At 36.1% G+C, this 258,875-nt stretch overlaps 53 protein-coding genes, 10 non-coding genes and 1 pseudogene across 106 annotated transcripts; 36 read left to right on the top strand and 28 right to left on the bottom strand.

Moving 5' to 3' along the window:
• The first annotated feature begins 958 nt into the window (after positions 1-958).
• npr-37 (G_PROTEIN_RECEP_F1_2 domain-containing protein) lies at positions 959-20,927 on the top strand. Of its 2 annotated transcripts, NM_001028147.6 has the most exons (11): positions 959-1,044; positions 5,229-5,275; positions 18,247-18,352; positions 18,807-18,906; positions 18,956-19,122; positions 19,173-19,413; positions 19,460-19,587; positions 19,637-19,758; positions 20,050-20,160; positions 20,211-20,357; positions 20,412-20,913. In NM_001028147.6, exons 1-11 carry the CDS (start codon positions 973-975, stop codon positions 20,608-20,610), a joined length of 1,440 nt encoding a protein of 479 aa, NP_001023318.1. In that variant the 5' UTR covers positions 959-972; the 3' UTR covers positions 20,611-20,913. The 2 variants fall into 2 exon arrangements, with proteins under 2 accessions (NP_001023318.1, NP_001380027.1); NM_001392246.1 differs by lacking the exons at positions 959-1,044; positions 5,229-5,275 and having other exon boundaries at positions 20,412-20,927.
• On the top strand, positions 4,288-4,369 carry M04G7.4. The gene has a single exon (NR_101876.1). It is a non-coding gene; the product is annotated as an Unclassified non-coding RNA M04G7.4 (non-coding RNA).
• Positions 20,928-21,096: 169 nt separating the features above from the next.
• On the top strand, positions 21,097-24,109 carry M04G7.2 (the record flags this gene model as incomplete). Of its 2 annotated transcripts, none has more annotated exons than NM_001307408.3 (7): positions 21,097-21,108; positions 21,839-21,978; positions 22,030-22,242; positions 22,289-22,604; positions 22,664-22,868; positions 23,255-23,835; positions 23,884-24,063. In NM_001307408.3, 7 exons carry the CDS (start codon positions 21,097-21,099, stop codon positions 24,061-24,063), a joined length of 1,647 nt encoding a protein of 548 aa, NP_001294337.1. The 2 variants fall into 2 exon arrangements, with proteins under 2 accessions (NP_001294337.1, NP_499934.1); NM_067533.5 differs by lacking the exon at positions 21,097-21,108 and adding an exon at positions 21,577-21,696 and having other exon boundaries at positions 23,884-24,109.
• A 917-nt stretch (positions 24,110-25,026) lies between these two features.
• On the bottom strand, positions 25,027-26,342 carry M04G7.1 (ShKT domain-containing protein). The gene is made up of 4 exons (NM_067532.7): positions 26,169-26,342; positions 25,532-25,744; positions 25,321-25,483; positions 25,027-25,269 (listed from the first exon to the last, which is right to left on the bottom strand). Exons 1-4 carry the CDS (start codon positions 26,272-26,274, stop codon positions 25,101-25,103), a joined length of 651 nt encoding a protein of 216 aa, NP_499933.2. The 5' UTR covers positions 26,275-26,342; the 3' UTR covers positions 25,027-25,100.
• A 382-nt stretch (positions 26,343-26,724) lies between these two features.
• Positions 26,725-27,053, bottom strand: M04G7.5 (uncharacterized protein; the record flags this gene model as incomplete). The annotated part of the gene is made up of 2 exons (NM_001307409.1): positions 26,725-26,804; positions 26,906-27,053. 2 exons carry the CDS (start codon positions 27,051-27,053, stop codon positions 26,725-26,727), a joined length of 228 nt encoding a protein of 75 aa, NP_001294338.1.
• Positions 27,054-27,209: 156 nt separating this feature from the next.
• Positions 27,210-31,008, top strand: Y66H1A.8 (uncharacterized protein; the record flags this gene model as incomplete). 2 transcript variants are annotated; one of them, NM_001307647.1, is made up of 3 exons in its annotated part: positions 27,210-27,271; positions 30,713-30,816; positions 31,004-31,008. In NM_001307647.1, 3 exons carry the CDS (start codon positions 27,210-27,212, stop codon positions 31,006-31,008), a joined length of 171 nt encoding a protein of 56 aa, NP_001294576.1. The 2 variants fall into 2 exon arrangements, with proteins under 2 accessions (NP_001294576.1, NP_001294575.1); NM_001307646.3 differs by lacking the exon at positions 27,210-27,271 and having other exon boundaries at positions 30,762-30,816.
• Positions 31,009-33,676: 2,668 nt separating this feature from the next.
• On the bottom strand, positions 33,677-36,449 carry dpm-1 (Dolichol-phosphate mannosyltransferase subunit 1; the record flags this gene model as incomplete). 2 transcript variants are annotated; one of them, NM_067530.7, is made up of 3 exons in its annotated part: positions 33,677-34,035; positions 34,276-34,488; positions 36,093-36,449. In NM_067530.7, 3 exons carry the CDS (start codon positions 36,441-36,443, stop codon positions 33,880-33,882), a joined length of 720 nt encoding a protein of 239 aa, NP_499931.2. The 2 variants fall into 2 exon arrangements, with proteins under 2 accessions (NP_499931.2, NP_001368307.1); NM_001380009.1 differs by lacking the exons at positions 34,276-34,488; positions 36,093-36,449 and having other exon boundaries at positions 33,880-34,035.
• An 890-nt stretch (positions 36,450-37,339) lies between these two features.
• mrpl-55 (39S ribosomal protein L55, mitochondrial) lies at positions 37,340-38,141 on the bottom strand (the record flags this gene model as incomplete). Its single annotated transcript, NM_067529.6, has 4 exons — positions 37,340-37,510; positions 37,556-37,651; positions 37,726-37,853; positions 38,069-38,141. 4 exons carry the CDS (start codon positions 38,139-38,141, stop codon positions 37,430-37,432), a joined length of 378 nt encoding a protein of 125 aa, NP_499930.2. The 3' UTR covers positions 37,340-37,429.
• A 3,430-nt stretch (positions 38,142-41,571) lies between these two features.
• Positions 41,572-52,917, top strand: hum-8 (Myosin motor domain-containing protein). Of its 2 annotated transcripts, NM_001028377.5 has the most exons (16): positions 41,572-41,783; positions 42,402-42,676; positions 43,041-43,335; positions 43,390-43,487; positions 43,531-43,695; positions 43,769-44,137; positions 45,159-45,644; positions 46,678-46,841; positions 47,554-48,001; positions 48,838-48,949; positions 48,997-49,145; positions 49,196-49,497; positions 50,902-51,194; positions 51,254-51,475; positions 51,518-51,613; positions 52,728-52,915. In NM_001028377.5, the coding sequence occupies exons 1-16, from the start codon at positions 41,582-41,584 to the stop codon at positions 52,847-52,849; spliced, it is 3,798 nt and encodes a 1,265-aa protein (NP_001023548.2). In that variant the 5' UTR covers positions 41,572-41,581; the 3' UTR covers positions 52,850-52,915. The 2 variants fall into 2 exon arrangements, with proteins under 2 accessions (NP_001023548.2, NP_001294574.1); NM_001307645.3 differs by having other exon boundaries at positions 51,254-51,613; positions 52,728-52,917.
• Positions 52,859-53,269, bottom strand: Y66H1A.9. The gene is made up of 2 exons (NR_147824.1): positions 53,101-53,269; positions 52,859-53,049 (listed from the first exon to the last, which is right to left on the bottom strand). It is a non-coding gene; the product is annotated as an Unclassified non-coding RNA Y66H1A.9 (non-coding RNA).
• On the top strand, positions 52,993-54,056 carry Y66H1A.5 (Saposin B-type domain-containing protein). Its single transcript, NM_001380008.1, has 3 exons — positions 52,993-53,357; positions 53,415-53,604; positions 53,652-54,056. Exons 1-3 carry the CDS (start codon positions 53,118-53,120, stop codon positions 53,873-53,875), a joined length of 654 nt encoding a protein of 217 aa, NP_001367984.1. The 5' UTR covers positions 52,993-53,117; the 3' UTR covers positions 53,876-54,056.
• Positions 54,057-54,921: 865 nt separating this feature from the next.
• Positions 54,922-55,958, bottom strand: garr-1 (putative H/ACA ribonucleoprotein complex subunit 1-like protein). The gene is made up of 2 exons (NM_067526.4): positions 55,624-55,958; positions 54,922-55,575 (listed from the first exon to the last, which is right to left on the bottom strand). The coding sequence occupies exons 1-2, from the start codon at positions 55,954-55,956 to the stop codon at positions 55,174-55,176; spliced, it is 735 nt and encodes a 244-aa protein (NP_499927.2). The 5' UTR covers positions 55,957-55,958; the 3' UTR covers positions 54,922-55,173.
• Positions 55,959-56,948: 990 nt separating this feature from the next.
• Positions 56,949-62,115, top strand: daf-18 (Phosphatidylinositol 3,4,5-trisphosphate 3-phosphatase and dual-specificity protein phosphatase daf-18). Its single transcript, NM_067525.7, has 7 exons — positions 56,949-57,188; positions 57,239-57,483; positions 58,126-58,991; positions 59,464-60,066; positions 60,118-60,562; positions 61,130-61,528; positions 61,581-62,115. Exons 1-7 carry the CDS (start codon positions 56,978-56,980, stop codon positions 61,698-61,700), a joined length of 2,889 nt encoding a protein of 962 aa, NP_499926.1. The 5' UTR covers positions 56,949-56,977; the 3' UTR covers positions 61,701-62,115.
• A 52-nt stretch (positions 62,116-62,167) lies between these two features.
• Positions 62,168-66,491, top strand: eri-1 (3'-5' exonuclease eri-1; the record flags this gene model as incomplete). 4 transcript variants are annotated; one of them, NM_171244.5, is made up of 12 exons in its annotated part: positions 62,168-62,509; positions 62,727-62,847; positions 62,902-63,003; positions 63,535-63,607; positions 63,651-63,774; positions 63,840-63,975; positions 64,024-64,221; positions 64,788-64,955; positions 65,296-65,405; positions 65,462-65,570; positions 65,941-66,031; positions 66,168-66,491. In NM_171244.5, 12 exons carry the CDS (start codon positions 62,175-62,177, stop codon positions 66,347-66,349), a joined length of 1,749 nt encoding a protein of 582 aa, NP_741292.1. The 4 variants fall into 4 exon arrangements, with proteins under 4 accessions (NP_741292.1, NP_741293.1, NP_001368344.1 ...); NM_001380006.1 differs by lacking the exons at positions 62,168-62,509; positions 62,727-62,847; positions 62,902-63,003 and having other exon boundaries at positions 63,595-63,607; positions 66,168-66,349; NM_171245.5 differs by lacking the exons at positions 65,296-65,405; positions 65,462-65,570; positions 65,941-66,031; positions 66,168-66,491 and having other exon boundaries at positions 64,788-65,258.
• A 19-nt stretch (positions 66,492-66,510) lies between these two features.
• T07A9.12 (uncharacterized protein) lies at positions 66,511-71,253 on the bottom strand. Its single transcript, NM_001392245.2, has 4 exons — positions 71,131-71,253; positions 67,775-67,885; positions 67,536-67,684; positions 66,511-66,808 (listed from the first exon to the last, which is right to left on the bottom strand). Exons 2-4 carry the CDS (start codon positions 67,874-67,876, stop codon positions 66,622-66,624), a joined length of 438 nt encoding a protein of 145 aa, NP_001380072.1. The 5' UTR covers positions 67,877-67,885; positions 71,131-71,253; the 3' UTR covers positions 66,511-66,621.
• Positions 71,254-71,964: 711 nt separating this feature from the next.
• On the top strand, positions 71,965-71,985 carry 21ur-12468. The gene has a single exon (NR_052869.1).
• Positions 71,986-72,092: 107 nt separating this feature from the next.
• Positions 72,093-76,505, top strand: kgb-1 (GLH-binding kinase 1). Its single transcript, NM_067521.8, has 10 exons — positions 72,093-72,169; positions 73,230-73,305; positions 73,349-73,440; positions 74,091-74,220; positions 74,264-74,379; positions 75,088-75,172; positions 75,222-75,393; positions 75,563-75,823; positions 75,870-75,976; positions 76,035-76,505. The coding sequence occupies exons 2-10, from the start codon at positions 73,240-73,242 to the stop codon at positions 76,176-76,178; spliced, it is 1,173 nt and encodes a 390-aa protein (NP_499922.1). The 5' UTR covers positions 72,093-72,169; positions 73,230-73,239; the 3' UTR covers positions 76,179-76,505.
• Positions 72,254-72,364, bottom strand: mir-5550. Its single transcript, NR_052868.2, has one exon. It is a non-coding gene; the product is annotated as a pre-microRNA mir-5550 (primary transcript).
• Positions 76,506-76,852: 347 nt separating the features above from the next.
• gpa-4 (Guanine nucleotide-binding protein alpha-4 subunit) lies at positions 76,853-80,431 on the bottom strand. Its single transcript, NM_067520.9, has 7 exons — positions 80,330-80,431; positions 80,113-80,283; positions 79,888-80,065; positions 78,998-79,184; positions 78,366-78,495; positions 77,798-78,034; positions 76,853-77,756 (listed from the first exon to the last, which is right to left on the bottom strand). The coding sequence occupies exons 1-7, from the start codon at positions 80,390-80,392 to the stop codon at positions 77,643-77,645; spliced, it is 1,080 nt and encodes a 359-aa protein (NP_499921.2). The 5' UTR covers positions 80,393-80,431; the 3' UTR covers positions 76,853-77,642.
• Positions 80,432-83,030: 2,599 nt separating this feature from the next.
• Positions 83,031-85,581, bottom strand: rrp-8 (Ribosomal RNA-processing protein 8; the record flags this gene model as incomplete). The annotated part of the gene is made up of 5 exons (NM_067519.5): positions 83,031-83,413; positions 83,853-84,019; positions 84,073-84,204; positions 85,004-85,462; positions 85,516-85,581. 5 exons carry the CDS (start codon positions 85,579-85,581, stop codon positions 83,206-83,208), a joined length of 1,032 nt encoding a protein of 343 aa, NP_499920.1. The 3' UTR covers positions 83,031-83,205.
• Positions 85,572-88,246, bottom strand: nog-1 (Nucleolar GTP-binding protein 1). The gene is made up of 6 exons (NM_171242.7): positions 88,188-88,246; positions 88,021-88,109; positions 87,374-87,979; positions 86,165-87,322; positions 85,706-86,108; positions 85,572-85,576 (listed from the first exon to the last, which is right to left on the bottom strand). Exons 2-5 carry the CDS (start codon positions 88,069-88,071, stop codon positions 85,878-85,880), a joined length of 2,046 nt encoding a protein of 681 aa, NP_741288.1. The 5' UTR covers positions 88,072-88,109; positions 88,188-88,246; the 3' UTR covers positions 85,572-85,576; positions 85,706-85,877.
• A 333-nt stretch (positions 88,247-88,579) lies between these two features.
• Positions 88,580-88,970, top strand: T07A9.15 (Cytochrome c oxidase assembly protein COX14). Its single transcript, NM_001129325.3, has 2 exons — positions 88,580-88,741; positions 88,794-88,970. Exons 1-2 carry the CDS (start codon positions 88,637-88,639, stop codon positions 88,890-88,892), a joined length of 204 nt encoding a protein of 67 aa, NP_001122797.1. The 5' UTR covers positions 88,580-88,636; the 3' UTR covers positions 88,893-88,970.
• Positions 88,968-91,566, bottom strand: uncp-18 (Syntaxin-binding protein 1). The gene is made up of 8 exons (NM_067517.7): positions 91,496-91,566; positions 91,315-91,449; positions 90,780-91,271; positions 90,330-90,451; positions 90,013-90,283; positions 89,570-89,820; positions 89,278-89,527; positions 88,968-89,230 (listed from the first exon to the last, which is right to left on the bottom strand). The coding sequence occupies exons 1-8, from the start codon at positions 91,518-91,520 to the stop codon at positions 89,088-89,090; spliced, it is 1,689 nt and encodes a 562-aa protein (NP_499918.1). The 5' UTR covers positions 91,521-91,566; the 3' UTR covers positions 88,968-89,087.
• Positions 91,567-91,657: 91 nt separating this feature from the next.
• Positions 91,658-93,440, top strand: ears-2 (Nondiscriminating glutamyl-tRNA synthetase EARS2, mitochondrial). Its single transcript, NM_067516.6, has 5 exons — positions 91,658-91,741; positions 91,800-91,961; positions 92,010-92,336; positions 92,384-92,565; positions 92,623-93,440. Exons 1-5 carry the CDS (start codon positions 91,712-91,714, stop codon positions 93,365-93,367), a joined length of 1,446 nt encoding a protein of 481 aa, NP_499917.2. The 5' UTR covers positions 91,658-91,711; the 3' UTR covers positions 93,368-93,440.
• On the bottom strand, positions 93,410-94,042 carry ssna-1 (Sjogren's Syndrome Nuclear Autoantigen; the record flags this gene model as incomplete). 2 transcript variants are annotated; one of them, NM_001028191.9, is made up of 3 exons in its annotated part: positions 93,413-93,722; positions 93,771-93,949; positions 93,992-94,042. In NM_001028191.9, the coding sequence occupies 3 exons, from the start codon at positions 94,032-94,034 to the stop codon at positions 93,627-93,629; spliced, it is 318 nt and encodes a 105-aa protein (NP_001023362.1). In that variant the 3' UTR covers positions 93,413-93,626. The 2 variants fall into 2 exon arrangements, with proteins under 2 accessions (NP_001023361.2, NP_001023362.1); NM_001028190.4 differs by lacking the exon at positions 93,992-94,042 and having other exon boundaries at positions 93,410-93,722; positions 93,771-93,896.
• A 134-nt stretch (positions 94,043-94,176) lies between these two features.
• T07A9.14 (Small ribosomal subunit protein eS24) lies at positions 94,177-95,427 on the bottom strand (the record flags this gene model as incomplete). Its single annotated transcript, NM_001047521.5, has 3 exons — positions 94,177-94,723; positions 94,780-94,968; positions 95,206-95,427. The coding sequence occupies 3 exons, from the start codon at positions 95,425-95,427 to the stop codon at positions 94,520-94,522; spliced, it is 615 nt and encodes a 204-aa protein (NP_001040986.1). The 3' UTR covers positions 94,177-94,519.
• Positions 95,428-95,519: 92 nt separating this feature from the next.
• Positions 95,520-96,232, bottom strand: rps-24 (Small ribosomal subunit protein eS24). Its single transcript, NM_067514.8, has 3 exons — positions 96,149-96,232; positions 95,823-96,032; positions 95,520-95,693 (listed from the first exon to the last, which is right to left on the bottom strand). Exons 1-3 carry the CDS (start codon positions 96,215-96,217, stop codon positions 95,577-95,579), a joined length of 396 nt encoding a protein of 131 aa, NP_499915.2. The 5' UTR covers positions 96,218-96,232; the 3' UTR covers positions 95,520-95,576.
• A 957-nt stretch (positions 96,233-97,189) lies between these two features.
• On the top strand, positions 97,190-98,427 carry pqbp-1.2 (annotated as a pseudogene). The gene is made up of 5 exons: positions 97,190-97,258; positions 97,311-97,437; positions 97,483-97,590; positions 97,755-97,996; positions 98,254-98,427. Coding segments are annotated over exons 1-5 (720 nt in total).
• Positions 98,428-98,940: 513 nt separating this feature from the next.
• Positions 98,941-102,241, top strand: spl-1 (Sphingosine-1-phosphate lyase). The gene is made up of 10 exons (NM_067512.8): positions 98,941-99,020; positions 99,075-99,185; positions 99,234-99,370; positions 99,421-99,569; positions 100,524-100,702; positions 100,750-100,993; positions 101,195-101,341; positions 101,391-101,511; positions 101,561-101,825; positions 101,877-102,241. Exons 1-10 carry the CDS (start codon positions 98,947-98,949, stop codon positions 102,106-102,108), a joined length of 1,659 nt encoding a protein of 552 aa, NP_499913.1. The 5' UTR covers positions 98,941-98,946; the 3' UTR covers positions 102,109-102,241.
• A 3,869-nt stretch (positions 102,242-106,110) lies between these two features.
• On the top strand, positions 106,111-122,903 carry fln-1 (the record flags this gene model as incomplete). Of its 18 annotated transcripts, none has more annotated exons than NM_001307431.4 (24): positions 106,111-106,149; positions 106,199-106,312; positions 106,361-106,532; positions 107,382-107,555; positions 107,602-108,164; positions 108,206-108,482; positions 108,783-109,318; positions 109,999-110,553; positions 110,621-110,720; positions 112,978-113,306; positions 113,356-113,527; positions 113,726-113,884; positions 114,180-114,365; positions 114,417-114,997; positions 117,819-117,917; positions 117,998-118,150; positions 118,247-118,355; positions 118,895-119,289; positions 119,368-120,219; positions 120,268-120,800; positions 120,862-121,115; positions 121,161-121,321; positions 121,905-122,132; positions 122,507-122,894. In NM_001307431.4, the coding sequence occupies 24 exons, from the start codon at positions 106,114-106,116 to the stop codon at positions 122,540-122,542; spliced, it is 6,774 nt and encodes a 2,257-aa protein (NP_001294360.1). The 18 variants fall into 18 exon arrangements, with proteins under 18 accessions (NP_001294360.1, NP_001294364.1, NP_001294361.1 ...); NM_001307435.3 differs by having other exon boundaries at positions 106,114-106,149; positions 107,596-108,164; positions 122,507-122,893; NM_001307432.3 differs by having other exon boundaries at positions 106,114-106,149; positions 107,596-108,164; positions 118,253-118,355; positions 122,507-122,889.
• Positions 108,523-108,605, top strand: Y66H1B.6. Its single transcript, NR_101875.1, has one exon. It is a non-coding gene; the product is annotated as a small nucleolar RNA Y66H1B.6 (small nucleolar RNA).
• cdh-8 (Cadherin domain-containing protein) lies at positions 122,833-142,318 on the bottom strand (the record flags this gene model as incomplete). Of its 9 annotated transcripts, NM_001307487.3 has the most annotated exons (27): positions 123,244-123,349; positions 123,428-123,576; positions 124,155-124,395; positions 124,497-124,585; positions 124,631-124,774; positions 125,327-125,581; positions 125,632-125,841; positions 126,098-126,190; positions 126,232-126,324; positions 126,656-127,256; positions 127,300-127,470; positions 127,520-127,714; positions 127,800-128,164; positions 128,977-129,348; positions 130,144-130,365; positions 130,411-130,535; positions 131,224-131,548; positions 133,184-133,312; positions 134,824-134,931; positions 134,983-135,304; positions 136,034-136,141; positions 136,188-136,279; positions 136,329-136,481; positions 136,867-136,953; positions 140,898-140,990; positions 141,691-141,791; positions 142,258-142,318. In NM_001307487.3, 27 exons carry the CDS (start codon positions 142,316-142,318, stop codon positions 123,244-123,246), a joined length of 5,010 nt encoding a protein of 1,669 aa, NP_001294416.1. The 9 variants fall into 9 exon arrangements, with proteins under 9 accessions (NP_001294409.1, NP_001294416.1, NP_001294412.1 ...); NM_001307483.3 differs by having other exon boundaries at positions 124,497-124,774; NM_001307484.3 differs by lacking the exon at positions 126,232-126,324.
• On the top strand, positions 138,680-138,737 carry F18F11.6. Its single transcript, NR_052867.1, has one exon. It is a non-coding gene; the product is annotated as an Unclassified non-coding RNA F18F11.6 (non-coding RNA).
• Positions 142,319-144,947: 2,629 nt separating the features above from the next.
• Positions 144,948-147,330, top strand: pxmp-4 (Peroxisomal membrane protein 4). Its single transcript, NM_067506.6, has 5 exons — positions 144,948-145,086; positions 145,132-145,194; positions 145,495-145,693; positions 146,936-147,014; positions 147,067-147,330. The coding sequence occupies exons 1-5, from the start codon at positions 144,965-144,967 to the stop codon at positions 147,234-147,236; spliced, it is 633 nt and encodes a 210-aa protein (NP_499907.1). The 5' UTR covers positions 144,948-144,964; the 3' UTR covers positions 147,237-147,330.
• Positions 147,331-147,726: 396 nt separating this feature from the next.
• bah-2 (Glycosyltransferase family 92 protein) lies at positions 147,727-151,303 on the bottom strand. Its single transcript, NM_067505.5, has 8 exons — positions 151,103-151,303; positions 150,486-150,744; positions 150,242-150,442; positions 149,856-150,200; positions 148,590-148,737; positions 148,418-148,546; positions 148,113-148,362; positions 147,727-148,067 (listed from the first exon to the last, which is right to left on the bottom strand). The coding sequence occupies exons 1-8, from the start codon at positions 151,167-151,169 to the stop codon at positions 147,814-147,816; spliced, it is 1,653 nt and encodes a 550-aa protein (NP_499906.3). The 5' UTR covers positions 151,170-151,303; the 3' UTR covers positions 147,727-147,813.
• A 173-nt stretch (positions 151,304-151,476) lies between these two features.
• drl-1 lies at positions 151,477-157,067 on the bottom strand. The gene is made up of 10 exons (NM_001027963.5): positions 156,720-157,067; positions 154,004-154,110; positions 153,772-153,948; positions 153,641-153,725; positions 153,342-153,595; positions 152,972-153,298; positions 152,735-152,924; positions 152,576-152,693; positions 152,428-152,533; positions 151,477-151,751 (listed from the first exon to the last, which is right to left on the bottom strand). Exons 1-10 carry the CDS (start codon positions 157,048-157,050, stop codon positions 151,677-151,679), a joined length of 1,770 nt encoding a protein of 589 aa, NP_001023134.2. The 5' UTR covers positions 157,051-157,067; the 3' UTR covers positions 151,477-151,676.
• col-101 (Nematode cuticle collagen N-terminal domain-containing protein) lies at positions 155,106-156,691 on the top strand (the record flags this gene model as incomplete). Of its 2 annotated transcripts, NM_067504.8 has the most annotated exons (3): positions 155,106-155,492; positions 155,596-155,812; positions 155,879-156,691. In NM_067504.8, the coding sequence occupies exons 1-3, from the start codon at positions 155,455-155,457 to the stop codon at positions 156,605-156,607; spliced, it is 984 nt and encodes a 327-aa protein (NP_499905.2). In that variant the 5' UTR covers positions 155,106-155,454. The 2 variants fall into 2 exon arrangements, with proteins under 2 accessions (NP_499905.2, NP_001294644.1); NM_001307715.3 differs by lacking the exon at positions 155,106-155,492 and having other exon boundaries at positions 155,879-156,607.
• A 2,244-nt stretch (positions 157,068-159,311) lies between the features above and the next one.
• On the top strand, positions 159,312-160,612 carry grl-26 (Ground-like domain-containing protein). Its single transcript, NM_067503.7, has 4 exons — positions 159,312-159,439; positions 159,531-159,784; positions 159,827-159,919; positions 160,469-160,612. Exons 2-4 carry the CDS (start codon positions 159,542-159,544, stop codon positions 160,553-160,555), a joined length of 423 nt encoding a protein of 140 aa, NP_499904.2. The 5' UTR covers positions 159,312-159,439; positions 159,531-159,541; the 3' UTR covers positions 160,556-160,612.
• K02D7.8 lies at positions 159,415-159,503 on the bottom strand. Its single transcript, NR_052866.1, has one exon. It is a non-coding gene; the product is annotated as an Unclassified non-coding RNA K02D7.8 (non-coding RNA).
• K02D7.t1 lies at positions 159,423-159,494 on the top strand. Its single transcript has one exon. It is a non-coding gene; the product is annotated as a tRNA-Asp (tRNA).
• Positions 160,613-161,581: 969 nt separating the features above from the next.
• Positions 161,582-167,070, top strand: dsc-4 (Microsomal triglyceride transfer protein homolog). Its single transcript, NM_067502.7, has 11 exons — positions 161,582-161,701; positions 162,766-163,022; positions 163,440-163,786; positions 163,833-163,937; positions 164,174-164,333; positions 164,383-164,549; positions 164,600-164,891; positions 164,941-165,135; positions 165,599-166,042; positions 166,101-166,447; positions 166,689-167,070. The coding sequence occupies exons 1-11, from the start codon at positions 161,656-161,658 to the stop codon at positions 167,005-167,007; spliced, it is 2,679 nt and encodes an 892-aa protein (NP_499903.3). The 5' UTR covers positions 161,582-161,655; the 3' UTR covers positions 167,008-167,070.
• A 293-nt stretch (positions 167,071-167,363) lies between these two features.
• K02D7.7 lies at positions 167,364-167,465 on the bottom strand. Its single transcript, NR_052865.1, has one exon. It is a non-coding gene; the product is annotated as an Unclassified non-coding RNA K02D7.7 (non-coding RNA).
• Positions 167,466-168,410: 945 nt separating this feature from the next.
• Positions 168,411-170,642, top strand: snai-1 (C2H2-type domain-containing protein). Its single transcript, NM_067501.4, has 4 exons — positions 168,411-168,554; positions 168,601-168,713; positions 170,082-170,200; positions 170,351-170,642. Exons 1-4 carry the CDS (start codon positions 168,429-168,431, stop codon positions 170,572-170,574), a joined length of 582 nt encoding a protein of 193 aa, NP_499902.2. The 5' UTR covers positions 168,411-168,428; the 3' UTR covers positions 170,575-170,642.
• A 286-nt stretch (positions 170,643-170,928) lies between these two features.
• swt-1 (Sugar transporter SWEET1) lies at positions 170,929-174,621 on the bottom strand. The gene is made up of 7 exons (NM_067500.8): positions 174,516-174,621; positions 174,330-174,407; positions 173,690-173,813; positions 172,978-173,124; positions 171,754-171,873; positions 171,556-171,706; positions 170,929-171,400 (listed from the first exon to the last, which is right to left on the bottom strand). The coding sequence occupies exons 1-7, from the start codon at positions 174,587-174,589 to the stop codon at positions 171,195-171,197; spliced, it is 900 nt and encodes a 299-aa protein (NP_499901.1). The 5' UTR covers positions 174,590-174,621; the 3' UTR covers positions 170,929-171,194.
• A 9,224-nt stretch (positions 174,622-183,845) lies between these two features.
• Positions 183,846-189,693, top strand: pnp-1 (Purine nucleoside phosphorylase; the record flags this gene model as incomplete). Of its 2 annotated transcripts, NM_001380002.1 has the most annotated exons (6): positions 183,846-183,865; positions 187,450-187,533; positions 188,009-188,297; positions 188,437-188,663; positions 188,713-188,809; positions 189,241-189,480. In NM_001380002.1, 6 exons carry the CDS (start codon positions 183,846-183,848, stop codon positions 189,478-189,480), a joined length of 957 nt encoding a protein of 318 aa, NP_001368342.1. The 2 variants fall into 2 exon arrangements, with proteins under 2 accessions (NP_001368342.1, NP_001379888.1); NM_001392243.1 differs by lacking the exon at positions 183,846-183,865 and having other exon boundaries at positions 189,241-189,693.
• Positions 189,694-190,669: 976 nt separating this feature from the next.
• Positions 190,670-193,418, top strand: T21D12.7 (BPTI/Kunitz inhibitor domain-containing protein). Its single transcript, NM_001356899.2, has 8 exons — positions 190,670-190,785; positions 190,835-191,014; positions 191,353-191,491; positions 191,536-191,708; positions 191,759-191,899; positions 191,948-192,121; positions 192,174-192,439; positions 192,496-193,418. Exons 1-8 carry the CDS (start codon positions 190,701-190,703, stop codon positions 193,321-193,323), a joined length of 1,986 nt encoding a protein of 661 aa, NP_001343686.1. The 5' UTR covers positions 190,670-190,700; the 3' UTR covers positions 193,324-193,418.
• A 580-nt stretch (positions 193,419-193,998) lies between these two features.
• T21D12.14 (uncharacterized protein) lies at positions 193,999-194,821 on the top strand. The gene is made up of 4 exons (NM_001307295.2): positions 193,999-194,100; positions 194,185-194,280; positions 194,566-194,672; positions 194,716-194,821. Exons 1-4 carry the CDS (start codon positions 194,038-194,040, stop codon positions 194,780-194,782), a joined length of 333 nt encoding a protein of 110 aa, NP_001294224.1. The 5' UTR covers positions 193,999-194,037; the 3' UTR covers positions 194,783-194,821.
• An 89-nt stretch (positions 194,822-194,910) lies between these two features.
• Positions 194,911-198,479, bottom strand: best-19 (Bestrophin homolog; the record flags this gene model as incomplete). Its single annotated transcript, NM_001268290.3, has 9 exons — positions 194,911-195,414; positions 195,549-195,825; positions 196,008-196,086; positions 196,133-196,202; positions 196,251-196,493; positions 196,558-196,793; positions 197,905-198,071; positions 198,115-198,249; positions 198,295-198,479. 9 exons carry the CDS (start codon positions 198,477-198,479, stop codon positions 195,097-195,099), a joined length of 1,710 nt encoding a protein of 569 aa, NP_001255219.1. The 3' UTR covers positions 194,911-195,096.
• Positions 198,480-202,186: 3,707 nt separating this feature from the next.
• sma-10 (Leucine-rich repeats and immunoglobulin-like domains protein sma-10) lies at positions 202,187-207,537 on the bottom strand. 2 transcript variants are annotated; one of them, NM_067495.10, is made up of 13 exons: positions 207,259-207,524; positions 206,939-207,010; positions 206,511-206,585; positions 206,328-206,465; positions 206,140-206,283; positions 205,866-206,081; positions 205,529-205,741; positions 205,249-205,476; positions 204,697-205,201; positions 203,999-204,284; positions 203,588-203,884; positions 202,468-202,600; positions 202,187-202,407 (listed from the first exon to the last, which is right to left on the bottom strand). In NM_067495.10, the coding sequence occupies exons 1-13, from the start codon at positions 207,498-207,500 to the stop codon at positions 202,311-202,313; spliced, it is 2,646 nt and encodes an 881-aa protein (NP_499896.1). In that variant the 5' UTR covers positions 207,501-207,524; the 3' UTR covers positions 202,187-202,310. The 2 variants fall into 2 exon arrangements, with proteins under 2 accessions (NP_499896.1, NP_001367941.1); NM_001380001.2 differs by having other exon boundaries at positions 202,188-202,407; positions 203,588-203,948; positions 207,259-207,537.
• Positions 207,538-208,132: 595 nt separating this feature from the next.
• Positions 208,133-208,226, bottom strand: mir-269. Its single transcript, NR_002388.2, has one exon. It is a non-coding gene; the product is annotated as a pre-microRNA mir-269 (primary transcript).
• Positions 208,227-208,726: 500 nt separating this feature from the next.
• On the top strand, positions 208,727-209,846 carry srh-282 (Serpentine Receptor, class H). Its single transcript, NM_067493.4, has 3 exons — positions 208,727-209,049; positions 209,145-209,566; positions 209,614-209,846. The coding sequence occupies exons 1-3, from the start codon at positions 208,863-208,865 to the stop codon at positions 209,809-209,811; spliced, it is 807 nt and encodes a 268-aa protein (NP_499894.3). The 5' UTR covers positions 208,727-208,862; the 3' UTR covers positions 209,812-209,846.
• A 180-nt stretch (positions 209,847-210,026) lies between these two features.
• On the bottom strand, positions 210,027-212,719 carry crmb-1 (Serine/threonine-protein kinase; the record flags this gene model as incomplete). Its single annotated transcript, NM_067492.1, has 5 exons — positions 210,027-211,249; positions 211,300-211,383; positions 211,430-211,537; positions 211,958-212,640; positions 212,688-212,719. The coding sequence occupies 5 exons, from the start codon at positions 212,717-212,719 to the stop codon at positions 210,027-210,029; spliced, it is 2,130 nt and encodes a 709-aa protein (NP_499893.1).
• Positions 212,720-213,803: 1,084 nt separating this feature from the next.
• T21D12.12 (BPTI/Kunitz inhibitor domain-containing protein) lies at positions 213,804-215,678 on the bottom strand. The gene is made up of 5 exons (NM_067491.7): positions 215,505-215,678; positions 214,420-214,510; positions 214,262-214,375; positions 214,024-214,087; positions 213,804-213,966 (listed from the first exon to the last, which is right to left on the bottom strand). Exons 1-5 carry the CDS (start codon positions 215,673-215,675, stop codon positions 213,855-213,857), a joined length of 552 nt encoding a protein of 183 aa, NP_499892.1. The 5' UTR covers positions 215,676-215,678; the 3' UTR covers positions 213,804-213,854.
• A 2,215-nt stretch (positions 215,679-217,893) lies between these two features.
• pat-6 (Paralyzed arrest at two-fold protein 6) lies at positions 217,894-220,240 on the top strand. The gene is made up of 7 exons (NM_067490.6): positions 217,894-218,069; positions 218,115-218,190; positions 218,236-218,423; positions 218,484-218,618; positions 219,166-219,456; positions 219,512-219,730; positions 220,067-220,240. The coding sequence occupies exons 1-7, from the start codon at positions 217,902-217,904 to the stop codon at positions 220,115-220,117; spliced, it is 1,128 nt and encodes a 375-aa protein (NP_499891.1). The 5' UTR covers positions 217,894-217,901; the 3' UTR covers positions 220,118-220,240.
• A 202-nt stretch (positions 220,241-220,442) lies between these two features.
• Positions 220,443-222,137, top strand: pqbp-1.1 (WW domain-containing protein). The gene is made up of 5 exons (NM_067489.5): positions 220,443-220,663; positions 220,716-220,842; positions 220,887-220,994; positions 221,209-221,450; positions 221,779-222,137. The coding sequence occupies exons 1-5, from the start codon at positions 220,446-220,448 to the stop codon at positions 221,924-221,926; spliced, it is 843 nt and encodes a 280-aa protein (NP_499890.2). The 5' UTR covers positions 220,443-220,445; the 3' UTR covers positions 221,927-222,137.
• Positions 222,138-222,921: 784 nt separating this feature from the next.
• Positions 222,922-224,742, top strand: dpy-9 (Nematode cuticle collagen N-terminal domain-containing protein; the record flags this gene model as incomplete). 2 transcript variants are annotated; one of them, NM_067488.10, is made up of 4 exons in its annotated part: positions 222,922-223,075; positions 223,120-223,420; positions 223,467-223,798; positions 224,462-224,742. In NM_067488.10, 4 exons carry the CDS (start codon positions 222,923-222,925, stop codon positions 224,621-224,623), a joined length of 948 nt encoding a protein of 315 aa, NP_499889.2. The 2 variants fall into 2 exon arrangements, with proteins under 2 accessions (NP_499889.2, NP_001294332.1); NM_001307403.3 differs by having other exon boundaries at positions 222,923-223,075; positions 223,782-223,798; positions 224,462-224,623.
• A 180-nt stretch (positions 224,743-224,922) lies between these two features.
• R02D3.8 (Exonuclease domain-containing protein) lies at positions 224,923-226,160 on the top strand. Its single transcript, NM_067486.4, has 6 exons — positions 224,923-224,985; positions 225,040-225,141; positions 225,194-225,423; positions 225,468-225,640; positions 225,776-225,881; positions 225,929-226,160. Exons 1-6 carry the CDS (start codon positions 224,937-224,939, stop codon positions 226,067-226,069), a joined length of 801 nt encoding a protein of 266 aa, NP_499887.1. The 5' UTR covers positions 224,923-224,936; the 3' UTR covers positions 226,070-226,160.
• Positions 226,161-226,696: 536 nt separating this feature from the next.
• Positions 226,697-228,507, top strand: rcat-1 (C2H2-type domain-containing protein). Its single transcript, NM_067485.6, has 7 exons — positions 226,697-226,954; positions 227,008-227,237; positions 227,287-227,497; positions 227,541-227,711; positions 227,762-227,982; positions 228,031-228,232; positions 228,282-228,507. The coding sequence occupies exons 1-7, from the start codon at positions 226,700-226,702 to the stop codon at positions 228,429-228,431; spliced, it is 1,440 nt and encodes a 479-aa protein (NP_499886.1). The 5' UTR covers positions 226,697-226,699; the 3' UTR covers positions 228,432-228,507.
• A 1,064-nt stretch (positions 228,508-229,571) lies between these two features.
• On the top strand, positions 229,572-230,218 carry grl-19 (Ground-like domain-containing protein). The gene is made up of 3 exons (NM_067484.3): positions 229,572-229,740; positions 229,786-229,924; positions 229,971-230,218. The coding sequence occupies exons 1-3, from the start codon at positions 229,592-229,594 to the stop codon at positions 230,154-230,156; spliced, it is 474 nt and encodes a 157-aa protein (NP_499885.1). The 5' UTR covers positions 229,572-229,591; the 3' UTR covers positions 230,157-230,218.
• Positions 230,201-236,983, bottom strand: aass-1 (Saccharopine dehydrogenase). Of its 2 annotated transcripts, NM_001307729.4 has the most exons (12): positions 236,826-236,983; positions 235,577-235,877; positions 235,147-235,525; positions 234,973-235,100; positions 233,435-233,542; positions 233,305-233,358; positions 232,794-233,200; positions 231,987-232,223; positions 231,620-231,751; positions 231,133-231,571; positions 230,752-231,085; positions 230,202-230,643 (listed from the first exon to the last, which is right to left on the bottom strand). In NM_001307729.4, the coding sequence occupies exons 1-12, from the start codon at positions 236,927-236,929 to the stop codon at positions 230,408-230,410; spliced, it is 2,859 nt and encodes a 952-aa protein (NP_001294658.1). In that variant the 5' UTR covers positions 236,930-236,983; the 3' UTR covers positions 230,202-230,407. The 2 variants fall into 2 exon arrangements, with proteins under 2 accessions (NP_499884.1, NP_001294658.1); NM_067483.6 differs by lacking the exon at positions 233,305-233,358 and having other exon boundaries at positions 230,201-230,643; positions 236,826-236,975.
• A 1,012-nt stretch (positions 236,984-237,995) lies between these two features.
• On the bottom strand, positions 237,996-241,675 carry cogc-8 (Conserved oligomeric Golgi complex subunit 8). The gene is made up of 9 exons (NM_067482.4): positions 241,474-241,675; positions 241,303-241,427; positions 241,082-241,252; positions 240,920-241,030; positions 240,667-240,870; positions 240,503-240,613; positions 240,301-240,419; positions 239,617-240,172; positions 237,996-238,992 (listed from the first exon to the last, which is right to left on the bottom strand). The coding sequence occupies exons 1-9, from the start codon at positions 241,535-241,537 to the stop codon at positions 238,222-238,224; spliced, it is 2,232 nt and encodes a 743-aa protein (NP_499883.1). The 5' UTR covers positions 241,538-241,675; the 3' UTR covers positions 237,996-238,221.
• A 143-nt stretch (positions 241,676-241,818) lies between these two features.
• fnta-1 (Protein farnesyltransferase/geranylgeranyltransferase type-1 subunit alpha) lies at positions 241,819-244,535 on the top strand. The gene is made up of 4 exons (NM_001392242.1): positions 241,819-241,951; positions 242,003-242,507; positions 243,663-243,906; positions 244,051-244,535. The coding sequence occupies exons 1-4, from the start codon at positions 241,828-241,830 to the stop codon at positions 244,162-244,164; spliced, it is 987 nt and encodes a 328-aa protein (NP_001380029.1). The 5' UTR covers positions 241,819-241,827; the 3' UTR covers positions 244,165-244,535.
• Positions 244,536-244,675: 140 nt separating this feature from the next.
• ints-13 (Protein asunder) lies at positions 244,676-249,653 on the top strand (the record flags this gene model as incomplete). Of its 3 annotated transcripts, NM_067480.5 has the most annotated exons (8): positions 244,676-245,111; positions 245,337-245,541; positions 246,048-246,360; positions 246,636-246,728; positions 246,880-247,099; positions 247,550-248,153; positions 248,623-248,852; positions 249,283-249,653. In NM_067480.5, the coding sequence occupies 8 exons, from the start codon at positions 244,676-244,678 to the stop codon at positions 249,528-249,530; spliced, it is 2,349 nt and encodes a 782-aa protein (NP_499881.1). The 3 variants fall into 3 exon arrangements, with proteins under 3 accessions (NP_499881.1, NP_001368353.1, NP_001368354.1); NM_001379999.1 differs by lacking the exons at positions 244,676-245,111; positions 245,337-245,541 and having other exon boundaries at positions 246,193-246,360; positions 249,283-249,530; NM_001380000.1 differs by lacking the exons at positions 244,676-245,111; positions 245,337-245,541; positions 246,048-246,360; positions 246,636-246,728; positions 246,880-247,099 and having other exon boundaries at positions 247,618-248,153; positions 249,283-249,530.
• Positions 249,654-250,352: 699 nt separating this feature from the next.
• gtf-2H1 (BSD domain-containing protein) lies at positions 250,353-256,687 on the top strand (the record flags this gene model as incomplete). Of its 2 annotated transcripts, NM_067479.6 has the most annotated exons (6): positions 250,353-250,518; positions 250,686-250,870; positions 252,336-252,627; positions 253,255-253,496; positions 255,321-255,476; positions 256,088-256,687. In NM_067479.6, the coding sequence occupies 6 exons, from the start codon at positions 250,353-250,355 to the stop codon at positions 256,643-256,645; spliced, it is 1,599 nt and encodes a 532-aa protein (NP_499880.3). The 2 variants fall into 2 exon arrangements, with proteins under 2 accessions (NP_499880.3, NP_001368352.1); NM_001379998.1 differs by lacking the exons at positions 250,353-250,518; positions 250,686-250,870; positions 252,336-252,627; positions 253,255-253,496; positions 255,321-255,476 and having other exon boundaries at positions 256,220-256,645.
• Between the last annotated feature and the right edge of the window lie 2,188 nt (positions 256,688-258,875).

Genomic DNA, 258,875 nt, shown 5'->3' with positions numbered 1-258,875 from the left:
CGCCCAAGTTTGGCCCAAGTTTGGCCAGCTTCTAATCCAAGTTAATTTTTCTTGAGCAAAACTTGGATTATAAGCTATGAAACATGGACAAAAAGCTGGCGGCGAATGCCGAGTAGGTCTACTATAGTGGTGTGCGGCAAATTTGCCGAATTTGCCAAACTTGGTACATTGGTGACCTACAGTCTTTCTGAATTACTCTGTGTCCCTCCCTGTTTTTGTGTGTCAGTGCCTTGACGCTGGGCGGTAGAGCAAAGGTGGGAAACCTGTAGGTCGATATGTACCAAGTAACAGACATAGATCACACAATAGATGGACATCTTTATACCACACAGCTTGTAGTCTATAGTACAATCTATATCTATCACTTGGTACATTGCAACCTACAGTCCTTCCGCTTATCTCCGCTTCTCGGCGGCTGGGACTAGAATTACACACAGAAAGACGGAGCGATGCATAGCAAAGCAAAAAAACTGTAGGTTGTTATGTATCAAATTAGAAATATGGATCGGACTATAGATAAGCAACAGGGGTGTGCGGCAAATTTGCCGATTTTGCCGGAAATTTTGAGATTTGCCGCGCACCCTTGGTCTACTACCCTATTTTTCAAAGAATAAAAAACGTTCTCTAAACTTTGCACGAACTGCGTTCGAGAATTTCCTTATTCATTTTTCTACCATTTTTCCTAGTTCAGAACACCCTTAAACTGATAAACTTGCACTTTTTCCAACAATCTATTTATCCAATTGTCTCCATGTGTGCATGACTTTGATTTGTTTTCCTATCCTTCCCCATCACTTTTTTGCTCTCAATCAACTTTTTGCTTCCGTTATTTCATTTTTCAATTTTCTTCACATCCCCTCACCATCTTCCATATTTTTTGCATTTTATATGCCTATCGAAATGGTTTTTTTCTAGTTTAATTGCTTATTTTTAAGTCTAAAAATTCATATTTTTGCAGCAGATCCACAAAAAATGAGGGACCGATTCTCGATAGGTCAAGCCATTGCAAATGCAATTGCCAAACGACAAATGCAAACTAGTGAGGTGAGATGATTTGTTTTTCAGATTTTTATCAGTCGTTATCAAAGTTAAAAACTGATTATTTATGCTCCTCAAACCTCTAAATTTCACAGTTTTTAACTTTAATTCACTGTTGTTTTCACTGTATTTGTCAGTCAAAACAAATCACTCGTGAGTTAGTACTAGCTGAAGTCTTTCAGCTGGCCTCGCTTGGGCATTTTTTTTCAAATTGTAGATAGACTGTAATAAATTTATAAAATTTTTCTAAAGTTGTATGATTCTTTCAACTTTGCAAAAAAAATTTAAAAAGTTAAAAACAAATTGAATTCCCGCTAAGGTGAAATTTTTTCTATTTCCGAAATATAATTAGTGTTTGAAAATTGTCAAAAATGTCCGTCAATCGGCAACTTCGGAAATTGCCAAAATTGCCGATTGCCGAAAGTTTCCAAAACCGGCAATTGCCGAAATTGCCGATTGCCGAAAGTTTCCAAAACCGGCAATTTCCGGATGTGCCGATTTCCGCGCACCCAATCAGCCACTACGTGATAAATGGTGAATTTTTTGAAACAAATTCTGAGTTTTTTCATTGAGAAAATTAAATCCGACTTTTTTTCTAATTGTGCATATGTTTTTTTCTAAGTGAACGATTGATTTTGGAATTTCTTCGTATATTTCTGCTCAAACATCTCCTTTTTTATTTAAATGTGTCCCAGTTTTCCATAAACTCATTTCAAAATTGTATAGGCCTGCCTCCTTGCCTGCCTGCCTTCAAAACATTTTACCTTTATTTTTTGAAATTTGAACCTGCTCCGGGCACCTTCTCCGGCCGTAGGAAAAAGTGGCAGGCAACATTTTTGTGACTACTTGGAAGGTCTATTTAAAACCCTATATTTTCTTGTACCTGACAAAGTTTATTCTTTGAATTTTTGTTGAAAAAAAAAACAGAAAACAAGGTGGAACTAGTTGAACAAAAACTGAAAATCACCCTCTCCTGACAGCTGACAAAGTAACACATCAAAACACTAAAAATAAAATCTTGGAAGTTTTCATTCAAGTTCAGTCTGTACTCTACGCGTTCTTTTTCTTTTCACTTTTTCAGACATGTGATTGACATCTTCTGTCTGTTCTTGTCACATTATATGCAAAAGGGAATGCATTTCCTGGTTTCTTTTCGAAAATTTGTTTTGTTGCAAAAGTTAATTTTTTTTTTGAGTTTTCCATAGTTCTTCAAATAGGATATAACACTTTAGGATCTTTAAAAAAATCCCATCATGAAAAAATTTTATTTAAAGAAATAATTTTTTTTTCGGACCCCTTTCTCAAGAGGTCCTTTTTTCCAAAATTTGCTAGACAGGAGATATAACGGGGCTCTCTTGTATAAACCTTCATATCGGAAATCTCCTTTGCCCTCCGAAAAGGTGACGCCAACCGTCAATTTAGAGCTACCCCGGATAAATGAGCTAAAACTCTGGAAATTATATCATAAGTCTGCAGCCGACAAAACCCAGTGTAGCGCAGACGCTTGCAGCAGTCAGTGGGGTGGCGAAGTAGAGGTGACGGGCGGTGGCACTCGCGCGCCCCGGATTTGTCGGCTGCAGCGGTGTGGTTTGAGTAGTTGAATAACTCGGGTCATTGGATTAAATTTTAGAAGTGTTTGCTATACTTTAAATAGTATGGATGGAGCTTTTCAGAAGTGTGAAAATAGCAAGCACTTCTTCTGCTCCCCGTGCGTAAATTTTGGAAAAGGGATCCCTTGCAAAGGGGAGGGGGAATGACATAGTTTTGATCACAGTTGGGGAAAATCTTAATTTATTTTTTGCTTAAATCTCGGAGAAAAGCTTTTTTTTTATTATCATAAATTTTTCCAACAATTGAGTTCAAATATTTTTAAAAAAAACCAATGAATTTTCTAATTAATTAATTTATTTTGCGAGAAACAGAAAATAAGTTTGCTTTTTTAGACTGCAAAATTGAAAAAAATGGTAAATTTTATAATTTTTGTTTCTCAGTAATTTTTGGTCATTTATATAATCTGTCTTCTTTAGAGTTCCTGAAATCTGACGTTGAATTTATAATTGGCTCAAGGAGCACTTTAATTGCCCCCAACCAGGAAATATTTTGCAACGAAAAAATTTTTTGAGTCAATCGCAACTTCCGACATTTTCCCATGGACTTTCTAAGTATTATGACATAAGTAGTTCATCTTGTGAATTTGAACAGAATTTAGGACGTCAATTCCCACGTGGACATTTCAAACTGTTGGAATTGATATTATATATATGTATATACTTTTTTTGTTTTCTGGTGTGTAAATCATTTAAAAAAAAACGAAAATAATTAGCTCCTATCAAAAAGAACGGAAAGAAACCATATTATTTTCTAGAAAAAAAAATCTAAAAATTGATTGGAAATTTTATAAACTCCCCAAAAAATGCTTAAAATTTCGGGAAACTTTTCCAGAAAATTTCAGAAGCTTGAAAGCAATTTCCAAACATTTTTTGTTAATTTCAAAAATTTTGGAAAATTCCAAGTTCCTAGAAATCTTATGAAATTTGCAGAATATTTTTAAACAATCCCGTAAACTCCAGAAAAATTCCAATCAATTTTTGATCAATTCAAAAAATTCCAGTGCACAGAGTGAAACATTTTTGATAATTTTTCAAAACTCTTGAAAGTTCTTTTGAATATTTCTAGCAAATTCTAGAAGCTTTTAGAACATTTTAAAATATTTCCAAAATTCCTAAAAATTCTACAGAAATTTGAAAAATTCAATTCGAAAACTTGATTTCTCGAAAATGTAATTTGTAATCTTTTTTAGAAACTAGGCTTTTTCCCTACCTCCGAAATTATTATTTTCCAAAAATTTCTAGTTTTTACTTTTCATTTTTTAGTTTGGATGTCATTTTCAAAAAAAAATTTTATACATCATTTTTTAAAAATTTTGAAAGTATTTATGATGCCATATAAAAAGAGAAAGTACATAAATTTCAAATACTTTTTAGGTTATTTTCTTCTTCTCTGATTGAAAATAAAACAAAAAAAAACCAACCGTTTTGTGATTTTTTGACCGGCTTTAGGCCTGCCTGCCTATGTACCTGTCTTAATTTGAAAGTTTTGGTACATAATAATGTAGGTAATCGTAGGTCGCCTTGAAATACAGACAGGCCCGTCTTATTTAAGGTACCTATTTAAAGTTTTGAGCTAGATATAGATTGGCTGTTTTGCTTATAAATACAAGTTTTAAGCTATTTTGCAATAAAACCTTTTGTCCTAGGGAACATTTTACAACATTCTAGTTTCTTCTTCTTTTTTTCAGGCAAAAAAGCTGCCATGATATGTCCTATATATCCCATGGGGAACAAAAATATGTCAAAACCATAAATCACTTTTTTTTTGAAAAGCTTCAAAAACTTGTGTTCAGACCGTTTTCAATAAACCTCTAATTTTCCATTACCTCCTTTTTTATTTTTTTCTTGGAGAAAAGAGTGTTCGAGTGATTCACTCCGTTCCTATCTACTCAATCTCTATTTTTTTTCTTTTTTTTTCTTTTTTCTCCTCATTTTTTGTCCCTGAATCAGTTTTTCTTTTGTGCAATTTGTGCAATAAATTGCCATAAAATATTAAAAATGTACCTGATTAACTCGTGTCTGGCACGGGCAGGTGAAAAAACAGTTAAGAAATTTAAATTAATGGAAAAAAATAGAAGTTTGTGTCCAGTCGACAGCTGTTTCTAAAGAGTATTGAATGACTTGAGATTTAAATGAAAACAAATATCAGTTCACTTTTTTCTCAGTTTTGTTAAAAAATGAGTTAGTTTTAATGGGAAAATTGTTAAAATTCTGAAAAACTGGAGAAAAAGGTTACAAAAATCGAATTATTTCTGAAAAAAAAATTACCAAAAAACCCAAAAATGTAACACTTCAAAAAAAAACATTTATTGGACATAGAAAAGAAATTTTTTGAAGAAAATTTTTCCAAGATAAATTTATGATTTTTCATAATTTTTTTAAAGAAAAAATCATAACTTTTGACGAAAAAACAATAGGGGGGGGGGGGGGGTTTAATCGTAATTTTGAAAAATCGAAAATTTTGAAAACAATAAAATTGACTTTAACAAAATAAATATTTTATAATTTTGCTTTTTTTAGCGACCCATTTCCACTTTCAAATATTTTTATTACATTTTTTGCCAATAATTTCAATTCCAGGTGGAGAACATCTTCAATCGCTGCAAGTCAATTGAATGCGTGTATAGGTGAGTTTTCAATTTTTTTTTGGAATGGGAGGAAAACTTTACATAATCCGAATCAAAACCATTTGGAAAATGGGACGGGGAGTTGAAAGTGTACAAAAAGAGTGGTCGAGAGAAAAAAGTTGTTATTGTTTTTTTTTTTTTTGCAGTGAGTGAAGTCAAATTTTTGATGCAATAGAGTTGTTCGTTTATTTCTTATGAAATTTAAAAATTTCACTTTGTGTTTTATTTCCTTTGTCTTGACCGAAATGCCAGAAAAGTCTCAAAATATCGAATAAATTAGTTCAAAAATTTTTACAACTTTTCTAGATTTTTAAGATTTTTTTCAATTTTGCAAAAATTTAGCTGACTTATCTTTAAATTCCCGCGCACATGATTGACCTAATTTTGACATTAAAAATTTTTTTTTGGGTCATTCAATTGCGCGGGACTTCGAAAATAATTCTGCCAGGGGCAAATTTTTTTAACGATGCACCGATTTGCCGGATTTTCCGTCTGCCGAACATCGATTTGGCGGAAGTTTTCGAAGGATTTTTTTATAAGAAGGAAACACTTAAAACTGCCTTGCCTTTTTGAACGTTTTTTCCTTTTTTAAAATTAAAATTGAAAGTCAGAAATTTCCAAAATAAAATGTGCAAAACCACAATTAGCGGAAAAATTTCGTCAATTGCCGTTTTTTCTCCAAATTCGGCAAATCGGCAATTTGCTGGTTTGCCGATTTCTTAGAAGTTTTTAATTCCGGCAATTTTCCTATTTGCCGGAAAATTTGAATTTCGGCAAATTGGGCCGATTTGCCGGAAAAAAAACATAGTTAGCCCTGAATTCTGCCCTATTTTATTTTCTTGCAAAATTGAAAAATTATATGAAATTTTAAGAACATTAGATAACTTTTTATAAAGGTATAAAGTTTTGAAAAAAAATTCAAATCGACATTTTTCTAGTTCTAAGTGCTCGTAGGAAGCGAATTTTTTGAAGATAACTATTTTTAAGTCCTTTATCAAATGGTTTATTTCTGTAATAAATTTTTTTTTTAATTAAAAATTTTATTTTAAGACAAGTCAAGGCTTTTAGCAATATTACGTTATTTACGTTAAAAGTAGTTAAACTCAAAATATTAAGTTCTCTGACATGAACTTTTTGTAGTTCCAGACACCTTTAATTCTATATACCAATGCAAACGTACTAAACTTTCTCATAAAGTTTATCAAAAACCCCCGGGACAGTACAAGTCAATTAGTGTTTCCCACCGTCTAGTTTAATCTACCAACTTTTTATTTTTTCTGGTCAAAATACGTTTTTTTTTGCTGCAAAAGAAAATTCTCACTTGAAAATCTAATTATAGTAACTAAAACTTGCAAAGTATCCAGAGGGTCCACTAAAAGTAGATTCCGGGTTCACTTCAACCACCCCCTTTTGCCCAATTTTTCCCTGTTACAAAATCTATCCGTGTGTTTTCTTCTCAAAATTTGCCTAATCAAACTAGATTCGAGACATAAATGAGCTTGATCAGGGCCGGGCCCGCCCGTGGCGCTTAATTTTATTTTTTTCTTTCCATGACTGATGTTGTCGTCATCTTTTTACTCATCTGTTAACTTTTTTTTTGTTGTGTATTTTTTTGAAAAAAAAAGAGATATGAATGGACCCCCCTTGCAATTGAATTTTCAAATTAATGAGTCATCTTTTTGGAATTTTTCCTTAAACTTATAGTTAGTACTTCCAGTTATAAACTCCTTCGGAATTTATTAATTTTCAAATATATTTATTACTTTTGTAGTTTGTAGTTTGTGACGTCATACTTCTCAAAGAACTGTCTAGGGGGTCTCTCAATTCCCTTCATTTTCTCTTTTAAAACCTTGGAGCAAATTTAAAACTTTTTTTCACCTAAACCTTGGCGCAGAATCTAATTTCAATTTTTTAAAATAATTTTGCACGAAATTCTAATTTTAGTGTTATTTATTTTTCATTATTTTTAAAATGAAATTGCAGATAAAAAATAATTTTTTTTCAATTTAAGGCGCTATTATAATTCAAAAAATTCATTAAAAATTTGCCGCAAAAATCGAAAAAAAAAATTTCAAACAGTTTTTGCCACGAAATTTGGAACTCCATTATTCAAAATTATGGGGAAAATTTGAAATTAGAGCAGAGTCCAATTTATTTCCTCAGTTTTCAACAAAATTTCGCCCAAAATTGAATACTCATTTTTAAAGAGACTCGGCGCGAAATTCAAATTTCGAGTTGTTTTTTTATTAATATTGCCGCACGGATTTCTGGCTTCCCGCATAAATTGAAATGGAAGAGTTTGCCGAACTCGGCCATTTTGGCTCGGCCATATCTTGGGTAGATTTACGGCGCGTTGCGTGGCGCGTCGCGGCTCGTTTTTAGTTGTAAAACTGATGTATTTGTCCGTGTGGAGTACACGACTTTCCAACACATTGTCGGGCGGGCGTTTGTCAATGGAGCGCGAAAAATTCAATAAGGAAGGCCAGAACCCCGTGTTTTCGCCCAATATTGAAAACTAAAAGAATTTCAATTTTTCAGAATTATGACGAAAAATCCAATTTTTTGTTTTTATTTTTATTTTAAGAATACTTCCGGCGCTAAATTCAAATTATATTCGGTCCAAATGGATGTGTCAATTCATCGCTAATATTTTTGAACTTTTTCATGAAAAAAAATTTCGAAAAAAAAAAATCCAAAAATTCGAATTAAGTAACCCATCATCACAGCTGTAAATTCAAATTTCCGTTTTTTTTTCTTGCTCCCTTATTTTCAAACACATCACACCACCACAGGATATCGAATTTCTACAGTAGTTTTTTGGTGCTCTTTTGCTCTTTTAGGAACTCTACCAACACCAAAAACAGAGCAATAGATGTTGTTAAATTTTCAAATATGATATCTCTCTTGGGAGAAATTTTCACAAAAATTGTTTTCACGTTTTTTCTGCTTTTTTTTCAAGTCGAAAGAGAGATCGAACGCGTCAATGGCAGACCCATTCAAGCACATATTACTGCTGGTGATAGATGTGAAGTTGCATTTTTTGTGTTATTTTGAACTGAAAAAATATATTTTTATGTGAAAATATGGTGTAAATACTCTAGAAAAACATCTAAAAAGTTTACAAAAATTTAAATTTTTGCGTATTTTTCAACAACATTTTTGGTTAAACTTAAATTGAGATTTTCAAAATTGTACAATAATTATTTTCATTTTCTCGGTTTTTTTTTTGAGATTTTTCTGGAGTTTTTTTGAAATTCCCTGTAACTCTAAATTTCCCTGTAACTTAAAAAGTTATTTAACTATCCAATAATTTTCTGAAGTTTCCCGAAAACTTTAATGGATCTTAATCATATTTTGAGTAATTCTACATTTTTCTGGACCTTACTGAATTTTCCTAGAATTTTCTAGAATTTTCTGAAATTTTCTGGAATTTTCTGAAATGTTTAAAAAATCTCTGAAATTTCCTGAGACTTCCTGGAATTTTTCTAGATTTTTTGAAAAGTTATCTGAAGCTGTCTAATAGATTTCCGGAATTTTCTATTATGTTTATAGATTTTCTGAACTTTTTAATACCTTTTTAGAATATTCTGGATAATTCAAGAGTTTTTAGACTGTTTCTGAAAGTTTTTTAGATATTTTATGAAATTCCTAGAATTTTCTGAACTCTTTTGTAATTTTCGAGAATTTTCTAACACTTCCAGGCAATTGGACTTGAAAAAATTTTCTGTATTTATTTTTTTGAATATTCTGCAAAATTTTAGCATTAAAAAACATTTTTTAAAAAAGTTTGAAAATTTCTGAAATATTCAAATTTTTTCCGGAATTCTCTGTAATTTTTGGAGTTTTCTCAAAGAGTTTTGCAATTTTATTTACTAGGATTTCTAAGAATTTTATTTTTATTTTTTGCAAAAAGTAGGCGGCAGACATGTACCCACAAAAGATTTTTGTTCATACCGACTAATATTTTGCGAAATTTACATTTCAGCAGACAAAATGAAGCCCTTCTCGGTTTGCTTCGAGAAATTTTTCCTTATTTTTCTGATTATTAAAAGTACAGATTAACTATCTCAATATTATATTGGTTTTTGTTTCCAATATTGAAAAATTGGAGAATGTTCTGTAAAAGTTAATTTTAAATAGTCAAAAATCATCTCACTAACACAGTTCCCGTATCAAGATTAGGTCTTTGATGCTGGAATATTTCAAAAAATTTTCAGATATAATTTGAGGATAGTAGGGGTATATTTAACTCTAGACATTTGTCACCCTAGTAAACAAATTTCGCGTCACATCTACGATTTTTAATGCTCAAATTGGCTCACTTAACGAAAAAGAGGTGGCTCAAGTGGAAAAGTGATTTTTGAAAAATAAAAAATATATGGAAAAAATAAAATCTAGAAATCTTGATAATCATGATTTCATTCAGTGTTTCAAGGATTTTAGCTTGAAGCCATACTTTTTAAATCGTCAAATGTATCGATTTGAACTACTTTTCGTCATTTAGAATTTTCTATTTTCAACAATAATATGTGGTTTTGTGGTTTGATTTTTTTGGAAATTGTTGAAAGAGTTTTGCAAAATTTTACGAGGGTTAAAAAAATTTTGAATCTTTATAGAAAATTTTTGCGAATTACCTGTGGAATTGCAACTTTTTGGCAAACATTTCCAATTTAAAAACGGCAACTTTTTGCAACTTTTCGGAAAATTTTTGTAATTTTCAACAAATTTCTGTATTTTACTGCTACTAATTTTTCAAGCTTTCCAGCAACTTTTTTGCAGCTTTTTGGAGAGTTCTTTCAACATTACTACAGCTTATCAAAACTTCCTGCAAAATTTTTACAGTTTTTTCGGCACTTTTTCCCGATGTCTGAGCTAGTTTTGCAACTTCCTGACAAACTTTTTTGCAAAAATAATTTGCAATTTTCTGGCGAATTTTAGCGATATTCTGGCAAACTTTTGAAACTTTCTTGGCAAATTTTTGGTATTTTCTGCAAACTTCTAGCTAATTTTTGCAGCTTCTTGACAAACTTTTACAACTTTCTGGCAAACTTCTGTAAAGTACTAGGACCGGAAAAGCGTTCCTATCGCCATGCAAAATTTTAGAATTTCTCCCAAAATTTTGCGGCTTCCAGGTAAACCTTTGCAACTTTCTGGAGAATTTTGAAACAATTTCGGCGAACCTTTGAAATTTCATGCCAATTTTTTCCACACTTTCCAAACTATTTGGCATTCGAATTGTTATCAAAATTTTTTGCAAGTTTCTGGTGTTTTCTCAAAAATAAAATTGCTTCTCCGAAATCTTTTCCCTAATTCCTAACTGACCTCACACCACTGACTTTTACCTGACTGACTGACGTCTGACTTTCTTTCTTGGGATTAATTTTTAATTCGTTGTTTTCTGTTCTGTTCTAATATATTTATTTTCCTGATTATTATTGTCATCAACATTTTTTATCCAAATATAGTCTCCAATTTCTGGTGTTGCGTCCGGAAAGGGATAATCTATTTATTTTAAGAACCTCTTTTTCTTTTTGTGGTGACCAGTCGTCACAAAGCTAATACTAATGACTACATTCTGGTATCATTTTGGCCTTTGCACCTCACTTCTAAGCTCCCATTTCATCCCTTTTTTGTTCTTTTTTCGAGAAAATGTCGCCGGCTTTTTAATTTTCGCTCAGTTTTCTTCCACCTTTTGTTAGCTAAAAGCTAGACGTAGTTCCGGAAGGAAGTACACATTTTTTTCTGAAAAGTCTTCTGAATTCTTAATTAAATCCGCATTACGTTGATGAAAGATGTTTCTTCTAAATTTTAATGCACTGATGTTTGATGGGAGTCTTAGGATCGGAATTTTTGAGGATTAGAGTTTCAGATTTTTCTAACAGCTAGCTTCTAGTCTAGTGAGCTTTTGATCGGGGCGCAATTTTTGAATTTTTCATTTTTGACTTTACAAAATAGGTCGTAATTACCAAAAAATACCGATCTTAAAATATTTTTTGATCTCGAAATATTTTTGAAAAATCCATCAATTAATTTTTAAGAAAATCATTGAGAAATCTATAAATTTTCAGAATATTGCAGAAAATTATAAAAAGTTCACATAATTTTAGAATTCCAAAAATTCTTGAGTAATCCTAAATCGTTTTCTATTTCAGAAATTTCAGAAAAATTATTGAAGAACCTGGGATGTAAAAAATAATTTCAGAAAAATCTATTAATTTTCAGCGAATTCCGGGATTTCAGAAAAATTTAGTAAAAAACATTTGGAAACGTTTTTGAAATTTTAATCCAAAAACTTTTTAAAAATTTTAAAAATTATCGAGTTCCAGAAAACTGTGAAATGCCGGATAATCAAAAACAAAAGTTTTAGAAAATTCTAGAAAATTCTGTAAAACTTCTGAAAGTTTTTTTTTTCATAAACCAGAAACCTCCAGCAAATTTTTCAACACCCCCACCTACCTATCGCCTACTTTTTAAATGTTGCCTACTATCAAAGTACATATGTATGAACAAATCACATTTTAAAAAATCTTCAATCGGTGTGAAATTCAACTCCAACTTCCTAAAATTGTTATCTTTTATAGTGCATTTTCATAACGAAATGTGATCCAAAAAACGGGGGTTTCATAATGATTTTTGGTGATTCTGAGCCTGGTTTTCTGGTTTTTGGACCAACTTGTTCAAAAGTTTTCAGATTAAAAAAAAAGAAAATAAAATTTTTTTGAAAGGCTCCCAGTATGTTTTAAACAAAAAAAAATTGAAAAACTGTGAAACAATTTCTTTAAAAAAATAATTTTCATAGTATTTAATGGTAGAATCAGTGGTGGGCGGCAAACGATTTTTTCCGGCAAATCGGCAAATCGGCAAATTGCCGGAATTGAAATTTCCGGCAAAACGGAAAAATTTGCCGATTTGCCGAATTTGTCGGCAAATCAATTTGCCCACCCCTGGGTAGAACGACATTTTGAAAACTTTTGGACACTGTAAATTTTTTAGAAAAATCTTCGAAAAAAAATTCAAAAAAAAAGTAAAAAAACTTTCAAAATGTTTGCTCTTTTTTTAGAGCTAGGTTCAAATAATGTTTTAAGATTTTTTCAAAAATCTAAAAAATACACAAAGAGCACCCAAAACCTTTGCCAAACACTTTGAAAATAATTAAAACTGGCAAAAAAAATTTAGCCGGACTTGGAAACGCTTTCGGGTAATTTTTCCAGGTCTTCTCAAACCTTAAAATATTTTTTCAGGTGTTTTTGAGCCTCCAGGCCAGTCCATACTAAATTTTTCACACCCAATATTTTTTTCAGAGAGGATTTGAGTTTCAACTCCAGTTTATCCAAATTTCTCAAGTGTTTTATAACTTGTCCTTTACACTTTACACCGACCGCGCAAACCGCTCAATTTTCCATTTTCTGGTTTTTTGTGGTGTGGATGCCTTCTTCTTTTTCTTCTTCTCTTCTGCTTTTTTTGCCCAAAATTGAATTGAATGGCGGCTGAGAGGAGATGAGAAGAACGCACGAAAGTTTTCAGTAATTCAAGGATGTTTACGATTCTGGGACAGCAGAAGCGTCTCTTTCATTTCCATCTCTATCCAATATGATGAATATACACACGGGATTTCCTTCCGAAATCTGACCCCCGAGTCCTTAGTAATTTTTCAGAGCTTCTTGATTTTTTTCCTATGAAATATGTTACCCTTTGCTTTAACAAAAGTGCAGTAGGAGGCGGTATAAAGATTCTAGTCTGATTCTTTTTAATTATTCACGCTGTGCTCCTAACTTTTTTGATGTGTTTGCTCTGACTCCTCTGCTCGCCGAGCAAGAAAAATCTCGAATAACATACGAATGTTTTCCTTACAAGGTTTGAAACTTAATCTAGAACTTTTTTGGAAGATGATCTTTTAAATATGAAATCATAGGAAATTGAGTTGATCACTTTGACCTTGAAATTTTTGATCTGACCACTTTTTTTTTGTGATTTATGAAAATTCATAGATTACTATTTTATGGATTTTTTACAAAAAATCTTTCTGTTTTTCAAAAACTTTTTTAAGATAATTTTTCAAAAACTTATTTCCAATTTTTTTCCAACAATTTTTGGTGATCAGCTAAACGTCAAAATTGTCTGTAAAAAAATTTTTCTGAAAGGTTTTCCAGTTTTTTCCGACCCTAAAATTTATTGTGCAGTGTTCACAAGCCTGGAAATAACTTCAGAAGCTTTCAAAAAATTTTATTTTTCTAACAAAAATAAAATTTCCATTCACCTCAAATACGGCTCCCATGAGGTCGCCGCAACGGCGCCTCCGCCGGCCTCACGGTGTCACCCACGCCGCATGTATAGTGCGGAGCGGAACCCCGATCGTGTCGGCCGCATAATTCTGGAAATTTTAAAGTTCCCAATTTGTATGTAGTGTGGTATAAGGGGATGCCTTCCCATTCTGCAATCTTCAAAAAACGTCCTTTTCCTGTATAGTAATCTAGTGGGAGTATTGAATTTCATAACTTGAGTGTTTTTTGAAACATTGATTTCTGATTGGTTTAGAAGTTATGCCTGCCTGCCTGTGTACCTTCTGTGCAGGCCTTCAAGACCGATGAGATTTGTCAAATGAGGCAGGCAGGAACTACGTGCCTACTAGTCTGTGTCGTGAATAGGTACGGCTAAACCAGACTTCTCTCGTAGGCTGATGGGCAGGCCTGTTTGTGCCTGAGTACCTACTAGGCATTCTTTACTAGGCATACGCTGCTTTCACGGCAAATCTTGCCTTCTCAGTAGGCAGGGGATGATATGTGCCTGCGTACCTACCAGGTATGTTCCATTTTGTATAGGAAATTTAAGCCTTCCGAGTAGGCACGTAGGTAGGCATTTCTGTGCCTGACCTGCTTTTTGTGAATCTCAGGAAAATATCAGAGATCAAGTACGTTTTCTTCTATTTAGTATGAACAGGGGGAGCGCCTCACTTCTTCAAAAGCGTCCATTTCCTGTATAGTTTTTTGGTGTGGAGTATTGAATTTCATATTTAAACTCATAAGAAATTCGTGTTTTTTCATATGGCCACCCGTGCCTGGATGACAGCTCAGACATTCAGATCTGAGGTGAGTTAGTTCGAGATGTTGATTTTTTTTTTCGGTAGTTGCGAAACTTAAAAGCGTTGGCCTGCGTGCCTACAAGGTAATCATGCATTTTTGTGTTTATGTGCTTACTAGGCAGGCAGGCTGACCTCTGAATGAGAACGTAACCTACATACCTACCTATCTAGTTGGCACGTAACTGTCTGCGTGACTAACAAATTCCTACTTAGTGATGAATTACATAGATCTGGGTCCGCTGGAAGGTTAGCCTGTGCCTACTTATACCTACTAGGCAGGACGACTATAGGCCAATTTTAGACGAGTACATCCGTAGGCATACATGTAGGCATTTTTTTTCTGGTGTAACTACTAGACAGACGTAACTCGGGATATGTCATTTTTAGGCAAGGTACGCCTACATGCTAGAGCCTGACCTGCATTAATCTCAAGGTAAATCTAGATCACCTAAAACCTTAAAACCTTAGATTAGATTAGAATTCGTGTTCTTCTTTTCACTTTCCTTCCTCATTGTTCTCCGACTCATTTTGTCCAGCTTAAGCTGTTCTTTTCTTTCTTCTCATTTTTCTTTACTGAAATTCCATCTTTTTTCTCCGATTTCTGACCAAAAACGTTCTAACCTATCATTACCAACGTCAGCGCAGCTTTTTGTTTGTCCCCAATTTTGTTTTGCCTGGAAATCAGCTGGTTTCAGTTTTCTCGAAAGTTTGGTATTTTTAGTGTTTTTGAGCTAAAATTTACCGAGCCCAATAAATAGTCGGGCGCTCCTTATAATAGGCAAGAACGTAGGCATAGCATGTGCCTGCCTACCTAGGCTGACTAGACATAATAGTTTTAAGAGTTTTTTTGTTCCTAGTGTTGTGCATTTGCCTACCTGCGTGCCTAGCTATTTGCAAATCTACTTTGGTAATATGAAAGCACGTTTTTAGTCAGGCAGACCTACCTTATGCAAAGATACCTACATTTTTTTAAAATGCCTAGTTTGGCCTGCCTGCCTACATGCCTACCTATTTTCTATCCCAGCAAAACTGCTGTCTAGTCAGTTGATTTCTCAGAAATATGACACATTTTTAATTCCAAATTCAGTTCCATCTCTAACCTTTTCCGCTTCGTAGTAGTACTAAAAAGCAGTCACATCAAAAATTCAAGCTCTTCATATCACAGACTTGCTCAGTGATAAGCGATTCCTCGGCGAAAAAACATTTCCGCTTGAAAAACTCACTTCCGAAAAAGATCATCAGTTCTCTGAGATTTCTCCGTCGGAGCATTGCTAATTTGCTACGGCCACGATTTGGTGAGATCACTCACGGGCTTGGTTTCGATCTTATTTTCTTATAGGTAGCTCTGAATTTTTTTTGTTTAGCAAGAATTGAAATGTAAAACTCTTGTTTTTTCTTCTTTTTTTCTGTCTTTTTCTCAAATTTATTCATTTTGAAGAATACACATTACCTGTTTCTGAGAAGTTTCCTTTTCTGTTCTATTGTCCCAATTTAAAGTGTCAATTGTTTCTGCAAAATTCAAAAATTCCTAATTTTTAAAGTTTATCACCTGTGTAACATTTCGGAACTCCTGAAAGTTTCAAAATTGACACCTGGTTTCAGATATTCGACGCTGAACTTTTTGAAACCGAACTACAAAACCGATCAAATAACCAGTGAATATGGAAGAATTTCGAAGGAGAGAAAATGTTGGAATATCTAAGATTTTGAGAATGTCGCAGTTGTCACGTAGGCACAGTAAATTCCTGATTTGTGCTCACACCTACTTTTTGCCTACGCGCCTATCTATGCCTACTTTGTGTTATTGTATGGTCAAGGTGAAGCCGACCTTTCAACAATTAAATTTAATTAAATTCAATCAAATTTAATTTAATAGATCATGTGCAAACTTCAATCGCAAATAGACAAAAATCAGACTGTAGGCAAGTAGGCAGGCAGACACATAGGCAAATATTTTTCAGTGTGAGTACAAAAAAATTGTTTAAGCTTGAGATTTGACAAAATGTAGTACCTTCTTGCCATGCTTACCTGCCTGAAAGCCTAGCATGTAAGCATATAGGTAGGTGCCTAGGTTCAAGCATCTTTTTCACTCACCTACCGTGAAAACTCATCTTAAATTTTGCCTACACCTGCCTATGCGCCTACTGTAGGCGGTAGGTAGGCACGTATGCCAAAGTGCCTACAAAATTATTTATTCGGCTAGAAACTTTTTTTGATATGTTTGAACCAAGTTTCCTGCTTCACTATTTTTCAGTCAAATCCTACGCCTACCTTGCACCTACCCTGCCTGCCTACCTTTCATTTATTTTTTTTTTAACTTTCCAATATTTGTTTTAACTTGAACCACTCAAATTCTACATTTCTCCAAACATTTTTCCAAAAAAAAAAATTCACGTTACTTCTGGTAATTGCCAAAATTGAAGGCCTCCCAGGATAACTAAGTTAACAAAAATGCTCAAAACATGAAAACTTATTTCTCGAATAGTCAAAGCGTGACGTAAAGCTTCCTGGGCTAGAAGCACACAAATTCTCATTTTGATCCTTTGATATTACCAACCTTCTCCAAATGTAGTTTGACCCACCTACGTAACCTTCACTACCTTATTCTCTAAATAACTAACTAATTTTTGTTGAAAAATTGCTCTGTGCATTGTGCTCTGCAGAGTTCCAATTTGTGTTTTGTGTACATCCCACCGAGTTGAAAACAAGGACCTTGATTTGTGGCAGTATGAAATTCATTGAAATCTGAATGGAAAGGGTGCAAAATCTTTGAGACTTTTGGAGGTCACGCCCCCTGTTTACGTAGGAATATATAAGAACCACGGAGCAGTTTTTCTGACTTTGGAAGTTTTGTGAAAAATTTTTTTTTTTTTAATTTCCAAAATGGTTTCGAAAGGTTTCTATCACTGCATATTTTTCAAAAATAGTACTTACTTTCGAAAAAAAAGTTATTTTTTACGAGATCAGGAATTTATGCGAAAAATTTCAGACCGCTCTGAATTTTTTTGATTTTTTATTTTTTTCAGTTAATTTTTTATACTAATTTTGTGCAGTTCTTATAAATTTTTTTGATATTTTTGAGTTCTACAAACTTACTATAATATTAATGGAATTTGTTTATTAGAACTTTTTTAAAACATTTTTTGATCAAAAAAGTTCAGGTTTTTTTCAAACTAATTTTAAATTTCCAAAAAGTATCGAAGGGTCATATCTGCCATTACATACATAATTTCCGAAAATAGTTCAATTTTTCGAATTTTGAACGAATTTTCAAGCTAGTTTTTATGTGCTCAGAATTTTGAGAGAAAATTTCAGATAGCTCTGAATTTTTTTCTCAGTATATTTTCCACTTTTGAGCAGAGTTCATAAATTTTTTTGGAATTTTTCGGAAAATTTTTTTCCGAAAAATTAAATTACTTAAAAAGGTTCCAAAAAAAGTTTATGCTCCACACTTCCCCTGTGACATCACCCGTGGCCGAGAAACCACAGCGGCCACGGCCATAGTTCTGCACACTATTTTGAAACAAAACGTCACAGGGCAGCAGAGTTCAATTTTTCCTTCCAAAGGCTTCAATTACATACGCGCCCAATTTTCTATAAATGCATGATTTTTCGCAAAAATTTTTTTCTGCTATTTCGAAGAAGAAAAATCACCTGTCCTTCTCCTTACCTTCCCCTTTTCCATATTGGTTTGCATCACGCGGTGCGTCGAGAGCTCCAAGAGCCCAAATTACCGGCCACAACTACCCAGTGATTAATGTTTTGGCTCTCTCCCTCTTGGCAAAACTTCACTCTCAACAACCATATTTCTACTTTTTTCCTTTCCCCGAAAATTGAAAAATTTCGCCGTTTTTTCATTCATCAAAATTGTTGATTTTTTTTTCTTTTTCAGAGAAGTTATGGAGACAGATTACGAAGGTGGCATGCCAAATTGTTCGTATCGATATCCATTTCCACCGGAAGAAGACACAATATCCGCCTACGCATTGCTAATTGATGTGAGTTGGAAGTTTCAGAAAAATGCCCGCAAAATGATTCCGAAAATGAGGAACTACGGCTCAAAGTCTATCACGGGATTTGACAACATTGTTTGCTCTTTTTCCAAAATTCAACTCCGAAGAGAATTTGGCAATCTCGGCCACAAAAAAATCGCCCGCAAAACGCCTAAAAATTGACAAAATTTTTTTGCTCTTTTCTCGGAAATTTAAAGACTTCACTCGAGCTCAAAGTGGGCCCCAAACGCCCCCATGTTACCCACAAAAACCTTCAAAATTGAAAAAAAAACACATTGTCTAAAATGTAAATTGACAACATGTTTTGTTTTTTTTCTCTTTTCATAATAATACCTCAAAGCCGATATTGATCGCGGCCCGTTTGTAGGCTGCCTGAGAGGCAAACAGGCGGACTGGAGGCGTTTTTGTTTTCTAAACATTCACTTCAACAAGCTTCCAGGGTCCTTGCACATGTGTAGCCGCGTTGCTCTCAATGATCGGAGCCCGATATGCCATCAAATTCCTCTGCCGCGCTGGCCTCAACAAAGAACTCACTGCCGGTAAGCTTTTTCTCAATTTTTGCCACAAAAAAAAATTGATTTTTTCCAGCTCTATTCGCCCTTTGTGCCATCGACTCGTTGCTCCTGCTCACCGTCTTTCTCTTCTACGGAATCGAGGCGATGTCGTTGTTGTTCTTTCGCACAAATATTATGTACGATAAACAAGACTTTACCTATAATTTGCACGGGATCGCGAGCTCACTGACCACCGCCTCGGTATGGAAGGCAGCTCACAACTTCGAAATTTATATGGGTTTTGTTTTCAGACAGCACTAGTGATCTACATCACTTTTCTAAGGTTCATGGTTGTGGTGCAGCCTATGAGATTCGCTACAAGCATGAACTCCAACCATCGGAGGACTGGAAGCAAGGCTGTTCGGAAGGGATCGGCTCAGTTGGAGGACTCGGTCACCAATAATACCATATTCTCGAGAGGAACCTTCAATAGTTCATCGATCAAACGACATTACAATATTCGAGAGCTAATTCGCCCTTTTTATATTCCATGTGAACTGAGCCTTTCCTAGACGTCATAATTACATAGCACTTTCAGTTCTCCTAATTCTCATCAGCTTCTCCGTCAACATACCGATTTTCTTCGAGTTTACCACCACAAAATGTTTCAACGTTGAGCATAATGTCGAGGCGACCAATCCCGAGCCAACAGTCTTTCGATCTTCGGTAATTATAGGATTGCGTGGTTTCTTAGGTGATAATGATCTTTTTGCAGTTTGCCAAGTACAAGGCAGTGCTGATGACGTTGACGCAGACCATCGGGCCGGTATCGATTATTCTTGTCCTATCGATTTTCACAGAGTACAAAGTGCATGTCAGTCTGAAGGCTAGAAGAAAGTGAGTTTGGATAGGCTAGGGCTCCCAGCTGAGTGAGACGCCAAATGCGGGTCTTAAGCCGGCCTTACGCCGACGCCGCGCGCCGCTGAATTGCGAAAGGTAGTTATATGAAAGCGGCCGACACGTTCGGGGTTTTGCGCCGCACTATGCATGCGGATACATGCCGCGTGAGTAACGCCGGGAGGCCGGCGCGGCGACCTCATGGGAGCCCTAGGGTAGGCCCATTACGCCTGATTGTCTCTTCTCCCCTCCGTACCTTCCCTTATCCATGTTTCAATAAAACATTTCCAGGTTATTCGAGAGCCAGCAAAGAAGTCGGTCGGTAGTTCTCAGCGAAGAGTTGAAGGAGACTGTGTCGAGAACTGTCGCAGTGTTTATTGCAGTCAAGTTTTTGATTTTTAGGTGAGTTACCTACTTCCTGCCTACGCCTACCTATAGCCGGTTTTTTCCAGAACCATGCCGATCTTCTTCGACGTATACGAGAATCTGTATGGAATCGACGAGTGGGGTACTGTAATGAGCATAATGGTGCGAGTATCCGACTTTGGAATTGTGCTCAACACTGCCACAAACTCGTTGGCATATTTTGGAAAGAAAAGGTCGGTTTTTTTTTTAAACTTTAGTTCGACTTCTATTTAAAAAAAACATTTCAGATGGATCGAAAAACGTCTTCGCCTCCGATTGATGAAAAAAGAAGAAAAACGAAACGCAAAAGCCACCCTAACAGTGCAGGGAAGCTCGTTGAACTCCTCGATGAAGAAGTCACTGCCTCCGAAAATTGGGTTGCCACACCCGTTGTCCGCCGAGAAAACACCTTTAAATTCAAAGAATATATATCCTGAAATGGTTTAGGCGTACCTCACGCCTGACCGCCTCGCCTCGCCTTGCGGCCATCCTCGTGTATACCATATTGTTATGTTTGTTCAAAAAGTTAACATTTAATTTTTATTCATTTGTTCCCAGTTGCCAATCATTTTCCCCTCCTGTGCCGGGTTATATGTTCAGATCTTTATGAGTCAATTTCAATGTGTCAATAATAAAATGCTTTTGCTTCTTTGTTCCATGCTTTTGGCTTTATAGGCAAGCCTGCACTGTAGGCACGCAGGCAGCCTTCCTGTGCCTACTTGTAGTTATAATAAATTAGATAAGTCTTGATGACATCTAAAATATTTTAAATCTATTTAGTGAGCATTTTTAAATGTAAACCACGTTGCCAACTATACTAAATTTTCCGAAAAAAAAACAAATTTTTGAAAGAATACATTTTATTACTTTTTCTAGCAGTCATCCTTGCAGTTTTGGTGAAATTTCCGGGATAAACGGATTCACATTTTGAATATGTTCAATCGAGTAAGTTCATCATATATATTGCGGATTTTTGCGCCAGAAATGTGTGTCGTTGAGCGACAAAAATTAAAAAGTTGCGACAGAAAACAGGCGACCTGGCTGCCTGCGCACCTGCCTCGTAGGCACCTTTTTTGCCAGCCGAGTGAGGCGCGAAATGCGGGCCTCACGCCGGTCGTGCGCCACTGTGTAATTGCAATGAAGTGCGAAAGGTAGTTATTTGGAGCGGCCGGCACTCTCGGGGTACCGCGCCGCACTCTACATTGAGATACATACGGCTTGAGTGACGCCGTGGAGCCGGCGCGGCGCCCGCTGAGGCCGGCGGAGGCGCCGTTGCGGCGACCTCATAGGAGCCCTACCTAAAATATCATTTTTTTTTGTAATCAATAAAAACTAGAAAAAAAAACGTAATTTTTCCCGTGAGCTTATATTTCTTCAAAAAACAACATCAAACCCACGTTGCCAACTCATTTTATTTTTTCGCAAAAAAATATTTTCGAAAAATTCAGTACTTTTCTATCACGACATCCAGCTTTGCAATTCCGATAAGCATCCCGGAATCAGAATATTCGCATTATGAATATGTTCAACAGAGTGAGTTCATCAAATATATTTACGGATTTTCGTGCCAGAAAGCTGCTCCGCTGTGTGAAAATTAACTGGCCACGTGCGACAGAAAGTTGACCGGATAGAGAGTTGAAAAAATGTTTCCCAAAACCAAATAATTTTTTTACAGAAAGCGAAGCAAGAAGTAACAAAAAAACCAGAAGCAAGCAATGGTTCAAAAAATTCAAAATCAACATTTGTTAATTCCAAATCACCAAATCAGAAGCGACGCGAGGTAAAGAAGAGCGACTCGGACACTGAAAGCTCACAGTAGGAAAGATTTAATTTTTATTAGCTCTTGAAGTCAACAGAAAATTCCAGCAAAAATACTAGACGAACGAAACCGGTACCAGTGCCGGCGGCGTCATCGAACAGCAAGGGCTCGAACGAGAAACATAAACGAAAATCCGTGCAACAAGTTGTGAAAAAGGTTGTCAACCACATTCCGTTCTCGCCATCAAAACAGCCAAAGTCCACGTCTACTCCACCAGTTTCAGAAGGAAACAGGAAAAGGCTGGCAATGGCTGATGTGAGGTAGGTAGAGTAGTTGGATATAGAATCGCAAATGTTGATTTTTTAGTATCAACCAACTCGAGAGTGAAATGGACTCGTTTGTCAAGAAAATCGAGCCGAATGAACGCCGAGCCACTCAATACATCCACTCCAACTCACTGAGCAGAAGCAATGAAGCAGTTCCACCTGGTAATGTGAAGACGTCGCAACAAAAAGCTGATCATCATCTCATCAGAACTACCAGATCCTTGATTGGACTCGATGGAGAGACAGAAGCTGTGTACTCGAAGGCAACCAAAGCATCCCCAGACAAGGGAAAATTGACAGCGGATTCGCCGAGCTCACGACGGACATCCAAGTCACTCGAGGAGAACTCTTCAGAGGTATTGATATACTGAAGTAGATTTTTCACAGGACGCCGCAAATATTCATAAATTTTCAGACGACGAACGACTCAATCTCGCTTGCCGATGATGAGGAAACACGGGAAGCCTATCGAAAGCTCTTCAAGGATTTTGCCATGTCGAGTCAGAAAATGACTCTTGACGACTTCAAGCAAGAGTTCAGCAATCTGCCAGGCGATCCGCCATCGGATCTGTGCACGGTCTTCAACCATCCGGTGAATAATAAGAAGAATCGGTACTCAAGTGAGTTTATATTCGAATATTGACTGTGGTAGAATTCGACAGAAAGTCGGCAGTGTGCGGAAAAAAATTGACCCACAGATAAACTGAACCACGCAGGTGCCTGCCAGCCCCTGTGTTGTTTTCGCGCGTTGCCTGAGTGGTTTATAGCTGCCGGCATGGCCTTCCTGTAGGCACCCTCCAGAAATCACGCTTGCAACTTTAAACCACCCAGGCAACGCGCAAAACCACACTGGTGCTGACCGGCTCCTGTGTGGTTAAAAGGGGTACATTTGTAAGTTGGCAGCTTACGACAGAAAGTTGACTGTGCCGATAGATAATTGACAGTGGGCGCCAGAAAACTGACTGTGTGAAATATAAAAATATTCCAATATTCCATCAATTTTCAGACATACCGTGTCTTGACATCTCTCGGGTTCAACTCAAGTTCAAGATGCCCAACAAGAACTCCACCGACTACATTCATGCCAACTACATCAGAAGTCCATTCCTGAAGCGTGGCTACATCCTTACACAAGGACCCAAAAAGGAAACGCGGGCTGACTTTTGGAGAATGATTTGGCAGGAGAACACGACGGCGATTGTGATGCTCTGTCAATTCCTCGAGACGAATCGTGAGAAGTGCGCCGAGTACTTCCCGAGAAATGCACATTGTTGCCTGCAATTCGACAAGTTTAGTGTAAACTACGAGGATTCAACGGTGAACAAGTCTCTGGTGACGACTCGCCTCAACTTGAGCTATGAGGGCGAGACGCGATTGATCACTCACTGGCTATGGAAGGAATGGCCCGACTGGCAAGTGCCTGAATCCTCAGAGGTCATGCTGAAGATCTTGAGAAAGATCAGAGCGAGAAGTACACCTCCAGTTATTCATTGTTCGGCGGGAGTTGGCCGTTCGGGAACGCTGATGGCTGTTGAGATTGCATTGCAATCGATTCATACTCACTTCACGCTGCCGGATATCAAGCAGGTAAGAATTTTTATGTCTGCCTACCTATGCCTACCTTGGATGTTTCAGATTGTGAGCCACCTGCGCGTGACTGGGCGAGCGGCGTCGGTGCAGACTCTCCAGCAGTACATGCTCATTTGGAAGGTGCTCCTGGATTTTGGAGTTGCCTACAAGCAAATAACGGAGGAGCTCGCTGAGAAGTTCAACTCTACGTATCGTCGATCGTTAAGAAGTATTAATGGAACTTGATCTATGTAAAGTTTCGTATTTCCCATAAAGTATTAATAGGCATTTTTTTATTTCTTTTTAATTCTACCCCAACGCCCGCAGACTACTTTCCATGGCCCGAAAAAACACAATGGTACCATCTGAGAATGGAATGGATGTACTGTGCAGCTGCTCATTGTTTTTTTTTATTTTATTTTTTGCCTTAAATGCATTACTACAGTAAATTCTTATTGGAGCGCACTTGCAAAATTTGCAGTTCTTTTATTTTTATTTTTACACCAACACGGGGTTCTGGCCTTCCTCATTGAATTTTTCGCGCTCCATTGGCAATCGCCCGCCGTACAAAGCGTAGGAAAGTGCAGTGTACTCCACACCGACAAATACATTTAGTTTTACAACTAAAATCGAGCCGCGACGCGACACGCAACGCGCCGGAAATCTACACCAGATATGGCCGAGCCAAAATGGCCTAGTTCGGCAAACTCTTCCGTTTCAATTTATGAGGGAAGCCAGAAATCCATGTATTTAACCGATGATACTGGTTCAGAAAAATCCAAAAAGCCAATATCTTCGGACTTCCAACTGATAACTCTCTTTTATTTAAAGGTGGAGTAGAACTACTCATATGATGCCAAAATGAACAAATCAAAAAAAAAAAATCAAAAAAAAACTAGTAAAAATTACTCAGTTTTTGCCACTCATCATTTTGGAAGTAGACCAAAAAAAATTTATTTCCTACATTTTTTATACTGTAATTTAGTTTTATAATAATTATTTGTATTGAAACATTGTAGATTTCCTCAAAAGCTGATGCTTTTCAAAATTTTGGCAATTTGCCAAAACTGATGACGTCCTCTCTTTTTTTTGAAATGGCGGAAACTAGGCCATCAGTGACGTCACTATCCAGTCAGACTTAAACGTTGGGGATTCTATACCTAGACAAAGCTTCCGGCACTTTAAAATTTTAGACTATTTCGAGTATTCTGTATGCTTTCTCCTTTATTTCTAGAAAAAAAATGTATTTAACAATTTCATTCAGTTCAATGGCTTTCGGGGGTCTACTTGCGCCCAAAAAAGAGGAATCCATTGCTGTTTGTCGAGAGCACAGCCGGTGCTGCTGGTTGTGGAGTTGTCGGGGAGCACAAACCACACTGATTCCCGCATCCGACACGCTTCTGGTAGGCGGAGACGCTTGTGGCGGAGCAGTAGTTTCCACGTGTGGTGCAACTGCAAAAAATAGGTGGTAGGCAGGCATGTAGGCACTTTTTCAGAGCCTACTCTGGAAGTGTGTTTCCGCAATTGGGAATTTTCGTGGCGGCGGCCCACAAACAGAGACTGCAAGTTCTCGGGCAGTACAAAGCCATCATATCAACAAAGTCAATGTCTTGGCAAGAAGCCGTACGATTAGCGCAGTCGGTGAGAAGATCGGTACAGGCGTATTCTGAAAAGAATTGGGCTACAGTAATCCACAAAGCCCTGCTCAACTTACGTGGGCTCACAGGAGCTGTACTATAGCACATATTACAGGTTCTTGCACAATTTGCTCTGGCGAAATCCTGCATTCCGATTGCGTTACATTGGACGTTGGTACAATCAGCCAAGTAATCAGTACAGTCGCCTCCAGGTTGAACAACGTCGGCTTCGGAGCAACATTGGTTTCCGATGCACTCGAAGCCCGATGGGCAGGCTCCCATGAAGCATTCTGTAAAAATGGCATGCTTGGAAGTTTGCCTTTTTACCTACGTAAATACGTGCCTGCCTACGTGCCTACCTGTCTGTGTGCCTTCCTACCTGTTTACGTTGCCTACCTATCTAGCTATGTGCCTACATACCTATGTAGTTATGTATCGGCCTGCTTTTTCATTTAGCTTACATACGCGCTTGTCTGCCTGCCTGCATCATCGGGCCTCTCTGGCTCTATGCCTGTTCGCGTACATACCTCGGCCTGTCCACATAGCTTCCCGTCTACCTACCTACCTGCAAAGGTGCCTGCTGTCTTACGTGTCTGCCTGCTTGCCTGCATGTCCTTCTACCTGCCAAGGCGTCAGCCATTCTATGTACCTATCTATCAGTGTGATGTCATGCCTTCCTACGTACTTTCAGTGAAAAAATACAAAAAAACTCACCACTTCTCGATTGTGTTCTACAATAGGAACCAGGTCTTCCCGTAGTACTGTTTTGGCACAGTGCCAACCCAGTGAGAGCTAGAAAAACGGCTAGTTTTAAGGCCATTTCGAGGGAAATTGTAATAAAAATGATTTTCGCGGGGTATAATGAAAATTTTAGCAGCAGGAAACGATACAAGCTGTGCACACATTGAAGGTAACCGTTTGCCCAAAAAATAGGGGTGTGACTCATTTTCGAAAAGGAGCCAGGCGGTATCCAATCTTTGGCTCAATTTTTGGAAAACAGAAATGTTAAAATTAAAAAAAAACGGAATTCGGAAGTTGAAGTGTCCAGCCTGCATCCAAGGCCCTCGGCGTTGACTAAGCCTAAGCCGAAGCCTGAGCCTAAGCCTAAGCCTGAGCCTGAGCCTAAGCATGAGCCAAAGGCTAAGCCTAAGACTGAGCCTAAGCCCAAGTGTGAGCCTAAGCCTTAAAACATTAAATCTAGAAATTCACTACTTTATTCTTCAACTTTCGACAAACTAATATACAAATATTTTCCGATACGATAATCGAATTATTTAGAATATTCCGAAGTTTCAGCCTTCACCACTTGTTCGACGCTACGACGGAATCGGAATCCACAGCAGGAGAAGTCTGAAAATAGTATTGTTCTATGGCAGACATGTTCAGGCCTGCCTGAATGCCTACCGCCTATTTTTTTTTACACTTTGGAAAATTTGGTATGGCGAACTTACTGTTATTATTGCAACATGAAGAGTATCCGAATCTTGGCGGGCAGTAGCTACATCTCGGAGCACATCCATTTCCAAAGCACCGGTTGCACGAACACTGAGGGACTTGGACTACAGTGACCACGGGTGACCACAGCCACCTTCGAAGCATTGAGCAGAAGCTCCGGCGATGATGGAAATGGAGTGCATAGTTATGAGTTTTAATGAGCTTAATGTGAGTTATGTGAGAATAAATGTGAGAATTCTTATATAGTTCCTTCAGGTATTGAAAATCCAGTTTATTGCCCTTCTAATCAGCGGAGCATAGATGAGCACTGCTTTGTTGATAGAGACACAAAATACGATTGTGCTCAAGAACAGGAAGCACGGGTAAAGTTTTTGTTGCTCTTATTTTGAAATATTATATTACGGGAACACAAAATTCTACGAATGCGTATTGCGCAACATATTTGACGCGCAATTTATCTTGTAGCGAAAACGACTTATTTAAATGACTACTGTAGCGCTTGTGTCGATTCACGGGCTCGATCAGCGATATTCCATTTTTCTTCGTTTTTTCGTTTTTTTTTCGCATTTTTTGCTTACTTTTCTGTATTCTATCGATAAATAAAAAATACTAATTCATTTAAAATTTTGGGCCCGTAAATCGACACAAGCGCTACAGTAGTCATTTAAAGAGTTACTGTAGTTTTCGCTACGAGATATTTTAGGCGTCGAATATGTTGCTTCACAGAATTTTGTGTTGCCGGAATAGAAAAATCGACACGTTGCCGGTTTGCTGATTTGCTGGAAATTTCGATTTTCGGCAAATTTATTGCACAATTATTCGCACAATTCGGTACTTTTTCGCACATTTATTGAAAAATTAATTATAAAAAAATCCCTTTGAGTGTTAAATTTACTAAAAATTAGAAAAACACATCAAAGCGTCTCTAACCAGAAAATTTATCACTTCTCCTCGAGGAGTACACGAGCTGCGTAAATCGACATGAGCCCATGAATAGTCATCGTTATTCAAATCGGGTGGGCTGCAATTGCCGTTCGGCAAATTGATTTGTCGACAAATTCGGCAAATCGGCAGTTTGCCAGTTTGCCGATTTGCCGGAAAAATTAATTTTCGGCAAAATGCCGGTTTGCCGGAACTTTTCCGGCAAATTTGATATCAAACTTGCCGGAAATGTTTAGACTTATAACTGTGTCTTTTTCAATTTTTTCCGTTTTTTTCTACATATTTTCATAGAATTTACTTTCAAAATAGACATAGGAACATTCTTAGGATGTATTTAATTTTGCAATTTCAAATTGAAATTCTGAAATTTCCAGAAAAAATGAGTGCGAAACCACATTTTTTCTTCACATTTTGCTTCCTGATCACCAAAAAACATTTGGCAAATACTGTTTTACTACTTGATCTTTTACTACGTATCTCTTTTACTACAGGATCTCTTTTACTACGGAATCTCTTTCACTACGAATTCCACATCTAGATCTTTTACTACAATTGGATCTTTTACTACGGAATCTCTTTTACTACGAATTCCACATCTAGATCTTTTACTACAATTGGATCTTTTACTACGGAATCTCTTTTACTACGAATTCCACATCTAGATCTTTTACTACAATTGGATCTTTTACTACGGAATCTATTTTACTACGCTTTACCAACATAGCTCTTTTACTACAGTACGAAAATTTTCAATTTAAGAATTAAATTTTCAACAACATTATGCCGGCAAACACTCATTGACTACCTTCTCATTGACTACCTTTGCTCATTGACTACCTTTTGCTCATTGGCTACCTTTGCTCATTGACTACCTTCAAATGCTCTTTGACTACCTCTATCTAATAAAATTTTCCAAAATTTTTTTGAAAACTTTTCAAAATTTGATCAGAAAAATGCAATGTTTGTAGTTTTTTCTAGTTTGGATGTTCTGCACACGATTGCAGACGAAAACCTGAGGTTTAGTAGAACACCTAAGCTCAAAAAACGCACTCACTTCGGATGCTGATATCTCCGTGGAAAAATTTTTTATGACAAAGTGATCAACTACAAAGTTGTTTATCTTAATCTAACGTACAACTTTGTAGTTGATTGTTTTTTATCAAAAAATTTGTTGGTCGAGATAAAGTTGTGTAAAGTTCGGCACCTTCATGCTTGTATTTTCTTCTTCTTTTTCTGTTCATATCTCAACCAACAAATTTTTTGATAAAAAACGATTAACTACAAAATTGTACTTTATATTAAGATAAACAACTTTGTAGTTGATCACTTTGTCATAAAAAATTATTACACTGAGATATCAGCATCCGAAGTGAGTGCGTTTTTTGAATTTTGAGGTTCTACTATACCTCAGGTTTTAGTCAGAATTCGTGTTCAGAACATCTAAACTAGATAAACTACAAACATTGCATTTTTCTATAACATCTGATCAAATTTTGAAAAGTTTTCAAAAAAAGTTTTGAAAAAATTTTTGAAAATTTTTGTAAGGGGGTACCCTTTGGATTTTTTTTCATAAATCGAAAAAAAACATTGAAACCTAAAAAAACCAAATGTTTTTGACACTATCGCCAACAACATTTCAGTTGGACACATTTTATTGCAAAATCTCATTGCCTACTATCCTATGCTGAAACCTCTGAAATATGCTTATGCTGACGTTTTGAATATGCTTATGCTGACGTGCGCTTATGCTGACAAGAGCTCTCACGAGAATTTCGTGATCCAAAAAACACATTGAAAGCTTATATCAGGACACTTGACGATGTAAAAGAAAACTGAACCGGACCAGATTCGAACCAGCAATGACTGGCAATTACTCCCATGCTTACATTTCCCATGCCTACAATTCCCATGCGTACACATGTTCCCGTACATACAAATATTCCCATGCGTATACTCAGTAGTAATAGTGTTCCCATGCGTACAACTCATTTTTTCTCGTTCCCATGCCTACATTTCCCATGCTTACACGTATTCCCGTACATACAAATTTTCCCATGCTTACAATCAGTAGTAAAAATGCTCCCATGCGTACAATTCAATTTTTGGTGTTCCCATGCATACAATTCCCATGCTTACACCAATTCCCATACATACAAAACTGTATTCCCATGCTTACACGGAGCACTTTTTGTGCTCCAAAAGAGCAAAAAGTCAATTTTTTTGCTCATTTTTGCAGTATTAATCGTATTTGATAGTTTTAAGTTATTTTGATTACAAAGTGCAAAAAAATGGGCTTGTTTTGAACTATTAATGAAGAATCGAAGAAAAATAGGGTCGATTATCTATAGAATAAATTTTTTTTTTGCTCGAAAAATTTTTTTTTTTGGAAAAATTTTTTTTCTCTTCATTTTGTAGGAAATCATTCATTTGGTGTTTTCTACAATTTTGGATGTTCATATTGCTGTTTCCGTGCAGTTATGCGTTTCGCAGTGTCTCCGGAGCATTCGATTTTTTATTGCATTTTATAAGAAATCGGAGCTATCTTATAATTTCTACAAATTTGAAAGTTCATCTCGCATTATTTCATGTATCTTAAAACTATTGCTTCAAAAATAGCACAGAACAAATGTTGATTCTGTTTCTTTCATTCAAAAAATGTCGATAATTTTTGATTTTCTCATATTTTCGATGAAATTCGTACTATTCGGCAATTATTTCGCAATTATCGTAGTTTTTGTTATGAGAATTGGATGTTCTTTCTTTTTCTCACTTTTTCTATTGTTTTTTGCAAGGAGAGACGGGATATTATAACTTTTGTTCTTTAAATTCTTATAAACTATGAAATAATGCAAAATTTAAAGATTGCCGAACAGCCACCGACCGACGTGTCAAGCAGCGCGGAGACGATGGATGAACGCGGTGATATTGAAAATTGGCTTCAGTTTCCAAGGATTTATTGAAAGAGGTAATATTTTAGCTTATTTTAGCTTCAAATGTTTCTTTTATTTTTGCAAAATTGATTTTTGCTATCATTCATGCTATCATTCATGGCAAAACCCCAAATTGACTTAACTCTACCTTTAAATTTTCAGTTCATATTGTATTTTTCGCAAACAAAACACAATTTTATACAAAAATGTATTTAATTTCAGATTAGCCAATCGGAAACGCCACGGAAATGCATCTACAGAGCAACCAAGTGCAGCAGAGACAGCGGAACGAGGGAAAATCCCGAAAAATTCTAATTTTTTTGCATTTTTGGAAATTTTTCTTAAATAAATATTATTTAAATAAACTACTGTTGTCATATTATAAGAAAAGAAAGTGAAAACTACAAGCGGGTGGAACGAATCCTGGAAGGATTCCATCTCACAGACATGTCAATAATAGGCGAACGATGGGCCGCTTACAAGCGAAATACAGGCGAGGGATAGGCCGCGTACACGCGTGTTTTTGGTTCTACATTCACTTGCATGCGGCCTGCATGCAAGTCATCGCTCGCTTGTCGCGGGTTACCTGTGCATGCGGGAGACACCTCAAACTGGGATGTAGGGAAGAAAATTTTCTGGAGGAAGTCGTCTTTCGATTCCGCTTTCTTCAATTATTACTATTTGGGGAAGAAGTTCGAAAACCGTTTATCACTGATAAGTCAGCGGAAAACCTAATTTTTGAAAATTTTATTACAGCATTGTACTCATCATAAAATTCCCGAAAGGGAGACGTACATTTGAGGGCTATATCTTGTACACAGACAGATGTATAGAAAAAAAACAAGTTTTGGCCTGAAAATTAATAAAAATAATATCTCTTGGCAGAGTATTTCTAATGCGACGAAACTTCATCTTCCATTAAATAAAATCAAAAACTATGAATCAAAAATACATTCCGCAAAACTTTAGTGGAAAAAATGTGCAGGAGACCCAGGAAACCACTCCCCCCAGTACTAAATTTTTGAATTATTTTTTTCTTGAAAAATTTTCCCACTGAACTTTTTACAAATTTTATATGTCTCGATGCGTCTTGATGAGACCTACACGTCAATTTTTGGAAAACTAAGAAAACTTGAAAACTGACCGAGTTATGATTGAAAAAGTAGATTCGCGAAAATGGGAAAGCGTGCAAAATGTGGCACTTATTCGTCTTGCTCGGCCGACTCATAAAACTTTTCTTAATTCTGAGTTGAAAATCGTGTTCAACGTACTTTTTTACGTGGGGTAGAAAAAAAAGTGTCGAAAAGATGAAGTAGAACTTGAGATAAAGACGAAAAACTACTTTTTCGGAAAAAAAATTTTTTTTGGCAAAATGGCATTTTTTGGCCTTTTGTTTTATCACAACTTTTTGCCTTTTGCACTTATGAACTCAAACTTTCTTTCAAAAAATCCACCTCTCTGAGTAGTATCTTGCACATAAATTTGGAACAAAACCGAGCAAAATCCGAATTTTAATTCAATTAAAACATGGTTTTTTGGGGGTAAAAAGAGCAACAAAAATTTTTTTCAAACTGGGGAAAGCCGCCCTGAGCTCAGTTTTGCTCCAAACTTTGTGCAGTTTTTTGCTCCCCCGTGGGGTGAAATATTTCTAGTAAGCTGTCAAATATTATAAAATTCAGTCAAACGGCTCTGGAGTTATTAATGAAAACGAAGTGTGACATTTTTTCGCAAGCTAAAAAAAACGCGAAAAAACGCGAAAAAGGGGCGGAGTCTGTACACTCGGCATTTATTAGAGGCTGCTTGGCAGACTAGTTAGACTTACGAAAATTGTTAGATAAGCTGATTGTATATAGTTTTTCTTTATTTGAAGTTATTTTGATGAAACTGTTTAGGAACAGGAGCCACATTTTCAATTTTTGAAACAAAAATTTGACAGTTATTTTATCTTAAAATGTGGGACATTATTAAATTGTGGGACATTATGTAGTTGTAAATCAATCACGATAGACGACGTTACAACCTGTTTACAACCTGTTAGCTCAAATATGATATTTGGGAAAACATATTTGAACTCTACAGTGACGTTGTTGGCATTTTACGATTATTTCTGTCTTTTCTCTTGACTATTATGTATTTCCAGATATCAGAAGTACTAGTAAATATGGACTCAGACATAAAAATTAAACAACGTTAAAATATTTATAGAAAGCAGAAATTGAGCAATAGTTGTAGATTATCTAAGTCAATGTGCGCAGAATCCGCGCGGAAAGTGCGCGGAATGTGCTCAAAGGGCTAGCGGTGTGGAAAATGGCCACACCAAAGGCAATGTGCGTGGAATGTGCGCAGAATGCATGATTTCTGGATGAAAAACACACAAAAACCAATGTGCGCAGAATGTGCGCGGAAGGTGCGCGGAATGTGCGCATACGTCTACCGAGACAGTCACTGTTCTTGGTGAACGGCCAGAGTCACTATATTTGGGCCGTTCACCAAATATAGTGACTCTGGCCGTTCACCAAAAATAGTGACTCAGAAATGCACAGAAATGTGCAACAGAGTACGGCAGTGTGCGGCACACACACCCACTTTTTTTTCTGGAGTTTGCCGCTCATCGCCAGCTTTCCAGGGCACAATTCACAGCTCGGGGGTAGTCGTTGAAAGACGTTGAAAGCGCCCTGGAAAACTGGACCGATTTGCCGAGATATTGGTACAAAAATATAACATTTTTAACTCCCAACACTGGATAATCTGAAAATTTTAATCTCTTTTTGAAAATTGGATACATATTTCTTCTATTTTTCGGCATTTGCCGAGCTTTAATTATTCGGCAACTTGACACTTAGCCAACCAGAACATTTGTGCACAAATTGTTTCCAATTTTGTTGGCATCTTAAAAAATATTATAACGATTTATTCGAAGAAAAAATATAATTTAAACAAGAATGTTTGGAAACAATATAAATAGGAATCCCCAAGGTCATAATAAAAAAATTTGGAAAACGTACAATGAAGCGCTCTGGCTATAAAACTCTCAGAAATTTTAATTCTTAAAATTTAAATTAAAAATAGTAAAATGAATACAAATTATATCACAGAATCTACCAAACAAATGCAAACAGATAGAGAAGTCCTTTTGCGTAATCCACGATTTCCTGACTTCCGAGCTTTGATTCTCCAAAGAATCGATCGACGAATGAGATTGGTACCTCCCCAATACGATAACCCGATTTTTTCGCTCGAAACATCATTTCCATCTGCAATTCGGATTTTAAAAACATTAAAAAATCTTTTTCACAGTATTTTGTTATTAAAAAATCTTCTTTATATATATTTAACTTTGAATTTTCGAAGAGCCTCAGAATAAGCTTAAGTTTTGATTGCATTTCTGTTTCTTGATCAATAAAAACCTTTTTTCATTGGCTCCGGTTTTTGGTAAATGGTGTGCACGAGTTGCAGAAATATCTTTATTTTTCAAAATTTAAACCTATATTCACCTGAAAAACGTATCCTTTGCTTACACTTTCAGCAATCAACTTCGACAGAATATCTCTCTTATAAAGACGAAATGATCCTGTTAAATCAGATACACCTGGATTCAGCAGAAACTGAGCCAAAAAATTGGCTCCCTTGCTGATCGTCTTCCTCTTCAAATCCCATCCACTAACACCACCTCCGTCCTTGTAGCGTGTTCCTGTCACGATGTCGAGCTGAAAAATAAATAAAAAAATTGTATTTTTATGCTTAAAAAAGGCATTGTGTTGATATAAATGTGATGGTTTTTTAAATGTAATATTATGTCCTCTATTATCGGAAACTTGATATTAGGTGAGACATTATTTTCGGCAAACGCACAAAACTGGCGCATTTCAACATGATAATCAGGGGTGTGCGGATAACCGACTTTTTCGGCTAACAGATAGATCGGCTAATGCCGACTTTTTTGAAGCCGGCTAACGGCTATTCACTACAACTTTTTTCGAACGAGGGACGAGGCAAAAAGGTTTCTAGGCCATGGCCGAGTCCCCGACAAGTTTCAGCGGCCATTTATGTTGCTTTGTTTTCCGCGTGTTTTCTTTCGTTTTTCACCAATTTTCCCCATTTTTTCTTATTAATACTAATAAATAAATATTTTTTGCAGATGCTAAAACAATTTCCAAGTGAAAAAATTGTGTATTGAGTCTGTAAGTAACGGTGAAAGTGGTCAATGTAATATGATGGATTACGGGAACACAAAACCCAAACTTTTTCCCACACATGATACATATGCTGCTCTGATGCTGAAACTACCTGATTTTCATAACGAGACCACTGAAAAAGTTTTGAGGCTTTCAAAATTCAACTTTTTTGGTGAAAAAGTAGAGATTTTCGCACAAAAAGTTGAATTTTGAAAACCTCAAAACTTTTTCAGCGGTCTCGTTATGAAAATCAGGTAGTTTCAGCATCAGAGCAGCATATGTATCATGTTTGGGAAAAAGTTTGGGTTTTGTATTCCCGTAATCCATCATATTACATTGACGACTTTCACCGCTACTTGCCGACTGAATACATATTTTTTCATCTGGAAATTATTTTAGCATTAGCAAAAAAATTTATTTATCAGTTTTGATAAGAAAACACGGGAAAAATTGGTGAAAAACAAGAGAAAACAAAGCAAGTACAAAATGTCGTAAAATGCGGTGTTTTGTGTGCAAACACCGATTTTTCGCATTTTTTCTCGGCCCTCGTTCGAAAAAAGTTGCGGTGATGTTCACTATTTTTTAGCAAATTCAGTGATGAACGACTGTTCAAATAGAAAAAATCATATAAAACCCCAACATTTTTTCCAAAAAAAAATGTGTTAGTGAAATTAGCAGACCGGGAAATTGGGCTAAGATCGGCCAACATCGGCTACCGGATAACTTAAAGTTTAAATTAGCTAAACTGGCAGAAATTCGGCTGATAGTGAATCGGATATTATCAGCACACCCCTGATCCAACTGTGCCTGAAAGTTACAGTTTGCCGAAAAAACTTTTAACGGCACCTTTTCGTCAAACGACAATTTTCAGGTACTATTTGAGGACTTTTTTCAATTTTTTAACAGAAATATATGTTATTTTCAGATAGAACATGCTGTGTTCTACATTTCTATATAAATTTTAAATGCTTAACGTTGCATAATAAGTTCTTGCCATATTTTTCTCAAATTGGAAAACTTTCATCAAATTAACTATTATTTAACTAAAATAACATTTGTACACCTATAAATTTTGAAATTTAAAAAAGTTCTGTTTTTTTAACAATTTTTAGAAAAAATGTACGAATAATGTATACCTTATACTTATGTTGAAGCGCAATCATTTCCGGAATGAATTTTGGATGATGAGAAAGATCTGCGTCCATAAGAATGATAAATTCTCCACGTGCAAACGATAATCCATGTGAATAGGCTGTACCAAGTCCAAGTTTTCCAACTCGTGGCTTGATCAGAATCTTATCGTCTCCGTACTCCTTTTGAAGAAGTTTTGCAATGCCTTGAGTACCGTCTGGTGATGCATCGTCAACGATAATCACTTCATGTGAAACTTCTTTCAGATAATTTTCAATTAACCAAATGCAAATCGGCAAATTTTCTTTTTCGTTGTAGGTTGGCAGAATTATCGAATATTTCGGAGTGGATGTCATAATAATCTGAAACATAAAATTCCTTTTGAATAATCTGACTAGGGATCCCTGTAAAAACTTGGTGAATAAGAGAAACAAAAAGTATACCAATCGGAAGCTTGTGTTAAATACTGGCTACTCGAAATCAAAACAAAATTAATCGGTCTCAAAGTCTTAAAAACACTAGTGTCACTGAAAATTAAAGTTGGAGTACCGAAATCTAAGACTTTGCTTTTTAGAACCAAATGATTCAAAACTACCGAATTTCGTAATGAGAAGTTTTGAAATTTTCTCAAAAAAAAGTTATGGGTCAAAGTTTTAGAAAAAGCTCATTTTCAGCTAAAATCACATTTTTCCACCTTCTCGGTGTGACACCGTCTGGAACTAAATTTTTATTCAATTATCAATCTTTAATAAATATTATGGTCCTTTACTACGCGCTTATTCTTTGATTAAAGTACATTTTCGGTCAGTGGGTCACAAAAATGTACCTTTTATTGGTCCCCCCAATCGATTTTTTCACAGAAAAAAAATGATAAATTTCACTGTTTTTGAGCCAGAAATACGATTTTTTGAGTAAAAAACGTTGAAATTAAGAGTTTTCAGTGAAACTTCACGCTTCTTATCGCATTTTTCCATTTTTGAAGTCAAATTCGTTCTGAGATCGGGTTTTTTACCCGAAAATTCGCGTTTTTCTCGGAAAATGGCTGAAAATTCGGCGTTTATCGCTGAAAAATGAGGTTTTTAGAGGTTTTTAGCATATTAGTATTTTCAAGCTAATTTCGACCGGAAACTCGATTTTCCTCCACAAACTTCTTGGTTTCCTATCCACCAAGCTGTTACGGGGTTCCCTAGTGAAATAGAGATAATTGATATAAAATTGCGACTAAACGCACAAATCAATATTAATCAGATCGAGAATAAAGTCGATATTCATAGTAAATATAACGAAAACAAAAAATCTAACAAAAAAAAAGAAATACTACATGCTAATAACGAGATTTTTCTTATTTTTTCGTGGATTTCTGCCCGGGTGCCGACCAAAACTTCATATACTCCGACTCATCGAAGGTGTCATCGATAACTTCCTGAAAAAACCATTTTTAATTTGAAATCGTTAATTATATAATTACTGTTTTTGTGATCTTGGCTTTTGGTTTACGAGCAGCCAGCCGTTGTCGTCGTTCATCCTCGCTCAACTGTTTGAGGTCGACGGCAGATTGGAATGTCTGAAAATATGTACAATTAAAAAACTGATTAAATATAAAAACTGCAATTAAATATGTATTTTTCAAAAAGCAACCTGTCTCGGTTCAGCGGCGGGAACCATGATTGTCGAACCATCCGGACGGATAAATTTAACTTGGTACCGATGCAAGTAGTCTCGACGGCTGATTTTTCCCAAACTTGCTCTCCACGCATTATTTCTCTCTGAAAATGTGAAATTCACGCGGGAATAGTGATTTTGATTTAGGGAGAGGAAGGGGGAAATGGTTTATAAAAAGTCTGATTTTGAGGAGAAATGAATGGAAATAATAGTAATTGCAATTTTCACATGAAAAATGTTGTACGAAAAATGTTCTGCCACGTTTTTTTTTTGAAAATAACCTTCAAATGATATTTTTCGACCTTTTTCCTTTACTAACCTGCTGTGATGGCTTTTGAGCAGCTTGTTAGCAAGTTTCGCATGGAAATTTGAGTGTTCATCTGCAAAAACATTTAGAAATTCAAGAAAAATCACAGGAATACACTGAAAAATCAATAAGTTTTAATAAAGACGTGTATTTTTGACTTATTCGAGAGGAGTGCACAAACAAATTCTCAGCGGAGCGCGTTTGCGGCGCTCACTTTTCGTGTCACTTACGCGGCAAATGCAAATAAAATTAAAATAAGAAATGAGAAAAATGCGAGAAATTATTGAAAAAGATAAAGGAACTGATTCGAAACGGTAAACAAACTTTATAGTATATATAAAGTTTATACACGGCCTCCTGCGGGTGAAACGCGCAAGCAAGTCGCTCTCGTCATCTTTCACCTCTCACTTGCGCACGCTCTTTCGCTCAAAACGTGAAAAGCGGCGAAAAACGGAAGATTTTGAACAAAGCTTCAAATTCTTGCTAATTTACGTTTGAAAAAAATATTAAAATTGAATGAAAAATGGATTGTTCAATAAGATTTTCAATAACAATTTTAATTTTTGTAGTTCAATATACCAGAAATCACGATAAATATTATTTAAACGTGCGTAACTTTGCGAATAAGAAATAAAACAGGAAGCAGTCAATTATGAAAATAATATTTGAACAATTTTGAACATTTCATTAGTTTAGCGTTTTTTGATTCCGTCACTGGTTACTGAGTTATGATCTATAACAGCTAGCGAGGTTATATCAAGGAATTTAACTTGTACGTTTTCCAAAAGAGCATAGCTCTCTCGTGAGCATAGATATCAAAAAACTTTTAGCCGAAGAAATGCTCAGCATACAAAACACTACAATTCTTGATTTTACTTTTTTTAATTCTTTTATTATTTAAAAAGATATACGCACTTAAAAACACAAGTACTACGTTTTTGATAAAATCCCATTGCGCATACATTACCACTGTTGTAACTACTCAATGGCTTCACTTACGAAAAAGTTCTTAACTGAGAAATGTTGGCTACATTATCAACTTTAGTTTTCTAGTTGAAAAGTTTTTCATATCTTCCATAGTTTTCAAGATGCTGCTTACTGAAGACAAACTACAGTATAAAAAGTTGGAATAGGTTTTGTTTTTTTGGGTCTCCTCTTCCAATTTAGCGCATTTCACGCGCAGGACGCCGTATTGAAAGTTGAGTTTCCGCTTACCATTTGATTAAAAGCCCGCAAGTTTCCGTGAATTTACGTGTATTTATTGCACACGGTGTTTGTGGATTTTGAAGCTACAGTAACTAAATTATCGGGGAATTTTGACCTTTAATAAAGTTTTCGATTTTTTTGGAAAATTGAAAAAAGTGGCCAACTATGATCCGCCTATTATTCACAAATGTTAAATAAGTGTGTGGGGATCAGGGGTGTGGGGCAAATTTACCAAATTTACCGCAAACATCAAAAATTGACAATACAATTTTAGCCGAAACTATTGATTTTGTCCTCAAAAATTTTGTAAAATGGCACAAAATTGAGCTGTTTTGATGTTGAAGAAGACACACTACACGGAACTTGTTTGGAAACCAGATGTGTGTTAAGAATTCAGTAGTTTTGGTGCTCTAAAGACTTTGAAAAATATAACATTTTAGGAGTTTGTTAAGCTCGGCAAATTTACCGAACTTGCCGAATTTGTCGTGCACTGTAAATTTGGCCAACTGGCTATACCAGTTAATTCAAATCTTGCGTTTTCAACTCGACTTGAGTATTTTAAAGTCGATGGACGAAGAGATTTTGTAAATTATAACTTTTTAACTTTTTTTTGACCATAACTTTTTTTGAGAAGTTTTACAGAAGGGTCAGTATGAAATTCAGCGTTTTCAGACAATTTTTAGTCTCATAAAGTAATTTTTAAAAAGTTAGACTACACCACTTTTAAGCACGGCAAATTTGCCGAACTTGCCGAATTCGCCAAGCTCGGCAAATTTTGAGATTGCCGCACACTTCTGGAGAGGTCAGCGGTGGGCGACAAATTTGCCGAATTTGCCGTTTGCCGAACACGGAAAATTTCAAAAAAGAAGATTTGCCGAATTTGCCGAGCAGCAAATTTCGAAATTTGCCGCACATATCAAAAATTTAACATTGCAGTTTTGACCGAAACTATTGATTTCGTCCCCAAAACTGTAGTAAAAGGACACAAAATTAAGTTATTTCGATGTTTAAACAGATACACGACACAGAACTTACCGTATTTCCTCTATTAGTATGGTCTCCCTATTAGACTTGCACTCCCTATTAGTATTACCCCTCGGAGACCCTCCGAAAATTAGTATTACACTCCCTAATAGTCTTGCGTTTACTTTTTTATTGCAAACCCGTCTCGCCAATTTGAGGATTTCAACAACATTTTTTGCCTATTTTGCAACAGTTTCTCACAACATTGAAATTTTTGAAATTGAAATTTTTTTGAGATTGAAATTTTTAAGCTTATATGTTACAATTAAAATCATATTTTCTGAATTTTTACATAAGATTCGAGTTTATTCAGAAAAAACTAGTAAGCTCAAAGTCAAAAAAAATGTTCTGAAAATTAGTATTGCACTCCCTATTAGTATTGCAAGCGGGAAGACCATCGAAAAATGGCATTGCAGTCATACTAATAGAAGAAATACGGTATTCAGATACCAAATGTTTGTTCAGAGTTCAGTAGTTGTGGCGCTCCAAAAAACAGCAAAAAATATCACATTTTTTGGATTTTGTTAAGCACGGCAAATTTTGAGATTGCCGCACACCAGGGGTGTGCGGCAAATTTGCCGAATTTGCCGAATTTGCCGTTTGCCGAGCTCGGCAAATTTGCCGAATTTGCCGAGCACGGCAAATTTCAAAAAAGTAGATTTGCCGAATTTGCCGAGCTCGGCAAATTTCGAAATTTGCCGCACACGTCAAAAATTTGACAGTACAATTTTGACTAAAACTATTGATTTTTTAGCCAAAAATTTAGTAAAATGACACAAAATTAAGCTATTTTGATGCTTAAACAGACATACTACGCGGAACTTATTCAGAAACCAGATGTGTGTTAAGAATTCAGTAGTTTTGGTGCTCCAAAAAACATAAAAAATATCAAATTTATCCGAGTTTGTTAAGCACGGCAAATTTGCCGAATTTGCCGAATTTGCCGAGCTCGGCAAATTTTGAGATTTGCCGCACACCCCTGCCGCACACCCCCGGTTAAGATGTTAAATTCGCCATAAAATTTCAACAAAAAAACTAAATTCCAATTTTTTTTTTCAAAAAGTGAGTCTTATCAATTTCCTTATCAGTGAAACCGAAGGTGCTCGCAGGTGCCTCTGTTGATGTGTACTCTTGTGTCTGATTTCGCCAATCACACACTATTTTCTCATGAAATTTGACATGTTAGTCAACACATCGAACACAATTTTCCACCCTATTCTCACATCATCATGTCCTTATTGCAATTTTTTTCGACAACTTTTTACTTACAAAAAATTACTTTTTCCAGAAAAACAAATGCTACGAACGTTGAACAAAAAACATCAAATCACAGAAAATTCGGAACCTCCTAAACCGCCTCCGGAAATTTTGAAAACATCGGCTCAGTCTTCTTCCCAAAAGTCACGTGGCATTGGGACATTTGAGCCGAAAACAATTCCACGTGACATTGTGGATCCTAAGAAAACTGAGAGAAGAGCTGAAAAAGTTGGAATAAATGGTTTGTTTTTAAAACAATGTTTTCAACTTTTTTATTCATTTTCACAATGTTTGTCTTGGTCACATCGTAACTTTTTATTCAACTTCTCTTGTCATTTTGAGGCTTACAAAATATTATTCGCGATAATTCGATGTTTGAAAAAACTCTTGCACAAATTAAAGTCGCGATTTCAAGCTGAAATATGAAATCAGGGAAAGGTCTTTGAATTTTTTCACTTACTTCAGAAATTTGGAATCAGAGGAAAATTTGGAATCATTTAAAAATTTAAAAATTTCGGTAATATACCTTTAATGAAACCTCACAATTGAGTAAAAACTTTATCAAGTTATCAATGCAAAAACTGCATCGTACCTAATTTTTTTTAACTGAATGTTGTTTTTTGAGAATACTGTAGGTGGCAGTTTTTCTAACGAGATAATAACTACAGTTTGAAATAATATTTTGCAACATTATATTTGAGCTAATGAAGAGTAGCATATTGAAAATGATGTAGATATTTGTTGGATAATATTCCATAATTAGTCAATTGATAGTAAAACGTGGCAAGATATCAATTGAATACATTGAATACACTGAATACAGTAGACCTCCATCCATAATGTCGCTCCATGATTTCAGTGTCTCAGCCTCCTCCGGACTATGGAAGAACAGTGTGGATAACAGATGCAACAGACGGGTTCCGTGCCGCCCGTATAATTGATTTATCAGCAACTGGATTCACACTTCGCCTTTTGGATAATACTGGTGATACTGTGACAAGAGTTTTTGAAGATGTTTTGGCTTGCGAAGATGACTCAAGAAGACACGTGGAAGATAATTGTCAACTGATGCATTTGAATGAGGCAACATTATTGAATAATATTAGATTGAGATATCAAAATGGAAAGATTTATGTATGTTTTTTTAAATAGACATTTTTATCTCACCACAATGGCCAAATATCATAGTAGAAAAATTGTTTTAAAAAAATTCTAATTTTCATATGATTTTTTGAAAATTGAAAAAAATAACAGTTTAAATAAATTTCCATCGAATTTTATGCTCTATTTATGTTTCAAGTGTTCTTATTCAAACATTGCAGTGATTCGAACATGCTATAGTTTTCTCAAAAAAATAAAAAAATGTAAAATGTTTTCTCAGTTTTAACGTGATATTTTGGCATTTCGGCAACATAGGAGTGGTTTTTAACAATTTCCTGACAGGCGCTACTCCACCTTTTAGCCAACTTTAAACTTTGAACTAAATTCAAATTTACAGTCCTACGTGGCCAACATTCTCATATCAATTAACCCATATCAAACTATTGATGGATTTTACTCCTTGCAAAAAATCAAGGAATATCGTGGAAAGTCTCTTGGACAGAAGGAGCCGCATATCTTTGCGATTGCCGATAAATCCTATCGAGAAATGATCAGACATCGTAAATCTCAATCGATTATTGTGTCTGGAGAATCAGGAGCAGGAAAAACTGAATCACAGAAAGCAGTTTTGAGGTATTTATGTGAGAATTGGGGTTCTGGTGCCGGAGAGATTCAGAAGAGATTGTTGGAAAGTACGTTGTTTTTGGTGTTGAAAACTATCAAAATTATTCCTTTAAAATTTTCAGCGAATCCAATTTTGGAAGCATTTGGAAATGCTAAAACGTTACGTAACAATAACTCGAGTAGATTCGGGAAGTTTGTGCAAATTCATTTTGCGGATACCGTGAGTACCATTGATGAATCGGTCAACACATGGTTTTTTGTAGGGAAACGTGGCAGGTGGCTATGTTTCACATTATCTTCTGGAAACTTCGAGAATATGTCGTCAAGCAGCTGGAGAACGTAATTATCATATTTTCTATCAACTGATTGCAGGAAGTTCACCGGAACTTTTCAAATTCTTGGCATTAGGTCAACCTAATCAGTTTAATGTAGGTTTTCATACAATTTTGTTTAAAACGAATGAATTACAATCAACTGCAATAATGGATTTGTCAATTGTAGTACCTTAAACGTGGATTCATTGGTTTCTTCACTCATCCTTCATCTGGTACAACTTCAAAAATCCCTAAAAATCGGCTATCGGACCCCAAGTTCACCCAGGATTCAATGGTGGACGATTTTTCGGATTTTCAGCGGTTAGAATACGCTCTGAAATTAACTGGACTATCGGAACAAGAAATACATTTCATTTGGACTACAATCGCCGCAATTCTTCACTTGGGAAATGTTGAGTTCGAGGAAAGTTTGGATGATTCAAGAGGTGGATGTAAAGTTTTCAATGGAAGTGAGCAGGATTTAATTCAAGCTGCCAGGCTTTTGGGTCTCGAAACGATGGAGTTGAAGATGGGATTGTGTGCAAGGATTATGCAGGTGAGCGACCTAGAAAATGGAACGCGCAAAATATCTCGTAGCGAAAAACTACAGAAATTTTTCAAATGACTACTGTAGCGCTTGTGTCGATTTACGGGGCTCGATTTTTGAAATGAATTTCTTTTCGAATAATGTGGGCTTTATTTACTCTTTTAAACCGTTTTCGAGACATTCTCAATTTCAGCAATAAGTAAATTGAGAACATCTCGAAAATGTCTGCTAAAACTACTTGTTTACACAGAAAGAAGAATCTAGAACAACAAAATTTGCCCATTTTTGAGCTGATTTTTTATAGTACCCACAGCCATTACTCCTTATTTAATTAAAATATAATACATAGAAAAATATTTGAAAAAGCGTTTGAAGATTTATATGTTAACCTATGTAAATTACTTTCATCTAAAACTAACTAGGGAAGGGTCTGAAGGTGCCAGCGGCTTTTTGAGCGAAACTTGTTTCATGTGAAATCCCATGCTGAGAAACAGTACAATGTAAGTTTTTAGCTGCGAAATATCAGAACTGAGCACAGGGGGAGCATTCAAAGATGCTCACTGCAGCACTAACCGTACACCCTATATTGGGGTGTCGGTGAGGTTGTTTAAAAAAAAAATGATTTCTAGTCTATTTTATTGTTTTTGTAATTCTAGAACTAGTTTCCAACCTTTTTGAAAAAAAATTTTTCTGATAATTTTTCATGCTCTACCCAATTTCAAATTTTACAAAAACAAAATAGTGTTTTTCAAAAAGTTTCTAAAATATCTTCAAAGATACAAAGAGTTTAAATCGACAAAAAAACATTTATTTCAAATAAAATAACCACCACAGTCCTCACCAACATCCCAATATTGCGCCGATAGTCTACAGTGAGCATGTTTGAATGCTCGAATTCTGAAATTTCGCATCTAAAAATACCCATTGTACCGTTTCAATACATGGTCTTTTGAATGAAACAGGTTGCCTCCTTCAAAAAGCCACTGGCACCTTCAAACCCTTCCCTAGTAAGTTAATAGTACATCTTCAGACAACAAAAGGAGGTGCTCGAGGGACTCTAATCCGTGTCCCACTTAAACCCCACGAAGCGTGTTCCGGACGTGATGCGTTGTCAAAAGCAATTTATTCAAAACTGTTTGATTGGCTTGTCTCTCGAATAAACGACAGCATTCCTTTTGAAAAATCAACTAATTTCGTTGGAGTACTGGATGTTGCTGGATTCGAGTTCTATGCTAAAAACTCATTCGAGCAGTTTTGTATCAACTTTTGCAATGAAAAACTGCAAAACTTTTTCAATCAAAGAATTCTACGAGAAGAACAGGAATTGTATGAGAAAGAGGGCTTGAATGTTCGCAAAATTGAATTTATTGACAATCAGGATTGTATTGAGTTATTTGAATTGAAAGGAAATGGACTTTTTGATCTACTCGACGAAGAGGCAAAGTTTCCAACATCTAATTATAAGAGTTTTACAAAAAGAGCACATGAAGAAAATCGAAAGCACTTTAGACTTGATGTAAGTTTTTGACTTCACACGTTTTGAAACCTGATTTTTTTTCCAAAAAGTTATCAATAAAACCATTCGTATTGTTTTGAAGAAGATTTTAAAATTTTGGTTCTTCAGTTTTAAAAATTCATACCGTGCAGGGGTGCGCGGCAATTGCCGTCCGGCAATCGAATTTTTGGGAATTCCGTCAATTGCCGAAAGTGTCGATTGCCGAAAATTAACAAAACCGGCAATTGCCGGTTGCAGAAAATTTCCAAAACCGGCAATTGCCGCGTACCGTGTTGTCCCAGTCCTAACTGTAGTGTTTCATACACAACAATTATTCAATTTATTAGTTTGAGAACAAAACTATTGGGAATGCATGGCAGAAAAAGAATAAAAAATTGTTTTTCGATAAATGATTTCCATGACCTAGAGACTATGTTCTTAAAGGAGGACTAGCGGTTTGGACGCTTTTGAACGTATATACTCAAAATGCGCTCAAATAAACGAATTTGAAAAATGTTTTATGGCGGTTAGAAAATTTCGAGAAAATTAATCTGACTTTAGCTAAAATCTCAAATTTTGCCCACTTTTTTGAGTCGCATCTGCCCGTAGTTAACTTTTGGAATTATCATTCTTCATTGTATATTTTGGTAGTTTAACTCATTCAATTTCGTTTATCAAAGTAAGTTTAAAGCCGATAGGTAACCAAAAATTATCAAAATTGGTTACCTATCAGCTTTAAATGTACCTTTATGAAAGAAATAATTTGAGATAGACTACCAATATATGCAATAATGGGTGAAAATTCAAAAACAAACGTCAACTTCGGGCAGATGCGACACGGAAAAGTGGGCAAAATTTGAGATTTTAGCTAAAATCAGTGTAATTTTTTCGGAATCTTGAACCGCCATAAAAAATTTTCGAAAAATTTTTGAGAAGTTTCATTACAAAATTCGTTCATTAGAGCGCATTTTGAGTCTACACGCTCAAAGTCGCCCAAACCGTTAGGACTCATTTAATGAAATTCATCTGGAAAGAGTGGTGTTGCATTTTTCAGACTCCACGAAAATCAAAAGTCAAATCACATCGGGAACTACGAGACGATGAGGGGCTTTTAATTCGACATTACGCCGGTTCTGTGTGCTATGAAACAAAGCATTTCGTAGAAAAAAATGATGATTTATTGCATAATTCGTTGCAAATTCTTATTGAGCAATCCACGTGAGCTTTTTCGAATATTAACAATTTCAGTACAGAACAGGAGTTAGGCTTTTTTCAAATAATAAGTTGTTGAACAAGAATTTTAATTAAAAGGACACGATTTTATGAATACGGTAATCCTAAAAATATCTTATCTTTCCAAATATTCTGAGGTAATTGGATTTGGTTAAGTTTTCGTTTAGTCTAATTAATAAATTACGAAAAGTGGAGCGAGCAAGGAAATTTTTTATAATCACTCTAAAACGTCCAAATGTAAATTTTAAAAACTATTAAAGATGAGTGATCTGTACAATTTTGAAGAAGTTTCAAAGGAATTCTCGGAGCCAAAGCTATTCGAAGTTGTCTTTTGATCCAAAATTGTCATATTGTACGTTAAATGTGGAGTTTTTAAATTTGCTCTAGATAATAGAATATCGACTGTAATTACCAAATAAAACTAATATTGAAATGTGTATAAATTTTTTATAATTTTTCAATGTTATGGAGTTATGCTTAAAATGATTCCAATGTCAACCAAAAAATGTTCTAGTTGGAGGAATAGAAACTCATTTTTTGTAACGGACTAGAAAATGTGAAGAAGTAGACAGTGTAGACACGAACTTCTTTGTTTCTACACTCTCTAGTAATTTCAATTTTTATAGAGTGAACCTTTTTCACAACTCTATTAGAAGCACTGTCTATTTCTATCCAAAAGGAGAGTTTAAATTTTCAGAATACGATTGCTTGTCTCACTGTTTGGCAGCACAGCATATCCAACAAAAAGCAAATTGAAAGCCCTTTCAGTAGGTGCCAAGTTCAAAAATCAACTTTCCACACTTTTAATCAAACTTGAATCAACTGGAACTCACTTTGTAAGATGCATTAAACCGAATAATCAAATGATTCCATTTGAATTTGATGGTTCTGCTATCCTATCTCAGTTGCAATGTGCTGGAATGACGTCAGTGCTGAAATTGATGCAAGACGGATTTCCGAGTAGAACTGGGTTTGGAGATTTGTACGCTTGCTATCAGAAGAAATTACCTCCAAAACTGTCAAAATTGGATCCTAGAATGTTCTGTAAATGTTTGTTCCGCGCTTTGGGACTTGACCAACACGATTTTCAATTTGGACTCACTAAAGTTTTTTTTAGAGCTGGAAAGTTTGCAGAATTCGATCAGGTAACAATGGGCACGCTTTCAACAAAATTTAAAACATCTGTTCATTTCAAAATTGTTACTTTCCTCTTGGCAGATAAATTAAATAACTTTCATTAGAAAACGGGCAACAGTTAATTAGTATTTGGTCTAAAATTTATTTACCGTATTTCCTCGAATAGTATAACAAAATATGTGAAGATCGGGTGCAGTGTTTATAGTTGATATACGGTATTAGTACTTTAAATAGTTAAGAATGGTTTTAGCTTTCAAAATGCAATCCATAAAACAAACGTTCTTACAAGGGAAGTATTTCAACTCAATCCCAGACTTCTGAAACCTTTGTCATTCGAAAGAAGTCCTTCTAAATAGGCTTCTGCAAAAATTAAGCGGCAGAGGAGCACTTTCAACTCGAAAAAAGTCGATCTGAAATTACTAGAGGCTCGTAAAATTGCTCCAAATAATAATTTTTGAAATTTTATTTGATTTTTAGGCTATTTCGAGGTAGACAAGTATTCTGGTAGCTTTTTGGAAATTTTTATACTTTCGGAAAACTTTTTTAATAATCTTTTTGAGTGAAAAAAATTTCAAACAAAATCCCGATTGGTAGCCGGCCCCTTAACATCATAGAATTCATTTAAAGATCCACATTTAGATCAATTTTACGGGCCTCAAAAGTTGTGAAAAAGTGCACTAAATAAATTTTCAGAACGACTTTTTTCCAGTTCAAAGAGTCCCCTGTCGCTAAATTTTTTGTAGAGGCATACTTAGAAGGTCTTCTTTGAAATGACTTAGGTTTTATTGCTTAGCTTATTAGGAGTTACAAGTTGAACAATATCAAATTTCAAGCAAATTTTCAGATGATGAAACAAGACCCGGAAACAATGACGTCACTGATTCAAAAAGTGAACGAATGGTTAGTGGGAGCACGTTGGAAACAGTCGCAATATGCTGTGTGGAGTGTTATAAAGTGTACGTCGACGTCTGTGTTTCTGTTTGTCTAAATAGACATTTTCCAGTGAAAAATAAGATTGCGTGGCGAAGTGCTCAAGTGACACGTCTACAGTCAATTGCGCGTGGATACCTGACACGTCAACGGTTCTCACGACAAATTGCTCTCTATCGAAAGTCAGTTGCATTGTTGAAGAATTCGAAAGAAATTGAAAAAGTTGGTTTTTTTTCTGAAACAACCTTACTGAAAATCCAAAACAATTTCAGATTCTTTTCCGTCTGAATGAACATTCGCGGGCTAAGTACACCAGCTCCGCCCATTCCACAATTCGTGACCTAGAAAAACTTGTATCACATATTAAACTGACGACATCCGCAAACGATCATTTCGAAAAGGCGGAAAATGCTTATGAGCATTATGTGAAACGAGTTGATTCAATGATTGCTGATCTCAAAAAACAGCAGAAAAGCGATGAGTTGGCTGAAATCGAGAGAAAAAGAAGAGAATCTGAAGAGAAAGAACGACTCGAGATTGAGGCAAAGAAGGAGGCAGAAAGGCAGAGAGAGATGTTGGTTGTTTTAGATTTTAACTCAATTTTAATCATAGTTAGGAAAAATTAAATTCTATTACCTGCTAAAAGTATCGGGAAAATTTTATTTTTTATTTTCGTTACTTTATATAAAACAGAGGTGGGCGGATATTTTTTTCGGATATTTTCTAATAATGAATTTATCAATAAGTATTGATGTAGTTATTCTGGAAGAAATGTATCCGAACAAAAGAGTAACTATTAAGCAACATTTTAATATGATAAAACCTAGAAAAATTCTACAAGTTTTCTGTATAAACAATATGCAAGTCCATTATCCGATATCCGTAATATCCGTAATATCCGATATCCGATGTTGCTCGGCTAATAAGTTTTAAGGTCTCGGTAAGGAAAACTTGTAGAATTTTTCTAGGTTTTATCATATTAAAATGTTGCTTAATAGTTACTCTTTGGTTCGGATCCATTTCTTCCAGAATAACTACATCAATACTAATTGATAAATTCATTATTAGAAAATATAAAATAAAATAAAAATATCCGCCCACCTCTGATATAAAACCAAAACTAATATAGTCATTGTCAAAATTGTTGGCTTATCTTTGATATTTTTAACTGACCCTTTTAACTGAACTTTTTTAACTGTGCACGAAAAGTTTAATCGTGTTGTCGAACATAACTTTTATAGAAGGTTCTGAAAACAAGCAGCCGAAGTATTTTATTAATTTTATCTTCTTTTTGGTACATACTAATAAATGGCAAAACGTAAAACATCAAGTTATGGAAGTTATATTTTTATATTTATTTTTTTCAAAACAACGCCAGAAATGTATTAAAACAGACCCGCAAGATGTCAGCCGCTGCAACTTTATCGAGAGTTGAGTACACACATTTTAGTTCTTATCTGAAAACTCTTAAACTTGATGAATATAACCTTGGCATCCGCTAAAGGCAGGAAGGAGGGGATTTGCGGCAAATTTTGAAATTTGCCGAGCTCGGCAAATTCGGCAAATCGACTTTTTTTAATATTTGCCGAGCACGGCAAATTCGGCAAATTCGACAAATTTGCCATGGTCGTCATACTCGGTAAATCGCAATATTTTTCGAGCTCAAAAAGGGCCAAAATTGTAAACTAAGATTACTGGTTTTTAAAATAAAATTAACTAGGTTTACTGGTTTTTTTTTCGATTTTTGCCCAATGCGCGCGTGGATAAAAAGTAATAGAAAAACTATGTTTTTTTTCTTTAAGTTTCTGACCGAAACCATTAGTTTTGTACAAAATTTTTATCAAAATTTTTTCATGTGTGCTGAAAATTTCAATGTGCCGAGCTCAGCAAATTCGGCAAGTCCACATTTTTGAAATTTGCCGACCTCGGCAAACAGCAAATTTTCCGCACACCCCGGATCTAATTCATAATTTTCCAGTAAACGTAAGCTAGAAGAGCAGCAACAAAATGCACAAAAAGAACATGAAAACTATCTTATCTCCGAAATTCATAAAGCGGCGGAGGAAACCGAAAAGAAACGGCAAAATGAAGAAAAAGAGAAATTAGATAAAATGGTGTCAAATCGATTGGCTGAAGCTGACGGTGTTGCACTAATTTCTTCAAAAATGGAAATAGAACCTAGCTCAGGAAGTGCCACGTTTAGAGACGGAAAATATGATGTTGGCGGATGCAGTTTTGCATATCTAAGAGATACAATCAACACTAGTATGGGTATGTGCACTTTTAAATTTATTTATTTTTTCTTTTATTATAACCTCTAAAAATTATAGATATAAATCTTCTGAAAGCCTGTGAAGAAGAATTCCGTCGTCGTCTCCGAATCTACAATGAATGGAAATCTCGGAATGCTCCAGTACAGGATAGGCCGCCTGCACGAGCTGCACTCTCCACTGTTTGTGAAGAACTTTCTATAATGAGATCAATCGCAACTCCGTCAGCGCCACAAATACAGCGATATTTTAAGTGCGAGTTCAAGGAAAACAATCAGAAAGGCACGTGTTCTTGGGGAAGCTCAATAAAATGTGAAGATTTAGATCAAGTTAGTATGTGGTTCGTACATTTTTCTGGTCAGCAGATTCAACGTCAGCTGACATTTACTTCTTCAAGACCTCCACAAACTTTGATTGCAGGTAAAAATTCTTAGTTTTCTAATCAAAAATTACTTGAAAAAGAGAAAACACTAAAATAGCCCTTTTAAAAAAATATTTGAGAATTTTGTTAGAAACTTCCAACTTCCAGAAGTTGTTTGACTTTTCTAACTTTTCAGATTTGGGTAAATTGCCAAAATTTTCAAAAATGTTGACTTTGACTAATTGCAACTATTTTCAACAGGTTTCAACTATTAGAATGCTTACAAACCGCTGAACAAAATTAAAATATCATTTACTATATTTAAAGCGCTTATTCCGTTTGTCCATAGTTTGTAGTCTATGTAGTCTTTGTAGTCTGTGACGTTTTGGCTTCTGGAGGGATAGTGAGTTGGGCTTAGTGTAGGGATATAGTCGGGGTACTGTAGTGGTACAATAGTGGTACGGTAGGAGTACTGTATGATTACGGTAGCTTCAGAAAAATTAGTTTTCAGCTCCAGAAGTCGGGGGCCGCGCCACGGCTGGTGAAAAGTATAGAAACATTTTTTGCTGATTGACTTCCAAAATATAATTTCCCTTTTGAACTGTCTCTGAAATAAATCGCCACGGCCACTTTCCAATCAACCAGCGTCTTCGAACGTTCCAACAGGAAGGGAAATCATTTATCATTGAAAAGTAGTAGTTAGTCTTTCTCGATTTTTTCATTCGTGTTATTTTGAATTTTGTGGTCATGGGTTAGTTTTGAAATGAGAAGTTCAAGAGTATGTCAGAGAGTCTCAAATCTAGTCCACAATCGCTGAATAGAAACGTTCTATTATGGGAACACGAAATTCTGAAAATGCGTATTACGCAACATTTTTGACGCGCAAAATTTCTCGAAGCGAAAACTACAGTTATTCTGATATTTTGCGCGTCAAATTTATTGCACAACACGTATTCTCAGAATGTTGTGCTCCCGTAATACAGTACATTTTATTTTCTTCCTCGAAAACTTCAAAGGAGGGCGCGTTTATACGGAATGGTCTTGCCACTCATTGGTTTTAAAAAAATTTAAACTAATGAGAGCGCTTGTCGAGACCATTTCGCATAAATGCGCCCTCCTCTGAAGTTGTAGTGAAAAAACACTGTAATCGATTTGGAAACAAATATTTTCCAGGACGAGACGATGCTCAAATGTGTACTCTGGCGCTACAGGAGACGCTTCTTGTCGGTAAAAGAGGAGCAGAAATATCGGAAGACGAATTTGAGAGTCATTGGAAATTGGGATGCTTGAATTAGGTCATGTCATCATAAGGAATTAATTTATTCTTGTTGTATATTATTTATAAAGCTGATATTTTCGAACTGTTCAGAATGTCCAAAGTTCCAAATTTTAAGATAGTGATTGTGAGTTCTTTTTGTATTCTACGTGACATCAATGCAATCAGGAGTACCGAGTGTTTCATGAGGAGTTGGACAACTGATAAGGGAGAAAGAGACTGAAAACCGAAATTATATTTCTTTTAGTAGAAAAATATAGTTTTTCTCACTCCAAAAAAATCAATCAATGATTCGCTTTTCTGTTACTGTGTTCCTGTTATTATTCGTGATTGTTGTCGCCCAAGCGGGTCCCGCAGCGAATTCGGAAAACCACGTTAATCACGTGGAGCAGCTGAAGCTACAATGTGCCGCATGTCAATTCTTGGGATTGGCGGTCGCTGAAAAAAATGTAAAAGTTCCAAGTGACAATGCAGTGGCTCATTGTCTGAAATTCGAAGGATGTGCAGTCAAGATGAGTGATTGTGAGGTGAATTTTGGAATCAATCTAAATTGTTGCGTTAACGAAAATACTAAACGTTTACAGATCATTTTCACGTTACATTCGGAAATCCAGAAAACGCCTGAAAATTTTGAAAAATCCTGGAATGCGATCTCCACTGCAGTTGAGAAATGTTCTAGCAACTTCAAAGCCATGGTGATCAGTGAAGATGTTAGCAATACTCAATGCACATTATGCTTCTTGGTTTACGATGTTCTCAAGTATATAAACTATAGTAAGATCGTTTGTTATTCTCTGGAAATCCAAATATTATCCATTCAGACATTCTTGAGAATCCAATGTTGGCAACCGTAAAGGCAGCGCTTGGTGAGGCATGCCCCCTTTTTAATGATGACCTTTGTCAAGCGCTCTTCCAACCGGACACCTTCGGAGCCATTATTCGAGGTCTTCAGGACTCTCTTGGTGGATTCTATGACCTCATTGCTGTGCAGGGATTCCAATGTCCAACGTTGGATCAACTTTTCGTGAAATGCAAAGGCCAATGAAGGATTTCAAATAACTAAACTAAAGATTTTACACAGCGCTCTGGGGCAAGGATTTTTGGAGAATGAAACTTCAAAGAGTGCGTTAGAGCGCGCTTGCACACTTACCGAATGGGACAAAATTCCGCGATTGTTCAAATTTTTTAGATGGAATTTGGAAGAAATAATAAAATACTGAAATAATTGTTACTTTCAAAAAGTTTTAAAGAACATTTTACTGAAAAAATTCAGTATCTGGCTGATTTATCATTGATTATCGAACAAGTAGATCAATTAATTTTTTAAATCATTTAATGGTGCGTCCATAGTCTCAGGAAAACGGGAATTTCCCGCGGTCCGAGGCGTCTATAGTGCAGGGAAAAAACGGAGTTTCCACGCATTGTTTTCCTCAAAATTCAAAAAAGTAGGCGTGGCCTGCAGTTTTTCCACTTTCCCATTGTTCAGCTCAAAATTTTACAGCCTCTAATTGGTTGGGCACGGCCACTTTTGAAATTGACCAATAACGAAGCGAGAAACTCGCTCAATTTTTCCGCATACTATGGACGCCTCGGGTCGCGGGAAATTTTCGTTTTCCGCAGACTATGGACGCACCATAATAAATTGAGCCCGTAAATCGACACAAAAGCTACAGTAGCTACTGCAGTAGTCCTTCTAAGAGTTACTGTAGTTTTGGCTACGAGATATTTTGCGCGTCAAGTATGTTGCGCAATACACTCAAAATAAGAAAACTGCGTGGCGTGTACTGCAGAAAACCTCATATTTAGGCCCCGCCTTTTGTGGCGTGGTACAGTATGTACACTGCTGAGATTAGAACAATGAAAATCGCTCAGAATTATTTTTATCTTCAGCCGTTTTGATTGAGAGCTCTATTCTGTTAAAATTTCAAATTTCAAAAGTTAACCTGTATTGCAAAATTTCAATTGCTAATTGCTACTTTACTACTTTCTAGATTTTGTTCTCAAGCTAAATATATAATTTTCCAGTGTAATCTGTCAAATTAATGGCTGGAACTTGGTTGCGGCGATTAAAAAATGTTATAAGAACGATATATCAAAGCGCGCTTAAATGCGAACTCCAAATTTTATTCGCCAAAAATGCTTGCCTCAGAGCGCTGTGTGATTAGTGAAATAAAATAACTAAATTATATGATTATTATAATGTGTATAAAATACCAACAAGTTCAACAAAAAAGTGATCAAAAAATGAGGGCAGATGAGAAAAGGAAAACAAAGAAAATCAACAATTGGTAAAAAAAAAGGATGAAAACAATTGGAACATACAGTTTTTTAGAGAAGAAACAATTATTCGAATTTAGTTCTCTTATTATTCTGTCCTCCGAAACTTCCACCATCGTATGATCGTTTGAAGTCTCCACGTCCGCGACCTCCGAAGTCTCCTCCACGGCCACCACGGAACCCTCCACGGTCTCCGCCTCGGAATCCTCCACGACCACCGCCAAAACCTCCGCGATCCCCGCCTCTGAATCCACCGCCGCCGCCTCTTCCAAAGCCTCCACGACCTCCACGGTCACTGCCACGTCCTCCACGATCCCCACCGCGTCCGCGACCACCTCTTCCACGCCCTCCGCCGGCTTGTGGAAGGAAACGATCAACTGGTAAAAGCTTTCCGGGATCAATGTACAGCTGAGACTCTGGTTCGAATGAAGAGGCTTTTACTCCTTGTGACAATGTGACGGAGAATCCCTGCAGCGAATAAATTTATGATTAATTTTCAATTAAGAGATTACTTACGTTCTCCCCGGGGGATCCAAAAATCTCGTCGATTTTTCCGACTTGTTCCTTATTCTTGAAGTAAATTGGAGCATTGAAATATGGGATTTTTCCACTCGTATTGTTGCAAACAATATCATCTTGGCACTGATGGGAGAAGACACCGACGAGCACAACTTCCTCTGGTGGTCCCTGATCGTAACCTCCACGGCCGCCCCCTCCGAATCCACCGCGTCCTCCACGGAAGCCACCACCTCTGTCACCGCCGCGACCTCCACGGAATCCACCGCCTCCACCGCCACCACGACCACCTCGAAATCCACCACCGCCTCCACGTCCACCACGGAAACTCATTTCTGAAATGTCAAACAATTTTTGAACTTTAAAGTTATTCAAGTGCAAAATAAAATCAAACTGGACATAAAAATATATTTGTTGAGAAATTCAATAGAAAAAATTGGTATTGCAAAACAAAAAGGGGTTTTCTTGTACATAATATTCACAGAAATTTCAATTTTCTAAATATGAGAAAATTAAGAAAATCACAAGAAATTGATTTTCGCCTATTTCGAAGAATTTCATCGCACTATACAAACTTTAGACTCTAAATACAACTTATAAATAACGATTATTTCGTTTTTTGCCAGTTTTTAAACAAGAAAATCAATAAAAACTATTGGAAAACGTTAAAAAATATCGAAAAAAAAATCGAAGAGAAGAGAAAAATGCAGTGAGAAGAGAGGCGTTCGTGGCGAGACCCGTGCCGTTTGAATTAGCGTGCGCCTTTAAGAGACATTTTTTGGATTTTGTTTTTTCGCCGCGAAACCGATCTTTTTCGGTGTTTATCTGCTTTTTCGACAATTTTTATTCATTTTTTCTTGATTTTTCAATACAAATAAACATTTTCCACACGTAGGTTATAAAAATATCCGAAATCTTCCTATTTCTTGGTTGAAAATGCTCATAAATCAGTAGACCAAAATTTTGCTTTTTTGATCAAATGATTTCATATGATCTTCTACTATTGGCGCTGGCGGGTATTATTTTCTAATAAATCAGTCTTGTTTTTTTTAAGTCGAAAATACGCATATTGGCGATTTTCAACGGATTTCTAGCTCTTTTTCAGCTCATTCTTAACGAGGAAATGTAGTCTGTCTTTCTGCTCCTCTCGTATCTCTCGGGTCTGAGCTCTCTGCGTGAACAAATCTGAGCTTTAGCATGAGCTAGTTAATCCCTTAATCCTTTGCGCTCATTTGGCATTCTATTCTATCACACTTCACCTGACAATGTTTAAATTATAAAATTCGCTGAAATTCTCTTCTAATTCGTTCCTCTTCATGAATTTGCAGTTTCCAGGTACATCTACTAACCCCCAATGGTTACTCCTCCTCCAGATGTGCCAAGCACATCGACCAGGTCGATGGCTCGTGACCTTCAAGAGAATCCAAACCGACAACCTGGTGAACCACGTGTGTCTGAACCGTATCACAATTCAATCGTCGAGCGGATTCGCCATATTTTTCGGACGGCTGTATCTTCCAATCGTTGTCGCACCGAGTACCAAAATATCGACCTAGATTGTGCATGTAAGGCACTTCTCTTGAGTTCAAAGCATTTCAATTTTCAAAACTTTCAGATATCACAGACCGAATCATAGCTATCGGTTATCCAGCAACAGGAATCGAAGCGAATTTCCGTAACTCAAAAGTTCAAACTCAACAATTTCTGACCAGGCGGCACGGAAAGGGCAACGTGAAGGTGTTTAACCTGCGCGGTGGATACTACTACGATGCGGATAACTTCGATGGAAATGTTATTTGCTTCGATATGACTGATCATCATCCGCCGAGTCTCGAATTAATGGCTCCGTTTTGCAGAGAGGTTATTTTTCATCACTTCTGTGGCTCTAAAATTTCCGAATGAACGTGATTGCCCTGAAATTTTAAATCATGAGGACTCTATTGAAGGAGGACTAACACAGGCCCAAAATGAGCTCAAATGAACGAATTTCGTAATAAAACTTCGCAAACTGTTATGGCGGTTCACAATTTCGAAAAAATGACACCGATTTTAGCTGAAATCTCGAATTTTGGCCACTTTTCCGTGTCGCATCTGGCCGATGTTGACTTTTTTGAATTCTCGCCCTATATTGCATATTTTGGTAGTTTATATCATGTAATTTCGTCGATTAAGATACATTTAAAACCCATATTGACCCAAAAATCATCAAAATTTGCTACCTACAGGCTTTAAATGTACCTTAGTCAACGAAATTAAATTAGATAAACTACCAAAATATGTAATAAAGGATGATAATTCAAAGTCAATTTCGGGCAGATTAGACACGGAAAAGTGAACAAAATTGGAGATTTTAGGTAAAAATCAGTTTTTTTTTTGGTTGTTTAACCGCCATAAAAAATGTGTGTCCATTGGAGCTAATTTTGGGGTCTATAAGTTCAAAATTGTCCGACCCGTTAGTCTTCCTTTAAATCATAAGAGCTTTATTAATTATCTGTTTTGCAGGCTAAGGAATGGCTTGAAGCAGACGATAAACATGTAATAGCTGTACACTGTAAAGCTGGAAAAGGCCGTACCGGAGTGATGATATGTGCTCTTCTCATCTACATCAACTTCTATCCGAGCCCACGACAAATTCTCGACTACTACTCAATAATTCGTACAAAAAACAACAAAGGTGTCACAATTCCATCACAACGACGCTACATTTACTACTACCATAAGCTTCGTGAACGTGAGCTCAACTATTTACCATTGAGAATGCAGTTGATTGGTGTCTACGTGGAACGGCCTCCAAAGACATGGGGTGGTGGTTCAAAGATAAAAGTGGAGGTTGGAAATGGCTCGACAATTTTATTTAAGCCGGATCCTCTCATAATCTCCAAATCAAATCATCAGCGAGAGCGTGCGACGTGGCTGAACAACTGTGATACGCCTAACGAATTCGACACCGGAGAGCAAAAATATCATGGATTTGTTTCCAAGAGAGCATACTGTTTTATGGTGCCAGAAGATGCTCCAGTATTTGTCGAAGGAGATGTTCGTATAGACATTCGCGAAATCGGATTTCTCAAAAAGTTTTCGGACGGGAAGATTGGTCATGTTTGGTTCAATACAATGTTCGCATGTGATGGAGGACTCAACGGTGGACATTTCGAGTACGTAGACAAAACTCAGCCGTACATCGGAGACGATACATCAATCGGACGGAAAAATGGAATGCGAAGAAATGAAACGCCGATGCGAAAAATTGATCCAGAAACTGGAAATGAATTTGAGTCTCCGTGGCAAATAGTGAATCCTCCTGGACTGGAAAAACATATTACGGAGGAACAAGCAATGGAAAATTATACCAATTATGGCATGATTCCGTAAGTTTTGAAGTTTTAATCAACTTATAGGGTGTTCTACCACAGTTTTGAAATTAAAATGTAATATTCTGTCGAAAAATCGTGGAGATAAGGCTGCTAAATCTAATCTGACTAGTGAAACAGAATAATGTCAGTGTGAACCTAACACTGTCATATGTCGATTTAGCACTTCGTTGGCTCCAATTTATTTTTCTTTTTGAATTCAAATACGTCAGTTTCAACGTGATTTAAAAAGCCATTGAAAAATAGGCCAATATTCGTCAACTTTATTTCAAAAAAAACTACAGATTCTGATTTCTTGATTATTGAATTGTTGAAAATAAAAATAATTAATCATAAACCTACTTTTTCAACAAAAATTGTAAATACCTTCCTCTGCTTAAATTTACACAAATTTATACGAAACTAGTTAATGATCGAATTTTTGAGTATTTTACGTATTTATGCGAGTACAAAATACAAACATTTTCAGTCCTCGATACACGATCAGCAAGATTCTTCACGAAAAGCATGAAAAAGGTATCGTCAAGGATGACTATAATGATCGTAAGCTGCCAATGGGAGACAAATCATACACGGAATCAGGAAAAAGTGGAGATATTCGAGGAGTCGGTGGTCCATTTGAGATACCATATAAAGCTGAGGAACATGTTCTCACATTTCCAGTTTATGAAATGGATCGAGCATTGAAGAGTAAAGATCTTAACAACGGAATGAAACTTCACGTTGTTCTTCGTTGTGTAGATACTCGTGATTCAAAAATGATGGAAAAGAGCGAAGTGTTCGGCAATCTGGCATTCCATAATGAATCGACACGGAGGCTTCAAGCGTTGACTCAAATGAATCCAAAATGGCGACCTGAACCGTGTGCGTTCGGATCCAAAGGTGCTGAAATGCATTACCCTCCGTCGGTTCGATATTCAAGCAATGATGGAAAGTATAATGGAGCCTGCAGTGAGAACCTTGTTAGCGATTTTTTCGAGCACAGAAATATTGCCGTTCTTAATCGATATTGCCGATATTTCTACAAGCAACGCAGTACATCTCGAAGCCGTTATCCAAGAAAATTCAGATAGTAATGAGTTTTTCGAGAAAAAAATAAATAAATATATTTTTCTATTTTCAGCTGTCCTCTGATCAAGAAACATTTCTACATTCCAGCTGATACCGATGATGTTGATGAAAATGGGCAACCGTTCTTCCACTCACCAGAGCATTACATTAAAGAACAGGAAAAAATAGACGCAGAGAAAGCAGCTAAAGGAATTGAAAATACTGGACCCAGTACTTCAGGATCAAGTGCTCCCGGAACTATCAAGAAAACGGAAGCTTCACAATCCGACAAGGTGAAGCCGGCAACTGAAGACGAACTTCCTCCTGCGAGGCTACCGGATAATGTGCGAAGATTTCCAGTCGTCGGCGTTGATTTCGAAAATCCGGAAGAAGAATCGTGTGAACACAAAACCGTAGAGTCAATAGCTGGTTTTGAACCACTCGAACATCTATTCCATGAATCATACCATCCAAATACGGCCGGTAACATGCTGCGTCAGGATTATCACACTGATTCGGTGAATTTGGTTTGAAATTTTAAATTTTGGAATTGAAAGTGAACTTTTTATATTATATGCGGGACCCCTCAATCTACTCACCTTCCTAGGTGTAATTTTTCTAATAATTATTCCTATTGCTATAGTTTCTAATTATATTTCTATATTATCAATATTATAATGTTTCCTCGCTGAAAACCTGCGTATTCATTCGTTGCCAGTGGTAAGTTATATTAATTTTCATTCAGATTTTTAGAGAAATATTTTGAGTATTTAGCTATCGTTATTAAAATAATGATTTTCGTATTGTTCTTAACATTCTGTTAGGTGACTATTTTCTTGTATCGTTGAAGTCCATGCTTCAAAAACAACGACTTTTTTGGCTTAAATACGCTTTCAACGTCGAAAATATTGCCTTAACATCACTTTGGGCAAATTTCTTATTTTGAATTCGATATGCTCGTTTTATTAGCTTCCAGAAAATATAACATTCGACCCATAACTCTCTGATCACCAAAAATAAGAACTCCTAGTAAGATCAAAAACTATCGGGAAATGTTGAATGTATTTTCAATATTTAACTTTCAGGAAGTGAAAATAGCTGAACAAGAGGCAAAAGCCTTCGTTGACCAGTTGCTTAATGGACAAGGTGTATTACAAGAGTTTATGAAGCAATTCAAAGTACCATCGGACAATTCCTTTGCTGATTATGTAACCGGACAGGCCGAAGTTTTTAAAGCACAGATTGCGTTACTGGAGCAGTCGGAGGATTTTCAACGAGTTCAAGCGAATGCAGAGGAAGTCGATCTTGAACACACTCTTGGTGAAGCGTTTGAGCGATTCGGGCACGTTGTAGAAGAATCGAATGGTTCTTCTAAAAATCCAAAAGCCCTGAAAACTCGAGAACAAATGGTGAAAGAAACTGGCAAAGACACTCAGAAGACCCGCAATCATGTGCTTCTACATTTGGAAGCTAATCATCGTGTGGTGAGTAATCTTTTTTATTTTTTATTATGTGATTAAAATGTTAATTTTTCAGCAAATCGAGCGTCGTGAAACGTGCCCGGAGCTACATCCAGAGGATAAAATCCCAAGAATTGCTCATTTTTCCGAAAACAGCTTCTCGGATTCGAATTTTGATCAAGCTATTTATTTGTAAACCTAAAACAAAACTTTTAGAAGATTTTCTTCTTACTGACCCTCCAATTTTCAGATAATTTCAATGTTTTAAGTTTTCTCTTCAAAGTATCATTCACTTTCTGTATAGTGTTTTGTTTTTTAACAAACTATTGTTCGATTATTTTGTATATTCATATTATAGCTCTCAACTTCCCGATTTTCCACGTATATATGTATATTTTGCCGGGTGAAAAATAGCAATTCCCTATGAATGTATCCCCTTCCATCTGTTTTCTTACTCAGAAATTGTAATTCACATTGCGGGTCATCACTAATCCTATGGGCTTTAACACAATTCTCCCATAAATTAATTGTACTTACCAATTTTTTGTTTAATTATTTAGATTTGTAACATTGAAATTGGTGATAATTCCAAAGAAAAATTATATTCTCCGATACATAGAATCTAGGCGCATTCGAATTTACATTGTTTTTCTAAAATTTCAGTTAAAAAATGAGCGCAGATGAGCCGTCTCCAGAAGACGAAAAATATCTGGAAAGTCTACGAGATTTGCTGAAAATCAGCCAAGAATTCGATGCAAGTAACGCAAAACAGAATGACGAACCAGAAAAAACAGCAGTTGAAGTGGAATCGGCTGAAACCAGAACCGACGAATCTGAAAAATCAATCGATATTCCACGTGAACAGCAACTTTTACCCTCCGAACGTGTTGAGCCTTTAAAATCAATGGTGGAACCAGAATACGTGAAAAAAGTGATAAGGCAAATGGATACAATGACTGCTGAACAGCTAAAACAAGCGTTGATGAAGATTAAAGTGTCCACAGGGTAAAATTATGCTAAATTCATTCAAACTTCTTATTTTCCTAACAGAACCCAATTTCGTACATTTAAGATATAGCTTTGCTTCATTTTTGATAGTTTTGTTAAAAAGAAACAGCATTTTTTGAATCATTTTGCGTTAAATATAGTCATCCGTAAAAGAAATAATGTAATTTTCTTACTAAAATTTCGAAATTAACTTAAATTATAACTCTAATTTCAGCGGAAACAAGAAAACTCTTCGAAAACGGGTTGCACAATATTATCGAAAGGAAAATGCATTATTGAATCGAAAAATGGAGCCGAATGCCGATAAAACTGCACGCTTTTTTGACTATTTAATTGTATGATTTTCAGAATTTCTGGAAAAGAAATACTTTAGTTATTAATTATTTCAGGCAATTGATTTCGAGTGTACGTGCGTCGAGATTATATACGATTACCCACACGAAATCATCGAATTACCGGCAGTTTTGATCGACGTTCGGGAAATGAAAATTGTAGGATTTTTTCATCTTTGAAAATGGAATATGTCGAATTACGCATGTCGTGTACTCCCCGCGGACAAGGATTGAACAGTTCTCAGTTGAAATTCTTGATTTTGGATTTTTCCTCTGGGGTTTCGGCTCGAATTTTATTTTTTTTTTTCGTGTTTTCCCGCAAGAAAATCATTTTTTCCGGGAAAAGGTGACAAACGTTTCGTCATCCTATCGAAATCTGGAATATAAAAATGTATTCAACAAAAAACGTTTCAAATACAACATTTTTCGTCTTTTTTGGGTTTCTTATTTAGCTATAAAATTTGTTTCGCTTGTGAAGAAAATATTGGAAAAAAATAGAAAAATCCTTCTCCCATTTTTCAATTTAAGGCAGATGGAAGTTCTTTGGTGTATTATCAAGTTATAAAAACTGACTAAACTGAAAGCTTTTTTTGTTTTGTTTTGTTTATTTATTTTAGGAATATAAATAAAAAACGAAAAATATATAACTTTATAATATCCATCGTCAAAATAAGCATATTTAATTTCCAGATCAGCGAGTTTCGAACCTATGTCCGACCTGTCAGAAATCCGAAGCTCAGCGAATTTTGTATGCAGTTTACCAGTAAGACACTAATGTCATTTTTAAAATGTAAACCCTGTTGTAGAAATTGCCCAAGAAACAGTCGATGCTGCTCCATATTTCCGAGAGGCTCTTCAACGGCTGTACACATGGATGCGAAAATTCAATCTCGGACAGAAAAATTCCAGATTCGCATTTGTTACTGATGGGTAAGGAATCGAAGACGATTTTTTGTTCACTAAAACTTCAAAGTTGTGCATAACGAACTATTCAGACCTCACGATATGTGGAAATTCATGCAATTTCAATGCCTTTTATCGAATATTCGAATGCCCCATATGTTCCGAAGTTTTATCAACATCAAAAAGACATTCAAAGAGAAATTCAATGGACTTATCAAGGGAAATGGAGTAAGTTTTTAAGGTTCAAATTTTAATTAAAACCTCAATTCTCTTCAGAAATCCGGAATTGAAAACATGTTAGAACGTCTGGATCTGTCGTTTGTTGGAAATAAACATAGTGGATTGGATGATGCAACGAATATTGCAGCGATTGCGATTCAAATGATGAAGTTGAAAATTGAGTTGAGAATTAATCAGAAATGCTCGTATAAGGAGAATCAACGGAGTGCTGCGCGAAAGGATGAAGAGCGAGAGGTTCGAAACAGACTACGTCGTTTTCACCCGATGGGTTGACTCTCCCATTCGGTCTCGGGTGTCAACAAGTGATTCCATGTTTTGAAAAAAGCTCTTCCCTCAACCCTTAAAATTTCGATATGAAATTGTTTCAGTGCATTTTTCACTAATTTGGAGACCTGTTGAATTGCTCTAAATGTTTTTTTGCAAAGTTCAATGTTTTTCAGAACGGTTATAAGTAGGTGAACACTCTGGGAGATTTTTGGACTTTTTTTTGTTGTGAAAATCTGAACATTTTTGGATCAAGTGGAGTGAAGAAACTTTCAGATTTTTTTCAAAAAATTACAAATTTTTGAAAAATCTCCCAGAGTGTTCACCTACTTCTAAACGTTCTGAAAAAACATTAAAGTTTGAAAAAAACGCATTTGGAGCAATTCTACAGGCCTCCAAAGTAGTGAAAACAGGCACTGAAACAATTCCAGATCGAAATGAAGTCTGACGATAAAATGGAAACCTTTCCTTCTTGTTAGGAAAATTAGGAAATAGTTCATCACAAATTTCAATTAAAAAGTTATTAAATTTTTCAGTTAGAAGACGCTGCAAACGTGGATCTTACATCAGTCGATATCTCTCGTCGTGATTTTCAACTTTGGATGCGTCGTTTACCACTGAAACTGTCCTCTGTGACACGACGAGAGTTCATAAATGAAGAGTATTTGGATTGTGATTCATGTGATGATTTGACTGATGATAAGGTGAAACATCTACATTCTTGTGATATTTATGAAATTTTCGATGAAAAAACTTCAGCTAGTTTTACAGATTCAAAGTGTTTGATTTGCTAGGCGAATTTTGGCAAAAGTATACTTATTGATGTAAACATTTTCCCTATCAATTTTGTGTCTTAGCCAACGAATTTCCAAATTTTATTTCAAAAGTAAAATTCCATGTCAAATTTTACATTTTTAGTTTAAAAATTATGTTTCTTCCAAGCCCACATTTTTCATTGAAACTGGTATAGTTGTATTTGATTCGCCCCGAATAAATAATTTTCTGTTTCCATGTTTTATACACACAAAAACTCAAAATTTTCAGAACGACGAGGCGGCATTCCAGGAAAAAATGGCAATTCGAGAGTATTTGGAGAATAAACAGACGGAAGATTTCGCGAAAATTGCTGCTGAGCGGGGAATTTTTAAAATTGGGTAATGGACTTTGGATGGAATTTTGAACAAAAAAATCTAGTTTCTGGCGTTTTCAGTGAAATAAAATCATATCAAACTGCAAGACCGATAATAGAGGATGATGACGTGGATGTTGAAAGTGAAGAGGAAGATTATGGAACTGAATTTGAAATGTTGGAAGTTGTGGTGAGAATGTTGAGAAAAAACACTTCAAAAATATCAATTTTGTTTTTAAAAATCAACGCCACGATTCGATGAATCGAAATTCAAAAATTCTCCGAAAAAGCGGAAAACTCTGCTTTTGAAATCAGAAATTTGCAATGTTTTCCGGGATAATCGAAAATTTCTTTCAAAAAAAAATTAATGTAGGTATAAATTTCAGATTCATCGTGGTGTGGATTTTAAAAATCCGCGAGAGAAAAAAATTCTGAATAACTAAGCTTTTCGATTTTCGTATAATACAAAACCGAACTTTTATTTTGTTTTCAAATTTTAATAAAATTCGAGCAAAAAACCAAATCGATTTGGAGTTTTAATAATTAATTTTTTCGTTCAGGAAAGAATGCCTCCAGTTAGTTCTACGTTACACACTGAAGTCGATTTAGATGCTGTATGGGAACGAGATGGTGGAAGTGATTCTGAAAGAGGTACGTCGAGGGAATTGCAATATGGAAATTGCATTAGAAAAAGCTTGAAATTCTGTTTGATTAAAATGTCAATTCAATTGCTCCCAAAGTTTAAATTATTGAATAGCACTTAAAAAACATAATTGTGAAAATTCAGAAAACCTCTCAAATGCTCCAAGTCTCCACGAGTTTCCATCGTCATCCACATCATCACCACATGCCACGTCAGAACATGTGACGTCATCATCACCACTTCATATCGACGATGACGTGGACCGCGTGTTGAATGCGCCGCCCAAAAATTCGTTGGCATCGTCTTCAAATCGATCTAGTTTCTAGATTTTCTTGTATACGAATTTAATTATTTTTGCAGGTTTTGTAGTATTCGAGTATTTCATTTTCATTTTTGATCTCAATTTTTTTTCGCTCCAATCTTTTTTCTCCTTTAAATCGCGTTTATATGAAATTTGTCACATGTTTTATTTAGGTTATACACGGATGACGTTTCAGATGGTATTTATTTGTATTTCTTTTGGAAACCCGTTGAAAATAGGAAAAAACAACAATAATGTACAGAAAATGATAGGAAATGAGAAGAATGAGCAGTTAAACTAGTTATTTGTTGCCCGACACATTTGAAATCCCCACGAAGCCAGGAGAAGCCACATTGGCAAAAAAACCATCCCATACGTATTCCGATTTGCAACTTCTGATTTCTCCAACTCTCCACTGATTTTTTCAACGATGAAGTATATGAAGAGCGTGATGCATGTGAGACGGAATATGTTGAGAATTACTCTGAAAAAAAAATATATATTGCATGTTCAATTTTGAATTTTCTGTTTTCACAGATGATTCGCATTTGGTCTGTCGCAAGTAGGAACACGTAATTTGCGTTCAACGGGCTATAATTTCGCAGTTATGTATTCCTACGGACTGGTCTCGCCACGATCTTTCCGGCGGCCGCTTCATTTTAATAAGAGTTTCAGAGTTGTAAAACCATTTTTGGAAAGACCACAAGAATCTTGAATTAAGCCAATATTTAAAAAATTTATTGCTGTGAGAACTATTTAAACTAATCTAAACGTCTTTAGGTACCAGAAAAGTTTCAGAAAAATGCAAAACAGAGACAGTTTTTCTGCGTTAGAGTTGTAAAAAGAAGGTTATTTCAGGCATTTAACTCGAACTCCAAAATTTTGATTTTTGCTCCAGGCATACGGTACCTGATCTCGAAACCATAAATGCGAAAAAATTGTGCGCCTTTAAGTGAGTTCTGTAATTTCAAACTTCAATTTTTGAAAAATTTCCATTGATTTCTTATGAAAATCGATCAAAATTCAGCAGCAGAGGAATTTTGAAATTTCAGTACTAAATATTTAATAAAGGTACACGTTTCTACATTTAACGACAAGTTCTCTTTGGTGCAAAAATTGCAAAACCGCGACTCCAGGTTTGCCAACAGTTGTTTATATATTTCATCAAACACAAATGAAAATTTTAAATTAAAAACAGGTTCAAAACTTACCTAACAGTAGGACCTCTATAATCCTTAAATTCGACACATGATCGAAGATAAATGATGAATACGAAAAAATAAGAAAATGCAAGTCCAACGAACAAAGGAGATGCCACCCACATATATGAGATTGATACTGTTTCGTGCAGTTTTAGACACTGAAATTATAACTGTTTTAGATGAACTTATTTATAACTGAAAAATAATATTCAAAATGGTTTACTTTCGTAAGCTTTTTTTCAACATACCAACATGACCGAAGATACGATAATTGCTGCAAAATGAACCCATAATTCGAACAATGTAATGTCAAACCAAGTTGTCATCTCTCGAAGTGTTAGAAGCACCATACTAAAATTCTGAAACTCGACTTTTGTACAAAAATTCTTAGAGGATATAAAAAATTAAAGGAACATATCAACCAAATTTTTTAATTTATCATCTTAAAGTCGTTGCAACATGTGCTTTGATAGCATGACGCCACTAGTTTTTTTTGCAGGACTTCGAAAAACTACGTAATATCAGTGATAGTGTCAGTTTGAATTTGATCACGGCCCGAGAAGTGGTACCTGTACGCAATTTGTCTACCGTACCACTGGCTGCGTTTATGCATTTTTCTCAAAAACGTCACCTTAGTTTTTTAAAATTTGGAAGACGAAATGACCAAAAAAAAAGTTATATAATTTTCGTAGGTGAATTTTTTCCATACCTTCTGTTTGAACCAGGAGGTTATGCTTTGTGTCCGGTAGAGGGCATTTACACTGATGTACCCTTTGCCGGGCCGTGATGATATTAATTCCTGCAAGTTTCCGCTGCGGTGTTTACGTATCTCATGGGAGATCGAGGCCTCAGCTTTTGGAGCACTTGAAAAAGTAATTGAATAGAACAAATTTGCTCGCAAAATAATGGGTAGCTGAGCGGCAGAAATAGAAAATGGAGTATGTTCTAAAAAACCAGTCAATCAACAGAAACTAAGTATTATTATTTTCTATATGTATTTAAAACTTATTCCGTGTGTCCATAGTTTTTAGTCTATGAAGTCTTTGATAGTGAATTGGGTTTAATGTAGGGATATAATCGGGGTACCGTAGTGGTACGATAAGAGTACTGTAAGTTTACGGTAGTTTCAGAAAAAAATAGTTTTCAGCCAGAGAAGCCGGGAGCCGAGGTGCGGTCCACGGCTGGTATAGTTATATAGTTATAATACCCGGTTGTTAAAACTATATAGTTATATACTTAGTCTTTGTTGACTGACTGGTCTTATTAGAACATGCTTCATTTCTGGGTATACCCACAAAAGTCAGAAATTCAGAAAGGACAAAAAACAAAGCTTAAAAAGTCAAGAAGGTCAGGGCTGTGCGGCATCCGGATTTTTCGGCGAACCTTAATTTTTTTTTTCGGCAAACGGCTTTTGCCGTTTGCCGAACCTCTAACATTTTTCGGCGAACGGCATTCGCCGTTCGCAGACTTATAATTTTTTTCGGCGATCGGCATTCGCCGTTTGCCGAAAAACCCAGTTTTTTCGGCACTTTTCGGCATTTTTAAAATTTTTGATGTTTTGTTGTTTGTTCTTGCATTTTCTAAATCTAAATAGTTCAATTCCAAAGTTTGATAAGGAGTGTCTTGGTTTAAATTTTCAAGCAAAGATCAATTTCATATTTAACCAACCAGACTGTTGAGATAACCAAAAAAGGATCCCAGAGGAGAGAATGATTCAAAACAATTGTACACGTGGACAGCCATAGACAACATCTTCGAGGGTTTTATGGTGGGGTGACGATGTGTCGACAAAAAGAATATGGCTACTAACTCAAATATGTTGATTTTTGGGAAGTGTTAGAAATACAGGTGACTTGGGAGTGTTCGGATACAAGAGACACAGAGATGTCCCCTGATTGTTTGCAGAAAGCAATTTTTAAGGGTATGACTACAATGTTTGTACATTAATGTTTCAACGGATGAATGTGAAAAACTTGAATATATATTCGATTAACTTTAAAAAAACATTTTTCACAAATGCCGAAAAATGACGAAAATTTTTCGGCATTCGCCGATCTTTTAACCGAAAATTTTTTCGGCGAACGGCATTCGCCGTTCGCCGAACCTTAATTTTCGTTCGGCAAACGACATTTGCCGTTCGCCGTTTGCCGCACACCCCTGAATTGAACGTTTTACTTTAAAAAAAAGGGACATGTTCACTTCGGCAAAGCTGCCTGTTTGAATTTCCTCCAAAAGAAGAAATGCAAGACCAATCGGACGGATTGTGTGGAGTTTGAAGACGCTGATTGGCTCGAAAGTTCAAACGTGTAACAGAGAACCCTGCCATTGAAAAATCACGTTTTTCGACAATGAATTTACATTCTTACCCAATTTTTTCTCGTTTTCTTTGTGGTATTCCAGAAGTTTAAATTATTTTTGATGTTTTCAGGAAAATGATAAAATTTGGCCACTTTTCCTAATGTTCTCTGATATTTCAGCACACGCGTCCATTCTCAGAAAAAAAACACGAATAACTGCTGTTTACCACATTGTACTTTCATCTCTCTTTCAAGGAACTATTTTTTTATTTCTATGTATAATTTTCTTGAGAAGAAGTTTTTATTTTTTAAATAGATACAAACTTTTTTGCGTTGAAGAATTGTTCAAAAAGGTAGTTAGGATAGACAAAAATTCAAATTCAAAACTATTTTTCCAATGAAATTTATTATTGTTTGATCAGTGAAAAAAGTAATATAGAACATCTTTTGTACAGTACACTAATTCGATTTGTGTGCATCTTTACAAAATTGTCTCCTTCATCCAAAAATTGGATTCTAGAAGTAAATTTCATAAAAACAGTATTCTATTATTTTTGTTACGAAAATATTTCACAATTCTCGGAAGAAAACGAGATGATTGTGGTTATTGGGTAAGTGTTCAAAGAATATACATAGAAGTTCCAAATTTAAAGGTGGAGTAGCGTCTGTAAGTTTTTTGCCATAAATGACAGAATAGAGACCCAATATACTAAATATAACTGTTAAAAAATGTAGAAAATGTATGAAATTTTTCTAATTTTTTAATGATTTTTTTCTTAATTTTACAAAAATTTAAAAAAAAGGACTGAATTAAATTTGAACTCCCGCGCAAATGAGTGACGTCATTTTCGAAACTTTTGCGTTTTCAGCCTATATTAATAGGTTTTTCTTCATTTTTCCTTTGTTTTATAATTTGAAATACAGTCTGTCAATTTTTCAGACTAAAAGAAAATGTATGATTAATTTTGAATAATTAAGCCAATTTCAGAGTTTCGGTAAGTTTCTTCGCAATTATCAAGTTTGAAAAATGTTTGAAAAATTGAAAAATTATGTTTCAAATTATAAAACTAATTGTAAGAATAAAGAAAAACCAATTAGTTTGGCCGTAAAACACAAAATGTCGAGAATGACGCCATTAATTTGTGCGAGAATTCAAATTTAAATCGGCCTTTTTGAAAAAATCATAAAAAATTTATTATTATTTTTTGATTTTTTAACAGTTATATTTGGTAAATTGGGACTGTATTCTGTCATTTATGGCAAAAAAACCACTACTTCACCTTATAATTTAAAATTATCCAACTCACTATCTCTGTGTTTCATTTTAGCATCGAGTTATCACTTCCGATGACTAACAAATGGGAAATCTAAGGAATAATGCAGAGATTGAAAAGAATTAGAGAAACAAACAGACAAAATCAAGTATTATTTAACAATTGTAAAGAACAACCAAAAAACCCCACAGGAAAGACCACACAGAATGTGGACCCACGACTTTGGGAGATTAGGCACCTACGAGATTTCATGGCCCAAGTTAATTGGGTAGCGCTTTGAGTTGTCATAAATGTTAATAATTGAGAAAAAGATATTTAAAACTTAAAACGTACATATTAAACTTATTTCTTATAGAATTTACTTTCAAAGCTTTTATTATAGGCGGTCGATTTGTTCTACGGCAACTCTATTCTCCAAAACAGAGTGGTGTCTCTTTTCTGTCTGATTCTCTACTTCTCTACACATTTTCAATCCTAGGTGTGTCTCTCTCTGAAGGATGAAATCTCTATTTCTCTGCATCTCCTATTTGGCTTCAGCCTATCGCTTCTCTTCCGCACACAAACATTCACTCAGTGACGTAACTTTTAATACCTACACTATTTCTCTCTTTCGCATTGTCAACTTATATATATATATATGTATATAGATCATTCCTGTACTATTTAATTTTTAATTATAACTTTTTAAAAAGGTTATTTATGATTTAAAAAAAACAAAATCTAAAGTGTCTTTAAAGTGTAAAAGTAAAAATTGGCAGGCTGGGTATACTGCCTTTTTTCTTCAAGTTTTCGAATCTAAGTAAAAATAAAAAATTTCCCCTGCTTTTTTAATACAATTTTAGTTTGAATTTTACTTGTTGAGAATAATAGACTTCAATTATCTCGATGCAGTATTATGTATTTCACTAATAATTAACAGCAAATACCTCAAAATTACCCCGAACTCGAACTATTGCTAGAATAAACCATTCGAGTAACCCGTGTATTTATTGTAGAGTTCGTGAGAAAAGGATTAAAGGATTAAAGGACGATCCGTTCTTCAAGCGCTATGCACTGCGGATCTGGGAGTCAGGTACACTGCCTGGTGGTGATCCCACTAAAAAAGTAATTAGAGTATTATAGAAAAAATACGATCGCCCAAAAATAAACAACGGCGCAACGACACTCCGCTGTTTCTGAGACCCGCCCACGATTTCATTTGCACTGCGGCCGACACATTTCAGTGCAAATGAAATCTTGGGCGGGGTTTAGAAACGGTGGAGTGTCATTGCGTCGTTGTTTATTTTTGTACGATCGTATTTTTTCTATAATAAAGGTTTAAAAAAAAGAAACACACTATTGGATGTTACATTCCAGTCAACTTGATACCTAAAATATTTAAATTTTCCATTGAAATTAGTGTTGACTTTTGTTTCCTAAATACGAACATCCTTTCAAAACCAAGCGCAAAAAGTGTAAGATCATTCACAACTGAAGTCAAATTTTTGAAGTGTGAACATTTTTTGCGTCATGCAAATATGAAATATGAGTTTATGAGTCGATTAAAAAACATAAAAACCCAAACAAAAACGCTGAAATTTCATTAAATGTTAAAAAATGACTTCTTTATTACAAATCCAAAGTTATGATTAAACATTTAAAGATTAGCTGCAAAGATTATTTATTAAACTACATATCTTTCTATTTTTAGTCTATTTTTTAAACATTGTCAGGTTTAGTTTGCACTTCAAAAAATGAAAACTGTATTTCACTAACAATATGTACATATATCCCCTCCCTCATTTTTTTTCACTCCAGAAATGGAAAGTCAATATTTGGAAAGAAAATAATTTTCCAAACTGTTAGAATCTCCGTTTTTAAGATTTATTGATTTCTACGTGGGTTGAAATGACTCAGTTTTGATGAAACTCAACAATTTTAAGGCATTTTTATCAGTTCCGGTTGGAAAGGAAAATCAGAAACATTTTTGCAAGTGATAAGAATTATGAAATTTTTATAGATTTTTTCAAACGTTTATTTGGAAATTGAAATTATACTTTTAAAAATTTAAGAAAAGCTGAAATTTAATGACTAACGTTTATATTTAATTTTTGAATTTTAAGTATTTCTCCCTGAAACTAATAACTTTTTAGGCACAATAAGATGGAAGTGGATCTGCCGGTACATAACGAGTATGATGCGTCTAGATTTCATCAAGTTACAATTAGGGTTTGTTACTAGATACTTTACCTCCATTCAAATTCATTTTCAGGACCCGATAGCCGGCGCGGACAGCACTTTCACTATTCCAACTCGTTATGTAAACCTTAGTTTTCTGAATGCCGGCGCCCAAGGAACTGTCGTGTGAGTTTTTACTAATTACATTAATATTTTATTGAAGGAAAAATAATAGGGCGAATTTTTTAACGCAGTAAACAAAAAATTTCAATAGACAAACAAATATTAACACTTCAAAGATGTTAATCAAAGATTTGATAGATTGCCAAATTTTCGAATAATTTTTACTTTTTCAAACATTTCACACTTTACTGCAAATTATAGCCCCAATAATGTTCAAATACCAAAAGATAAAATAAATTTTTTGAAAGAACTATGAATTTTAGTCATTTTAGAAACATATGGCTGGTTTCAGAGAATCCTTTCTCTGGTCGTACTCCATCTTTGAATGTCTCACTGCCTTTCAATTGTATATTTTTACACTTTAACTTTTCTTCGGTTTTGCGTAATTTCAAACACTGACACAATGATGACTTCCCGAAAAAAAACGGACCGCCCTATCAAAAAACTTTTAAAACAGGTAGAGGTCTCGAGATCATTGTTATTCGTCATTGCCCGCTGCTCCACCTCTAAGATTGAAAAAGCTTGAAAAAATCAATAATCAAGAAGATCTTCTAGAAGAATGAAAGTGACTGAAATTAAATTATCGCGCAAATGACTTCAAACAGAATTTCTAAGTTAAGTGAACAGCCATAATTTTTATTGATTACATTTAGAATGGCCGATGACCTAGTAACAACGCAACGTGTGGCAATCAAGAAGATGCAACAACCATTTGTGATGACAATGAGCGCAAAGCGAGCATATCGAGAGTTTATACTGCTAACGACTATCAAACACCCAAATGTAAGATTCAGTTGGAATCTAGAAAAAATGCTCCAAATTTCAGATAATCCGTCTACTAAACGCGTTTACACCGGACACTTCACTTTCAACGTTCCGAGAAGTATATCTAGTTATGGAATTAATGACACACAATTTGCACGAGGTTATACATCGATTAAGGTAAGAGACATGGTGGCTGATTTTTATGATTTTTTTTCAGTAATACCAATTTTTATAGTAATATCTAGTATACTAGACGTAATTTAAACTGTATATGATGGACTTGTTAGAGACTAATAGACGTAAAATATTATTTTTCTGTTATTGATTTTGAGAACAAAAGAATAAAAATAAAACAATAGGAAAAGCACGATATCTTAAAGAAGGAGTGGCGGATTCATTTTTGCTCTAATAAACTCAGAACGACTCCAAAATATCAACCTTTTTTGTCTCAATTTCACGTTTAATAAACATATTCAACAATAATAATAAGTTTATTGCTGACACTTTTCAACAAAAAAAACTTTTAAAAAAAGAAAGAAACAAGGGCAAAAGCTAGACTTTCAATTTTGCCGTCTTTCGCGTTTCCCAAGGTCGGAAATACATTTTTATCCAACCTTGAGTACCCACTTGGAAATGTGCCGAAACCATCATCAAAACACGCACAGTTAGCTACCAGAACACGCGTAAAAAAATAAAAAAAATATTCCAGCGTGTTTTGAAAATTTTTGGTCAAGATTTTAGTTAACTACCAAAAATCAGAATTTTTAAAAAAGTTTAGAACACTTGCACATTTGAGCTCCTATTCATGATTGTTCAATGATTCAATGATTGAATATTGAATATAAACACATAATTAGATTCTAAAAAAATTTTCTGAATTATTAGATTGGACCATAAAACATTATCATTCTTCGTCTACCAGAGTTTGTGCGCAATCAAGCATCTTCACAATTCGGGAGTCATTCATCGTGTACGTATCTACCACTATAGACAACATTCTGAAAAATTCAAAGTTTCAGGACTTAAAACCATCGAATATTGTCGTCAACGATCGATGTGTATTAAAAGTTTTAGACTTTGGATTGGCCCGGAAGAAGAATGTGGACACATCGATGAGAATGTCAGATTATGTGGTGACAAGATACTACAGAGCCCCCGAAGTTATATTAGGTCTTCCCTATTCGGAAAAAGGTTTGTTCGAAAAAAAAAAAAATTTTTGTAATTTTGGGCTGGACTTCCATCTGCGCTCCGGTGAGCCGCCTCAAACAGCCTCACGCCGTACGTATCCGCATGTAAAGTGCGCGTAAAACCCCAAACGTGTCGGCCGCTTCCAAACAACACTCTCAATTCATAATTGCAGTAGATATTTGGTCAGTCGGATGTATATTTGCTGAAATGATCAACCATACCGTACTTTTCCCTGGAAAAGATCGAATTGATCAATGGACTAAAATTTATAGTGTTTTGGGAACACCAGATGATCATTTCATTAGTCAATTGGGTCAGTCAGCTGCTATGTATGTTCGATCGTTGCCACGTCATCAGGCACGAGCATTCAGTGAAATCGTTCCTGATACCAATTTTCTGCCGGAGACTGAAAATCCAAGGGTCCATTTGACACGTGAGTCAGGCTATACAGGATTTTGAAAAATAAATCATATTTTCAGCACACGTGGCTCGTGATCTCCTGTTCAATATGTTGAAAATCAATCCTGAAGAAAGGTATTCAGTTGAAGATGCACTGAATCATCCATATGTTAAGTTGTGGTTTAAGGTACAACAATTTTAGCACTAAACAAAAACAATCAAATCATGCATCTCAAATCTTACAGGACGATGAGGTAAACGCCCCCGCATCAGAAAATCGATACGATCAGGAAATTGATTTTGCCGATAAGACACTTATTGAATGGAAAGAGCTAATTTTCAACGAAGTGCAACGCTATCAAGCCGACCACGACATTTTCACTGGATAATAAATAATAAAAAACCTAAAATTGTTTCTTTTTCTCTCAAAAATAATTGTGTTACTTTTTTCTTCAAAAATCTATCTTTCAGTTGTGTTCTGTCACTTAGTTGGCCATATTTTCTGGTGATTCTCTGCTTATTTTCTATATTGATTATAATCACTAAATGTTAATTATTTTGGAATACAGATTTTTTGGAACTGTTTTGTTTTAAGTATAAGAAATTGAACCTTAGCTCCACAAAATTTGCATCTCATTATAAAGTAGGGATTGTTTTTCGATTGTATTGTCAGGTTTAAATTCAAAATTCTAAATCAATAAATTAATTTTTTAGGGACCAGGTCCCCTATGAGGTCGCCACAGCGGCGCCCGCGCCGGCCTCACAGCGTCAATCACAGTGCATGTATCCGAATATATAGTGCGGCAGGGAACCCGATCGTGAAGTCCGCGCCTCACTTAGCTGGGAGACCTATAGGTTTTTTTTCTTCAAAACGATGCTTTAATTTTTGTTCTCAAAAACAAAATGAAGCCAAAATGGGAATCCAGAACGACCGGACATTAAATCACACAGATGGACAATGGTGGTCTTGAATAAGTACATTTATTTCACAAAAATTGAACATTCAGTAAAAGATGAGGTTTGAAGACTGAAAAGTGGGCTGGACAACAGAAAATCGACTTTTGGGTAGTAAAAGATTTTTGATATAAAGATGGGAAATAAAGTATATGGACATTTGGACAAAAAGAGAAACAGAGACGCCTTGAAATGTTTTCAAATGATTCTTTTAGTATTCTATTCTAGAATTAAGAAAAGCGGATGGAAAATATTTTTTTGGAATCTTGATATTTTGTAAGTTTGAACTTTTGGGTTTTGGAATTCCGAATTTTTGTTATTATCATATTATTTTTTGAAAAACCGGAATTTAGCATCAAGTCTGAGAGATTTTATAAAATAAAACTAACAGGAACAGTTTGAACAACAAACAACTAAACACAAACGGATAAATATAGTAACAAAAAACAAAGTTTTGAGGCGTACTAAAAATTTAAGCAATTATGCAAGATTAAAGAAAAATAATGAGAAATGTTTATGAAAGTTCTGAATTTGTTGAAAGTAAAATCAGGGGCTCACAGTGAATATAGAAGTACTCTTGAGAAGAATGTACTCTAAAACCTTTTTTTTAAAGTTGGATGGGAGAAGAACAATAGGTGGAACAAAAAGTACAAAGGCGACGAAAACGTCACAACTCGAGAATTAATTGTTTTTTTTTAATTTTTAAAGGCTTTTCTAAAAATATCCAATGATTCATAAAAATCATTGAACTTTGTTCTCTCATAACTTATATTTGGAGAAATATAGAACAAGTCGTAAGTAAAGAGAATCAGAGGATACGCAGACAACGAGAGTATCCATCTGAGTAAATGAAAAAAGACTCAAAGAGGCCAAGCATTTGTGCTAATCTAGTTAAACGTTTAATAAAGACCGCAAAGATAGAGGTTATTACGGATAATGATGTCGGTAACAGCGTCGAACACAAAACGGATGTTGTTTGTGTCCGTGGCACATGTGAAGTGACTGTAGATTTCCTAAAGCAAAAAAACATTTAAATCAATGCCTTGCAACTTGCCTTTTGAGCGGGTGTTTGTCTTTTATTGAGAATCTCAAAACGACTTTGAATGAAGGTTGATGTTTCAGTAATTGTCATACCCCCTTGATACTCTGGGAAACAGACGGTCAATGGTGTGTAACGGATTCTTTCCTCGAAAATGTCCATTTTGTTAAGGAATAGGATAATCGATGTCTCGGTAAACCAGCAATTGTTCACGATTGAGTCAAACAATTGCATTGATTCGTGCATTCGGTTCTGAAAATAGAAATATGTTTTGGCTATGTGGTGTGGTATAATACCGACCGTGATCAAACTACATACAACAAAGTTTATACTAAATAAGGGCTAACTAGGCATATATAGCTTTACTCCTCGTGGATGCTAACGATATATGTGCACCAGGGGTGTGCGGCAAATTTGCCGAATTTGCCGAATTTGCCGAGCTCGGCAAATTTTGAGATTTGCCGCACACCCCTGATGTGCACTAGAAAATATGCATAAGCAAAGTTTATTTGTGAACCGCGACATGTCCATTATGCTCACTGTGGAACATTATGCAAACATCGTGAATCAACTACAAACATACCATAGTCTGGTCTTCGGCGAGTCTCAAGTCATACTCGCTGAGTGCAACACAGAATATGACTGCAGTTACACTATCAAAGCAATGTATCCACTTCTTACGTTCCGAACGTTGACCTCCGACGTCGAACATTCTGCAAAAAACGATATTTTTCTCATGGTGAAATATTTAAGTTAAATTAAAAGAAGTACTTATATTTTCAGCAAAGTTGGAGCAACTGAAGTTACCCACTTCACGCGTTAATTCACGTAGGAAACCGTGAGAACACGTGCAGCTAATGTTCTTTACCGGAACCCTCAGTTATTTAACTATTTTTCAAATCGGTTCTTTTATTTCCTCTTCTATCGGTGATGCGGAGGTCCCCAGAGGCGATGGTTCTAATGCGTCAAACGTCTGCGAAAATACTAATTGATAAAATTATAAATATAAAAGTGATACATCATACATCAGGGCGACGCTCTAATTAGAATTTCGTGACATTCTTATTTTATTATACACCCTTGAGTCCAGATCTGTTTTGGAATCACGCGTGACGTAAGCCAAATCACGAATTTTCGTCATTAGTAATGGGGCAATAAATTACAAATTACTGTTCTCAAAAAAAGCGCTCGAGCGAGAGAAAAATAAAAACTCACTTGAAACACAAATCCTTATACATGAAGGTTGTCTCAACAATGCCAGTTGACTTGACACGAGCTCTAAGAATATCATCCTGAGTTGGCAAGTAAGAGGATGATGAGATACGATCCAATGCGTTGAAGTAATACTCAGCCGAGTCGTTCAGCTGATATTCATGTGCTCGTTTAACGCATTTCTTGACACCTTCAAACATGTGGATGATTTGATTGAATAACGTTCTGCATATATGTAGAACATTTTCCACATGGCATGTTATTTCAGAGAAAACTATTCATAGCTGAGTTTTAATGGAAACGTTCACTAATCTAAAAGTCTACAGGTAAATTGCAATTTTGGGCCAAACTTTAAAAATTCCTACAAGCTCCAAAGCAATCTACATTACACTCAGAAACATCAAATGGATTTTTAGTATATCTACAATATCTACAGTACATCAACCACATCATCGCAGTAACTCTTTTGTTGTAGACTATCTCAATTTATCATTCCGCTTAAAAACTCTAAATGGAATTTAGTACAGCTATTGTACCGCAACAATAATCCTTAAGGATTCAATCTAACATTGATGAGAGACATATGTGAGTATTATTAACTGCGCTTTCAATGCGTATTTTTTATATTATTTGCACGATTAGTTCATGTTAGGGCTCCCAGCTGAATGAGACGCAAAATACAAGCCTCACGCCGACGCCTATGTGCGTGTGCAATGAAGTGCGGAAGGTAGTTATTTGGAAGCGACGGGCACGTTCGTGGTTCCGCGCCGCATTATACAGTCGGATACATGCGGCGACCTCATAGGAGTCCTAGTTCACGTGTCTATCATGCTCTTTAATGAGCTCATTTGGCTTTTTGAAAGTTTGGCAACCTTTCAGCCTAAGTGTCCCACCTTCATCCATCCACAATTGCTTCATTAAATCAGAGAGCTCCAGTGAGAATGCCTCAGAAAGTTCTGCATTGTTGACATGAAGAAAGTGTGAAATGAACATTCGAGCGTCTTCTTCACGTGCTGCATCTGTGAAACTTATGTTGAGTGGTTGCATCGCTTTCAGAATTGCGAGCATTGACTGAAAGTATCAAATCTTTTTTTTTTAATTCCTAACGCGTCAAATACCTGAACCATGTTGCTGAAAACAACTGGTCGATAGGCCATCTGTTCTTGTTTGTTGAATCCCGTTTCATGAAGAATGCGCATTTGACGAACGATTGTCGACTTTCCAGACTCTCCGGCTCCGAGGAGTAGGAGCTTAATCTCGCCGACACAGCGTTCATGGTCATGACGAAGCTAAAATTAGAATATCTGAAAGGTGGAAAGCAAAAATGAATTCAACCTGTTCATCTATCAGTTTTGATCGTTTCTTAGCCTCCGAGCCAGTGCTGTGAAAGCATCCCATTGTTGAAAAGTGTTCACAAAATGAATAAGTGGCTCTACCCTTAAAAAACCATGAGGGAAATTAATTTAGAGTAATGAGAAGGACGAATAAAGGGAACAGTTTCTAGGCTAACACTTCGCAAAACACCACGTGGCATAATTAGTCTTCTGATAATTAGTTTTTGTGATTTTTTTTCAATTTATCTCCGATTCTTTTTTTTTATTTAAAAATAAAGAATAAACAAACACCTTCTCAATATCACCTTCCTGTTTTAAATAACTATTTCCCTTTAGTTGCCACAAGGTAATGGATGTTCCAGAAGTTTCCCAACCTTTTCAGTACAACACGTATCAGAAAGACTAATCAATAACAAAAGAGAGAGGAGAAAAAGTTGATAAATGACTAAAATGAGAAATATGGCGAGGTATATATGTGAATGTTGTTGAGCATCTCCATCCCAACCGATCCTCAAGAGATCCTTTCCTTTGTCTCCGTTAACTCATACACTATCTCGTAGTTATTATTCTTTTGATTACTAATTATCACTACTCTTGTGATTTGAAGTAGAATAAACTCAACGATTGGCACATGATTGTTCTGTTCTATAACAAAACCAATGTTTTACATAATCAGAAAAAGTTTCCACGTGTACAACTTTCAGTACTTAAGTATACTTCAGTATTCAGTATTCAGTACTAAAGTTTCAAATAAAAATTTGCAGACTCACAGGGGTGATTTGCCGGAACAAATTAAGTAATTTAAAAGCCCAAACATGTGTTCAACTTTTTTCTATCCCACCACATAGTCAAAACGCTCCTTATTAAGGTGTTCGAAATTGAAAATTCTCCTCGTTTAAATAGAGATCGACTATTTATAGACTTGTACTAACTCGCAAAGCCAAAATCTCTGTTACTTGGTCAGCGCTGACGCTGACTTCAGATTGTTTTAAAAGTTTCAGATGATATTTCATAAAATACAATTTTCAAAAGCAACTCGAAAGTGAAAAAAATGCACTGAAAGTTTCAGATAGGCTTTTTCTAGTTCGGAGCAGGGGTGCACGGCAATCGGAAGTGTCCGGCAATCGGCAATTCCGGCATTTGCGGGTTTTCAAAATTTCCGGTAATCGGCAATTGCCGCGCGTTTATTTTTTTTTAATGTCATCTTTCAAATGACATGGGTTTCAAAAATCATTGATAAAATGAATTCAAACTTTGAAAATTATTAGTATGTCAGGATATATTTGTAGAGGAAATACGGTAACCAAAAAGTACAAAAAAAATTTAAATTCTGAAATCTTGGTTCAATTAATTGATAATAAATCAAAATATTAAATTGAAATAGCTAACTTGGTAATTCTAGAAGTTTTGGCGCCAAAAAAAAAACAAACATCATTTGAATTGTGATGTGTCTCCGCGCAGAGACGCAGGCATTTGGACGGTGATTTTTTGGGACACTTTTGAATTGTTTCAATAATTAAAGGTGGAAGTAGCGTCTGTAGAGATTTTGCCTAAATACACTTATAAAGATCCAAAACGACCGAATATTAAAATAAAACACTCCAAAAACTTTGACCGGAAATGTTGAAAAATCTAAAAGTTTTGGCAAATTTACAAAATTTTGAAACATATGAGCTTTTGAGGAAATACAAAGCAATGTCGTATGTTTCGACTCCTACAATGTTTTAACACGAATAATTCAAACAAAATTGCAATATAAAAAATGTAGAATTTTTTCCGGCAAATCGGCAAACTGCCGGAATTGAAGTTTCCGGCAAATCGGCAAATTGCCGGAATTGAAGTTTCCGGCAAATCGGCAAATTGCCGGGATTGAAATTTCCGGCAAATTGACAAAGCGGCAGATTTCCGGAATTGAAATTTCCGGCAAATTGCCGGAATTGAAATTTCCGGCAAATCGACAAAGCGGCAAATCGCCGGAATTGAAAAATTTCGGCAAACCGATAAATTGCCGATTTGTCGGAAACCGGAAATTGCCGAAAATATGTACATTTTTTAAAAGTAATTTCAGAACTTCAATTTTAATCGGCAAAATTGTACGCATCCTATGAATGTTCCTACATCTATTTTGAAAAGTGTAGAAATTATATGAAATATCTAAAGAAAACATGAAAAATTTTTAAAAGGTACAGTTTAAGAGTTTCCGTCTTTAAACAATCGCTCTCAACGTTTCTGACAAATCTGATATCCGACAAACGGCAAATCAGCAATTTGCCGAAAACAAAAATTTCCGGCAAATCGGCAAACCGGCAATTTCTCGGAATTGGAAAATTTCCGGCAAATATTATCGAATTTGCCGAACGACAGTTGCCGCCCATTCCTGGCTTGCACCAAAATTGCTTAATATTTCAACATTTGTAGAACTTGGACTTTGAATTTTTGGAAAACAAAAATCGCAAAAAAAAATTCGGGGGTACTGTAGTTGTAAAATTTCGATCGTTTAGAGACCTACGTATCGAAAGTCGCAAAATTGGGTATCATAATATTAAAATCAAAGAAACTGACTACTTGCTTCTGAAAAAATCTATATCAGCCAATTTGTATTCACATTTTCTCGAGTCTCTGTCTTCTGTCAGATTGTAGTTATCCCATGATGACGGTGATTATATTTAGAGAATCTGAATTTTATGGTCGAAAATAGAATTATAAATTTACATTCATTTTTCAAAGATTTTTAGTTTTCGAAAAATCAGAACAGAATAGGCAGCAATTTCAAAATCAACAACAAAAACAATTGAAAACTGATGAAAAATCTTTGAAAACGGGAAACCGCATTTCCAATGATCATCGTTTTTAAAAAATCAACAAAAAATCAAAAAATCAGCGTTTCTTATACAAACAAGGCTTCAATTTGAGTCCGTATGGCCTTTTCTGCTCAACTTTCTCGACTTTCTTGAATTCCATCATCATGAAGTAATCGGTTAGCTCACGACGGTGTGATTGCTCGAATCCCATTTTTGTGATCGCCTCGCAAAATTGTTTGATTGACACGAAACGAGATGTGACTTCTGCGATTTTGAGAATTCCTCTGAAAAATTGATTTTTGCAAATAAATTTTCTGTTTTTCAAAAATTAGTTTGAAAATTTGGTTTTTTCTCTTCTTTACAGAAGAATTTTTATGTTTTTTCTCATCAATATAAGCAAAGTTTGGTAAAAATGGTATTTTATGACTATTTCTGAACATTTTTATTTGATTATTTGATTTTCCGGAAAATCGAAAAATGTTAGTTTCCTGAAAAACATCGAAAAAGTGAAAAATGCCACCCGTGACATCAACTTAATTCCTAGCCTCACCCAAGAATCCTGAGAACCTCACCCAAAAAACCACCGACAAAAATCGAATTTATGGTTGTATTTATTTATTTATTTTTCTGATTTTTCGATTTTCCCTGAAAAACACCGATAAATCGAAAAAGGCACTCTCGGTTACGGTGTCTGCTTATATTTAAATTGAAATGCTTGTTTACCCAATTTTAAGAACTCTTCGAGCTTCTCGAATAAAATCATAAAGATTTGTTCCCATCAGTGATAGGCAATAAATAACAATATCAGCTGATGAATCTTCAGCTGGAAGTTTCGACATATCGCACGACTCAACACGATCATTCACTGCAACCAAATCGAATGAGCGAATCTATTAAAAAACATGAGAAATGTAATGTGATTTTTCCAGGGAATTATATGAACCTTATGCTTTTCTCCAACGGCTTCTGCAATTTTAGCCTCTCCACAACCCAAATCGAATACTGATTGTTGATCCGGTTTGGATTGAAGCCAGCGGATAATCTCGCGGAGTGGGTGATTTGGCCATTTTTTTACCTGAAAATTTGAGAGTTCACAACTGACAAGACAAAGTTTTCTCGCTCATTTTAGGGGTTGAGAGTATAGCTTTCCCGTTTAAAATTTTGCATTAAAGGTGGAGTAGCGCCAGTGGGGAAATTGCTTTAAAACATGCCTATGGGGCCACAATGACCGAATATCATGATAAAAAAATTCAAAAAAATTTCTAACTTTTATATGATTTTTTGAAAATTGAAAAATCTGTTTTTGCCTAATTCCTATTTGAATTACCGCCAATTGGATTTGTTCGATGGAGCGCGCTTGCACGTTTTTAAATTTATTTATTTTATTTTTTGTTATTTTTCACCGATTTTTAATGTTTTCGGTGTATTCTTTTCGGTGTATGCTCGAACTTTAGAGAAAAGCGTGCTTTTTAATCGAAAATTTTCATTTATTTTGACTTTTTCTCTAAAACTCGAGCAAAAATACACCGAAAACATTAAAAATCGGTGGAAAACAACAAAAAACAAAATAAATAAATTTAAAAACGTGCAAGCGCGCTTCATCGAACAAATCCACTTGGCGGTAATTCAAATAGGAATTAGGCAAAAACTGAGATTTTTTCAATTTTCAAAAAATCATATAAAATTTAGAAAAAATTTTTGAATTTTTTTATCATGATATTCGGTCATTGTGGTACCATATGTTTGCATGTTTTAAAGCAATTTCCCCACTGGCGCTACTCCACCTTTAACATATACTCTTGGAACACCTTCAAATGGCACATATATCATTTTAAAGGCTTCGTTGTGAAACTGAGATACCAATTAATGTTTACCTGATCAGCAAATCCCTTGTGATATAGATCAAAAGCCGTCGGATCCTCCTTGAAGAAATCAAATGCTTCAGAACCAGTACATGTATAGAGTTTTTCGTTCAGAAATCTGAATCGTCCCGCGTCAAGTCTCTTTTTAGCCTCTGCAATTGGATCTGCTTCTTCTGGAGCTGCTGCCACGTCATCATTTTCAGTTTCAGCAGCTTTTCCAGCAACTTCGGGCTTGAACTTCTTCTTTTTTGGGCCCCGTTTTCTCTTCTTTTTCGTATTTTCATCCGAAGAACTCTTTGGTTCGAGAATCAGCGGAGGTTCTTCTGGATTTTCAGATTTCTTGTCAGCTGCTGCCTTTTTTGCGGCAAGTTTACGGACCTTATTACGCCATGGACGTTTCTTTTTCTTTTCAGCGTCAGATTGTGAACTTGTTGGTTTTTCCGTAGATTTCTTTAACCAATTTTCTACTTTCTGCAATTAATTTGTGTTTGAGAACTACGTTTCTTTGAAAATGTGATATTAACCTCTCGTTTCTCAGCTGGCACGTGTTGAGCATCCTTTTCATCCGTAATCTTTCTTTTTTTGCCCATCTGAAGAGTTAATTAAAAAATAGTTTTTCTAATACAGCGAAAAATTCAACGGAATGCTAAAAAATGTGCAATATCGAAGAAAAAAAATAATTCAGAATCTACAAAAATATCAGGAAGAATTTTATTCGGGAAACTCATGTGGGCGAGAAGCCGATTGACGCAGTGAGAAGAAGGTAAAAATGGATGGATGGGTATACAGTTTTTGGAAGGAATAAAAAGCAGGGAGACGAAAAAAAACGAACAGAATAACAAAACAAAAATAACAAAAAAAAAATGAACAAAAGATATATATGTTCTTAACGCCAATCGGTTTTTCCGTTTCCACGTTTTCCACAGAACAAATGCTTTGGCTTGAGGTCGTATACGTGACGATCGGCTTCTCCCTTCTTGGCTTCTCGGCGCAATCCACGCATTGCTTTCGTACGCAACTTGTCGACATGTGCACGTTTTTCCTCGTCTGGGAATGCCAACTCATCACGTGGAGCCGGACGGACGGCGCTGAGACTGCGCGAGCGACCCACTTTCATCTGGAAAAATTATGTTAATTTGAAACCGAAATTATAGATTTCGGTTCTACACAAACCTTCTTTCCAAGTTGTGGTTTGGCACATTGTCCTTGCAAGTTCTTCATTTTCTTCGTGTCAACATCTACACCTAACTCTCCGAGCTCATTCTCTAATCTAGACATTGATCGATCTCTCTTTCTTGAACCATGAATACGTGAACCAATTCTTCCGGCAATTCTCTTGTTAACGGCATGATCCAAAGTCAACAGTTTTTCTTTTTCTCGGATTTGCAATGCAAGCTTCAACTTCTCCTTGGTCTCCTCATCATCACTATCCAAATCTGATTCATACTCTCCGGCTTGCTCCAAGAGCTCCTCTTCGCGAAGCAGATTCTCAAGCTTTGACTGGATTTCCGGGTCAACAAAGTCAGCAAGATTGTGTCCTTCCCAGATTTCGGGAACAATATCGTACTTCTCATCAGGATTCTTCAGCATATAATGTTTCTTAAGATCCAGAATATAATCATCTTGCATTTCCAACTCAATTTCTCTCTCCAAACGACGGGTGTTCTCATCACGAAGATCTCCAAGATCGGTGGATTGGGATCCACCCTTTGCAATCTTTTCCTTTCCAATTTTGCCTGGTTTTTGTGGAATTTTTGCTGCGAACTCATCTCCATCAGTCTCCATGAGCTCTTGAGCTTCTTGCAATTTCTTCTGAGCTCTTTTTGCGGCCAAACCTGGTGGAACAAATGGAGCACGAACTTTCTCGTCACGTGGAGCCGGGTAGGCGACGAATACGCGATTCAGCACACAATCCTCGACATTTGTGATCTTCTTGGCTTGAATTTTAGCTTCAACACGCTGGGCCAAAAGTTCATCGCAAGCACGATCTCTGAGTCCCATAACTCCTTCTTGTGTAAGTGTAGATGTCTCAATAATTGGAATTCCTTCCTTCTCCAGTTGATCCAACAATGCAGCTTTCTCTGGTGGCAAATCAGATCGATGTCTGATGTCAACCTTGTTCAAACCAATAAGAACTGGTTTATTGGCGAACAATGGACGGATCGATTCGAAGAGATGAAGTTGTTCCTCAATACTACGATCACATTGTTCTGAAACATCCATCATGAAGAGCACTGATGCTTTCAGATGAGCCAATGCGGTAACTGCTTGCATTTCAATGGTGTTACGGTCCTCAAGTGGCTGATCCAAGATTCCGGGGGTATCGATAACCTGAAAAGTGAATTATTATCAAGGTTCAAAAGAAATTCGCTTAATACTTACCTGCCATCTGAGGAAACGATAGTCAAGATGTCCAACATAAAGAGCCTTTGTAGTGAAAGCATATGGCTGAACTTCAACATCAGCACGTGTCACATTGTTGATGAATGAAGACTTTCCGACATTTGGGAATCCGCAAAGAATGAGAGTACGAGTAGCTGGATCGATACTTGGAAGGCGAGACAAATGCTGACGGACCTGCTCGAGGTATTCAAAGCTGGACTTTTGTCGCTTTAGCAGCTTGACCATACGTCCAAGTGCGGCTCTTTTGAGCATTTTGCAACGATAAAGCGAGTCGGCGTACTTCATCAAACGAACGTATTCACGGGCGATTCCGTCAATCAAATGACGAGCTGTGTTCATTTGTCCAAGAGCGATTTTGTAGTGATCACGGTCGTAGAGAATGTTCATAAGATCCGAGTAGAATGGATGAATTTCCTCCATTTTCGGGAACTCTGTGATGATTTGCGTGAGCTTGTCATGCAGAGTTTGCTGTAGGAACTTGATTTTTCTTGCGTAAAAAGCACGGATTCTTCCAATCGAATATTGGCGATGCACGACGGTTGGTGTTTTGCGTTGCGTTTTTGAGAGAACCACATCTTTCAGTTCCTGAAAAATATAACTTCTCAATGATCAGAACAAGAACAAACCTGTGCATTGGGAACACATGTAATTCGCTTGAAATTATACATCGACGTCATTTTGAGCAATGACGACTGTGTGTAACCCTTGTTTGATTCTGAAATATGTTGTAAAGTTTTGAAAATGACAAGTGAAAGGTTAGGGATTAAGAAATACATTGAACAAAACAAGATACCCCGTGTCAGAAGGACCCCTCTCCGGAGATTGAAATTCCTTACAATTCCATATGAACGTCTGAAATTGTTAACACAGATGATAAAAGAATAACGCTACAAAAACTGTGCAAATTTGTTTAAAATTAACTCTAGGCCTAAACTGGAAGAAACGCCAATTTCTGCAACATTAATCTCGCCGATAAGTTAATGTGACCGTATAAATAAGTTTTTAATTTAGAATTATCAGAATATACGAATTAAAATCACAAATAAATATTAAAACATTCGAAAATTGACGAAAATTTGATGGAGAAAATAAGTCGTATGACCCTAAAGTGTGCAATTGCGCGTGAAAGTGTATGAGCCTGCTAGTCTGCAAACACCGTTGCATACCGTACCCGAGTAAATTCTTAACGATTCTACATTTTTGACGCAACCTCGATTCCCTTCTCTCATAATATCCGTAAAAATGAGAATTCCATCTAAAATTCGAGCTCATGCTTACGCTTCTGGACTTTTCTTGCTTGTGACAACTGGTGCGTATTGTGCCTATACCGGTGCTATGGAAATTCGGGTGAGCTAAAAAAAAATCAATTTTGTCTCAAGATAAATTTCTATTGTTTTAGAAATGGTCAATGTCAGCTCCACGACTTCAACATCAGGAAATGGAAGATTATTTGAGGTTTAAAGAAAATCAGGCGCGCGGAAAAATTGTTCGGCAATAGAAAAGGCAATTTAAATAGATTTTACAACTTCCACGTAACGAGACTTAATAATTTACGAATGAAGGTTTTTGTTTTCATAGAAACTGTGGTTTATTTGAGATAAATAGAAAATGGCATCATATACATGGAAAAACGAGATTTTTTTGTGAATATTATTTAAACAAAGCGATATTCGGGGACATTAATACAGTATTTTCAGCAATTTACAGTATTTCGATCTCGTAACGACTCCAGGAAAGACGACGGCGTTAGAATTTCGTCTGATCCCAGGATTACTGTTGTGTTCGTCTTTTTCGACAACTCGTAGGCGACTCTCATTTCAGAATATGTGATTCCGCCTGAAAATGCTTTCCAATCAGAATATATCAACGAAACATCACCTCACCTACGACAAAAATGATAATTTTTCGTTTTTCGCGTGGTTTTCCAGCCAATCCACTTCCATATCTCGCACTTGCTGCCGGCCGGAAGTCAGACGTCGATTTCTTACCAGCTACTTTGAACTCCCGCTCGTCCAATCGTCTTTCGTAAATTTCTTCGATAAGATTTTTGATTTTCGGATCCCAACGACTCGCGATAAACCTCTCGTCTTCTGGTGGTGGTCGGCGATGTTGGAATTGAGATTTCTGAGTTTTCTGAAAAAAGAAGATGAATACAATTTTAAAAAAGACTCTGACATCTCTCCAAATGAGCATTCTCTTAATAATCTGAAATTCCGATTCAGGAATATCGGTGTGATGTAGAAGTCGATTGAAGTATTGTTCATCTTTATCCTTTCCGATAGTCAACATAAAAATGAGAATCAATCGAAGACGAGTTTCAGTCGGAATTGCTGGTAAAATAAACGTGGAAAGTCGTCCAACTGCTTGAGAATCCGTGATACGTACGTGTTCCGGCGTATGCTCAACGGCCATATCTTGCTCCAAAGCTGAAATGATGACAGTGAATTCTCGTTTAAATGTTTATTATAAATACGCGAGATTATGTGATTTTTGCGCCGCTACAATTGTTTGCTAAGTTCAAAAGGATGCGCTCCTTTTGTTGCTTTGGAGTTTTCATCAATATTCAAAAGTTTTTCCCACAATCTACTGAAATTAAAATTATTTATAAAATTATTTACCAATAATTTTTTCTAAAGAATCAAAATATTTGGATCGACATTCTTCCGTCAAACTAATATACGCTGCCATTTTTGCCTTCATTTTCAAATATGGCTGTAGAGTTCGTACGGTCGTCGAGAAATCCTTTGACGATTGATTTTTAATGTTTTCAGGTTCAGTTTTATTCGTATTCTTGAAATCTTTAACCATCTTATTAACACTTTTCATCACTTCAGGCAGAAGCTTATGGCGGAGATCAAGCCAATTCTGATCTTTTTCGTCTAGGACAATCTGAAATAAAAACATTTAAAACATATTAATTTTCTTCAGGAAAAACTTCTTTTGAATCGCCGGCTTCCGTGTATCTATAAACTCCGTCTTTAAAAGCTGTGACATCAACGACCATTGCTTGAAGTGTCACCTCGTGGAGCAATGGGGATACCAGATCAAAACTGCGATCTGAAAATAGTGATCCATTTTTTTCGCAAAAAAAATGCTCAAAAATCTCAAAATTTCAACAACATTGAAAAATTAGAGCAAAAATTAGGCTTTTAAAACTCAGTTTTTCAGCTCATAAAGGTTTAAAAAATCGTTGTTTAGCCGAAAAGGCAAAGAAATCAACATTTTTTGGGCAAAGATGCTCAGAAAATCTAATTTTTTGGAAAATTATCCAATTTTAATATAACAAAGCTAAAGATTCGGATTTTTCGGTTAAAAAAATCTTTTTCAGCTCAAAAAGCACAAAAATTAATTCTGTGTTTGTTTAAGTTTAATTTTGAAACCGTACCTAAAACAACAAGCTCTGCGTCCGTTCCCATCCCCTCATTGCCAAATTCCTTCAATTTTTGTTCAACTCTCTGACATATTTCTGAACTTTGAGCAAAATCTGACTGAAATCGTAAAGTAGGATGGATATTTAGTGTCGCACACAAGCTAACAATTCCATCGGCTGTTTTCGTCATATCTCCACGAAATTGAGAGTTTACAGTGAAAATCTGACTCTCAACTGGTTTTAAATTCAGATTTAATTCCTTAAGAGTTTTGATCCATTTTACTGCAGGACTTTTCGAAAGTTTTTCGAATAATTCATCGCAGCAAGGATCCAGGAAGAAAATGTGAGCACTTCGATAAGAATTTCCGGGATTAAACTTGGTTTTTCGCGAGAAATCATTGATTAGAATATCGATAGACTCCGCGACCGGTGATATTATATAAATTGCGTCCATTGATGGCATTGGCTCACGATTTCGGGTTAGATCTTCAACAAGAGTGACGCCTTCTGCAAAAAATTATTATTTTTAACTCCATAGATGATTTCCCACCCTCAAACACTTCATTCAGGCTTAAACACGAGTTGACTACGACCATCGCACTCTTGTCAAGCACCAACACGCTAAACTTTCGATGTCCGAGCTTCGAGTCATAGTTTTGCGGTCGAAGGATGTTTTCTATGATTTCTGAAAATATTCTTCACGATTTTTTACAAAATGGGCACGAACTCACGTTTTTTTACAAGCTCGCGGAGCATTTTTTCCTTTTATGAAGCACTTTTATTGAATATCCATTAATTTTTTTATTCCATAATCAACAAGAAGACAACAAAAGCGTGCGGCAGCCTTGCGAAAAGCCGCGCGGCGCATTGCGAATGACTGCGCGGTGACTTGCAAATAGACGCGCCGCGCCTTTGCGCTATCGAAACCGCACCCCTCAATAGAAATTATGAAGCTAACCGGATTTTTAAAGCAAAATGTGAGTTTTTAAAATAAATTTAAAAAATATATGAATGAATAAAAAATAAATTTTAAAGGTACGAGTACGTTTTGCTCCCTCCCCAACTGGACATTTGCACATTGGTGGACTGAGAACCGCATTTTTCAATTATTTGTTTGCCAAGAAGTATGGCGGCGATTTCATTCTGAGAATCGAAGATACTGATAGAACACGTTTTGTGGATGATGCTCAGGATCAGGCCAGTCTCAATTTCCAATAATTTAAATAATTATTGCTAATTTTAAAGATTTATTCCTCTCTGAATTTCTACAATTTATTACCGGATGAAGGACCACGTGAAGGCGGAAAATTTGGACCATATGAGCAATCAAAGCGACTAGAAATATATCGAAATGCCGCCTATAGACTAATAGATTCTGGCCACGCATATCGATGTTTTTGCTCTGAAAACCGACTGGATTTGTTAAGAAAAACTGCGGAAAAACGAGGAGAAATTCCAAAATATGATCGAAAATGCGCAAATTTATCATCTAGAGATGCGGTTAAAATGGAGCAAAATGGAGAAAAGTTCGTGATTCGATTCAAGTTGGACAAGCAAAATGTTCAGTTCCACGTAGGAAATAAAAAACGAAAACGAAAACTTTGAGAATATTTTTTCAGGATGAAGTATTCGGTTCGGTAAATCAGTTTATCGATGAAAGTGACCCGGTGCTTTTAAAATCCGATGGTTTTCCCACATATCATCTAGCAAATGTGATAGACGACCGAAAAATGGAAATCTCGCATGTTATTCGTGGAATGGAGTGGCTCAGCAGTACAGGAAAACATACAATTTTGTACAAGTAAGAAAGTATACAATTATTTTAATATAAAAATTAAAATTAAACATTTTTTTGCAGAGCATTCAACTGGACTCCGCCGAAATTCGTTCATCTTTCACTAATCATGCGATCAGCTACAAAGAAATTGTCAAAAAGAGACAAAGACGCGTTTGTGAGCTACTATTCCGAACAACTTGGTGCTCTACCGGAAGCGGTACTTAATCTGATGATCAGAAATGGAGCCGGTATTCGGAATTTTGATGCCGAACACTTTTATTCACTGGACGAAATGATTGAACAGTTTGATTTGAGCCTGCTGGGAAGAAGGAATTTGCTGCTAGATTCTGACGTTTTGCAAAAATACTCGAGAATGGCTTTTCAAAAATCGGATTTCAAAGAATTGTATCCCAGGATTATTGATATTTTGAATAAAAAATCGAATTACTCCACATCGCGAGAAGATATTCAAAAAATCGTCACTTTCTTAAAGGCAAAGGAAGAAAACTTTGGATTCTTGAGCTCATTGAGTACAGAATTCAGTTGGTTTTTTACTCGACCTCAATCCTCACAGCTTCTCAAGGAATCTCATCCAAATGTCGATCTCAGAAATATTTTGAACAGTCTTCTGGAAATTGAAGTTTTCAACTCTGAATCTCTTGAATATCTCGCGAAGAATCATCAACTTAATCTGGCGAAAGCAATGGGAATCGTGAGAATCTCATTGATTGGCTCGAAAAAAGGACCACCAATTTCTGAGCTTGTTGAGTTTTTTGGAATGACAGAGTGTCATAGGAGAATAAGAATAATGCAGGAATTATTATAACTCCGATTTCCATTGTTGTTGTCGTTTTTTTTTGTAAATAAAATTAGGATTTAAATCTCTTTTGCAGAAAGAATTAAATAAAAATGTACAATAGAAAAGAGATCATCGGAGAGATCAACAGAGAATTTGGTAATAATTGAAATACAGATCGGAAGTAAAGTGAAATACAAAAAATGAGACCGTATTTGTAGAAGTTAAGTGAAGTTATGTCGATAATTGATATATTTACAGGCATTTTTGGGAGACAGTTGTTCAGAGTTCAATATTTCTGATGTTTCGTATCCTGATACTCTTTGCGCACAAAGTCCACCAACGTCTTTTGCGATTCGACTAGTTTTGCATACGTCGTCTCCGCCTGAACAGTTTAATGATGAATTTTCAAAGCTAAAATAATAAAATCCACCTCTTTGAGACCTCTATCTTGGCGCTCAGCTCTCTCGTTCTCAGCTTGAAGACGTGCATCTACGGAGCATTTTCTTGTCGTCAGCTCATCAATCTTCTCATTCAAATCACTTTTCTCTTTTTCCATTTTTCGAATCGACGATTCTGTGAGACGGCGTTCCTCTCGGAGACGTTGGATGTCTGAAATATTACTATAAATGTTTATCTTCAATTTGCTCTTACACTGTGATATTTCATCAAAGCTTCCTGTAGATCGAGAAGACATTTTTTGTTCTAGAATCATGCATTTGCATTCGGAGGAAATTAGTCAGTAATTGTTCAAATACGAAGGAGAAGGATCAACTCCAATTTAACAATGAAAATAGAAAACAAAAATTCTTACCAATTTCGATGTTCAAACTCTGAAAAAAAATATAAAAAGATTTATTCACAGTAATAAAATAGAAAAATAAATATAAAAGAGGGGAACTCACCCGTATTGTCCCTAATAATTTTTATACAAATGAGTGCGGGGTGCAGTTTTTATAACATTTAAATGTACAAGAAATGTGGGTTTTCTGCGGGAAGGAGATTAGAAAACAAATATAGTACAAGATTTATTCACTCTACATGTAATGTGGAAACCCCGTATTGTCCCTAATAGTATACAAATGGGTGTGGGATGCTGGGATGGGATGTGGGAAGTGTTTGCAATATACAAATATACAAGAAATGTGGGTTAGTTAAAAATTTAATTCAGCAGGAAGGAGATTAGTTGTTCGAGGTTTGGAACCGCGGCGAACGTCTCAAAGGGGTTGGAGTGGGGGACGAAGACGACGACGGTGGTGGGGTTGGAGTGGGAGTCGAAGACGGTGGTGGTGAGTAGCGTGGCGCGCGTTTCGGATCCGGGGACTGACCAGCATCTCGTATCGCCTTCTTCCATGCATCAGTCTCGCTGTCCCTAACTCTTCTCCTCTGAATAATTGAAACAATTAGGTTCTAATCATAAATGGAGTACGTTTATAACATACCTCTCTAGCTTCTTCGGTCTTCACCTCGTTTCGTCTCTTGTAGTACTCGCTCTTGTTCTTCTTATATTCTTCTTCCTTTGCTTCTATTTCATCTGCGGTCGGTTCTGGCACCTTCGGAGCTTGTTCTCTTCTCCGCTTTTCTTTCCTTCTCGAGATTGAAGTCCGGCTTGTTGAGGCCCCATCATGATTCTGAAAAAGACAATTTGAAGAGAAATCACAACTAATGGGGTATTCAAGTAGTTCGAGACATCAAAGTGGTGAAAATTCACAAAAATTGTCGTAGCATGAGAACAACTATGATAAAAGAACTGGAAAAATGTCGGAAATATTGAATACATGTTTTTGAAGTTACTTGAATAATGCAGTGTACTCCTTAATTTCACGACACCACTTGAATTGCAGTTCCTCTTCAAAAATGAAACTTACGGAGCTGTGCTCTGGCTGATACTTATTGGCGAAGTCAAACGTGTCGTAAACAAGAGTGAACCCCCTTCGACTTTCCTCCTCCGATCTATGACTCGAATCCAAATGGAATGACAGTGTCTGAAGTGGTCTTATAGAGCTTGGTGATCTCCTTACGGATATCAGCCTTTGGGACAGTTGGACGTCCTGGGCGGATAACCTCGACGACCTGAAGTGAAATAGCATAAACCATTAAAAAAGGAATAAGACAACCGCATGGAAATGAAATATGAGAGGAATACCAACTCAAGTACAACAATAAAAAACGAAAACAATTCTGTAGTAAAATCGTTTACTGAAGTTAACAATAGAAATCAACAAAAAGTTTTGCAGATTTACTTCTTTCCAGCAGAGACCTTGGCCTTGGCGGTTCCTCGGACCTTCTTTTGTCTGTTCTTTCTCTCCTTACGTTGCTTGCGTCCTGGCTTCTCGACCTTGGTGGCAAGTCCCATCTGGAAAAGCACGGATTAACGAATGAAAAGAGAACTCTTCAGAAAGGCTGAACGTAGGAATTTGTCTATCAATTTAGACTAAGAAGTCATCTATCAAAAATTCCGTTCTTATTCAGAAAAGTAACTTACGCGAACGAGTCTGTACTTCGGCTCAAACTTCTTGGCGAAGTCAATCGTGTCGTATACGAGAGCGAACCCCTTCGACTTTCCTCCTCCGATCTTGGATTCGAATCCGAATGGGATAACCGTGTCTGGAGTGGTCTTATAAAGCTTGGCGATCTTTTCACGGATATCAGCCTTCGGGACAGTTGGACGCCCTGGGTGGATCACCTCGACAACCTGAAATGAAAAATAGGTTAACCATTCATGTTAAAACGGTAGTGATATCAAAGCAATTCGCAAATCACCAACTTAAAACAAACATTTTACGAACATTTTCGAAATTAAAAACTAACCATCTGCTTTCTGTAGAGAAGCTTATTGGTGAGAACCTTTCTCGTTCTGATAGTAACGACGTCACCCATCGTGATGAATATTACCTGCAAAATAAATTTGAATTGTAGTTTTAAAATTGTCAACAACGAAAATGGAGCGAATTATTTAATTTTGGCCAGAAAATTGAGAAAAATGCTTTAGAAAGACGACAATACTTGTATTTTTAATTTTGAAAACTGTTATGTTGAAAATTTAAAAGATAAACGTGGTTTGGCGTGAAAATTGAAGATAAATTGAAGAAAATCGTCGAAAAAAAGAGAAAATGAGAGAAAAATAGCACAGGCAATGCTTAAGCGTTGGATACTCATTCGACGTCTCGCCACGAAGTCAACGTACGCAGCGAAATAACTGTGTGCGCCTTTAAGTTTTGTGTAGGTTTACGGGTTAAATTGAGGCCCCACGAAAAGGGGAGCAGAACGAAAAGGGGATCTGCAAAAAGGGGATCTGCGAAAAGGGGAGATACGAAAAGGGGAGCTGGCACTGTGCCAAACGCACAAAACGCTTTTTTATTCTCATTCAACGCACGCATTATTTTTGTATTTTACGCTAAACAACGCGCGATGCGTAATAACAGAGTGTGGTTATAACAAGGTCGTGCGTTGAATGAGAATAAAAAAGCGTTTTGTGCGTTTGGCCCAGCTCCCCTTTTCGTTGCTCCCCTTTTCGTATCTCCCCTATTAGTATCTCCCCTTTTCGCAGATCCCTTTTTTGCAGATCCCCTTTTCGTTCTGCTCCCCTTTTCGTGGGGCCTCGTTAAATTATGCATTTAATGCTTTAAAACTTTTTTTTTGTTTATTTACAAACATTGAAAAATCTCATTTTTATTTTGATTTACACTATAAATTTTTTTCCTCATACCTCATCATTTTTAATTTTTAAGCTTTTGAAAATGTCAACGGCATTCTCGTTGTTCTGATTAATTGTATTTATTTTACAGGAAATGCGCATTCCGCCAGAAGTTTCTAAGAAAATTTGGCTGGAGCACCTGATTGTCCGAATAAATGGAATCGATATCACGTTCGCCTCGAATTTTTCTATTGTCATTGGGTCGATGGAACTCCGGAATATCGGTTTGTATTGAATTTTAGAGAAAAATTATTTTAAAATAGCTATTTTTTGTAGTTTGCCCGAGAGATATGTACAGAATAAGAACAGAATCCTTGCAAAGTTTCTACTTCACGAAAACTGAGTTGAAGTCTATGATGAGGGACTTGCGAAGTATTACTTCTGGAATAAAACAACAGATGAGGTGAGTAGCAGAATAATTTCCAGATTTAAAAAAAAATTTTTTCAGGTTTGTTGGTATTCTCCGCGTCATCCACGAGCTATAATTAGTGATCCAGCTCCTCGAATCGCCAGAGAGCATGCTACAGTGCTTTTCGGAGATTCTCACGCATCTGAGGTAGAATTAGATGCTGAAATCGTACTTAAAGGCACACAGATTTATCAGATTTACTCGGATGGGTCTAACCGCCGGAAAAGTTGTTCCCATCCAAAAGGATCCGAGCGCCTTTAAATACTCATTTCGGAACATTTATTCTTTAAAACTATATATTTTTTTTCCAGGAGAACAATGCCGCTCGCCGCAGAAATTTCCACAACAAGAAAACTTCACGCGGAGGGAATGATGATAAGCAATCACGTGGCAATAATGCTGAAAAGCGGAAGCGACGTGATCCGATGACGTCACAGGGTCCAGATTCAGATGAAGACGAGTTACAGGAAATGACAAATAAGGATCGACTGAAAAGAGCAAAAAGGAAAGGAATTGATCCAATGGATCCAGGAGCTCATGGAGGCGCTCCAGTGTAAGCTGCGCTCCGTTTCTGAAGCGAAAAAGTTGGAATTTTCGAGAATTGGATTCAAAAATTGAAAATTTTCTAATTTCGCCAACTTTTCCGTGTTGCAGCGGTCTAATTTTAGATAAATTTATAGTTTTTCTTCAGAAAATTATAATTTTTCATCTGAATTTTCGGAAATAGCTTCAAAAAAACGCAAACCACGTTTTTTACGCAAAATCGAATAATATTCGAGCAACAAAATCTGATTTTCTACCCTATTTCAGTGAAAAATGGTCGGATGGCCTTCGCGTTGATCACGTAACAGGAGCCGACGTGACTGCTGGTGGACCACTTTTCCAACAAAGACCCTATCCTGCTCCGGGAGCAATTCTCAGAAAACATAAACCACAGGATGAAGAGGATGATCAACAATTCAATTTTTTAAAATCATTTTAATGCAAAATTTCTACTCCACTTCCTTCCAAAAGTTCTGCCATGTCCTATTATTTATTTGTTCTGTTTTGTACCCCTGTACCTGTACCTTTTTCTATGTTTCTATGCACATTCATGTGCACAAACATTTGTAATTTTCTCTGTGTCTCTCCAAGAAATTCCCATAAATTCATCCATGATTTTTCGTTTCTTTTCGATTTTTGTGATAATGACCACGTATCATATTCTTATCAGTATACTTTACCGTTTTGTTTCTGAAAAAAGTTTTTTTTCGTGAAGTTGGTTTCATTTCCAAATTTTGATGTTTGTGTGCCACGACTAATTTCAATTGAAAAGGAGTGTGCGCCTTTAAGTGGCACAGTAGTTTCTCGTGGTTTGGTAATTTTTCTTCACACTTTGTTTTTGAAGGGTATGTATAAATAAGAAAATATTAGTTCGCGATATATCGAAACTACAGCACTCCTTAAAGGCGCACACTTGGTTTCATTTGAAAAATACCACAATAAATTAATTTTCAGGTTACAATGGATTCGGTTAAGCACACAACCGAAATTATTGTCGACTTGACAAAAATGCACTATCACATGATAAATGATAGGTGAATTTTAAACAAAAATTAGATATTTGGAAATTACTAATTCAAGATTTTCAGACTTTCTCGGTATGATCCGGTTGTTCTAGTGTTGGCCGCTTTTGGGGGTACCCTTGTCTATACAAAAGTCGTCCATTTGTACCGAAAAAGCGAGGATCCAATTTTGAAACGGCAAGTGTTTTCTTGCGAATTTTAGAAATATCAAAATGAAATTTTCAGCATGGGAGCTTATGTATTCTCACTTCTTCGAAAACTTCCAGCTGTTCGGGATAAAATCGAAAAAGAGCTGGCTGCTGAGAAGCCAAAGCTTATTGAATCGATTCATAAGGATGATAAGGACAAGCAATTCATTTCCAGTTTGTTTGAACATTTATTAATTAACCAATTCATTAATTCTATTTTTCAGCTCTTCCCATCGCTCCATTATCTCAGGACTCAATTATGGAACTGGCGAAAAAATATGAGGATTACAACACATTTAACATTGACGGAGGACGAGTATCTGGAGCGGTTTATACTGATCGTCATGCTGAACACATTAATTTGCTTGGAAAGGTTTAGAAATTCTAGAATTTTTCAAAATCTTAGCTCTCAAATATATTCTCTTGTAAATAGCTACATAGTATATCCTGTAGGGAAGCTTTGAATCCAATTCAGATCAGGGGCGACAAACGATTTTTTCCGGCAAATCGGCAAATCGCCGGAATGGAAATTTCCTGCAAATCGGCAAATTGCCGGAATGGAAATTTCCTGCAAGTTGGCAAATTGACGGAATTGAAATTTCCGGCAAACCGACAAATTTCCGTAATTAAAATTTCCTGCAAACCGGCGAATTGGCGGAATTGAAATTTCCTGCAAACCGGCAAATTGCCGTAATTGAAATTTCCTGCAAACCGGCAAATTGCCGGAATTGAAATTTCCGGCAAACCGGCAAATCGGCTGAATTGAAATTTCCTGCAAACCGGCAAATTGCGGTAATTGAAATTTCCTGCAAACCGGTCAGTTGCCGATTTGCCTTTGCCTGAAAAACGGCGATTGCCAGAAATATTCGGCAAATTGTGGTTTTGCACATTTTTCTGGAAATTTCAGGCAAAATTGTACGCATCCTATGAATATCCCTATTAACATCTTTTTTGAAAAGTCAGTAAATTATATGAAAATATCTAAAGAAAACGGGGAAAATATTTCAAAGAGGCACAGTTTTATGTGTTTCCGTCATCTAAATAGTCCCTCTAAACATTTCCGGCAAATCTGATATCCGGCAAACGGCAAATCGGGATATTGCCGGAATTTAAAATTTGCCGAACTTGTCGACAAAAAAAATGCGCCTTGAATCCGATTCAGATATTCAAAAATTGAATTTTGGACGTTTTAGAAATCATTTAGTTTGTCAATTTTCAAGAAATTTCTAGAAAATTGGATGGTTTCCGCCAAGAAATATTAGCTACATGAAAATAATTTTGAAACTAGACATTTCTTAAAATAAAAATTGCCATCTTTTATATCCAGATTTACGAAAAGTATGCGTTCTCGAATCCCCTCCACCCTGACGTCTTTCCGGGAGCTCGTAAAATGGAGGCAGAACTTATTCGAATGGTTCTGAACCTGTATAATGGACCAGAAGATTCTAGTGGAAGTGTAACTTCTGGTGGTACTGAAAGTATTATTATGGCATGCTTTTCGTATCGGTAAGCATTTATTCAACTCTTAAAATTCAATTTTGCAAACTCTACAGAAATCGTGCACACTCTCTTGGCATTGAACATCCAGTTATTTTGGCATGTAAAACAGCTCACGCGGCATTTGATAAGGCCGCCCATCTATGCGGAATGCGTCTTCGCCACGTTCCAGTTGATTCGGATAATCGTGTCGATTTAAAAGAAATGGAGAGACTAATTGATTCGAATGTTTGTATGTTGGTTGGCTCAGCGCCTAACTTCCCATCAGGCACAATTGATCCAATTCCGGAAATTGCTAAGGTACTGGAAATTCCCGCCTCAATATCGCGGAAAAAATAGAGAAATGACTGAACAAAATTACATTGTGAGCGGGAACTCTAATTGAATTCAGCAAAAATACGATACTTTTTTCTAACTTAAAATAATTTTTAAAAAAACTCACAGATGCTAGTCCAAAAAATGGCCTTTTTTGATTACTTAATCGAACGTTTACACTTTCAGCTCGGCAAAAAGTATGGAATCCCGGTCCACGTGGACGCATGTCTTGGTGGATTCATGATTCCATTTATGAATGACGCCGGATACCTGATTCCTGTATTCGATTTCAGAAATCCCGGTGTTACATCTATTTCGTGTGATACTCATAAGGTTGGATACAGTTCTATCCATTTTTTTCCTTCAATTCAAAATCTTTCAGTACGGATGCACACCGAAAGGTTCATCGATTGTCATGTATCGTTCCAAGGAACTTCATCACTTCCAGTATTTCTCGGTTGCCGATTGGTGTGGAGGCATCTATGCCACCCCGACTATTGCAGGTTTGAAGAATGTTTTAGTAGCTTCAATAGAATCAAAGAGATCCCTTAGGATCCCGAGCTGGAGCCAACACTGCCGTCGCCTGGGCCACACTTTTATCCTTCGGTCGAGACGAATATGTTCGAAGATGTGCTCAAATTGTGAAGCATACACGAATGCTGGCCGAGAAAATTGAGAAAATCAAATGGATCAAGCCTTATGGAAAATCGGATGTTTCATTGGTGGCGTTCTCCGGAAATGGTGTGAATATCTACGAAGTTTCTGACAAAATGATGAAGCTCGGATGGAATTTGAACACTCTGCAGAATCCAGCGGCGTATGTTTATCAATTTTATGAGTTATCAGCTTGCTAAATTTTTTGTTTCAGAATCCACATTTGTTTGACAATCAATCAAGCGAACGAGGAAGTTGTGAATGCGTTCGCCGTCGACCTTGAGAAGATTTGTGAAGAACTCGCTGCAAAAGGTGAACAAAAAGCTGACAGTGGAATGGCTGCGATGTATGGAATGGCTGCGCAAGTACCAAAATCAGTAGTGGACGAGGTTATCGCTCTGTACATTGACGCAACTTATTCAGCTCCACCTTCAACTTCTAATTAATTACTTTTTCCATTGAATTTTCTCTATTTGCACCAATATATCTGTGATTTTTTTTGTAGTAAATAAATATATACTATTCTGTGATTTTTTTCTGTAGTAAATAAATATATATACCAATTATAACGAATTAATTGTCAAGATCTAGCTGAAAAACGGATAAAAACCGAATGTTTTCTCAAATTAAAATTAAAACTCTAATTAAAGGCGCGTCACTTTACTTGAAAGGGTCTCGCCACGATACGCCAATTGGTGGCGGCAGTTTGAATATTCTTGTTTATTTACATCTTTTTGAGTTCTCATTTTTTGGGATTTCTTTGTTTTTGAACAGAATTTTTCGTTTTTTCGATTGAAATTGCATTTTTCTGTGTAAAAAAAAATGTTTTCATTTAATTGAGTCAAAAAATACAGAAATTCAGTTGTAAGTCTGCTATTCGGAGGTTGTGGGGTAATTTCTCCCCTGATTTGAGTAATTAGTTGAAGAAGCTTGGAATTTCGTGATTTTCAGACGGAAAATCATAGAGGTTCACCATTTTTGAACAGGAATGATCAAAATTTCCGTACAAAATTGGCAGAAATATCGAAACCTTTGACAATTTTATTCTATTTTTATGAGTTTCGTTGTTTCTCTGTATTTAAAAGGAATTTATATTGAAAATGAACTTATCAATAGCACACCTAGAAAAGCTCGAATTAATCAAATTTTATATAATTTTTTCTCGGAATTCTTCCACAATTCACCCACATTGTCATGGAACTTTCAAAGATTTTTCACTTCTCACTCGTGTTCTTGTCTTTTACGGCACAAAGAAATCTTTGCTCGTGATCATTGTAATAACCCTAACCTATAACCACAAGGCGTTGCGTACATTTATCGTGGAAACAGCGTGGATGCACACGCACCCACAGATATCATCAAATCTGGTGGGGGATTGTGAGCAGAAAAGAAGAAGAGAAATCAGGAAAACAGAAAGACAAATCGATTCAAGAGACACAAATGTCAGGTGCTTCATTGGAACACAGAGTGTGAAGGATCACAGAGAGCCTAGACATCGTCTCATCTGTCGGTAGCACGGGCTCCCTCCGTAAAGAAGATGGGCTCATGCACGAGGGAAAAATCTGATAGATTTTTCCGCTTGTTTCAGTTTTCCTTCCATGCAAGGAATTTCTGATGTTTGAGATTTTATCCTCGCCTAGTTTCCGGGTCATCATTATTATTATTCTCTCAATAATTATTAATCTTCATCTCCGAAAGTTCTTCCTTAATTCGAATATTATACACGGCATATTAATATTTTTGGAGTATATCTACCTGCTGGCGATCTCTTTCCATAGTTATTTTCATTATTGATTGAAGTTCGGCCACTGACGTCTGTTTCAGCTGCCACTCTAAGAGTTTGACGAGTTTCTTATCAGAGGTGAACAGTCATCGGTCGAAAAGTTGCATATAAATAACCCACGCTTTCCTCCCGTTCTCAACACCAAATTTTTTTGGTATTTTCCGAAGAAATGTCGTGAGTGTGTTTGTGGCATGTGGCATCAAAATAAACATCTATATGTGAGAAAATAAATGAGTCAATGCAGTTCATGATACCAAATGTACCGAAGAACACCCCCACAAACACCAAAAGCAATCACATTTGCATATCTTGCCGCGTCGTCTACTCTCGTAAATTCTAATCCAAAAGAATTGCATTTTAACGCATTCTCAACATCGTGGGCGGCAAAGTATATGTTTTCGGCAATTTCCAAAAAAGGAGATTTTGGTTTTGCAATTTTGTTCAAAATTTAAAAATGCAAACTCCAGCGCGTTTAAAAACAGGATTACTGTTAAATTTTTGAAAGAAATCATTAAAATTCCAAAATTTTACTTTTTTCCGGCAAACTGGTAATTTTTGCACACCACACATTTTTGCCTGACATTCTTGCCGAACGTCTACCGATTTGCCCTTGGTGAAAATTTAGGTAACGCGGGTCACTAGGTTGATCCTTTTCTCCATTTCCTCCCGCAACAAATCTTCACCTTGTTCTCTCCCCCTCTGTCATCTTACCTTCTCATTCAAAGACGCCTAGATGACCTTGAAGATGTTATGAATGTGTTGTGGAAACTTCCGAAACTTGTACATTTTCCAGGATTTGGCAACTTTTTTGTTTGAGTCACATTTTCACTGTTTTGTTCTTTCTATCCGGTCTACAAAAGTGTCAAATTGAAACAATAGACGAATGTGGCAATAAGATGATTCAGAATACGAAAATATTCTTGAAGAACGCCCAAAAAAGAAACTTTGTTTTTTTTTTTGCCAAATGTTCCTCCAAACGGCACACCCTTTCATATTTCTATCGAGAATCGTTAAATTTTCGGTTCTAAACGAACGATGCACATGAAAATGGTAATGAAAGTTCTCTTTCACTGTCTGCGTTTGTCGTTCATTTTTAGTGGGTGTGAAATAGGGAATAAGGTGATAAATTTTGAGAATTGATCATCGCAGTGCCCTTTCTCTTCTTTTTGGACTTTATATGGATACCGCAATTCCTTCTTCAATTGACTCGAGTTTTGACTAGATTTTGGTCAACATTTTAAAGTGTGTTTTTTTTTGTAATTTCGAAACTCGAAAACAGGAGTACGCAGCCATTGCCGACCGGCAATTCTACAAAATGAGACGGTCGAGCATGTTCTCCCGATATTTTTCATTGAAATTTAATTATACATAGAAAAATATTTGCTTTATTTGAAACAACCGAGAAAGTGTTCAAAAATTGTCCGAAAGTTGAAAATTTACGTTATTTTTCCGCAATTTATAAAGCAAATGTTTTTCTATGTATCATCAAATTTCAATGAAAAAAAGGGAAACAAGTTCACCACCTCATTTTGTAGAATTTCCGTGCACCCCAGCTCGAGACTTTATATTCTGGTAGAATGGGCATTTCTCACCAAGTTTTCTTTTAAGTACAACGTTGCCGTTTTTTGTCGTTACCGTATTTCTATTTCTATCCAAAAGATTTTCAAATTAATTTCCCATGTCTTTGGTCTTTTCAATTGGCTACAGTACCCCCCCCCCCCCCTAAAACAATTCTTCCATTTGTACCAGAAGCCGTCCATCCGTGTCTATATTCGTTTGTTCTCTTTGTATTATGTGTCTTTTTCCTACACAAAAAAAATGAAATATGAATCACCATGCACGCGTTTTCTTCAATTCTCTTAGCTTTTCGTTTGAACAAAAACTCTGCTTTCGATTTTATTAAACTTGAAGATTGAAACAAAAAAACTTCAGTTTTTAGTTTTCCAGGATGTTTAGTTTGTTATCTCGTTGATTTCTCATCGTAAATATGGAGCAACTAAATTTTTTATACCATCTCAAAATTCCAACTATTGCCAACTTTACGTGCCACAGCGGCCGGAAATCAGGTTTTTGTTAATTATCACTATTTTGCGCATTTTAGATGTTTATTGTGGGGTTTTCATTAATTATTTTACATTTCAAGTCGTTAGGTGCAGTTTAGACAAAAAAAACCAATTTATGTGCTTATTTACTGAAAATGTACCATAATCAATTAAAGGCAGAGTACCGAAATCTGAAACAATATTTTTTAGACCAAAAATGACCCAAAACTACCGAATTTCGTAATGAGACGTTTTGAAAATTTCTCAAAAAAGTTATGGCGGTTCAAAGTTGTGGAAAAATTACCATTTTTAAGCTAAAATCTCAAATTTTGGCAATTTTCGCAGAGGTTACTTAAATTTTATTTAAAAGAAAAAAGTTTTCATTGGAACTTAATTTTTATTCAATTATCACCTTTTAATGCATGTATTCGCAGTTTATTACGTGTTAAAAATCATTAGAAATGTCGATAGAAAAGAATCGACATTTCTAATGATTTTACCTTTTGGCCGTACGATTTAAATCATGTATTATTCTCTCATTCTCACGCTTCTTTATCAATACCTTGATTTTTGCAGAAGCGAATAATATAGGACTGCTAGAAAACTTGCAATAATCAACGTCTAAAATGGCGCAACCAAAACGCCTTGACCAGGAAGAAGAGGTATTTATTTTCAGAAGACTATACAACTTTCTAACATAAATATTTTCAGGTCGTTCCGGCGATCCGTCACGATGACGCCGAATGGAAGATCATCCAACAGAATACATTCACCAGATGGGTCAAAAATCATTTGCAAAAGGCTGGAGAAACTATTGAGAGTCTGGTGAGTTTTGGATTACTTTATTCAGTGATTTTATATTTATAATTTCAGGAAACTGATTTCTCGGATGGTCTCAAGCTTATTGCATTGGCTCAAGTTCTCTCCCACAAGAATGTTGGAAAATTCAACAAGAAAGTGGCATTTCGTTCACAGAAGCTCGAAAATGTGTCTCTTGCGTTGAATTTCTTCCAGAATGAAGAGAATATTAAGATTATCAATATTGGTAAGCAGTCCTTCACTGAAATCCTGAAAAATAGTATCGTAGAAACGATATATTTTCCTTTTTCGAGACTGCTCCGCGCGGTGAAGCAGTTCAAAAGGACGAATCCGTAGTTCAAACATGTTTTTGTTTGTTTTCAGTGTATGGGAGCTCTCGCCCGAGCACACGGAGTTCCCCTTTCCTCTATTATTACGAACAACATAGGTTGACCACCGTTTTTCGCAACAAAAATACCCATTTTCGGGACTTTAAGCCAATATTTCGACGTGTCAATTAGTGTCGTTTTTAGAGAAAGAATTTCGGAAAAACGGCCACTTTAAAAAACATTCAAAACACTGAATATTTCAATTTTAATTTACAAGTTAATGTTCATTTCGATACTATCTCTTAAAGAAAATCTGAGAAATATTTTCAATTGACTCCAAATTTTTCCCAGATTCTGAATTTCTATGTGAAAAAATTCAAAAAAATTTCCCTGATTTTATATCCAATAAGGATTAAAAATATCTCGTAAATATACAAAATTGTCGTAAATCGACACATGGCGTCTCTGGTGCGAAAATTCGTCGTTTGAAAAATCAGGGAATGTTTTGTGAATTTTCTCATTTTGATTTCAGAATCAGGAGAGAGAACGACAAAAAAAAAAAATCACAAGGGTTACTGTATTTTTTTGCGTTTTAATTCTTTACCACACGAGCTTTACCGAAAATGTCTCGAACTTTTGACAAAGTCTGATTAAAACCTGACTTCTCAATGTTTTGGCTCAATACAGAATCATTCAAACATTTTAATAGTTATATATTCGGTCACCACAACCCATTTTCTATTTAATTGCATTATTTTAAATTACAGACAGTACTCATATTGTGGATCATAACAAGAAATTGATTCTGGGACTCGTTTGGACATTGATTCTCCATTATTCAATTTCGATGGGATGGATTCAAGAAAAAAGAGAAGATGGAGATAATAAGGAGGAGACTCCGAAGCAAAAGCTCCTCAATTGGATTCGTAATCGTCTTCCAGGTACCATTTCGAATTGCAACATTTACTCATCACCCTAAAGTTTCAGGAATGCCGATTTCCAACTTCACTTCCGACTGGAACGACGGAGTTGCTCTCGGTGCACTTGTCAATTCGATGGCTCCAGGAGCACTTGAAGACTGGGAAAATTGGTCGCCAAATGATGCTCTGGAGAACACTGAGAAAGCCATGAAGTCTGCTCAAGATTTGCTTAAAGTTGCTCCACTCATTGCTCCAGCTGAGATGATTCATCCGGAAATTGATGAAATGTCTGTAATGACATATCTTTCACAGTTCCCTGCAACAAAACCAATAATAATGAAGCCAAAGGTTCAAGCGACTATTTCAAATTTGGACAAAATTCTCCAAGTCAATGATCCTAGAGAGTTTGATTTGAAGCTTTCTCGTGATGGATTTAAGCCGAAAGTCTCGATCCGAGATGAAGATGGACAGGATATTCATTTGAGTCTTAAAAAGGTTGAGGATAAAGAAAACGCCTACAAAGTCAAGTTCACTCCTACAAAGATTGGATTTATCCACGTGGATGTAGCCGCGAACGATGTTCACACGTTTGAGACTCAGACCATTCCTGAGGCTAGCGTCATTTGTCAGGTAGAGAAAAAATTTATATATAATCTGAATTTGTTCTTCAGGTTGTTCCAATCGCCCGCCTTCTCGATTATAACAAAACCGCCAAAGTCGGAGATGACGTCAAATTCGCCGTGGTCGACGCCATTGAAGGTCCTGTTGAAGCAATTGTTGTTGATCCAACTGGAAAAGAGCACCGAATGGTTATCTTGGATGGTACATCACCAGGAGAACATTCATTCGAATACAAAATTCCGTGTATTGGACTACATTCAGTCAATGTTTTCCACAAGAAGCTCCCATTGACCGGATCGCCATTCCCACTGCGTGGAAAACCAAAGAGTGCGTATATTTATAAATATAAGAATCGAGTTTCTGGATGCACCACGAATTCAAGATCTGGTGGAATTAGGGATCTGGCACAAAACACAATTTTTCTCAAAGAAAAACGTGACAACTGCTCCATGTTGCGTGTTGTTAAGCATATTTTCTTGAAGAGAACTTTTGAAGAAAACTGTTTTTTCTTCGAGAAAAATTGCGTTTTATGCGTTGGCACGGTGACAGATCCGGAATTCCACTAAATCTTGAATCCATGATGTCTCTGTTTCTGTATTTCAAAAAAGTAATGAAATTGTTTTTCAGATTCGTTCAAAGTGTGGGGACGTGGAATTGCTCCAGAAGGAATTCGCAAAAATGATGTCGTTGGTGTCCACGTTGAATCGTTGGATCCGGAAGAAAATATCGCCAACGCAAACATTTCTTTGGAAGTGTTGAAACCGTCGGATGGTTCTCATCTACCAGTTTCAGTTGGCTACAATGACGAATCTCAGTCAATGGATTTCGAATATTCGCCAAAGCAAGCACCTGATGATCTAGAAGTACTCGTTAAGGTTGCTGGTGAAGTCATCGAATCTCATAAGATCCATGTGGCACCGGAAAGCTCTTCGAAGATCAGAGCATTCGGAGCAGGACTTGAAGGCGGAATTGTAAATGAGCCATGCGTGTTTGATGTGGAAATGAATGGAGAATCAAAAGATCTATCATTTGCTGTTGAAGGACCATCGAAAGCGGAAATCGGATGTCAAGAGAGACCAGATGGTAGTGCTATTCTATCCTATACACCAACTGTGGCTGGAGTTTACAAAGTTGGGGTGCTAGCCGACGGAAAGCATATTCAGGTAACTAAATATTAAAATAAGATGAAACGCTTTAAATTTAACATGTTTTGTTATGGCGTTATTCATGTAGTATTGGAAAATTAAAAGTGTAGAAAAATGACGTCACAACTGTATCAAAATACATGTTTTTATGTATTTAATGGGGTTATTCAAGTAATGTCGGAAAATTGAAAAGTGTAGAAAAATTACGTCAGAACTGTATTAAAGTATATAAAACATGTATTTAAATACATTTGTGACGTCATAATTGTATTTAAAAACATTTTGCAGAATTACTTGAATAATCGGCTTAATCATGTGATGGTGAAAAATGCGAACATGTATTTTAATACATTTTCCCCCTATTCATCAGTGTCGAAAAATGTAGAATAATGCAATCATTTTTGCATATTTCGACATTTGTCCGCATTTCTCTACATCGGCCGCCACCCCACTTCAAATGCTAAAAACAAGAGACGCAGAGAGATATGTCCCCGCAGGAAAGGTTTTCTCTGCGTCTCGTTTTTAGCATGTGAAGTGAGGTGGCGGCCGATGTAGAAAGAATGCGGACAAATGCCGAAAAATGCAAAAAATGATTGCATTTTTCTAAATCATATGAATAAATAAGCCCATGACCCCACTACTAGTAATAGCTCTCCAATCGACTGATAGTTAACAAATTGAAAGTTTTTCAATTTCAGGATTCGCCGTTTGTTCTGCGTGTCACTGAACCAATCGAAGGCCTAAAACCATCAGCAACTCGAGTCACTGGTATTGATGAATCGAAGGTGTACAACGTTGGTGAGAAGATTCCATTCCGTGTTGATACTCGTCTTTGTGGAGTTGATTTGGTGCCGAAAGTGGAGATTTTGGATCCAGAACTCAATCCAATCAGTTATGGAGCTCGTGAGATTACTCCAGGATTGTTTGAGTATACATTGATTCCCGACGCGCCAATTAAGCACAAGATTGATGTCAGTGTTGCTGGAGTTTCAGTTCCAGGAGCTCCGTTCTCTGTCAAAGTGAAAGAACCAACTGATGCTTCAAAACTGAAGATTTTCGGACCTGGAGTCGATGGACCTGTGTATTCCAAAGAACCAACAAGATTCACAATTGATGCCACACAAGCCGGACCAGGAGCTGTAGAAGTTGCATTGAGAGACGATCAAGGAGAAAATGTCGATTTGGATGTTTTGGATAATCAAGATGGATCGTTCACTGTCAAGTATACTGCTCAGAGACCAGGAGCGTATCAGGTAAAATATTTTAATTCAATGGAGTCTTTTCAGCACATTATCTGAATAAATAAATTTAAATTTTCAGCTGAATGTGGTTTTCGCTGGTGAAGAAATTTCGCCAATTGAGATCAACGTAAAACCGAACGTGGATGTTTCTGGAATTCGGGTCGAGGGACTCGAGAATGGTAAGGAGTACTGTATTAATAGAGTGAAATGCTGTGACGCATTGTGGAACTTTTTTTTTCTTCCACAATACTGACATCTAACAACTGTTTGCATTTTTTCTGGACTTTTTTTTTCGTTTTTTCTACTATTATAACACACTACTTTCTGTACATAGTTTAACGAATTCGCACGATAAGAAATCGACGTCGAGGTGAAGAGCATGGATATTGATGATATGGATTGCCGTGAATCATCGCATGGATTTTCATTTTCGTTTTTGTTTTCGTTGATCGTGAATATTCAAAACAATCAATCAATTTTCCTTCAAATTTCAGCAGTTGTGACTGTAAACGTGGAGAAAGAGATACATGTATTCACAACAGACGGAGAAAATACACGTATCGTCATCACCTCACCATCGGGACGTGTTGTCGAGGCAATTATTGAATCGACTCCGACTGGATTCCGTGTTAGGTTCACTCCGTCAGAAGTTGGAAACTACACAATTGACGTCACTTATCAGGATATTCCTATTGAGAGATCGCCATTTACACTGCAATCTGTGGAAGGACCTAAAAATCAAGATGACAGTGAAATCTTAGATGGGGAAAATCAAGAAAATCCCGGAGACAGAACACTCGCCGAAGCAGAGTATTTAGTTTTCGGTTCGGGGCCACCTTGTGCTGATATGGTCACGGTGTCTGGGCCTGGATTAGGGCCTCTTGTAGCTCAACGATCAACATATGTATCAATTGACACTACAAACGCAGGATTCGGAGATATCGATGTTTATGTTGATGGTCCTACTCGTACACCGTTGCATTGTGTGGACAATCAAGATGGAATACTGAAAATGAGCTTCACACCAAAACAGCCAGGACTATATTATCTTCGTGTAATGTTTGATAATGAACATGTACCGGGAAGTCCATTTCAAATTGTGGCAGTGGCTGCATTACTTGGAAATCCATTGGATCAACGTAGTAAAACGGAGAGCCCATACTCATCTATTTCCAGTGGATCGTCAAGCACACCGAATCCAAATCCACAAGCATGTACGTAGTAGAATCATTTTTCAATTCAAAGAAGACTTGTACATACCGTAACCTCATTTTCACTATGATCTCAACAATACCATTATTTCTTTGATTAATTCGATTGCACTCATTTTTACCAATGAATTTTCAACTGTTGGTTTATTGTTTTATATAATTTCTATTTCATTTTTAGAATTACTACAGGCTTTTTAATGCCCGAACTAATCTGGAGAATTACAAGAGCGATTTTTCTTTAATTTAATGGAAATATAATCAAGGAGATTACATAATTCTTTTTCGATTTCCCTTTTTTGTGGAATTTGAAAACCAGAAAATTCAGTATTTGTTGTCAATTGTAATCAAAGTAGTCTTTGAAGATATTATAGCATTTTAATATGAATAATTTTTAAGTGCTGGTTTTTGAATGCAACTTTAAAAGTGTAGTACCGAAATTTGAGACGTTGCTTTATTAGACCCAAAACTACCGAATTTCGAATGAGACGTATTGAAAATTTCCTTTGAAAAGTAATGGCGGTTGGAAGTTTTGGAAAAAAAAGCTCATTTTAAGCTAAAATCATAATTTTTCCAACATCTCAGTGTCGTAGACGCTGAAACTTAATTTTTATTCATTTGTCACTCTTCAAAAATATAGTGGTCCTTTATTATTATTCGTTGATTTAAGTACATTTTTTTATCAGTGGGGCACAAATAAAAGTTACGTTTTTGTGCCCCACTGACCATAAATGTACTTAAATCAACGAATAATAATAAAATATCACTATATTTTAGGGCTTCGCCGGCCTCAGCGGTCGCCGCGCCGGCCTCACGGTGTTGCTTACGCCTTACATTAAAAAATAAGTACTTTTTTTTTACGGCGAAGGCCGGCCGGCGTAAGGCACGTATTTCGCGCCTCACTCACTCAGTCAGCTGGGAACCCTACTATATCTATTAAAGAATGATAAATGAATAAAAATTAAGTTTCAGAGGCTGCGACACCGAGAAGTTTAAAAAAAGCTGCGATTTTAGCTGAAAATGAGCCTTTTTTCCAAAATTTTGAACCTCCCGAAAGTTTTTTGAGAAATTTTCAAAACGTCTCATTACGGAATTTGGTAGTTTTGGGTCATGATGAGTCTAAAAAAGCAAAGTCTCAAATTTCGGTATTACACCTTAAAATGCTGGTTTTTGAAAGCAACTTTAAAATCTGTTTTTCAGTTTTCCAAAATCAAAAAAAAAATTTCAGAGAATTTGCTCATCGGATCTCACCTCCGCCCGACTATCAACATTGGTAAACTGGAGCCAAAATCAAAAGGACTTCAGCTGATTGATGAAGTGAACGGAAAACGATACAATGTTCCAATGAAAATAAATCCAGATGGAACATATTCGACTGATACTCCATTGATGGAAGTTGGAGAGCATAAGCTTCAGCTTTTGTTCGACGAAATTCCAGTTAAAGAGGCTGTTGTAGAGGTTATCAAAGGAACAGATGTTAATAAGTGTAAAGCTTATGGACCTGGATTGGAGCAAGCTGTTGTTGGTGAAAAGGCTGTATTCGAGCTGGATTTGGATGTAAATTATCATAATCGTTTCAATTTTAGTATATTTGTTTTACTTTCAGGGAGCCGGAGAAGGAGCTCTGAGCATGGAAATGCGTGGACCAGCTAAAGCCGAATCGAGAATTCAGGATCGTGGAAACGGAAAGTGCAGCGTCGAATATGTGGCTAAAGCTCCAGGAGACTATGAGATGGCAATCAAATTCGGCAAAGATGAGCAGAAAGAGCATGTGAAAGGTGAGAAAACGTCGACATTTAGAGGAATGATCGTATGACGCCAAAAAAGATTTTCCTAATGGGAATTTTTTTCCGATGAGAATCTCAAAAAATTGTTATCATTTCAAAATATCGATGAAATAAGGAAACTCAATTTCGCAGCAGAAGATAATCAAAGATCGCTTTTTCCGAAATTTCTCATTAAAATATGTGTTTCAGGAAGTCCATTCAAGGCTGTCGTTGACTACAAAAAGGATCCTTCACAGATCACCATCTCCGGATTGGATCAACCGAATTATCGTCTCAATCAGCCAATCAATTTCGTGATTGACACATCGAAGACTAAAGACCTTCCAGTTAAAGCTACCGTTCCAAGTGGTAAGTATTTGATTTTATGCCGTATTTTTTAATTCTAATGGAACAATAATAGAGGTATACGATATCTTCTATATGAATAAAGGTATCGGTGCTCGATTTTTCGAAGAAAAGCTTTGAATTTCGGCCATTTTCCGTCTTCGAGAAGAAATATATATGTTCTCTATTTTTTTTTAAATCAACATGAACGAAATTAGATCTATTGTTAATCTTCAACACATATGTTTGCAGTTTTCCGGAAAATCAAATGAAAACCGGTGGTAGCATTGATATGAAGAGTTTTTAAAAATTTTTTCAGATTTCGCCCAGCTTCAACCAGTCGTCTCTAGATCTCCGTCAAACCCACGTCATCATAATGTGAGATTCGTGCCAAGTGGAAAACCGAATGTCTCGATTCCAATCGAAATCATCTATGATGGATTGAAAATTGACGAAAAATTGGTTAAAGTGTTGCCAGAGGTCGAGCCGCAACTTATCAAGATTCGTGAGTTTTTATTTTGCTCCTAGATGTCTTCCTGAATACTCTAATTTTCAGTTCACGACAAGAAGAAGGATTCGTTGACAACCACTCCCATCACAACCAATGCATCACATGAAGGGCATGTTCCATTTGACGTCCGCGATTGTGGAAATGTCAAGAAAATCGAGTCACGAGTCTTTGGACCTGATGGAAAAGAACGTCTGAATCATGTTAGAAGCACTGAACAAAATGGTATCTATGATGTCTCATTTCCAACTGATATGGCTGGTGAATACTGTGTTGTGTTCTACATAAATGGACAAGAAGTCGCCGCAAGAGTTCCAGTGATGGCTGAGAAAATCGGTCGAAAAGAGGATGTGATCAAGGAGGAAATCGTTTTCCATCCAGAAATTGCTGAACATTCTCCAACTGTACTCACTTATAATCATCCAATTGACGCCAAGAAAAAGAAGGCTCATCCAGCGATTCAAGTGCTTGCCGCGAAACCAGATGCTGTTCGTTTGGAGCATATCCAGGAACTAGTCGATAATGGACATCGAGTTGCTGATCGCATTGTGTTCACAGCTACCAAGTTGGGAACCAATACACTGGATGTGTTTTATGGAGGAGAACATGTCGATCATGTTGAGTATGAGGTATAAAAGAAAAAAAAAGAAAATCTAGGGGAATTCACTAGTAATTAATTTAATATGCCACTACGATCCAAATTAAAAAAAAATGTTGTGATATTAATTCAAGTTTTGATTGTGAGACAGTCTCGGTGTTTTTTTTTTCATCCAAAAACCAACATTTTTGAATGTTTTGATTGAAAATCGGAAATATCGTCTTTTTTAATTTTTCAAGAAGTAGATAAATGTCCGATTAATTAAGGAAAATGAACGTTTTTCCAGAAGTTAATATAATAACTGCACCTCTGATTTTATGGTTTATTACATTATTAGCTCAATGTTAATTCTTGAAGTTAGTTTCTCCGTGATCAAAATGTGACTTTTTTCTCTAGGGCGTGTGAAATTCCTCTGTGATTGTTCCTTCTCTATTTTTCTTTGCTATTATTTCGAGAAAATACATTATCTAGTGAATGAAGAGAGAGAGAGAAATAAACAACACAACACAAGAAGATGTTATTGTGAAGAAGAGTCCTCTCTCTCACTCCGCCGCTTCTCTCTCTCTCTCTTTTCACTCTTTTCAATTCTGAATAGACAAGAATATATATAGAGAGAGAGAAACGTTGAGATATTGACGTCGTCTCGTGGAGACACAGACATACGGAACAAACACCCATGCGAGAAGATTACTATTTCGAAGGACAACCTTCGAAAATGACCATTTTCGGACTTTTTTTCAGTTTAATATCGAGAAATTCGAAGATTTTCTTGTGGTTTTCAGCTATTTTCATCAATTGCTAAGTATAATCATTGTCGCTTGAGCTTTGAAAGTTGTGCTTCATCCCGTTTTTCAATTGTATTGAGGTAGTCATTGCAAGTGGAATATTTATTTATTTCCCTCTATTACACACTCCGTCGCACTTTTTTTTTCATAGTTTGCCTGTTTGTGAAGTTTTATTTTTTTATTGTGTTGGCTGCCTACCAGGTGTACGCGCTTCGTTTTGTCGTGCCGACTAATTCACAGTCGCTCTCACTCTTGTTTCATCAAAACTTTGGCATGTGTGGTGGACAGTTTTTACGCATTTTTCTAGATTATGGCTTGAAAATGTCTTTGTTTCTTTGGAATTTGGAATTATCATCCATATTAGCCTCTTGAGTGTTTTGTAACAACAGAAAGACAATAGTGATTCAATGATTTCTTTCCACACGAAGTTTTTCGATCACCTCAATGCTGACCCACTTTTGTTTTCTGTTCTTCCCGGTTAAGTTCACCTGAGCATTCTTCAACAGCTGGAAACACTTTGATGTGACGATGGAGTTCTTCGAATCTTTGTGTTGTATTAAAATCGGTTTTTCAAAAACTTCCTACCTAACCCCATAGATTTCAAATTGTCCCTGAATTACAATACTAAACATCCGCCAAAAAAAAAGAAGACGTTCTAAAATCTAAACAAAATAATGTTTATCATTTTAAAATGCTCTTCTTGTTTCAAAAACAAAGAGCTATCTGCTTATTTCTGCTTCTTATCCTTTGGATTCGCAATCATTGATAAAAATAACAACTGTTTTGCTTCCCATCTCGTTCTCAGCATCTAGAGCTCTCTGTTAGAGCAGAAGGAAGAATGTCAACCATCCATTATTTTTCGTTCCCTCTTCTTCTCGATTCGACTGATATCACGTTGTGATGTAACCCCTGCTCCTGCTTCATCTTCTTATTTTTCATGTTCTCAATCTTGTTTTCTAGGCCCTTGGAGGGTTTTATTCCAAATATTATTTTGCCAATTTTCTCAAGCTGGTTATTTCGTTTCTCTCTTCCGATACTGTAAAATGGATTTCTCGAAAATTATTAATTGATTTTATCTCTTCATCTGCTCATCAATTAGTCAAACTGTTCTCCGATCGAGGCGTAACGCCCGAAGCTCTTCTCACACAAGCAAATGTGGTCCCCATATCATCACTCGCCGTCTTGTCTCGTGTGATTTCTCTCTGAGAAGTCACGTAAACTTCTGTGAAATCACGTGAAGCTTTCACTTTGAGCTCTTGAAGCTCTCCTAATAATCATCTCGTGATTTAGGGTGGAGACCTTTCAACTTGCTTAGAACTATTGTTTTGAGTTTCAGAACAATTTTCTAGTTTTCGCTCATAGTTTAATAGGTTTTTCTTTGTGATCAAAAGTGCTTATTTTTCTAATAGCGCCAGACTTATCTGGAACTTTATTTTCTTGGGTTTTTACCAAGTAACACCAGAATTCCAGTTATTTTTTGCCAGCGAATCTCACTTCCCACCTAACGGCAACACATTATCCGTCTGCTTTAATTACTTGATCAGCACAGAACATATGTTCGAGTGGTTGATAGAATTACTAGTCGTGAATTAGGATTTTGTGTTAAGAAACCCAGAAAGTCAGAAATACTACAAAAAGAAAACGGCGAAAAACTAAGATGATTATGATTTTCTACATCACCCAGTTTCAATTTTCTTCCATGATATAAGAAGTGGAAGACCAATCAAAAAGTTGCTACATCCGTCTTCTAACCAATCAGGGTGTGTAAAGTTTGATACGCTGATTGGATGAAAGGTTGGCGGAGCAGTTCTCATTTTGGAAAGGATTCAAACAAGAGAAATAGTCATAATTGAAAAACTCTTTCTAGAAAATTGGATTTTCCATTCTTTCTTGATTATGTTTCTGAGTTTTAGACTACTTTAGGTATATTGAAGGTGGTGTAATCAAGTTTTTTATTGCTCTAGTAGAGTCAAATTGTCTGAAAACACAGAATTTCATGCTGAAACTTCTTGAAACCTTCTCAAAAAAAAAGTTATGGGTATACCAGTTTTGATTTTCAATTTTCAGGCCATCGGAAAGCTCGAATACGAGCGAATTCAAGCGGAACGCGCCAAAGTCGTTGTCGAGAAGGAAGACGACGTCGACAAATACGAGAAACAGTACAAGGTTCGTAGGTTTTTAATATGAAATACTCTTCGTTTAATACCTATGTTTTGATGTGCATTCTACTAACCTCGAGAGTTTAGGACGAACCCTCCTCAGCTCCAGCAGATCCACGAGTTGCACCGACCAACGGAAAAGAGCCAACAACTGCTCAGGAATCGAAGAAAAACGGGAATCAACAAAAACTTGCTCCCTCTGCGGAAATCGAGCACAAGCCGTTGGAAAAGTACTTCACTGTAAGGATTTTAGAGTTTTTGAAGTGGAATTTTGATTTTTTTTTGCTGTTTAAAAAGTCATTTAAATTATCAAAATAATCCTCACGTATAATCCAGTTCCAGTTCAACGTTCGTGATTTGGGATATCAACCAAAGGATCTTGAAGCTATCGTAATGCCACCAACTCAGAAGAAAGAAGTCGCCGAGATTATCGACAATCTTGATGGTAAGTATATAATAATTATTAAAAGGTGTAGTACCGAAATCTTTGACTTTATTTTTTTACTATCGAATTTTGAAATGAGACGTTTCGAAAATTTCTCAAAAAAAAAGTTATGGCGGTTCAAAGTTTTGGAAAAAGTCTAATTTTCGACTAAAATCAAAATGTTTTCCAACTTCTCCGTGTCGCAGCGTCTGTAACTTAATTTTAAACAAATTATCACTCTTTAATAAATATTATGGCATTTTATTAAAATTTTCGGTAACTGGGGCACAAATAAAAGTTACATTTTTGTCCCCCGCTTACCGAAAATGCAAGTTACAGACGCTGCGACAACGGGAAGTTTTCAACAAAATTTGATTTTAGCCGAAAATAAGCATTTTTCCAAAACTTTAAACCGCCATAACTTTTTTTGAGAAATTTTCAGAACGTCTCATTATGAAATTTGGCAGTTTTGGGCCAGTTTTAGTCTATTTAAGCAAAACACCCCAACTCTACTATCCTTTTAAATGATTATTAGTTTTTAAAACACTTATTTTTTCCAGGAACCATCTTGGTCAAGTATACACCAAAAGTTCACGGATCTCATGAGCTCTCAATTCTCCAAAATGGTGCTCAACTTCAAGGAACTCCAATAAAGTTCTACGTGGATGCTTATGGAGATGGATGGGCAACTGTTTATGGACCAGGGCTTCAGAACGCTGTTGTCGGAGAACCAGCAACATTCACCGTCTGTGCCAAGGGATCCCAGGCTAAAGAGCTCTCCGTTAGCATTGAAGGACCGGCCAAATCGCAAATCAAGATCCATGACAACAAGGACGGAACATGCTCGGCTGCGTGGGTTCCACCGGTTCCAGGAGAGTACAAAGTTCATGTGAAGTTGGGTGGAAAGGCAGTTAAGGATTCTCCGTTCCGAGTGCTTGTTATGGGAGAGGGACAGGTAATTAAATATTGATTTAATATGAATTTTGTGTATTCATATTCGAAATTTAGTTTTAAAATTTTAATTATTTTGTAGAAACGCTCCCATCTCTCCGTCGGATCGACATCAGAAGTGGCTCTTCCAATTACTCAACAAGAGCTCAAAGGAATTTCAGCTTCCATCAAGTCACCCGGAGGTATCGAAGAACCTTGTTTTGTCCGTCTTTTGGATGGTGGACGACTCGGAGTTTCGTTCACACCACGTGAAGCTGGAGAGCATTTGATCACTGTCAAAAGAGATGGAAAGCTTGTTCCAAAGGCTCCTTTCAAGATCAAAGTTGATAAAACTCAAGTTGGAGATGCTTCCAAGGTCGAGGTATCTGGTTCAGGAAAGGCCAAGGGTATCACTCTTCAAGCCAATGAGCTTCTCGTCGATACATCGAAAGCCGGATACGGAGGACTGTCAGTTTCTGTCCAAGGACCATCGAAGGCTGAGCTCACTTGCAAGGAAGTGAAGTCAGGACTCATAAAGGTGTTGTACACTCCAACAGAACCAGGAGTCTACGCGATTGCCATCAAATTCGCTGATCATCACGTGAAAGACTCACCATTGACTGTTCAATGCACCGGAAAGTCTGCAGGTCGAGTAATTCAAACCATCCAAAAAGATGTTGAACAACACGGAATATGCTTGCCAGATCAAGAATCTCACTTGTTCTTGAAGTTGTTGAATACATCACCAATGGATATCACCGCTCGTCTCATGGATCCAAAGGGACACACTGATGACATTGAAATGAGAGATTTGGGACAACAATACTATCAATTGAAGTTCACTCCAAAAATGGAAGGAATTCATACTCTTTCTGTCATGTACAAGGATGCTCATGTTAATGGATCACCATTCCAATTCACTGTTGGTTCATTCTCTGAAGGAGGAGCTCATAAGGTAATATTCACTAGGAAATAAAAATGGAATCATTTTCTTGATTTTTAGGTACGTGCCGCTGGTCAAGGAGTCGTCCGTGGTGAGACTGGAACTTTCAACGCCTTCAACATTTATCACCGTGAAGCTGGAGTCGGTGCGGTCGCTGTTACAATCGAGGGTCCATCGAAGGCGACACTGGAGTTTAAGGATCACAATGATGGAAATTGTCACGTGGATTACAAGGTGGCTACACCGGGAGAGTACGTGGTGGCTGTGAAGTTCAACGATCAGCACATTCCGGATTCACCATTCAAAGTGTACATCGCACCGGCCACTGGAGAAGTCAGAAAACTCGAATTGGCTCAATTCCACGGACAGGGAATTCCTGCTGGAAAGGCTTTCACGTTCACTGTCCTCACTCACCGAGCCAAGGGACATTTGGAGGCAAAAGTTGTGACACCGAATAACGAGGTTGACACAATTGACATTGTTCCGATTGAAGATGGAGAGAGCTATGCGATGAGATTTGTTCCAAAGGAAACTGGAAATCATTTCATTCATGTCACTCTTGATGGTGCACCGATGAGAGAATCTCCATTTAGGTAAGAAATAAAATTATTTCAAGACATTCTTACAAATGGTCTCAATTCTTTTTTATTTCAGACTTCGCGTCGGTGGAAAAGATCTTTGTGATCCGACTGCAATCTCTGCATCTGGTGATGGATTGGTGAAAGGTACAACTGGACAAAAGTGTGAATTTGTTATCAACACAGCCAATGCTGGAGCCGGAATTCTCACTGTTCAGATGGATGGACCATCAAAGGCAACATTGGATGCTTATGAACTGGAGAAAGGCTACAAAGTGAGATATACTCCATTGGCTCCAGGATCTTACTTTGCTTCTGTCAAGTACAATGGTATGTACCCTCGAAAATAAAATAAAATAGATCTTCATGTTTCAGGAATCCATGCTCCGGGATCTCCGTTCAAGATTCCTGTTGAAGGAAAAGAATTGGGAGGAAATGGGTACAATGAGACTTCCCATGTTAAGATTGACGCAGTTGCAAAGACCTCAAAGGGTACTGTAGCTGTCGTTCCAGAATATCAAGGAGATGCCGCTAAGGTAAAATATGTCCTTCAGATAATGTGTAGATAATTAATCCAGAAGTTCATAGTCCGGATTCCGGACCAGGGGTGGGCATTTGCGTTCAAGAAAATTTTAAGTTTTGAGTATGTGACATTGTAGCGTTGGAAACTATTTTTATGTGGCTTATAAAGTTAGAAGAGAAGTATCTAATCCATTTTAGATATTTCAAAAATATTGAGTTTCAACAACCTCACACCTTATTTTGTGTGAAGAAATTCAAGTCTAGAAATTTCTTGAGTTTCCTCACACAAAATGAGGTGTAAAATTGTTGAAACTCAATATTTTTAAATATCTAAAATGGATTAGATACTTCACCCCGGGTCCGGATTAAGGATGTCGGTTTTTACGATTTCTCTAAAAATAACAAAAATTTTTGGTTATTTTTCTTCTTCTCATACAAAATTTATGTTTTTTCATCACAAAATTCGACAAGAAAAATATAATTATATTCTTAATTTTCTGAAAAATTTTCGTTTCTCGTTTTTTCGATGTCACCTCCTTGGTCCGGAAGAATAGCTAAAAATATATATCAAAAATGAATAATTTCAATTCAATTCAGGTCACCGCAAAAGGAGCCGGTTTGAACAAGTTCTTCCCAGGACGTCCAGCTGCTTTCCAAATCGACACTGGACTCGCTGGAACCAATCTGTTGATGGTGGGAGTTGTTACAACAAAAGGACCATGTGAGGAAGTTGTCGTACGTCATCAAGGATCCGGACATTATGTGTGCTCATACCGTATTCCGGATAGAGTCAAAGGATTCGTTTTCATCAAATATGGAGATAAGGTAACTTTGCATGAAGTGAACATTTTGAAAAAAATTTACTGAAATCGAGCTTGAGGCACCCCGTTTTCAAGATCTTCGAAAACAAGATCTACGAAAAGAAAATCTGCCAAAAGCAGATATATGAAAAGAAGATCTACGGTTTTAGGATCTGAGTTTTCTCGAAGAAATTCGAAACAACTTGTTCACCTTCATATTCGCATCGTTTCATTGAACAATTCTGGGTGTTTTTCCGAGAAAAGAATTTTGGTTTTAATTTACGAAAAAAAAAACACTTTTTCATTGTGAAAAATTTAAAAAATGCGTCGTGAAACCGGTGACAAGTCTAATTTTTCAGTTTTTAAGAAAAATTCGGTATTACTGAACTATTTTTTCAGGAAATCCCCGGTTCTCCATTTGCCATTGAGCCATAAGCGGCCTCCCTTCTACTGCTCATAATCTACACCGAAAGTGCTTTATAATTCATTCAACGGTTTTTGTTTTTCTCTCGCTGCCCCCTATCTGATTTTGTTTTTGAAATGTAAATTTTCGTAATTTGTTTTCCTAGTAGATTTTGTAATTTTTCCTTTTCAAAAGTGTGTTCTTCTCCCCCATATAACCGTTGCCATATTGCACAAAGTTTTTACCCCCTGAATCTGAAAAACTTAAAATAGTTTTAATCAATTTTTAATTGTAATTTCCCCGTTTGTTTGCCCCCAACCCGTTCATCAACTGTTCTTTTATTTCTCTGAAGAAAATATGAAAAATATCAAAATCTGAACAATTTTCGAAGAATAATCAATATATACCAGTATTCAAGCACAAAACGATTTTGAAAGACGCTGAAAAGGAAACAGAGAGACTAGAATTTTCAGAGCAAATTGAAATAGAAAAAGCACCAAGTTATATTGAGGAAGTGGAACAAAATATGGCGAAGTATGAGGTCCCACGAAAAGGGAAAGTGCAAAAAAGCGATCTGGCAAACTACAACAATGCTTCGAAATTACGAATCGCGCGTTGTTTAGTGTGTTTTCCAGAAGAATATTTCAAAAATCAACGTGCGTTTGGCACAGTGCCATATCCCCTTTTTTGCAGATCCCGTTTTCGTGGGGCCTCCGAAGTGTGAATCAATAAATTAAAGTTCAGTTGACTGCAAATCTGCAGAAGTTGGAGGTGGAGGTGCCGGTGGAGGATGATGATGTCGGCTAATTATTGGAATTTCACCGTAACCCGGATTACACCTGGAAAAATATTTTCTTTTGAATACAATTTTACATTTCGAGACGTTTTCAAAAAAAAAAATCCACTTTCAAACATACGTCTGTTTTCCGCCTCTTCCAAGTGTTACTGTATGTACAGTAGATGCTTGTGCTGAGATGTGACGGAGCTTTCGTTCGTAGTTATTCCGTTGTCGACACCATATACACATTGAGAGTATTGATATTACAAAGAATAAAAGCACGGCGATCTGCAAAAATGTGTCTAAATTATAGTTCAAGAAACATTGAAAAAGTGGAAAAATGTTTAGGTCTCAAATTTTTTGAAAAAGTTTTAACTTAAAAGCTTTTAAGAAAAAGAGGGGGAAATTGGGCTGATCTATACAGAGGTGTTCAGAGAAAACATATATGTTTTATTAAGATAATATTATAGAAAAGTCAGCTCAATATAATTTAAAAATTAAATTGCCGCGCAAAATTTTGATTTTCTAGAAGGACATTTCTAGAAGGTAGTCAGACTTCAAATTGTACTATTTCTCGCCGAAATTACGGTACCCGGTCTCGACACGTCAAAATAATGTTTAAAGGCGGGTGCCCGCCTTTAAAGAGTACTGTAATTTCAAACTTTCGTTGCTGTGGAGTTTTTATTTTTCTCAGTTTGTTGAAATTTGAGTTTTTTTTTTAATTAAAAAAATATATTTTTATCGAAAAACTATGGGAAATTATTAAAAAGTCCGCAGAAACAAACAATGAAATTTTGAAATTACATTACATTGAAATTATATTCTTTCTTTGACATTAAAAATTTGAAAAAAAATCATAAACTAACCAAAATATATTGTGGAACTTTAGATGGTATCGGAACGGGAGGGAAAGCTTCTCTAAGCCCGTATACACTTCTGAGTTCTCTTCGAGATTCAGCCGATGATGACATCAATAGGTTCACAGCTCGATCCACATTTACAAATTGTCCATTAATATCCATAAAATGTACAAGCATCAGAGTAAAATTGGCATTTTGTCGGCATTTGTCAACTATTGTTTGGAGACCAGTCGCATTTGATAGGTTTCTAGAAATGGGTAAACTTTTTAAAAACAATTTCAAATTTGTATTATAGATTTACTGGAGTATCATTGCATGCATAATCATGAATTTGAAAAAAAAACTAACTCTGCAATTTTCTTCTCATTTTTCATAATTAATTCAAACGGAGCATCAAAGACAAGCTCCGTTTGCTGTGCATATGTTACCACTGAGATCTGAAAACTAGCATTTGTTGAAAGTTCATATGATAAGTCAATGACCACAACAGAAGCAGTATCTTCGTGTCCTGCACCATCAGTAACAACTACTGTAAACGAATAAGATGAATCCTTGAGTATTTCAGTTGCACTCAGTTCTCCCGTTGATTTATCAATTGAGATTGGTGATTCAGCGGCGACAAATGACTGAAAAATTTTCCTTTTAACTTATTTTCTGTTCAGTAAAACCAAAGCGTCAAAAAGTTTAGTCCCTGGAAAAGGTTTACCTCCACAGTAACCGGCTTGACGCTCCATATTTCATTTAGTAAGTATTAAAAGTCAACTGAACTCAAAACTATTTCTATCACAATCAAGAGTGTCAAGTCCCGTGTCCCGTTTGCCCCGTTGTCCCGTTTTTTGAGTGTTTTCACGGGAACGGGACGTCCCGCTGTCCCGTTTTTTTTTTATTTTCACGGGAACGGGACAATTTTCCTCATGATTTTGTTTCAAATTTTAAAGTTCTGTTTTTGAGTTTTGTACCAAGACTTAAATTCATGCAGATTAATGACTTACATGCAGTTTTTTTTATCAATTCGCCTCGAATACACTAAAATTTGCGCCAACTGTGCACTCTTTTTTTTTAAACCGCCCCGTTTGTCCCGTTTTTTGAGTGTTTCAAGAAAACGGGACGTCCCGCTGTCCCGTTTTTGTAATTTTTACGGGACATTGACACCCTTGATCACAATCAATCAAACTTACATGACTAGGCGACCTAACGAATCCTCGAATACTGTACTTCAATCCCTCCGGTTCCTCATCTAAATCCGTTGCCTGTACAGTCAAAATATGACTTCCAGTGGTCACATGTCCCTGAACTACAGTACTTGTGTAGATTTTTTCAGAAAACTTTGGAAAGTTGTCATTGATATCGAGAACATCAATCAATGCAACAATTGTCCCATTTATCGGTTTATGTGGGTCTCGACACGAAAGATGGCAATCGTACGCAGTAATCTGAAAGTTGGCTGGATGTTGCAGAAGTTTTGTGTAGGACAACTACTTACAGAAATTTGATGTTGCTTCTTGTGTTCTCTATCAAAACTGGAATTAGTGAACAAAATTGGAAGAGTTGGATCCGAGAAGAAGAATAATGGAGTGTCGGTTGTATAGCACACTTTTGTGTTGTCTGAGTGAAAGTCTGAATCCAGAGCCGCTGGAATTCGTCCAACTTGACGTTTCCCTTTTTCATTTTCCAATACGGTTAGACGAACATCCTGAAATTTTTTATATTTACCTTGCGAAAATATGAACCAAAACTGAAGCTATCCCATAAAACGTTCCTCATATTTTATAACTGTAACATTATATCTTTGTGCATGTTTTGCAAATTTTTTATTGATTTTTGTATTGAACTGAATACTAATAATGACTACAGGTGTTTGATTATCAGTTGTTTTGAGTAAACGCGAAACAGATGTGTGCTTTGATCAATGTTATACGAGTAGATTGTCTGAGTTTCAAAAAAGTTACCTGTTTTGGGAACATTGGACAATTGTCATTTCGATCATTCACCGAAATGAACAAATGGGTCGATGTACAATTGTTGATGCGACAGGCAAGAATCTGAAAAAAACCCTAATTAATTAAATATTCAAGATAAAAACCTTAATCTCATGCACAGTTTTCTTTTCGAAATCAAATGCCTGTCGTGCGTGGAGACTACCGTTAATTTCTCCAATGGTAAACATTTGCCAATCCTGAAAGAGATATAAAAGTTGTGTTTTAGGGAGAGTTTTAAGCACAATATTTTTCAACGAATTCAAAACACTTGAAAGTTTATGCGCATTCCATAGTGCATGACAATTGAAATACTTTTGAGCCGTTCAGAATAGTGAAGTCAATATTTTAACGCGTAGGAAGAAAAATCCGGTAACTTCTAACAGAAAAAGCTACAAGTAAAACAATTATGCAACTGTTTAATCCTATAGTAGATCTTCAATTACTAATCTAATTATTTAGCTCTCGAAAAAAGTGTTGCACATAGAGGAAATATGTACCGTTAGTTCAATTTGACACAAATAAAATTACCTTTTTGAACATTTCATCTAAACGGAAAGTGACATTTCCAATATCTCCATCTTCTTCCAAAACCTTGACTTTAAGAAGTTCATCATATACAATATTCTCATCAAAGTAGTGAATGGAGTTCTGCTTCGGTGTAATAACTAACGGATTGTGATGTGTATTTTTAGCAGGGTATACCGTAACACAATACGGTGACGTGGCTCTTAGACCTCCTACGTCGGTTGCTGTGACAGTTGAACATATTCGTTGTCCAGCATGTCCCTTTAAAGAAGCAATAACGACAAGTTTCTTGTCGGAATCGGCTCGGAATAAAGTGGAATTAACATCAATTTCTGTTTTTTGCACACCTCCTTCGTCTGAATCGGATATAACGAGTACAGTAACAACTTGTCCAACTTGTGCATCTTCTTCAATTGATAAATGTGTCAGGTCTGTGTTATGAATGACTGGGGCATTATCATTTACATCGATCACTGTGACAGTAACCGATGCAAAAACTTCGTGATGTGGTTCCCGTCCTTGATTGTCTACACATTTGATACTTAATGAATGAACTCGTTGAGTTTCAAAGTCCAATGGCGCAACCAAACGTATTGTGGAGTTGCTGGAAAATGTAATCTTATGGAGAAAAAATATTTAAAACTAACCTCTCATCGATTTTAAAGTAGCCTTCATCTCCAGTCATACTGTATTTCAATGTTGAAAATTTGCTACTGTCCCGATCGGTTGCCAACGGATACGGTAGATCAAGTACAGTACCCAACACAGAACTTTCTAGTAGTGAAACTGCGAAGTTGGACGAGTTTTTGAAGATGGGCCTGGAAATATACTGATTGATTTTCGTTTTTAATTAATTTAAAAAAAAACCGATTATCGTTAGCATCAAGGATTGTTAGTATAAATGAACTTTTTGCAGCCTTTCCATTTTTCACAACCATCCCTTCAACAATTCCCTTGATTATTTGTTCTGTTTCAAAATCTAATGATTTTATGATTTTTATAGTTCCATATCGATCGATTTGAAGTTTTCCACGTGGTCCAGAGGTAATTTTGAGAGAATATCTGAAAAGGGAAGGGTGTTAGTAGCGAACAAACAAACATGTTATTTAGTTATTGGTGAGTGGTCTAAAAACTATCAAAAACTAACTTTATTTCATTTTGCTCTTTGATTCCTTCAACTGGCATATCGACTACTGTAGTACCTAGTGTTGCAGATTCCGTTACACTGAGTTTACGGGTAGGAGTACTGTAAATAGGTGTGACGTCATCAGTGTCCATAACGTTAATTATCAGTTCCACAGGGACTTCACGTTTTCCTTTTCGCATCGATATGTGCAATTTGATTTGCTTCACTCTTGATGGGTCAACCTTCTTCAAAGTGTAAATTCGTCCCGATTTCGAGTCTATCGATATCCACGTGGCAACCTCAGAATCGGAGAATCCGTCGGCTGAGGCACGGATTATCTCATAGGTGTACCCGGGCATACCAGCATTCAACCATTTGATCTCAGACTGAAAATGGGCATTTTTGGGCATCCACCGTATATTCTCTACTCAAGCGGCATGCCGCTTTCCGGGCATTCCGCGACTTGCGAACTATTAGAGACTGCCGGACTACTGGAGACTGCCGTACTAATTTTCGATAACTAATTTTCATTTTGAGGTTACTACTTTCAAGAGTAGTAAACTCAAAATTCCCTCATAAAACTTCATATTTTATGTTAAAATCAATGAAAATTGTGTATTTTGCCCCCACTGAAATGCAATGTTTAAGTGAAAATTTATGAGAAATTATTAAAGATTGAACAAGGATACCATTGGAGTAATCGAATATTTGAGGTGGCTTTCGCAACCAAAAAGAAGGGGTGCCGCACCATTAGAGACTGCCGGACTATTAGAGACTGCCGCACTAATTTTCGAAAGGGCAGTAAGGGTGCCGCACTAATAGAGATGCCGCACTATTAGAGATGCCGCACTAATAGAGAATATACGGTATTTTGGTTTACTATAGTTTTAAAAGTAGTTTTTAAGATCATCTTGAGCTCAAAAATAGAAAATTGTTCATCAAAATTATGTTTAGGCTCCTAAATCTACAAAAAGTATCAAATTTGAATTGTTTGAAAAATTTTAAAAATTGTTTCAAAATTGTTTGACAGAAATTGAAGTTCCGCTTTCAAATGACAAAAAGTCAGTTTTTTTTCAAAACTACAGTAATCCTACCGTACTCCTACAATAGCCCCGGTAATCCTACCGTACTCCTACAATAGTCCCATCAAAAGAAAAAATGTCAATTTCCTTATTGTTAGTTCAAAATTATTAATTACCTTTTCACCCCCAGTATCATTGCTATTAATCTGAGTCGTCAATTCATTTTCAATTGATTTCATGGATCGATGCTCATTTATGACCACGAGAGCGTTTGCACTGTTCATCGGATCTCCTCCATCCTGAGCAGTCACGTTGAATTCCAAACTCGCAGACTTTTCCAAAGTTCCGGGTCCCGTGAACAGAATTTCTCCGGAATCACTGACTGTGAATTTTGGATCTCCGCTTGTATACGTCACATAATTATTTGGTGACGTGGAATCTGCGTCAGTAGCTTCAAGGCGTCCGATGATGCCTCCCGGGGAGATATTTGCATCCAGCGGGATTGAGTATCGGGAGTTTGAAAATACCGGCGAGTTATCGTTGATATCCTGTAAATGTGTAATTGAAGTGGAGTAGCGTTGCTGTAAATTTTTTATAACTAAATTCTTAATATCTCCATATGACCAAACATCACAGATATCGGAATTAACATTTTTAGCTTTTCCAAAACTTTTTGCTAAAGTTTTGGTATATCGAGAATTGTGCAGGATGGAACTCCGAAACCTAGTTCAAAATTTAAAATACACTTTTCCATTTTGTTATTTTCTTGATGATTCACTCAAATTTACAAGTTTTCTGAACAATTACGTGTTTTGTTCGTGATCATTCAGAAAAAGTGTGAAATATCAGAGTGAAATTGCTGAATCTACATATTAGAATTGCAATACAACACTTTAGAAGTGGTGTAGTCAAACTTTTATTACTTTATTAGACTAAAAATTGTCTGAAAACACACCGAATTTCATAATGAAACTTCTTGTAAACTGCCCAAAAAAAAAGTTATGGCGGCTTAAAAAATGATCTAAAATCAGTTGAAATTTGACCAACTTGTCTGGAAATTAACTTTTTTGAAATCACCGTCTAATTTTGGGTGTACCAGTTAATTAGACTATGATTTCGAACAAATTAATTTCCAGCCGCTTGACAATTCGCTCAAATTTCAACTAATTTCCGGTCATTTTTTGAGTTGCCATAATAATTTTATTGTGAGGTTTTGGAGAAGTTTCATTATGAAATTCGGTGTGTTTTAGACAGTTTTGAGTCCAATAAAACAATAAAATATTTGACTACACCACTTTTAAAATACCAAGCGGTAACATAATACGTATAATTCAAAAATATACCTTTACTCTGATAGTTACCGTTGCACTGGCACTTCTCTTCGGTTCCCCAGAATCTGATGCTGTTACTGTCAAATTGACCTCATTTGAGTTTCCCATATTCTCTCTATCAATGGCTCCAATAAAAAGCATTCCATCTGGTGATATGTCGATTGGTAAATTATCGATTTTTTGATCAATTGAATACACAATTTGGCCATTTTTTCCCGAATCGGCGTCCGTAGCCTACAGTTTTAATTTTTTACAGTGTACATAAGATATGTTACCAACCGTAATTTTTAGTTTTTCACTTTTTCCCTCGTCTACTGTAATAAAATAGTGCTCCTTATCGAATATAGGCGAATTATCATTTTCATCTTTCACGTGGATAATCAATTGGGATTTACCAGATGACCCTTTAAAAATTAAGAATTTGAATTTATAACATGCAAATAATTATTTATACAAATACCAGCCGTTCACACGCGCTAAGTGTCGGCTCCGACTCGCGAACATTACTTTATTTTCAAAAATGGTAGGCCTTCTCTGCAGCTACACTTTTTCATGGAATTTCGGAGACCTTCAAAATAAGAAAATTCTAAAAGTTTCAAATGTTTCTAGAAAGTTCTAGAAGCTTCCAGATTTAAAAACAGTTTTATGAGTTTCCAGTTATTCCAGTTATTTTTTTCTCAGAAAATGTGAATTTCCCGCCAAAGTTTTTCTCAAAAAATTCCCACTAAAACCTGATATCTCTTCAAAAGACAAAAACTCAATTTTTCCTAAACTACAGTGATCCTACAGTACTCTACAGTACCCCATCCTTTAGTACCCCGACCATATCTTCCCACTAATCCCAAACCGATATCTCTTCAAAAGACAAAACTTTGCACACTACCAAAACTACATAGATTACAAACTATGGACAGACAAACTGTATTTTTTAAATATATAAAGATAAACAATTTAAACTTCGCAAAAAAGTGAAATGGCTAACTTTCCCAAAAATTCCAAAATTTTCAAAAAGATGGTAAATTGCCAAAACTTGAATTAAAAATTACGAAAAACTTTAAAAACTTTCAGGGTGTTTTTTACTTTCAAGCTTACCATTCAAATCGGTTGCTTTGACAATTAATTCAAATTTTTCATAAGTTTCCCGATCAATCGGTTCCAAATTCTGAATTTCTCCATCATTTGAAATTTGAAATTTCTCTCCATTTTCTCCGAGAATCTCATACGTTACGGGTCCATCACTAATCACTTTTACTTCTCCAAGGACAGTTGGCTCCCGATTTTCGACAACTTGAAATTGATACTCTGATTTTTCAAATTTTGGAATTATTTTTAGTTTTTGAGCAATTGGAGAGGCTTTTGGTGTCATTTGAGCTGCAGAACGAAGAACAATCCGACACTGTCCAGATTGTGATTTTACCTGTAAAACATGATTATTTGAAATGATAAACATTCGGCCTTCATTCCGAGATGACAAACTTTTAGGGTGGCAAAGGTTCTTTGGGGGCAAATTATCCAAGGAGACAAAGTATCCAGTAGACAAACTGGGGTGTATCTTGGGGGGCATATCTTTGGTGACAACCTTTTTTTCAACTAGATTTTTATATGTGTTTTTCAACTAATTTTTGTTCACATTTTTCTGGAATAAGTTTTTTAATGCAATTTTCAATCGATTTTCGGTTATAATTCCCTCACAATTGAATGTATGAACGATGGTCTTTTGGGAAAAGCTGTAAAACGTCCAACTAACTTGGAATATCGTGAAGCTCTTCCTGATGGTCTGATCCTTCAGCTCCGAAGGATCACATGGGTACCTTCTGATGTTCTGATCCTTCAGATAAGAAGGATCGTAAGGGTACCTCCTGATGGTCTGATACTTCAGCTCCAAAGGATCACGAGGCTCTTCCTGATGTTCTGAACCTTCAGCTCCGAAGGATCACATGGGTACCTTCTGATGTTCTGATCCTTCAGATAAGAAGGATCGTACGGGTACCTCCTGATGGTCTGATCCTTCAGCTCCAAAGGATCACGAGGCTCTTCCTGATGTTCTGATCCTTCAGCTCTAAAAGAACATGAGGCTCTGCCTGATGATCTGATCCTTCCGATCCGAAGGATCACATGGGTACCTTCTGATGATCTGATCCTTCAGATAAGAAGGATCGTAAGGGTACCTCCTGATGGTCTGATCCTTCAGCTCCAAAAGAACATGAGGCTCTGCCTGATGATCTGATCTTTCAGAGCCGAATGATCACATGGGTACCTCCTGATGTTCTGATCCTTCAGCTTCGACGGATCATATGGATTTTTGACAAAATTTGAAAAAAAAAATTTTGAAAAAAAACTCGAAATTTTTTTCAAAAATGTTAATATTGAATCGATAAATGGAAAAAAATAAAAAATAAATTTTAGGCCTAATCAAATTTTTTCCGGATATTGTTTTTTTGTCATGATTATATGTTTTTAAATTTTTTATAATGTGTTTTATAATTAAATTCGTCATTATTTCCATCGTAATGTCCTTTTCGATGCAGAATTTGCATTAAAGCCTCATGTTCTTTTAGAGCTGAAGGATCAGAACATCAGGAAGAGCCTCGTGATCCTTTGGAGCTAAAGGATCAGACCATCAGGAGGTACCCTTACGATCCTTCTTATCTGAAGGATCAGAACATCAGAAGGTACCCATGTGATCCTTCGGAGCTGAAGGATCAGACCATCAGGAAGAGCTTCACGATATTCCAAGTTAGTTGGACGTTTTACAGCTTTTCCCAAAAGACCATCGTTCATACATTCAATTGTGAGGGAATTATAACCGAAAATCGATTGAAAATTGCATTAAAAAACTTATTCCAGAAAAATGTGAACAAAAATTAGTTGAAAAATACATATAAAAATCTAGTTGAAAAAAAGGTTGTCACCAAAGATATGCCCCCCAAGATACACCCCAGTTTGTCTACTGGATACTTTGTCTCCTTGGATACTTTGCCCCCAAAGAACCTTTGCCACCCTAAAAGTTTGTCATCTCGGAATGAAGGCCTAAACATTCGAAATTCCTCACCAACAGCTGTGCACTGTCCAAGACTTGCGATGCAACTTTTTCTGCGTTCAGCACTTTTAATTCCACGTGGAAATCATCAATAACATTTAAATCAAAGCTCTCCGAGCCACCGATCAGACGTGGTTTTTCCTGAAAAATTTGATTTTTTTTCAGTTACTATGACGCTTCTCAGCGCTGCTCTCATGGACAATTTACAGGTGGAGTACAGAAATCTAAGAAATATTTTTAAATGGCTCCAAATTTTCCCCTGATTCCGAATTTCTAAGTGAAAAAATTTTACAAAAATCCTTGATTTTATATTTCAGCTTAAAATCGGAAATATCATTTGTGCACCCATGAGATTTTTCAAACGCGATGATCGCGCCAGAGACGCCATGTGATGATTTACGAGATTTTTAATCTTTATCGGATACTAAATTGAAAAAAATTTGGAAAATTTTTTATTTTTATTTTTGGCGAAAACGACGAAAATGAAGAAAACCCGTTGAAAAACGAAAATCAGAGTCCGATAAACATAAAAAATTTCGTAAATATACACAAATCTCGTAAATCAACACATGGCGCAAAAATTCGGCGTTTGAAAAATCTCATGGGGACGCAAAAGCTGAAAAATAACATCAAGGAAATTTTTTTTTTGAATTTTTCCACTTAGAAATTCGGATTTCAAAAAAGTATGGGCTTCGTTCCAGCCAAGATGTTTCAGTTTTCTAAAATTTCAAGTTCCACCTTTCAAATTAAATTCTTACCAAGAAAGTGTAGCTAAAACACAGTTCAGAATACATTATCCCACTTTCAAACAAAATTCTGAAAGCTACAAAATTTCTTAAAAATTTCAAAATGTTCCAGCTTATTTTTGGAATAGTTTCAGCATGTAATGTGTTTAATTTAGTGTAACTTTTAAACCCGCGAAAATTTCCTCATCAACTCCCAATCAAATACCGCTCCTTAAATTCATATCCAAGTGCCTTCCGACCAAACGTCATAAAGATTGGAGATGATGGCGAAATTGTAGTTTATGACAGCGTGGCACATTGCCAATGGCATTTACAGGCAGAAGATGGCATAACACCCCCTTTCCCTCATTCTCTTCACAGGCAGATAGCACACCACCAACCACTCCCCTTCTACTCTTTTTAGACGTACCAACTATGCCGCTATATACTTGGCACATTGCCAATGTTACTTACAGACAGAAGAGATGGCATAACATCTCCAATTTGGGGGAACAAAACCCATAAGTACCTAAAAAATTTTTTTCAGATTTCGGAACTTCACCTTTAATTTGCCCAGATCAAACTATGATAATTTAACAAATTATGAGAAATTCTGGCGAGCATTTTTGGGTAACTTTTCTCAACAAAAAAGTGAAAAGATTACAATTTTTTCCTGAAAATTGAGCTAACATAAGATTTGTATTTTTCAGCTGGAAACGGCAATTTTACAAACACAAACTGTAATCTCTCAAAGTAAAATAAGTAAACTTGTTCAATACAAAACCATCAACTTTTCTATACATTGCTGTTTGAAAAAACACGTTTGAAATGAAAACGATGCTTTTTGTTCTGAAGATACGCCAATTTGGGGTTGATGTACTTTCATAACCCCGAGATGCGGTAGTTTATAAAACCGAAAAATCCCACCTCTGCCATAGACTTCAATGTCTTAATCTTGAGCGGTGTTGAGAAAGTTCCAGTCCCTTGAATCAAATGAGCTTCGTAAATTGGAAACTCACAAAGTTCAGGCTTTTCCTAAAATAAAAAAAAAACATATAAAAACACTCACTATCCCGTAAAGTTTACCTGATTTTCCGCTATTTTAGGTAAAGTTGCCTCGTCGTTCATGAGTCTTAGTTTCATTTCTACGGTTTTTGATTTTCCGTTTTTTGATGACGTGGCATACAGTTCCACAGTTATCAGCGCATCATCTGTGGGTAGTTTTTTCAAAAGAACATTGCCAGATTTTGAATCAATTTTTAAATGTTCATTTTCTTTCATCCCAAATTGAATTTCCGCACCATTTTCCACATCGATAGCTTCAAGTTTTGCAATTATATCTCCAGGCTTGGTAGATTTGAAAATTGGGAAAACTTGAGAGAAATCGGTCAGAAATTTTGGAGGTTCGCTGAAAAATGCTAAAGGTTTGATTTTTTTTAATAGATAAAAGTCCAAAATGGCCAAAAATTTGTATCTTTTGAAATATTAAAAGTTGATGAATTGCCAAATTTGCAAAAGTTGAAAAATAGGATTTTTCCGAAAACTATGATTTTTGAAAACTGGGCTAAACTGAGTTTCACATTCTAACAGTAAATTGATAGAGTAGCGCCAGTGGGAATTTTGTCTAAATACACTTTTAATGATCCAAAACGACCGAGTATCATAATAAAACTTTCCAAAACATTTTAGATTTTTCATAATTTCCGGTGCAACTTTTATGGCAATTTGCCAAAATTTTAAAAATATGAGCTTTTGAGGAAATCCAAAGCAGTGTCTCATGTTCCGACCCTTACAATGGTTGAATGCGAATAATTTAAATACATATAATAAAACATCTAGGCATTTTTTTGGTCGACTTTCAAAATTATGAATGGCAAAAACCTAGTAATTGTCACTTTTTTCCACTAAATAAAAACATTTCAAAAAATTGTTGAAAATATTTATTAGGATATTCGGTCATTTTGGACCCTTATGAGTAGTTTTAAACACTTACCCCACTGGTGCTACTTTACCTTAAAAAAATTAATTATGCTATTTGATAATTTTGGTACTAAAGTAGTGGTTTTGAACAATTTTCACACTGGTGATATACTTTTTTTAGGTAGCTATTATGATCCAAATAACGTTTAAAACTCACTCATTCTCATTTTTCACATGTATTGTAACAGTATGGGCAACTGTATGTGTTCTATTGGAATGTGGGTCGCCGTCCTTTGCAGTAATGTTGAAAGTATGAATTGGCTTTCTGAAAATAGTTATTTAATTTTTTGTTTCAAATTGCAACTGTTTACTCTTCGAAATCAAGTTTCTTTGCCAGACGTAATTGTGTTGAGCATTTTCCAGATGAGCATTTGCGTTTAGCTAACGTAAAAGAACTATCTCCCTTAAAAAATAAAGTTTTTCGGAATATTTAGACAACAAAAGATAATTACCTCTACAGAAAATCTGGAAATTCCAGAAATCCCCGTGTCTGGGTCCAAGGTGGTCACTTTGAAGATATCAGTCCCAATTTCAGCATTTTCAGATATTTCAAAACTGCTTGGAGTGTTTGAAAACTGTGGAGAATTATCATTGACATCTACTATCTGAAAAAAAAAATTCATAGTTTTTTGAGAGATATAATGCTAAAATGTCTAAATATCATTGTAAAACCGTTCAAAATTTTTTATGAATTTTGCAAAATTCAGTCAAAAATGGCAATTACTCACTATCAGTTTAATCAGCAGACATTTTCAAATTTGTTTCCGAAATCTCAACTATTTTTTATTAAATTTGGCAGCTTGCCGAAGTTTGACTTTTTCCTTTCCGAAAACTTTTTAATTCGGAAAAATACACTCAAAAATCTTAATTTTATTTTTCGGTTTTCTCTGCAAAAACAAAAAAAAAACACGAAAAAACATGTTGAACCACTAAATTTGGTTTGGTTTGTTTTTAAAACTTTAATGCTTTCCAATCATTTAGAATTCCAACCTGAACCTCCAACGTGGCTCTCGATTTTTTAGGTCCCGCAATGACAAGTGAGAACGATTGCCCACGGAGACCGTCGGCATTTTCTTTCTGAAATAAAATAAAGATGAGTAGATATATACAAGAATATGAATAATATACACTTGAAATTCGGGGAAATAGTGTGACAGTGTTTGGGAGACGGAGAGAGACACAATGTCTCAAAATACTTGAAAGTCAATTGGATGGAGTAGTGGAAGATGTCTAAACCGTGGAACTAATTGTAATATAACATATGGATACATACATTCAAAAAAATATTATCAAAAATCAAAATTTTAAACTTCAGAGGCATCCAATTAATAACTTGTGTGTGTATCACTTTATTATGATTTACCCATAAGAGTAAAAATATAAAAAAAAGTATTGAAGAATTTAAAGAAGTACAAGAAAGTGCTACAGAAAAACTGCAAAAGAACCTATAAAGAAGATATGTCTATTTTCAGATTTTCCGTATGAAGGAAAAATGAATAGTTATTTATATTCATCTTTTTTTCTTGGTTACGGTTACAGCTTATGTTTCAACGGTGGCAAGAAAGTAACGACATCGAATTAATACTCCTGTTTTGGTGTTCTGTGCTTTTGGAATTAGCTTGTACGTTCTCTATGTTCCTTTTAGTACAACTAGATAGAACAGGCTAACGCTTTCCCGAGTGAGAAATCATTGTAAGCGCACAAAGAATATGTGCTATATCCCTTACAAAACAGTGAAAATTCATCACAAATCCCTGCCACAACCTAACAACTAATTACTATTACCAGTACCCTCTCTTTCTGTGTTTTGGCATATAAATAACCATTCTCTGCGTCTCTCGATAAACCACAGTAGTTTCAATTTCAATTAGCACCCTGTTTCCTTTTGATTTCCTTCGTCTTTTCATTTTTCCCTCACAAATCAGTCGAAACGTGTTCTTTAATAGTTAGATCGACAATAGTTAGACCCTAATAAGTTCAAACCTTATAAAACAAGCCTTAAAAATTTACTTTAAAAACAGAAATTTTCGAAAGTATTTGATAACAGTAGTTTTCCATAAGCTTTGAATTTTTGAAAAAAAAAAATCGATATTACTTTCAAGTATCATCAGAGGGAAAAATGTTTACGTAGGGTTTACATATAAATGACTAGACGCATAACCTTAAGGCTTTAAGGCCGGCCAGTTAGGCACCAAATACTTCCCACGGAAAGCATATGTTTGAAATTTCATCGTGCAAAAACGATAAAAAACCATTGTACAACTTTAAAAAATTATTTGAAATGTATCTATATGCAATCAAATAGAAAAAATGCTTCAACTGCTTTTTGATTGCTCAAATTCGAAAAATGCTTGAAATAACCTAAAAATTCGAATTTTCAGAAGTTTTTCTACTTGTCCGAAAATTTTTTTTGGAGTATTTGTTTCAGGTATTGTTTTTTCTACTATAATAAGTGTCTACCCACTGATGACACTCCGTAGCAGATATTTTCAATTTAAGACGGGTGAAAATATGTTCGACTTTACATGGTTAAGAATGCTTTAGACTGAAACACCGCATGTGATCCCATAATTTAAAACTTATCTTCAGGCTAAAAGTCTGAACTATCCCCCGCACTTCCTCAAGGACATCACGAACTTTCCTTAAGCATGAAAAAACGTGGCAAAAAAGTGGGATGAAACCACCCGGCTGGAGGTATTATTCCGATTTACACGCCTGTTATATATAGCGCCTATTGGCCTATTCAATACGAAACGAGAGGCAAGGACGATTATCTTCATACGTTTCCTCTAGTCAAGTGGAAATTTCTAGAATTGAGTAGAATTACGGAGTGAAAATGTTGAAACTTCAAGGGGTAACCTCTAAATATTCGAAATTTTCAAGTTTATTTTCTTGCAACATTTTGAAATAAAGTTCCAAACATAATATCCAAAAACCCTTTGGTTTTGGCCATCACATCATATTTGACCATCTTTCTTCATCTGGACGTTCCGACTGACCAATCTAATCTGTACTGTCAACATCTCCTACACACACATTGTGCTCTTCCCTCTATCTCTTTCCACACAAATTTATTGACTATTTCGAATACAAAACAAGACAAAAGTTCACACTTCTTCGCTTCTTCTTCTTCTCCGCCGCGTGAGGAGCATCAGCGGCTACCGGTGGGAAGGGATTACGGTAGCTGTTTCGACGGGGAAGACGGTTGTCACGAACGGCTTATCGAGTAAGTAGAACACAAGTTTCACAAAACATGGAAAGCTGTGAGTTTGAGAAAATACTTCACAGCTTTCCACTGGGTAGTGGTTATTTTAGATAGGACAGCACGGGTAGTCGTCAGTGTCAGATCGGGTTATTATTACGTCACAGTTGTTATTATGCGTGTTACGCCAGATTTTCAGATCCACGCATTCGTCATAGCAGAAGTAAAAAAAATTAGGGGCATACAGTCAAAACTGAAAATCTGAAAAAATATCAAGTCTTCTTGGTACCTTGAATAATCATTTATAATCATAGGCATAGACTTAGTTTTTTTTTGTATTTTGGGATAAGCTTGAAACGACGTGTGAAACAAACTTTTTTTAATGGTTTTGCATAAGCTTATCCCAAAATCCAAACCTAACTGAGACTTCTGTTGGCGTGAGACACAAAAATTCACAACAGTGAAACCATAGGAAATGCATTGATTTCAGTACTAAATTTTCAGATGAGATCAGATTCTGAAAGCATAAGATGCAAGCTATCGCATAACACGTTTACCTTTTCCCAATCGCACCGTATATTTAAAACACTCCCTAGTAAGTTTATGCCTATACCTATGACTTCACCAACGAGTTTCAATTTTTTGGCTTTTTACTCAGTTGTTATACTTTTTCAGTATAGCTCCTACCTATAAATAATTAATAAATGTTTCGATTTGAAATGCTCTCCATATATACACAAACTCAGATTTAATGGCACATACGGTGGTGACACGTTAATTGGGATTCCCCTCTTAATTATTAATTGACCAGTCGACTGGAATATGAGGACATCATCGAAAGGGGATAAAGCACTTCGAAATGACCTTTTTGACCTAATTTTGCCGCTTTTCAAACCAATTGTTTGAGTACTGAAATGTAGGATTAAAAATGAATATCGTTTTTGATTTTTTGCTCAAATAGAAAAAGATAAAAAACCGAACTAAAAAATTAAAATTATCTGGAGTCTCAAATGTTCTCAAATTGTCAGTCTTGTAGCCACTGGGAATCATTCGTGTTTGATAATCATCATTTACTACTTTTTCGGTCGGTTACTACGAGTTTAAAGTGCGAGTTTTAGTGCGTTAAATATTACAATTTTTTTCGAGTAGCTCCATTTTTTTTAATTAAAGGTGGAGTACCTTTTTTCCAGAACCATAAATTTTTCTTGAGAAATTTTCAAAACGTCTCATTACGAAATTTGGTAGTTTTGGGTCATTTTCGGTCTAAAAAAGCAAAGTCTCAGATTTCGATTTTTTTTATCTTTGTAAAAAACAATTTACCAAGATGCTTCATTACGAAAACATGGTCTTTTTGAGTTATTTTGAGTATAGTAGAACCCAATTTTAAAACTTTATGCACTATAAAAATAAACCGTATTCAATCAAAACCCTAGCCATTATAAAAAGTTATAGGTCCTATCTTAATACCATTTCTCTGTTAAAATAAGCTTTTAGACCCCAACATCAGTAGCAATGCCGTACCGTTCGTTTCTCTTTGCGCAAATTTCGCGCATCATTGCTAACGTCTTCGTCTGCGTTTCTCAACTCCATATATATATATGTTCAGTAGTCAGTGCCCCCGCTAGTCAAATGTACTAATCACCATCACCACCACCAGAAAGCAAGAAGCCGGGTAACAGACCATAAAAGTATATAGATCTTTGCGTGCGGATTTGTGTATGTATGTGTATGTGTGTGTGTGTGTGAGGAGGTTCTTTTTAAAGGAGGACAAATGAGAGATTATGAAAATGGAACTAGAAAGCTGAAAGAAAAAACTCACATCTGCATCTAGAGCTAAATTTAACTGCAACGTGGAGCACGTTTCATTGATTTTAACAACAGTGAAGTAGCTGGCTGGATCTCCGGATAAAATCTGAATTAGTAATGTTACTGTACGGTGCAAAATTGTTTATTATTTTTGTAGGCGAAAAAAGTGAGTGTACCCATTTACCGAAATCTTTTTTAGACCCAAAATGGCCCAAAACTACCGAATTTCGTAATGAGAAGTTTTGAAAATCTTTTTTAAAAAAAGCTATGGCGGTTCAAATTTCTGAATTTTATTTGTGTTCTCGGCCAGAGCACAAATAAAAGATGCATTTTTGTGCTTAACTGTCCGAAAATGTACATAAATCAACAAAAAAAGCAAAAATATTGATTTTAGTAAAAAAAATGGGCCTTTTTTCCAGGACTTTGAACCGCCTCAACTATTTTTTGAAAAACTTTCAAAACTTCTCATTTCGAAATTCGGTAGTTTTGGTTCAGTCTCAGAAAAGTTTCAGATTTCGGTTCTTCATTTTTAAAACGAGACATGTTTTGATTTTAAGCTCTAGGCTGTCACAAAAAGTCAGTCGGGTAAACTTAACGGGGCCATGTCATATTTTAATAATAATAATAATAATAATAATAGTAATTTATTATCCTTTCAGGGAAATCACCACCGGGATATTTTGTAAAATTTATAAGATCTCGAAAGCCGAGAGAAAATGTCTTGAAAAATTTTCAGAGTATCTGAAATGTTTGTGACAGCCAAGTCGGAATATATGTTTTCAAATGAATAGTATCTTTTCACGTACCTTCACATTTTTCGGACATATTGTTACTGGAAGATGTGTACCTACAGGCCAGTCTTCTTCAACAAGTAAAAATGATGGTTCAATTAGCAATTGAGCGGAATCTGGAACATTTTCAAATGTTACGAAAAAATATGGGTCAATATTGCAAAATTTTACAGATTGAAAAGAAAAACCAAAATGTGTCTTTTTTTAGGTGCTTAACCTTCAGAAAACCGCAATGTTTACTTTCTTTTTTTGGAAGTTTGAAATTTAGGACAAGGTGAATCTCTGAATATCTCTGAATAAACAAGTCCGAGTATTGAAAAAAGATATTACATATTAAAAAAAAGAATGCCCACCTTTTAGCTCACATTTTCTGAAAATTTTGAAATTTGCCGAAACCTTGACAGGAAATTTTTGAACAGTCTACATAAAATTTTGTGAATTTTTTGAAAAGACTATTTTTTAATGATATTTCCTTTAATTCTAGCTGAATCCGTTGAATTTCCCATTTCTCGATGTTTTCTTGAGAAAACTAATCCAATTAGCATATTCAAAATACTTCCTGCTGTGCCAGAGGACACCTACCTGTTCCTTTTAGACACCCAAGAAGTATCAAAAAATAAGAAAATTTGAATAGTTGAGACATTATAGACAATACGGCTTCATGAATATTTAGGATGTATTTCTTCCAAAAAGCTAAAAATTTTATTTTAAAAAATTGCTTAGTATTATTTAACACAGGGGAAATTCTTAGAAATAGACGAAAACCCTATTCTTAGAGGTTTTAGAGAGATAGACGGTGCAGAGAAATGGGTGCGGCCAAGAAATGGAGGCGGAGCCTAAGGAAGAGGTCTCAGACGGGAAGAGTGGGGGTTTTAAGGAAAGGGAAGACGGAAAATGAGGGAAATTGAATTAATATTATTACGGGGATTCAGGGATTTTCAATATGATAATATGAAGACGGAAATTCAGAGTGACACGTGGCAGAGCTACCGAAAAAATTTCGATCAAAGACTAAAAATAAACTTCACCAGTGAAATTAACTTTATCAAAAAATTGTAAATTTTCCGAAAAAACCTTAGAAAAAATCATTTTTTGTCAAAAAAGGACAGCCCCTTTAGGATAGCCAAGGGTGCACGTGCACGGCAATTGCCGGACGGCAATACTACAAAATAAGTTAAAAATTGCCGGGGAAAGTTGCCGAAAAATTTCACCGGCAATTTTCAATATTCGGACAATTTTTGAACACGTTCTCGGTTGTTCCAAGTCAAATAAAATTTATTTTCAAATAAAGCAAGTATTTTTCTATATTGTATCATTAAATTTTGATGAAAAATATCGGGGGAACATGCCAAACCATTTTGTAGAATTGTCGCTCGGCAATTGCCGCGCACCCCTGCCTGGAGCGTACCTCAACCTGAAATTTCGAAAAAAGAGCTCGATGAGGTACAATTATTAATCAATGGTGGAGTAGCATGGATTTTTCAGATTCCTGATCCAAATCACTGATTTTGAAACTCGATTGTTTTTAAAGTTTTGTATAATCTGAATTTCAAACAAATTTTTTTTGAAAAGTTTGAAGTAAATTTGACAAACGCAAAATGAAAGAAAATCGTATGAATTTATTTGATTAGAGTCAAAAACAGTTCCATAAATGTTTTTTTTTCAAAAAACGATACCAGTTATCTGAAATTCTGCCTCTATTCTAACTTGTTCGTCACTATTTATAAAATTATAAAATAATGAAAATCCTCTACTTCAAGTGTCTTGAATATGATTAGGGCTGTGCAAATCGGCGTCCGGTCGTCCGATTTTGACACCACCACTACTTTTCGCACTTCATGGCATACACAAGCCGACGCGCGGGGTCGGCCTGAGGCCCGCATTTCCGGACCCACATGCGTCCGGTTTGGGGTAGTTTTCCACGGCGGCCGACAATTTCCGAGTTTGGCCACTCACTATACTTAATCAGCAAATTTATAGTGAGTGGCAAAACTCGGAAATTGTCGGCCGCCGTGGAAACCTACCCAAACCAGACATGTGGGTCCGGAAATGCGGGCCTCAGGCCGACCCCGCGCGTCCGGCTTGTGTATGCCATGAAGTGCAAAAAGTAGTTATTCGGAAGCAGCCGACACGTTCGGGGTTCCGCACCACACTATACATTCGGATACACCCGGCGACCTCTGAGGCCGGCGCGGACGACGATGCGGCGACCTCATGGGAGCCCTAAAATAAGCATTCCAATTTCCAACCTGAACTCGAAAAATAATTATTACGGGACCATGAGATCATGAGAATGCCTACTTTTCTGGCGGCAAATATCTCGTAGCGAAGGGACCTGTGTCTCTCTTCGCCAAATTCTCTCTCGCTGCCGTGGCCTGCCAATATTTTCGCGCCAGTAAATAGGCATTCTCATGATCTCATGGTCCCGTAATAATTCGTGTTTTTGTACGACTGTATAAAAAATAAAATAAGATGTTCATTTGTCAGCTATCAATCATTACTCAACAACATCTTCAAAATGTGATGAATGGCCATAAGGTGACTGTGATGTTAATCACTTTGTCGGATATTGATGTACTAAATGAAAAGGAATAAGATGCTACCGAAAAGAGAGAGAAAGAGTGATAAATTAGATCTCTTAATTCTTTTACCAGCTTTCTTTGTCGGATAATTAATGGGTTGTGAGGTTTCGCCACCTTTCTGGTATTCTTAATCTTTTCCGGAGTATTAGGACCTTTGGAAGAGTTGAAACTCAACAGGAAAATTTTGAAAAATGACAAAAGTCAACCAAAATAATTCTTAACTATTCAGGATAATTTTCAATTATTGCCTGTGTGCGGAAAAAATCAGGCTTGTGGCGTCACACTTTAATGCGAAACATTGAGCTGTATGATGTGGCAAAGCCACGGACTATAACTTGTCAATTCACCTGTCTTACCATTCATTGAACATTTATTGATAAGAGTTGTCTTGATACCAGAGATGTAGACAGTTAGAGAAAGATCAGTACAACGTAGGCAGGTTATATAGTATATTTCTTGTCTATTAAACGTTTTTTTGAGTTTTCATCACCCCTTTTGTGACAATTATACTATAATCAATAATATAATTTCAGTGATAAAAAATTTCGCCGGTTTAATTTATGTCTTATCGTCTTTTTTTTTGAAGTTTCGCCCACTTTAAACACTTTTTTCCGTTTCTCATCGGTTCTCTAGCAATATTTCCGCTTCCTTCATCAATTCACACACTCTGAAATTTTTGTCAGGTTTCAGGGTAAGATTTCAACAAAATGATCGACTCATTGCAATATCTAATCGAAAATTGGGAGACTATTGGAAATGCGTTGCTTTACAAATTTAAAGACCAAAAGTTTCTATTGGCTGCGTTGAAAGGATTGAGAAATGGATTAGTGTATGTGCAGATTACATTAATTTAACATACCGTTTGATTTCACAGATATGGAGTTCGGATTCGTGCCCCACATGCGTTGGTCATGGTCTTCCTGTTTGGAGAAGGAACGTAGGTATTTTTGGATTTTGGAAAAAATTGAAGATAAAAATCTGATCATTGAACTGAACATGAATATGAACTGTTGAAAAAACTAAAATATTTTTCTAAAAAATTTTTTTCAATTTTGCAGAACAGTTTCAAACCAGGCAATTGCCGTTCGGCCATCGAATTTTCGGCAATTACCGATTCCCGAAAATTCCAAAAAACCGGCAAACTGCTGAAATTGTCATATGCCGAAAATTTACGATTGCCACGCACTCCCGTATTCGACCGTGAAAGCAATTATTTTTCTAAAATTTACTCATTCAGAATTCTTCAAAAACTTCTCACAATCTTCCGACTAACGAAAACTCATGCATTGAACCTTGGAAAGTTTGTGTTTTCTTATAAATTTCTTCAAGGAGCACTAAGTGAAATTGATGGGAAAAAGAAAGAATGGCATAGTTTTGCTGCTGCTCTTGTCATGGGATATTATGTCTTTGGAGAAAACAATGCCGTTAATATGCAAGTGAGTTGTGTTCAAAGGTGGAGTACCGAACTCTGAGAAATATTTTTAACTGACTCCAAATGTTCCCCTGGTTCCGAATATCAAAGTGAAAAAATTTAAAAACATTTCCCTGAGTTGTGATTTCCAGCTGAAATATAAAATCAGGGATTTTTTTTTCACTTTTTTCACTTAAAAATTCGGAATCAGGGGAAAATGTAAATCCATTTAAAAATATTTCTCAGATATCTTTGCTCAAATCAGTTATGTATGTACAGGGTGGGCCAAAAGTATGGTAACACATGAAGCGCTCTTTTACATGAGCTTTTCGCGCGACTGCCACGACATACGTACATTCTTCTATCGAATACTGATAGCTGAATAAATTTCCTTTAATTTGACTCAAAATTTGTAATGTTTCCCAATAAGGTGCGATCTTTATCACCTCGACAATTTGGCGAACCCTTTCGAAAAAACGGTGTTTTGGCACGCGGCACTTCCCACACAAACACACCTCCCACGCACGCCAATAACTTTCAGATGTATGATTTTTATGTTAAATTTAAAGTTAAAGAAGTGAAGAAGCGTTTTTAATTGTTTTTGTAGCATATAAAAATTTTCTGTGTCGACACTGGCGCCTAGCAAGAACCTTTGAATGTCTCATGAATTCAACTTTGCGAAATTTACTGTTTTTTTGGTTTCGCAAGGCGTAACGACCCACAAAATCATCCGAGCTCAATTTTCTAAAAAAAATCTGAAAAGTCAGGTCAAAACGTCTCGAAAAATACTAAAATGAATTTTTCTGCATACTGCTACTCGCCGCTCACATCCATCTTTCTGGCGACTATGCCATTCAAGACTTAACCTACTGCCGCAGTCCATGACAGAAATACCGTGATAGAAATTATTTGGATTTTTGTTTTTAAAGAATCTCTAGACCAAGAGCATTCTTTGAACTATAAAAACTTGTAAGACACTTGATGGATTCCTCGAGAAAAATGTAGAAATCCCGCAGAATGCCGACTTGCGTGCCATAAAGGTCGTGATCTCAAAAGTTCTGAAGGCCTGCAGCGATGCGGATGGGAATATTTTGAAAATTCAAAACGTTCATCTGGCCAGTATTTTATGGAGAACAAAACTTGTGCAAATTGATGTAATAACTCTCTCCACTAGTAAAGTTATAGAGCTGCAAACGTGTTACCATACTTTTGGCCCACCCTGTAAACATAGAATTTCTAAAACTAGAAAATTTTTTTAAATTTTCAGATAAACTTGTATCTGTTGTCGCGAATTGTTGTCGGATTAACCAAATTAGCGGCTAATGAGAAAATTATACCTCAGCCAAGTGAGTCAATAATTTTTCAACAAAAGAACTCCCAACTCAAATTCGATTTCAGACTTCCCAGTCTTCCCATTATTTGGTGCAGCCGTATGGGGAATTGTACTTTGGCTATTCGAATTCCATCCAACAGTTCTTCAAGGATCTCTTCAGAAATCAATGACATACCTATACCATGACTCAAACTACTGGTCCGATATCAAAACTTTCCTTTTTAAAAACAAATAGACAATTATAAGAAAGTAAAGAAAGCACAACAGTTTATTTCCTTTAAACAAGTTTTTTTGAATTTCCTCCCAATAAATTGTGAAGTTTTGGGAAATCCGATTGTTCCTTATGCATAATAATTTTACGGCAAGCAAACACATCGTGCAGTAATTAGATTTGCACCTCCGATGGAAGGGTGAACACATGTTGAATAATTATATAGTGAGCAGTGCAAACTGGTTCAGAAGGAGGAACATTTATATCAGGGATTCGCAATTGCCGATTGCCAAAAATTCACAAAACTGGCAACTGCCGAAATTGCCGAATGCCGGACATTTTGAAAACCGGCAATTGATTGCCGGAAATCAAAATTGCGCATATATGTATATTCAGTAAGACGGAAAACCGTGTCCAATAGTAGGAAATGAAACTATGAGACAAAAAAACTTATGACACGATTATAAAATCGTATTGAAATAAATAAATAAAACCATGAAAACCATGAAAAACATCCGTGTTCAAAAAATTTATTCAATTGAAACAGTTTGAAACCCGTACCAACATAACCCTTGTGTTAAATAACAACAGTGAGCTATATTCACTGGAATAATGAAAATAACTTTGTTTTCTCGACGTAGCTATTGAAAAGTGCCTTGTGAGCAATATTTACCCATGTTTGAGGTGTTTTGATAAACGATATGCCAGATGTCAGCATTCCTTCACATCCAGCAGAACTTTGCTGACACATTTGGTTTCTATCGTCTAATATTGTGCCAAAAGCCTCTCGTCGACATTGTTCTAAATCTCGCATTGTTTGATGAGCGTCTAAAGCCCAAGGAGACAGCATTGCTTCTGAAATTTTGAATAGATCTACAAATAGTCAGTGAATGAGTATACCTCCAAACTCAGTTCCCTCCATCCGTTCCGTGAATTGATCCAACATTTTTGTGTTTAATTTCATTAGTAATGAGCTATTAAATCGGTTGTTATATTTAACAACAGGTGGGTTCAGTAAATGACGTTCAAATCTTCGAAGATGAAGATAATAAAGATTCAAGCTATCGTATATCTCAATTGTTGTATGTTGATGTGTTTTGTCTTCGGATAATTCATTGCGATATACTGAGTGCATATCAAAGTGAACAACCTGAAAAATAGACATGTGTATGCAATATTCATACCAAATAAACTAATAAACGTACTCTCTCAGGCCGATGAAACATTTTCTTTGACACTCTATAATCGTAACGAATGCTATCAATCTCAAGCACCCTCACAGACTGTAAGCCAAAATTTACATCACGTGGAGTATGAATCGAATCCCAATGTTGCTAAAAATAATATTATTTTCTTAGTTTAAGTCATTAAGCTTACAGGCTGATGGCTCAAAATCCAGTCAACTTTGAATTGTGCTGCGTTTGGGTGACGATCCGAAGCTTTGTTCAGAGCATCAGAGATATTTAGTGATGAGGAAACCGCCAAGTCGTCCAAGTCAGTGTTTGCAACAAATTTTACTTTAGACCTAGAAGGGAGAATAGCTATACTTTTACTATTGAACTGTATACCGTATATTTTCTATTAGTGCGGCATTCCGCACTAATTTCCGGGCCTTTCGCGGCTTGCGCAGTATTAGAGACTGCCGGACTACTGGAGACTGCCGTACTAATTTTCGATAACTAATTTTCATTTTGAGGTTACTACTTTCAAGAGTAGTAAACTCAAAATTCCCTCATAAAACTTCATATTTTATGTTAAAATCAATGAAAATTGTGTATTTTGCCCCCACTGAAATGCAATGTTTAAGTGAAAATTTATGAGAAATGATTAAAGATTGAACAAGGATACCATTGGAGTAATCGAATATTTGAGGTGGCTTTCGCAACCAAAAAAAAGGGGTGCCGCGCCATTAGAGACTGCCGGACTATTAGAGACTGCCGCACTAATTTTCGAAAGGGCATTAAGGGTGCCGCACTAATAGAGATGCCGCACTAATAGAGAATATACGGTATTTTGGTTTACTATTGTTTTAAAAGTAGTTTTTAAGATCATCTTGAGCTCAAAAATAGAAAATTGTTCATCAAAATTATGTTTAGGCTCCTAAATCTACAAAAAGTATCAAATTTGTATTTCCGGCAATTGCCGGTTTTCAAAATTTCCGGCAATTTCGGTAGAATCGTCTATTTCCGGAAATGACTACGGTCCAAAATTATAAATTCGGCGATTGTCGAATTTATGAATCACCAAATACTTTTTTGGAGCCAAAGTCAGGGGTGTGCGGCGAACTTAGAAATTTTCAAACTCGACGAATTCGGCAAATTCGGCAAATTTGCGGCGGTCGTCATACTCGGTAAATCGCAACATTTTTGGAGCTCAAAAAGGGCCAAAAATAATGGAAAAATCTAATTTCACTGGTTTTCGTTTGATTTTTGCCGAATGCGCATGTGCATTTCTTGAATAAAAAAATGAAAGACACACGATTATATGTTTTCTTGCAATAAGTTTCTGATAAAAACCATTAGCTTTGGGCAAAATTTTTATTAAAAATTTTCAATGTGTGCGGCAAATCGCAAACGGGAAAATTGACAAATTTGCCGCATACCCCAGGTTCAAGTAGCCAAAGACTGCAGATAGTGTCAATACCTTGCTCTCATCATGCAATCATGCATAAACGCTGTTGCTCCATGTCGGAACGTCCTACTATTTGGATCCTTTTCATAGTCACCTCGACTTCTTGAATGAACCGGCAAATCACTCCAGTCCAACAACTCCAAATCATCGCCCAACGATTGTTTGTAAAAATTCAAAACTTTTTTGGTTTGCCACGTGTAGCTGTGAAGATAAAAATAGAATTTTGTGGCGCCCTGGGCAATCCAGGACTCGAAGAACTGAATAATGACTGTCCAATCAGTAAAAAAGAATATTGGTTGGAGACATACACCGAGGGTATGTGGATAATGATGTGTAATCGGATGTAAACGAACATCGCTGAAAACGTTTTGTTTTTAAATATATAAATGCAAACTCACATCACCGGAATCACCGTGTACTCGTCGTTTAATTCAGTTGTCAAGTGAATATAAGGTTGATGTGGAGTTACTGATGACAACCGAATACTTCCAAATCTAGTAGCCATCGAACAAAAAAGATAATCGAAACATGATGCATTAAAGCAAAACCACTCAACTGGTTTCCATCCAATAGACGGAACTTCGGCTTTTAGGTTAACGCTGTAACAATTTAAATCATGTTATAATAGAAAAAGGCTCTTACTTGTTATCCTGATTTTCCAAATACAAAAACCGAATTTCCTCATCTGAAACACGATATGCCTCCCGTACATAAATCCCACCGAATTTTGTTGATGACGTTCCATTCTCTTTTCTCATAAATTTCTTCTTATACCACAAGTCTTTAAGCGATAAATCTCGACGTCTTCGAAACTCTGATGAATCAATTTGTACAGCCGGTGAAATCTCATTTTCTTTGTCTTGGGAGGATAGCGGTCCAGTGTAAATGTTGATAGTCAGAACTGGAACTTATAGTTAGTCAGTTTTAAATTAGAACAACCGTTTTTTTCCGAATAGTATTGAATGCAAGACTATTCTTCACCTTTTTGTCTTGTGTTTCAAAACTAATAGAGATTTATTCTCGATCGTTTTTATTTTAACTGTGTGGCTACTCGGTTCCACCCATGGGTGCGCGGCAATCGAATTTTTGGCAATTTCGGCAATTTGCCGATTTGCCGGAAATCTCAATTCCGGCAATTTGCCGATTTGCCGGAAAAATCGTTTGTCGCCCACCTCTGAGTTCTTTTGATAGTTAGTAGTTGAATCACTGAACAATCAATTTATGTACATTACTGGCTCTCTGAAAACTGAAAAACTCACCGAAAAAAGTTACTAGTAGCAGAATACACAACGATACGAGAGATTGCTTAGAAATAGATCTTCGCATTGTTTTGCACACAAAAATAATTACAAATCATACAAAGTGGTTGAACAAAGGAAAAAAAGATAATTTTGAGAATTTTGGTGAATAAAATAAGCCTTCTGGAATGGCAGGTGTTCTCGCCTTGTTTCGGTTAAAATATCTCGGATCTGAATCTGAAAAATGCCAAAAACAGGCTTATTTTCACAATGGGAACGATAAGATCGGATATCGTCGGCAAAATTGCCAGTCGCTAGGGATGAGATAAAAACGATTTTTTTCGTTCTTTTTTCTGATTTTTCTTGGACACATCGGAAAAGACAGTAGTCAATATATACAGTATATTGAAGATGGTTTATTTTATAAAAATTCAATAAAAATAATAATAGTAATAGTAGTAGTACTAATGTAAGATTAATACCGTAACTAATTTCAATTTTACAATATGAATATAAAATTTTAAACTTTTAGGTTTTTAAATTATTTAAACCTTGTTAATTTGGATATTCTAATTGTAATATTTCAAATCTTGAATCATGCAATCTTATCAACACCATAACCCAAAAATGTATTGCCCATTGTTGACTGGAGTCCTTCGGAGATTCCCAACTGAAAATTAAAATTATTTTCAGTTTTTGGATTGTTCAAACGGAAATGTAATATTTCCTTACTTTATTAATGGTTAGTCTGAAAACTATTATCCTAATAATAATTTTCAACACATTCCCTCAAATTGAAACCCGCTTAGTTGAATGGCACAACTACTACGGTTTCTCGATTTATATCCAGATAAATTTGGATTTTCGCGCGGACAATCCGGATTTCTTACGTCGTTCTTTGGAAAAAAATGTTTCCGATTATGGCGCACGATATGCGTTAGTGGTGTGTGTTGGGCAATGTTTGAAAATTTGGTAATTGGAGAATTTGGGAGAATGTGAATACATTCTTCAATGAAAGTTACTCGAAAACACTCACGAGGTTTGGAGCAGGGGTGTCGGTTATTTTAAAAATTTTTTCAGAAGACCGAAAAACGAAAAAAAAAGAAAAAAAAAGGTTAAGTTTACGCGTATCACAATTTTGGAAGTCGACAAAAAAAAAGAAATTCGCCAAAGGTTTGCCTGTAAATTTTTAAAATTTTAATACAAAAATCAAACAAATTTTTGAAGAAATTTAAGAATTTTCAAATGGCCTAGACATTGATTTTGATGTCCTAAAATTTTTGCATGCAAATCAATAATACAAAAATTATATATATATATATATATATATATACAGAAATCTATACCTTTCTAGGGACTTCCGCAGGTTTATCATGATCTGGACTTCCTTCCACAAGTATATATCCTCCAACAATTACATCCTTTTCGGGAGTTTTCATAACAAATCGGCTTCTAAAAATTAATATTCTCTGTGGGAATTTCATTGTAACAAACTTTTCCACTTTTCCACTTTCCACATCAGCGTGATATCTGTCCAGAGAATTATTACAGCAAAGTGTAGTTAGCAAAATGATAATTGGTAGCAGAATCAAAGCAATTAAAACAACGAATCCTAAGGTTAAATATGGAATTTCATATACCTTCATTTCTTACCTTCATTCAATGAGCACTGGCACGCAATTTGGATTCCATTGTAAATCAAAAAAATTGCAAAAAATACACCACCGGCAACAGCCGCCAGACTCAATGCCGCGCATAACACCATTCCAATCCATTTGACTAGGAGAACAGAAAATATTAGAATTCGGGACATATACCAGCGGATAAATGGAATGAAGCCACCCTGGAATTTTCAAATGTAAAACTTTTCTACCTTCAGTCTAATCTTACCTCATTATTTCCCCTTTCCGCCAGTTCTCTCAACTCTTCGATTTTTCGATGCTCTTCATCGTCCTCCCGTTCCACATAAAAATCATCTATCGGCTTTGGAGGATCTGGCTCTTTAGCTGTGGTAAGTGAAGCCAATGAATTTCTTAACGAGGCTTTCCTTGATTTTGATCCATGAGATTCCAAGAGATTCTGTGCAGATGGTCGATTTTCTGGATCGACGTTAAATATTTGATCAATAAGTTCACAAATTTCTTTCGATGCCGATGGAATTAAAGTTTGGGAAGAGTATATCAATTGACGACGGGTACACCATTCAGAAACCAGCTCCTAAATTACTCGATTAATTTTTAATCACTGCTTGAAATCTAACTCTATGCAAGCTCTCTCCGTGAAAATGCATGTAATGCTCCAAAAATGGAGGATATCGAGTGAGCATCGTGACAAGAACACATCCGACTGACCAGATATCTGATGATGGTGTCAGACATGGATAGGACTCTAATGACCGGAACGCTTCTGGTGGTGAGGCTAGAAGGGCACGACGTTTTTGAGCACTTGGGAGACCTTCAATAAAAGGATCCGCCAGTAGAATGTCATTTGAAATAGTTAGAAGGAGATTGGAAGCTAAGATAAATGTGGTCAATTCAGATATTTACAATTTGCACTTACCATTAAGTTTACCATGCACATGTTTTCTCTCGTGTAGATATGCCAGTGCATCAATTACATGAACAATATAACGCACGGCAGTTTCCTAAAATCCATGTAACATAGATATAAGTTAACATTTCTCAACTGACTTGTGGAATCGCTGATACCTTTACCAAATCAGCAACTGTCCCTGATGGTACATGGGCTCTGAACACCATAAGTTCGGTTTCCAGTCTCCAGTGGTATCCGTACATCGGAGCTAATCGTTTGTGACGGAGTTGGCACAGATCTTCAATTGTACGAGAGATTTTTTCAATTTCATCTGGCTGTAATTTGTAATTTGTTTTTTCGATTAACTGTTTGTTGTCGTCTTTTTCCTACCGTATTTCCTTCCTTCAACTTCCATTCCGTAACTGTATAACTAGCCATTGTTGCTGTATAAACATATTTTGACGTTTTACAAACATTTTCTCGTTCACATATTGTACCTGAAATACAGAGTGATTAGGAACGGAATCGGAGGGAAACCACTCCCTTTTCAATTCAAACTTGTGTTCTGACATCGGATTTTGTTGCAAAAAAAAAAATTTCGACAAGACAGAAAATTCAAACATTTTTTGAAAACTGGTTTGAAGTAATAGGGAAAAGTGATAAGAAAGTTGAAGTGTTCAATTGAGTCAGGAAAACACATCAAAAATTATAAAGAGTCAAAACAGTCAAAGAGCTACACCAGAAAATATTGTAGAACGTTAAAGGTGAAGAGCGTGAATGGGGATTTTACTTTAAAATGGGCTACAATCCATCAAGTTTGAAAATTGTTTGATTTTGGCTAATTTTCAATTGTGACTAATCTCCTCGTTTAAATTACCGCGCTTTTGTCCGCGCCGCATTTCGTAGATCTGCATCCGCGCTATTTTCTTTATTTCCGACGCGCAACATCTTTTTAAAGCGCGGTAATTCAAATGAGGAGACAAGTCAAAATTGAAAATAATTAGCCAAAATCAACCGATTTTTTTCAAACTTAATGGATTTTTTTTTTGTTTTTCTTTTGTGGTATTTTGTCATCTAGGTTCAGTTTTCGCATTTTAAAGTAAAATCCTGAACAGATGATCGAGAAGAGTTAGAAAAGCGACTTTATGTTTCTTAAATAATCCATTGAAAAAGGCTAGTTCTTTGTTCAGAATTCAAATTCGTGAAATTCTTCATCTTTTTGAGGCCCCACGAAAAGGGAAACTGAACGAAAAGGGGAAAGACGAAAAGGGGAATTGGCACAGTGCCAACGCACAAAACGCTAATTTTCCTGAAGAAAACGATACAACGATGTTAAGAAATTACGCACCGCGCGTTGTTTAGCGTGTTTTTCAGAAGGAATTTTCAAAAAACAACGCGCGTTGAATGAGAAGAAAGCGTTTTGTGCGTCGACAGAGCTAATTCCCCTTTTCGCATTTCCCCTTTTCGTGGGCCTCATCTTTTCCAACTTTCAAAAGACTACGATCCTCTAAAAGAAATCAATTGAACACCGAACACCAAAGCAATAGCTTCAATAGTTGAATAACAACTTCCTTACTGTCTATCCTCCACCCTCTAAATTTCTCAAAATTGCGGAAGTTTTTTGGACTAATCTGTGGAAACCGTATGTTTTTCTCGGCATGGCATAACGACAGAGAAACACAGTAGCGACCTTCACATCAAGATATCATTACTTTTTCGGTTTCCCAGGGCACGCGAGAGACGCAGACGTGTCAAAGTTCCTGGTTCAGCTGGTTGGCTTCCGTGTCTTCTGATGGGAGACAGTGAATTTCGGTATAAAAGGAGTAGATGGTGAGACCAGAATGGTACTTGACTTTGTTGTCCAGTCTCCTACAGTAATGTAAGTTTATTTTTCTATTTGGACCCATTCTAATTGTTGAGTGATGATTAGTATGTTAACGTTATTACTCGGAAGGATTATAAAGGATTTTCTAAAATTGCAGAATGACATCGGACGATCCAAAACAAGTCTCATACGAGACAGAGTCCCTTCGCAAGGTTGCATTCTTCGGAATCGCCGTGTCTACTATCGCCACACTTATCGCAATTGTGGCTGTTCCAATGCTGTACAACTATATACAACACGTCCAATCATCCCTCCAATCCGAAGTCGAGTTTTGTGCTCATCGTTCAAACGGTCTTTGGGATGAGTACAAGAGAGTACGTTTAGTTTTATTGAAGCAGTTTTTCTCTGAAAATATCAAATCCATAGACATATCTTTTCAGTTCGAAGGAGTAGCTGGAGTCGAAGGACGCATCAAGCGTAATGTTTACGAGCGCAAGTACCATGCTAAGCAACGTCGGCAATCTTACGGAGATTCTGGAGCTTCCGGAGGATTCTCATCAGGGGGAAGTGGAGGAGGATCTTGTTGCTCTTGTGGAGTTGGAAGCGCAGGGCCAGCCGGATCTCCGGGACAAGACGGAGCACCAGGAAACGATGGAGCTCCAGGAGCCCCAGGAAACCCAGGACAAGATGCTCAAGACAACCAGCCAGCCGGGCCAGACTCATTCTGTTTTGACTGCCCAGCTGGACCACCAGGACCATCGGGCGCTCCAGGACAAAAGGGTCCATCGGGTGCTCCAGGACAGCCAGGCCGTAGTGGAGGAGCGTCTCTTCCAGGACCACCAGGACCAGCTGGACCACCAGGACCATCCGGACAGCCAGGATCCAACGGAAACGCTGGAGCCCCAGGTGCTCCAGGACACGTTGTTGATGTTCCAGGAACTCCAGGACCAGCTGGACCACCAGGACCAGCTGGACCAGCCGGAGCTCCAGGACAGCCAGGTCAAGCCGGACACGCTCAACCAGGACAACCAGGACCACAAGGAGATGCTGGAGCTCCAGGAGCGCCAGGACAGCCAGGATCAGCAGGACAACCAGGAAACGATGGAGGGGATGGAGGACAAGGAGCCTGCGATCATTGCCCACCACCAAGAACTGCCCCAGGATATTAGATTTTTTAGAAAATGTTTTGAAATCGTCTCAAAAATTATAATAATTTTGGTGATTTTACCATTAATAAATACTGCCAGCATCAGTTTTTTTTAAACAAATCTGAACGCTCACCGATATGCATCATATCTTTCATGACATCTTCATTAATCCTCCAATTCTGAAATTCGTGCTTAGAAACTGTACTGCATTGAGTTGGAGTTGGAGATGGACACGCAATTTCTCTGAGTCTTTTCAGATGTTCTTCGCTCATTTTTATCGAACATGGAGAATTCCGTCGTTTGAATGGAAATGTGTCTGAAGGGCGCAGTGGAGTTGCCACATCATCTGTCTCTGACAACTCGGAACGTTCTTCCTCTGATGGATCTTCTTCTTCTTCTTCTACAATAATTTCAGGGTATTTCGTGTTGTTCGGAATGTGCAAGTATTTCTCCTCTGAATGCATTTTTGACGGAACTGAAATGTTTCAATAAATTTTTTAAAGTTATAACATAAAAAACTAAGTACTTTTTTTTTGTACGAGTAGATGAAGTAATCAGCTACCAGAATCTAATATAAAATTTTGCCAAAGACCTCCCTCTAGAATTCTGAAAAATTCGCTCTGAGAATGTTTCTCTTCGTCTCACGCTTTTCAACACTCTCTCCCGTTTTCATAGCTTTATTTTCATTTTCATTTTAAGAGCGAATTTTACAGATTTTCAGAGGTCTTTGGCAAGATTTTATATTAGATTTTGGTAGCTGATTGATTCATCTACTCATACAAAAATAAAAAAAAGTAAACTTCTCTAAATTATTTACTTGTGGTATAAAAACTTTCACAAAAAGAGGTGTTTGTTGTCGAAACAAATAGGTATGTTTTGAAAAAAAAAACTCAAGAAAAACCAAGAAAATGTATAATCAAAGAAAGAAAAAAATTTGAGCAAAGTGAATAAATCATACAAAATCTATGACTTCCAATTCAAATATGAAAAGGAAATTTTTGAAACAAATTTTTCTAAGCTTACTTTTTCATAATTTTTCTACACCCACTTATTGTAAAACACATTATCTTTTAGACATTTGTCACCAATTTACCAATATTAAAAAGGTTGTTACGATTATAGTTGTTTCACGTTTTCAAGAATTCACCATAATTTCTGAGCATTGTTCAAAATTTTATTTAAACCTAAAATGAAAAATCGAAAAAAAAATCAATTGGAAGTTTTCTTATCACTTAATTTTTAACAACACACATATACCCCACATAATTCCAAAGTCGTTATCAGTAGAGAAAAAAAAACTATTTATGCACAACAGGAGTTTAACAAACGGTTGTTATTGGATATCGTGGAAAACTGAAAACTCCCTTTAAAGGCACCTACATATTTTTCGACGGGTCTCACGAATGCGTTTGATTAAAACAGTTTAAAAACTAATATTTGATCGGACAAACACCTTTTCAAGTTAATTAGCGCCAGAGCGATGCTAATGTCAAAAATAATATTTATAACTTGCCCCACCTAGCTATTCTTTTTTTGTCTAATTTTTCTATGTCTGGCATTTGCCGTTCTGCGACTCATAATTTTTTTTCGGCGATCGACATTTGCCGTTTTCCGAAAAACTTAGTTTTTTCGGCATTTTTCGGCACTTCTTTTTCGCATTCTTAAAGTTGTTGATGTTTTGTTGTTTTTTCTTGCATTTTCTAAATCTAAATAGTACAATTCCAAAGTTTGATAAGGAGGTTTGAATTTTAAAGCAAAAATCAATTTCATATTTAAACGACCAGACTGTGGGATAGTCAAAAAGGATCCCAGAGGCAAGATTGATTCAAAACAATTGTACACGTGAACAGTCATAGACAACATCTTTGACGGTTTTATGATGGGGTGACGATGCGGCGACTAAAAGAATATGGCTAATAATTCAAATATGTTGATTTTTGGGAAGTTTTAGAAATGTTTACAGGTGACTTGGGAGTGTTCGGATACAAGAGACACAGAGATGTCCTTTGATTGTGTTTTTATGACTACAATGTTTGTAGATTTATGTTTCAACGGATGAATGTGAAAAACTTGAATATTCGATCAAATTAGAAAAAAAAACATTTTTGACAAATGCCGAAAAATGCCGAACATTTTTCGGCGTTCGCCCATCTTTCGACTAACTTTTTTGGCGAACGGCATTCGCCGTTTGCCGTTGCAGCACAGCCCCGCAACCTCTCGTTTTTATTTGATTATTGCGGTTTTGCCCCATTTCTTAAAAAAATTACGTTTTCAAATTTCATGTTTCTTTTATTTTTTTCATTAAATAAATATTTCTATCGAAACAAGTTGAACGTGCTCAAAATAAATGAAACCTCCGCAGCAACGAGAGCTCGGAACATACAGTACTATTTAAAGGCGTACACCTATTTTCATTTTAAAATATTAGCAAATGAATAATAGTGGAATTAACAAACAATGAAAAACTTGAAAACCTTTAAAGCAATAATTAAGCGTTAGAAAATTATATCTTTTTTTAGGTCATAGTCACTCAATTAACCTGGAAGGCGCCCAATAGATGCCTTTCTCCTTCGTTTTCTCTGCGTCTCTTCTCTTTTACTACTTATTATATGGGTTTTGAGTATTTGAGGTTTGACACGGATAATAAAGAGGTTAATAACTTGTATTATTAGTTTGTTTAGTTCCAGCCCCATACAATATAGACGCAGATTCAATCAGAACCAATATATAAATGAGAGCGCTCTCACTTGTCTCCTCACTGTGAAGCAGTTCTAACCGTTCAAAGACGTAGCTTCATTCTCTTTCGTGTACGCCTGGCCAAACAAAAGTTCCCGTGTCCTCGGTAGTATAGTGGTGAGTATCCGCGTCTGTCACATGCGAGACCCGGGTTCAATTCCCGGCCGGGGAGAACTTTTTTGAAAAATAAAAAGGATTTTATGTTCAGATTCTCAAAAAATGTTCTCAAACTCCGCAAAAATTGTGTTAATCTTCGCTATTTTGTTTTTTGATCTCTGTCACGGTTGTGCTGGCCTATTCGGAGGTGGAGGTGGTGGTGGATGTTGTTGCCAGAGTGCGTGTGGAAGAAAAAAGCGAAGTATCGATGAGGATGAGCGGCGGGAGTTCGAATTTCGAGGAATTGCCAGTAAAAACGAGGATTTATTGTGCAATAGTCCAGAGATGAAGGCAATGATCCAGGCGGTTTGTGGGTACAACATAATCCCAAAAAATATACATTTTCAGCATATGAAATCCAATCCACAAGCATCCAGTAAATCGCTTCAATCAGCTCTAGAAGATCATGATTCTCATCGATATGTTGTTGTCTGCTCAGAGGTAGAAATCATTCGAAGATGAAATAAAGTTCAAAAAGACCCCAAACGACCGGATTCCATTTTTGCAAAAATTTGAAATTATGTCAACTTGTTCACGTGGCAGGGATTAGGAAAAAACAACTTTTGTTTGTATATTTGAGTCGTTTATTCCTTTGGTAGATTCTCAGTTTATGGGCACCTAAATGTAAATTTGGGTGCCTATTCAACCTAAAATCAACCTAAAATGAGTAATAAATGACTCAAAAAATATAAAAATGATACCTGTGGGTATGCCTTCTCATTTTAAAATTAAATTGCATGCCTAAATATACAAAAGTATACGACACGTTTTTATTTTTTATAACTTACAAAAATTACTTTTAAAATGAGGGGGAATTACATAAGTACCAAAAAGGTTAACTACACCGCTGCCACAAGAGCAAATTAGCAAACTTTCCTATTTGAACAAAAAAAGTCCATTTTTAAAGGATTTTAAACAGCCATAAGTCGTTTGTGGTCATTTTGAGTTTATTGATGGAAATATATAATCGAAATTTTTCCTTTTTTGTAGAATCCCTTCCACTATTCCATCAAACATGATTCAGCATACTGCGGAGCACGGAATGGTTCTCATTATTGTCAGGCATTTGCGATATAACTTTACGAAAGGCTATTTTGTTTTTAATTATCCAATAAATTTTCATGATAGAAATAAATAACAAGCTCTTTAACATCGCAAAACGGTAATAAATCGACTAAGAATTTAAGCCAATTGTGATTTTTCCAGCAATGGTGGCATCGTATCCACATCAACTACGTTGATATATTCATCTTCTTCTGCAGTTTCTGAATCCACAACTTGTTCGTGATGTTTTGCAGAATTATTTTCGGAAGTAGTTGCCTGAAAATTAAATTTTTGAGTTTTCAGAACAATTCAACTGTCTGTAAAACCTCTAAAATGGGCAATTTTGTAGATAGAGGACTCAAAATTGAACTCCGAACACTAAAAATTGTATTTTTCCAATTTTAAATGGATTTGTACATTTACATAAAATTGACCAATTTTGCCACCAAGCCGTATTCCACTAATACGGAAACTACGTCGTTCAACAGGGGTTTTTTCACTTCCGACGCGCTCGACCGGCTGTACCAGCGGACAGCCGCACAGCCGATAAAATCAGGTGAGAATAATTACATTTTTTTCCTATTGTAATCAATATATAGAGAAAATGATTAACAATGAAGGATCGGAGGAGCCGTTATTTGCCTAGTCAGGTTACAAATCGTGGTTTGTCTTCTCAAATGATGTGCCTTTATTTTGGTCGAAAAGGGCATAGACTTAGGGCCCTATTGGTGTACACTGTACAGTTATGCCGGATTCGAAAAAAGGAAAATTAATTCAAAGTTTTAGATGTTTGCTAATAATAAGTAGGATTGAACGAACCGCAAAAAAACGTTGCCGCGTAGATTAGGAAAGTGAAACCTTTGTCATGACCAATTTTCATATCCAATTTCAACCGAAACAATTTCCCGGATTTATCGGTTTTAGTGTATATTTTCAGTTTACTAATGAAACGTGTACCTATTATAGAATCACCCTTATTTTTAGTGTTATCAGCAAGCATAAAATCATAACTCTTATCAATAGTACTGCTTCTCTGCATCATTCACAATTCTTCTCTTCCATCCAAACAGGACTCCATTGCCAATAAAATTATTTTAATTTTGCTCTCTCTGGGAGAAATTTGGAAACCAGAGATGTTCTCATCACGGATATGGCTGCTTCTGGCCGTTACTGTGGGAGGTAGGGAATTTTTTTGAAACAAAAACTGCTTGAAGGTGGTGTAGTCGAATTGTCTGAAAACACCGAATTTCATAATGAATTTTCTCGAAAACTTCTCAAAAAAAAGGTTATGTGGCTCAAAGAATGACCTGGGATTAGTTAAAATTTTAAATTTGACTTGTCAGAAAACGCAAGATATTTAACGGGTATAACCAAAATTAGACGGCAATTTCAACAAAAAAAGTTTCCAACGGCTCCGACATTGACAAGTTAGTCAAATTTCAAGTTTTAAATAATTTTAGGTCATTTTTTGAGCCGCCATAACTTGGCAAATACTGATATATGTGAAATACTTATCAATTACGCTGTGGACCATTTTCAAATACAACTTTCGCTTTTTAACATTGTCTATTTCTGATTGAAATGATTGTAAAATAATAATAACCGTATTGCAAAATTCAAATATTTCTTCCCCAGAGTGAGGTTGTTTATACAACTCGATCCGCACAGGTGTTTACGACTACACATCGTCTCCTATTTTTCTTGATGGCACACAATTATGCTGATTAAAATATTAAAACTGATTTTACTTTCAAACACTTTATCTAACAGCCAATATATTATCTTATCAATATCAGCCATATCGAGCCCCTTAAAAATATTTTCCATTTAAAAATTTCACGCTGACTGAAGAAATGTTTTATTTATCAAATTTTTCGAGTTTTTCAAAGTTCAGGTGTTTGTCGCATGCACTTTGTTCATAATCTAAATAAATGCTTGGAAAAGTTATTTTTTAAACTTTGACCGGCGCTTACTCGAGAAACTTAAAGAGTAGAAAAAAAACATTGCAATACTAATATACACATTAAGAACTACACTTTATTAGTTTATCACTTTCTTGCATATCTACTGGTTGCTGAGATACTTTGCGTTTATGTTCATAGCCGTTGTTCAAAATGTGGTCAACTGACAAAACTTTTGACTTTTAATTTTAAACATTTTTTAATTGTGACTAATGCGAACATTAAAAAAAATTAAATTTTTCGAGTTTTAAAATTCTAGCTTGAAAATTGTTTCCTTTTCAGTTTGCCTAGCAGTTCCGGATCTCGATGAAATCAAGAAGAACCTTCGCAAACATGGTCCAGACTACTATAAAAATCAGCCGAAAATGAACGAGAACACTGTCCGACTACTGAAAGTGGATTACTGGTTCCGTACTGAATCTATGATTTACGATGATATTGATAATAAGGAGAAGGATCCATCGACCGTTATTGCTGGAAATTTCAGCTTTGAAACACTTCATCATGACGTGGAGGGTGGCATGTTGGGACGGTTTACGGTAAAATCTTTTTTCTTCGAAAATAATCTTCAGTATCAAACAAATCAAAAATTTTAAAATATGAGCATTAAACCGACTTCCTCCACAAACTGCGCAATTTGTCGTGAGGCAAGGCTCACTGAATGATTTTTTTTTGAATTTTTCAATCAAGTTTCCATAATTTTTTTTTGCAATTTGCTGAAAACGTTTTTGCATTGTCCAGACATTGTGCAGAAATGCGAAAAAAATCAGAATTTTCCCAAAACTGTGAGTTTTGCCATTTTTTGTCTCAAAATATTTTACATCTAACTTTGCGTATAAACTGACCTACAGTAATCCCAAAAATTCTACCATTATCTAGTAGTACTTGAAAATTGAAGCAAGAGCATCATATTCTACGAGCAAAAATGTCTACGAACTCATAATTTGCGTTTTCAGCTAACCCAATGCAACACTGACAACTGTGGTAATCCATCTCCAATCTACATAGCATTCCGTCAAGGTGGTAATAATGCGGAGCATATCCTTAAAGCGTCCGATGAGAGTGACGCCACCTGGAATTTCCTGTACGCAATTGTGAATACAATCTACACGCCAGCAGAGTACGGAGAAGGAGACGAGCAAACAGTCGACACAATTTACGGAAGATGCTTCGTGAACTTTGGAAGGCCAGAGGATAAACGGTTTAGAAGAATTATCGAGAAGTGTGATTTGGGTTACGGCACAAATTTTACGAAATTCGAAGGAATCGAGAGTGTTCAATATGATCAGGATGTCTGGTACACGTAAGTTAAAACATGATACAGTTTTAGGAAAAGAATAGAGTTTCAGACAGAACACAAAAGTCGATGCAGACATTATTATGGTTGATGCTATTGAGATGTTAGCATTCAAGAGTCCACTTCACGAGAAATACGGATTCACTCTGGAATCCAGGTGAGTAGGTTCTTAAAATTTGCAAACATACAAAAATGTTTTTCCATTGTTTCTAAAGGAGTCAAAAACCAAAGAAAACATTAATCTGGAGTATGGACCTGTGATGTTTTTATTCGCTGCACCTTCAAGAGTTCTGACTTGAGTAATACAGTATTAAGTTTTCAGTGATATTTTTTCCGAAAAACTGGCAGAGATTCGGCTCAATAACCCCATCCTTAACATTGTACTTATTCTAGAACTCACGTAGAAATCACCAACCGTACACGTGTCTTCGTCACCAGCTACTGTAATGATACCGTACCATCCGCCAAATGCGCCGAGCAGGCGTTTGGAGCAGTTCGTGTCGGAGGAAAACTTTACGAGCATGTCAAGATTGCGCAGGAACAGTCGAATAAGGTTATTTTTCTGAATGTAATGTAATTCAAACGCTAAAGGCATTATTCAGTTAACAAAGCTTATTGGAACATACCGCCGTCATCTTCAAGATATGGGTGACTCACACATTTGTGAGAAACATTCTTTGCTTTATAGTCAAATTGCTCAAGAAGCCCGATTGGCTAAGCGACAGGACTGGGAAGCTGCTATCCAATACCCAGAGAATGATCATGTTCTGTAAGTACATCATCACATACATTCCCAAACCAGCTAAACATTTTTTCCAGATCTCTTATCGCCAGTGCCCTCGGAGGAGTCGGTACAGCAGAATCTATCACCACTGCTCGTGAAGTTCTTCTTACCGCGTCCCCTGATTATCTTGATGATTTACTTTTTGGAATTTCACAAAGCTCGTCTAACAATGAGAAATGGCACAAACAATTGATGTACTGGCTCGGGTCCCTTGATAAAAAATCAGAAGAATATTGGAAGGTGGCTAACACAATTGCAACTGTGCTGAACAAACGATGTGAAGCATCGACAAGCAGCTTAAACTCTTGCAATAAAGGAAAGGAAACGGTAAGATCCTTACTTTCACTGAATTCTATGCGTTATTGTTGATATTCAGATTGTCAACAAATTCATCACTGACCTGACAGCTGGTGGAGTTGAAGTCAGAGTTCTCGAGGTTCTGGAGAATATTCCAATTTTCGGATCCTACACTTTTGCTAAGAAATTCATATGTGAAACTGAGTCGGAGGATGTTCAGAAAGCCGCACTCAACGTTATTCTGGCTGCGAGCAAGAATTTGTATGAAACACAAGTAAGTGGATTGAAGTATGAACAAGAGATGCGCGGCACTTCGGCACATGCCGAATTTTTTTTTCGGCACATCAGTATATGCCAAACCAAAAAAAAAATTGGCGCTCCTGTACATTTTTGAAGATACAAAATAGCTTGCTGCCAAACGCAGTGTGCAGTGCACTCTATGTATTTAATATTGAAGACATAGTAAACTATAAACTTGACAAATAAAGTCCGTACATGTATATTTATTTCTTATATTAATTGTGTTGATATAAAGTTCTCTTCACATTTAGATATGGGTCAATAAAGTATTTGAACGTTTTACAACCCCTCCCTTAACTTTTTTAGGTTCACGTGGCATCGGGCCGTCTGAAATTGTTATTAAAAATGTTCAATGCTATTTTTGTACATTAGAATCCTGCCGGCTTCTACATTGGTTCAACTTGTAAAACTCATCTTTTGAATATCTAATTTTACAGCTCACCCACAAGCTCATCAAACTCTTCCGCAACACATGCAGCCAGGAAACTCCAACTTCTCATTCTCAACTCGCCATCGACATTCTCCTCAAATGTGTCCCTGATCATCAAAACGTGGCCACCTTGATCCTGCGAACTGAGACTCTTAACCCCGATGATCAGGAAAAATGGCATTACCTGTACAAGGCTATCGAGGCAAGCGGAAACAAGGATGAACTGAAGGCCGAATTTTGGTCGCGAATGCGGAAGTTTAAGGTTTTCCGACCAAACTTCTTGCACAGAGCACTTCAGGCGGATTCTCATGTTCACTGGCAAGAGATTGCAGATGCTTCAAACTTCCAACTGTTCTCCACTGCGAACACAGAATTCTTGCAAAAATCCTTTAAGAGATCCATCTTTGAGCTATCGATGAAGAAGGGAAGGAAGGAGCACAATTTATTCTCGGTGAGGGAATTTTAAGTTTTGTTATTTTATAGGATAATTTATTGAATACAAATTTTAGCTCTCCATCGACACTGAGCACCTTGAGCAATTTGTGACTGGATCAGCTTCTTCAAGATCCGGCGCTCCACAAGGGTCTGTTCGAATTGGAGTTGCTGGTCACAAGCTACCAACTCACCACATCTTCAAGGGAAGTACTGACCTGCTTTCCACTGTCTGGGAAGCAGATGGAAGGACGCATAAGGCATTTGAAGGTCATGTTCCTGTTAGAGACGTTCGACTATCGGTGCCATTGCTCTCTGGATTGACTCTTGACGTTGATAGCGTTGGAGCAATTAGTATGAGAGTTCTTGCATCGGCGGAAGTTTCCCTTTGGAATCAGAGATCGAATGCAAAGGCAGAGGCATAGTGAGTTCTTGAAAGATCCTCTTATTTTTATTGATCGTAGGAATTAGACGATCCCTAGGCCCAACAGTTTTAGCCTACGGGTCTAGGTCTAAGGGCCCACATTAAAGAGCCTCAGCGAAGGGGCTCAGGCAAAAAAATAAGTCTTAGGTAATTTCAACTTACAATTAGGTTGATGTATAGTTTCTAGCTTTGTATAGTTACGCCTGTTATAAACATTCTTAAAAATAATTAAACATTTCAGTACATCCGGATCCTTACACCTAACGGCTTCCCTCTACCATCACTCAGAACCAGTCCGCCACGTGGAATCCACAATCTCGGCGCTCTCCACCTTCACCACAGACACCCGTGCAATTTTCGAGACTCTCCCATATGACTTCTGCCTAAGAACATCTAATAGCAATGTTGATATCAATCAGAAAACAGTTGTACAGGATCAAATTGGAAAGCATAAAAAGAAGACGCTTAATCGAAAACGAGTACATCCTGGAGTTACATACAGGTTGGATGACTCGACGATTCGGCAGTGTAATAGTTATTTGGAGCAGTTTAGATTGTAGTTGTTTGTTTTTTTTATTAACATTTCATGTTTGTTCTGGAATCAAATAAAAAATAACTTATTGAGAAATAGTATCAAGCTGAACCACCGAATCTGATAAATATACTTGCAAATCGAAAATTGAGATCTTCGAGATCAACTTGCAGATAACGAGTGCGCTTTTACCCTTAAAAGCTTGATAATTTGGCATATCTTCTCATATAATTTGTGATCCTTTTTAGAAAAATATGTTTGAAAACTGTTATTAACACTTCAGATGTTTCGAATTTCAATGCATTTTGAAAAAAAATGGAAAAGTTTTAAATGTATTAGAAATAGTTCCTAACACCCCTCTCGGTCCCTTGGCTCCCATAACTTCTGACTTCCCGCCCGTGCAACATCTCTCATATCAACACCAACGAGCCTCCTTGGCAAGGGGGCACCTGTCGGCCGAAATCAAACCAACAGGTGTGATAATGGGGGAAAGGTAGAAGTCCGGATACAACACAACGATGAGGAGTCACAAGAGGCAGATAAAGCAAAAGATGAATCCCCTCCCACTTTTTGTCGTATCAGCCAATCAGTTAATTGTTGATGTTAAATCCGTTTTTATACCAAAGCCGATAGAGAGGTTTTTCAGCTGGTTTTACCTTTTCAATATGAATTTGAAATAGTTATTGTAGAGATGACTTAGTAGGTAATTCACACACCCTTAAGTAAAAACGGATTAATAATTTCTGACCCAAAAGTGAGCTTCAATTGGATTTCACTGAAAGCCAGAGAAGTACTGAAACTTCTTTTGAACGATGGCTTCAAAACATTGGTTTCAGACAATAGTTGTAGGGTCAATAAAATGTGATTTTTACTATTTGTTTTTTATTCACAGATACTGTTTGCTTCTCTATTTTAATTTAATTTTAAATTTTTCATAAGAACCACAATGCTCCGTAGGTTCACTACAGACCAATTAAGATTCACGATATAGCTGAAACAAGTGAACACCAAATTTCAGCCATGTTTTGCCAAGACATTTTGCAAATTGGGTCGCAATTTGCAAAATGTCAAAATTCTGTAAGTAGTTCATTATATTGCTGTTGCCCTACTTAAGACTGTTTTGTACATTTCATTAGTATTCTAAAAATGAAGGAGTACCTGCAAATTGAGTTTGAGCTTGAATGTTTTGAAGTTATTAACATTCCCTTTTTTTGAATTTATTAATATTCCTTAAGACTATCGTTTCACAACTACTACAACAAATATTAACGTGGCTCTCTGTTACAATTTTGGACGTAAAGAATGCTACTATCGAAAAAAGAAAATTCTAGCGATGCTTAACCGTAAACTCATCTGGGTTATCCATTTTTTTAGTGCTCTTATCGTCGCCTACAAACTTATTTATAAAATTCCTCAGTTATGTAATTCCAGAAAAAATCCTAGCCAAAAATGAGTATCAATACAAAAAGGAAAAGCATCTTTGAAACCATAGAAGACCTCATTTCCCCTGACCCGGCACCCTCATCATCTTCTTCATCTGCCAGTTGCTCATCGTTGGATAATCAGAAATTGGTGGTAAGTGCGGTTATATTGAGAAAAAGTCTAAAAATCCCATTTATAGTGTCAATTCTGCAAAAAAACATATCTAACCTATTTTGGTCTTCGAAGACATCTGCAATTTCACAAAGAAGGCAAATTACAGCAGAGCTGTCCACATTGTAAAAAGGTGTATAGGTTAGTTACGAAAACCTCTCAATAGTCAGGTGCCCCCCGTTTCCGTGACGGCAGACAGGTGCCACAATCAGATATATATTTATAAATTGGAAGAAGAAGAAGAGGTGTGAGAAATGCCGCCTCACACACACACACACATTAGCCCACCGAGAGGCATCCGCCGGAAAGAGAGGAAAGATGGATTGATTCGGGATTGTCGCGCGCATTGACACTTGTAAGGGGGTGTAGGAAGGAGGGTAGAGGTTATTGATAGTGAGCAGGTGGCTTAAAAAATAGGGCTAGTCAGAGAGTTGTTAGTAGGGAGAGTATCAAAAACTGGAAGTTTTTACAAAACCACAATGATATGTTTCTTTGCAAAAATACTACTGTCAGAAGTGTGAAACTCTTCTTCAATTAATTTGTTATTAAACACCAACATATAAAATTTTTTTATTTGTTCCTTTTTAGTTGTAAAGTTAAATTGTAATGAAATTTTCATAATAAACCATAAAGAATAACAAAGGAATCATGGTAACAACCACAAATACGCAGCAACATCATTTTGCACCATTTTGCCAAAAATTTCCGAGTTCGGCAACTGCCAAGAGTTTAAATTTTTTGTGTACTCCTGGTAACATCTGTGTTTATAACTGACTATAAGCTTGTTTCAACCTTTTCAATGCAGAAATACTTCTGCCTAAAAAGTATACTTTTGTTGAATAACCCTCACATTTTGACCTCCCACGTATCTATTCTGATCTTCAACCGACACACAGGTGTATGTTTGCGTATCAGCTATCAACAAGAAGCAACAGGTATGAGTCGTCTCATGTCGTCAAAGCATCCCTCGTTAAATTGGGTAATTCGACTCTCTCTTGCTCTCCTTGTGCCGACAGGCCAGCTGCCTCCACCGATTTTATCTTACTATCAGTCAGGTAGATTATTGAATGGGTTGGATGGAGAAAAAGAAGACGGAGTAGCTGCAGGTGAATCTCTTGAAGAAGATCTCCTTTTTTTTATTGTTGGGTACCAAGGAGCTTGTGTTATTTCAACATTTGGAGATTGGGGATTTTCGGAAGATTTTCGGAGCTCTACAATGCTTACCGTATCTTTCAGAAATTTCACAAACGTTTGGTTCTATATTAAATAGTAGTACGTTGTCTAGTTAGTAAGAAAACAGTTTTGAAAACGCAGCTGTGCGTGTAGGCTGCGCATTTCTCAAATGCCCCCTTAAGATTTCGTTACTTGGAGAGCTAACATCAGAAAACAAACTACACAATTTACAAGCGAACAAGATTATGCCAATGTCAGAAAAACTATCTTGCATATATTTATAGAGGAATTTCAATAATACCTAAAAAATTTCTAAGATAAATGCGGTATTTTCAGATCCCCAGGAGCTCTCAAAATGCATCTAAAAACACATTCTCTTCCATGCGTCTGCAATGACTGTGGGAAGTCGTTTTCAAGACCATGGCTGTTAAAGGGACATCTCAGGACGCATACAGGTTGGCTTATTCAACTCAGTTTTACAAAATTATATTATAAAGTGTATTTTAACCTTTTTTTACAATACATATTATTAAAGTTTGATAGGCACTGATTTGTTCTTTGAAAATATTTGACATTGCATCAGTAGCCAACTCGTGTAATTTCAGGTGAAAAACCTTTTGGCTGTGAATTCTGTGGGCGTTGCTTTGCGGATCGATCTAATTTACGTGCTCACCTACAAACTCACTCAGGAGAGAAGAAACATCGATGTTCGAGATGTGGGCAATCATTTGCACGTGTACAAGTCCGTCAGCGTCACGAACAATGTTGTAGAGGTGGAGGAAGTGGTGGTGAGGCTGAAAAAGAAGATGTGGAAGTAGATGGAGATTAATAAATTTATTACATTTGTCATATAAACCGTTGCAAAATGCTAATATTTTACTCTAGAAGTTTAATGTTTATTATTCAATGCTACAGTGTCTTGGAATCAAAAAATATCGGCAAAGCCATGAGATTTCATGGGAAGTTTATGGATTTGGCGAGCATGGATAAAATTTTGGCAATTTTTATATTGGTAATAGAATTCGCACAAAATCTCTTTACGAGAAAGCTCTACTGTAGACAACAAGGTAAATATGTAAAAATAAATGACCCGGACCACTTAGCATCTATTCGGCGAAATGAGCTTTCTGAAAAGTGGGAAGAGTTCAGGAGAAGATAAAATTTTATTATTATCAACTGAAAATCACTCGAAATGGATTCATTATTAACCGGACATTATATATATATGTACATAAAACACGCGGGGGAAATTGTAATGGTTCACCTACAGGAAAGGAGATCGGAAAAATGTCAAGTTAGGCGGTACAAATTGGGGATTTAAGTGAAAATTTGAAGAAATTGGCCACATTAAAACAAAGAGAAAATGGTAAGCAAGAAGGAAATAAATCAACAATTTTTACAGAAAAAAAAAGAATGAAATGATTAAAATTTAAAAGAACAAAAATGTTATTAAGGGGATTGAATCGATGAAAGATCTGGGTCACTCGACGATCGGCTCTTGTATGATGGTGGACTGCCCATGCTGCCACGTCGACTGTCTGATGGAATAGTTGATGACGTTTCAGCCATCAATTTATCGAACTTGTCCTCAACGTCGGAGCGTGTCTCATTTGGCACTTTTTGTGGGGATGACGGTGGGGATGAGACGATACAGTCTGCAATATTCAATTTTGAACATTTCCCTAATTTTAATGAATTTTTGAAAGTCTAATTTCTGAAAATAAAAAAAAACGCCAAGCTTTAAATACGAATGAAATGTGTGCTCCTAGATTACCTTAACACCTTATATTTCCTAAAGTTATTAAATTACCTCCTCTTTCCAAATCCTTGACCTTGGAATCTCTTCCAGTGAACCAACTGGCGAGCTTTTCTAACGGGCTCTTCTCATTCTCACGGATTGGAAGAACGACGAAGAGGGCGAGCTGGACAATTGCCAAGAACATACCGATTCCATTTGGGATCTGAAATAATGAGTTTAGGAACGGTTAAGGATGCATTTGAAACTCACAATGATGTAGATATCCGACACCAAATTACCATAGAGGCACCATTGAGAAGAGACCAAAAAGTTGGCGACGCACATTGGAAGTGGAAGGGTTGATACCTCACGGTTTTTCAGCACAACTCCCTGTAAAATTATAGAACTAGTGAACTATAAATCAATTGTCGGACGGTGTTACAATAATTTGAATAACCCTAAACTACACTGCATCATTTTTTTTCAATACTGACACCAGATTATTGCAGAAACTGTCTACAATTGGAGGTTTTGAAGCTCAATAACTTTAGTTACACATATGCTGGAAACTATCAAACTTTTTCGATAATAGACACTTTGTGGACAATATCAATTTCCTCAAAGCTAGAAGCTTATAAATTGTCTTATTCATGATCAAACCACAGTACAAAAAATTAACGCTGATTTACAGTAACTATTCCATCTCTTGACTTCAAAATACTGTTATTGTTACATTTCCTTGAATTTTATTTAATGAAATTGCACTCAAACTCCCCTCTCGTCCTTTCCTCCCAATTAAACTATATCTTTGATCTAATTTGTTTGACTATGTATTCGATACTTCTTCATTTCTCATCTCTCATATCAGGTCACGTGGTGTGATCAAGAATTCAGGTTCTTAAAGTTTCTTGACGTCGTCAAAATTTCCTTTCAAAGAATGAAAGAAGTCACGTTTTCGTTTGGGTGTTTCTTATCAGATTACGTGAAACAACGTGACAATAAAAAAATGATTGAGAAGTTGGAGTGGGACAATGGAAAGTAATTTGTACTCGGTACAGAATAGTTTCAAAGATAACTGTTCGTGAAATTTGAGAAATTCAAAAATCACATCAAAATTCAAAATACTGGAATGGAGATCATACACCAGAGTTCGTTAAAAAACTTTTAACTGGAAGCGTCTTAATGCATTCTCTTGAAAATCGGATTAACTTACTAGTTAGTAAATATTCTATTCAGGCCATTATAAAAACAAAAAGATATAACAAAAGTGGAAAAAATTTCAGAAGTGCCTCAGCGCAAGTTCAGGTAGAAGTCATATGGCATGAAGTGCATATCAGATTGCTACGTGGAAATTTTCGTTTGTCCGGTAACCAAAAACAAGCAATTTGTAAGCCATTAAAAAAATTATGTCCACTTAATTGAGGATCAATCACAAGATAGTATTTGCGGCTGCACCGTACATTGGGCGCGAAGTTCGGTTTAAAGTGAACTTACCAATCCAGCCAATGGAGCTCCAAAGTTCATGATATTGAATGTCATGCAGATGACGCCAAGATAGTCCAAATTCGGTTTCAACGCGATCCACAAAACCATTCCTCCGATAGTTGACGTCACAAGGATCAGCTGACATGTGAAGGTTTTCTGGAAAAGTGGTAACTCAAGTAAGGAAAATATTGGGCATTTTATGAGTTTCGTGACTATAAAATTATTCTAAATATTTTTGTCGTAGCTAAAAAGCGCCACTTATATTTTGAAAGGCATTGCAGACTGTGAGAATCTACTTGGCGTTTAATTTTTACAATTTCAGGAAGTTGAAATTTTTTGAATTGGAACCAACTTTTATTTGTCACGTGGAAAATACACCAGAATTATGCACCTATTTTTGTGTTCTTTTTTCAATTGTCTGTGGGAAAGCCCTTCTATTTCTTCCGTTTTTCACGTTTTTTCCCGTTTTATCGAGTTCTCCGTTCGCCTATCCAGTCAAGCGTATCCCCCAATTATAGAAAATCCGGAAACTATTCTACTCTTCATTCTGTACCGCCCGTCTATTGGTACCCACTCTTTAACATTTCGAATAAAAAACAAAATTTATAATTTGAAATGAAAATGAAATTGGCATGGAAAATTGGGGTGAACTTTGGCCCTCATGATTTTTTTGTTAAAAAAATGTTCTTATTGAGTACTGTAGTTTCTGAATAAAACCAACCTTAGGAAGTGAGTAGATAAGGAAGAAGACACAGTAGAAAGCCATACAGGCAACACCGACAACATTGACTATAATCATGACGTAATCCATTTTAAGAAGTCCATATCGAAGCCAGAATGATCCTCTGAAAATTTTGGATTTAGAAAAAAAAAACATTTTTAGGCTAAACAAGACTATTTGCCAAAATTTTCAACAACGCGAAATTTGGATTTTTAATTTGAGTTTCTGGGGTTTTATTGATAGCTAAAATTGTGAAATTTTGAAAAATTTTTGAAAAAAAAAAACAAAGAAAAAAGAACACCAATTGGGATAATATATGCAAAAAAATAGCAGGAAATATGATATTTGTGATTCGAAAAAAAATGCACAAAATTGTTTTAAAAGGTTTTTGAGATTTTTATATAATTGAAAACTTTCAGCTTGACCCAAAATTGAGACTAATTTTCAGACATCAAATTTGAAGTTTTTCGTTGATTTTGCTGTAATGACACACACCCGTTGGCTCTAGCTAACCTTTCAAAAAATTAAATTTTTTTAAAAAATTTTACGGTAGCGCTGAAAATTGTCAAATTTCACAAAATTTTGAGATACAGTATCAAAAATTAGCAGCTCAGGAAAAATATTTCGAATTAAAACTAACCCCAAGACACCCATGAGAAATGGAACTCCGGAAATGTCACCTACGGCTCCCTGACGACGAATTTGCATACATATTGGTCTGAAAATTGACATAATTATTGAGTATTTTATAGTTTAAGGATTTTGAAAAAAACTCATAGTATGAATTTTTTTTCGAATTTTTGAAAAATTCCAAAGTCAAACTTACATTCCACAGAAGAAAAGTGCAATTGTTGTGGTGATTGCACTGATTGAGAGCACTTGAAGAACCACCTCTAACATTTTTGAATTGTTTGAGCAGAAGTTGAGCTGGGCTGAAAATTTTAGGTAAGAGGGAATTCTTTAAATTTTCGTGATTTGAGAGAAATTAAGTGAATTCTGAGAAGGGCTTAACTATGAAATTTCATTAGCTGAAAAGATCCATTTTGTTAGTTTATGACAGTTTTCCTAGCTTCAATGACGTCATAATGCTTCAGACAGGAGGAAACTATGTAAGGCTTATCTCCAAAATGAGGTGGCAAGTTAGGAATAACAAGCAGAAATCGAATGCTTGAAGGTAAAATTTTTTGAGAATTTTGTTAGTTAAACATTTCTTAAACCTATTGCAAGACTGGAAAAACCTGAAATATTGGTCGTAAAACTGGATGTCAAAAAATTTGAGAACTGACGAAAAGTAGGGAACTCTAAGTGTTCCAACTAATTCTCCGGTTCAATTTTTTAACACAAGTCTACTAGAATATAAATCTAATTATTTCAGTTTTCTAGATCACTGAAAATTCTAGAACTGTCACGCTCAATCTGGAAACTTTTTCACTTTTATATCCAAACAGTGACATCACCCCCCCCCCCCCCCGCCCCAATGTGTTTGAAAATAATCGACCTAATGTTCCAGGCCGTCTAAAATAATAAAACAATCGAGCAAGAAATAGCGGAGCTAGAAAAGAAGAACTAGAAAATAAAAATAACAAAATATGGGCTTGGATACACACCCTCTAGGCACCAAAAAACACGGAGATACGGAGACGTAGACGGAAAAGAGGGGAAACTAGAGAGCATGGTAGAGTAAGAGAACACAGCATTGGAAGAAGGGAGCCATGTTCATGTGCTTCGAGGGTTCTTTGTATTTACCACTTTATGCTGCTTTTCCCATCACATCAAGGTCACTGACCACTCTGGTTTTTTTGCAGAAACAATCTCTAAAGAACAAGGGAACACCAACACATGGGAGTACGGTACATTTAATGTCTTAACTATACTCTAGACGATTTGATGACTTTTAAAAGAATGATTGGGCAAGAAGAGAAGATTCTAGAAATCTTCCTGGGAACCGAAAATAAGCTAGAAATGTGAGTTTTTCCTACCTTTCGTGTTAAAGAAAAAACTAAAATCCACAGGAGCAACACTGAGAGTGGTTAAGTTACCTTTTTGGAAAAAAAAACTCAAAAAATTATCTAATATAAAATTATTTAAAACTTGATTTCCATAAACTATTCAGTTGGAAGCTTTTTTGGCAGCTAGAATGAGGTCGGAGTCACGTGTCAGGTGGCAAAGTTTACAAAAAACTTTCTTCGCGTCGAAAAAGATTCTCATGTAGATTTTTATTTTTTTTATGTATTAAATAGGAAATCTTTAAAAATACGAAAATTCGTCTCCGCGTTTTGAAACGTGCTGCTCCACTTTTCTTTTTTTTTTAAGTTTTCAGTATTGCTTTTTTTTTAGAAAAATGAGGTTTCAACAAAAATTTTTCCCACTTTAACAAAGCCACGTTGCAGTTGGACTCACCTAATTATCACGAGGAAATCGTTAAAATAAAGTTTTCAACTGAAATTCCGATTTCCGTTTTTGTTGTTTTTGTCAACAGCAAGAGCAACGTGGCATTTCCTTGTTTGTCAACAAAAAAATCAAATTACAAACATTTCCGGCGTAGAGAAGTGTTTTTGAAAAATAAAGTTAATGCCACGTGGCAATATTTCGGAGCGAAAACAACAGTGTTTGCAACATTGCTTTGGATTTCCTCAAAAGCTCATATTTTTCAAAATTTTGGAAATTCTCCAAAACTTTGACAGGAAATTATGAAAAATCTAACATTTTTGGAGTGTTTTATGACAATTTTATTTTTAGAAAATGTTTTACGTAAACTTAAATATCCGAGATTCTGATTTTCACTAAAAACACCAAAATATTTTTGAAAATCCAAGGATGACAACACGACTAGAAATAAGGAAACAAGAGAGCACACACATATGGTGAGGGATACTGTGCTTTTGGAATTTTATGAATGTACTCGTTGAGTATAGTAAGTCAATCTAAATTGACAGATGTTGAAAACCCAAGAAATGAAGAGAAATGAGTACAATATTTGAAAACAGAAGACTTTTGTACCGAGAATCTAAAAGGAGGAGTCTAAAAATGGAGTCATTTATTGTGCGCTTTCATGTGAACAAGTACTCTTAAATTACAAATTTTCAAACATCGAAAATGTACTTATCAATCATATGTTCATATGATAACAATTTTTATATGTTTTTAATGATTTTTAGATTTTTAGTATTAATGCCAAAACTGAACAAAAAATGAAACTTTAAACATTATAATCTTTAAAATGATAAGAAAAACGAGCTCGATTTTCGAAGTTTGGTAATTGCATAATGTAGTCGTAAAAAAATAAGTGGCCTAACCTAACCTAAGAATTCAACCAAAGAACCTAAGATTCGCCCATAGCCATTTTTGTGTCAGGTGGAAAAATTCGTAATAAAAATGATTTGCCACGTGGCATAAAGTTTCGAAATTTACCACATCGGTACAACTCCACAAAACGGTTTCTTATCAAAATTATATAGCGGGTCCTATAAAAAAGAAAAGCAAAGGATTTTCCGGTGTGGCCGAGTTTTTTATTTTTCACCGGCCACGTGGAAAAATTCACAACCAAAATCATTTCCTATGCAAAGTAAAAAAGTATCGAAAAACACTACAAAACTAGCCCAACGCGCAGTTGAAACAAAAAATAGGTTGCCTAGGTTTTTCAATCATTTTTCATATATTCTTATATTATTCTGTTTGTATGATTTTAACAATTTTCGTATTTTTCGTATTGAAAAATTGTTTATATCATTGAATTCGCTATCAACTGATACCCATATCACGGTATCAAGTTTCAATTTTGCTAAACAAAAACAATGAAAATTGATAAGGTGATATTTTGGGAAAAATTATTACTTTCAAACTTCTAAGGTTTCGCGGAAACTGATGAGGTTTTTGAAAATTTTAGAACAAAAAAATTTAATTAAAAAACGGCTTTTTTTTAATTAAAAATTTTTATTGATGGAAAATGTTGGGAACAAAAACAATTTACAATTCTCTGTAAATTTTCAAAATTTTCAAAAGGCAGTTTTCAAAAAATCACGGAAAGCAGGAAAAAATCGAAACTCTAAAAATTGTCATAATATAATACAAAATAAATGGGTAAAATAAAATACAAAGAACTAATTGTTATAGTTTCTCTCATTCATTTGCTCAGCTGTTTTCTTTTCTTTTATACCCCTATTCACTAGTTCTCTCTCCCGTATGATCTCATCGAACGAGTGGCAAAATGGGCGGAGTCTATGGAGAAGTTCACGTGAATCGGAGCAACATAGGTGGGCTCATTTTGTTAAAATTTTAGGCAATTTTAGAGGCACAAGATTTTCAAAGATCAAATGGAATTTTGGCCAATTTGATAGAAAATTCAGTCAATTTGATGGGAAAATCGGGTGGAAAACGAGCATGGTTTCTGGAGCACTATAGGGTTACTGTACGTGACAAGATAATCAACTCACAAAATTTTAATACCATAAAAAATCCAATTAAAAATTGAATAATTAAAAATTTTCAAATTTAAAGCTCGTGGGAAAATTTTAAGAATTCGATTCTTTTCAATACATTAAAAAAACCAAATTTGAAAGTCTAAATAAAGGTTTTTAATATTGAAAGATTTACTTATGAATTTTGAAACTTTTAAGAGTAAAATTTAATATTTTCGAGAATTTTTGAAATTACGTGTAAAATTTTAAAGTTTAAAATTTTAGCACTTCTCGATTTTGATTTTCACTAAAAATTTCAAAAAGTACCGAAAAATGTTATAACTTCTCAAAGTCAAATTAGAAGAATTGTATAAAAATTGTGTTTAATATTAAGGTAAAAACTAAGAAAAAACCGAAAAAATTGTAACGATGACCCCATCGGTATTATTATCATTTATCAAGAGAAAGAAGAGAAACATGAGACGATTAAACAAAAACTAGTAGGCGGAGTCTCTCTCTCATTGAAGAAAAAGAAAAGAAGAACGGGTCTAATGATACAAAGAGACATACAAATTAATGAAGAGACGAACTTCTTCTTTTTTTTCAATTGAGGGCTTGGTCATTTTTGTAGAAGATTGGAAGAACATATGTCAAAGATAATCTAATTACGGAACAATTGGGAGATCCCATTTTGATTTGATAAGATTTAGAAAAGGATACAGGTACTTTTTCCCCAATTTTTTAAATTTTGGAGAGCGAACATTTGCGGTAGGCCAAGAAGAAAAAACTCGGCCACCTTGCCGGGGGTTTTTTTTGTTGAAAAATTGTGGCCGAGTTTTTATTTTCAGAAAATTGATTATCGACAATTAAATATCGGTAACCGAGTTTTTTCCAGGCAAATAGGAAAACACAATCTCAAAAAATGGACTCTGTTTTTACATAAAACAGTCAATTTGGAAGATACTTGTTAGTGAATGCATACGCCCTGTAATCCAAAAATTTCCAAATTTGGAGGTTTGATGTCTGATATTCGGTATCTACGTGGAATGTGTCACGTTTTTCAAAAAATTGTGATATCCGTTTCCCTTTTAATGATAAGCTGATATGGATGATGATGAAATAAGTGATAAATGATGAGATCAGAAATAAATTTGAAAGAAAACGTGACAGAAGGGATATCCCTATATGAATGTTACAAAACGGATGTGACTGCGTGGCCTCCGAATATAAATCAGTGGCCGAGTTTTCTTTTTTTGCAGCCATGGATATATCATAAAAAGGCTTGAAAAAACTGAGCTCCGTCAATTCGTAAAACTTAAACTTCCACGTGGCCTAGAACAATTTTGGATATTTATTTAATGTTCTTGTAAGAGATTTATTTTGTTCTAGCGAAAAAAGTTTTTAATTCTAACAAATATAACAGTTTAACTTTTATGTGATCTACAGAAATCTCGGTAATTCCGATAAAAAAATCGACCAACAAAAAATAATTTTGAAGAATTTGTTAAAGTACTTATTGTTCTGATAGTTAGTTACCATTTTAAAAACACAATTTAAAAATTTTAGATCTCAATATTTCCCTACTTGACTACTATCCATATTTATATACACTTGGTCTATAGACTACATAGCCCTCCTCCTCTCCCATACATCATTTCGAAAATGGGCGGAGCCCAACTTTGAAACAATGATCGGAATGATGGTGAAGATGAGGGGACGAAAAAGAACATGATAAACTGAATGTCTAGAACACAAAAAACATTCCACGTGGTTTTTATCATTCGGTCTGAACACGGAATTTTGAACTAATGATGGTTGAGAAACTGTTTGTGATTTGATGTTAAATTTGCCACGTGATAGCGAACTTAACTTTTTGAAAATTTTTTTATTGGTTCACGATGTTCAGTGCACAGAAAGTTGAGTGAATAAATCTTAACTTTCTGAAAAAAGTTTTGTTGATGAGTCATAAAATCTAATTTAGTTTGTGTACTTTTTGGATCTTCATTGTACGTTCCAGATGGTGGATTAAGAAAATGGTGTCCAGTTGTTGCAACAAGTCAAAAGTCATGGAATTTTTTTTAACGTTGTAACTCCGGAAAAATAGGTACCGATCGTTGAGTATCTGGGAAACAGGATGTCAAACGTAAAAAAACCGTAACTTGTTTTTTATTCTAGTTTAATTGTTTAAAATCTATATCGGTTAAAATATTTTAAAGATGCTAAAATTGCTATTATTTAATATCAGACTGCAAACTGTAAACTATATTATTTTAATAGTTTAATATTAGATTTGAAAGTCTAATATCGAATTTCTAATTAATATTTTTTTGGAAAAAAAATCTCACGTATTCTGATTAGTTTTTTTCAAAATTTATCGGCATTGGTTTTAGGAATTTGACTCAAGACTCAGTGAAGCTAAATAAAACATTTCTTGAAGTTTACTCTACTAAAGATGCAATATAAAATCTCCAGGTCCAAGCGGTTGTCAAAAAAAAACCTCCGTCACATTTTTTTCAGGAATGACAACTGTTCTACGTGTGTTTTATGATGTCATTTGGGGAAAATCTGGGTCAGGAAATAATAAAGCTCGAACATGTTTAAAGAAAAACAACGAAAAATTGAGTGCAATAACGCGAAAGTTCAAAAAATAAGATGTTATTTTGGATCTCTCGAATTAAATAATAATACGAATTAAGAGATAAATCAAAACTTTTTTTTGAATTACAGCCTTAAATTACAGCCCAGAGGGATCACCACCAGGCAGTGTACCTGAATCCCAGATCCGCAGTGCATAGCACTTGAAGAACGGATCGTTCTTTAATCCTTTTTTTAATTCTTTAATTAAGAGATAAATCCAAACTTTTTTTTGCAAAACTATTGAAAGAAGAACAAAATCATTTAAAAAAGTGTTTAATATCATGGCCACTTTTAAAGAAGACATGACCCCAAGAAAACTGGTTTGTTACTAGTTTCTTCACAATTATCATGTAGGTGTATTGATATATAGGATACCCTGTGGGTACTTTAGATATCACTTGTATTCAGAGTTTTATGTCAATATGAGAAACTTGATGTATCTGGTTTTTTGTTTATTGTGGCAAAGTCTCCCAGTTTGTGTACTTACAATTTGATCAATGATCTTCGGAAAACTTGGCATATGGATACCACAGTCCCACGGATAAAATGCTTAATTTTCAAAACCAATAAAATATAGTTCATCGCTTACCAAAAACACTAATGCAATCCAAGGGCACCCCTATTTATTTTGTGCCTACCGTACTTCGCTGCTGGTTCACAGAATTCAATTTTATCCAATACATCCGAAGATAACAATCAAAAGCACATCTAGTCTTTCTTAAAAGCGGCTTCACTTGAGAAGTTCCAATGTTCCATTCAAGTCTACCATGGGTTTCTATCAAAGAACAGGATTTAGGTTGAAGTGGATAAAATACACACACAGACTACTTGAGATAAGAAATTGATAAAAAAGATAGTGATATGAAACATATGTTCCATCGGGATGTGACATGTGTTGTGGGGTGATCTGTGGAAAAGTGTACCCGAGAGCATGAGATTTTCAGATGAGATTTTGGGTTCAAGGTGCATAACTTGAAAACTCGTGGAAATGGTTGTTTGTATAACTACAGTAGCTTGTTCATTAGTTTTGACCTTATTAGTAAGCGTTGGCCTTAAGTAACATACCCTACAGTTAGATACGGAGGATACTGTAGGAAACAGTAGGTAATTCAAAACACTCACTGTATACTAAATGCTCGTATACTTGAATTTGGCGAAGGTACTTCTGAACATGTGTTTCTTTCAACTGTATGTCTCATTTTGTAATTTACAACCAATTTGTCCAAACTGCGCCCACCACGCCTTTACTGTTTTAAACTGTAGTAAAACTTATTTAAACAACACAAAGCATGTTAAAAATGAACCAAAAACCGAAAATAAGTTATTTCATTAGTACAATGGGAGGTGTTGCTTATTTTGACTTTTGATAACCGTGGTAATGCGTGATTTTTTTGCTAGGTCTTGTATCCACAAATACCTAAATATTATGCTAGTTTAAAAACAAAGATCCAGGAAGTAACGCCGAATGTCAATGAACGTGGCAATGTCTATCAAAATATGATAAAAGGTATAGTTGAGAGATCACGCACCGCGCGATTTATGTAGGGGTTTTTCCGAAAATAATACTTTTTTTGTTTTTCAATTGTCTCATCCAATATGAACAGAAGGTAGTGAGTGCATTTTCAGGTCACCTTGGATACGTTCACTAAAGATTAACACACTCGGGAGCTATCTGGCAAACAATTTCATTCCGGTAGAATCATACTATACCTGTAATAAGAATTTTGAGATCGTCGACAAGCTGTCACGTGGCTTAAATTGAGGTCCTGTAGAGGGATAGTGTAGTTAGAAATTTATTCAGAATATATCACTTTAGTCGCAACTTAGTTAGTGAATTACAAAAGTGATGTGAAGTGGGAATGTTAATTTTTGATCATAAAATGTGATACAAATTCCATTTTTTTTGTTGAAAAATTTCATCTGTCAGAGCCTGTGATATGATTTAGCATAGTCGTCACGTATGACCTGACGAACCGAGTCTCCTCTAGCCCCGCGCTCCAAATTTAGAAGTTTATACCATGAGAACGATTAGATAAGAGTTAATTTTTAGCTTGAATGCTATTTGGAACCTGGTAATAGTTATCCTTTTTGTTGACAATTTTTGTGAAAACCAATGATAGTTTAGCTTTGCCCCGTGGACGTCATCAATTCACTATTCCTAAAATTTTCCAAATTTGTGTGCCTTATGCTTTTCCAACTGTATCAGCTGGCTAACATTTTCAAAATGTCCGCAATTTTCAATGAATTCTTCAAAAATCTCGGCCTCCAGACATTCATTCTTCTCCAACAGGTTCTCTTCGGTTCCAAATCTCTCCAGTTTCAGCACTATTTTCCGCGTGTTTCCGTTGTCTCATTCAAGTAGAAGTAGTTGACCATATCATCGTCACTGACTACTGGGATGACTAGTGTTGTCAATATTGGGAATATGGGAGAGAGATGAGACTGAATGATTGATTGAATGGTATGGAATGAAATAAAAAACCAAATGATAACCACATACAACTTTTGTTCGTCGTCCTCTCGTTTCTGTACAAAAAACATGCAAAAAACATAACACTAAAAAGTACTGCAGGTGGTTGATAGTTAGGGGATAATATGAAGAAAACGGTTCACAAGATTTTTATAAAAGTAAATCAAAAGGCAGTACGTAAACGAGATAGATTAGAAAAGGTAAGCAAAGTTGAAAAATTACAAAAAATTTGATATAGTATTAGTGTAGCTCAATATAGGCTGCTCGGATCTTGGTCTTCTTTATTTTATTGAAAAAAAAATTTTACAGTGCTATTTAAACTCAAATTAGTGTTTTTTGCTTTTCAGAACCAGTAACAATAAAAAACTTAGTGAAAACTTGGAGATCTAAGACAAAAATGGGTCAAGTCTTTACTTTTAAGCTGTAATTATTTGGAATATTCACAAAAATATTTCACAACTTAAAAAAACTAAAAAATCTCCGATATTTAAAAAATCACATCAGTGAATTTCATAAAATAGAATCTAATTTGCAAAAAATTTTTTAATTCAAAATCATTTGAACGTGAAAATTTTTTTTGCAAATTTTATTGGGTTTATTAAAAATCATTTCTTCCGATTACTCGCTTCTTTGCTCGATTTTTCTTCAAACAATGGGAAACTGCACTCAAAAGTTTGTGATTTTTTCTGATATTTTTACCTGTATTCTGGTTTCCTGAAACGTGTGTAGTTTGTAGTCTCAAAAGTTCAACATTATGGTTGACACCAATTATCTCCAATAAAACACACTTTTCAGTCAATTATCATGTCAATTTTGTTTTTTTTTTGCCGATAAAAAATCAGCCATCCGTATCGAAAAATTATTTCATTTCAAGTGCATTTAAGTCGAGTCATTTTCTTTTTTAATGTAGATCTATATTTTTAATAACTCATGGGTGTACAAAATTGCTCTATTAAAACCAATTTTTAGTACTGTTTAAAAAAATATATGTTTTTTTTTAAATTTCTGTATTTAATTTTCAAACAGCAGTTTTTTAGTATTTAAAAAGCATCTTGCGCCACGCGCCAAATTGAAAAAGATCCTAAATTTCAGTATAGTATTAACCGAGTATTTTATTTTTTGAGTATAATAAAAATGGGAAATTTGATTGAATCTGTTTGTATTATCGTTCTGCTATGTTGGACATTTGATTAATTATTTCAATGCCGATTTTATGTTTGGAGTTTTATTGTTTTCTGGAAATTTACATAGGAAAAAAATCATTTATACTTTAAAATGAAACACCTGTAGGCATAAGGCAATATCTACATTTGAGGAGTCATTTACCGCCGTCCTAAAAAACTATCCGAATTTCAAATTTGGGAAGTAACATCCTTTTTTTATAAGATGTTATGTTTTACGGTGTTTCAAGGAGTAGAAGACTTTTGGAAATGTTAAAATTTTGTAAAAAACCGATTCGATCAACCCGATCAAAAAATGTTCAGATAAAAAAACATTGCAAATTTAATTTTCCAGAACGTTTACCTTAAAAACTTTACAAAAACAGTTTTTAGTGAATTTTTACATGCTGCGAAAGTAGTGAAAAAATGCACTGAAGATTTCAATATTGAAACTTGGGCTGTTTAGAGTAAGGTATCTTTACACAATCATCAATTTTCCAACTATGTTTTTTCATTTTCTTTTCACAATCGAAAAATTATTATAATTTCAAATTTGAATTTCAAATGACACTCAAAAATTTCCAGCTTATTTTCAGTTTTAAAAACGGATGTTTCTGCCCGAGTTTCTTTTTTCCTGATTATTTACCCCTAATCGTCTTAACATAATTCCCTTTTCCCAAAACTGTCATAAACAAGTCGAATAGGGGAAAATTTTCAATTTTCCAGTGTCACGTGGTCACAAAAAATGATGACGACATTTTGATAAATGATTAGAAAAATTGATAAAAATTGTGTTACTTTTGATTTTACAACTGTAGCGGCAGGAATACTTTTCAGTTTTTCCCCACCTAAATTTTCCCGCAATTGTGTTATCAGTTTTGATTCGGAGAGAATCAAATTCTGATGTAATTTTTAATAAAAATTTAGATATCGATTGAGATTTTCAGAAAAGAATTATTTTGTCTACTTTTGTAGTGGAACTTTGAAAAACTGCTTTTCAACAGTAAAACGATACGTTGCAAAAATTGAATAACATCTATTGAGTGTTTGACAATGTATGTCACTTCTTCCCTCGCATACTAAAAAAAATGCATTCTAATATGGCTGAATTTTTCGGAACATATATGAAATTTATTGAAATTTCATAAAATCTTTACTAAGTGTTCACATAAAAATCAGAGCCTGGGCAATAGGCAGAAACACAGGTATGTGCCTATTTTTGGAGGCGGAATTGTTTACCTTGTTTACTTCATACAATGAATCAAATACCTAACAACCAGTGCGTAATTTTTTATAAATTCCTCATGTTTTTTTTTCATGTTTCAATCATTGTTTTCAAAACATGATTACTAAACTGATTACTATAAATTGTACATTAAAGATGAGTAAATTTCAGTCGTTCTGACTTTTCAATTTTGTTTTAAATTTTTACATTATCATACTAACTTGATATTATTTTAAAGAAAAAAATCTACATGGTGGCAGAAACTATAATTTTCAACACCATCATAACTCCAATATTCTAACACTAATTTGTTACATGAACGTTGGAATTCTAAATACCTTTTTTTAAGCGACTCTACTCGCACCCAAAATAGTGTCACTTTGATCTACAATTCCGTACGTAATAGTCACGAGGTTAGTCTAGGGCCCACGTACTGTTGATATCAGTCTGTTGTTAGATTGTGTCACCTGTCTCTGCATGTTCCTTCTTTAAATTTTTATCACGCGACACTTTGATACCCAACACTTCTTTTTGTTCCTTTCGGAGCATTCAAATTTAACGGCACGTTTTTTCATTTTATCAGTTATGCGAATTTCTCGAGAACTAGCCGTTTCTGGGTCATAAAACCTTTGAATTCTCGGAAATGATCACTGAATCAGCTAAAAAAAATAGTTATTCTCGCTGTGTGCTCTTCGCCAGTGAACCGCCCATTTATTATTATCATTAGGTTAGAAAGAGAGAGCACATTGTTATCAGTGATTGGAAGGTTGATGTGGACAGAGTCACATTCATTTCTCCCAACCTCTTTACCCCACGCGCGCGCTCCAGGTTCGCTCTAGGTTGAAACGTGGGAAGTTTCACGATTTACATTTGTCATTATGATGACTGTCTTCTTGATTTCGATGCATAGTCGACAAGCTAGCTATTATTCTTTTATAGTTGGAAGTATTTTGAGGAATAATTAAATTCTCAAAAAGCGCTAAAATCAAATCTGAGCTATCTTTTTTTCATGTTGTCAGCAATATTAATAGAAACGCAATTCTGCCAGGGACTGCAAGTGTAATTATTGCTCAATTTTTTTTTGAGCAAAAGAGTGAACAATTTTATTCTTTTTTTCGATGATGTCAAGTTGAAATTATTTTTTTGCAATATCAAGAGCAAAACACTTTTATCAGAAGAACTCATAAAAACTTTAAATGATTGAGATTAATGGGATAAGTGAGAAAGAAGCGAGAAATAAAAATGCATGTTCAAAGTGTTGTATATTATTAGGCACAATTCGAATTTTGAAGCAACAAGAAAAAACGTATCCCGTAACAGTTTTAGTCCAATTTACCTGCCATGTGGCAAAGATCCCTTAAAATCCAGCTTCAACTGGGCGATCTTATTTAACGATTTAAGTTATGGGTTTGGATTTGAATGTAGTATGATTGCTTTTTGATTTCATTGGCTTCCACGTGGCGTTATCTATGCCTAATGTGATTTGAAAGTAGCCATGTGACAGTTTTTCATTCAACTCCTCAAACTAATGTTTCAAATCTCCAACTTTTCTTGGACAACACCCACCCCAAAACCATTAACTTTTGAAAGGCCACCCCTGCCCAAACCCACAAGCGTCTCCCTTCCGGGTACTTGATATTCCTAAGACCTCGTGAGATTTTTCAATGAAAAATAAATGGGCAACGAGAAAAACGATCATGATTTCCTATCTCTGTGTTTTCTCTAGAACCCTCCACCAGTCTCAGTATTCACCAGCCCCCTCCAACAGTACATAATAAAACTGTTTTTGTAGCCTTCTCATATATTGTTTTGTTGGCGTCCGAAATGTTTTCTTCGGACTAGAACTTTTATGATCTTATTCAAAATTGCAGACTCACCACTTCTACTTCACTATCACCAGCCATGGAGAACAACAATTCACCAACCAACGCTGCGGAGCACAATCAGAAAATTGAGTGAGTTTGAGTGGAACCTATACTCTAGGAATATAAGGAAGACGTGAAAGACCCACGTTGAATTTATTCATTTACTTATTAAAGCCGCGTAGCAACAGTTTGTTTTAAAAGTGTATTTTTCTTAAGTTTCCACACTAAATCCAATAGGTATCCACAAAGTTGAAAACTCGTGAGGTGAAATTTGGAAAACCGCATTCGGTTGTCGTTACATTTTTCAATGTAGATTGAATAGTAGTCTCTAGTTTAACACCTATAAATCTTGTGAGTACCACTCAAAATTTTTTTTCTCAAAAGATGTTCTGTGCACGTTTAGCGCATCGCATGTTATCACTGATAAGACACATGAGGCGAAAAGCTTCAAACTTAACAGCTTTCGATTTTAAACCGTTTTTTAATCAGAAATGATTGGAACTTGAAGTTCTGATTTTCGATATGACATGATAGCAGAAGAAAGATCAAACAGTCCTTATTTCAGCCCCAGAAACTACGACGATGTGCTCTCGGTGGCCGCCTCAATCAGAGAGCAAGTAGGAGAAGATGTTGCCCGAGCCGACCTCGGAATCATCTGCGGATCCGGTCTTGGACCAATCGGAGACACTGTTCAAGACGCCACTATCCTTCCGTACTCAAAGATTCCAGGATTTCCAACAACCCATGTCGTTGGGCACAAAGGAAACATGATTTTTGGAAAGCTAGGAGGAAAGAAGGTTGTGTGTTTGCAAGGAAGATTTCACCCATACGAGCATAATATGGATTTGGCTTTGGTGAGTAGAAGAAGTTAGGAATTTAAAAATTTAAGGGGCATAAACAGGTATTGAGCTTGAATTTGGCTTCTTATAATGCTAAAAATAGCCTGAAAAAAAAGCTTGCACGAAAATGTTTCGGTAACTTTGCCCATTTTAGTGCACCCTCCCAGTCCGTGTAATGCACCAGCTTGGTATCAAGATCATGATTGTCTCCAACGCAGCGGGAGGTATCAATGCCGTGTTGAGACACGGAGACTTGATGCTCATCAAGGATCATATTTTCCTTCCGGCCCTTGCCGGATTCTCTCCACTTGTCGGATGCAACGATCCCAGATTTGGAGCCCGATTTGTATCGGTTCATGATGCCTATGATAAGCAGCTTAGGTGAGGGTAACTTTTGAGAAAAATTGTTCCATTAACTAAACTCTTCCAGACAACTCGCCATTGATGTTGGCCGTCGTAGTGATATGACGTTGTACGAGGGTGTCTATGTGATGTCCGGTGGACCACAATACGAGTCACCAGCTGAGGTAAAAATCTTTTTTTCAGAAACTTTGATGGTACACTGAAAAAACATATGTATAGTTCAAAATAACTAGGCATCATTTGGTCAAAGAGTAGACGTTCATAAGCCATTTTAATTGATCCTGAGAATTTGAAAAACCGTTGAGAGAAACCACGTGACTTTTGCTTTAGCGTATTCATAAATGCCTATTCAAGGCTATTTCATACTATACACTGGTTTGATAAGATAGAGTAGTGAAGCGTTTCCTTCGGAAGTTTGATTTTTTGGTCTTAGTGACACTGTCGAAATTCCAGTTCAACTTTCTTCAGCTGAAAAAGTAAAACTCAATCATAGCCGTAGACAATTCGTATGAAAGAGATTTGAAGAGAACTTTTGAAGAAAGCCCTGGGGTGCCATAATAATGGAGTGTGCTCAAACTCGAACTCAATTTTCCAGGTATCACTCTTCAAAACAGTCGGAGCCGACGCACTCGGAATGTCAACTTGCCACGAGGTTACCGTAGCTCGTCAGTGTGGAATTAAGGTCCTTGGTTTCTCTCTTATTACCAATATTGCAAACTTGGATGCAGATGCATCAGTCGAAGTGTCACATGAAGAAGTTATGGATATCGCGCAACAAGCCGGTGAACGAGCATCCCGTTTTGTGTCGGATATCATTACGGAGATTACTCTCTAAATGTGTTCCTTGATCTTTTATGATATAACCTGCTTTCATTCTCTTGATTTCACTCGATTCTCTTCTTCCATTTCACTTACTCATTCTTTTTTAGCCTTTTAAAGGCGCACATCGCCCCACAAAGTATAGCATCTGATCGAATAGAATAACCGACAATATGTACAATTGTATGTTTATACCTTTTGGCCGATTTATCATATAAAAATCATATTGAAATTTTTAAGTTGCTGGTTTTCATAGTGATCGCTCAACATGGACATCATTTGGGCATAAATTTTGACACCCATACCATACAGAAGCTACGTTATTCGAAAAAGGACCTTCATATAAGCAACTTCTAAAACTTTTCGTGTGTCCTACAAGTGCGCCCTCCAGATGTCAAATGGAAAGGTCTACATTAAAATTCATGAATAAACTGTGGGACTTTGCAGGTAGCTCTCAGAAAATGCCATGATAGTTTTTTCTGTGAACCACGTGGTACTACTTTTTAGATTAATTCTTCATGAATTTATTATCATCATACCAGAATTTCCCACGTACCTGTCTTGACATTCAAATATTTACCCGCCCTCCAACCAACACTACAACATACCACGTCACCTTGTTATTATCATTATCATATATTTTTTGCTTTATCAGTTGGTAGTAATTATCATTATGTACCTGTACATACCATGTGATATTACATCACCCTTATACTTTCGTGGAATGGGAAGTGGTAGTTGGAAAACAAATAACATTTGAATGGGAAAAGTAGCAAAGCTGTGATTTGGTAAAAATATTAAATCAAATAAAGGGGTTTCATGTTAGACTTTGTTTGTTAATCCAACTAAAATTGTGAAACAGCAAACCAACTAGCAAATAAACAAATGCCACTGTAAGAGCATAAAGTTCGGTTTGCTAACCCTGATTCAAAATGGAGGTGTTTGATATCCGCTTTTCTTCAGTGAGAGCAACCAAAAGTACTAATTTTTAATAATTTATCTCAATAATTTCAATATCAGAACATCAATCCACGTGGATTTAAACCAAAAATGTCGTCATCTCAACATATTAAAAGTTGTTTGATCTACTCATTAGCTTGCATCTTCTCTCCCTCCGACTGTCGATAACAAACTCTTGACCCTTCTTGACAAGCCGCTTTGGTAAACAAAAAAGGAGCCGGATAAGGAGAGACCACAAAAGCTTTAGTATGTCACTTTTATCGATTCGATGATAGAATGATCACGAAAACGTCTACTATTTTCCAAATACTCTTACTACTCGGAGTTACTGTGATACATTTGGATGGTAATGAGTTGGGAGGTTAGAATCAAGAAAATAAAATTCAAATTACATTGTATATGTCTTCCAGGATTTGTATGTCGATTACCAAAAAATGTTGGATTCGCGTGTGGTGTCACCACACCGCATTCCGCATACTATTTTGATTCTGAAATTCGGGAATGCATAGAATTCATGTTTGAAGGATGCGGAGGAAATCAGAATCGATTCTCGAGCCGACAAGAGTGTATAAATGGGTGCAAGAGTTTGAGTAAGTGTATTTTGATTAAAAAGCCATGTTGGTATTTTCAAAACTTTTTCAATTTTCATTAGACAATCAACAGGTCTCATTGTTTTTCAATCAACGTGGTGTTTCTCATATTCCACATAGTTGAAACCACTTTTTTTTAAAGCTCAAGTGGATATTTTATAAATAATCAAGTAATTGTTCTTTTAGATGTTTTCCAGTAGTTCAATTGTATACACTCTGCAAAAAAAGTGTTCTAGCAAAACGTGTGTAATACTTTTTTACTTCATTTTTCAAAAACATAAGACAACACAAGAAAATTCAAAACAATGATGTGTAGCACGCGAAATTGAAAATTTCAGCCCAATGCGGAAAAGGAATGCCACTCATGGATTTTGCTGGAAATATCAAGAGATGTGACGGTGAACGAGTTCCATGTCCAGGGAGTCATGAGTGTGTTGGTAATGGAATGAGCAGTGTTTGTTGTCAGAAAGCAGGCAGGTGATGTACAATTATCCATCCACGTAAAATACAATTTCAGACAGAATCTGTCAGGCATCAGTTCATCCTGGAACGCCCTGTGGGGTACCTCCGGCTACCAGATACTATTTTGATTCTTCGTCAAAAACGTGCCGCCCGTTTGCTTTTACTGGATGTGGAGGCAATGAGAACAATTTCAAAGGAAAAGGAGAGTGTATGATGTTTTGTAGTTCAGAGAGTTAGTTAGAACTTAGCTAAATGGTTCAATCGGTATCTTTTTGTTTACAGTAATATGTCCACGTGGAGAGCCACACGCCGATCGTTACTCAATCAATAATATTGCCACGTGTATGGAGGATAAACATTGTCCAAGGAATTACACGTGTACGTCGAAGGTTGGGAAGAAAGGGGCATGCTGTCCAAGTAAAGGTAAGTTCAGCTGTCACAAAAATTTGAACTTAACATTAATATTGTCAGAATTTGTATGCGGTACCCCATTTGAAATTAAAAACAACTGCCGAAAACCAGAACCAGTCAACACATGGTGGTTTGACTATAGAAAAGGTGAATGTAAACGGGCGGAACATTCTAATTGTGAAGAACACTTCAACTCATTCGCAAACCAGGAACAATGTGCTGATTATTGTGTTGGTTAGTGTTTTTTTAGTGTTCTGTCCTAATGGTCTCAAGGCTTGACTTTTAGGTACCTGTCCCAACAACCTGGAAGTTCATTCCAATCCTCGAACGGGTCAACCTCATCTATGCGACTTTCTGAAGAACGAAGGATGCCCAATGGGCTTTGAATGTCTAAAAAGTAGTCCGTATGCATCGATTTGTTGCAAAACACACCCAGTATGTCCATCTGCTGAATCTATACTTCTTGTTGATGAGGAAAATGAAGCTGTCAGATGTTCGTCTAGCAGGGATAGTTGTCCAGAGCAGTACATGTGTCAACAAGCTAAGAATTTGGTACGTAACGTGAATTGTTCTTGAATAAAGAGAAACAGTAACGGATTTTGTTTCAGGAACATATCTGTTGCACCAAGCCACTGAACTGTCCTGCTGGAATGGATGCTTTAAGAGAAAACGGAGGTCGCCCTCGAATATGCTCGATGGGTGTTGATGGCAACTGTCCTCATGATCATATGTGTGTTCAAGGTGATGGATCATTTGGCGCCGCCCGTCATCTTTGCTGTAAACCGCGTAAAAAGTGTGTTATCCCGTATGTTGATCCGGACAAGAAGCGACCGATTCGATGTTTCCCTGGTGATCAGAGCTGTCCAATTTCGACGGATTGTCTTCCGGCTCTGGAGAATTCGGAATCATTTTCCAATTTGACAAATGCAATTGATGTGATGTTTTTCTGTTGTCACACTGTTTCAATATTCAGCTGTCCTGATGGTGCTAGTCCATTCTTGGATCCAAATTCAGGCCAACCTGCCACGTGTCTGGCTTCGAATCCATTTTCCTGTCCAGCAGAGCACAGTTGCACTGCATTGATGGATGGTTCAACTGCTTGCTGTCCAATCCAAACACCTCTCTGTGTAGAAGCCCTTGTATCAGATGATGGGTCCCCGAAGACATGTCTAGGATGGGATGATAATACAACGTGTCCCCAGGGAAAATGCCAGAAAGCTATGGACGGTGTGTATTATTGTTGTAGACCACCAATGATGATTCTACAGAACAATGCACCAATAGTTCCACAAGTGGAAGGAGTGTCGGATAGAGTTACAGAATATATTGCGTGCAGTCTTGGAATACTTTATACAGATTTTGTGAAACCCAAGAAGAAAAGGCAACCAGAGTATTTGAAGTTGTTGAGAGATCGGAGAGCATCGAAATTAGATTAATTTATTTTCAATAATTATTTTACCTCTACCTACTTGCCAATCAGTTCTTTAAAAGCATTTACTTCGTTTTATAAATAAAAGTGTTCGTAATTTAATCAGCGTTTTCAATTTAAAAAAAAGTAAATTTCCACGTTGATCTAAATACTTGGAAACTTGATAATACGTGGAAAAATACTTGGAAATGTTATTTTCTAAGTTTTTAAAATCGGCTTCATAGCCCTGCTTTTAATAATTGAAAACTTTGTGTTTTTAATGTTTCATCCAAACAAACATCAATCAGCTGGCTAACTAAAGAAACATTTTCAATTAACGCTATCCCGTTTCTATCTCTCCAATTAGTTTTAAGATTTACTAAGACTAAGAGTACTTGTAAGATGGCTTGTACCGAAACAGTTTCCATTTCTCTTTTGTTTCTCAGTCCATTGCCATCTCATGTTCCTTTGTTATTCTTCTATTACACAATCAACCATCATCTTCATCATTATCTTCAGTGTGTTCTCGTCACTTACACACCCTTAAGCCATCTTTTCTTCTGCTTTATCGTCCCTCTTGTGACCGGTTTAATGGGGTTCTTTGAACACTATTAGGAATCTGAATCAAATCACATTGTTCTTCGGACATTCGGCATTTTTGTTCGAGATTTTTTATATATACGTTTTTTTCATATTTCAAAATATATTTTTTTCACTTTTCGTGTTGCAGATTTTACAAAAAATGCATCATTCAATATCAGTTATCCTGGCACTAGTGATATCAATATCACATGCTTTATTGACGGTATGTCATGACCTTTTTATTTGGTAGTGAGAATAGTATAACATCTCCGAATAAAACTTCTATCAATTGCCAAGCATTTTTCAGTCGGACCCATCCAATTTTGCAATTCGTCAATTTCCTGAACCAATGTCAATGTCATCCGAATGTAATACTTTTGATGAAGCTCACTTTTGTAAAACGGTAAATTTTTTTATGTGAGAAACAGGGGCTCATTTCAAGAAATTCTGAATTCTCAGAATGTGAAAATGTGTCGCTAAAACTGATTCTAATGTGGCTTATACATATTTTGGCGGTGCTTTGAATCCATTTTAGACATTCAAAAAATATTGAATTTCAGGGGTTTTACACATTATTTTGTGGTACGATTTTCTTGATTTTAAAGTCAAGAAATTTCTTGCAATTTCTTGGAATTAAAATGTCCACTTCTCCTGATGGGAAATATTTAACAACAAATTAATTATACAGATAACATTAGACTCCGCTCTGAACGCCCTGGCAGAATCCCACAAGTGCGAGTGTCCAGTAAACTTTCGGTGTCCAGCTGATACAGAGGACACTAAATTGCAAATGAGGTTTGTCTTATTATCAATTCATATGATAAAAAATAGATTTTAGATGTCATTACGACAATGAGCGACAATGGAATCGCTGTTACCTTCCGTGTACTCCAGTTGATCTCTAAGCTATTTTTGGTTTTAAAAATAAAGTTTTAACACATACTAGATGCTTTCAGAAGGCTGAATTATCCCAAAAACAATTAAGTATTCGTGCTTCCAAGATACAAATTAGTTTTATTTGTTCAACATAACTTTTATCAGAAAACAACTTTATTATCGTAATGATACAAATTAAAGTTATATTATCAACATGAAACTGAAGATCAAAAGTACAAAAAACAATCAACGGAAATTCGAAATATCTCAAAAAAAGCTCAATATGAGTAGAGGTAGATCACACGTACAGTTAAACAAAGACAAAATTCAAAATATCTAATTATCACTCCTTCTTTTCCACGTCATCACCATCATCTTCTTCCCTTTCTTCCTCCTTTCTCGACAACTTCCTCCTCTTTTCCTCAATAGCCTCTTCTCGTTTCTTCTCATTTTCCACCATCTCCTTCCATTTCCTCAAATCCACGGATGTTCTAGTCTTTTGAGCTTCCTCGTCCTCCTCTGGTACCGAGGTCAGCATATCGATAGGGGTATTTCGACGTGGAGAGCCTGCGTATTCTTCAGGTGTTAAGAGACCTTGTGATGCTTTGTTGGACTCTTCGGCAAGCTCACCCAGGATACTTGCACAGCTTCCAATGTCGTTCTGAAACAAACGAACTATAACTTTGAGAGTTAAACTCCACAAAGACTGCTCTTTAATGAACATAGTCTTGATATTCAGACAAAGTTTTACGACTTGAAAAACCGGTAAGGGCTTTGTTCACGTTTAAAACTCACATCTCCCATCGCAGTATTGATGGAAAACTGCGAGCTGCCGAATAATTTGCCCGGCCTGTTGACTTTCGATCCTCCAAACTGACTTCTCAACCGTTCGATGATCGTCGGATTCCGCCGACTCGATAGACTCGTCCGGCTCTCACAATTTCTATTAACAGACACCACGGACACGAAACGTGAGAGTTGACGTGGATTGCATCCTTCCACGTCATCACCGCCATCTTCCATGTCGTTTGTATCAACGTGGGGTCGCATGATGATCTCGTTTTCTTGGGTTCTGGAAAAACTGAAGTTTAGAGTTTGTAGTTTTTAGTTCATAACTTGTAGTTTATTGCTTTTCAGTTTCTTGACTGTATTGTGAAATTTGTAACTTTTGATGTCTAGTGTTTCTAGTACCTAACTCTTAATTTATAGTTTGTAGTGTGTAGTTTGCGATTTTCAGTCTCTCAGCTAACTTACTCATAAGTGGCAGCTGATCCAATTTGAGGATTGATGTGAATATTGGCAGTATCAGACGAATATAGCGGGTCCGCAATTGCTAAAAAATACTGATCTAAATTTCAAAAACTAAGAGCAAGTTTTACCTAATCCCCAGAAAACGTCCTTCTCGTAGTGTGGAGCTGCTTCGCTTGAGTCGACAATAGCGAGACCGACCTGAATATACAACATTATTTATTGAAATTTCATATTTTCAATACTTACCGCCAAATTTCTGTCCAACAAGTAATTGCACTCAAAATCATCATCATCCTCTCCCAATGGATTCATTAAACTTTCAGCCACTTTCATCCATCCAACATAGAAAACGAATTGAAGAGATGTCATCAAAAATGGGACAAATGGATATACTGGTGAGTTGTCTTTTGGTTTTTCACCATCAATAAGAACCGATTGACGAGCGATTAGGCATAGGAAAAAGTAAATACGGACAGCAAGGAATACTACCTGGAAACATAGAGTTTTAGGGATGATGTAGTCTTCAGTTTGTGGTTTTGGAAACATAACAAACCTGTGGATAAACCAAAGGAATTGGAACCCAATCAAAATTGAGCAATTGTCCAAGTCCTTTCCGGAAATCTCCGACACTTTTGATCAACTCATTCAACATAACGTCCGCACCGATTTTTCCCTGCGCTCGAGCATCGTAGAGCAATGAAAAGCACCATTGGATTGGGAGGAAGTACTTTGGGTATTTTCCAAGACTTAGTGCCGCATACTTTTCTCTTTCACTTTCCAGCATGAAACCTGGAACATATTTATATTTAAATTTATAAATGTTTAGAATGTCTCATGTGGTATTCCGATTGGAAAAATACTGATACCATTTTTCAGGTAACTATTTTAAAATTATTGAAAAAACATGAGAAATTATTTTCAGGGAAGAAAATTGCAGTAAAAAATCTGTTGAAAATTGTGGTATACTGGTGAGTGGTATACTGGTTTAGTGAATGAGTTTGTATCCAGGGGTGTGCCGCAATCAGAAATATCCGGCAATCGGTAATTTCGGCAATTGCCAGTTTTGGAAATTTTCGGCAATCGGCACTTTTGGCAAATGTCGAAATTGCCGATTGCCGGACATTTTCGGCAATTTTCAAACCTACCGTATTTCCTCTATTAGTCTTGCACCCCTATTAGTCTTGCACCCCTACAGACTAATCGAAAATTTGTCTTGCAGTCTCTATTAGTATTGCATGCAAGACTAATAGAGGAAATACGGTAATAGTCTTGCACCCTTATTCTTGCCAGACCAACAGTATTTTGTGAAAACTTCAACAACTTTGCCATTTTTTAGCTAATTTAAATTTTAAAGTGTTTAAATAATTGATAAAACAATAGAAAAGTATGTATTTTGCATGATTTAGACTGTTTCAAGTCAAATTGCTGACGATAAATGGCCAATTTTACAAAGCTATCGGATCTTCGAAAATTAGTCTTGCAGCCTCTAATAGTCTTGCAGTCTCTATTAGTCTTGCACCCCTACGGGTCAATCGAAAATTAGTCTTGCATGCAAGACTAATAGAGGAAATACGGTAATTATATTTCGTAAATTGAAAAAGTTTCTCCTCGTTTTTTAGTATTCGGTTAGTCATTTTCTAAAAGAGAACGGCCAATCTTTCAAGGATTAACTCATTTTGAGCTTGAAAAGAGAAAATTGTTCATTAAAATGCATGTTTAGGCTCCGTAAATCTACAAAAAATATCAAATTTATATTTCCGACAATTCCGGCGATTGCCGGTTTTCAAAATTTTCGGCAAACGGCAATTGGAAATTACGGTTTTGTGAATTTTCGAAATTGGTAGTTTTGGTGATTACCGCGCAACGTTTTGGCTGACCCAGTTTCTTTCGATTGACATACCGGAAGCCACAACTGTCTCCAGTGTGGGAAATCGTTTCTTAACTACCAAACTGATATCTCGAAATATCAAAACTTGTGTGAGCACCAAATATCGAAGAGCAGTCCGTCTCATAATACGGCTCTTCTCGTCACCTCCACGAATATATGTGGCAATTAGTAGGGCTGTACTGAAAATAAATCGATTTAATTATGAAGCAAGTGACAACTCACTTGTCAACCCATCCGATATTCAAAAATATGTCATTCCACCTTCCTACAATAATTGTAACAAAGAATCCAAGCATGAATGTTAAGGGAATGTAGTTTAGAGTTTGATCAAAAAGTGCCGCGAAATTGTCCCAAAATCTGACAAAACAAGATAATTATCATGCTCGGCGTAAGTTAACTTACACTCTCTGTTCATCAGATAAAAAGTAATTAGTTCTATAGATAGATGTGATTATTGCAAAGCAAAATGAGAATATAAATAGTTCTCTCATTACTGACTTCCATACGGATCCACGCCATCTCAACTGTAATCGGAGAAAAGCGATCAGTGACGTGGATGAAACGTCAGAGTTGTATGACACTGTCATCTGAAATTTTGTAAACAATAATTTTATTAATGTAAAAATTAGAAAAATCGTTTTGAGCTATTATTTGAAAAATAATCTTGGCGATTAAATCTCACAGGAAATTGAAAATTGAGGAAAAATCTAGAAAAACGGGATATAAAGTTGACGGCCGGGAAAAGAGGGGACATTCTTGTTGGAAATTGAATTCTTTCGGAAAGATATTGCAAAAATTTAAAATAGGAAATAGAAGGGTATAGACGGAAAAAGCATGTGAATAAGAAGAGAGTTTTGGTGTTTCAGAGATCACATTTTGTTGACTCGTACGCCAGAATAATACGCAGAGAGCTAATTCGGGGATATGATGGATTTTTTATGGAATTTGAAAAATGATTATTTTCAAAATGTTGAATTTATATGAGGTCACGGTCTCAATTTATCTTTTAAAAATATGCCCGAAAGATTTTGGACCGTTGAAAAAAAACTGTCGACCAATTTTTTAAATTCTCGCTTTGCAATTTGAGAGCATTATGCTTAAGATTTTACAAAAAAAAATGTAAGAAATCTTATAGAACTCGTTGTATTTTCTATATCACACATATCCTAGCACACGCAAAAACCATAGAACACAGGGAAACTAGACATGAATAGAGGGAGTGAGAAAGACACTAAAGAAAACAAAAGCTTTGTGGTGGGTAAGTTGGCATGGGCTCACACCGCCGCAAGAGCATCGAAAAACTCAACACAAACTAGGCGGCAATTTGAGAAGATTTTCGGGAGAAAAAGAAAATATACGGAGGAAAAAGTGAAGCAAACGGATATTTTCACGACACCTAGGTTAGCTTACACGCCGGTTCCATTTAAGCGGGTCATTTGAAAAATTTCCATTCTCGCTTCGCAATTTAAGAAAATTAGTTTAGGAGTTTAAGAGAAAAAAATGCTAAAAATCGTATAGCTCACGTTTAATTTGCTATATCACACATATCCCGGACTGGTGCCAAAGAAGCAAAAAAAGTACTATAACAAAAAACAAGAACACAAAAAGTTTTGAAATTTTTTACAAAATCTTAACTCACAGTATAACCTCAATCTTATATTGTAAAATTTTCAAAACACAATTCTTATAACCAGTAAAATCAATGTCTAAAGTACTATTATAGTTTGAATGTTTTACAACATCGGCATTAATTTTGTGTCCCTGTCCCAAACGCCACGTGGCAAACTTTACTAGTAGAAAAATTCAAATATTGAATCCTAAATAAATTTTAAATTAGGAATATGGAAAACAATTATTGTTGCTAATAAAAGTTCAAAATAGCTGTCAAAACAAAATACTAAATGCTATAAGTAACTACAAATAGTTTACATATTACTAGCTGAGCCGAATAGAGTGTGCGAACGGGTCAAAAGGAACAGAATAGCAAAAGAGAGAATATGTTACGAAATAAGAGACGCAGACAGCTAGACAAACGACTTGTGGGGAGGAGCATAGATTGTTGAATGAAATGAGAAGAGCACACACATAGATGAAATAATAAACAATTCATTGTAATGATACGTGGCAAGAGGGAAATTACATTTGTTACTAATCTACGCACTATCTTATGAATTGATAATAAATTTAGTTTTTTTTTCAGGAAGTAAGCGTTGCACCCTCTTATATATATCCCAGCCGCTAGCACGCGCCAAGGCGCGTGCTAACGACTGGCAAAATTTGACATGTTTGACACATATCATCAATTCAATTAATCCTACAAAAATATCTCATGAAAAAAGGTGAAAATGTTCACTTTTTGAACATTAGGATTCCCGCCAAAATATTTTCAAAATATTAAAATTTTAATTCCCCCCCCCCCCCAAAATGTTTCCAAAAAAATAAAATTTTAACTCCCGATGGGTTTCACCACTAAGGGTCTCACCACGATGCGTCTCACCACGATGGGTCTCACCACGAAAGGTCTCACCACGAAAGGTCTCACCACGATGGGTCTCACCACGATGGGTCTCACCACGAAGGGTCTCACCACGATGGGTCTCTCCACGAAAGGTCTCACCACGATGGGTCTCACCACGAAAGGTCTCACCACGATGGGTCTCACCACGAAGGGTCTCACAACGATGGGTCTCACCACGAAGGGTCTCACCACGAAAGGTCTCACCACGATGGGTCTCACCTCGATGGGTCTCACCACGATGGGTCTCACCCCGATGGGTCTCACCACGAAGGGTCTCACCACGAAGGGTCTCACCACGAAGGGTCTCACCACGATGGGTCTCACCACGAAGGGTCTCACCACGATGGGTCTCACCACGAAGGGTCTCACCACGATGGGTCTCACCACGAAGGGTCTCACCACGATGGGTCTCACCAAGAAGGGTCTCTCCACGAAAGCTCTCACCACGAAGGGTCTCGACACGAAGGTTCTTTTTCTCAGAAATTTTAAATTCCAGCCAAAATGTTTTCGAAAATTTAAATTTTGAATTCCCGCCAAAATATTTTCAAAAAATTAAAATTTGAATTCCCGCCAAAATATTTTCAAAAAATTAAAATTTGAATTCCCGCCAAAATATTTTCAAAAAATAAAAATTTGAATTCCCGGCAAAATATTTTCAAAAAATTAAAATTTTAAATTCCCGCCAAAATATTTTCAAAAAATAAAAATTTGAATTCCCGGCAAAATATTTTCAAAAAATTAAAACTTTAAATTCCCGCCAAAATATTTTCAAAAAATTAAAATTTGAATTCCCGCCAAAATATTTTCAAAAAATTAAAATTTGAATTCCCGCCAAAATATTTTCAAAAAATTAAAATTTGAATTCCCGCCAAAATATTTTCAAAAAATTAAAATTTTAAATTCCCGCCAAAATGTTTTCGAAAAATTAAATTTTGAATTCCCGCCAAAATATGTTCAAAAAATTAAATTTTGAATTCCCGCCAAAATATTTTCTCAGAAATTTGAATTCCCGCCAATTTTTGGGGGGGGGCCTATGTGACCCCTCTTGTGTGAATGAGACTGCAAACTACAAAGTTCAAAGACCAAAGATCAAAGATCAAACTACATAGGGACAGAACGACACGCGCTTTATATATAGTAAATTGATATTTTTTTTAATTTTCATAATTAAGACCAGAGATTTTAGTATTTTGTTTTCATTTTGCATTTTAATTGGTCATGTGCTACGTATCTATGCCTGCTTTTTGGAAGTTTTGACTGAGTTTTCGATTTTTGAATTTTTCTACTGGAAACTTGGCAATTACTAGAAATTAAATGCCGCAGACATAACAATTTGAGAAAAGCTGTGAAATCGTGTCGAGACCCATCGCGGAAGCTTCGCACTCAAAAAATGAACAATATAAGGTGTGAAAAAGTAAACAGAAAGTTAGCAGGACAAAAAACCTCAAAAATCAAAAGAAAAGCAAATAGAATTCGTCTCATTGAATTGAGAGAATTTGAGAAGAATTGAACACAGAGAAATGGCACCTGTCCCTTTTTTTTCAATGACCTATTCAAAAAGGACAAGCTGTTAGATTTAAGATTTTGGCGTCAAGGACAGTATCGAAGATACGCTCTATTGAGAAAAGAAAAGAAAATGGTGAATTATTCCTGCGAATTTCAATAACTAAAACATACTAAAAACTGTAACAAAAATGTTGTAACTAAAAATTTAGCAATACTCGAGTTGTTGTTATCTTTGTTATGATTTAATTTTATGTTCAAGCTTTAACAATTATAAGTATTTACTTTCATTCGAATTGAAAAATATACCCGCAAAACATATAAAAAATTACCGGTGAAGATAAATAAATGACAGATAAGTTTGCAAGCTTTAAAAATATTCAATAATTACAAAGGATTATACTTGAACTGGTAGTACATTGAAGACGTGATTCTGATTGCAAGAACATTTTGCAATGCAAATGCAAATTGAAGTGATAACTCCCAGAATCATTCTGTAAAAATGAACTGGTTTTCAGTGAGGACAAACATTTTAGACAATCTTTGAAACTTACAGTCCAAATGCACTACAAGAAGCCATGAGATAAATTCCATTCCCTGTAGATTTGATATTATCTACTAATTTTGAGGCCATTGCTCGGATGCGTTGTACACGTTGAGTTAAGGTGGCTTCCGAAGAAACAAATTCTAAAATTTTTTAAAAGCTTTTTTATGCATAATCAATTGTGAAAATACTTAAAATTGTCGACCATGTGTCCATTCCCGTTTTTGATCACACAAACTACAGCGCCCACGATTGCTACAGTATTTTTTTTTCTACAATTCTACGACTTTAAGGAAAGGCATTTATTCAAAATGATCCCGCCACGCGATCCAAAAATTAATGGATGGCGCGTGGCAAAGCCATTTCGCACAAATGTGCCCTCCTTTAAACTGGTAGAAGTTTAGAAAAAATATATTGTATAGGACCTCTCAAATTTAGCTCATAAATAATTCTACCTCTTCACGGTGGAATTTTATATATTTCCAAGATAAAAACGATTGGTGTATTCGGAGTCTGTGCACCAAAAAACCAATGTTCCCAGGTTTTTATGAATGCTCATATAAAAAAAACTTATGGGTCCAAGCGGGCGCTCAATAGTAGTAAGTCGTTGCGCATGTGCTTTGGCCAGTTAAAGGATTAGTAATGTAACTGTTGTGGGGTTCTGTACCACAAAAAGATTTTTATCTATCGTTTGATCTCTGTGATCTGTTTGCCGGTGAATAGTGTCTTCCCACTTGCTCAATGTCTATCCCTCTCCCTGTGTACAGTGTTATTGTGAGTGAGAGTCATTCTTGACCACCGGACGGTTTCTCAGTGCTCTGCTTGTATTCACTTCTCTTCGTAATATCCTCATCAATAAATGATATTTTTAGCAACAATTGTGAGGAAACAACAACACTTTTTGCTTTAATAGAAAAAATTTCATAACCGAGACTAACCTTGATCAAAGCTGGTCTTGCCTTTTTGAGTTTGCTTTTATGGGGGTTATGAGGTTATGTTGCAAAATGTATTTTTTTTTAAATGTATTTAATTTTTTTAAATGTATTTTAATACATCTGTGAAGTAATATTTCTACACTTTTTAATTTTCCGATACTACTCGAACAACCCCATTAGTGAGTTCCCACTTACCATCTTCGTTTACCACCTTCACCATTGTAATTTTTCTCATCAGTATCGTATCATCAACCCATAATTCACACGAGTATTCTCCAGAATCAGAGAACGTCGTCTGGGTTAGAGTCAGAATTTGATCATTGTCTGAGAACTTTGCTTTCTTTAAGAAAAGTATAACTTGTTGCTGCCGTTTCCACACCATTCTCTGTCGACTGGAAATAAGATCACAAGAGCAATCTATTTTTAATGCGTCTCTTTTTTTAATCAGCATCGGGCTTAAATCAGGGCTTTCGGGGTAGTGGAAGAAGTTTTCTGAAAACTTGAGTTTGAGAAAACAAACAAGTAAAACTTAGAGAATTAGAACAGTAGATTAATTCTGAAAGTTAAAACGATAGATTAATTTTGAAAGTTCTCTGAAAGGCTTACCAAAAACAATCAAATTTGCGCTCGCTTGTGTTTGCCCGGCAACATTAGTTGCATGACAAGTGTATGCTCCTTGATCTTCTTTTGTCACATTCATTATATAAATGTGATCGTCATTTGGTGTTACATATAGCCTTCTGGCTTCTGCGGCTGGAAACGGAATTTGTTCGAATGCCCATTTGATTTCCGGTCTTGGAGTTCCTGTGGCTGCACATAAAAATTTTGCTGTCTGTCCAACGAGAAGTGGCATATCTTCTGGGGTGTACGTAAATTTTGGCGCTTGGTAGACCTGAGAAATAAAGACAACACAAATTTAGGTTCGAGGTCATTACTTTTGTGATGCTTTCCTTTGTTTTGCTTGTTTTCACAAACACGCATAATAAAAATATGTTAACAAGCACGTGGTGCCAGGCTCACAGTTGATCAGCAAAAGTTGATCAGCAAAAAATGCGGGAATTTTTTGCTCAAAATAATGGTGCGTCAGCACCTTCTTAACCATGCGAAGCCAGTTGAGAACTCTGCGTCTCAACTTCCGCATTTTTGTAGATCTGCGTAGATCAAACCGAAATGAGACACTCTGATACCACGTGAGCAAGTATATAATGGTTTCGAGTCATAAATATTTATCGAATCAACTTTGAGCTGAATCGAACAAAACTTTCGAGAGAAATATTGCCAAAATTTTAGGTGTAAAAACTCACTTGCAACTTGACATGTGTTGAAAAGTCTGATCCGAATCGATTCCTTGCCACACATTGATATTCAGAATTATCGGTCATAGCTACATTGTCCAAAAGTAACTCAGCGGCCGCAAGTTCCCTTTCATCAAATGTTCCATTCACAACAGCTGTTCTATTTATGCTCAGGAAAGTTGCAGAATCCTGTACCAAAACTCTAGGTTGACCATTTTCCATAACTCTCCATTCAATGCTCAACGGACTTGCTCCATAGACATTGCATGTAAACCGAGCTTTTTCTCCAATCAAAGTGCTTACTTCTACAGGCTGTCTAACAATTTTTGCTCGGGGAGAATCATTGTGACATGTCAAGTTTGCTGTGTCAATTGCTACAACATACAAGTCTGCAAGAGGAGGTGGGTAGGAACATTTAGCAATAATGGAAGACTTGTCGAGTTTCAAACGGTAAATCCACGATGCGAGCCATGATATTTGACAGTCACAAAGGATCGAAGAGGAGTTCATTACTCTAAAACACTTTTCAGAAATGACACGAGTATTCAGCCGACCACTTACAATCTTTTCAGTTCCAACGGTTCAAATGCTTCCGGATGAATTGTTGCTATCGGATTATCAGTCAGATCTAACTCTTCCAATGCGGGAAATCGTTCAAAAGCTCTTTTTGGAATCACTCGAAGTTGGTTATTCGTAAACCTTAATGAACGAAGAAAAGGCATTGATGTGTTATACAGAACCGCTCCGTCCTCAACACAAACTGCCAGGGTATTTGAAGATAGATCTAGTCTGAAAATTTCATAATAGTTTATTCATAATCTAATAACATCCCCAAACTTACTTATGTAAACTGCTCATTCCCACCAATGCAAATTTGTGAAGACTATCAATTGAGTTTGCTGAGAGAATGAGCTCTTCTAGTTGTCTCAAAACTCGGAATGATCCAGAAGGTAGGGATTGAATCCGGTTAGAATGTAATGAAAGCCATTTCAATTTTGGAGTATGGCTCCACGAACTGATGTGGAAAGATTGAATTTGATTGTAGGACAGGTCCCTGAAGTTTAAGATTTATAAACTTTTTTTGCATTATTTTTTCAACTTTTATATTCATAAAGTCATTACACATTTGTATTAATAATAAAGAAGTCAATATTCATATTCGTCATCTTAAAACTTACAAAACTTCCAAGCTCGTTAAACCAAACATCCAACCTTCCGTAACCGCTTGAACTCTATTAGTTGATAGATTTAGATGTTTCAATCCTTCACAAGCATAGAACATCCCATCATCCAAACGATACACGTCGTTTCTTGCCAAACTTACATTTTGAAGTGATGGTAATTGATTAAACGCCAAAAACCTTACTTCTCGTATCATATTTCGAGTTAAATCTCTGGAAAGTGAAACTGTCTAGAAAAATGAGGTAGTAATCACCGTTCCCAGGTACTTACAAAGACTCCAACTTTCTTAGCCTTGAAAAAGAAAATTGATTTAATGTTGTGATATGATTTCTGGCCAGTTTTAAAGTAACTAGTGTGTTAAAACTGGAAAAATGATCAGTGCCAATGTCTGTGATTGAGTTTGATGCGAGATCTCTGTAAATTGAAAATATTTTACTGCATCTTGTGACCATTATTACAGTTTTTCAATGTTAACTTTTGCGGAGGTAGTTGGTTTGGGCAAGTATGATATCAGGTTTCTGGATAAATCAACAGATCTAACAGCAGCCAAGTAACTCAACTCTTCTGAGGTTACTGTAGATATTAGGTTTGACCGTCTGAGAACTGATTACTTTTTTTCAAACTGATTATTGCAAACTTACAAATCCAGTTTTTCCAAGTGACCAAGCTCGTGTGAGCCACGAGGTATTCGTGCTAAGCGATTTTTTCGAATGTTTCTGTAATGTTTCTGCGTTGTAGGATATTCTGAGGTCATCTACTATTTTTGCAGTCTACTAACATTTTAAGATCCCGTTCAGAACGAGCCCGTGTTTGTCTTAATTACACTTTTTTGCAATCCTTTTTTAATCAAAGACTAAACTTATTGGAACGATAAAAGTCACGAGTTTGTGGTTGGTTACAACTCCACTGATAAGAAGTAACTCTTAGGAATTTTGAAAAACACGCTGTCTTACTGTATATTTATTCATTCACAAACTGTTGAACAGGAATTTGAGGGTGTCTTACTGTACTTGAGTTTGTATTTATAGTTTTTTTTTTCGTTAAAAAATGTATTGAAAATGGAACTTACAAAATCTTAAGGTTTGGCAAATTGTAGAAAAATTCGAAATCGATGTGTCGAATAATGTTGTTCGAAATATCTCTGCAAAGTTATTATTTTTAAAGAACGATTTTTGGGATATCAATTTATTGTATTTATTAAAAAAATTGAAAGTTTCCAAAACTTTTTTATTTTCACTGAATGGTACTGTAGATTTCAGAACAAATTCAAAAATAGGAAACTCAAAAATTATTTTTATTTTAGCTCTTCACCCATATTAATGTTTTTTTAGCAATTTACTTTACTTTAGTATTTCATTCAAAAACACTGATATCCCTCAAAAAACTTACAAGGTTTGCAAAAAATAAAATCCTTTTAGTCGCGATTTATCAATCGATTCTATTTCATTATCAGAGAGTAGTAAAATTCTTGTGTTATTAGGTATCGTCGTTGGTATTTCCGATAAATCGAGTGAAGAGCAGTCGACAACATTGCCAACACAGTGGCATAGTCCAATGCAGACAGTATCAAAAGTAACGACTTTTGGAAGAAAATCATACAGAATTAGTAGTAATAGCGAATATACAATCATGTCCACATTTTTGTCACAGAAAACCTGAAAACTTAAAAAGGAAAATATGAATAAGGTCGGAAAAAAACCAATGTCCAAAAAATTGTTTTTATTAAAATAAAAAATGCTTAATAATCGCAAAATAGCACACATGTGACCCACAAAACTGACGAGAGTGCAGAGAAAACGGAAGAGAAGAACCTCAAAAACTATCGTCTCGCAATCTTTTTACTGTTTTAAAGAACGACAAATACCGAATCTATCTCAAATAAGACTTAACAAACTGAGAGACTCAGAGACATTCAGCAGATAACGGCGGAGAGGCGCAGTTTTCTTTAGTAATAGAGATTTAGAGAAAGAGAGTACTGTTGATAAGAATTTAGTTTAGACAGTTCGGCGTATTAAAAATGAAAATATAGATTAAATATGGGTTATTGATCAGTTAAGCTTTGATAAACTTCTTGCATAGGTATACAATACTCGGCATTTGATTCCAGAGCTTGCTCGAGTATGGCCTGAAAAATATTGACTTGGGTCAGAAGTTGGATATACTTGAGAAAAAGATGGGCAAGACGTTGGCTAAACTTGGATTTAAGCTGCGCCAAAGTTAAACCCAAGCTTGGCCCGAACTTTCCTTTTTTAGCTTTAAATGTGGACAAAAATTTGACAAGAGTTGGGTCAAACTTGGGTTAAACTTTGGCGCAGCATAAATCCAAGTTTTGCCAGAGTCTTGCCCAACTTTTGCCCAAGTTTAGCCAACTTCTGTTCCAAGTTAATATTTTTCTGGCCAAACTTGGGCAAGAAGCTGAAGCCAAATGTCGAGATATTTCCTCTATAAGTGCAGCTTCTAGTATTCTTTATAATAGTAGCCTTTATTAGTAGTCTTGCGCCTTGACAAACTACATACCATGAAAATTAGTCTTTCAGCCCATATTCACACTTAATTTTTGAGGTGTCTGTCCACCAGGATTTTTGCAGAATTGGCCTACTCGACATACGATTGTCAGCGGAATCGGGCACAATGAGCAACACCGCGACTCGCAAACGGTCGAAGATTGTTTCCAGCTTGATCACACCCCCATAAATCTGCGTTGTAGGGTTAGTTTCCTCTTTCTTTTTTATTATTCGCTCATAATTTTCACTTATGTGAAACTATTGGTTATACACATCATGTGCTTCGTATAATAACCACCTTCAAATATTTCTTCATAAAATGGCTTCAGTTTTCTGATGCATTCTCTTTTCTATCTCAAAACAGACATGTTCTTGAAATTTTTTGGCTCGATTCCCGTTTACTCAACAATTCAGTACTCGATAGCTGTGATATCACTACCAGTTCAACTATTTGGCGTATACTGTATTATCGCAAAGACTCCACCGACAATGTGTTCTACAAAACTTCATCTGCTAAATTTTCTGATGTGGTCTATGGCATATGATATGATTATGACCTGTGTGGGTCAACCATACCTTTTCTCTACTACAATGGCCGGAATTCCTTTAGGGTTTTTACACATGATAGGTATAGGGACGGGAGCTCAAATTTATTTTGGAATGACTATTGCAGCATGTAGGTTGAAATTTTCATTTAATTACCTTGTAACCGAAAACCGTAAAACCTCCATCAAAAACCACAAAAAACCAGATTCTTCAAATTATTTTCAGTTTGTGCAATATCCACAGTTCAGTTATTCGAGAACCGCTTCTTCGTGCTCTTCGCAGAGAAAACTTGGTGGCGGCATGTCAGATACCCGTTCAAAGTGTTCAACATCACCTTTGGAGTGGCATTTTATCTTCCAACTTATTATGCTATGCCTGACCAATATCTTCCAAGGCAACAATTATTTATGGTACATCCTGAGCTTATTCAATTTGATTCGCCTGAAAATCCTATATTCGTTATGGCTCTCGATTTTCCGTGGATCCCAGTGTACTCTCAAAGAGTTTTTACGATAATTATAATTATTGAAATGATAGTGTTCGGAACATTGCTACAAGTGAATATGAACTGGGCAGTAAGAAAAATGATCGTGTCCAATAAAACTTTACAACTACAACGGGATTTCGTGAAATCCATAAAATTACAGGTCTGTGTTTCAATTTTTTTTTTTTCATTTTTTTCTTTTTTTTTAAGATTTTAATACCACTACTATTCGTAGTTCTACCTTCTGCTTGGTTGGCTATAATGGGAGCATATAACATTTCCGACCAAGGCAGTGGAAATTTAGCACGTAATATAATCTCCCTACATGGTGTTTCATCTACCGTTTTGATGATTTATCTTCAAAAACCGTACCGACAATATTTTAAACAGATCTTTAATTTCAAGTGATGCTCTTAAGGAATGAATTTTTTAATTGAAGAAAACAAACGTATATGATTATGATAGAACATGAGTTGTAGTGAGCGAACAGAGAACTTTGAATAGTTTTTCAAAATTTATTTAGTTTTGTTAAATAGTTTCAAAAAATATATAATGTAACCCATTCATTTACCCGAAATCAAATACTCAAAACAGAAACATATCAAGAAATAAAATATATCCGGTCATCCGAATAGTCTCCAGAATCTTCTCATCTCCATTTCAGTTGTCGTCCCCACTGTTGTTGTATCTTCTGTAGTGGTAGAGGTTTTGGAAGTCGTTTGCAGTTCCGTTGAAGTATCGAACTCTATGACACGTGTTGTTTCAATACTTCTAGGAGACGATGTAAAGTCAGACGTTGATGTTACTTGTGTTTCTTCAAAGAATAGAGTTGTAGAAAGTTTTTCAAAAATGGTCGCTGTTGTGGCTGAAGATGTTTCTTCTGTAGACAGAGTAGTCTGCTCCTTTGTAGAAGTTCCTTCCATAGGAAGCGTCGAAAATGAGGATGTTGGGATTTTGAAGGTTGTAAACTGAGTTGTGGAGTAGCTTGACTCCGTTGTGGTTGATAGTTCATCTGTTTCCATTGTCGTGCTGATTTTTGCTTCTTCCGTTGAAGTAATAATTGATAGATCAGTAGTTGAAGGGATAAATGACGTTGTTATAGGTTCATTAGTAGCTGGCACAGTAGAAGACTCAGTTTCAAACGTGGATGAATGTTCATTCGCCTCCATCGTCGTACTGGCAGGTTCACCCGTTGCTGTTGTGGATGATACTTTAGTACTTGAAGTTTCTAAAGATGTTGTTTCTGGCTCATATGTGACCGATACAGTAGAAGACTCCATTTCATAAGTAGTTGATTGTGCATTTGGCTCTATTGTCGTGCTGATGTCAGGTTCTTCTGTTGATGTATTAGTTAACATATCAGTGGTTGAAGTTTCCAAAGATGTTGTTATTGGTTCATAAGTTGTCGACATCGTGGAAAACTCCATGCCGGTAGTGGACGATTGTTCATTCGACTCCGTCGTCGTGCTGGTGTCTGGTTCTTCTGTTGATGTAATTATTGAAATATCAGTCGTTGAAGTTTCCAAAGTCGTTGTTATTGGTTCATAAGTTGTCGACATCGTGGAAAACTCCATGCCGGAAGTGGACGATTGTTCATGTGTCTTCACCGTTGTGCTGATGGGTTCTTCCGTTGATGTAATTGTTGATATATCAGTGGTTGAAGTTTCCAATGACGTTGTATTCATTTCGTAGGTTGTTGTAGAAGTTGGAAGTGATTCTGTCGTGGGGCTTGGTGGTTGTGTTGTTGTGTGACATCTTTGTTTTCTTGAACAACGCCGCCTTCGATGACATTCTACATATCTAGGAAGGCAGCTAGATCTGATGCATTCCAACATGCACTTCTTCCCTCCAAATTTACAACATGGAAGATGAGCACATCTATGAAAAGCACCGCACCTTCTATTTCTTCTGCATCTATCGAATAGACACAACGTATTTTCTTCTGAGGAATTTTCGGAAGATCCACAGTTTGAACGGCATCTAAATTTATTATGCCGTCGGTTTTCACATGGTCTTCTTTGTTCACCACTTAAAGACGATTCATCAGATGATTCAGCTTTCGAATTACGTAGAATCCTCCAACTCGGAGGTAAAACTCGCCGAGCATGATGTCCGTCCACTCCAATGAAGTCAACTGAAACATAACATTTTAAAGCGTTATTAACAGGGGAAGTTAATGATAACAGTATGAACGGGAAAACTTTTTATAAGTTACATATCTGAAACTCTTTCAAGTGAGAGAATTCAGTAGTGTCGTTGGAAATTTTTGTGGATAGGAAATGGTTCCCAGTGACAATTTTAAGTGTTGAAGTTTTTAAATTTGGTTAACAGGGATACTTTACCCATTCAACAAAAAACGCTATCAGAAAAATTATGATGATTTTTATAGTCTCTAAAAATTAGTGTACTGAAAAATAGTAATGCAACAACAGGAGTTAGTATTTAAGAGAGAGAGAGAGAAAGAGAGAGGTGGAGTAACAAATGGAAAATATTCTGCAATCGAAACATTTTTTTCAAATGTTAAAAATTACTCCTAAAGTTGATTTTTACTTACATTGGAAATAAGTGTTTTCATCACTTTGCGCATCGTTTACTTCTTCGGACGAAGAAGAATCTCGGTGTGACTCTGGTCGATTGGAGCAGTAGCAAGGATCACACAACCGACGGTGATGACTATATGGACAACATGGACGGCAGCAATGAATTCTTGGTGAGTCAGCTCCCGGTCCACTTCCACCTCCACTTCCGGAACCACCTCCAGAGCTTCCATTATTACCATAAACGGTCAAATAATTATTAACCACGTTATTATTACTATTATTATTGTTCGATCCTGACATACTATGACTAGAACTTGACAAATTATTAGTGTTAGAGTTGATCAGACTACTGTTTAAACCTATGTTTTGAATTGAACTAGCTGCCGAGCTGGAGTTGGATGTGCTACCCACTGATCCGTTTCCAGGCGTTAACCCAGCTCCTACACTAGAACTTGAAGAATTTAGGGAAACGCTTTGATTTTGACTAATAGAAAGGTTATTATTCAAATGTGAACTATAATTTCCATAGTTTCCAGAAGCCCCTAAAAATCCTAGGCCGACTGTAAAATTATCACTATTATTATTTTGATTAACATATTCGATTTGGTTAGAAACGGAGTTGTTATTCAAATTTTCGCTAAGACTGGTGCTGGAGCCATTGGAAGATGATGGTGAATCTGGAGATGGAGGTTGCGTTCTTTAGGAATATATATATTATTTTAAGGCAACAATAATGAAACTTACATAATAGGAGTGTCTGCTGGATAAGTTGTCATGCATGAATTTGAGAAAGGTATTATCAATATTGTTGGCAAAATAAGAAGACGAAGCATTTTGAAATTGACAGAAACTCCTAAAACAGCATTATCAAAAATTACTATAGAACAAAATTGAGTATTTTACAAACTTTGTCTAAAGGAAAGAAAACATCTTGAAAGTTCAATTCTGATTGTTTAGATTGTCTTGTAGGCGTTAATTTCACACAATTGTAGCTTCAACTGAATCATTTTCCACGGATGTGTCTTGATTCCACTTTCATGAGAAGTTGTAAACTGCTTCGATGCGCGTGCACTTCCATCTTCCTCTGCTGCAAATTGGCCTCGAGCGGAACTTTTTGAAACCGTTTTATTTTTATGATCGAATAACGCAAGAAGCAAACATTTTGGATGATCAGAAAACAATGAATGAAGCATTGAAACAAGGAATGAATTAAACTACATAAATGTTTTCAATAGCGTTTGATACTTTGAGTTTTTGGTTTTAAAAGATTTTAAGAACATTAAACAAGGCATTTGTTCAAAACATGCAAACATTGAAAACTGAGCATTTTTGTTTTACACAAATTCTTCTTAATCCGAATGTATTAAAAGATTTTGCAACGAAAATTTGAACTCTTTTCAATTTCACAAGTTTTTAGAAAAGCTATTTCGGCAGACATCTGAAGGGTGCGCTCGAATGTAAGTAACAAAATAAAAAATGATTTTTAAAAAAACTGCGAAAACAATACATTCAATTACAGTGCTGGCCGAAAAGATATCCACTTTTAGTTTTTTGATAATTTCACTAATTTTTCAAATAAGTATAACTATAAAACTAGAAATGCTACCGAAAAATTTTCAATTAACGTAATATAGTACATGACTATGTTTATTCGTACTTATATGTATTGATTATCCACTAAAATCGTGGCAAGAAGTTATTATGATATTCCAGTTTCTCTGTTCCGTGATATTACTGTAAATAATATCTATTTTGAACTAGTATTAAGATATTTAAACACGTCTTTACTTGATTTTTTGGTAATTTTTATCAACTTGCATGATTCATTTATATAGGTCTTTGTGCAAAATAAATTGTTTTCGTTTGAAATATTTATATACATTAAGAAAACTACTGTTATTTGCTAAAATGTTACATGCAAAAGTTTTTGCATTCGTTGTACGTAGCAAAGTTGTTAGCATTTCCATCGCGGCCATAGAAAGTGAACAGCATGCAGTTCTTGTAGGACTTTGAGAAGAAATATCTGAAATTTAATTTATTGAATCCGTGAAAGTACAATAAAAATTAGTTGAATTCTTACCTGGGTGTATGTTTTCCACTAGATCCGAATTTTCCAGCGTCGTACTGCAAACTACATGTGTTTTCTGCAAATTTCTTCGATCTTTTGTTGTGCTTCTTTCACATTTGAATAAATATTTACACATCGAAACAGAGTTTTTAGTTCTAAAACACCAGTGTTCAGACAAAGTACAAACCGCTTTAAACTTGTGTTTTAAAGATCACTATAACTTTTCAAAATCTCTTCAGAAAATAGTAACCTTTTGTTGGACAGCATTGTTGATTTTGACACTCGTAACCATGTGGGCAATTCGAACATCCAACAGTCTGACCAGAAGTGGCTCCAGCTGGGTATGCTCCAGATGGACATACAGCTGAAAAACTATTATACACCTTTGTCATCCATTGTTCAACTAACCGTAAGCTAAATCGTCAGAAGCAGTCGCGTTCCGGCAAGCTGATTCACAAGCCTCTTTCGATTGGAATCGATTGGAGTTGCCGTCGCATCCCTAAAATTGTTTTATTCATTTTAATTGAACGTTTTTCCAAGAAGTATACTATTCTGTTAAATTCAACGAGAAATTTCCGTTTGTGAGAAGATAAGGTATATTCCTAGCATCAGCTCAAGCACAAGCTAAGAATATACCGTAAGTATGGCCCTTAGCCTGGGCATAAGCCTAACCTTAGCCTATGACAAAACCTAAGCCTAACTAGGGAACCATCAGAAGGTGCCCATCAGACTTGCATATGAAACCTATGCCATTCGATAGCCCATGTCTTAAAACGGTTACTCGTGAATTTTTAGCTGCGAATCTCCAGAACCAAGGTCACTGCGAGCTCTCAAAGATTCTAAAATAGCACTATAACGAAGCACTGTAACGATGAAAAGAAGCAATTTTCCAAATTCACTTTGGTAGCCTATATCTCCGTGGATATATTTTTTACAGAAAAGTCATCAACTAAAAATTTTTTTGATAAAAACTTGTAGTTGAAAGTTTTTATCAAAAAAATTGTTGTTTCAGATTTAACTAAAAACTTGTTCTTTACAACAATATCAACAACTTTTTAGTTGATGACTTTTCTGTAAAAAATTTATCGGCGGAGATATGAGCTACCAAAGTGAATTTGGAAAATTGACCTTTCAAAGCTTCGTTACAGTGCTATTTTAAGATCTTTGAGAGCTCGCCGTGAGCTTGGTTCTGGAGATTCGCAGCTAAAAATTCACGAGTAACCGTTTTAAGACATGGGTTATCGAATGGCATAGGTCTCATATGCAAGTCCGATGGGCACCTTCTGACGGTTCCCTAGTAAGCCTCCTCCGAGACTAAAAATTTTGGAGTGACCTTCTATTAAGGTCCTCTTTCAATTATAATAGGTTTCATTCGGAAGTCCGAGGACGAGCTGAAAGGCTTCCCTTGTCAGCCTAACTCTAAACCAAAGCTTAAGCCTAAACCTAAACCTAATATAGGTAGTATGCTAAAGGACTACTGGAAAAAACAGTACCTGATAGAAAAATGGCTGACATGTGCGGGTATTCTTGTGGAAATAAAATGAGCGGGCTCCCTGCTGACCACATCCAGAATTTCCAGTATCGCGAGCGGAAAAACAATCTGTCTGCTGTTGAGCAAAGCAAAATGTTATGAAAATGGTGGAAATCGTAATTGCAGTTAGCATTGTCTGAAAAAATACAATTTTTTTTACCCGTTAATGATCAATGAGAGTGGAATAATATTACTAGCCAATGCCAATTAAAAGCAGAAACCAAAAAGAAAACTTCAATTCTCGAATGATCTTTTCCTATTTTATACTCAAATTCCTAGCAATATTTACTTAAGAATCTTCGTCCCACCTACATAACTAAGATTTGGCAAATATCAAAAGTTTGGTCAACAGGAAAATGTTCAAAATTGAGTTGGTGGTTAACAAATAACCTACACATTCTCCCGAAAAAGAATTCATTAAAGATCAATGGGCACGATTGAAAACATGGCAAAGTTTTATTGAAAAATGAAAAACAGGCAAATATTTGGCTGAAATCGCTCAGTTTTCAGAAAATATCCACACTTTGACTGAAAATGGTGTAGGAATTGATGTAATAACAAGAGACAACAATCGATGTGGTTCCGTTTTTACAAATCGAATTGTTGATAACAAAGAAAATAAGGGAGCGTTTTGAAAATGAAGGAACTGGTTTTTCGATTGTACGAGATACAATAGTTCTTGACACAGACACCTACAATTTGTTGATAACGAAGGATAGACGCATCGGGTTGATGATTAAACAAATTTGAAGGAAGTACACGAAATTTCAAAAATTTAAAGGTGGAGTAGCGTCAATGGGGATTTTGTCTAAATACGCTTATTATGATTTCAAACGACCGAATATCATAATAAAACTACAAAAATTTTTAGATTTTCCCTAATTTCGGTCAAAGTTTTGGCACATTACCAAAATTTTGACAAATATGAGCTTTTGAGGACATCCAAAGCAATGTCGCATATTCCGGTCTTTACAATGATTCAACAAAAATAATTGAAACAAAATTACAGTATAAAAAATGTAGGAAAAATAATTTTTTTTGGTCGACTTCCAAAATTATGAGTGGCAAAAACTGAATATTGAACACTTTTTGACAGTGAATAAAAATTTTTCAAAAAAGTTTTGAAAAGTTTTATTATGATTATTTGTCACTTTGGCACCATAGGAGTATTTTTTAACACTTACTCCATTGGCCCTACTCCACCTTTAATAATTTTCAGATTTCCTAATTTTCTAGATTGCATGCTAATTTTTACAATTACTAGTTCAATGTTTCTTAATCTGATTTCGGTTTAATGCAACTATTATCATACGCCAGGAAATCGAATGTACCGTACGTATAATCAATGTAACTGATGTGATTTTTCATAATTTTTTCCTAAAATTGTTTTTCAAAATTTTTTCAAAAATTGCTATGGAAAAAACTATTTTCAAAAGACCGACCTGTGGACCGACTGTACCGTATTTCCTCTATTAGTCTTGCACTCCTACAGACTAATTGAAAATCAGTCTTACAGCCTGTAATAGTCTAGCACCCCACTTTTTGTCATATTAGCAGAACTTTGTGGAAACGTAAGCAAATTTATCATTTTTGGAGTAAATCAAATGTAAAATCGTTCAAATAATTGATGTAATATTGGGAAAGTATGTATTTTTCATTGTTTGAACGGTCAAAATTGTATCACTTTCCAAAGTTCGAAAAATAGTTTTCAGTCTCTATTAGTCTTGCACCCCTAAAGACCAATTGAAAATTAGTCTCGCATGCAAGACTAATAGCGAAAATACGGTAAATGCAGAGTTGTTGTCTTTCTTAATTTATTTTTATTTTTATTTATTTGAATATTAGTTGTTATATGGACGTCCTTTTCTTTCTCAATACATATGCATATACAAATATTAACTTTCCGTTCTTCTTTCCTATTCCCATACATTTATATGTATCCCAAAGCCTTCTCTCTCCCCCACACACACCATTTATCTGCACCATCCTCTTTTCACCCAATCTCTCATTTGTCGTAAACTCTCCTTCCAACTCTACGTCTCTTATTGTTCCCAACACTCTCTCACTTTTTCAACACTGACGACGGCTGTTTTACACTATCTGCTGGCCTGGATGGGGACTTTTGTGTTGCTCTACGGAAAGAATCCTCCCACACAATATTTTTACTGCTATTTGAACATTGAATTATCGATTTTTCAAATTTAAATTTAAGTGCTTAAAGAGGAAATGTTCCAAAACAGAGTTTCATAATGAGACTTCAAAATTTTTTTAACTTATCAATATCTAATTGTACTTTATTTTTTATTATGAATCAACAAATATTTACCCCTTAATAATTTTAAACTTTTCAGCAATAACCATGTCAACACTTGGTCGTAGTAAGACCCCATCTCGTGACGAACCAAAAAAGCCTGGAGTCTTTGAGAAACTCTCTGGTACCCTTTCTCGAAAGAAGAAGGCGCCGGAAGATGAGCATGGAAACCAAGGGGGTGCACATCATGCTACTGATGAAGATGAAGTTTTGGAGGTTAGTTTTGCAAATTAATGGTTTTAGCAAATATAGATTTTTCAGCTTGAACTTGAAGGTCGTGAGGCTCTCGATCAGTCATTGGTCCCAGTTCTTGCAAGAAACATCTGGTTGGAAGAAGGTAAACGGTTTCACCAATATATTTATCCAATATATTTTTTTCCAGGAGAAATTCGTCGTTATCTGACTAAGGAAACAGCCCGCGATCAGAAGTTGGCACAAGTTGTCGATTTGCTGATCTACTGGCTTAATGAAGAGCTAGCTGATCAAAGAATTGTCGTTCGTCACTTGCAAGAAGATCTTTTCGATGGTCAAATCATCCAGAAGCTGTTGGAAAAGTTGGAGCAGATTCGAGTAAGTTATTGGTACAATTTCACAAATTGAATAAATTCTCCACTCACAGTTTTGTTACAGATCGAGGTTCCAGAAGTTTCGCAGTCAGAAGAAGGACAACGTCAAAAACTGCAAATTGTAGTTCAAACAGCCAATCGAATTCTCGGACAGCCAAGAGAACAAGAGAAATGGTCTGCGGATCTTATTCATCAAAAGGTACGCAAATCTTTGTCTGAATTGTTCATTTCTATCAGTCTTACATTTCATTGTGCAGATGTTTGACGCACTGTAGACAAAAGAGTTTCTCACTCGAAGCTGTTCCAAAAACTACCGTATATTCTATATTAGTATGATATGTTAATCTGTGGACACCTCCGCCACACAATACTATTCATCATTTACTATATATAAAGCGCTTATTCTGTGTGTCCATAGTTTGTAGTCTATGTAGTCTTTGTAGTCTGTGAAGTTTTGGCTTCTTGGGATAGTGAGTTGGGGTTAGTGTAGGGATATAGTCGAAGTACTGTATTGGCACAATAGTGGTACGGTAGGAATACTGTAGTTTCAGAAAAAATCAGTTTTCACCCCCAGGTCCACGGCTGGTAATCTATATAGAAATTCGTGAACTGCAATACTAATTTTCGAGGTGGTTTTTGGATGCAAAACTTATTGAGAATATACGATAGTTGAACGCAACAGTACTTTTCGAATAAACAGAGTTACTTTCCATATTTTATATTTTCTCATAAAAGAATATTCCCAGGACTTCACTGCCATCATCCAGCTCCTGGTGCTTCTTGCTCTTCACTACCGTGCTCCAGTTCGATTCCCAGATAACGTGGTTGCTAACGTTGTGGTGGCTCAAAAGGAACATGGTCAAGTGAAGACCCATCGAATTACTGAGCAAATCACTACAGTTCAAACTGAGTTGGCACCGAAGGGCACTCGTGACGCATTTGATACGCTTTTCGATTATGGACCCGATAAGTTGGCTCATGTGAAGACATCTTTGTTGGCTTTTTGTAATAAGCATTTGAATAAAATTAATCTGGAAGTAAGTTTATTCACTTCATTGTGCTACAAAGAAGCTGATATTTGTAAATTTTTAGGTGTCTGATTTGGATAATCAATTCCAGGACGGAGTTTTCTTAGTTCTCCTAGTGGGACTTCTTGAAGGTTATTTCGTCCCGCTTTACCATTTTAATCTCCAAGTTCAAAGCCACGAGGAGAAAGTAAAAAATGTGCAATTTGCGTTCAAACTTATGGAAGACACTGGCCTTGAGAAGCCTAGATCTCGTGTTCAGGATATTGCCAATGGAGATGTTAAGGTTTGTAGTTTTGACAATTTACAGAAAAATATACCATTTTCCTAATTTAATTCAATTTACAATCCTCAATTTTAAATAGTGCAAAATTTTAAGGGATTGAAATCAAAGTGTAATCGCGCTTCAGCCGGAAATGAAAATGTCCCGCCTCCTTTAATTGGGTCTCGTTAGGTATCGCCATTTGGTTGAAGCGCGATTACATTCGCAGTTGTCGAATTTTCTTTTCACGACGATTCAGCAATCCCGAAGAATTTTAAACAAGTGGCAAAAACAAATTTTCTGCTCATATCTGATGCGATGGATTTTCTATATACAATCCTAATTCATTCTTTATTGCAGAGCACTCTCCGTCTTCTCCATTTGCTTTTCACTAAGTACAAACATATCTAATCTGAGAACTTCATTCGTCATCCTAATCAAACGACACCGTCCAATAATTTGTGTCTGGCTCAACAACTATGGTGCTTTAATTTTGTTAAAATTGCATTTATGTCAATAAATCTTTTAATTTTTAGACTTAGCACTATATTAAATTAAAGAAATTGGCAAATTCCGAAAAAAAAACTCTATTTGAACTCCCTCGTAAAGGAGATTTGCAATGGGGCGCGTTTGCATTAATAAAATTTAATGCATTTTCTCATCGATTCTTTTATTCTTGTTTCTTTATTTTAATTAATATGAATTGATTGTATATAAAATTGTATTTATTTTACAGAAAATGCCTCTTCCACCAGCTCTTCTCGCTCGACTTCAAAAAAGGGGAATTGTAAAGCAAGAAGAAGAGGTTATCGCTGAAAACTATGAAAAAGAGCCAGAAAAGAAAAGTTTCGAAGAGAATTCGGCAGGAGCACCTGGTTGTCCAAATAAATGGAATCAATATCACGTTTGCCTCGAATTTTGCTATGATCATTGGGGCGATGGAACTCCGGAATATCGGTTTGTTTTGAATTTTAGCGAAAAATTAATTAAAAATCGTTTTTTTTTGCAGGTTGCCCGAGAGATATGTGCAGAACAAAAACAGAATGCTTGCAAAGTTTCCACTTCCCGAAAATTGGGTTGAAGTCTATGATGAGGGACTTGCGAAGTATTATTTCTGGAATAAAACAACAGATGAGGTGAGAAGCAGAATAATTTTCTGATTTTAATTGGTTTTTTTCAGGTTTGTTGGTACTCGCCTCGTCATCCACGAGCTATTATCAGTGATCCAGCTCCTCGAATCGCCAGAGAGCATGCTACAGTGCTTTTTGGAGATTCTCACGCATCTGAGGTAGAATTTGAAGCTGAAATCGTACTTAATGGGTATCGCCGCCGGAAAAAAGTAGCTTGTACTTTTATTTTTGCTATTTTCAACAGTTTGCTCAAGAAATTCTAGAAAAAAACTTTCATGGACAAAACGCGGCGAGACTCATTTATAAGGATCCGAGCGCCTTTAAATACGAATTTCCGAACATTTATTCTTTAAAACTATGTACTTTTTCCAGGAGGACAATGCCGCCCGCCGCAGAAATTTCCACAACAAGAAAACTTCACGCGGAGGGAATGATGATAAGCAATCACGTGGCAATAATGCTGAAAAGCGGAAGCGACGTGATCCGATGACGTCACAGGGTCCAGATTCAGATGAAGACGAGTTACAGGAAATGACAAATAAGGATAGACTGAAAAGAGCAAAAAGGAAAGGAATTGATCCAATGGATCCAGCAGCTTATGGAGATGCTCCAGTGTAAGCTTTTTTTTCTAAAATTCTGTTTCTGAAGCGAAAAAATTAGAATTTTCAAGAAATTGGATTCAAAAATTCAAAAATTTCGAGAAACATAAATAAAATCTCAAATTTAAAATCTCCAACTTCTCCGTTTTTCAGCGGTCTAATTTTAGCTAAATTTATAGTTTTTCTTCAGAAAATTATAATTTTCCATTTGAAATTTGGGGAATACGGTAGCTTCAAAAGTACGCAACCCGAAAATACAACGTTTCCGGCGAAATGTCGATATGAAAAAATTATGAAAAATAATATTTGAGCGAAAAAATTTGATTTTTATATGATATTTCAGTGGAAAATGGTCGGATGGTCTTCGAGTTGATCAGGTGACTGGAGCCGACGTGACTGCTGGTGGACCACTTTTCCAACAAAGACCCTATCCTGCTCCGGGAGCAATTCTCAGAAAGCAGAAACCACAGGATGAAGAGGACGATCAATAATTCAATTTTATTGTTTTAATTTTTGATTATTTTAATTCAAAATTCCTACTCCACTTCCTTCCAAAAGTTCTGTCATTTCCTACTATTTATTTGTTCTGTTTTGTACCGTTGTACCTGTATCTTTTTCTTTTTCTATGCACATAAATGTGCTCAGACATCTGAATTTTTCTCTGTGCTTCTCCAAAACATTTCCATAAATTCATCAACTGTTTCTATGCATTAAATAAAACGTACAATAGAAAAAAAGCAGCAATGGAGAGATAAACTGAGAAGATGGTAGTAATTGAAATATTACAGGAACACTAAATGCTGAGAATGCGTATCGCACAACATATTTGACGCGCAAAAGATCTCATAGCGAAAACTACAGTAGTTCTTTAAAAGATATACTGTAGCGTTTGTGTCGATTTTTGAAATGATTTAATTTTTCTTAATTCTAATATTCTATCGATAAAAAATTATTAAAATTCATTTCGAAAAGCGATCCCGTAAATCGACACAAGCGCTACAGTATATCTTTAAAGAACTACTGTAGTTTTCACGAGATATTTTGCGCGTCAAATATATATATGTTTTTCGATACGCATTCTCAGAATATTGTTTTGAGCTGGAAATATTCTTGAATGTGCCTGATATTGATAGGCTTGTAAGTGCTAACACTCTTCTTTATAACCACAAAAAAGCATTTGAGAAAAAACGACAAAACTTATTACTTGGCCTAATAAAATAGTTAATCGTAAATTAGAATTACATTCTACTGATTCTATGTTGTTATTTTCGTTGATCTTTCACTTTTATGTCTCTCTCAATGTGGAATCCTAGTTTCTTGTGTGTTACCTTCTTCCCCTTATCAATCACCTAAATCGGAGAAAGAGGTCAGCGCCCTCATTTTTTTCATCCGTTTTTCGATTTTCTCCATTTCATTTGATCAGTTTGTTGAGTACACTCCCTAAAGTTTTCCTTATATTTCTTGTTTTCAATACTTATTATTGCAGAATGGAACCGTCCAACATATGGCGGACGTCTACCATCGTTGGTAGTGTTGTTTCAACATTTGCAGTTCTTACAGTAATCATTGGACTTCCACTGATGCATAATCATGTTCAGAAAGTAACAACTCTGATGTTAACAGAGGTAGAGTTGTGTAAGGTGAGAATATTGATGCTTTGCCAGGAATAAGCCTAGATATTAAGACCGAGTCTCAAGACATCTGGAAACAAATGAAATTCTCTCGCATGGCACCAAACCGTACCAAACGTCAGTCTCCATACGGTAACTATGGAGCTTCAGGGTCAGGATCCTGCTGTGCTTGTACTCAAGGATCACCTGGACCACGTGGACAGCCAGGAGACGACGGAGAACCTGGACGTGACGGTTTCCCGGGCAGAGAAGGTGACAATGGTATAGCTGGAAAGTATCTACCAGCTCCACCACCAGGAACCAACGCATGTCAGAAATGTCCAACTGGAGCTCCAGGACCACCAGGACTTCCAGGTAAATTTGAATTGCATCAGGAAATAAATTTAAAAATTTGATTCAGGACCAAAAGGACCACGTGGACCAGCAGGAATTGAGGGTAAACCAGGGAGACTCGGTGAAGACAATCGTCCAGGACCCCCAGGACCGCCAGGAGTACGTGGAGAACCTGGATCACCGGGAGAGAAGGGACCAACCGGCGATCGTGGAAAAGTATTGAATGGAGCACCACCAGGTCCTACTGGCCCACCTGGAAAGGTCGGTCCACGTGGATTGTCTGGCGGAAAAGGACACGATGGTAAACCAGGACTTGGTGGGCAACCAGGTGTCCGAGGAGCCGTTGGAGCACGTGGAGATGCTGGAAACCCAGGACTTCCAGGACCACAAGGACCAAAGGTATGTTTCCGATATATTTTCGAACATTTTGAAATTAGTCATGACTTATATATGAAAGAATATAGCACGTATGTCTCCTTTGTAGTTTGTAGTCTGGATTTTGAAAAATGTTGTGTCTTTGCCTTTTGAAGGGATATTGGTTTGGAGTTAGTAGAAGGATATGGTCACGGTACCGTAGTAGTACTGTAGGGATACTGTAGGAGTACTGCAGGATTACTGTGGTTTGGGAAAATTCAATTTTCGTCTTTTGAAAGGATATTGGTTTGGAGTTAGGAAGGGGATAAAGTCAGGGTACTGTAAGATTACTGTAGGTGTACCGTAGAGTTATTCGGCAGGAATTTAAATGTTCTTAGAAAACGGCAATTCAAATTTAGTGAGAAAAATTTTGGCGAGAATTCACTATTTCTGAGAAAAAAAATTTTGGCGGGAAGTTCAATTTTTCTAGAATAACTGGAAGCTCCTAGAAATTCTAAAAAAATCTGGAGACTTCAATTACTTTTTTTTTAAGTCCTAGAATATTCTATTAAAAATCAAAACTCATATAACTTTCTTAAAAAATCTGGAAGCTTCTAGAACTTTTGAAACATTTGAAAACTTTTAGATTTAGTATTAATACATTTGTTATTGAACCAATCATGTGTTTAACGGAAACAATAATTTCAGGGAGAACCAGGAAATCCAGGAACGTGTCATCACTGCCAAAACAGAGCACCAGCACCTTCCGAGGCACCAGGAAAAGCTCCACCTCCTCCACAAGACTATACCCGTCCAGCACCAGAGTCGTATCCATCGGCTCCAAATGGGCAATATCTTTGGATCCATTAAATATTTTGCATAATTTTTGACTCATTGTTTCTCTTTTCGTCTTATTTTTCGCCGAATGATTCGAATGTGAGACTTGAAATATCATAAATCTTGTCAGGCAGCTGTGCCGAAAAAATTGTTTTTTAATCTACGAAAATATCGAAATTGTTTCCCGTAAATCGACAAGGGGCTGAGGTTTCTAGACCACACGGCCGTGTACTCCTCTCGGACAATGGATTAATTTTATCTGCTATAATTTTATTTTTCGATTTTCACACGTTTTCCAGTCAAATTTCGTAATATTTCATAATTTTTTATCATTTAAGACTCGAAAATGTCGATAAACTTCACGAGGACACCAAGATTATTACTTGACACAGTAGGTAATTCCATTTTTCTAGTTTTTTTCGAATTTAAATAATTAAAGTTAATTTCAGCCCATTACTCATCATTCTTGGAAAGCACAAAGCTTGTAAAGACTCGGGAAGTGAAGAAACCACCCAGATATCCAAACTTTTCACTGAAAAAAGATACGAAAAGTGGGGAGATTGCTTACTTTTTGGCAAAATAACTTTATTTTAATCTTTTCAGATCAAAAAATGAGCCAGCACTTTGATTATCTTCTAGTATTAGACTTCGAAGCCACGTGTCAAGATAACTGGAAAGGGCCGATGCATCCAGTCCAAGAAATCATCGAATTCCCAGTGGTCCAGCTCTCGACGGCTGATTGGAGTGAAATTCGTCGTTTTCATCAATACGTTAAGCCGACGGAATGTCCAAGGCTCACATCTTTCTGCACATCTTTAACAGGAATTATTCAGGTTTTTAATGCAAAAATTTCGAGGAAAAAATGCTAAAATTCCAGGAAATGGTTGACGAAAAACCGACGCTTCCACAAGTTTTATCGGAATTTGATAGCTGGCTGAAAGAGGATTCTCGACTGGAAAAGGGCAAATTTGCATTCGTCACTTGTGGAGATTGGGATCTGAAAGTCGCGCTGCCGAATGAGGCGAAATTTAAGAATATTGGAATTCCAGAGTAAATTTTTTAGAGTAAAACTGACAATTTGAGGCTGAAAATTCGTACAATTTGACTCTAAAAATCTGAAATTTCATTAAAAAACAATCATTTTTGTCCCACGAACCGCACAAATCCAAACAAATTGTCCTTCAGGTACTTCAATCAATGGATCAACGTGAAAAAGGCTTCTGCGGAGCACACAAATCATTTCGCGAAAGGAATAGCCCAGCTTCTGGCCATCTACAAGCTGCAACATCAGGTTTTCTACTGAAATTCTGAAATCTCAGCAAAATTCTAATTTTCCAGGGTCGCCACCACAGTGGAATTGATGACGTGGCAAATATCTGCGAAATTGTCCGGTGTTTGGGCATGAACGGGCACAACTATCAAATCACAGGCTCCAAAGACACAATGACGCGGAGGGTGTTCAGAGATGCGAGGAAATAATTTTTGTCGATTTTTCAGCAATATGTATTAATACGAAATATTGACTTTTCCGCCATTTTTCCGTTCAGAACAATAAATCTTTGCAAAAAATATAGCGAGAATATCGAATTGCAAGTACAGTTTCACGTATACGTTTCTAGAAATTAGATTTTTTTGGAAGTTTTAATCTGTCAATTCTCTCCGCCATGAGGAAGTCTACACACTGAAGAAGTTTCGCCACTTTCTTCCCTTTTAAATTGATTTTTTAACCGCTTGAAAATATTCATAAAAAGTTTTCTCTCTCGGTCCAATCTGAAAAAAAATTGCAACTTCAGTTGTATTTAATAAAGCTTTATAAGACACAAAAAATATTATTTCAAACATCGCGCTTAAAGTTCTCTGCAATGGAGCGGACTTGCAGACACGCAACGCGAACACGCGACGCGTCGAAGTGACAGGATTTACGAGCGTAAATCCTACCAATCGTTTTAATTTTCTATTTTCCTCTGATTTTTGTCAATTTTCCATAAACTTTTAGAATTTAACGCAAAAAAATTCACAAAAGTGAATGCCAATTTTTCTGGAACTGATAATCCTTGAAAACACGTATTTTTCACTTCCGGATATAGAAATGTTTGAAAATTGCAGGAAATGACCACAAATCCTATCGAACTCGAGTCCTGCATTATTGATCAGATACGATGCCCAGAATGCGCCCTAACATGTCTACAAAAGAATATCTATCGTCACATGACACAGATTCATAATTGGACAACTGAAGATTGTCAGGAACTGATTGCCGCTATAAAATCTGAAAAAAAGAGCCGAGCATCTAGCACATCGTTTGTTTGCTGCCACTGTAGGATGATATTTCGAAGTGTCAAGCATCTGGTTCAGCATAAAAAGGTAATACAACCCTATTCTTCTGGAAAACTAAATATAAAAATTGGATCTTGCAGATGTGCACTGAACAACCGCAACATGACAACGAGCATCTTGATGTTTATATAGATGAAATGATTGTTGAAGGAGAAGAAGAAGTTGTTGGAATCAATGAATATGATATCAATGAAACTAAAGAATCTACACAAAAACCATCCACATCATCTGGAGATAGTTTCGAGATGAATATTCCGCCACATCGACAAGCTTCTCGTCCAATCCAGCCACATCATTTAACGCAGGAATGGTTGGAATTAGAAAAAATAAAGGTTTCTGTCAAAAACTATGATTTTCAGCCAAATTGCCACCATTATTGAAAAACCTTCAAAATTCTCGTTAATGCAACTACCAGGAAAATATCGTGGATGTAATTTAAAATGTCCCGAATGTTCGAGTACATCAGAGTCGTTGGATGAATTTTTACTGCATTGCCGTCAAGAACACATGTCCCATGATCAGAAGTTTAATTTAGAACGAGAGTTTTTCCAATCAAGAGACCAGTTTAAGGTTTTTAAATATTCTCGATAAAATGACAAAAATCTAATTTTAGGAATGGTTCGATCAGAGACAGGAGGACACATGTACATCGTTGACAAAACGTACAGGACATGCTGGAGAAACACTTTATAGGTGTCATCGTGTCGGAAAGTATCAAAGTGTCGCAAAATCCAGGAAATCGAATCCCAGGAAGATTGACCAGACTTGTACAGCATATTTGAAAGTAAAACATTTTTTAAAAAATTTGTTTTAAAATTTTGAAAAATATTTCAGGTCACAACAGAAGAGGACGGTTCAACTTGGGCAACTGGATGCTTTACTCATATCGGACATGATCTTGATCACAAACTTCTATGGCTCACCGAATCTCAGGAAAAATATGTTCGTGAGCTAATTGACTTGGGATGGACTTCTGATCAGATCTTCTTCTTTATTCGGAATGAGTACAAGGACTACGAGTGTAAATTAAAATATATCTCAAAGAATGATATTAGGTGAGGGTAATCATCCGAAACAGTAGGCAAATATAATGTTTTTTGCAGAAATATCACAGTTCGGTACAATAGAGAACGGGAGAAGCTTGGTTTTTTAACGGACACTGCAAAATCTTCTGCGATTCCGATTAGTTTGAAAGAGCGGCGAGCCGTTGCTGCAGATAGTACGAAAGAACCGAGAGAAGAAGATGATGATGAGGTTAAGGCGAAAATTCCAAGGATGCAAAGCAAACCTGATAACATTGAAAAGGTTTACAGACGGTTAAATTGTTCTGAAAACTCAAAAATTGAATTTTCAGGCAACTACTTCAGAAAATAATTCTGCAAAACATCGCGAACAAGTTGTGGATTCAGAAACTGCGGAAGAAGATGAATATATCAACGTAGTTGATGTGGATACGATGCCACCAAACGATGCTGGAAAAATCACAATTGGCTTAAATTTTTAGTCGATTTAATACATTTTTGCGATATTAAATATGTTGTTCTTGTTATTTATTCATATCATGAAAGTTTATTAGATAATTCAAATCGAAAAAGAGTTATATCTCAAATGCCTGACAATAAACGCTGTATGCTGATGGCTGAAAAAAATTTGGGCAAAAATAAAAAGTTGTCTGGTTTTGTTGAAAACGGGTAATTCATGTATGCTGAATTCAGAAAATCTAGGTTTAACACATCAAAAACTATTCAAAAGTGGCAAAAATGCACAATTTTGAAACTCCTCTAAAATGGGCAATTTTGTAGTTAGAGGACTCAAAATTGATCTCCCAATACTAAAAAGTTTCCCTTTTTCAAATTCTAATGGTTCTGTACAATTTCAAAAAAAAAAATTTCTTGCCCAAAAAAAGGGCAGTCATATATTATTTGAATATTGTCCAAATTTGTTGAAAACGGGTAATTCATTTATGCAGCGTTCAGAAAATCTAGGTTAAACCTATCAAAACCATTAAAAACTGGCAAAAATTGGGCAATTTATTGTAAAAAATCACTCTATTGAAACTCCTCTAACCGGCGGCAGCCGATGTCGAAAAATACAAAACACCTGTCGAAAAATGTAGAAAAATATATTTTGTATTTTTCAATATCACATGAATAACCCCATTACTTTTTATGTAACTGATATGTCATGTTAGCAGACCTGTAGCATTGTATAATCGGATATTTTAAAAGGTTGACATTACATTTTGCTCCTTACAAAATATGGAATAAAATATGTGTTGTTAGCATAATTTTGAATGTTCAAATCTGATTTTATAAGCGCAAACTACTGTCCGCATGATTATGGGTCACACTGTATCTGGAAAATGTGCAAATATTATAAAACAATTGTTAATTTATCTTAAAAATATGCGGTTATAATGCGTGTGTGTTACTCGATGTGAACCAGTATCCAGTATCTTAACATGGAATAATCGCAAGTGTCAATTGACGGCTTATGCCAGTTTTATCGTATGTTCCTTTTTCCACAAATCTTTATCTTGTAGCAAATTGTGATAAGAAACTATTAGGCGATCAAGTAACTCAAACAAGAAAAACGAGTATAACACCAGGCTATGAGACATATATAATCTTTTTGAATCCAGCAATAGAACATCAAAAGTACCCAATGTTTCTCAAGTTACTTTTATTTTTATCTATATGCCACGTTGCATTCGCATTTTTCTTTCCAAGAGTCACACCTAATGATGGATGTGGTTGTGGATGTGGAGGAGGTGGAGGTGGAGGAGGTTGTTGTGCACCACCACCACCACCGCCGTAAGTTTCAATATATTAAATTAAACTTAAGTACAAGATTTTCAGAGTGTGTGGCGGTTGTGGCTGCGGAGGCCGTAAAAAGAGAGAAATCGGACATGTCAAAGGACACTTGGCACATAGAGATAATGATCAGGAATGGAATAATCAATGCAACAGCTTAGAGTTTTCGGATGTAATAGTAAAGGTAGTTTTGAAACATAAACAGTTAATTGCAACTACCACTTTTTCAGCATCTCCGAACGAAATCATTGTCGACATCTCGAGATTTCATTTACAAAGAACTTGACACAGCATTCCCAGACTCAATGTTCACTGTATTTTGTCTCCAAAACTCTACTGTTTCATATCAAGCAGATGCGAAGAGATACTGTATGGAGAAGACAGCTGACAGGAGTTGTTACGTTTTTGAATTTTAATTCAGTTGATTCATATGCCCCAATAATAATGTATATTCTAATATATGAAGTCAAAAATTTTATTCGGTCGACTTGATGGAAGCACCCGCGATGGGGTTTGGTGAAAAGTGAATATATTCACTTTTCATATATGAGAGAGGAAATATTCGATAAAACATTAAAAAAACGGGTGAAACTAGTCAGTACTCAGTACTATACTACAAAAATTGAAATAAATCGAAATAACATGGTAATAGAATATGGATAACAAGCTACATTGGGGTAATTGTGTGTGTTGGCACAATTCCAAAGTCACGAAGACGCTTCAATGCTGGACGGTAGACTTCCTTCAGAATTGGTCGTTGAATTCCTGCTCTTTGAATTTCATTGTTTAGAACCATGTGTGAGACGATGGCAGTTGTGTAACCAACAGTACGAGCCATAGCGGAGAAACCATTTGGATTGCCGTATTGAACCAAACTGATACGATGACGTTCAGAGTTTCCACCTGAAAAAAGATTCAATAGGATACACGAAAAAAAAATTTAATTTTGATTTAATGAAAAATTAATTAATGCGTATTAATCCTGACAAGTTTTCGAAATATATGTCTCACCTGGCAACTGAGCACCAATATCATGATTCAACACAACCAAATCCGATTCATGATCCTTGAAAGCAAGAATCTTTGCCAAATACTGAGCAAGAGTATCGATCGGAGTTCCGTGACGATCTACAACCTTGTCAGAGAACAAGCCAAGATTTTCAAGCGCAGATAAGCCCTTTCCACCAACTTTCTCCTCAATAATGTGTCTCAAAGAGTCTGGGAAGATATCGAGCTTCTGGTTACTCAATGAGGCAATCAATTCTTTCCATGTCAAATCTGGTCCAATGTTAGATGTAAATGAATCAATGTTGTCGCCAGAGAGAAGTCCAACAGAGTGAAGGGCCTGAAGACATAAACTATAAAACAAGTCACCAAATAAACTTGACTCACCTTAACAGTATCTACGAATCCCTGATATCTGAGTGTTCCACGGATGATTGTCTTACAGTCATTTCCCAATCCATAAACATCTGAGTATTTTGTCGAGTCTCTATTTGGGAATCCAATCAGATTAAGTCCAGGCATGAAATCGATATCAATCAAGTTATCAACCACAGATCCGGACGGAACTTCAACAATCTTCCCATTCTTCAAATACTTGGCCGGATTCATCAAAGCAGTCAAAACGCCCTTTGGTGACCATGAGAATTTGTATCTCAAAGGATTATCAGACCATTCTGGAGCTGGAAGTCCTCCACAGAAAGATTCAAAGGAGGTGATCCGTCCTCCGTGTTCCTTGATGTCATCGAAGCATTCCATTGCGAGCATGTGATCTATTCCAGGATCAAGACCAGCTTCATTCATAATCGTAACATCAGCGTCTTTGGCTCTGAAAGCTTGCAATTTGCTTTCAGAAGGTATATTCAGAATAACTTACGCTTTGTCAAGAGCTTCAAGTTCCGGTGAGACATAACTTGAAGTAACCATGTCTCTTTGGTTCGAGATACACATCTTGGCAACAAGTGGATGGAAATTGAATGGAAGCAAGGATACCACAAGGTCATGCTCTCTAAAATGATCTTTCAATAATTGGAAAAAAAAACGATCTATAACAAGGCCTCAACCCATTCTCTCTTTTCTGTATTATCCCACATTATTCAATATAATTTTAATTTTTTCCTTATTTTTCTTTTATTTTCACGTTCAAATAAACGTATCAAATAATAATAATAATCTTGAGAAGATACAGAAATTCGGAATTCAAATAATATTCAGAAAATTGTTTTAGTTAATTGTCAACTAACCTGATAAGTCTCTCCATTGTATGGCTCTCACGTGCAATATCCACAACAACCGATTGAATGTTCGGTGACGTACAGAGTCGTTGTCCATCTCTCTGAGATTCAGTGGCAACAGTCAAATTAACATCCTTCTGCTTTGAGTAGAAATCGGCAAATGGTCCTGAAACCATTCCAGCACCGAGGAGAAGCACACGCTTGTCGGTTGTACCACCCATAACTCGAGAGTTTGCGGATGCGGAACTGAAAATGATGATATTAAAATAATTTAAAAATTTGTAGCATAACCCGGTAACCTTATCAAAGAATGAAAAGTAAAATATGAATGGCTTCTTGTTGAATTTTCCCTGGAAATTTTCCAAAATTGTATACTATTTTCTTTAGTTATGGGGTTATTCTAGTAACTTCGCGAGATGTATTTAAAATACAGAGATACAGGAGACCCCACAACTGTATTAAAATACATAAAAACATGTATTTTAATACAGTTATGACGCCATTTTTCTACATTGTTCAATTTTCCAACCCTACTTGAATAACCCCATTAGACGTTAACTATTTTACACAGTTAAGTTTTAGTTTATGTGCAAATCCAGGAAAATGGTATCCAATAGAAAAAAGTGACCAATGAAAATGATTGTTACTAAATTTCTGCCTTGTCAAGAACTTGGAAGTCGATCCAAAAATTGTTTTTCATCAAATTTTAAATTCTTGCTGTGTTTTCATATTTGCCCTATTTGCATTGCATTTTTTCTCAATTAAGAGAATATTCTATAAAGATTATTTCTTCACAACCTATAAAGTCATACTCACGCTGCCTTATCCTTTCGAAGTTGAGCAATGTATTCAAAGTTTGGTGTCAATTTTCCTTGATCAGTGATAATCGCATTCTTGATCTCTGTCCTACACTGCAGCCGATCGAAATGTTGATCGTTGGACGTGTTGAGTAGATCCCATAACCATGGGTACAGCAAGTTTCCAAACTGTTCCGTGGCCTCAATGGGCATTTGAGCAGGCATATTATCAATGGAGCATACAAGGCATCCGGATGCAGCGTCAAAGCTATCGGATGAGGTGTTAAAATCTGCATCATAAATGGCAAATGGCTTGTCAATTGTAGTACATTCTCTCATAAACTCTACCGAACCTCCTGGATCGGCAGAAATGTCACAAAGAGCGATGAGATGGTGAGGGAGCGTTGGGCATCCAGGTGTGTCGTACTGAAAATGCAAATGTTTTAATTTGAACAGAAAATATTATTCCAAAATTAAGATATCTAAGTAACTAAGTAACTAAGTGACAGAGATGGTTAGTAAAAGCTTACAAGTCCGCCCGATTTGGTCGATGCACGACTTGTTTGGTTAGTTTTCTTCTTTTTCTGAAAATTAAACTGAAAGTTATCTGAAACACATGCAACTTCCAGATTTTTCAGTTTTGTCAAAACACATACTTACCCGTTGTACCGGAGTCAGCAAATTCTTAGCATCAGGAATTGTAATGAGACGTGGTGATTGAGCATCCCAATATACTCCATTGATAATTACTGATGCGTATGGGGCGATCTGAAATTGAAATATGGGGTTTTTGGCATTTTTAGTTTTCAGATAACTCCAAAACAAATGACTTTTGACATGGAAAATATTGAACGGACAGTGCTGACCAAAAAGGTATAATATGCACAAACGGTATCCCGTGAATTTTGGGTTGTGTTGATTAACCATAACTCAAAAACTAAACAATATTTTTGAAAATTGACAACTAACAAAATGCTGGCCATGATATTATTCACATTGACTGATAAACGTTATTTTACAAAAATCGCATTTAGAAATGTTACAGCGGCAGACATCTGGCAGGTCGGTTTTTGACCTTAAATCTGAAATCGTCTGTAGTTCACTTCAATGAAAACTTTTTTTTTTCAAAAAAGGACTTTCATTATTAAAATGATCTTTATAAAATGCTTTATGCATGTTATAACTTTGCTCTCATGAAAAAAAATTAAAAAAGTGTAAACCGATCAAACTATATTCTTTAAGGACATGGGTTATACCTTATGATCTGGAAAATAGTCATGAATTAAAAAAATTGATAATTCATTCGGTTTTTTGAAGAACTAATAGTTTAATTTTATTTAGGTCGTGTTACGCTTGAACAACAACACTCTGTTAAGTTTGAGCAAACGAGTTTTTTTTTATTAAAAATCTTTTGCCCACGTGACATTCCAGATGTCTAAACTTTTCCCTGGTCAGTTTGCCCAATCCATTTCTCCTCTTCTTTTTCCAATCATCCCATCCCAGAAGACAGTGTATGTGATATTGTTGATAGTGATGATCACATCATTATGTTGCAACATTCAATCATCCGATCGTCTCACACAAATTCGAAAGAAACATAGAGAAACTAGACAAAATGCCACGAGGGATGGGGGATGATACTGTGATTTATTGCAAGTAATGCGCGCCTAATTTGGGGTGAAACAATGTTACAGTCAGCAGCAAAAGTGATTAGTAAACTGAGATAGTGATGAAGGATGTCAAGTTGATAAAGAAGAAAAACTTGAAGTTAAAAACAAATACCTCACAGTTGAAGGCTATTAATCTTTAGATTTTGGCATATGTAGAGAAAAAAAGTAGAGCCTTATGGAAATACTTTCATTAGAAGAAACTAAGAGAAGGTGTATACGCTTTGATTTTACTAACTATAAAAATCTCATTTCGTCATTTCTTGACATAATTCAAATAAAGACTTGTCTCAAAGTTTCTATAATTTCTATCGTGATGAGATCCTTTGAAAATTAATCTATCTATCTACAGGGCCCATATTATCAAATAATGTTTTTTGTAAACTCCTAGTGCGGAGCTTTACGAATGCTCTAAAATGTTGATTGTCTGAACTCTACTGTTGTTTTTTTGCACACGATCTTATGCGAACGATTGATGTTGCACAATTATCCCCGCTGCACATAAAATTCAGACTGTAAAGGCATACTAACCTCAGTTGCAAATTTCGATGTATATCGGTCCGGAAATTGTTCAAACTCTTTTTTGTCGAAAGGTCCTCCATGCTTCGGTACAAAATGATCCTTACGCGTCACTACACATCCATACACCTTGTTCAATTCTAAAAATACATTACTTTTATGTCGTCCCTTTGGTGTAAAACTCACGTCCTTTCTGAGCCACTTTTGGCAGAGTTGCCACGTCGACATACTCGTGTGGCAAGTGCTCAAACAGCTCTCGTGCTCCTTGACTAACATTTCCGGATCCAGTAAACACAAAGATGAGGGGTCCCAATGATCGAGGCATTCTATCCAATGCAATCTCATATCCAATATCTCTCAATGCATTAATCGCCATATGAGAATCATTGTAATTATGGGCCAATCCCATGTGAAGGAATGGTGTATTGTGGCCGAGAGCAAGGAGTCGCAGTCCGATTCCATGAAGAATATCAATGAATCCTGCATTTCCAGCCCATTTTCCGAACATTACCAATCGTTTTCCCTTGTCGTCGCAGATCTTTTCATAGTCAAGTAGACGGATATTCTGGAAATTGAATATTTTCGAGTTAACAGAGTAAATTTAGCATTATCCTACTCTCTGCAAGATAGTGTCCAACATCTCCATGTTATCCTGTTGAGCTTTAATTGTGTGCGAAAAGAATGCATATGTCTTATTTGGAATCAACTGATCAATTGGTACACTTTTGACTGACATGATGATGTGAGCTTCGCTAAGATCCTCTCGCACAATTGCACCAGCTGATATATAATCTTGAATTGGATAGGCTCGTCGATTGCTCGGTTGAATAAGGACATTGACTCCTGACTTTGTAAGACGTTTCACGTGGGTTGGAGCAAGTGGAGCACGACGTTCCCAGGAGTTTACTGTTTCTCTTCTGAAAATTTATTGATGCTTATTTTTTTTAGCATGATAAAAATTATTTATGTTACAGAAATTAGCTTAATAATCTTAGGAAAAACATTCCTGTTTTGATTTTTGTGCTTTTATCTCGGCATTTGGCTCTTGCTTCTTGCCCAAGTTTGGCACAAAAAATATTGACTTAGATCAGAAGTTGGCTAATCTTGGGCAAAAGTTGGATTCAGGCTTTACCAAAGTTTAACCCAAGTTTCACCAAACGCTTACCAAACTTCTACCAAAGTTTGCAAAGAAACATGAAAGTTTGGGCCAAACTTTGGCAAGAGTTGGTTTAGGGGCAGCCTGAATCCAAGTTCTGCCAAAGTCTTGCCCAACTTTTGCCCAAGTTCAGCCAACTTCTGATCCAACTTAATATTTTTTGGGCCAAACTGGAGCAAGAAGCTAGAGCCAAATGCCGAGGGTCTCCCTCTCATTCGAAAATGGAAGACTCGTCTAGGAACTGTGTGCATTAGTTTTGTTTCAGTGGATTTTACAGTTTTGGCTAAAAAGCTTCATTTTTGACTATTTTCGCTGAACTATTGTTTGTACTTCACATCCAAATAATCAGTCTACCAATGTATGTAGTTTTTTTTAAACTATAAACTCTGGTTTTCATGCTAAAAAGAAAACATTATGGCAAACATTGGAATTAAAGCCGAAAACTGTTCAATCTAACTTCTCCTCGAGGAGTACACATGTTTCGTAAATCGACACATGGACGTGTTAGAGGCTAAGATCTCGAGCTATATATCTGGGAAAGGCTCGTAAAGACACAAAATTTGCTTTGAGCGACGCAATGAAAAAAAAATGGAAAGGAAAATTGCGACATACTCGTGGGCACGGTAGCCGCGAATTTTCGTTCGTTTCGAGACCTCAAATTTCACCAATTTTTGTAGCTGGATAACAATAAAATTCCAACCGATCATACCTGATACCAATTGTAGGTGTTCCTTTTCCGTGAAAAACTTTCGACGACTGAAATCTCTGCGATATTTGTCGCATCATACCGCCCGCTGTATGTGGAAGACGCATTTTTTGAAAAGCCTCAAGATTTCCAGACGAATGTAGTTTTGAAACAGAAACAGAGAGATTGAGAAATGATTGAAACGAAGAAATGAATCAAAAGATAGATGGGCGGTACCGTGTCGACCTTGGACTACACGTTGATATATTGATAATCGATCTTGATTAAATCGAATGGTGGGGGAACACTATTGAAGAGTCGGTCGTAGATGGTTTATGGCTGAAAGGGGTGGAGCATCCATGGAGAAGATTTACTGCGTGGTTGTAAATGATGATCTTTAAAAGTTATGGTCATAAATAACCAACAACCTTTTCCTTCTCTGTGATCATCTGAACACTTGTAAAAAATGTATTATCGTAAATTCGTAGAAATTTGACATGTCAGTTTAAAGGAGCACATTGTTGTTTTGAGTGGGTCTCGACGCGATCTCAGTCATAGTGGGCTCTTGTTCATTTAATATAGACACGATGTGTCAAAGTGTCTCATTTCGGTTTGATCTACAAAAAATGCGGGATTTTTCCCCAAAAAAAATGTGACGTCAGCACGTTCTTAGTTAGCCATTCGAAATTAATTGAAAAGTCTGCGTCTCTTCTCCCACATTTTTTGTAGATCGAACCAAATAAGGCACTTTGACACCACGTGATAGGGAAATCAGCTATTATTACTCTTTCAATTAAAAAAGGGGTGTAGCACTAATAGAGACTGCAGCACTATTACGGGAACACAAAATTCTGAGAATGCGTATTGCGCAACATATTTGACGCACACACACAAAATATCTCTTAGCGAAAACTACAGTAATTCTTTAAATGACTACTGTAGCGCATGTGTCGATTTACGGGCTAAATTTATTTCATTTCATTCTTAAGATGAATCTGTATTATTATCTCTTTTTTTTTGCTTAATTTTAATATTCTATCGATAAATGAATGATTTTAATTCAATTCGAAAATCGAACCTGTAAATCGACACAAGCGCTACAGTAGTCATTTAAAGAATTACTGTAGTTATCGCTACGAGATCTTTTGCGCGTCAAATATGTTGCTCAATACGCGTTCTCGGAATTATGTGCATTTATTTTTTAAAAAAAGCTTTAAAAAAATTTCCTAGAAGATGTTAACACGAAATAAATGCGAATTCATAAAACTTTGCTGGTTTTTGGAAATGTTTTAATATTGTCATTGAGAGCATAGCCATATCCGTGATAAACTTTTAAATTCAAGTAACATTAAAACCCAGAATTATACATTATCATTATCATCACACTTGAACAATTAAAAAACACATAAAAATCAATAAATTAATCATCTTTTTTACATTTTTCCTTCGGTGACTCCACTTCTTTTGAAGAAATTTCTTGCTCTTCTCCATCATCATCTCCCCATCCCCAGCCTTCTTCTTCTTCAATTGGATCATCTTGAGTCAATTCCGTGAGGTACTCACTAATCGGATCGAGTTGAGGCTCGACGGCAATTTTCGGAATTAAAACCGCGGAATTTAAGTCAATTTCATGAAATTCAGGCTCAGTCGAGGTGATAACCACTTCCTTGTGCTCTTGCTCCCGTATTTCTTGATTTTCAGAAGTTTCTCCGAGCTCTAAATGAGCTTCAGGATTGTGAGCGGCCTTCGCTTCAGATTCTCCGAAATTTTGAGGTTCCATGGGCTCAGGAGGCGTCTCATGCAATTTCTCTGGCTCAAATGCGGGTTCTTGCTCTTTTGTTAGCTCAGAAGTCGTCTCATGCTCTTTCACAGGCTCAGATACCATTTCCTGCGTCTCTGCTGTCTCAAAATCCGTCCCATGCTTCTTCTCTAGCTCAGAAGTCGTTTCCTGCTCCTTCACAGACTCTGAAGCTTCTTCTTGCGGCTCCGCGAGCCCAGGACCATCCTCTACAGTTTCTTCCAAAAAGAATTTCGTTTTTTCTTCTTCCGGTTTCGTCGGTTTAAGTACATTTTCCAATCCGATTTCCTCTAAAGTTCGTTTCTGAAGAAGTGGTTTCACGATTTCTTCGATTTTTTCGGCTCCATCACAGGACGCGGCGAGTTGCTTCATGTCGAGCTCGATGAATTGAAGCTGAAAATGTTTCAATTTTTTTGGATAACATTTTTCAAATTTGCACTGAATTTGCACTTTCATAATTTTAGTTTAGAATTTCAGCCAAAAATGTGAAATTCTTCTCCTCGAGAAGTACACGAGCTTCGTGACTCGACACATATTACGGGAACACTAAATTTTGAGAATGCGTATTGCGCAACGTATTTGACGCGCAAAATATTTCGTAACGAAAACTACAGTAACTCTTCAAATGACTACTGTAGCTCTGGTGTGTTGATTTACGGAAATCATTTATAATCGATAACCTATGAAAAGAAAACACAAAAAATTGGGAAAAAAATTAAAAAACTTGTATTATTGTGTTTTCTTTCTAGCATTTTATCGATTATAAATTATTTGCGTTTAGCGACACACTAGAGCTACAGTAGTCATTTGAAGGGTTACTGTAGTTTTCGCTACGAGATATTTTGCGCGTCAAATATGTTGTGCATAACGCATTCTCAGAGTTTAGTGTTCCCGTAATAGCCGTGTTAAAGCTTTAACGGAGACTTGATAATTTTCAAATACAGATTTTTTCTAAAAAATCGGAGCAAAATCTGTAGTCTAAAGTCGATAATTTCTCAAATTTTTTAAAATCCTTACATATTGCCGCTTAGAAATCGAGGATCCAAAAATCTTGCTAACAGTTGCCGGCGGGAAGAAGAATGCGACACACTTCTCAAAGAACGGAGCCACACTGGTGCACACGATCCGTACCGCCCGGGAGAAATTGGCCGAGTTGGAATGAGAACTCGCAAGCCACGTGAGAATCGAACGAATCGAATCACGAAGTGACACGACGACAGTTGACAGGACAACTGGTGTTAGAATGAATCGAAGTCCATTGAGAGCATCTACCACTGAATTCGTGTAAATTGTCATATCATCCCAGAGACTCAGTTCGGCAGCAGCCACTGGTGGAGAATCTGGAGCAGTTTCGAATTGAGGAAGTGATGCTGGATCTATTCCGATCATGACAATGTCCCGGGAAGATCCTGTCAGTCTACTCGTCGCTTCTTGTACATTTTGACGGAATCTTTGCTCAATTAGTTTTGTTAGTTTTCCGGCGATCAGTGGTCGGAAATCGATGCCCATTCTTCCGAAAGATGATGCCATTGCCATTAGTTTTGTCCACACTGCTGACAGATCGACGGCTGATCTGAAATTAAGCACATTTTTTTTAATTTTTAATTTTTAATTGGTGATTTTCTCCGGAATTTCTAAAGTTTTAGTGGATTTTCCAGCCAAGATTTATGGAGAATCTCAGAAATTGGAGAAAATCCTCACTTAACATCCGCCTTTGTGATAAGATCCAACATTTTCTTGACATTCGAAATAACCCATTGTGACAGAATCGAGTTTGGTGGCAGAACTGGCCATGATTCCCATCTCGGATCAGCATTCGGCTGAAAAAAAAGTGAAATAAAATTGTTTTATTATTCTTGGCTATTGTTTTTTGCTCAAAATTTTTTCGATTTGATTCCCTTACATTTTTTCGAACAACTTCGTTTTCCGGAAACACTGCAAGATAAAGCACGAGAGTGTCGTACATACTGGTACGGTAGATCTCGATCGCCTGCACAATCATGTCAACATTTCCCTGAAAAAAACGAAATAAATTGTATTAAATATGTTGTGATTGGCATTTCTCACTGAAATATCTAAAATCTGTTTTTCCAGATAAATATCCCGGTGCTGAAGAACGGCGATTCTCAGCTGATTCGCTGTCAATGAGGGCATCTTTCGAACGTTATTCACAACTTTGATGGATTCTGCAAGATCCAGTGGCCCAGCGAATTTGTTGAAAAGTTCCTCCAAAAGATAAGCACGAGCTTCGACTAGGTGGTCCGCGACTTTCTAGAATTATTTTTTACGTTTTTAACAGGTTTTCCTGGGGATTTCAGACTTTTATCAGCGGATTCCGGTAGAGTTGAGTCTGTTGTTGAAGTTGCAAGCCATAATTGGTCAATGTGTAAGCCAGATCATAGTATCCTGCACGAATGCAAATGTCCATGCGCTAAAATGTTTTAAAATTACAAAGAAAAAAGAAAAGTAGATGTAGAATTACCGAGGGTAGCGTCAAAAGCTCCCAGATCGGATTTGACTTGTCCAGTGCTTTTCTGACAAGATCCTGCTCTTCAGAAAGCTGTTTAGCTTTTGCTCTAAACTCTACAAACGCAGAAGTCAACTCCTCTGCTTGATCCGACAGATTTACAGTTTTATCGCGCATTTCTCCGAACTGAAATTATTTAGGGTTTAGACTTTAAATAGATTTTTTCGTGAAATTACAGTTTTCGAGCAATCGTGAGTGGCTCTTCCAGCGTCTGCATATGTTCCATAATTATTGAATGCTAAATCACTAATCTGGGCGTCAATCGCCTTCAGCTCGCTGGCCAGCAGCACCTTTTGACGTCCTGAACGATTTTTCGATGAATTTTCACATTATTGCAGATTACTTACGCATTTCTTCAAGTCCCATATTGCGAATATCATCTCCATTATGAAATATATAATCAGAATCCATGATTTCCTACAGTAAAGGCAAATCGGCGATAAGAAAGAAATCGCGTTGGCTGCCCGTAAATCCACATGAGAGCCGGAGTGTTTGCGGAGAGTGCGCAGGAAATTACGACACTTTGCACCGTTTAACTTTAAATCCATTTTTTTTCTTTTCCGAGTTGTTCGAGCATTTAAGACGTTTTTTCCAGTTTCCAGCTCAATTTTTATTGAAAAATATTTAGAAAAAATTCAAAATTTAATGTTTTCCCCTTCAAAATCCAATATTAACGAAAAATAAGCTTGCAGGCGGAGAAAATGTCGGACAGCGATATTCCATCTTCAACTCTCTACAAAGATAACGTAGATTGGAAGGATATTACGCCGATCTACCCGAGTAAGGAGGAAGAAGTTGCTGTTAAGATCGCTGTTACGGAAGACTGTAAGAAATTTTGAGATCAAATTAATAATTATTCAAATTTTAATTTTGCAGTCACCGATGCTTTCGCCTACTTCCGTGCAATTCTAATAAAAAACGAGAAGTCGGATCGAGTGATGGCACTTCTCGAGGATTGCATTAGACTTAATCCAGCGAATTACACAGTTTGGCAGTATCGCCGCGTGTGTCTCACCGAGTTGGGATGGGATTTGAAGAAGGAGATGCGGTATCTCAGCGATATTATTCAAGAATCACCGAAAAACTATCAAGTCTGGCATCACCGTCGCTTCATCGTCGAAACGATTGGAGAAAGTGCGGTGAACGATGAGCTTCATTTTTGCTCGGAAGTCATCCGCGACGAGAACAAAAACTATCACGCGTGGCAGCACCGTCAATGGGTTGTACGGACTTTCAAGGTTCCACTGGAGAAAGAGCTCACATTTGCTCTTCACATGCTTCTTCTCGATAATCGCAACAATTCGGCGTATAATTATCGCTATTTTCTGATGACTCTCTACGATAAGACGGAGGATGCGAGCCAGCTTGACATTGAGATCAAGTAAGGAAATATAACAGCGATCAATTTTTTGTTCACGATTAGCGTTTTTAGTGGAGAAACATCTATCTGATGTAGAAAGCGATTCAGAAACTAAAAATCTCCGAAAATTCCAGAATATTCTTCTCAATTTCTGATTTTTAGTGATGAAAACTACCTAAAAATTGAAAACTGTCCAAATATTTGATTAATCAAACATGAAGATAACTTTGAAAGTAAAAATTTTTGGTTGAGGCTGAAGAGTTTGGGTGAGGCTAAGAGTTTGGTTGAGGCTAAGAGTTTGGTTGAGGCTAAGAATTTGGTTGAGGCTAAGCGTTTGGTTGAGGCTAAGAATTTGGTTGAGGCTGAAGAGTTTGGTTGAGGCTAACAAGGAAAGGAAGTCAATCTAGTATCGGACTTTAAATTGAGACGTATGTCATTTGAAAGCTTATGTTTAGACTAGATCACCACAAAAATTTCAGCGGCGGAACTCAACTCTGAACCCCTGAAATCGCCATCTGAAAATTTTTCTCTGCGCCCTCCTAGTTTTCAATACTATTTCGTACTTATTCATTTTACTTATACAAAAAATGATTTTCAATCATTATGAAATGGTTACAAACATGGAAAACAATAAAAAACAACGGTTGATGGCCGAATGGTAAACGCTTGGAATAATAAAATAAAGGTCTCGTGTTCGATTCTTTCAGTGGAAATAATTTTTTTCTTCAACTTTTAAAAACTGCAATCGGGCCCTTTGTAAAAAATTGTAAAAAATTGTAAAAAGGCTCAATTCGAAGAAATATGTAGCTTTTTGCATGCCCGGATACAAAAAAATAGTTTTGGAATTTTTTCAAAAAAAAAAATTTTTGACCAAAAATTTGGTGTCCAATGGATCGAAAAAATTTCAGATTTTTTTCAAAAAAATAAAAATTTCCAAAAAGCTCCCACATTGTTTGTTAGACCCTAAAAACCCCCAAAAACAATTTCTAATCTCTCAGAACCCCTTTTGAGGCCATTTACTTGATATAGAAGTCAGCGAAAAAATGCACTGGAGCATAGATAGATTGACTTCCTTTCCTTGTAAGAGTTTGGTTGAGGCTAAGAGTTTGTTTGAGGCTAAATAGTTGTTGCACATCTTCCATTAAACTTGAACACAAAACCTCTCAATTTTTCTAGCCTCGCCAAGAAGTTCATTGAGAATATTCCGAACAACGAAAGTGCCTGGAACTACCTCGCAGGGCTTCTCATCACAAATGGAGTAACCTCGAACAGTGATGTTGTCAGTTTTGTGGAGGATTTGTATGAGACAACTCCTGAAGAGAAACGGTCACCATTCCTTCTTGCATTTATCGCCGATATGATGCTCGAAAATATTGAAAACCAAAAGTCTGCGGAAGAAAGCGCTGGGCGCGCTAAAAAGGTTTGTAAGTCTAGAAAGTTCATGAGAAATGGGATAACATTGGAGAATTTTTAACTAAAAATTTCCTTTTTTTTAATTAAAAGTGCACATTTTCGCTTTAAATGAATTTGCGCTCTAAACGCCTCAAATTCCCGAAATTTCCAGCTCTACAAGGATCTTCAATCGATCGACCCGGTTCGAGTCAACTACTACCGCCATCAGAGTCTTCTTGCTCAAACGATGCTCATCAAGGCACAGACGAAGGTCACTGCCAAGTAATTCTTTCTGAATTCCACGTTTTTTTTGTATTTATATGTTTTTGTGTAAGTATATCCCAATGATTTCCCACAATTTGCCGTCCTACTTATTTATTTAAAAAATTTTTTTTTAAATTATTATTCAATGATGCTTTTTTTATAGTTTATTCTTAATTTTTATACCTTTTGTCACGTTTTTTAGTTGAAAGGCAAGAGAAAATGGAAATTTCCGAGGCACAGCGGCACTCCGATATCTTTCATGCGCCTTTAAGTTTGGAGTACTGTAGATTTTGAATTTTTTTTCTTGAATTATTGCAAATAATTGAAATATTTCGAAATCAACTGTTTATTCATCATTTCGGCTACCAGTTTTCTTTGTTTCTGAGAGAAATATTAAAAATTTATTCTTCTTTTCCAAATTTAAATTTCGATGATACAAGAACCCCTGACAGAATTTAATTTTTCTCGGGAAAAGCGTTGTTTATTCTTCAAAAAAAATCGATTCTAAATTTCTTAAAAATAAAATTATTAAGATGGAACAACGGGATATGAAAACCGTTTTTCTGCTGGATCGGAGCGCGAAATTCGTGGAAAACTGTAACGAAACGTTCGATGTCACAATTCGAGAAGGCCCAAAACAGAAGAAACTTCAATTCGAAAAAACCATTTGGACGTGGTGCCTTGAGGGAATCTTCGAAATGCACAGAATTCTGAGTGACGTCTATCCACGTGGCACTCTACAGCTTCGATTTGCCCTGGCGGACTTCATGGGAAAGATGTTGGATACGCAGTGGACGGACGGATTTTTGACTCGAGAAGAGCTCGGAGAACTCATTGAGACTGTGAGCCGCCCGAGTGAGGCTAATACTGATATTACACCAATTGGTGGATTGACTATGGCCATTGAAGCGTTGGCTGTGCAGTCGCCTGAACAGAGAAATTATAATTATGATGTACGATATAGTGCAAGTGAGTATTTCCTTTTGAAACATTAATTATTTTATCCAAAATCGTAATTATGATCATCTGGAAATCTTTAAAAAAAAGGTTTTACACTAGTTTTACACGAAATCTATGGTTTTCAAGCCTTTTTTACGTAGAAAAACTATCGAAAAATGATTTAAAAAAATCTTGAAAAATCACTGAAAACCCGCATTTTCCGTTAGAAATCTACCTTATTCTGAAAATTTCCAGACAAACGTACAGCTCAAAACTCGGAAGTAATACGCGTGACACGAGAACTCAGAGGTCTTCCACCACTTCCAACTGTTCAAAACGCCGGAAATTTGATTATGTACACCCGGTTGAATACTCAAGAGGAAATGGAACAATTACAGACGGAGATTGTCGAGTTAGTTGTGTCACGCAACAAAATCGCCGACGCTCCTTCAAATAAAACGTAATATTTTGATTATAAAATCGGTTTTTTCGCCAAAAATCACAAAAAAGAACCCAGTTTTAAGACATTTTGTAAACAAAAATCCGGGGCCTCACTCATACTATTCAGTCTCGCAGAAAAATCCAGAGAGCCTCAACCAAAAATCCAGAGAGCCTCAACCAAAAATCCAGAGAGCCTCAACCAAAAATCCTGAGAGCCTCACCCAAAAATCCAGAGAGCCTCAATCAAAAATCCAGAGAGCCTCAACCAAAAATCAAGAGAGCCTCAACCGAAAATTCTGAGCCTCACCCAAAAATCCAGAGAGCCTCAATCAAAAATCCAGTGAGCCTCAATCAAAAATCAAGAGAGCCTCAACCAAAAATCCTGAGAGCCTCAACCAAAAATCTAGAGAGCCTCAGCCAAAAATCTAGAGAGCCTCAGCCAAAAATCCCGAGGGATCAATTTTACCAAGCAATTTGAATAGATTCTTACCATAAACTTCAATAAAATTTAATTTATCTTTCCAGATTCTGCCCAATTACTTCTCTTCGCTTATTCATCGTGAATTACTATGCCACTGGAGACGAATGTACAGTAAAAACTCATTCCCTTCAAGCTCATCCGGATCTTCCACTGCTCAAAATTTGGGTAATCTCACGAAAAGCCGCGGATATGTGTGACGCGATTCATTCATTGCTTGTTGATGCATTCGATCTAGGATCAACTACAGTAACCAAGATCCCAATGAAAGAAGACAATCGAGGATCTTCGAATTATGATGTTGAGCTGTTTCATTCGGGAAAAGTTCATGCGATGCTCAAGGAGAATAACCTTATCGATGTGAGAAAATGAAGAGGGTTTAGGACTTCTTAATAACTTTTTCAGAAAACAAATTTTGTATTGTAGATACCGTACCCGCTAGTACGGTAATTATTGCATCCTTTCAAAGTAATTGTTTTAACTCCGTTTTTCGGAAAAAATTACTTTGGGAAATGCGGAAAGCTTATCAAAGTGTTCTTCTCCGGATTTTTAAAATTTTTTAAATAAAAAACAATGTGGCGGATGCATATTCTTCCATTTTCAAGCCTGAGAATAAATTTTTTTATAATTTTCAGACGGTGAGCAAAAAAGGCGACTCGGACAAGGGTGTAACTTACGATACAATGCGGCTCACCTGGACCACAGCTCCCAAGACAAAATGGTCATTGGTAAGGAAAAAAAAGAAAAAGTTCCGAGAAGAACTTGAAAATAGAAGATTTTCGGTTTTTTTTGCCTAGAAGAACGAGAATATTCCATAACTCTGCCACTTTCAACAAAAAAAAACCAATTATAATCTTTGAAAATCTCAATTTTTTACAGTTCCCATACCACGGAGCAGCTGTCCCGTGTACTACGGCTCAAGCATATTCCCGCCCGTCAGCCTGCCTTACCCAATTCGTTCGTGATGGTCGATGTGTGATGCTTGATTCGGAGAAAACTACAGAACTCGGAATGAATATGCATGAAAAACTTGTCTCACATTTGCTTATTGCGAATCGTGGAAGAATTTTTATTCAGGAAATTGATTTCATGCAGAAAAGTTTGTAATTTATACAATTATTTTGCCGTCGAAAAATCTCACCGAAAAATCCTGAGCCTCTTTATCCTGATAGCCTCACCCAAAAATACTGAGCCTCAACCAAAAAATCCAGAGAACCTCAACCAAAAATCTTGAAAGCCTCACCAAAAATCCTTAGCCTCAACCAAAAATCCTTAGCCTCAACCAAAAATACTTAGCCTCAACCAAAAATACTTAGCCTCAACCAAAAATACTTAGCCTCAACCAAAAATCCTGAGCCTCAACCAAAAATCCCTAGCCTCACTCAAAATCCCGAGCCTCAACCAAAAATCCTCAGCCTCAACAAAAAATTCTTAGCCTCAACCAAAAATTTTTCTGAAATAATTTTTATATTTTCGCAGAAGACAGAAAACTCGGTCACTATTTTGTTTAAATTTGAGAAAAAAAAATTCAAAACCCAAACATTTGCAGAAGCCGACCGAATCGCTGGAAAACTGAAGCGTCCACGTGTGCTTCATGCTCCGGAGGATCCGATTAATATGAACCAACTTCGGCACACTTATAAGCAGCTCGAGCTCCGTTTTGTCGCCAAAAACCGCATGGACGATAATTTGACAGAAAAAGAGACGGAGAAATGGACAGGATTGAAGAATTCAGATTTGAAGAAAAGATTTCAACGAATTTCCAAAAATATTCCATGTTTCGCAGCGGATACATTTATTTTCAATGAGAAAGTTACACCAAAACTCGAGCCATTAATCAGTTTAATCACAAAAACTACATTATCAGAAAATGACGTGGATAAGTGTAAACAATGCATTGTAACACTTTATCAAATGAAAAATGAACGACAATACGTGATTTCACCGGAATCTGACATCAAAATCAGCTCAGTTCGGAATTTGAAGGATCCAGATGAACAATTGAGAGTGACATTTGTGGAGTTGGCTAAACATATCATGAAATATGTTACTTTCTCTGAAAAACATAAGGAGATTTATAAGACCTATATGACTACATTGAATGTTGATAAACTGTTGGAAGTTGATTTGGATGATGATGAAGCTGTTGATAAGTGAGCAGATTTTCAAAAAGGAATCCTTTAAAAGTTGATAAAAAATAAAATAACGAATTTTCCTTTTTTTTTTCTAAAAAAGTCTTGTTTTAAACAAAATTATGACGTAGCGCAATTTTTTGTGAATTTCAGAAAAAAAAATTAAAATATTTTTTTTAGTAAATCGAGAAAAATCGAAACATTTTCTAATTTTCAAAACTCAAAAAAAAAATCAAAAAATGAGTAAATGAGTGTTCTTGTACTTTTTCTCATTTTTAGATTCAAAATATTTCAATTTTCTGGAAAATGAAAAATTGAATCTTAGAATTTTTTTTGTTTTTCGAAATTCTGAAAATTTTTAAATTTGAAATAAAATAGTATTTATTTTTTAGAAATTGAATAATCACGATATATTTTATGTTTTCGTTTTTTTTTAAATTAAAAACACATCTTTAAATTAGTTGTCAAAAAAAATTTCCAATTCTTCCAGAATGTTCGTGAAATTCTCATTTTTTGGAAAATCGGACACCGCTTCAAAAACCGATGAAGATGAAGATTCCAGTGATGATGAAGACGAGGAAATCCTTAAAAGTCCGGCATTGAAGAAACTATTTGGTTATGTGGATGCACGAGATGAACGAAAATATGAAGAATTATATGGTCAGGGATTCAAAAAGAAGAAGCCTGAAGTCGAGGAGAAGCCGATTGTTATGGCAAAAGGTTGGAAAAAGTTGTGGGAGTTCTACTGGAAATATCGCTAAAATTCCGCAAAAATCTACTGACAAATGAGAAAATTAGGCTGTAAAGTCTGAAAAAAATGAACAAAAACTTTAAAATTCTGAACATTTACGTAAAGTCATCTGGAAATTGCAGAATGTGCTTCCTTTGGATTTTCTGCAATTTCCTGATTATTTTTTAATTAAAAATTCTTAATTTATGATTTTCTGATCACTAAAAAAGTGAAATTTGAGCGATTTTCTGAGTTTACCACTTTTTTCAGCTGAATTACAAACATTCGAACTAAAAAAAAAACAACTTATATATACAGCTCTAATGTTCAATAATTTTTTTTTCGGTAAATGCAGAATACAATATAATTGAAAAAACAAGCTGAATTTTTAAAAAATTGCACAAAAAACACAATTTCCAGAGATCAAAGTGGACATATTCTCGAATATGTGTGACATGCTTGAAGTAAAAGAATCGAAAATTCGTCGAGAATTCGTTGGCCGAGAAACGCACGGAAACATTGCTCCACTTTACCCACAACTTGCCGAAAAACTGGAGAGACCTGCGAGCCCGGCTGCCACAGAACGAGGAACTGAACGGGTTCGGAATACCGCTGAACGAGGAGGATCCGGTACACCACCACCTGGTGGACGAAGAAATTTCCAATAATTGATCTCTTGTACTATTTTTTTTCTGTTTTTTGAAAGAAAATGCAGGGTTCTTTGTGTTGTAATTAAATGAATCTTTGAATTTTGCTGCCATTATTGAAATTATAGATTTTTCGAAAACTAATGGTTTTTAACCACTGAATATTTGATTTAATTTCTATTTTTGAACTGTAAATTGAAATTACGCATTTGTTTTCTTTTTTTATGTTTCGGAAAAAAAATCGATAAAAAATACCTTCCAAAAATATGAAAACTGAATTTTTCGCTTACTTATACTGGATTTTTAATTTAATTTTGGTTATAAAATTAACTAATTCCTTGCGAATTAATTAATAATTATCGTTTTCCTACTTAAATTTTTAGTCACAATTGTGCACAATTGTTTCCGGATAAAAACACCAAAATTTCGTTAGTTTTCGAAATTTTTGGGAATTTTTATAAAAAGAAGTATGTTGAAACTGTTTCCGAATTTTCGGATTTTTGAAAACCCGGAATTTTCGGAGAACTTTTAGAAAAAATTTCGAAAATCGCCAGTTTTGAAAATTTGACTAAATTTGAAATATATTCGAAATTAGTTTGTGGAATATTTTGCGATTTATTTCCGAAGTTAAAAAAAAATTTCCGTTAAAAAAAGCTTCTGTATCTTAAACGGAACAGATTAATTGCTTTAAATATTGAAACATTTTCCGCAAATTTACAATCTTATTTAAATTTGTGCCTTAAGTTTAAAAACATAAACTCATTTTGTGTGGGGTCTCGCCACGATCTCCAGCATCTCCAGCATTAATCGATAAACCAAAATTTAAAAAATACATATTTTCAGATGTCAGACGAGTCGGAAGCGTTGCTCCGGGTTGACCATGTGAAATATCGAAAAGCTGGTGACGGAAAATCTCCAATCGGTCGGCTGGCTCTTTTCACAGATTTTATCGAATGGAGGGATAATGCGAGTCCCGAGGTGTTCACTTGCAAATTTATTCGCATTAATGGTGAATATTTTGTACTGTAATAAAACATATTCTCAAAAACACTCAGAAAGTTTTTGTTGTAAATTTCAAATTGAAAACTTCCAGCCAATCATCGTTTAACCACGCCCACTTTGAACCAATCAGGACTTTTTTTTCAGATTTTAAAAATTAATTTTAAATATTTTCAGGTCAACGTGTCTCACCGCCGCACAAGTCGAAAGTACAACTGCAACTAATTTTGAAAAATGAAGATCAGGCGACATTTGTATTCCTGAATCCGAGTGCGTCAAAAGAAGATCTGGTTAAAGAACGAGACGCAGTGAAAGAGGCACTTCAATCGGCACTTGTTAAGCATAGGCATCGTGTTAATGAGGTGATTAAATGGAAGAGAAAAAAGTAGAAAACTAGGCCATTAAGGCTTTGGGCTCTATGTACATTTACGAAACCTTATTTTTGAGGCTGAGATTTTGGGTGAGGCTGAAGAGTTTGGTTGAGGCTGAAGAGTTTAGGTGAGGCTGAGAATTTGGTTGAGGCTAAGAGTTTGGTTGAGGCTAAGAGTTTGGTTGAGGCTGAAGAGTTTGGTTGAGGCTGAGAATTTGGGTGAGGCTGAGAATTTGGTTGAGACTGAAGAATTTGGTTGAGGCTAAGAGTTAGGGTGAGGCTGAAGAGTTTGGCTGAGGCTGAGAATTTGGTTGAGGCTAAAGAGTTTGGTTGAGGCTGAGATTTTGGGTAAGGCTGAAGAGTTTGGTTGAGACTAAGAGTTTGGTTGAGGCTGAGAATTTGGGTGAGGCTGAGAATTTGGGTGAGGCTGAAGAGTTTGGTTGAGGCTAAGAGTTTGGTTGAGGCTAAGAGTTTGGTTGAGGCTGAAGAGTTTGGTTGAGGCTAAGAGTTTGGTTGAGGCTAAGAGTTTGGTTGAGGCTAAGAGTTTGGTTGAGGCTGAAGAGTTTGGTTGAGGCTAAGAGTTTGGTTGAGGCTAAGAGTTTGGTTGAGGCTAAGAGTTTGGTTGAGGCTGAAGAGTTTGGTTGAGGCTAAGAGTTTGGTTGAGGCTGAGAATTTGGGTGAGGCTGAAGAGTTTGGTTGAGACTAAGAGTTTGGTTGAGGCTGAGAATTTGGGTGAGGCTGAGAATTTGGGTGAGGCTGAAGAGTTTGGTTGAGGCTAAGAGTTTGGTTGAGGCTAAGAGTTTGGTTGAGGCTAAGAGTTTGGTTGAGGCTGAAGAGTTTGGTTGAGGCTAAGAGTTTGGTTGAGGCTGAAGAGTTTGGTTGAGGCTAAGAGTTTGGTTGAGACTAAGAGTTTGGTTGAGACTAAGAGTTTGGTTGAGGCTAAGAGTTTGGTTGAGGCTGAAGAGTTTGGTTGAGGCTAAGAGTTTGGTTGAGGCTAAGAGTTTGGTTGAGGCTAAGAGTTTGGTTGAGGCTGAAGAGTTTGGTTGAGGCTAAGAGTTTGGTTGAGGCTGAGAATTTGGGTGAGGCTGAGAATTTGGGTAAGGCTGAAGAGTTTGGTTGAGACTAAGAGTTTGGTTGAGGCTGAGAATTTGGGTGAGGCTGAGAATTTGGGTGAGGCTGAAGAGTTTGGTTGAGGCTAAGAGTTTGGTTGAGGCTAAGAGTTTGGTTGAGGCTAAGAGTTTGGTTGAGGCTGAAGAGTTTGGTTGAGGCTAAGAGTTTGGTTGAGGCTGAAGAGTTTGGTTGAGGCTAAGAGTTTGGTTGAGACTAAGAGTTTGGTTGAGACTAAGAGTTTGGGTGAGGCTAAGAGTTGGTGTTGGTTGTTGTTTGGTGGTTGTTGGTGGCATAAATCAACCTTATTAAAATACCGCACAAGTGTACGGAATTTTTCAAATTTTCAGCTGGCAAAATCCGTGGAGAGCCAATCAAAGCAAGTGGAGCTTCAAGCAAAACAAAAAATTCTTCAAGAAGATCGAAATCTGGAGAAACTTTATCAAAATCTTGTCGCCACAAAACTCATCACTCCAGACGATTTTTGGAGTGATTACTATCAAAAAGAGGGTGTTTCGGAGGATAAAATTGGAATTAACGGTGCATTTCTCGCAAATATCGTGCAACAAGAGGGTACAAATGGTGTTCGTCTAAATTTGAATCCCGAAATTATTCAGGCGATTTACTCGACGTATCCAGCTGGTCAGTATTGGCAAAACCGCGAGAATAAAAAAAAATGCAAAGAAATTCTGAAATTCACAATTCAATGCGAATATTTGACGCGCAAAATATCCCGTAGCGAAAACTACAGTAATCCATTAAATGAATACTGTAGCGCTTGTGTCGATTTACGGTCTCGATTTTCGAAATGAATTTAAATAATTTATTTATGGAATATCAAATTTAAGCAAAAACTGAGAAAATGATACGAAGAAACGAAGGAAAATGGAATATCGCTGTCACTATTCAAAATGAACCTCATTTCGAAACTCGAGTCCGTAAATCGACCCAAGCGCTACAGTAATCATTAAAAAAGTTACTGTAGTTTTCGCTACAAGCTAATTTGCGCGTCAAATATGTTGCGCAATACGCATTCTCTGAATTTTGTGTTCCCATAATGCAAACAATTTTGAGATTTTTGCAAAATTCCAATTTTTTTAAAACTCGAGCCTTTAGTAATATTCCAAAAACTTTGCATTTTTGAAATTTAAAAAAAAACGGAGTTTTAAAACGTTTTAACGATTTTTTTGTACTATTGTCCAAAATCCTGTAGTTTTTAATTTTGAAAGGACAAATTAAAAATATTAAATTAATAAATCAGAATTTCAGTTCAAAAGAAGAATCTGGAATTGGTACCACACGAAATGTCCGAGGAAAATTTCTGGAAAAAGTTCTTCCAATCTCATTATTTTCATCGTGAACGTGAAGTTCTTCCGAATCCAAAAGATCCATTTGCGGAATGTGTTCGGGATGATGAAGAGGAAATGACAAAAATGACTGCGGAAAAGATTCAGAGAAAACGTTTCGATTTGGAGCATATTGATGATAATGGGCTTAGAGATTTTATTCATGTCAGTGAAGCTGCACAAATTTTTGAAAATGATTTGAGCTTTTGAATTGAGCTCACCGAGAGCTTCAAATTAATGAGGTTATTCCAGTAGTGTTGGAAAATAATTTGTAATACACTTCACGGGGTTCTGGCCTTTCTCATTGAATTTTCGCGCTCTATTGAAAATCATCTGCCGGACAACGCGTGGAAAAGTGTCGTGTACTCCACACGGGCGAGACCCGAAGAACTCGGGGGATGTCCAATTGGGGGATTACCAACTCGGGGGAACCGTGGCTTGCAATACGCCCATTTCTGCAACTGCCGCACGGTTTTAAAACTGTATTTTTATCAATAGAGCGAGGATCAACAAGAAAAAATGATTTTAAAACCGTGCGGCAGTTGCAGAAATGGGCGTATTGCAAGCCACGGTTCTGTGGGCGGGGCCAATGCCCCGAGTTGGTAATCCCCCCAATTGGACATCCCCCGAGTTCTTCGGGTCTCACACGGGCAAATACATCAGTTTTACAACAAAAAACGAGCCGCGACGCGACGCGACACGCAACGCGCCGTAAATCTACACAAAATCTCTCCGACCAGGGCTGAGCAGCCGCCCAAAAAAATCGGCGATCGGCGATCGCCGATCGCCGATGGAATTTTTTTTTCGGCGATCGGCGATCACAAATTGCCAAAAAAAAAATCGGCGATCGCCGATTGCCGATTGCCGATCAGTGTGCGTCTAATTTTTTCAATTTTAAAATCCTAATTTTAAGAGCTCTTTCAAATAATTTTTTATAAAAACAGGAATATTAGGCAACGAAAAGCACTCCTTGATACCTTAAAATTCGAAAAGTAGTGAAAAATAGTCCGAAAATATACCTTTTTCCTTCTTCAGAGGGGCCTATCTTGGGCTATAAAATTTCATCGGCGATCGGCGATCGCCGATCGCCGAGTTCTATTTTTCTTATCGGCAATCGGCGATCGCCGATCGCCGAAAAATCGCCGATCGCCGATTGCCGCTCACCCCTGTCTCCGACCCAAAATACCCTAGTTCGGCGAACTCTGCCATTTCGATTTATGAGGGAAGCCAGAATTCCGTGACACTTGTGACGGAATTATTCTACACTTTTTCAAAAATTTTCCGACACTACTTAAAGAACCCATAAGTATAAACATGTCATATTTGAAAATTTTCGTGAAAAAAAATCTGAAATTTTACCTATTTACCGAATCTGGGAAAATGTCGACTTTTTGAGAATATTTTTTTTTTTTCAAATTAAAAAGAAAATTCAAGCTCCTTAACATTGGAAAAGGTTTGAACCAGGGGTGTGCGGCAAATTTGCCGAATTTGCTCGGCAAATTTCGAAATTTGCCGCACATATCAAAAATTTGACAATACAATTTTGACCTAAACGATTGATTTTGTCCTCAAAACTTAAATTGCACAAAATTGAATTAATTTTATGTTTAAGCACGCGGAGCTTATTCAGAAACCTAATTTTTTTTTCAGAATTTAGTAGTTTTGGTGCTCCAAAAAACATCAAAAAGTGTCTAAATTTGCCGAATTCGCCGAACACGGCAAATTTTGAGATTTGCCGCACACCCCTGGTTTGAAAAAAAAAACCAAAAACTCTAATTTTTTTTGTTGAATTTTTGAATTTCTTTGAATTTTTTTAACCAAAAAGCATTAATTTTCAATATTTTTGATAGCTGAAATTTGTTTCAAAAAGCTTTTCCAAAATAATTTTTTTTTTAACTGGAAGAACCTGGAAAATCGTGAAATTCGAAAAAAAAAATCAGTTTTCTTTAATTTTTTTTTGAAATTAGAAATTAATTTAACTGTTTCCAGAAATCGGAATCTCAACAGAAATCAGCAAAAACTACACTAATCAAACGATGCAATTATCTATCAGAAAAGATTCTTGCGACTTCTTGGCGTTCCGGTGAAGCAGCTCCAACAACTTCAGCTGCTGCAAATCAAAAAAAGGGATTCGGAGTTCTTGATGTTCGTGGTTCAGTTCACCATTTTTTCTTTCTGAAAATATAACAAATTTTTCAATTTGAAGATTTTCAGAATCTTTATATTAATTTTGAAAAAGTTTTTCCAATGAAAAATGCACCCATTGAAGGGGCGTGGCCAACTAGGCTCCGCCCACTTAATGGAAGTTTGTGGCAATTGTTTTTCTTCATAAAAACATTTTTCGTTTTAGCCGCCAAGGATTTTGCGGAGAAAATTAATGAAAAAATTATTGAGTATTTGAAATTTTTTCCGAAAAGACATAAGAAAATCGAAAAGGAATACTAAATTTTTGTGAAAAATTCAATTTTTGAAAATTTTGCAATTTTAGGAGAAAAACTTAATTTTGTGCAATTTTTCGAATAAATTTTGAAAAAAATAAGGTTTTTTGGAAAATCAAAAAATTAAATTATATATTTTTTGACTTTTCGAATCATTTTTGCAGAAAAGAAAATTTTGCGCAAATTTTTGGAGAAAAACTAATTTTTTGCATTTTTTTTCAAAAAAAAAAACTTTACAATTTTTGCAAAAAAAAAAAAAAATTTTTTTTTTGCAATTAGAAATAACTAGGTTTTTTTCATGTTAACAATTTTCTTCAGAGACTGGTTGCCGAAACCGAGACCCGCCTGGAATCTGAAGATCTCGCCACAAAAGAAGCTGAAGATGAAGTTCAAATAGTCCGAATCAGTTCATCAGCAAAAGCATCACAAGCCAAGTATTCAAAGCCAGATATGACAAGATACAAGGCTCTAGTGACAGATTATTTCCAAAATAGTTCAGTTGAAGATATTCTTCATCGAAATGAAATGCTTTTGGATCAACAAGAAATGGAGACTTGGGAAATGGAAGAAGCTATGGAAACGGATAATAATGAAGTTCCACCACCAGAGAATTGGTGTCAAAGTGCTGGGGATTTGGCAAAAGTTCGAGATGTTCACAGTGCGGTTCGTGAGATTTGCCGACAATTCTGGAAGTCATTCCCACCGATCGACAAGGCTTCAGAGGAAAAGCTCAATCGAATGGCTGGCACATTGAGCAAATATCGAGATGATATTAGAAACAGTGATATCAGTAAGGAGAATCTCACACATTGTATTCAAATGATTGATCTCGCCGTGGACAAGTTTGAAGCTTATGAAATGAAGAAAATGAAATGAATCTCTTAATTTTTAATTGTGAATGAATTTGATATTGATTTTTTTCTTTCTTTTTTTTGGGAAAGAATTAATTTTTGGCATTTTTGCAGAAAAAAAAAAGAAAAAAGAAGCACATTACAATATTTGGGGAGGCTAAGAATTGGTACAGGGTGGGTTTGAACCTAGATTTTCTGAATTCAGCATACATGAATTACCCGTTTTCAACAAATTTAGACCACTTTTTATTTTTGCCCAAATTTTTTTCAGCCATCTAATGACTGTTCTTTTTTTTTTTGGGCAAAAAAAATAATTTTTCTGAAAACGTTCGAAACTACGGGAAATTAGAAAAGGGCAATTTTTTTAGTGTTCTCAGATCAATTTTGAGTCCTCTAACTACAAAATTGCCCATTTTAGAGGAGTTTCAAAATTGTGCATTTTTGCCACTTTTTAATAGTTTTTGATGGGTTAAACCTAGATTTTCTGAATTCTCCATATATGAATTACCTGTTTTCAACAAAATTAGACCACTTTTTATTTTTGCCCAAATTTTTTTCAGCCATCAGACTGTCCTTTTTTTTTTGGGCAAAAAAAATAATTTTTCTGAAAACGTTCGAAACTACGGGAAATTAGAAAAGGGCAATTTTTTAGTGTTCTCAGATCAATTTTGAGTTCTCTTACTACAAAATTGCCCATTTTAGAGGAGTTTCAAAATTGTGCATTTTTGTCATAAATTGTCATTTTTGCCACTTTTTAATAGTTTTTGATGGGTTAAACCTAGATTTTCTGAATTCTCCATATATGAATTACCCGTCTTCAACAAAATTAGACCACTTTTTATTTTTGCCCAAATTTTTTTCAGCCATCTAATGACTGTACTTTTTTTTTTGGGCAAAAAAAATGATTTTTCTGAAAACGTTCGAAACTACGGGAAATTAGAAAAGGGCAATTTTTTAATGTTCTCAGATCAATTTTGAGTTCTCTTACTACAAAATTGCCCATTTTCGAGGAGTTTCAAAATTGTGCATTTTTGCCATAAATTGTCATTTTTGCCACTTTTTAATAGTTTTTGATGGGTTAAACCTAGATTTTCTGAATTCTCCATATATGAGTTACCTGTTTTCAACAAAATTAGACCACTTTTTATTTTTGCCCAAATTTTTTTCAGCCATCTAATGACTGTACTTTTTTTTTTTGGGCAAAAAAAATAATTTTTCTGAAAACGTTCGAAACTACGGAAAGTTAGAAAAGGGCAATTTTTTAGGGTTCTCAGATCAATTTTGAGTCCTCTAACTACAAAATTGCCTATTTTAGAGGAGTTTCAAAATTGTGCATTTTTGCCATAAATTGTCATTTTTGCCACTTTTTAATAGTTTCTGATGGGTTAAACCTAGATTTTCTGAATTCTCCATATATGAGTTACCTGTTTTCAACAAAATTAGACCACTTTTTATTTTTGCCCAAATTTTTTTCAGCCATCTAATGACTGTACTTTTTTTTTTTTGGGCAAAAAAAATAATTTTTCTGAAAACGTTCGAAACTACGGAAAGTTAGAAAAGGGCAATTTTTTAGGGTTCTCAGATCAATTTTGAGTCCTCTAACTACAAAATTGCCTATTTTAGAGGAGTTTCAAAATTGTGCTTTTTTGTCATAAATTGTCATTTTTGCCACTTTTTAATAGTTTTTGATGGGTTAAACCTAGATTTTCTGAATTCTCCATATATGAGTTACCTGTTTTCAACAAAATTAGACCACTTTTTATTTTTGCCCAAATTTTTTTCAGCCATCTAATGACTGTACTTTTTTTTTTTGGGCAAAAAAAATAATTTTTCTGAAAACGTTCGAAACTACGGGAAATTAGAAAAGGGCAATTTTTTAGGGTTCTCAGATCAATTTTGAGTTCTCTTACTACAAAATTGCCCATTTTAGAGGAGTTTCAAAATTGTGCATTTTTGTCATAAATTGTCATTTTTGCCACTTTTTAATAGTTTTTGATGGGTTAAACCTAGATTTTCTGAATTCTCCATATATGAATTACCCGTCTTCAACAAAATTAGACCACTTTTTATTTTTGCCCAAATTTTTTTCAGCCATCTAATGACTGTACTTTTTTTTTTTGGGCAAAAAAAATGATTTTTCTGAAAACGTTCGAAACTACGGGAAATTAGAAAAGGGCAATTTTTTAGGGTTCTCAGATCAATTTTGAGTTCTCTTACTACAAAATTGCCCATTTTCGAGGAGTTTCAAAATTGTG

This window comes from Caenorhabditis elegans, chromosome IV (assembly GCF_000002985.6).
Source record: "Caenorhabditis elegans chromosome IV".
Classification (NCBI taxonomy): Eukaryota; Metazoa; Nematoda; class Chromadorea; order Rhabditida; family Rhabditidae; genus Caenorhabditis; species Caenorhabditis elegans.
This window is presented reverse-complemented; position numbering and strand designations above follow the sequence as displayed.

Excerpts from the sequence above, each read along its gene's own strand:
- npr-37 (NM_001028147.6), top strand. The coding sequence starts at position 973 with ATGAGGGACCGATTCTCGATAGGTCAAGCCATTGCAAATGCAATTGCC. Across the intron at positions 18,353-18,806 it reads CCTACGCATTGCTAATTGAT|GGTCCTTGCACATGTGTAGC; the intron begins GTGAGTTGGAAG and ends ACAAGCTTCCAG. Across the intron at positions 18,907-18,955 it reads CAACAAAGAACTCACTGCCG|CTCTATTCGCCCTTTGTGCC; the intron begins GTAAGCTTTTTC and ends GATTTTTTCCAG.
- M04G7.1 (NM_067532.7), bottom strand. The coding sequence starts at position 26,274 with ATGGCCTTAAAACTAGCCGTTTTTCTAGCTCTCACTGGGTTGGCACTG. Across the intron at positions 25,745-26,168 it reads TAGAACACAATCGAGAAGTG|AATGCTTCATGGGAGCCTGC; the intron begins GTGAGTTTTTTT and ends CCATTTTTACAG. Across the intron at positions 25,484-25,531 it reads TACAGCTCCTGTGAGCCCAC|AATACGCCTGTACCGATCTT; the intron begins GTAAGTTGAGCA and ends AATTCTTTTCAG.
- hum-8 (NM_001307645.3), top strand. The coding sequence starts at position 41,582 with ATGCTACGAACGTTGAACAAAAAACATCAAATCACAGAAAATTCGGAA. Across the intron at positions 45,645-46,677 it reads GAAAGCACTTTAGACTTGAT|ACTCCACGAAAATCAAAAGT; the intron begins GTAAGTTTTTGA and ends TGCATTTTTCAG. Across the intron at positions 48,002-48,837 it reads AGTTTGCAGAATTCGATCAG|ATGATGAAACAAGACCCGGA; the intron begins GTAACAATGGGC and ends GCAAATTTTCAG.
- Y66H1A.5 (NM_001380008.1), top strand. The coding sequence starts at position 53,118 with ATGATTCGCTTTTCTGTTACTGTGTTCCTGTTATTATTCGTGATTGTT. Across the intron at positions 53,358-53,414 it reads TCAAGATGAGTGATTGTGAG|ATCATTTTCACGTTACATTC; the intron begins GTGAATTTTGGA and ends AAACGTTTACAG. Across the intron at positions 53,605-53,651 it reads TCTCAAGTATATAAACTATA|ACATTCTTGAGAATCCAATG; the intron begins GTAAGATCGTTT and ends TTATCCATTCAG.
- garr-1 (NM_067526.4), bottom strand. The coding sequence starts at position 55,956 with ATGAGTTTCCGTGGTGGACGTGGAGGCGGTGGTGGATTTCGAGGTGGT. Across the intron at positions 55,576-55,623 it reads TTGGATCCCCCGGGGAGAAC|GGATTCTCCGTCACATTGTC; the intron begins GTAAGTAATCTC and ends TATTCGCTGCAG.
- daf-18 (NM_067525.7), top strand. The coding sequence starts at position 56,978 with ATGGTTACTCCTCCTCCAGATGTGCCAAGCACATCGACCAGGTCGATG. Across the intron at positions 60,067-60,117 it reads TATCCAAGAAAATTCAGATA|CTGTCCTCTGATCAAGAAAC; the intron begins GTAATGAGTTTT and ends TTCTATTTTCAG. Across the intron at positions 61,529-61,580 it reads TGGAAGCTAATCATCGTGTG|CAAATCGAGCGTCGTGAAAC; the intron begins GTGAGTAATCTT and ends TTAATTTTTCAG.
- T07A9.12 (NM_001392245.2), bottom strand. The coding sequence starts at position 67,876 with ATGGTGCTTCTAACACTTCGAGAGATGACAACTTGGTTTGACATTACA. Across the intron at positions 67,685-67,774 it reads TCGTATCTTCGGTCATGTTG|TGTCTAAAACTGCACGAAAC; the intron begins GTATGTTGAAAA and ends TTATAATTTCAG. Across the intron at positions 66,809-67,535 it reads TATAGAGGTCCTACTGTTAG|AGTAATTCTCAACATATTCC; the intron begins GTAAGTTTTGAA and ends TTTTTTTTTCAG.
- kgb-1 (NM_067521.8), top strand. The coding sequence starts at position 73,240 with ATGGAAGTGGATCTGCCGGTACATAACGAGTATGATGCGTCTAGATTT. Across the intron at positions 75,394-75,562 it reads TCTTCCCTATTCGGAAAAAG|TAGATATTTGGTCAGTCGGA; the intron begins GTTTGTTCGAAA and ends TCATAATTGCAG. Across the intron at positions 75,977-76,034 it reads ATGTTAAGTTGTGGTTTAAG|GACGATGAGGTAAACGCCCC; the intron begins GTACAACAATTT and ends CAAATCTTACAG.
- gpa-4 (NM_067520.9), bottom strand. The coding sequence starts at position 80,392 with ATGGGATGCTTTCACAGCACTGGCTCGGAGGCTAAGAAACGATCAAAA. Across the intron at positions 80,284-80,329 it reads CAAAACTGATAGATGAACAG|CTTCGTCATGACCATGAACG; the intron begins GTTGAATTCATT and ends TTCTAATTTTAG. Across the intron at positions 77,757-77,797 it reads GACAAACACCCGCTCAAAAG|GAAATCTACAGTCACTTCAC; the intron begins GCAAGTTGCAAG and ends TTTTTGCTTTAG.
- nog-1 (NM_171242.7), bottom strand. The coding sequence starts at position 88,071 with ATGACGTCGATGTATAATTTCAAGCGAATTACATGTGTTCCCAATGCA. Across the intron at positions 87,323-87,373 it reads ATCGTTTCCTCAGATGGCAG|GTTATCGATACCCCCGGAAT; the intron begins GTAAGTATTAAG and ends TTCACTTTTCAG. Across the intron at positions 86,109-86,164 it reads AACCACAACTTGGAAAGAAG|ATGAAAGTGGGTCGCTCGCG; the intron begins GTTTGTGTAGAA and ends TAATTTTTCCAG.
- T07A9.15 (NM_001129325.3), top strand. The coding sequence starts at position 88,637 with ATGAGAATTCCATCTAAAATTCGAGCTCATGCTTACGCTTCTGGACTT. Across the intron at positions 88,742-88,793 it reads CCGGTGCTATGGAAATTCGG|AAATGGTCAATGTCAGCTCC; the intron begins GTGAGCTAAAAA and ends CTATTGTTTTAG.
- uncp-18 (NM_067517.7), bottom strand. The coding sequence starts at position 91,520 with ATGCTCCGCGAGCTTGTAAAAAAAC. Across the intron at positions 91,272-91,314 it reads CCTGAATGAAGTGTTTGAGG|AAGGCGTCACTCTTGTTGAA; the intron begins GTGGGAAATCAT and ends AATTTTTTGCAG. Across the intron at positions 90,284-90,329 it reads AAGCCGGCGATTCAAAAGAA|ATTGTCCTAGACGAAAAAGA; the intron begins GTTTTTCCTGAA and ends TTTTTATTTCAG.
- ears-2 (NM_067516.6), top strand. The coding sequence starts at position 91,712 with ATGAAGCTAACCGGATTTTTAAAGCAAAAT. Across the intron at positions 91,962-92,009 it reads TGGATGATGCTCAGGATCAG|ATTTATTCCTCTCTGAATTT; the intron begins GCCAGTCTCAAT and ends CTAATTTTAAAG. Across the intron at positions 92,337-92,383 it reads AGCAAAATGTTCAGTTCCAC|GATGAAGTATTCGGTTCGGT; the intron begins GTAGGAAATAAA and ends ATATTTTTTCAG.
- rps-24 (NM_067514.8), bottom strand. The coding sequence starts at position 96,217 with ATGGGTGACGTCGTTACTATCAGAACGAGAAAGGTTCTCACCAATAAG. Across the intron at positions 96,033-96,148 it reads TTCTCTACAGAAAGCAGATG|GTTGTCGAGGTGATCCACCC; the intron begins GTTAGTTTTTAA and ends TTTTCATTTCAG. Across the intron at positions 95,694-95,822 it reads CGAAGTACAGACTCGTTCGC|ATGGGACTTGCCACCAAGGT; the intron begins GTAAGTTACTTT and ends GTGCTTTTCCAG.
- spl-1 (NM_067512.8), top strand. The coding sequence starts at position 98,947 with ATGGATTCGGTTAAGCACACAACCGAAATTATTGTCGACTTGACAAAA. Across the intron at positions 99,570-100,523 it reads ACATTAATTTGCTTGGAAAG|ATTTACGAAAAGTATGCGTT; the intron begins GTTTAGAAATTC and ends TTTTATATCCAG. Across the intron at positions 100,994-101,194 it reads CAATTCCGGAAATTGCTAAG|CTCGGCAAAAAGTATGGAAT; the intron begins GTACTGGAAATT and ends TTACACTTTCAG.
- pxmp-4 (NM_067506.6), top strand. The coding sequence starts at position 144,965 with ATGATCGACTCATTGCAATATCTAATCGAAAATTGGGAGACTATTGGA. Across the intron at positions 145,087-145,131 it reads GGATTGAGAAATGGATTAGT|ATATGGAGTTCGGATTCGTG; the intron begins GTATGTGCAGAT and ends TTGATTTCACAG. Across the intron at positions 145,195-145,494 it reads TTCCTGTTTGGAGAAGGAAC|AATTCTTCAAAAACTTCTCA; the intron begins GTAGGTATTTTT and ends TTACTCATTCAG.
- bah-2 (NM_067505.5), bottom strand. The coding sequence starts at position 151,169 with ATGCGAAGATCTATTTCTAAGCAATCTCTCGTATCGTTGTGTATTCTG. Across the intron at positions 150,201-150,241 it reads TACACGGTGATTCCGGTGAT|CGATGTTCGTTTACATCCGA; the intron begins GTGAGTTTGCAT and ends AAACGTTTTCAG. Across the intron at positions 148,547-148,589 it reads GGATTTTGAGCCATCAGCCT|CAACATTGGGATTCGATTCA; the intron begins GTAAGCTTAATG and ends TATTATTTTTAG.
- drl-1 (NM_001027963.5), bottom strand. The coding sequence starts at position 157,050 with ATGCATTCAGAGGAGAAATACTTGCACATTCCGAACAACACGAAATAC. Across the intron at positions 153,949-154,003 it reads AGTTGAAGGAAGGAAATACG|CCAGATGAAATTGAAAAAAT; the intron begins GTAGGAAAAAGA and ends TACAAATTACAG. Across the intron at positions 151,752-152,427 it reads CTGCGGAAGTCCCTAGAAAG|TTGGGAATCTCCGAAGGACT; the intron begins GTATAGATTTCT and ends TTTAATTTTCAG.
- grl-26 (NM_067503.7), top strand. The coding sequence starts at position 159,542 with ATGTTCTCAAACTCCGCAAAAATTGTGTTAATCTTCGCTATTTTGTTT. Across the intron at positions 159,785-159,826 it reads TGAAGGCAATGATCCAGGCG|CATATGAAATCCAATCCACA; the intron begins GTTTGTGGGTAC and ends ATACATTTTCAG. Across the intron at positions 159,920-160,468 it reads ATGTTGTTGTCTGCTCAGAG|AATCCCTTCCACTATTCCAT; the intron begins GTAGAAATCATT and ends CCTTTTTTGTAG.
- dsc-4 (NM_067502.7), top strand. The coding sequence starts at position 161,656 with ATGTTCTCATCACGGATATGGCTGCTTCTGGCCGTTACTGTGGGAG. Across the intron at positions 164,550-164,599 it reads CCAGAGAATGATCATGTTCT|ATCTCTTATCGCCAGTGCCC; the intron begins GTAAGTACATCA and ends CATTTTTTCCAG. Across the intron at positions 165,136-165,598 it reads AGAATTTGTATGAAACACAA|CTCACCCACAAGCTCATCAA; the intron begins GTAAGTGGATTG and ends CTAATTTTACAG.
- snai-1 (NM_067501.4), top strand. The coding sequence starts at position 168,429 with ATGAGTATCAATACAAAAAGGAAAAGCATCTTTGAAACCATAGAAGAC. Across the intron at positions 168,714-170,081 it reads CATTGTAAAAAGGTGTATAG|ATCCCCAGGAGCTCTCAAAA; the intron begins GTTAGTTACGAA and ends CGGTATTTTCAG. Across the intron at positions 170,201-170,350 it reads ACATCTCAGGACGCATACAG|GTGAAAAACCTTTTGGCTGT; the intron begins GTTGGCTTATTC and ends GTGTAATTTCAG.
- swt-1 (NM_067500.8), bottom strand. The coding sequence starts at position 174,589 with ATGTTAGAGGTGGTTCTTCAAGTGCTCTCAATCAGTGCAATCACCACA. Across the intron at positions 174,408-174,515 it reads GCACTTTTCTTCTGTGGAAT|ACCAATATGTATGCAAATTC; the intron begins GTAAGTTTGACT and ends GTCAATTTTCAG. Across the intron at positions 173,125-173,689 it reads TTATCTACTCACTTCCTAAG|AAAACCTTCACATGTCAGCT; the intron begins GTTGGTTTTATT and ends CCACTTTTCCAG.
- T21D12.7 (NM_001356899.2), top strand. The coding sequence starts at position 190,701 with ATGATCACGAAAACGTCTACTATTTTCCAAATACTCTTACTACTCGGA. Across the intron at positions 190,786-190,834 it reads GGATGGTAATGAGTTGGGAG|GATTTGTATGTCGATTACCA; the intron begins GTTAGAATCAAG and ends TATGTCTTCCAG. Across the intron at positions 191,709-191,758 it reads GATGTTTTGTAGTTCAGAGA|TAATATGTCCACGTGGAGAG; the intron begins GTTAGTTAGAAC and ends TTTTGTTTACAG.
- T21D12.14 (NM_001307295.2), top strand. The coding sequence starts at position 194,038 with ATGCATCATTCAATATCAGTTATCCTGGCACTAGTGATATCAATATCA. Across the intron at positions 194,101-194,184 it reads TATCACATGCTTTATTGACG|TCGGACCCATCCAATTTTGC; the intron begins GTATGTCATGAC and ends AGCATTTTTCAG. Across the intron at positions 194,281-194,565 it reads AAGCTCACTTTTGTAAAACG|ATAACATTAGACTCCGCTCT; the intron begins GTAAATTTTTTT and ends TTAATTATACAG.
- sma-10 (NM_067495.10), bottom strand. The coding sequence starts at position 207,500 with ATGATTGTATATTCGCTATTACTACTAATTCTGTATGATTTTCTTCCA. Across the intron at positions 205,202-205,248 it reads CCGTTGGAACTGAAAAGATT|AGTAATGAACTCCTCTTCGA; the intron begins GTAAGTGGTCGG and ends AAAGTGTTTTAG. Across the intron at positions 204,285-204,696 it reads CAACACATGTCAAGTTGCAA|GTCTACCAAGCGCCAAAATT; the intron begins GTGAGTTTTTAC and ends TTTATTTCTCAG.
- srh-282 (NM_067493.4), top strand. The coding sequence starts at position 208,863 with ATGTGTTCTACAAAACTTCATCTGCTAAATTTTCTGATGTGGTCTATG. Across the intron at positions 209,050-209,144 it reads TGGAATGACTATTGCAGCAT|TTTGTGCAATATCCACAGTT; the intron begins GTAGGTTGAAAT and ends AATTATTTTCAG. Across the intron at positions 209,567-209,613 it reads TGAAATCCATAAAATTACAG|ATTTTAATACCACTACTATT; the intron begins GTCTGTGTTTCA and ends TTTTTTTTTAAG.
- T21D12.12 (NM_067491.7), bottom strand. The coding sequence starts at position 215,675 with ATGCTAACTGCAATTACGATTTCCACCATTTTCATAACATTTTGCTTT. Across the intron at positions 214,376-214,419 it reads TTCTGACGATTTAGCTTACG|CTGTATGTCCATCTGGAGCA; the intron begins GTTAGTTGAACA and ends ATAGTTTTTCAG. Across the intron at positions 214,088-214,261 it reads ACAATGCTGTCCAACAAAAG|AAAACACATGTAGTTTGCAG; the intron begins GTTACTATTTTC and ends AGAAATTTGCAG.
- pat-6 (NM_067490.6), top strand. The coding sequence starts at position 217,902 with ATGTCAACACTTGGTCGTAGTAAGACCCCATCTCGTGACGAACCAAAA. Across the intron at positions 218,424-218,483 it reads AAAAGTTGGAGCAGATTCGA|ATCGAGGTTCCAGAAGTTTC; the intron begins GTAAGTTATTGG and ends GTTTTGTTACAG. Across the intron at positions 219,457-219,511 it reads TGAATAAAATTAATCTGGAA|GTGTCTGATTTGGATAATCA; the intron begins GTAAGTTTATTC and ends GTAAATTTTTAG.
- pqbp-1.1 (NM_067489.5), top strand. The coding sequence starts at position 220,446 with ATGCCTCTTCCACCAGCTCTTCTCGCTCGACTTCAAAAAAGGGGAATT. Across the intron at positions 220,664-220,715 it reads GATGGAACTCCGGAATATCG|GTTGCCCGAGAGATATGTGC; the intron begins GTTTGTTTTGAA and ends TTTTTTTTGCAG. Across the intron at positions 220,843-220,886 it reads GGAATAAAACAACAGATGAG|GTTTGTTGGTACTCGCCTCG; the intron begins GTGAGAAGCAGA and ends GGTTTTTTTCAG.
- R02D3.8 (NM_067486.4), top strand. The coding sequence starts at position 224,937 with ATGTCGATAAACTTCACGAGGACACCAAGATTATTACTTGACACAGTA. Across the intron at positions 225,424-225,467 it reads CTTTAACAGGAATTATTCAG|GAAATGGTTGACGAAAAACC; the intron begins GTTTTTAATGCA and ends CTAAAATTCCAG. Across the intron at positions 225,882-225,928 it reads TCTACAAGCTGCAACATCAG|GGTCGCCACCACAGTGGAAT; the intron begins GTTTTCTACTGA and ends CTAATTTTCCAG.
- rcat-1 (NM_067485.6), top strand. The coding sequence starts at position 226,700 with ATGACCACAAATCCTATCGAACTCGAGTCCTGCATTATTGATCAGATA. Across the intron at positions 227,238-227,286 it reads CATCATTTAACGCAGGAATG|CCAAATTGCCACCATTATTG; the intron begins GTTGGAATTAGA and ends TATGATTTTCAG. Across the intron at positions 227,498-227,540 it reads AATCAAGAGACCAGTTTAAG|GAATGGTTCGATCAGAGACA; the intron begins GTTTTTAAATAT and ends ATCTAATTTTAG.
- grl-19 (NM_067484.3), top strand. The coding sequence starts at position 229,592 with ATGTTTCTCAAGTTACTTTTATTTTTATCTATATGCCACGTTGCATTC. Across the intron at positions 229,741-229,785 it reads GCACCACCACCACCACCGCC|AGTGTGTGGCGGTTGTGGCT; the intron begins GTAAGTTTCAAT and ends CAAGATTTTCAG. Across the intron at positions 229,925-229,970 it reads TTTCGGATGTAATAGTAAAG|CATCTCCGAACGAAATCATT; the intron begins GTAGTTTTGAAA and ends CCACTTTTTCAG.
- aass-1 (NM_001307729.4), bottom strand. The coding sequence starts at position 236,929 with ATGCGTCTTCCACATACAGCGGGCGGTATGATGCGACAAATATCGCAG. Across the intron at positions 232,224-232,793 it reads CTTCGAAAGGATAAGGCAGC|TTCCGCATCCGCAAACTCTC; the intron begins GTGAGTATGACT and ends CATCATTTTCAG. Across the intron at positions 231,086-231,132 it reads GATTCGTAGATACTGTTAAG|GCCCTTCACTCTGTTGGACT; the intron begins GTGAGTCAAGTT and ends TTATGTCTTCAG.
- cogc-8 (NM_067482.4), bottom strand. The coding sequence starts at position 241,537 with ATGGATTCTGATTATATATTTCATAATGGAGATGATATTCGCAATATG. Across the intron at positions 241,253-241,302 it reads CTCACGATTGCTCGAAAACT|TTCGGAGAAATGCGCGATAA; the intron begins GTAATTTCACGA and ends AAATAATTTCAG. Across the intron at positions 241,031-241,081 it reads AGCTTTTGACGCTACCCTCG|CGCATGGACATTTGCATTCG; the intron begins GTAATTCTACAT and ends AAAACATTTTAG.
- fnta-1 (NM_001392242.1), top strand. The coding sequence starts at position 241,828 with ATGTCGGACAGCGATATTCCATCTTCAACTCTCTACAAAGATAACGTA. Across the intron at positions 242,508-243,662 it reads CAGCTTGACATTGAGATCAA|CCTCGCCAAGAAGTTCATTG; the intron begins GTAAGGAAATAT and ends CAATTTTTCTAG. Across the intron at positions 243,907-244,050 it reads GCGCTGGGCGCGCTAAAAAG|CTCTACAAGGATCTTCAATC; the intron begins GTTTGTAAGTCT and ends CGAAATTTCCAG.